At 37.5% G+C, this 243,793-nt stretch overlaps 1 protein-coding gene across 2 annotated transcripts; it reads left to right on the plus strand.

Moving 5' to 3' along the window:
• The first annotated feature begins 92,224 nt into the window (after window positions 1–92,224).
• On the plus strand, window positions 92,225–236,748 carry LOC150082960 (nudC domain-containing protein 1). Of its 2 annotated transcripts, XM_090376939.1 has the most exons (9): window positions 92,225–92,343; window positions 103,021–103,175; window positions 127,476–127,649; window positions 149,264–149,465; window positions 189,344–189,538; window positions 198,489–198,699; window positions 206,923–207,067; window positions 213,773–213,889; window positions 236,278–236,748. In XM_090376939.1, exons 1-9 carry the CDS (start codon window positions 92,232–92,234, stop codon window positions 236,746–236,748), a joined length of 1,782 nt encoding a protein of 593 aa, XP_090233065.1. In that variant the 5' UTR covers window positions 92,225–92,231. The 2 variants fall into 2 exon arrangements, with proteins under 2 accessions (XP_090233065.1, XP_090233066.1); XM_090376940.1 differs by lacking the exon at window positions 103,021–103,175 and having other exon boundaries at window positions 92,263–92,343.
• Window positions 236,749–243,793: the final 7,045 nt, after the last annotated feature.

Consider the following 243,793-nt stretch of genomic DNA (forward strand, 5'->3'; position numbering starts at 1 on the left):
ACATGCTACACTATGACCACTCTTTGACCCCTGTCTTTTAGCCTGCCTCAGATCCAACAAAGGATCTTACCAGTCATCCCAATTTACTACAGTTTATATAAAAGCATTTCATGAGAAGTGTATCAAAAAGCTTTACTGAAGTCAAGGTAATAATGTTGAATTTATTTCTTGCATCCAACTGCTTTGTGTCTTCATCATAACAATTAACCAGATTGGTCCAGTAAGCCTTTCCTTTCATGAACCCATGCTATGATCCATTAAAGATACCATTGCTATTGAGATGGTCCTATACAGTCTTACCCACTACTGGAGTCAAACTCACTTAAACTTAATTTATTAGTTGCCCATCACATTTTCCCAACTCCTTTGTAGGCTGGAGAGATGTCAGCCCTTCTTCGGTCCAGAAAGATTATCCTTGAGTCTAATGATCTCATTAACATTCCCAATACCATCTGATGATAAATCAGTTGCAGTTGTCTTTGGAATAATAACTTGCATTGCTGGTATTACTGGAGTTATTATTGGTTCGGCATCTGCTCAATACTATCGAAAATATAATGCACGTGCTGATCCTTTAGTACGTGCATTGGGTGTGCTTACAAGTGTTCCAGCATTATATATAGGATGTATTATTGCAGATAAGAATATTGATGCATCTTGGGTGAGTAAATGTCATTGATGTTCATATTATTAATGTTTATTGTGATTATTAGAGACAATCAAATTGATGAAATCGTATAACACATTTAGTCAGTAGGCTAAATAAACTAACTAAAACACCTACATGGTATAAGAGTAGTTATTTAGGAGAGAATTTCTTGATTTTAATTTCAACTCTTGCTTGCTTCAATTTTATAGTTGTATGGATGTAGGTGACAGAGATGAGTATTTAATGTTATTGATGAATTTATGCAAATTATCCATTATCCTGTTAGGGTACCAGACAATCCTAGCAATACAGCTAACAGTCTTTTTTTTTTCCTTTGCCTCATTGACAACGTATCAAAGTATAATTAATGTTAGTTGTCCTCTGGAGCCCATCTCCCAATGCTCTTGTCAGCCTCCTGTCATTCAACTTTACAAGAGTGCAAAGTGAAATAACATACATGATTTCTTTTCCTCTTTCTTTGCTGAACTTGTGTTTAAATCCTGTAATCTTAATATCTGTTCAGCTAATGTTAGTAATTAAATCCTGTAATTTTAAATTCTTGTTTTGCATTAGACTTACAAATTTTAATTTTATATAACAAAACTGTTAATGATGTAGATTGAAAGTCAAACCAATAAGGAAGGAAAACTAAAATTCATATTTACCACCGTTGTTCCCAGAAGGGATTAATGTGTTGGTCCACAAATAAAAAAAACAAATTAGTATTGGGGCACTCTCCAAGAAAACGTTTTGTATTGCTGATATTAGTGCATTGAGCTCATCATAATTAAAAGTCAGAAATTTTAAGAAGCCTATTGATCTATAAGATTTTTAAAAATATTTTAAAACTGAAGCGACTTCAGTTGTCCATTTATCAAAAAATTAATAGTGTGTCTAATTACAGTAGATTTCAGTTATTTGGGACACATCGGGACTAGTGCATTTTGGCCTGATTCAGCGGCTGCCCCAATTATGGGAAGTTTCACATAAATAGTTAAAAATACAATGGGCTCCCGCTTTACGATTGATTTTTCTGTACGATCAATGTACAGAAAAGGTGAGTCCATCATAACATGATGGTGAGTCCATCATGTTATGATGGACTCACCTCATTACTCAGTCCATCATGTTATGATGGACTCACCATAGTAAAGTACCGTTCACTATACAATATGTAGCAAGCGCCAGTCATTGTGATCATGTTTATGAATTGAATTTTAATTCTATTAAACAGCAATTCTAATTAGCAAAAATAGGAAGAAAATTATCCACAGGCTATAAAAGTAAAAATAGAGCAAGCACAAATTTACACTTTATTATCTTACTAATTAAAAAATTAAATGATACGTGAAAATCAGAAGAATATTTTTCACAGGTTAGCAAAATAAAAATAAATTTACACTTACGTGCATAACTTAATTAATATGTACATACTAACTAGTTGATACTTCTGTTCACTAACTTTTGTGGGTGGGGGTTAAAATTTAAAACAGTAAAAAGGATAAGCAATCAATAACAAAGAACACGGCACGCACACAAATCTCAAGTAACACAATACTCGCAAGGGAGAATGGAGTAACAAGTTATGAAGCTTAAAAAATAGGAATGAAGAGAAGATTCTGAAAATCTGTTTTTTATATGATTGAAGATTTCATGGAAGGGGGAAACACATTTCACCATAACATAAATTCACAGAATTCCAGCTATCGTATTATCGCAAATTCAATAAGGTCGAGTTTACTATCCATTTATAATAGATTGCACTAACAGAAAAGCCCAATAAACAGGGGACTGCTAATTGTTTTTATTGTTTTAAGGTTGTGACCTCCAGAAATCCAACTGAACCATGTGATATGGTCGGAGACAATCGTAGGGTAATCTCGGGTGCCCCGATTAAACTTCATGTTATCCCAATTAAGCGAAGTAAACCCTGGCTATTTTCTCGATTGAGTTCTGTTCTTTAAGATTTGCCCCAAATAAACGGCTGCCCCAATTAACTGGTGGCCAAAATAACCAGAATCCACAGTATTTAATTTTAGCACATATTTTGAGACAGCTAACTAATTGTCTCAAAATATGTGCTAAAACTCTATCGTTCTCATAGTTATAAATTTTCCTGGACGTTTGTAAACACCCTTCCCCCCCCCCAATTGTGGGTAATCTATTCACTTTAACTAAGTATGATGTATCAAACAATTGCTAGTAGAGATAGAGATGTCATAATCCCATTGTATAAGGCTATTATTAGACCACACTTGGAATACTGTGTTCAGGTATGGAGACCATACCTAAAGAAAGACATTGTGCTCCTTGAAAGGGTCCAGAGATGGCTAACTCACCTGGTGAGATCGGCAAAAGGGTGTCCATATGAGGAACGACTTCGAATATGTGGATTGCAGAGCTTGGAAACTAGGCACCTTAGAGGAGACTTGATTGAGGTATTTAAGGCTCTGAGAGGCATAAGCAAAATGAATTAGGACGAAATTTTCACAGTTATAAATGATTCTAGAACAAGGGGCCATAATTTCAAGTTGCAGGGGGAGATGTTTAGACTGGATTGCAGGAGGTTTTATTTAGCCAGCGAGTTATAAATTACTGGAATAAGTTGCCTACATAGGTGGTGGAGACTAACAGTTTGGGGAAATTCAAAGGTCAGCTGGATAATTACCTATGGGAGGAGGGAAACGCTTAGGTTGTCCATTTCCTTTTCTTTTTTTTTATTAATTATTATTATTTCCTTATTATTATTTTATTCTTATAATTTTATTTTTATTTATTTTTATTTTTTTTATTGTTATTTATTTATTTTTATTTTATTTTTTGGCTTGTGCAGCATAAGCCATAGGCTTCCTTGCACCATGTGGCTATTGCTAATACTAATACTAATAAGCTGCTGCACCCACATGCATTTATTTTCACTTCACCAACTGCCTCCCCAGAGTCCTACCTTTCCCTAGATTGTTCTCTAGCTTTCTTTGAGATTACTACAGCCTTTATTTTACAACAATGTGTAAAATGAGCTATATAGCAATTGTGGGTAAAACAGTGGATTCGTGCACTGTTCCCCCTTCATTTTAAATGACTCTTTCAACCATAAATATTGTTGCAAAGTAAATATTTAACTCATCTGCCACTTCTTCTTTTGTGGAAGAACCACTTCTGTGCTTCTTCCACTTTAAGTTCAAGTAGAACTAAAACTACTTGTTGCCATTCATAACTGTATTTACTGATTTCTCATACTCATCTTTAGCTTGCTTTAGTCAGTGTCACTGTTACATATGCAATGTGGAGCTACATATATGTAACAGTCTTTATTATTTTGTTCAGTTAAACCATTAGCCTCCCTTGTAATTTATTTTAGCATCTTTCTTTTTATGGAAAAGAAACTACTGAAACATATGGCTTCTAGAATAAATCTATTGAATATTAGTATTATTATTAGTATTAGTAATGGCCATATAGTACAAGGAAGCTTAAGGCTTATGCGGCACCAGTCAAAAAAAAAAAAAGACTAAAATAATAATAATAATAAAATAAAATTAAATTAAATATATAATTAATAAATAATAAAAAAAAAGGAAACAGACAACCTATGCATTTGTCTCCTCCTGTAGGTAACTACCCTGCTGACCTTTGAATTTCCCCAAACTCTCAGCCTCAACCATCCATGTAGGTAACTGATTCCAGTAATTTATGACTTGCTGGCTAAAATAAAACTCCCTGCAATCCAGTCTAAACATACCCCCCTCATAACTTAAATTTATGGCCCCTATTTCTAGAATCATTTATAACCATGAAAATTTCATCCTCATTCATTTTACTTTTGTCTTTCAAAGCCTTAAACATCTCAATCAAGTCTCCTCTCAGGTGCCTAGTTTCCAAGCTGTGCAAACCCACATATTCGAAGTCTTTCCTCATATGGACACCAGGCGAGTTACCCATCTTTGGACCCTTTCAAGAAGCTTGATGTCTTCTTTTAGGTGTGGTCTCCATACTTGAACACAGTATTCCAAGTGTGGTACAATAGACTTATACATATAATGGGATTATGACATTTATCTCTACTAGCAAATATTGATAAATCATTGAAAAGACACCACGGGCATTCCTTGCAACCTATCTACAATGCTCGGAGAACTTATTATATATTATACCATATTATAACTCCCTTCCTTCCACTACTGACTTTAGTTCAACTTCACCAAGTGCATAAGTTATTTAGGGGGTTACTGTTCCCCAGGTGTAAGACCTTGCATTTTACTGAATTAAAGCATAGCTGCCATTTTTCTGACCATCCCTAAAGTCTATCTAGGTCACTCTGAAGAAGCTCTGTTTGGTGGTGATCATTAACTACTCTCTTCCAATCTTTACATCATCTACAAAGTTAGACATTTTCCCTCTATCCCTTCATCGATGTCATTTGGTAGGCCCAATACTGATCCTCAGAGAACCCCACTTCTTACATTAACCCAATCTGAGGAATAACCATTTATCACAACCCTCTGCCTCCTTCCCTGAAGCCATCCTGCTATCCATCTAAGGATTTTCCCTGTGATTCCAACCTGTTCCAGCTATAAAGTAACCGTTCGTGTGGGACTCAGTCAAATGCTTTGCTGAAATCTAAATAAATAATGTTGAAATTATTCCCTAAATCCCGCTCACGAGTGACCCTGTCAAAATAGCTAACCAGATTAATTAAACATGATTTTCCCTTTACAAAGCCAAGCTGCATATCCTTCAGAATTCCATCCTTGATCATTGCCTCCATGATTTTCCCTACTACTGAAGTTAGACTGACCAGTCAGTAATTTCCCACTACACTCTTAGAACCGCCCTTATGTACTGGAGATACATTGGCACTTTTCCAATCCAACAGAATTTCTCCTGAGCCCAGTGATGCTCTCATAATTAGCCTCAATGGTTCAATGCACTCACTTGCCGCCTCCCTTAAAATTATAGGGTATATATACCATCAACCCCAGGAGCCTTACTCACCTGTAGGCTTGAAAGGTTTTTCATTAAATAATTATGTGAAATTTCAATATCATTAATTACATATTTTTCAGCTTCAGTCTCATAATTTCTCATTGACATAAAGGGTTTTTCTTCTGTAAATATTGATGCAAAGTAACTGCTGAGTTCATCTGCAACATCAGCTGGGTATGTAATACTATCCCATGTGTATTACACATTAGGGACTGATCTGTTTTTGTCCTTCTCTTCTTTGCATTTATATATGTGAAGAATTCCTTATCCCCACTCTTTGCCAGCAATTTCTCATAATCTGCCTTTGCTAGCCTAAAATTTCCCATAATGAACCCATATCCAATAGTATATAGGGCCCAAGAAATACTTCAATCCACTACAATCCCCTCTCTTGAAACTGAAGCCCACACCTTTACCTTTGACCAGAAAAATGTTTTTGAACACTACTCATTTTATGACACTGTAGTTCACTACCTGCTATTAGTTGCTGCACTAGGTCACATTTTGGATGCAGTATGGATCCCCAGTGAGAAACAGGTTGAGAATATTAAAGGTTCTTGTACTTTCTCTGATGTGATGGAACAAATAACAGACATCCAGGTGGTTCACAAAAACTGATTTTATGTAGTGTATTGCTTGTCAGTGACTTCCAGTCTATGAGAGATGGGTTGAAGTCATTAGGCAATCACATTTGCCTATTCAAGTTGTCTAAAGAGGTTTCTGTCATTACTCCTCAGAATTGTTTTGATGCCTGTAACATACCTCACTATTATCTTTCCTTTACTGTGAATCATCTCACATCACACAGACTCAACTATATTCCAATTCTAAATTTGATGTGATTCTGGGAACAGTCTGGTCACTTTCAGAGAATACCTCCCCCCCCCCCAACTTCATTTCTCCTTACCACTCATGCAAATGCTGTATTCACCATAATGAAATTCTTCATATTAAAATAAAGTGTAAAATTAAAACAAAAATATGTATGAATAATTTCTTCTGCTAAACAGACCACTAAGCAGTAACAAATTTCTCAACAAAGTCATCATTTTTGTGGCTACTACATTCCTGAAAAGGAATGGTAAATTTAAAGTAAAGGCCAATTATTTTGCATGGAAAGTGCACCAACAGTGACAGCTTACTTGTTATCCAGTAAAACTATAGTCATACTTCTCTAATTCTAGCACAACTAATGATTCAAATCAAAGATAAAAATCATACTCAAGAATAGAATACTAAATTTCACACTGATGTTTTTCTAACAGACATTTATTTCCACTCCTATTATTTTGTCCTGCTGAGCATTGTGCCTTTTCAAAAGAAATAACCCTAATCAGCCCTATATCCATCAGCAAAAAACATTCAAGATAAGATTTACCTGTAAACAAACTTTATTACTTTGTTCTTGCTTTTTCTCATTCTTTCACCCACCAACAATAGTAGGGTTATCTAATTTCTGTTCTGCCCCTCCCCTCCCCTTCCCTTTTCTTATGCAAGATATCCCCCACGAAGTAGTGACACAATCATACAGTATGATATAAATTCAACTTAAGGCTATTCTCAAAGGACATCACATCTATCTGAAAAGAATTATAGTTCCTTAATCCCCCCAATGGGTGCACTATAGTATCCCAAAAGCCCAAAAAATTAAATTATCTATTAAAATTATGTGAGTGTGAATTTTAATATTCCTCCTGTGTTGTTTTCTGTTTCAATTTGCATTTCTCATTATTTTTTAACCATTGCACTGCACTGCACACCCATACTCTGGTGGGTGTGCAGTGCAGTGCTATTAACATTCTGTTAACATTCCATGAATTTTGGTTTCTGGTTTGATTCTGCTTTGCTTTGTGTCCATAAGGTGGGCAGGAAAAAAAATATTTTTTTTTGGAAAACAACGCTGCTATAAATAAAGATATTATTTGTTCATATTATCTAATATGGTGTCAGAATAAAAAAAAATATATTTTTTTAAAAGTGCACCTCTTGGAATTATTTCTTTCTTATTTTCTCAAAAATGCTTATTGATAACTAGCTTACTGTACCCTTTGTTTTCTCTTTTTTTTTTTTTTTTTTGTTTTTTTTTAAGGAAGTATGGAGTCTGTAACACTGAGTATAGTTTGATGATTTACACCTTTAAGTCATAACAAAATAAAATGTTAACAATTTTTTTTATGTAGACTTCCTGTTTCATATTTGAGAGAATCAACAAACAAGTGTGTTTTGATTTTTTTGTGTTTTTTTTTGCATCTGTTGTTCTTCATGGTTAATCACCTTAGAATTATATCTTTTCACTTGCAGTTTTTTTTTTTTGTTTGTTTGTTTGCTTATTTTTTGTAAGAGTTAGTTACTGGTGAATACTGGTGAGCTTTCTTTAAGTTTCCTATGTAAAATTTAAGTTTACAATGCAACAGGCTACAGTGGTGTTTTGCACACAATGTTCAAAACACAACACATCACTACTGGGACAGAAGTAATGCATATATTGAAGGAGTCTCCAAAACAGAAAAAAGTATAGCTTTGCATAGCAGTAGTTTAGCATGGAGTCTGCAAGTTCTTCCAATTACCATATGCTGTATTAGTTTCACAGATTTTCAAATGAAAAAATAAAATCCTATACATTATTTAGTTTCATTATTTTATATTTATACCCCTATTTTATGACCTCATGAAAGCAGCTACTTCTGTAAAGTTAATTTTCATTAAAATGCTGGATAATGTTCCAATGGTAGCATCTCTTGGCTTATCTTGTTTCCATATCAGAAGCAGGTTATAAATTATTTCTTCTTGATCATCAGCATACTTTCTCTTTAAATTATCGAGAGCAGTTTTTGTAAAATCTGCAATTAACAATTTGTAATACTGTAGCATGCTGCATTATATTAAATAAAGTTAAATTTTTACAATATACAATTTGTACACAGTAATTGCTAATTATAACAGTTAACACTTTACCTGAAATATTTCACATTTACTAAAATTGTTATTAGGAAAATACTATTTCTGTAAATGCCATAATCAGAGTTATAAAAGATACATAAATAGATCATATTTACCCTAACTAACTGAAGAACGAAAAAACAAAGTGGAATAATGTTCATTTAATATAACTAAAATCAAAGACCACTCTATAAATAAAATAAAAGTGAAGACAGAGTAATAAAAATAGATGAATAAAGGCAATAAAAAAATGAAACTGTATACAATTCTGCAAAGGCATGATAGGAGCCTTATCAATTCAGCCCTGGAGGGACTTGTGCAAGACTCATGGGGTAAAATTTTTCTCAGTTTGGTTTGTGCTTGTTAAGAGGATTTATTATTTTTAACAGGGATGGGATATATTTTAAATAGAAGGGGTGCTTGTTGATGCTATCAAGGCAGTATTAGAGGGAGAAAACTGCTAGCTTGAGGGAAAACACAGACAAATATTTTTACAGCAGCCATAAGCAGAGGTGAAACTGATTCTTGTGCTGCTTCTATTGGGATACACAACAGCCAGAAAAACAAGGCGTAGGGAAGTACAAGGCCTGCCGATGGTCCTCATGGCACAAGCAATTACATGGAATGTGTTAGGGTTACTAGGGAAAAAAAAAAACAGGTGTACATATATTTGCTTATAATGCTAGCATTATAGTAAACAAAGTTGAAGTATTGGTTAAGTCATCTTATGTGGATATTTTAGGGATATCAGAAATATGGTACCACTCAGATAAGGGAATGCAGAGTTTGAATATGGAGAGTGCAATGTTTACAGAAGGATAGGGGTGAGGGAAAGGAGTTATGCTCTTGATTAAAAAGAAGCACATACTTGTAGACTCTAAGGTAGTGCACCAATATATAATCACTGGTAAAACAGAAATGAGAGCAAAGGAGCATGTTATTGGCTGAATGACAGTGATGTGTATAATGAACCACTATATGATACAAACAGAGTGGGCAAATAATCTAGAATGTCTTATAATGGGGGATAACTTTCCAGATAGTGATTTAAACTTGTGGGCTGGTCAGTCACTCACACAGTAGCCAAACTTTTTTTTGGATTTACTGGGTGACTATTTTCTACACCAGCATATTAGAGAGGCAACAAGGGAAAAGCAATATTCTTGATCTGATTATCAACGATGACTCTTTGTGCATTAAGAATCTGCAGATAAAAGAACCACTTAATGGCAGTGATCACAGCATGCTGATGTGAGATTTACTTAAATATGTAACTACTGGCTTACAAAGATGACTACAATGGTCTTAGACAGTTTTTAAATTCTTTTCAGTGGGACCTAGTGATAATGTCACCAACTGAAAATTCTAAATGGGATGCATTCAGGGAAGTAATTGTAGAAACTACCAAGCTTTTCATACCAACTAAGAGATACTATTCAAGGTTTTGACCTAAATGGATCATAGATAAACTGAGGGACTTACAAAGAAAAATACATGGTATGGTTACAGATTATCAGAGGACACAGAAACATATAGTAATTACAAACTAGTCTGCAATCACGTTACAAAGGGAGTTAAGCAGATAAGGCATATCATGAGAAGTGTTTGGCTAGGAATGTAATAGTAGTAGTGGTAATGGCAAATGATGCAAGATTTGAGTTGCAAAATTAATACTGCATATTTAATATGCAGTATTAAAGATGTGGCCTAACCACTGCTTTATACAAAGAGATAATTATTTCTTTGTTTCCCTGCTAGCAACATTCCTATACACTATTGCATGTGGGCAGGTATTGCTGCCCACATATACCTTGCATTTATGAATGTTAAACTAAATTTTCACTTCTCAGCTCATCTGTCCAATTTTTCTAGGTTTTGTTGTGCTGTACCTTGATTTCTGTCATTAACTACCCTGCCAACTTTTGTTCATCTGCAAGCTTAGACAATAAGCTTGATAAGCCTTCATCAGTTCATCAGTATCTTTAATAAATACTGAAGACAATAAGGAGACCCAGCACTGAAGAACTCCACTAATAATATTAGCCCAAAAGAAGCAGTGCTCAATTATAACCACCCTCAGTCTTCTGCCACTAAACTATCCCTTTATCTGTAGTAATAACTTTTGCCAGTGCCCCACTGCTCTAATTTGTACAGCAGTCTTTCATGTGGAACAGTGTCAAAAGCTTTACTAAAATCTAAGCATATGATGTCAAAATTATTTTTTGCATCCAGTTCCTCTATTACTTTGCCACAGTAGCTAATCAGATTGGTCAGACAAGCTAATGTGAACAAGAAAACAACTTACTATAATCAAAAGTTGTAAAAGATAAATATAACCTGTAAACTTTGAAATATATAGCTTAAATTAGTGACATCTAATGAAAAAAAAAAAAAAAAAAAAGGTATTAAATTTGTGATACTTACAGCTAAATATGAAATAATATGAAAATAATGCTGGTCAACATGTAAAATGTTGTGAAAACGAAAATACCTAATCTTGACTAATTTTATGCTGCTGAACACGAAAATCACATTTAAATTTGTCGATTAGCTCTTGTTTTCGTATTAAAGTTGGGGTCTCATATTAGTGAGTTACTCTACATTATCAACTACGGCTCTTGGCAAATGCATGGCAACACCACATTTTCAGTACCACCATGCTCTTATCATGTGATCGGCAACTGTCGCCTCACTCTGCATCACGTGGTAAGTTGTTATCGCCTCAAATGCATCTTCAACTCTGTTGCAGCTCTTAACAAACCCATACTGTGATTTTTGTTTAATTACATTCCTATCAAGATGATCCTGCAATAACCACTAACTCCATTATTTTATCCAGGAACAGAAGTCAAGCTTACAAATCTGTAGTTATTCATTTCACCCTTTGATCCCTTTTCTGAATAGGAGAGATATGACATCTCTAATCTGTAGGGACTTCCTTTGAATCCAAGGATGCTGTCATAATTATGGTCAAGGTGTGCTTACTTTCTTGATGCTTCTTTTAATATAACGGGACAAATTTCATCAGCTCAAGGTGCTTTATTTACTTTCAGCTTCAACAATTCCTCTCCAACTTTCTTCTTAGCTATCACAAAGTCATTTAGATCCCAGTTATAACTTGGTATTGCCATCCCTAATATTTTATGCATGAATTGTGATACTTACACATAATATTATGCATCTATTACACATAATATTGTGATAGATGCATAATATTTATTTAGTTTTTCAGCAACTTGAACAGGATCATTAATAGTTATGCCCAGTGATGTAGCTACCATGTAGGCAGGCAAGGCAATTGCCTCTTGGCCCAGTGTCTTTGGCTGTCTCCTGTTTTTGCAATTTTCATTAATTAAGTAGGGGCCCAAACATGTTCTTTGCCTCCGGGCCCAAAAAAGGATAGCTACACTAGTGGTTATGCCATTCACATCTAGTGGGTCAATGTCGTTCGTCTCTTTCCTTTTATTGTTAACATAAGAAAAGAATTCTTTGTTATTTTACTTTGCATTCTCAGTCAAGGACTTCTCATAATGTGCCTCTGTCTACCTTAATCTGTTTAGTTGATCTACCATCAATGTTAAAATTGTTAAAATGTTTTAACATTTTAATAAAGCAAATTTAACTAATAAGAAGGAAGGATTTGCAGTATCAGATAGAAAAACTAAAATATTGTAAGATACAGTTTTGTTCTCTTTTATGAAAATAACAAAGCTATTGAAGTAACTTGTTGAAATAGCATGGAAAGAATACTGTATCCTAAGTCATATTTACAATTTCCTCTGTTGATGAAAATACCATAAACATGCTCAAGTTTACATGACATGGAATAGTGTCCACTTGACCAAATAATTTCTTTTCTCACATACGAGTTTCCCTCAGACATGTAATTTTTATCTCCTGTGTACTTGGCTTATAATGCTGTAATCCATTCAGTATCATCAATAAAAAGTGTGGTCTAAAGCTTTATCATTACAGTACTGTACTGTAGTTTCCATGATGTACTGTAGTCCATAACTTGTAAGTGCATTTTTCTTATTCGTAATAGCATCTAAAAAAGAGTGGATCAAAAGCATGTGTGTGTAAATCTGATTGTTTCTTATAAACTGAAGTCAATTGAGAAGATAGAATTTGGTATTTCAGTGGCTAGCACGTGTATGTGTGTGTACGTATGTGTGCCAAGTATGAAAAAAACAAATGGTTTCTGATATTCATAAGAGCAATGAAAAACTCAAGCAGTTTGCTGTAGTTTGATGTTGGTGCTTCTAGTACTGGTGGAACAACTGATGGTTGTAATAAAACAAAGTTGGCTCAACAAAAAGGGAAAAAAAAAGTCTTGAAAAAGCTGTGCACTAATAGTATCTGTAGCAGCATTTGAGCAGTATGATGGTACCTGATATTGAGCTTTGGGTGGCCACAAATAAACCTGCAAAGCACATGAGCAAACTTTAGTGCCAGTGATGGTTGGCTGTTGTATTATGTATCATCAACAAAAGATCATGTGAATCTCTGAGTGCCACTGCTGGTGAGAGTGCTAAGTCTTTTAGAAATGAGATGTGAGAAAGTTAAAAACTTGGGGCTGGCTTGGCCCAAGTATATTAACATTAAGATTACTCAGGAAGAAGTTCCTTTGCTGAAATAATGGTGGTTATAAATGATGAGTAGCACAAAGCAGAGGATACTGGAGGGCGTAGGACTGTAGAATGCATCTATAATCTGAGTCCACCATATTCAACTGGGGCACCCCTTGCAAGGAGATGAAGAGCTGCACCTTTTCCACTGGATTAGAAAAAAAATTTTTAAGACAGAGATAAGAATTTTGATTTCAAGGGATACTGAGCTAGTGACTACTACAGGACTTTGCTGGAGGCTGATGAATTTGGTCCTTCTAAAGACATAACTGATTCTCAGTACCAGGTGGTCATTACCCCACAAGGGCTAATGACCACCACCTGGAGTGACTCAGTAACATCCTCAACACCTTATTCAAACAATTAGATGAACAAAATTTTCCTGACCAACAACAGATTTGCCTGGACAATGAAAACTACCACTCTACCTGGACAGAGGACCCTCTCACCATAACTGACCTCCATCTTGCAGTAAACAAGATAAGAAACAGAAAAACTCCTCGACTTGACCTGATAGCATTAGCATTAGCATTAGTAGAGGCATTTGATGCAAGAAAGCAAGCTTATGCAGCATCAGCCAAAAAAAAAAAAAAAAAAACCACTTCCACTTCACCCCTCTGTTCGTTCAAAATACCTGTCCAGCTGAGCCTTAAACTTATTTAGGCTATCAACCTCCACCACAAGGGATGGCAGTCTGTTCCACCAACCAACCACCCGCTGGCTAAAGGCAAATTTCCGCATGTCTATCCTACATCTGTCTTTCCTCAATTTGAATTTATGCCCTCTCAGGTGATTTTTCTGAGCTAGAGGAAGAATCCCATCAGCATTGAGCATGCTTAAACCATTCAAGGCTTTATACACCTCTATCAGATCACCTCGCTGGTGCCTAGTCTCCAGACACTGTAATTTGCAAAACTTAAGCCTTTCTTCGTAAGAGCACCCCTTTGTTCCATTCACTAATCTTGTTGCCCTTCTCTGTACTCGTTCCAGCAGCTCTACATCCTTCTTGAAATGAGGCCTCCAGACCTGTATACAGTACTCTAGGTGTGGCCTGACCACTGCCTTATACAATGGAATAATCACCTCCTTATCCCTGCTGGAAAAATTCCTGTATATCATTGACAATACTCCATGAGCTACTCTTGCAGCCCGTCTGCACTGCTCAGAGAACTTCATATCTGCCTGCACAACCACCCCCAAGTCCCTTTCATTCTCTACCACTGTCAGTGTAGTACCACAGAGTTGATACGTTGCTCTGGGGTTGCTGTTTCCCATGTGTAGTACTTTACATTTGTCAATGTTAAACTTCATTTGCCACCTCTCAGCCCATCTGCTCAACCTTTCCAGATCCTGTTGCAGCAGCAGCATAGTGTCAGTAGTGTCCTTGACAACCCTGCCAACCTTCGTATCGTCTGCAAACTTGGACATTAAGCTTGATATACCATCATCAATATCATTTATAAATACAGAAAACAATAATGGACCCAACACTGAGCCCTGAGGGACTCCACTAATAACATTAGTCCACGATGAGCAGTGTCCATTGATTACCACTCTCTGTCTTCTCCCCCTCAACCACCCCTTTATCCATAGCAGCAATTTGCCTCCAATGTCACACTGCTCCAATTTGTGTAGCAGTCTTCCATGTGCAACAGTATCAAAAGCCTTTCTAAGATCCAAGTATATAATAGCAAAGTTATTCCCTGCATCCAGTTCTTTTGTGACTGCATCATAGTATCCAATCAAGTTGGTCAGGCAAGACTTCCCCTTAACAAAACCATGCTGTGTCTGAGCTATAACTGAAGTCTTGTCTAAATGATCCTGCAGTGCTTCTTTAACCAGTGCCTCCATTAATTTTCCAGGAAAACAGAAGTTAAGCTCACAGGTCTATAATTACTTGTGTCAGCCTTTGATCCTCCTTTGTGAATTGGGGTCAGATTTGCACATTTCCAGTCTATGGGTACCTCCCCTGAGTCCAAGGAAGCTCTCATAATTATGGCTAAGGGTTTGCTTACTTCCTTTGCTGCCTCCTTTAATATAACTGGATAGATCCCATCCACCCCGGGTGTGTTTATCTTCAACAGTTTCTCCTCCACTTTACTCCCAGTTATTTCAAGATTCTGTAGCTTACTGCTAGAGTTGAATACACCTCTGGCATTCCCCTTGCTGAATAACTCCTCATGTGTGAATGTCGATGCAAAATATTCATTTAGTTTGTTAGCTACCTGAGCGGGATCATCAACAGTTGAGCCATCAATATCAAGTGGACCAATCTGATTCATCCCCTTCCTTCTAGAGTTTACATAAGTAAAGAACTCTTTGCTGTTTTTCTTTGCATCCCTTGCCAAGGATTTCTTGTAATCTGCCTTTGCCTGCCTAACCTCCTTTGTAACTTGGTTGCATATCAACTTGTATCTATCATAGGCTTCTGTGTCATGTGTTAATTTGTAAGTATCCCATGCATTTTTCTTCTCTGCCATATGCCTCATTAGTTCATCTGACATCCATTTTGGCCTAAACCTTGAACAATATTTCTTAGTTGGTATGTAAAGCCTAGTAGCTTCCAAGATAAGTTCTTTGAATGCTTCCCATTTTGAATTTGCTGTTGGTAACATCATCAGTTGGTCCCACTGTATAGAATTTAAATACTGTCTCAGTCCATCGTAGTCGCCTTTACGGAAGCAATAACCCTTAATAGAACCGGAAATTGTGAAAAAAGTAGCAGAATACACTCCACACCACCTTCTAAACCTCTTTAACCACTACCTACAATGGGGGTGGTTCCCATCAGACTGGCGGACAGCAGGTATTCGCCTAATTCGGAAGAATCCTTCTAAACCTCAAAAACTTCCTGACTCATATAGGCCCATTGCCCTACTCTCGGTGCTGAGTAAGGTGTTTGAACATTTACTCCATCAAAAAATAGACAACCACTACAGTGCTGCACAGATGCCTGCTCCAAATCAATAAGGCTTCAAGCCGGGAAGGTGAACTGTCGATGCATTGGAAAATCTCATCAACGCAGCCAAAAACTGTGACAAGAAATGCCTCTTTCGACATCCTTTGGTGGCCGAGCGTCCTCAGCTGAGTATGACAAGCGCCTCCCTAACAACCTCTATAACTGCATAAAACACTACCTAACAAACAGAAGTGTAGTAGTCCAGGCACCTTATTGCCAAGTGAAGAGGAAAATCTACTGAGGTTGTCCCCAGGGCTCGGTTCTTGGCCCGCTGCTCTGGACCTATGTCCTGGATGAGTTCCTGGGTATGTGGACCTTGAGGAGGTCTGCACGCAGGCCTATGCAGATGATCTGTCACTAATATTGGCTGCTGACTCAAGGGCTCAACTTGAAACCTATGCAAATCGCACCCTCACCACCCTTATGGACTGGGTACAACTCCACCACCTCAAAATATCATCCACAAAATCTCAATCCATCTTAAAAGGCTCCTTACCGCCAACAAGACCACCACAGATCAAGATCCATGGCAATACAGTCAAACTTGTCACTGAACTAAAACACCTAGGAATAGCAATAGATAAGAACTTATCCTTCCTCCCACACCTGAACTATATACAAAGAAAGATCAGGACCTATACGGCAATAGTGGCCAGGGTGACCCGCCGAGACTGGGGGTTGAAAAAATGCACGCTGGCTCTCTTTTATAAAGCCATATTTATTCCCGCAATCACTTACGCCTCTGGGGCATGGTTTCACAAGGCCTCCACCATAGTCAATAAGAGAAAACTGGAGTCCATTCACAGGCCAATTCTTCTTAACATGACCAGGGCATGTAACACGGTTACATGCCCTGGTCATGTAACATGGTTAGCACACATGCACTGCAGGTACTGGCATGGGTGTTACCACTTGACCTGGAGGTCACACATGTTGGAATGCTCTATCAACTCAATAGGGACAAACCCCGCTACCTATATGGACCATACAACAGATCCACTAAGCAAAAGACCCAGCGAGAAAAGACTTCTGACCTACCTACAACAAATTTGGCAGGAAAGATGGACAACCTCCACCAAAGGAGAAATAACTCAAAAATTTATACTGGGCATCGATAGAGTATTTCCCCAGTCCCCGACCTGGTTTTCACCAGGACTACAAACTACCTATCTTTTAACTGGACATGGCACCATCTGTAGCAAACTCACCATGCTAGGCATTGAAAACAACCCTCTATGTGCATGTGGCTCCCAAGAAACCTGGGATCACTTGATGTTTGACTGCCATCTGTATGAAGATCTCCAAGCCCTTCTCATCACTCAGCTGCAGTACAATCCCAGGAACCAGGAACACTGCCTACTTGATGACGAACAGAACTACAAACCATTCACAAAATTTGCCCAAGACTTGCTCACAAGGTGCAGAACCCTACCGCAACCAAGAAACTTGGCAACCACTTAACATGACCAGAACAACCTCATCACTATGAACCCTGTACTGAAACTCAGCCTGAGCAGCCCTGGCTGACACATTGTGAAAACCAAGACTTTGAATGCAGCTAAGCTGCCACCTCGCCAATTGGCGATCTGGGTAGGGCACCTAGCCTCAACTACTTTCTTTCCCTATCCTGGTGGGGGGAGGGGAGAGGATGATATGTTGTCTCCTTCCCCCCACTTTCCCCTGCTGGGGCATGGGCATGCCCCAATGGATATCATTGGAGTTGTTTTTTCTTACCCACATGTCCAAATTTAAATTTGACAAAATTAAACTGCATTCACCAGACTTTTCCAATTCTAGCATTATTTCCCCAATTTTTTTTTTTTTTTTTTTAGGCCCTAGCCACTGAAATCTCAGGAAATTAGGTGGCAGGGCTGTTGCTGTTGTTGTTATTTGGTTTTTAGGAGCATTAGCAACTAAGGCCATATTGCTCCGGGGTTTATGCGATGGTCATTCCCTGACCTTTCCGCATCCTCCATATTTGGTGGCTCACGGGCTCGAACCCCAGTCTAATCAAGAAGCGTGTGCTACGCACTGCTGCTCCTGCCCACCCAGCTACGGAGGCACCAAGGCCTGCCGGAGTAAAACAAATTACTGGTGTATCTGGTCTGCCTCCATGGGGCTTAGTGTGGGCAACGTTGGGATCCACCAGGGTCCCAGCAGCTAAATAGGCCAGAAGAACAATGGTACACGACACTACGCACCACAATATCCATACAATTTTAAATCTCTGGCCTTTACAGTGTACTGTATCACATGACAATGTAAACTACGTGGAGATAGGGGGAACCCCTGGTGCCATTAGACCTTAAACACACTATACACCATCCCAGGGGCTCACGTCTGGTGAGTATGGGCTTGGCACACCCAGGGTCCCGAGCTGGATATCATCATTCTTCTCTTTCTTGTTGATTTCCTTCTACTTTTGACTCTCTCTGTGTCAGGGTAACTTGGGAACTTTATTTTTTCCTGGTGCAGCATAAGCCTTAGGCTTCCTTGCACCATATGGCTATTAATAATAATAATAATAATAATAATAATAACCTATTGAGCATATCAGACATGACTAGCATTAGGAGATGATTTTCCATGTTACACAGTGGAGTCAGTGTCTTTCAATGTATAACATGGTAAAATTTTAAGAACTTCTGATCACAACTGCTAAGCACAGTAAAACCCGTCACCACCAAATACGGAGGATGCGGAAAGGTCAGGGAATGACCACCGCACATCCCGGAGCAATATGGCCTTAGTTGCTAATGCTCCTAAAAACCAAATAACAAACAAACAAACAAACAAGCACAGTAAAATATAGCATTATAAGCATGTTTTAATATTTTCTATTTTATTAGTACAGTACACTTTTTCATGAATTTTGGCAACTTTACTGACCATATGCATTTATTTTAAGTTGGACAATCATCATCAGCTTACCTAATTCTAATTAGGTAAGAGGCGTCTATACAAATAATTATAAAGAGGTCTTAATTCTATATAATTCATTAAAGTTACACTGTATTAGAATGGCCAATGAAGCAGGCTTTTTCTGCATCTACCAAAAAAAGTCCACTTACTCATAGTTTTCCAACTGCCAAAAAAGTGACCATCTAATTCTACTTTGCAGTGGTTATTCCCTGACCTTTCCACATCCTCCATATTTGGTGGTCATGGGCTTGAACTCCGGTCTAATCAAGAAGCGTGTGTGACGCACTGCTACTCCTGCCCACCTGGCTACGGAGGTGCCCCATTTATGACTGCCATTTGACTCCTATCTTTCAGTCAGCCTCTGATCCACTTAAGTATCTTCCCTGTAATCCCAATTTATCCAATCAAGTGTATGCAAGTGTATGCAAAAGTTTATACAAACACTTGACTAAAGTCTAGGTATATTATCATGTGAAAACTGTTTTTTTTTTGTAACCAAATGTTTTATGACCTCATCATAGTAGGTAACCAGATTGGTCAGGCAAGGCTTTCATTTCACAAGACCATGCTGTGATCCCTTTATGATTCCATTCTATAGGTTTCCATCATCTCTTCAGATACTCTCTTATGGATACTCTCTTACTCTCTCATGTTTTAATTTATAATAGTATTTAACTCTGCATTTGTAAAATAATAAGAGAAGTTTACCTCAATATAGTATGTAGAACACTTATATTGAGTAAACTTCTATTATTTTACAAATATTGATATCAACGTAGAACATATTGAGCATTACAGCCCTGGTTCATACTATTTAACTCTGCATTATGCATAATATATTCTGCTTTCCCAAAGTTGACAGCTATGCATATCTTATTAGGTCAGATACCCTTAACACAGGTGGGAGTGGTGTGGCCCAAGTTAGGAACTGTCAGATTAGGTTGAATTTCTGAACCACGATACACTGTATTAGAAATAAAGTAAACAATACTGGACGTGATCCCTAAATTTCAAATCATTTTCCCTCCTCTATTTCTTGTCTGTTGATAACAAACAGCTTTCATCCTACTTTGACTAAGGCCATTGTTATGCAAAAAAAATTTACACCCACTACTATGCCTATAATTTTTATTTTTACCATAATTAAAACCTTGAAGAGCTTTCCTACTCCAATCCATCACTGTTACACTACAATTATATTCAAGCTATTTTAAGTGCTTCAAAAATCTGTTGACCTGCTCAATTAGAGAATTAATTGTGCTTCAATTAAGAGGATATAATTTTTTGTATGGATAAGCAACTTATAATTATGGATTAGAACTGACTCTACAAGAGATACAATAAGCAAGTATCATTTGTTGGGGTAGAATGGGAAATTCGTACTGGGATTTTTTTTAACTCTATGATGAGGGGTTTTTTTTTTTATGAAAACCTGTGGGGATTTTCAAACCCCCACTACTAATATATCATATAGTATGTCCACAAAATAATTAACTTTGAGATGTATCAAATGTGTTGTAAATAAAACTTTCATACAATAAATAAAACTCACTGACATCATGACTTACCAAAAGGTAACTCTTCGGCCAACTTTTCCCATTGATCTCCTACATGTTTAGCCACATCATACATATCTTGAATATCAATGATTCTTGTTGAATCTTTACATTAAAATAAAATGCTAAATATCAAATTATTCATATTACAGTAAAAATTCCATGAGCAGATATTTTAGAGCCATCAGATATTTTAGTAACTGCTAAAAATATACCAAATATCTTGGATGCTGACTACAAAAAAAAAAAAAAAAAAAAACTTAAGTTACCATCATAAGTAACCTGAAAGCCATTTCTGCCTTGAAAGTCTAGTAGTGACAATGTTTTTAAAGCTCTCCTTTTAAGAAAGCTTATGTCTTGCTTCACAAGAAAATTGTTGTCCCCAGGAATTTGTTTAGACCAGTATATCAAACGGTGGGTGGGTATCTGTAATGAATCCAGAAATGGCATTGACTGCCTATCTTCTTATAAAGTTAACAATATCATGCAAATCTGTGTACCCATTCACAACTGGTTTGTTTGTTTGTTATTTGGTTTTTAGGAGCATTAGCAACTAAGGCCATATTGCTCCAGGGATATGCGGTGGTCATTTCCTGACCTTTCCGCATCCTCCTTATTTGGTGGTCATGGGCTCGAACCCTGTCTAATCAAGAAGCGTGTGCTACACACTGCTGCTCCTACCCACCTGGCTATGGAGGCACCTTCACAATTGGATATTTCTATTCACATGCTAAACAATTCTATCTCAAAACAAAACTTACAATGTCATATTTTAATACTCAAATAATCAAATATGCTAAGGCAACTTGGCTGTCCAGTTCAAAAACTGATATGGCAATGCCAACACTTGGAAAGGAAAAATGCTGGTGCATGTATACGAGTGGGAATGAGCAAAGGTCAGCTATATGCAATTTTTTTTTTTTTTTTTTTTTTTTAATGTTTGCTTTTCAATTCGATCTAACTGAAAGTACACACTAATTTTTGTCTTACAAATTCAAATTATGACTGACTTTAAGGCAACTAAAATAATAAAATAATTTATGAAGAAATAAAGAAAAACTATTTTATTTTAAAGATTCTCCGTACAATTTTGAGAACTTCCGCAGTCCAGTGGTTGAAAGACATTGGACTGCAGAAAGGTTTTGCTGGTCTGCAAATCTTTTATTGCACTACCTACCATTCTGTTTTGCTCTAAGCATATCATCAGCATAGGGCAATGTCAATTCACAAACATTGCTATTATGGGCCTACAGCACTATGCATTAAAGATACACATTGCTTGAAATAATAATTAAAATCTTAATAAGTTTAACGAAATGAGCAAATCAAAGAATTAACCAGAAAAAAAAATAGAGCGGCAGCAACTTTATCTTGTCAAAGGCAAGTATATCTGGTGTATAGATAAAAAGGATCACTTTCAACAGAATCAACACAATTGCTTTGTAAGGCAATAGAGCCAACTTAACAATTTTTATGTAAAACAAAAGATGTTTCTTAACAGAATGATTTTTAATTCAAATATCTTTGATGAGAACTAGAAAATAAATCAATTCACTCTTCTGAAACCAAAATGCTTTGAGATGAAATGCAATAGGAGCTCTTTCAAAAGCAGTACTTTGTTGAAAAATCACTCATAAAGTTGTTTCATGTGATATCTCTTCAAATTGACAAAATTAAAAAAGCATGTTTAATTGCTAAAAAATTAATAAAGCTATGTTCAGTGAAAGCATATGCAAAAGTTTTGGATTGTGAAAAAAAATTAACTCTCTCTTGCTAATGAAATGAATCAATGTCCACAGATAACTCACAAATACAGATATTGTGAGTTATCTGTGATCATTGAATATTAAAATATTAGAGATTACCTCTTAACTTCATTGAAGAACAGTTGACCCAAAAAATCAACATGCTCTGCAAATCAAGCCAAGTTTACTGATGTGTCAAGTAAAACCTTTCTTTTATGTTACATGTGTTTTATTAATTTAAAAGGTAAAAGGAAAGAAGAATTACTGTGCTACATTAAATTGTCTTCTCAACCAACCAGTTTTGAAATAATCAAGACAATAAACTGATACAATGAAAGCAAATCTCTTGGCTATAAAAAATTGTCAGTCTGTGTATGGATGTAGCAGCAAGCATGATGTGGACATTTATGTACAGAAGAAAAAATAAATGAAGTGGCTAAAGATGAAATGATAATTACCTGTCTTTATTCACTGCATTTAGTTATCTCTAAGCCTGAAAAAATGAACCAAATTTGCAACTGTCTATAATTTTCTTATGAAAAAAACAGACCTCTAAGCATGTACTTATTATTTCAAGCTGAAGTGCCGTAGCTGTGAAGTAAAAGTTTTGAACACATCATCTGAATTAAGACACGATCCTAAAATAGCTTTGAAGCAGAAAAATTGGGTTACTAATTTTGTGAAAAATAGACTAGAAAATTTACTTATTTATCTGATATATTTTCATTTCTAAATGAGTTGAACTTGAGTCTCCTTGAACAATGACTATTGTTTTCAATTTGAGTAAAACAGACATGTTTAAAACAAATGCTAAATATCTAGTAGAAATTAGCACAAGTAAATAATTATGAAATTTTCCTGTTTTAAGATTTTGCAAGTCAGCTGATTAGATAATAGAAGCATCACAAATTAACAATTATCCACCAGAAGAAGAAGAAGAAGAAGAAGAACTAATATAGTTGGGAAAGGATGTTACATGGTTGTTATCCATTAAGATTTATTAATATGTATAATTAACCACTCTTTTACCACATGGAGTTTTTAATATATATTTTATTAAGAATAGCCTAAACTAATATATACAGTAGTGTGACGTTTTGCCCATTTCCCCCATTTCTCTTCAGGTCTGAGGGTGGTCAGCAGCATGGTCTGATGATGGGTGTCGGAAAGATACCCAAAACGTCACACTATTGTATATATTAGTTTAGGCTATGCTTAAAAAAATATATAATAAAAACGCTATGTGGTAAAAGAGTGATTAATTATACATTTTAATAATTCTTAGGAAGAGGAACCTTAAGTGAGAAATTTGGACTGAGAACTATCACTCTAAATCCTGTAAACAGGTTTTGAGCAATGAGTTTGTAGTTCAGAAATAGTTCATATAAAAGTTTAGATATGTTGTACATGTTGTAAATAGATTATCTTTGGTTATTACAAACTAAACATGGAGACAATTATGGCTGCAATACACAATGCATAAAGATGAACAAAAGATAAATATTAACTTTAACTTAAATTTTAGTAAAGTCACCGCTAAAATAAATTTAAAACCAAAATTTCAATTAAAGAGCAACTATGTTAAAAAATAATCAGTGAAAAACAAAATGTCAGTTATATTGCATCAATAATCAATACTATTAGTTTCATAGATCCAAAAGTATGTGTTCTGTGGAAATTTAATTATTTAATTTCAAAAGGTAAAAACAGAGATTCCACAGATATTTGCAAATTACTGGTTTACTGATTGTAACTACAGAGATGAAAAAGAGGATTTCTTACACAAAGGCATGGTCAATTAATTAAATAAAATTGCAACTGATGTCAAACTGATATCAATTTTTGTTTAAGGAAATCCTCTTTTTGAAACAATGTTTTAAAAAGAGGATTTTTGAAACATTGTTTCAAAAATATTTAGCTTTATTATATACAGTGCCAAGCTAATATTAAGTAAAAAAAAATTGTTCTATTATATATAGTGCTAAGTTAATAGTACAAAAAAAGTCAGTGTGGTTCATTCAGAATAAAAGGTAAATAAAATATAATACAAGGTTTGGCAATAAAGTTCCTAGACTGGTGCTGTTGCAGTCATGTTCGATGAGTCTGAAGATAAGTGGGAGTGGTATATTATAGTTCAAACTTCCTCCAACAGATGGTGGTACATAGATTGTCCAGTAGGCTGACAAGTTCCAAGTAGCAACCAGTTTCATTAGCAGCATTAACACTCTGTGTCACAGATGCAGTGCTTCTTGTTGGCTTGCTCCATAACTGCCGCACCAGTGGTAAATTGTGCCTTGCATCCTTTGCTCATCTTACATCCCTTCTCCTGCTCGGCCATGATGTTCTTGCTCTCGAAGTGGTCTGATATCTTCTGGGTTATGCAGCTGGTCAGGATCTTGTACATTTTTGGGAGACAGGTGATCGGTCTGTACTTCATCAGATTTGTGGTGTCTTTATCTTTAGATTTTGGTTAAGTGATTCCTTGAGTTAGAGATTCTGGGATTGTGTCAGGGTGCCTTATCATCTGGGTTGCTCCACTGTATGCATAGCTGAACTTCTTGTGCCATTAGTTGTGGATGTTATCCATCCCTGGAATTCACCAGTTGTGGGATTTCCTAATTGACTGTTGTACTTCTTCCTCCCGAATCTGCCCCTCGACGTGGGCACCTGTACGTGGTGAGGGGACCTCCCAGTGATGCTGCTGGTTTTCCAGATTAGCATCACTGGGATCTAACGCCCATACCTTGGTTCCAGGGTTACATCTTTGGAATCCGGCGTGTGCAGCCGTGCGCCGCGACCCGTGGAATGCGGAAAGGGGGATCCTGGTGGTTGAGGGGCCCAGCCTTAATACACCACTTTGGCCCCTGCTTTGACAAGACGGGTGGTCCCGGACCGGCCCGACTGGGATCAATCGGCGGGTGGTTTTTTACTGCTAGGGTCAACTGCGTTCCAATAAGTCTCCCTCCCTATGGTCCTGGGACGGGATAAAGATTTATTGGTAACATGGGTATGGTGTTCTAAGCGAACTTGGCGTCCCATTCGTGTACGTAGTACCTGCTAGTTCACGAGTGGGCGGCCCCTCGTAGGGCTCCGTGGTGGGTGAGGTACTTAGGCATCAGATACTTTCTCTTTACTCATATGAGTAATTTAAATCCCCTTTCTTCTGGGGCCCCAACAAGGCCCATACCTAATCGAGACGATGACAAAGAAAACACCTCTGCAAAAAGAGCCAGGACTGAGGATACACCACCACCACCATCAGTGACATCGCTTTTCCTCATTCTCCATTCCATCGGAGAACAGTCAATTGGAAAGATGTCACCCTTCTTTATCCAGAAAGGATTAGAAGGGTTGGCGGGTTCACCAAAATCCGTTAAACGACTGCGTTCTGGCGATCTTTTGGTCGAAGCTTCCAGCACAAAACAAGCTGAAAAATTCTTGAACTCTACATCCATAGGGGGAATACCTATCACCGTAACCTCCCACAAAACTCTGAATTCTTCACATGGTGTTATATCAGAGTGAGACCTTCTTCATGTTTCTGAAGAAGAGATCTGCTCTGAATTGAAAGACCAAGGAGTGACAGCTGTGAAAAGAATATCGATACGAAAGGATGGAAATCTCGTCCCTACCCGAGTTCTTATCCTCACGTTCAATACCCCATGGCCTCCAAGTTCCATCAAGGCAGGCTATCTAAACTGCCCAGTGAGGATTTACATCCCAAACCCACTGAGGTGTTTTAGATGCCAAAAATACGGCCACTCACAAACATCTTGTCGTGGTAACCCTGCCTGTGCTCGATGTGGTGTTAAATACCATGAGAGCAAGGAATGTTCGGCTTCAAAACCGATCTGTATTAATTGCCAAGGAGAGCACCCCGCCTATTCTCGAGCATGCCAGCGGTGGAAGGATGAAAAAGAAATCCAAAAACTGAAAACAGAGCTGAATATTTCCTACCCAGAGGCCAGAAAACGTATCCAACCAATAAATAGCGGGAAACCTTCATATGCTCAGAAGGTTTCTGCAAAGTGCACTATCGGTACTCAAACTGAGATGACTATACCACCGAAAGAGTCATTCACTCCGATTGCACGCTCTTTATTGAATTCACAAAAGCCCACCAAAAAAACACAATCAGTTGCCACTCCTATATCCGTACCTCCTAGTGCTCCACCACTACCAAAACCAAGTGGTAAAAAAGAGCAAAAATGTTCAGAAGAGTCACCTGTAATACCAGAAACAATGGATGTAGAGAACAAGGAGGTACAGGATGAATCAGTCTTGGAACTCTTTGCGAAGGAAGAAATGGACACGGGACAGCATCCATTCTTCCCCAAAAAAGATAAAGCCAAGACTGATAAAAGTAAGCCCTCAGCACCTCGGAAGCCACCTGATGGACCCACCAAGTCAAAATAATGGCTAAATTCCTACAATGTAATTGTCGTGGATTCTGGGGAAATACTGATGACATCAAGGCCCTCCTGCAAAAGTACGAGCCAGTTTGCTTTTGCTTGCAGGAGACTTATCTAAAGGCAAATGATGATCCCACCATGCATAACATCACAATCTTTCGTAAGGATAGAATTGCGAATGGTCCTGCTCATGGAGGAGTGGCTATCCTTGTGGGTAATCAGACCCCAGTTCAGCCCTTGCTAATTACCACCAGCATAGAGGCTGTTGCAATTCGCTTTACAGTGGGATTTTTATTAAAGGTCTGCTCTATTTATTTGCCACTTGGGACTGACATCTCCCAGGAAGACCTTGATGATCTTGTAACTCAGTTGCCTCCCCCTTTCTTACTTCTTGGGGATTTTAATGGACATAACACCATAGGGGGTAGCGCTAACATTAATGGAAGGGGACGAGTCATAGAGCGTATGCTCAATGACAATGACCTTTCCCTTCTAAATATTGGAACAAACACCTTCTTCCACATGCCTACCCGTACCTTTTCTGCCATTGATCTTTCTATCTGCTCCCCTTCTCTACTCCCTTCACTCACTTGGGAAGTGGAGGAGAATCCATACGGAAGTGATCACTTCCCTGTGATAACCTTGTTACACAGTGGGAGACCTTGTCTTCCCTTCAGGTTACCACGGTGGAAGATTGATCAGGCTGACTGGTCTGCCTTCCAACATCAGGAAAATTTTGATCTCAGCACCGTCAGTCAGGAGCCGATCAATGATGCAGTAAAGTACATCACAGAAATCATCGTCCAAGCAGCTGCGAACGCTGTTCCAAAAACATCTGCCCGGTTTCCACCATTTCCCAAACCTTGGTGGAATTCACAATGCACAGCAGCAAAAAAGGCTCAAAACAAAGCATGGGAGATATTCCGCCGATATCCTACCACTGTTAATCTGATAGCCTTCAAGTGTTCACGAGCCAAAGCACACTACATTCGCCGTCAGAGTCAAAAGGAATCATGGATCCGTTTTACAACATCTCTTAACCAGGCTACCAATTCTAAGGTAGTCTGGGATAAAATCCGGAAAATGAAGGGAAAATATACATCCCACCCTTCTTCAATCCTAGATTATAATCGATGCGCTATTGCAGATCCAACTGCAATAGCCAATTCTCTTGGGGAAACTTTCTCCAACATCTCTGCAACATCTTCGTATTCCCCAGAGTTCCTGGTCCTGAAACATAAAATTGAAAAGCAGGCCCTTAGTTTTAAGTCCAAGTGCCTCTATCCCTACAACGGGGCATTCACTATAGAGGAACTGGAAAGAGCCCTCACTCTTTCCAATGCAAGTGCTGTTGGACCAGATGGCATCCATTATGAAATGATTAAGCATCTTTCACCAAAATCTATGGATTATCTGCTCCTTCTATATAACAGAATCTTTATTGAAGGGCAGTTTCCAGATTCCTGGCGCAAAGCAATCGTTCTCGCCTTTGCTAAGCCAGGAAAGGATCCAAAAGTCACTACTAATTACCGTCCTATTACTCTGACTAGCTGTATGTGAAAAATTCTGGAGAGAATGGTTAATTTTTGTTTAATATGGTATTTAGAATCAAACGACCTTCTCTCCAACATCCAGTGCGGCTTCCAAAAAAAAAGATCAACTCTTGATCATTTAATTAGACTGGAAACATCCATCCGGGATGCTTTCCTAAAACTCGAACACTTGGTGTCAGTGTTCTTTGACATGGAAAAAGCGTATGACACAACTTGGAAATTTGGCATTTTAAAAGATTTGCATAGCCTTGATCTTAGAGGCCATCTCCCCATTTTTATTAGAAACTTTTTAGCCAATCGATCTTTCCAAGTTCGTGTGGGATCCTCACTCTCTCGTTCCTTTAGCCAAGAGGAGGGAGTTCCACAAGGATCAGTTTTAAGTGTCACGCTTTTTGCCATCAAAATAAATTCCATCACAGAGCAACTTCCTCCAACTGTAAACAGTGCCCTCTATGTTGATGACTTCAGCATATTTTGTCAGTCATGCAACATGAGGGTTATTGAAAGACAACTGCAGAAAGCCATTGATTGCCTTAATTCCTGGGCACTTGCTAATGGCTTCAGGTTCTCGCCGGAGAAGACCGTTTGCGTACATTTTTGTCGTAAGCATAATCTTCATCCTGAACCTGAATTAAGGCTCGGACAAGATGCTATTCTAGTAGCAGCGGACACAAAATTCTTGGGACTCATATTCGATAAAAAACTGACCTTTTTGGATCACATCCGTCAACTCCACACAAAGTGCACACGAGGGCTTAATATTCTCCGCTCGCTCTCCTCTACATCTTGGGGAGCAGACAGATGCACCCTTCTACGGCTTTACCGTGTACTTGTGCGATCCAAATTAGATTATGGGTCCCAGGTATATTCCTCAGCCAGAGACAGTGTCCTTCGATGGCTGGACCCTGTCCATCATCAGGCCCTCCGTATCGCTACTGGAGCATATCGCACATCTCCTGTCCAGAGTTTATACGTCGAAGCAAATGAACCACCGTTATCGCTTCGACCTAAGCAGTTGTCTCTGAACTACGCTTTAAAACTGAAATCCCTGCCAGACCACCCTATGTGGCTATCAGTTTTTGAGCCACGATGGGAAAATTTGTACAATACCCGTAAGACTACCAATCGTCCTTTTGGTATTCGTCTCCAAGATCTACTCATAGAACTTAATATCAAGGTAGACAAGGTTGCCCAAACACCTAAGCAACTCCTTCCACCCTGGCATGCTCATGTCCCGAAATGTGATTTGTCCCTTCAGAATTGGGGAAAGTCGGCACTCCATCATCTGTCTACCTGCAGCTTTATTTAGCACACCGAGCTGAACATTCTGACTTCGCGCCAGTTTACACAGACGGTTCGAAGTCAGAATCATATGTGGGATCTGCTGCTGTCTTTACAGACAGCACTACATTGGAGCAGACTCCCTCTGAATGTAGCATGTTTACTGCAGAGCTGCACGCAATTGAGTTAGCCTTGGATCACATTAGTAAATGCCAATACCAATGGTTCATTTTATATTCTGACTCTCTTAGCATGTTACAGGCTTTAATATCTATGAGATATAATCCTCATCCAGTTCTGTCTAGTATTCAGCAGAAGATTCACTTCCTCTGTGGACGTGAATATGATATCCGCTTCTGCTGGATTCCCAGCCACATTGGGATTACGGGAAATGATTTGGCTGACGCCGCAGCCAAATCAGCAATTCCCAATAATAACTGCTGCCTGTCAGTCCCCTATACAGACTACAGGCAAATAATACACGAGAAGATACACTCCCAATGGCAGGATTCGTGGAATAGACAGACTGCGAATAAATTATATCATATAAAGCCTGTAATTGAACCGTGGCAGTCTAGTCTGCGCAGGAATCGTAAGGAGGAAGTTGTTCTTGCCCGGACCCGCATAGGACACAGTCATTTAACTCATTCATTTCTGCTGAGGGCTGATGACCCTCCTATGTGTGTGTCCTGTGGCACAATTTTAATGATTAGACACCTTTTAATTGACTGTCCAGATTTTAGCAGCACCCGTTTTACCACTTTTAATCATCTGACTGAACCTTATACACTCAGTCAGATTTTATCTGACAATGACAACGTGTCTGCTGTTTTTAACTATTTTAAATCAATAAAAGTTTTTAATTGTATTTCAAATTTATGTTATTGTTATCTCTTTATCGGTTTATTTTTTATATACCTGTTATTATATATCTGGACATGGTGGCCTAACTACTTAGGTCACTGAATGTTTTAACTTTTTATAATATGACTGGTATTTGGCGCATTATAGCCTCAGTTGCTGATGCGCCAATAAAACCCAAACCAAACCAAACCAAACCTCCCGAATCTGCCATCTCTTGTATGACCTTGGTTTCTTCTATTTTAGGTCAGTGGACATGGCTCTTGTGGCTAACTTCTGCTCCATAAGTTGCCCCAGAACTCCTCAAGTGCCTTCTAGTTGGGAAGGTGTGTTGCCATCCTTCTCCTCTGGTCCAATTTTCCTGTAGAAGGCTCTCTGATTTCATCAAATATCCAACTGTCTCATGTTTGCTGTGGCTGTTATTTTTCCTGATGATGGTCTTCCCTTTTCTTATCAGCTTCTTACTTCTGAGTAGTGAGTCAGTTGGCTTATCTTCACTCTCAGCTACTCTATATTATGGGGTTGCCACCTTTTCCAGACTAGTAGGTCCTTGTCTTTGCATTTTGTTTTCTGTTCGTCTCAGGTTTCTCTTCTTTTCATCCTGGTGGCTGCTATAGCAGCAGTAAATGGCTATGTGAATAGTATCTAGTGTTACTTTGTTGTTGTTGAGGTAATCAAGTATTATTTGCTGATAGAGGCGGTCTGTGACTTGCCACGAGATTCTGTTGGGTCTCTGTTTCGGTGTGGTGTTGGTCTTTGTGGGGTTGATTGATGCCCTCGAATTCTGCTAGGGCCTTCTTCCACTCTGGATATCATGACCTCGTCTATTTCCACTTCAGCTGTGTTCCTCCTCCAGTTCTGGTTTGGTTGTGCTCATATTCTTTGGTTCTTTTTAATTGGTCACTCACATCCTGCTTAATATTTTCCAAGATCACAGGTTTTTCATGATGATGATGGTCACCTCTGGTCTGCTATTCACTGTTTAGTAACCTGAATAGTCAGGAACCATTCCAACTACTTGGTGTACTGTTTCATCCTGTACACTGTTTATGTTGGCCTCTAGCTACATTACTTTGCAGTATTCTCACATGATGAATGTATTGATTTCTGTGCTCCACTTTGTGTGCTGGCTTTCCCTTCCCTCCTGGGTGGTCACTAATGCAATTGCACAGGAAGCACTTCCAGTTGGTTGGGCTACATGGTCTTCCCCTTCTCTTGTGGTAGCCAGATGGCAGACAGCACCACTTTCTCAGCTGTTTTCCTTGGGAAAATGTCTTTAAATTTTCGAACCAACCCCTCTGCCTAAGGCCTGAATATGCATGACTTTATTCTGCACAACACTCAGTGCAGTATGTTCAATATTTCTTCTTCTCATCTTCATCCACCTATGGAGGTGGACCTGTTTAGCTATAACTTTTGCATCCAGTGATGGGTGATAGTTAATGGAAGCAATACCAGATAATGTCACTATCTGTCTCGGCCAAAACTTCAACCTTGGGGAGGGAGAGATAAGTCCAACGAAGTGACTTTTGCAATTATTTTTTTCTTTTTTTCCCAACATTTTTTTTCTCCTGCTTAAGAATTCAAACTCGGGGCTGTGATATTGCTGGTCTGGTGTCATAACCACTGGATTTAAATCATGCCCATTATTATTATTATTATTATTACTGTCATTAACTGTATTAAAACGAGGGCCATTAAAACAGTTGTTTTTTGCCTTAGGTCTTTTGAGGTGATGGGGGTTACAGCACAGAAAAAAAGGGAGGCTAGTCATAGGGGAATAACAGTACAATGAAATCCTGTTCCATAAAACTTCTTGGGGAGGTACAAGAATCATTTGGTTGCACCAAAATTTCATTGTAATGAACATTGCTGAAAATTATTTCAAAAGAATTATTATTTGCATACATAAATTCTGCAGTGCTTTTCTAATGTATATAATGAGTAATTAAAATCAATAATAAATAAATAAAATGATGAAATATGTGTATTACAAAAGTAAAATTATTCCGTTCAGAGAATATCATTTTTAAAGCATATTTTATAGGAAATACTGTGCATTCTTGCATTAATAAGAAAATTTGGCTTCAGTGCAATCAAAAATATGTGGGTGCTACATGGGTTTTAAAAAAAAAAGAAAAGAAAAAAGTATAATCATTCAAAGAAGATTTAAAACATAGTAAAGGATGCAATAATGAATTCTTCTGCTCCTATCTTTTAAAATTTCCATTCCTTTTTTTTTTCCCAAAGGGAATGCTTCCATAGCCATATTAACAATGTGGGCTATATGATGCCGTTCATAAATTCCCAATAATTTTTCTTTCATTGTACACCAGTAGATTTTACGTACAGGTAGCTTTTAAAATAATTCTTTGTATTGACTTTTTTTTTTTATCAGAACTGTTTCATTCAAACAAGACCTACAAAGTACTAACAATGAAAGAAGTCAGCAAGTACCTAGATATATTTTTGTGAAATTAACAGGATTTACTGTAATGGGATTTTTCTGTATGTGAAAATTATTTCATTTGCAGATAATTCAGAACATGTTCTTGCATGTAATACAAGAACTTGTTTTGAATCTTAAGGGGTAATTATTTCAACTATTCCACTCCCTTTGAAATCTGCCCTTGGCTTATAGAAAAAGTGGTGCTCGGAAAAGTTTGCTCAAGTGAGGGAGGGAGAGGTAAGATATAACACTGAAGAACTGCCAACAACACTGCTTCACCATTCCACAGGAACACAGCATAATCTTTCTATATATTTGATGATTGCATGCTTTACTACGACAAGAGCCTTCAAGGTTTCAGAAATCCAAAATTTTCAAAAATCCAGTAAGGTTAAAGTCCCAATTCTACTGGATTCGTGAGGTTCTAATATACAGGATGTTTAAAAAATGACAATCAATAATTTAAAGGTGAAAAGTACAAACTAAAATAAGCAAAAAAAGTCCCAGTGAACATTGGGCCTCAAATGAACCATTTTCAAGATAATGCACATTTTCTGTTAAGATCTGCCACTGACTATGGGAGCACTAGTTTAGTGCTCCCATAAAAAGCTATGAATCCTTTGCTAAGGGTGGTTTTATTAAACATAAAATAGTACATTTTTAATTTTTGGTTTCAACACCACAGGATTTTACAGATGTTACATCATGTAACATCTGTAACATTTTACAGATGTTCTTTCTAACACCCTTTCCTCAAAATCAGGTGTTATGCTTCTTGGCCTACCTGCTTGTACTCCATGTGCGAAGCGCCTATGTTCTCTAAGGCGTTGATGTACCCTGATGAATGTGTGCCTGTTGGGCTGCCTTCGGCGGGGAAATGCTTCTTGGTACAAATGTGCAGCCTCAAGTGCCTGCCTTTGGCTTTACATGAAGTGCATGTCCACCTAATCTTTGTTGCTATAACCTCTTTCCATGTTGACTATCCTTTGACAAGTACTAGTATGCCTGCTATGTCTCAGAGAATTGAGAGAGGAGAAATGGAGAGAATGAGCCTAACCTAAACAAACAAGTCAGTGGTGGATCTCAACGAGAAATGTGCAATATCTCAAAAATGATTCACTTAAGGACCCATGTTAACTAGGCTTTTTTTGCATATTGTAGTCTGTACAGTTCACCTTTAAATTATTGACCATCACTTTTGAAACACCCTGTATATTATATGCTACCAGGTGAGTCACCAACACTCTACTGGTGATCATTAAAATAATGTCTCCATAAAAATTATAAATAAAATTTATTTTTGTTTTACAAACTTTGGGAACCACAAAAAAAAAAAAAAAAAAAAAAATGTAGATGTGGCCAGCAATGATAACTTTGATAAAAGGAAGGAAAATCATTTTTCAAATTTACATTAAAACTTTTTAAAATAATTTTTAATTGTGTTCAATTGATTTTTAATTGTTTTCAATTTATTTTTTACTGTAATCATTTTGCTTTAATGTTATATTCATTTTAATTTCTGGAGAGTATCATACAGAAGTGTTCTACATATTATATTGAGTTAAATTTCTCTTATTCTTCTACAAATATTGAAATAAACGTAGAACATATTAAGCACCAAAGCTCTAATTTGTATTATCAACTTTGATAACAAACTTTTATTTAGGCTTTGTATTATATCATCAATAACCTTTTGTTTGCCCTATCCTTTAAGAAACTGATTTGCCTCTCCTTAGAAAATTTTCTATCAGTACTCTAAAGGACTAGTGTAAAAAATTCATTCCTATAAATTTCACCAGCAAAAAGCAAAAATTATGAGTGTTGAAAACTAAAATGGAAACCACAGAAATTTTAGGTTAAGCAAAAGACAAACACATGAATATAGAGTGCTTCCGGGACCATAACACATAACAAAAAAACTACAGATGAAAGTAAAAAAGTTCAAGAACAGTTATATCTGTGCAAGTCAGATGAACTGATTAATCAGACCTTTTAAATATTATAGCCCTTCTCTAAATGGCACTGTCTTTCCATATTTTTGAAAATTTTCTTGGACCTGTGATATGAACAAAGTATATCCTTATTAAGTAAATAAAAATTGTTTTCCTTACTTACTTAAAATATCATCTGAAACAGAAACTGCCTCATTTGTATTCTTACACTCTACTTTCTTCGTCAATGGTTTAGATATACTAAGAACACAATTTTCAATGTTTTGTGTTATAGAGTATTTGGGTCCTATGTGAATACCAGAGCAGTCAGTGAATGTAAGCTTTTCTGCAACTGAAAGAAAACAAAGTAATTAACTTTGGTATTCTGAATAATAAAAATAAATAATTAAAGCATCAATAAATTTAACAAGGAAAAAATAAAAATTGAGAGTGAAAAATATCAAAGGACATCTGTGAGCATACACAAGAAAGTAAGAATAATGTCCCACATGGAATTTGAGAAAATAAAAAAGCATATACCAAATGATTTTATGATCTCTAAAAATGTATATTTATCTTAGATAGATATATTTATAAACAATACAACTTTAATATGACTTTGCATTACATCAATGATAATTTTTTGTTCATAACTTTTGTCAATTCATAAGAAACCAGTCTGGGTCCTCCTTACAAAATCTGCTGTCAGTGCTCTTGAGGACTAGTGTAAAATGTAAATACAAAAAATAGTTTTTATTAGGGGTGCAATCTTTTATTGTGAACACAATCTGCTTGCACACAGGTACCATTATTCAGTTATAAAAATGTTAATATAAACAGAGACAAAAATAAAATAGTACCCTTTCTGAGCCTTGAAGATGACTAGAAGAGAGCAATTCATTGTGAAGGTGAAATGTGCTTTTTGCCTTTGGAGGAAAAAGTTTTATTTTTTTCATAATATATAAAATTGCATATTAAAAGCTACAGCCTAATTACTGACGATTTCCTTATTTATTTCTTCTCTCTCTCTCTCTCTCACACAACACCACACAGTAATTTTGTCTGCATGTTATCCAACTATGTGTCCAGCGGTGCAGGTATGGTGTCTAGGCAGCCTTGGCATCTCACTCCCAAGCCCATTTATTGCTTGCCGGGTAGTGGGCATCTCATTTTGGCTCATTGGGGGGCCCAGACACTGAACCAGAATAAAAAAAATGTCATGAATCCTGATAAATTCATTTCTTCAGGGATCCAACATGGTCAAAGTACAGTCTGACCTCTATATAACAAAATCGATCGTTTCCTTGAAAAATTCGTTATACAGAAATTTCGTTATAAAGAAATATGACCTTTTTAACAATGAAAAATACTGTAAATTCAGAAATATAGTAAAAGATGGGAAATAAATCAGAAATAAGTGGGAATGATTACATTTTCTAACATTTTAAAACAATTTATTAATACATACTAAGAAATGACTGCACAAAACATATTAGTACACTTTTAAGAATTATGTTGTAAAATATTTGGTTATTTTTTGTTGTACACTGGATTCTACTGTACACCGTTCATAAAAATGTTTGAATTTGTTTAAACTTTAACCACTGAGATATATTTTCTGTTACATTTTCTTCCCATTGACGGCCTTGATGCAAAGTTTCAAAGGTTGCCAACGTTTCTTGTTAAGAGTGTTTAATATTGCCCTAATTTTCATCCAACTCATTGTCGATATTGTCACTAGTTCTTTAAATATGCTCCAAAATACTGGAGTCACTCGGATATTCAGCTACTATGACATTATCAACTCCTAAAAATTTGTAAAGAACAATTTCTCTACTGATCAAACCTCGCTTGGAACTTTTCCCCAAGATTGCTCAATGTCTTCTACTAGTTCATCCCTCTCGTCTCTTTAATTAGAATTTTAGCAAACCTGCTTTTACGAAACAATTCTTAATCATTGTTTCCAACACATCTTGACTCCACACTCGCCAACTCTAATATGCACAACCACAACTCTATAACAGAATCTATAGATTGGTTGGTTTCTATTCTCATTACAATTTTTTTCACTATGAGCCTTCAGTATTGCATTTTTAAATTCTTGATAATGCCTTTGTCCATTGGCTGCAGTCATGGCTGGATTTAAACTTGTTGTGGCCCTAAGCTATAGCATGTATGAGGCCCTTCTCACTTACTGTTCACCTGTGACAATATTAAAAAAGGATTTTTTAAGATGGAGCAAGGCCCCTTGAAACGTGAGGCCCTAAGCTGTAACTTGTTTAGCTTATATGTAAATCCAGCACTGGCTGCAGTTAAGACAAATTATTCAGAAGGAAGTTGTCTGCGCAGGTAGCACAGTGGTATCATCACCATCTTCCTCACACCGGGTGGAAAAGGCACGGGTTCAAATCCCGTCAGTGATGTGAGTTACTTTAATGGGCTTATTTCACTCTGTGGCTTTCTATATGTGTACTTTTACTGGTAAAAGTACTTTGCTGTAACGGCATTTGTACTGTTGCTCGCTCGGTAAACAGACAGTGGGTGCTATCAGTCTGGAGTAGAAGTTGAATCCCATGGAAGCTTGAAACCCTCCCGAAGTGGAGGGGATAACCTGACCTTTTCCCTTTAGAATCACTAATTGAATTAACTAATTGAATCACGAACAGAATCATATTGGAAATTCTGGCATTGTAAAAAATGTTCGTAATGTAGTTTCACCAGTAAACTTTTTTGAAGTTTGCCATTCTTCTCGTGTGGGCTTCCTTTACCTTTGCTTGTTATTTGTTATTTGGATTTTAGGAGCATTAGCAACTAAGATCATATCACTCTGAGGATATGCGGTGGTCATTCCCTAACCTTTCTGCATCCTCCATATTTGGTGGTCACGGGCTCGAACCCCAGTCTAATCAAGGAGCGTGTGCTATGCACTACTGCTCCTGCCCACCTGGCTACGGAGGCACCCTTTACATTTGCCTTTTTTTTTTTTTTCTTAATAAACAGTTTATCCACTAATCCACCAGTGATTCTAAAGAAAAAAGGTAGGTTACCCCTCCACTTTGGGACAGTTTCAATCTCCCATGGGATTAAATTTCTACTCCTGATCGATAACACCCACTGTATGTTTACCAAGTGAGCAACAATACAAATGCCGTTACGGCAAAGTACTTTTACCGGTAAATTTCATCGAAGTTTTGTGTGCATCTCGGGTGGGCTTTCTTTACCTTCGCTAAGAAGAATAATAATATTCAGAAGGAAGAAAACAAGCTCGGTAAACACTTGTAAGTTTCAAAATTACTGAGTGAAGGTGGGCAGGGCAGTTGTCGACAATCAATACAATTTTTCTGTTTTCTTTGGTCATCTTTCTATTGAAATTTAAAATCCACTGCTCAAAAATTTCGCTTGCCATTCAAGATTTTTTGTTGTAGTTGTAGTCCAACTCTAATGACTTTACTCCTCTGAAACATAGGGGTTGTTTACTTTTGCCTATTACCAAAAGCTTCAGTTTTTTGTTACCAGCCATATTTGCAACCAAGAGTGTCATTCTCTCCTTACTATTTTTACACCTACACATTTATCACCTTCAAAAGTCAGTGTCTTGTTCAGCAAACATTTAAAAAATAGACATGTTTCATCAACATTGAATATGTCTTTGGACTAGTAATCCTCTATAATTAATGGAGCACCAGCTATTATAATTAATAGCTGGTTAAAGAAGCACTGCAGGATCATCTAGACAAGACTTCAGTTATAGCTCGGACACAGCATGGTTTTGTTAAGGGAAAGTCTTGCCTGACCGATTTGATTGGATGAAGTCACTAAAGAACTGAATGCAGGGAATAACTTTGATATTATATATTTGGATCTTAGAAAGGCTTTTGATATTTGATATTGGAGCAGTGTGGCATTGAAGGCAAATTGCTGCTATGGATAAAGGGATGGTTGAGGGGGATAAGACAGAGAGTGGTAATCAATGGACACTGCTTATCGTGGACTAATGTTATCAGTGGAGTCCCTCAGGATTCAGTGTTGGGTCCATTGTTGTTTTCTGTATATATAAATGATATTGATGATGGTATATCAAGCTTAATGTCCAAGTTTGCAGACGATACAAAGGTTGGCCGAGTTGTTAAGGACACTACTGATGCTATGCTGCTGCAACAGGATCTGGAAAGGTTGAGCAGATGGGCTGAGAGGTGGCAAATGAAGTTTCACATTGACAAATGTAAAGTACTACATATGGGAAACAGTAACGAGCAACGTATCAACTCTGTGGTACTACACTGACAGTGGTAGAGAATGAAAAGGACCTGGGGGTAATTGTGCAGGCAGATATGAAGTTTTCTGAGCAGTGCAGACGGGCTGCAAGAGTAGCTCATGGTGTCTTGTCAATGATATACAGGAATTTTTCTAGTAGGGATAAGGAGGTGATTATTCCCTTGTATAAGGCAATGGTCAGGCCACACCTTGAGTACTGTATACAGGTCTGGAGGCCTCATTCCAAGAAGGATGTAGAGCTGCTGGAACGAGTACAGAGAAGGGCAACAAGATTAGTGAATGGAACAAAGGGTTGCTCATACGAAGAAAGGCTTAAGTTTTGCAAATTACAGTGTCTGGAGACTAGGCACCGGCGAGGTGATCTGATAGAGGTGTATAAAGCCTTGAATGGTTTAAGCATGCTCAATGCCAATGGGATTCTTCCTCTTGCTCAGAATAATCACCTGAGAGGGCATAAATTCAAATTGAGGAAAGACAGATGTAGGAAAAATGTGTGGAAATTTGCCTTTAGCCAGTGGGTTGGTGTAATAGACTTCCATCCCTTGTTGTGGAAGTTGATAGCCTAAATAAATTTAAGACTCAACTGGACAGGTATTTCGAATGAACAGAGGGGTGAAATGGGTTTTTTTTTTTTTTTTTTGGCCATTGCTGCATAAGCTTGATTTCTTGCATCATATGCCTCTACTAATGCTAATAATTTTTTTTAAAAACTGTTTCTTTCCAATGGGTATATTCTTGTTTGATTGCAACTTCACTTTGATCAGAATTAACCTTTTCAAGTAAGCCATGACGCTCTTTAAATTTGTCCAGCCAAACAGAACTGGCTTGAAATATTTTGTGCCCCAGAAAAGATGCATACTTCATAGCCTTTTCTTTTATTAACAGCCCTGATATTGGCATTTTTCTATTCTCGAATCAACTTCATCCACTTAAAAACTGCTTCATCTACAACTTCCCAAAGGCATAATTTCACACGCTTCCGACTGAGTTCCGTTTCCTCAAACAGTTTGAAAATCAAAACACAGTTTTTCAGAATGGTTGGCACACTACTGGCAGGGATACCAAATTTTAAAACGATTTCTTTTTCTTTTTTTAATGCTCCGATCTACACTATTAAGCACTTTCACACTACACTCAAGGACTTGCACAGCAGTTAAAACAAAGCTGAAATTAGGGACCACTTGTAGCTACCATGTAAACAGAGACAAGTGAAATTTAGTGAAAGTGTGGATGATTAATTTCTTCGAAACAACAGATGAATTTCCGAGATAGAGGAAAATCACTGTCCTAATTCTCTAATAGGATTCTTACTGTAGAAAATAGGTTGACCAGAGCCAATGCCCACATCGGGAATATGCTTTAATCTTTGCTAATGGCTGTGGACAGCTGACCAGCAGGACTTCTCGGTATAGTAGTGTATAAGTTATATGTTTTACTTCTTTTTAGCCATTGCTGACCCTCTGCTGGGCGAAGGCCTCTCCCAGAACCTTCCATCTTTTTCTGTCCCACGCCGTGATTGGCCAGTTTCCTCCTGCAGGGTTTTACAGGCACCATTAAATTGTAAAATGTTTTAGTTCTTAATTTGTGGAATTAACGCCTTTAGCTATTAAAGCTAAAGAGATTAATTCTTAATCATTTTAGCTCTTAATTTGTACTTTCTACAGCATCAGCTCTACTGCCTAAAGGCTAGAGGTGCGAATAATGCATACCCAGGTCTCTTGAAATTAGTTCGTTATATGGAAACTACTTTCCATGTAATGACCAAGGGGAAATCAAAAAAGTTCGCTACAAAAAAAATTTTGCCATATGGAAGTTCGTTAAAGAGAGGTCTAACTGTAATTACAAAAAGAGTTCCAGGGAACAAACCCTAATGAGAGTTCTCACATGCTTTTAGCTAATTAATCTTCAGAAGCCCTGAAACATCAGTCCAAGTTTGATGATGCTATATAAGAATTAGATAACTTCCACAAAATGTAATTATTATTATTAATAATTAACCCTTTTAGCAAGTGTAAAATTTCAAAAGGATGTTACTTAGCACAATAAAATATATTAAATGACAGAAAGCACCTGAAGAAAATATGATGTCATCATCTACTTAGTTTACTAAGAATGGTCTTTTTTTTCAAGAAGCAACTATATCCACTCTGTCAACCACATTTAATTTGCACAATGGCAGTGCAGTGCACATAAAAGGTTGGAAGGTTAGGGTAAAAAAAAATTTTTTTTTAAGCCGGCAGCCAGATTGTCTGCTGACAAGCTGGCCACCAGTGCTCTGTATGTTCTCATATGTGAAAAGACTCCAGCTGTGAAGTTCTGTAGTGGAGGAAGATTGTTAAGATTTTGAAGGAATAGGTCCAGGTGATTCTCAGAGATTTGCATAGCATTCATCAAGTCCTGTCAAAGATCGTCATAGAGAGCCATAGAAAGAGCAGTTGTCACCAGTCCTCTTTACTGCCACAGTGGCAGAGATCCGTGGGGTGGAGTCCCAATTGGTGCAATTTGCCATTCATTGAACTATGGCAGGTATGTAGTCTCAAGTGATGGGGAAAACCATTTCTGCACGGATTTCAAAGCAGGGTAGGTGACTTCAGGTAAAAATCTTCTGGAAACGGCCCTGAGGGTTGTGGTATCCCAGCAGATCTGACAAGTTTGTTGTGGCATCATTTCATTTCTGCTTTAGAGTCTTCATCGAGGTTCAGTTCAATGTCTAAGATTTTCGTTGGTATTCTCATGCATATCCTGAAGGTTAGTCCCCGGAAAGCTATACATAAGTCGAGTGGTAGTGTCCCAGCAATTACCTGGATGGCTGGGGTGGAAACAGTATGGCAGATCCTGCAGGTGGCAAGCAACATTGACCATAGTATGGAGCTTAATTTTTTGCACATCTTCACAAGGCAGGCTGACCCTATGAAACCAGGTGCCCACCACATAAGTCACAATAGGGAGGAATACTGCTCTGTAGTATAGGATCAGGGACCTTTTGGATAGTCCCCACTCATTTCTGGTTATCCTAATAACTGATCGTGAAAGTTTTCTAATTTTACTGCCAAGGTGTATTAAGTGCTGAAGGAAACTTAGCTTGTGATATATGATGACTCCCAAGACTGTGGCTTGGGTGACTATTGGAAGTCTTGTGTTGGATATTTTCACTTAATGCGGCTGCCTGAGGTCCAGCTTATTTCTAAACAACATTATCTTTCTTTTTAGTAGAGTTTATGAGTAATGTGTTGAGAGTTGCTAATTCTGAAATGTCAGCAAGGACATGGTTTTCTCTGTCTTCAACAGTTTTTTGAGGGTGGCCGGATACTATGATTGTTAAATCATCCACAAATGTGATGATCTTTACGTTCTCGAAGGTGCAGGTGAGCCAGACCTGCAGGACCATGAACCTTGTAGGCACCCCCAGTTGATTCATCTAGAAACCTGGAAGTGTTTAAATTTTAAAATCTCCCTTTCTGAGAAATAACTTTGAAATAATCTATAAAGTTGGTTAAAGCAGGAGGCTATCCCACCAGATGGTGTCAAAAACTCCCTTGAAATCTACAAATACAGCCAACTCAAATTTTTCCGGAGAATTTTCAATGTGTAGTATGAGGTCGAAGAGAGCTTCTTCACTGGACTGTCCAGGGGTGAATCCATACTGGCATGGTGCAAGCAGGTTCTGTGCCTAAAATAGTGCCCTGACTTGAAGAGTCATCAATCGTTACAGCACCTTTCCAAGGTTGGCAAGCAGGGCAATTGGGCAAAAGGAGCATGGGTTGGTTGCAGGCTTGTGAGGTTTTTAAATTAAGCATAGGAGTGCTGATTTCCAGACATTTGTTGTACAGAAGTAGTAGGTGATGAGAGTGCAGTTTGTGTACTTGGAGGATAAAGATATACTCCACCAAGTCAAGACCTGGACATTTCTTAGGATTAATATTTTTAAGTACTGTGGCGAGCTCATCTAGAGTGAAAGAATCAGTGTTTTCTTTAAGGGTATGACTGCTGTTGTTAGTCTGAATCACAGCATGTTCTGGAAGGTCCTCAGGGGAATCGTCAGGCAGAAATAGTTTGGCTAAGATTGAGGTTTGCAGAGTTATACCAATTTGTTGTTTTTTGGTTGCCAGCAGATGTCTGGGGAGGTCTTGTTCCTCACGATCTTGTAGACAAGACCCCACAGATTCAATTTGTTTGTTTCCTTCATGAAGTTTGCCCATGTCACCTTTTTCCTTGCAGCAGTTGTCTTGGTGTAGATGTTCTTCTTTGTTATGTAATCTCTGTGGAGATGGGCAATCTAATGATATTAAGAGTAGGACTAATGATATTAAGAGTAGGAGACCAGCGGAATTGCTTAACAAGTACAGGTCACTGTTGAAAAAAAGCCGTGAAGTAGGGTTGAATTTGAAAGTGCCTGCAATTCTGCCCAGACACGATAGGAGGGAGTATATGATGAGAGCCTTGTCGATCAATTCGGCCCTGGAAAGATTGTGCAAGGCTGAAGGGGTAGAATTTTTTTCAGCCTGGACTGTACTTGTTAACAGAAGAGATTGCTTCTACAGGGATGGGATACACTTAAATAGAAAGGGTGCAAGAATATTTGCTGATGCTATCGAGGCAGTGTTAGGTGGGTCGGAAAACTGCTAGCTTGGGGGGAGACAAAGACTAATGGATTAACAGTAGCCACTGGCAGAGGTGAAAGAGATTCTTGCAATGCTTCTATTGGAATGAGCAGAAGCCTGAAAAACAAGATGCAGGATATTTCAGAGACTGCTGGAAGTCATTGCGGTACAAGTAAACACATGGGTTGTGTTAGGGTAGCTAAGAATAGAAACAGGTGCATGTATACTTGCGTGTACACTAATGCTAGGAGTTTAGTAAATAAATTTGATGAATTTGAGGTATTACTCAAAACATCAAAGGCAGATATTGTTGGGATATCAGAGACGTGGTGTCACACAGATATAAGGAATGCAGAACTGGAATTTGGGGAGTACAACGTCTACAGAAAGGATAGACAGGATAGGAAGGGAGAAGGGGTTATGCTATTAGTTAAAAAACACATAAAATCCAAGGAAGTGAAGCCAGTTGACATCGCTGGACAGTGCAGTGTTGAGTCAGTTTGGTGTGACATAAGCATAGGTAAATCAAAATTGAGAGTAGGAGTGTGCTATAGGCCTAATGACTCTGATGAGTATAATAAGATACTGTACAGGGAAATAGAATGGGCCAGTAAATCAGAGAGTCTTATAATGGGGGATTTTAATTTCCCAGATATTGACTGGAATTTGTGGTTTGGTCACTCACACACTAGCAAGGCTTTTGTGGATTTATTGGATGATTGTTTTCTACACCAGCATGTTCGGGAGGCAACTAGAGGGAGTAATACTCTTGATCTGATTATCAGTAGTGATTCTTCATGCATTAGGAATCTGCAGATAAATGAACCACTGGGTGGCAGTGATCACAGTGTGCTGAAGTGGGATTTACTCAAGGAGGTAACTACCATCAGAGGTAAAGGGAAGGGTTTTTGCTTTCGTAAAGGCGACTATGATGGTCTGAGACAGTATTTAAATTCTATACAGTGGGACCAACTGATGATGTTACCAACAGCAAATTCAAAATGGGAAGCATTCAAGGAACTAATCTTGGAAGCTACCAGGCTTTACATACCAACCAAGAAATATTGTTCAAGGTTCAGGCCTAAATGGTTGTCAGATGAACTAATGAGACATATGGCAGAGAAGAAAAATGCATGGGATACATACAAATTAATGGGTGACGTGGAAGCCTATGATAGATATAAGTTGGTCTGTAACCAAGTCACAAAGGAGATTAGGCAGGCAAAGGCAGATTATGAGAAATCCTTGGCAAAGGATGCAAAGAAAAACAGAAAAGAGTTCTTTACCTATTTAAACTCAAGAAGGAAAGGGATGAATCAGATTGGTCCACTGGATGTTGATGGTTCAACAGTTGAGGATCCAGCTCAGGTGGCTAACAATCTAAACGAGTATTTTGCATCTACATTCACACATGAGGAGTTATTCAGGAAGGGGAATGTCGTAGGTGAAGTAAACATTGGCAGTGAGCTAGATGATTTTCTAATAACTGAGAGGAAAGTGGAGGAGAAATTGTTGAGGATAAACATAAAAAAGGCACCCGGGGTGGATGGGATCTATCCAGTTATATTAAAGGAGGCAGCAAAGGAAGTAAGCAAACCCCTAGCCATAATTATGAGAGCTTCATTGGACTCAGGGGAGGTACCCATGGACTGGAGATGTGCAAATGTAACCCCAATTCACAAAGGAGGATCAAAGGCTGACACAAGTAATTATAGACCTGTTAGTTTAACTTCGGTTCCAGGAAAATTAATGGAGGCACTGGTTAAAGAAGCACTGCAGGATCATCTGGACAAGAATTCAGTTACAGCTCAGACACAGTATGGGTTTGTTAAGGGCAGGTCTTGTCTGACCAATTTGATTGGATACTATGATGTAGTCACAAAAGAACTGGATGCAGGGAATAACTTTGATATTATATATTTGGATCTTAGAAAGGCTTTTGATACTGTTGCGCATGGAAGACTGCTGCACAAATTGGAGAAGTGTGGCATTCGAGGCAAATTGCTGCTATGGATAAAGGGATGGTTGAGTGGCAGAAGACAGAGAGTGGTAATCAATGGACACTGCTCAACGTGGACTAATGTTATTAGTGGAGTTCCTCAGGGTTCAGTGTTGGGTCCATTGTTGTTTTCTGTATTTATAAATGATATTGATGATGGTGTATCAGGCTTAATGTCCAAGTTTGCAGACAATACAAAGGTTGGCAGGGTTGTTAAGGACACTACTGATACTATGCTGCTGCAACAGGATCTGGAAAGGTTGAGCAGATGGGCTGAGAGGTGGCAAATGAAGTTTAACATTGACAAATGTAAAGTACTACATATGGGAAACAGTAACCCCAGATCAACGTATCAACTCTGTGGTACTACGCTGACAGTGGTAGAGAATGAAAAGGACCTGGGGGTAATTGTGCAGGCAGATATGAAGTTCTCTGAGCAGTGCAGACGAGCTGCAAGAGTAGCTCATGGTGTCTTGTCAATGATATACAGGAATTTTTCTAGCAGGGACAGGGATGTGATTATTCCCTTGTATAAGGCATTGGTCAGGCCACACCTTGAGTACTGTATACAGGTCTGGAGGCCTCATTTCAAGAAGGATGTAGAGCTGCTGGAACGAGTACAGAGAAGGGCAACAAGATTAGTGAATGGAACAAAGGGTTGCTCTTACGAAGAAAGGCTTAAGTTTTGCAAATTACAGAGCCTGGAGACTAGGCATCGCCGAGGTGATCTGATAGAGTTGTACAAGGCTTTGAATGGCTTGAGCATGCTCAATGCCGATGAGATTCTTCCTCTTGCTCAGAATAATCACCTGAGAGGGCATAAATTCAAATTGAGGAAGGACGGATGTCGGATAGATGTGCGGAAATTCGCCTTTAGCCAGCGGGCAGTTGGTTTGTGGAATAGACTTCCATCGCTTGTTGTTGAAGTTGATAGCCTAAACAAATTTAAGGCTCAGCTGGACAGGTATTTCGAACGAATTGAGGGGTGAAATGGGAGTAGTGGTTGTTTTTTTTTTTTTTTTTTTTTTTTTTGGCTGATGCTGAATAAGCTTGCTTTCTTGCATCATATGCCTCTACTAATGGTAATGCTAAAATGCTAACCTCAGGAGCAAGCCAGTCCAGTAACCAGACCAGACTCGGTGCCACTGATAGTGGCAGAGAAACGTTCTTTCTAGCAGATTTATATGAGGCTTTAAAGATGGTGTCTTGTGCACATTTAAGGTAGTTAGGTGGATAGGGTCCTTGGTTGGGAGGCTCGCGATGATGGAGCCATCAAAGGCCTTCCAATCTATGTTCCTTGTTGAGAATCTGACAAAGTCCCAAGTTGTAGTTTTGCTTTTGCATTTGAGTGCATTAAGATTTAGATGGTACAGTATGACTCTGTGGTCACTAATCAGTGGGCAGAGCTCCATGATTGAGAATGTGATGTCAATGTTTGACTCTCTATTGTACGTTGTATACTGACTGGCTTGATTGTGGATTGCCAGGTTATGGCTGATAATGAATTCCTTTAGTTGCTGGCCATGGCCATCTGCAGAAGGGCTGAACCAAAAAGGGGACTTAGCATTAACATTAAATGCAATAAGTAATGATTCAGATCCACAAGATGCATGCAGTTCTTGAAATGTGGCTCCTGGTAAAATATGAACTGGTGACATTCATGTCTTAAAAAATAAAACCTTGATTAACCATAAATTATATTTTAAAAAACTTGTAGGTAGCAACCAAATATCTAATAATTTTAATATCAGTTGGAATTTTTCAAGAAATTCTGCCAGTTTCTAACTTTTATTCTTTTTTTGCTTCTGACAGAATTTTGGGCATAATTTCTGACAAAGAAATGTTGCATAATAATCTCCAGTTACTGATCTTCCAAGCAGTACATGATCAGCAACAATAATGCTCTCATAATCGCAAGCCAAATTGCAGGCTTCAAAATGTTGTCACTAACATTTTGAAGGGCGTGGTGAAGGTGAATGCTTCCACTGAGCTGGGTGTGACTTCAGGTTCAAAGTTGCATGTCAGTGTCTCATCAATGTCAACAATGCATTTTAAAAACTCTTCACCTTCCTGTTAGTAATGTGCAAATAACTGTGTTGCAATTTCTTTACACTTTGTTTGCTGTTCATCTCGCAGCATCAAGAATTTTCCTGTTTTTAATACCTATACAAGGGGATATCAAAAAGTTTATACCCTTAGAAATAAAAAGCCCTAGAAAGGTGAAACTTCACAGGAACTTCAATCCTTTTCTATGTACTCTCTATGTATAGTAACACATTTCGCCCATCTATGGATCAGTTGTTTAATGCCTTGATCATAGAAGTCTGCACTTTTTGCCTGAAACCACAATTCCACTTCACTGATGACTTCCTGAGATGAATCAAAGTGGCATCCACGCATTGGTTTTTTTCATTTCTCGAAACAAGAAGTCTGACGGTGCTAATTCAGGAGAATAGGGTAGGTGCTGCAGTAGTTCGAAGCATTACACAAATCCAAAAGTTGGCAAGAATATTGCATTCGACACTGCTTCTGCAAAGGCGTCAGCAATCTTGGAACCCATTGTGTGGAGACCTTAGACATGTGCAGATGGTCATGTAAAATGCTGTAAGAAGACCCATAACTAATTCCCACTGTATTTGTGATGAAATGAATTGTCACACGTCTGTCACTCAGCACTAGCTACTCAACTTTTGCAACTGTCTGACTGTCTGTGGATGTTGATGGCCTTCCTTCTCTTGGCTCGTCAAAGACACTTGTACGACTGCACTGGAACTCTCATTTCCACTTTTTTTACAGTGTCATAGCATTAGTAGAGGCATACTTATTATTATTAGTATTATTATTGTTAGCATATGGTGCAAGGAAGCCAGAGGCTTATGCTGCACCAGCCAAAAAAAAAAAAAAAATTTCTGAATTACCCTTTGAGAGAGAGTGAATCAGAAGTAGAAGGGACTCACCGAGAAAGAGAAGAATGATGATCAATTGTTTTTTGGTAAGCCCACAATCTAACAATCTGACAAATCATAAAGCAGTCACTCATAACAACTGCATGGACATTTGGAATAATTTTTGGAATGAGGACATCAGAAGACCTCCCTGGTCAAGAATAGTCAACTAATTCTTTAACATGCTTGTATTCAGCTGACCACTTCTACTGTTTAGTCTTGGGTTAGAAGTAGCATATGAAGAGGCAAGGTATCCACCATATCAGAATAAATGGCTTGTTGATTGAGGTCCTTCTGCTACAAGTACTCAATTACTGCTCCCACTTCCAACTTTCCATTTCTAAATTTTCAGTTCAGTATAAAACATCTTTCAGGCACCATAAAACAAGAAAAAATTAATTGGAATCAACTGAAATAAAATTTGTACTGTATGCATAAAAGAAGTGATTATTATATGATATTAATTTCATAAATATATGAATGTTCCTTCCTTAGACTTAGAATTAAGGACAACCAATCATAAATTTGATCTATTTTAAGTTAAACAGAAAATTAAATTTACTAATTTATTATTTATATATATTTTTCTAATTTACTGTCTCTCTTCTGTTACTAAAGAAGCTAAACATTGGCCATTTTAGCATAAGAAAGAAACAACAAAATAATAGTTCAATCATACTCTAAAGTATGCATAAAAAACTGACAACGGCCCTTCAAAACCAAGCTACACTCCTGTATTTGGCATAAGTTTCTCTATTTATGTATAAGCATCTTGTCTCAAACAGTAGAAAGTTTGGAGAGGCTGAACAAGCATTGCAAAGGACAAGAGTTTATAACTCAATGTTTTACTTTAACACACAAGTTTATATTGATTCTGTCCATCAGGAGAAAACACATTCTTTAAAAAAGATATAAAGGAATAAATATTTTTCTGTAGAAAACAAAAAATAAGTAAGTAAAACAATATAATTTATCATATTACTCATGTTTCTAGAAGGCCCTTCAGAAATGTCTTGAGGCTGTTGTCGATGTCTAGCCTTATCATCTCCTGTTTTACTTACTTCGTTTTTATTAGAACAGTCAAGCATTCTGTCGACCATTTCCTCACCCAAAAATGCAACCTGCAGGGTAAATAAAATTAAATTAAAAAAATAATTAAAGGTTAACTTTAATGCCACACCTGTTTAATAACACCTGTATTTAGTGTCACAGAGTAAATGTAACATTTTTCATTTATAAGGCAGTGAAAAATGAGAAACAGGTAATTAATAATCATACAATTTTAATGTCCATTTTCTATATAAAAAAATGCACTGTAAACACAGATTGTTTATTAATTAATTACTAAATTAAAAACACAGTAATGTCCACTTTTAACAATATAAATCCTGTAACCAACAAATCCCAGTTAATTTTTGGCAATATTCATGATTAATGATATAAAACTTGAGTACTTTTGAATGTCGTTTAAAAAAATGGACACTACTAAAAATGTACAAATGCAGCTCAGCAAAATGGTTTGTCCCATTCTTTAAAACACAATTCCCAAAGTAGGGGTCCGTGCACTGAATATGCGTACAAAAGTTTACAGGAGACACGATAACAAAAATATGTAGTGAGACTGAACATAGAAAAATATAGGAGCATTACAAATATTTGGCCCTAACAGATGGGATCTGAATTTGTCAGGGTACTCCATACAAAGAAAAGGTATGCCAAGCCACTGCAGCTGTTTGCTCATGGGTCCATGCTAGCTCAAAATGCCTCTGGTGCACTTGTGCTGGAATTATAGCATAGCAGCATGTAATTCAGTGCACATGGCAACACCAATTTATTTGCAATGGTGATCTACTTCTGGAGATGTTCAAGAAAAGTTACAGCACTCAATCAGTGATTCTTCAGGCAAAACTAACTAACTTCAGAGGAATAAAAATGATGAATTCTGTTGTGCCTATACTGTGGGTATATCCAATAATGAGCAATAGTGATATAACAAGACATATATCAAGTTGATTTATGTCTCTAAGACCAGATTCTCTGCATGCAACAAATTAAGGTGTTGCAGCAAGTTGAAAGTAAAAGAATACCTGCACTACGCTCTGATAAAGGTGCCACTAAAGTATTAGTATTAACAAAAAGAAAGCAAGTCTATATAGCATCAGCCACTTTATTTGCCCATCCCTTCTAATAATTTGTTCAATCTGTCTTTAAATTTATTCACACTACCACAGACGAATAGTAGTTTCACAATTTATTCAAACTACCACACATGAATAATCACATGGATTTGTTAAGGGTTAGTTTTGTCTAACCAATCTGATTAGATACTATAATACAGTGACCAAGGAACTCAATGCAAAAAATAATTCTGATGTCATATAATTGGATTTCAGGAAGGCTTTTGATACTGTTGCATATAAACTACTGCTGTACAAACTGGAGCAATGTGGCATTAAGGGTAAGTTCTGCTATGGATAAAGAGATAGCTAAGCGGAAGAAGACAGAGAGTGGTTATCAATGGGCACTGCTCTTCGTGGACTAATGTTATTAGTGGAGTCCCCCAGGGGTCAGTGCTGGGCCCATTGTTGTTTTCCAAATTCATTAATGATCACCCCAGGGGCTCACTTCTGGTGAGTATGGGCTTGGCACACCCAAGGTTCTGAGCTGGATATCATCATTCTTCTCTTTTTTCTCTCTCTCTCTCTCTTAGGGTACTCAAATTTTTTTTTTGGCTGGTGCAGCATAAGCCTCAGGCTTCCTTGCACCATATGGCTAATAATAATATTGATGAAGGTATGTCAGGCTTAATGTCTAAATTCTCAGATGATACAAAGGTAGGTGGGATTGTTAATGACAGTAATGATGGTATACTACTGGAACAGGATCTAGGAAAATTAGGCAGCTGGGCTAAGAAATGGCAGTTGAAGTTGAACATTAAAAATTGCAAGTTACTGCATATGGGTAGCAGTAATTCCAAAGTAATTTATCAACCATGTGGTACTACATCATGGTAGTGTAAAATTAAAAATACCTGGGGGTAATTGTCCAGTCAGATATGAAATTCTCTGACAGTGCAGACAGGCTGCCAGGCCGGCTTATGGGGTTTTGTCAATGATATACAAAAACTTTGCTAGCAGGGTTAAGGAGGTGATTATCCCTTTGTACAAGGCCATGGTTATGCTGCATTTGGAGTACTGTATACAGGTCTGGAGGTCTCAGTTAGGAAAGCTGTAGATCTGCTGGAACAGGTCCAGAGAAGGACAATGAGATTGGTGAAGGAAACAAGAGAAGGCTGTTATCAAGAAAGGCTGCAGTTCTGCAATTTGAGGTGTTGAATGGGGTTATTAAGCTGAATGTTGATGATATTCTTCGTCTTTTTGAGACTATACACATGACTAGGTATAAATTCAAATTGAGAAAGGATGGTTGCCAAATAGATGTGTGGAAGTTTTCCTTCAGACAGAGGGTGATTGATTGTTGGAACAAACTTCTGTCTGTTGTGGGTGATTTGAATAAATTCAAGGAAGAATTAGACACATTCTTGGAGGGTATGAATGGGTGAAGTGTGTGGGTTTTTTTTTTTTTTTTTTTTTTTGGCCAATGCTATATAAGTGTACTTTCTTTCATCATTCGCCTCTACTACTATTACTGTACTACATTCATACCAAAAATAGATGTACATTTCTATTCCAACAATCAGTCACTATCTGCTTGAAGGCAACTGTGTGTGTGTGTGTGTGTGTGTTGTCTGAGAAAATCCTACACAGCCTTTTAAGGCCTTAAACAGTTAAATGAGATCATGCAGATGCTTAGTTTCCAAACACCAATTTACAAAACTCTAGTCTTAATTTTCTCAATAATCTCAGGGCATAAATAATCTTGTGTGCTCCTTCCCTGTCTGAACCTGCATTGGACCTCCTCTTTCTTCTGCAGCTGCCCCTCCATCTCGTTTCCAGTATCTGAGAATACACTTTCCTCGATATGCTAAGCAAGTCAAAAACCAACAGGATCTCATGAAATTCACTATGGACAGTAGGTTGTTGAACACTGGAATAAATTGTCTCCCAATGTGGCAGAGGCAGTGAAGCTGACTAAATTCAAAGTACAGCAGGATGGTTACCTTATGGAAATGGGATTAGTATGAATATTATGTTTTATTATTTTATTTTATATTATTATTTTCTTCTTCGTTTTCCTTTCTTTTTTTTTTTTTTTTTTTTGGCTGATGCAGAAAAAGTCCACTTTCTTGCATCATTGGCTTTATTAATAATAACAACACTAATACTTGTCATAATTCTTAGGACTAACAAAATTGGGAGAGGAAGAGAGGGAGATTTCATGGACTCTCTACTCCTTCTAAGGGACAGAGAGAGAGTTCATAAAGGTATTTTCCTACAGGAGCTCCCCCAACACCTCAATGAATTTCTAGAGTTACACCAATAAAGAGCCAGTATCCCAACAACTCTTTATACAGGATTTCACTATGATTATTCTCCTTTCTACAATAAAGGACAGTTGCCCTTCCCAAAATTATTTAGGTTACATATTTTGCTTGGGGGAGGACATCCAGCTTTCAGCTGCCCAACTCAATGCAGAGCCCTCACTTGTGCATCAGTCAACAAAGTGACAATTTCCAAGGCAAAATTCACCAGTCCCAAAAGAGGTAACAATTTTCAGTGACTATTATCAGGGAAATGGAAAAAAAATGTTGTGCAAAAAGGACAGGTGTAAAAGCACCAGAGTATATTTGCCAGGGGGTAAAAGTAGATGACATTGTAAAGCAGATATCATCTTTTAAGAGCATGAAAGGTGATATTGTTTTACACGTGGGCATTAATGATATTTAAGGGTAAAAGATCTGAGGAATGAATTAACAAGTATAGGGCAGTGTTGGGAAAAAGTCACGTCAGGATTAAATTTGAAAGTGTGTGCAATACTGCCCAGATGTGATAGGAGGGAGTACATATTGAGAGCCTTGTCAATCAATTCTGCCTGGAGATACAGTGCAAGGCTCATGGGATAGAATTTTTCTCAATGTAGTCTGTGCTTGTTAACAGGGACTGTTTTTACCAGGATGGGATATACTTAAATATAAAGGGTGTAAGAATATTTGCGGAAGCTATTGAGGCAGTAAGTGGATTGGAAAACAGTTAACTTGGAAGAAATATACAGACAAGTAGATTAACTAGAGCCACAGGAAGAGGTGAAAGTAATTTTTGCACTGCTTCTATCGGAACATGCAAGCAGCCTGGAAAGCAAGAAAGGGGATTTTAAGCTCTGCTGTGGTTCATCATGGAACAAGTAAATACACAGGCTGTGTTAAAGTCATCAAATGCAGATATTATAGGGATAGTGAAGACATGGTGTCATAAGTGATGATGAATTTGAATATGGGGAGTACAATGTAAAAGGAAGGATAGACTGGACAGGAGGGGTGGGGGTTATTATCTTAGTTAAGAAGCATATTAAATCTAAGGCGGTGCATCCAGTCGACATAGGTGACCAAAGCAATGCTGAGTCAGTTTGGTGTTTCACACCAAATATTGGGAAAAAAAATGTGAGCAGGAGTGTGCTATATGCTTAATGATTGGGATGAGTAGAGCAAACAGCTATACAGAGAACTAGAGTAGGCCAATATATCAGAATGTCTTATAATGGGGGATTTTAACTTTTCAGGAATAGGTTAGTCATTTGGACACTAATACAACTTTTGTGGATTTATTGGATGATATTAGAGGAAGCAATGCCCTGACTATCAGCAGTGACTCTTCATGCATTAAGATCCTACAGGTAAAAGACAATCTGGGTGGTAGTTTTTTTTTTTTTTTTTTTTTTTTTTTGTAGTTATTGGCGCATCAGCTTCTGTGGCCATAATGCACCTCCCAAGGTTTTTGCAGTACTTTGATCCAAGCCCAAGGCGGGATTCGAACCCGCGACCTTTGGGTTGCCAGGAAGGCACTTTACCCACCTGGCTAGCCCAGTCAGCCTGGGTGGTAGTAATCACAGTGTGTTGATGTGGAACTTAAAGACATAACTACTCTCAAAAGTAAAGGGAAGAGCTTTTGCTTTTGTAAGAGTAACTACAGTGGTCTCTGACAGTTTTTAAATTCTATACAGTGGGACCATCTGACGTTGTTGCCAGCAGCAATGCTAAATAGGAAGCATTCAGTGAAATTATTCTGGAAGCTATTAGGCTTTTCGTACCAACTAAGAAATATCATTCTAAGCTTTGACCTAAATGGATGTCAGATGAACTGATGAGACTTGCGGGTGAGCAGAAAAAAATGCATGGGATGCTTATAAATTATTAAGTGATAGAGAAGTCTGTAGTATATATAATTAGTCTGTAATCAAGTCACAATGCGGTTAGGCAACATAAGGCAGATTATGAGAAGTCTCTGGCTAAGAATGCAAAAACAGCAGCAGAGACTTCTATGCTTATATTAACAGTAGAAGGAAGGGGTTGAATCACATTAGTCCACTTGATTGATAGTTTAACAGTGATGATTCTGCTTGGGTTGCTGACATACTGAATATAGATTTTGCATCTACATTCATTCATGAGTTGTTTAGAAAGGGGAATGCCAGATGTTCATCAAAATCTTACAGGTAGCTAAATGATTTTGTGATAACTGAGAGAAAAGTGGGAGAGAAATTGCTGAAACATAACGTACAAGAGGGCTGGATGAGATTCATCCAATTATATTAAGGGAGGCAGCAATGAAAGGACCTTTTGAATCCATAATTGTGAGCACTATGGATTCAGAAGGTCCCTATCGACTGGAGATGTCTGAATTTTTGCCCAATTCACATAGGGGGATCAAAATGTGACACGAGTAATTACAAACCTGTTAGCTTAACTTCTCTTCCAGGGTAAAGAATGGCAAAAGGTTAAAGAAGTAATGCAAGACCATCTAGACATGAATGCAATTATACTGCAGTCATGGCATGGATTTGTTAAGGGGCATCTCATCTGATCAATCTGATTGGACTATGATGCATTAACAAAAGAACTGGATGCAAAAAATTATTTCGATATCAAATACTTGGATTTCGGGTAAACTTTTGATACCACTGCGCATAAAAGACTGCTGTACAAATAGGAGCAGAAGGCCATTAAGGGCAGGTCACTGCTCTGGTTAAAGGGATGATTGAGTGGGAAAAACAGACAGTGGTTATTAATGGACACTGCTCTTCATAGGTGCCTCTGTAGCCAGGTGGGCAGGAACAGCAGTGCGTAGCACACTCTTCTTGATTAGACCGGGATTCAAGCCCGTGACCACCAAATACGGAGGATGCGGAAAGGTCAGGGAATGACCACCGCATATCCCCGGAGCAATATGGCCTTAGTTGCTAATGCTCCTAAAAACCAAATAACAAACAAACAAACAACAATCTCATTTAAACATCCTCTCTTTTCCCTCTTAATATCAGAATTTATATCAAGTTCTACGCCAACAAGTGTAGTAAAAATTATTATTATATTACGATCATCTGTAATTCATTACACAAACCCGTATTTGTGTCTGTAAATTGCGTGTGTTGTCTGGTTCGATTTGCCTGTTTTGCTGGATGAATAAACCCCAGTTTCTTGGGGGGAGAACCTTGCTATCTACACCTGAGACTGACTAATTCAGCCACGGAGTGAAAAAAGCCCATTAAAGTTCCTCGCGTCATCGACGGGATTCGAACTCGGGCCTTTTCCACCCGGTGTGTGGAGGACGGTGACGATACCACTGTGCTACGTGCACAGACGCCAACAAGTCTATATATATAATCTTTATTGTATACAAACGTGGTATATACAATAGACTTCACAGCAGCAATGCAAGGGGTGTTACATTGGCTGGTGGACAATAGCCTTGGGGAGATGGGGCCCACATCGAAGTTCGGGCTCATCCCCCAGAGCGAACAATAAAATAGAATCAATGTCAGATTATTTACAGGATATACGCTTTTGACAGTATTTACAATGAAATAATAAAGATATTCATATTTACATTATGTATGTTAATATTTATATTCGTAAAGATATTCTTGACTTTATTTACGACACATTCCTAAAGACATCGTGCTTTGAACATTATTTACAATATATTGGGCATTATTATGCTGCCCTTACCAATGTGCACTTTTCTGGCCAAGGTCAGGAGGCTCTTAAGGATCTGTCTTCGGTACCTCCGATCCTTCACAAACCTACAGAGGTCGTCGTCAATTGAAAGGATTGTGAGGAGCATCTCCCTGGGGAGAAAGCGGTCACTGAGCGCTAGTCTGTTATAGTGAGCTGTGAGCATTGGAGCTGACCTCAGTCCGGGTAGAGGGATCCTCCAGCCACACAGTTCCCAGATGCTTGGCTCCGGGACCATTCCGGTTGTCATCTTGACAGTGAGAACAAGGTGTTTTTCAAATACAAGATCTGGAAGTCGGGCAAAATGAAGTGACATCGCCATTGCAGTTGTCCTTTGCTGGGGTGGACGACGATGTTTTTGCGTGATCCAACGAAGGAGGCAGTATTTGGCGGAGTACACATGCTTGATGTTGGTAGGGGCCGCGGACCTCCAAATTTCCGAGGCATACAGTACGACGAAGTATTCCGAGGTGTATATGTACCGACGAATCACATCCAGATCCCTAGCGTGGAGCAGTTGTTGTTTTGTGGTCCAGCGCATTTGACAGAATTTTGCTATGAGCTTGTCAATGTGGGGGTTGAAGCTCAGTTTAAAGTCGAAGACGACTCCCAAGTCTGTATGCATCTTGACCACTGGGAAGGGAATGCCCTCTACAGAAGCTTGGATTTCAGTGGGTTGGCGCTTCAGAGAAAAGACAATTTAGGCTAATTTGGCAGGGTTAATGGGGAGGCCAGATTGATGGAGATAGGATCCTAAGTCATGTAACTTTTCACAGATCTTTTTATTGATGTTTGAGAGATGTTCGCCGGGGTTAATCTGAGTATATATCTTAATATCATTGGCATAGAAGAGTATGTCTTCTCTCTGTTGCACAAACGGAATAATAACTGCAGTGAATAATGCTCCGGAGAGGACTCCGCCTTGGGGAACTCCCGCAGTGATCTTTCTCCTGATTGTGTGTTGATCCGCTTTAAGAAGAATGGTTCTGTCAGAGAGCAGGGTTGGGATAAACCACAACATGTCACCTTTTATGTAGAAGTAGTTTTCTAGGAGGTGAACAAGTGAGGGGATACTGATGGAGTTGAAGGCAGCTTCCAGGTCGATTTAGGTGACATAAAGCTCTGCTTTAGCTTCTAATGCACTGAGAATGGTGTTGGTTATGGATGTTATATTGGTGACTGTGGATCTTCCTGGAATGGCATAGTGAATCTGTAGGGGTTTGGGAGGCAAGATTTGATTGGTGATGGTGGAAACTAATGTCTTCTCCACGAGCTTCAAGAGACTGGAAGAATGAGAGATTGGCCTGAACTGTTTAATGAGGGTTGCAGATTGGCATTTAGGGTGTGGCCTCACAGCATATCTGTTCCAGAGAGGGGGAAAGTAGTGCAGCGCTAAGACACGGTTAAAAATTGATAGTAGAGGATCGATGATAAACGAGCTAAGACATTTAATCATGAATTGTTGCACAAGATCGGGGCCTACAGTTGCAGTGGGTGGCAATCCATTTATAGCAGTTATAAGCTGCTTCCTGGTGATGCGAACGGTGGCGAGCATATCAGTAGGGACGTTGTTGATGGGTAAGTTGCCTAGGTGAATCGGGGCCACAGTGTTTGAGAATCGTGCAATGTGGCCCATCCACAGTTAAAGGTTTGCGTGGGTAGCACAGTGGTATCGTCACCGTCCTCCCACACCGGGTGGAAAAGGCCCGGATTCGAATCCAGTCGATGATGGGAGGAACTTTAATGGGCTTTTTTTCACTCCGTGGCTGAGTTAGTCGGTCTCAGGCATAGATAGCAAGGTTTTCCCCCTCAGAAACTGAGGTTTTTTCGTCCAGCAAAACAGGCAAATCGACCAGAGAACACACGCAATTTATAGACACGAATACAGGTTAATGTAATCATTTACGGGTAACCCTAATATAGTAATTTGATTTGATCCACAGTTCAAGGTCCAGTGTTTTAGGAATTCCTGTGTGCTGAGGGTCATAAAACGATTTGCGTTTTCGTAGGGTTGCATTTAAATGCTTTTTAATTGCATATATTTTCTGACGGTTGAAAACTGCTCGGGCTCTGGAGAAGGCAATACGATCTTGTATAGTGCCTGATTCTTTCCATCTCTTATGCAGATTTTGTTTTTGTTGAAAGCTGTTGTTCAGTGCTGGTGTCCACCAAGCTCTCGAACGGAGAGTGATGCAGACAGTCTTTGTAGCACCATAACTTGCAATGGTTCGAATCCATCTGGTCATGAGGTCCACAGCTAGCTCGAGATCACAATTATTGAGAGCCTCCCAAGGTATTGAGGATGCAGCTTCGAGACATCGTGGTGGATCAATGAATTTGGGTGCTGTGATGTCTTTTTTATTTTTTGGGCTTTGGATATCAAAGTTAGTTGCGGCTAAGTGCAGGAGTATGGCAATGGGTTCGTGATCGGATTGAAATAGGTTTTGAGGACTGTCTTCGAGGTCGCATGGTGCTGAAGAGAATATCAGATCCAAAAGATTCGATCCTCACGTGGGGTGGCAGTTAAGTAGGCCGATACCCAATGAATCCATACTGCTAATGAGTTTCTTACTGTGAGAGTAGGTGGAAGATTGAAATCTCCACAAATAATGTGCTTAGCAGAGGCATGGAGGTGATTTACCAGCCAATGGATCACATCTTCAATGATGTCACTGTTTGGGCCTGGTGGAATGTATACTGTTGCTATGTCTATCAGGTTGGCATTGAACTTGAGGGATACCATAACAGCTTCAAATGCGAGGAATTGGGTTACCACAGAATGTGCCAATGAGAAGATAGTGGTATTATAGAATATTGCGACTTCCCCCCCCCCTCTACGATCCTCTCTGGAGGAACTGAACATCTGGTACCCAGCCTGAGGAGCACAGGCAAGGGAGTCCCGCCCATTCCCAAGTCTAGTAGGTATTTTCTTCTTAATGCCACAGCACAGACCACGACAAGCCACGAACAATCCAAGGAGATTGCCACAGCCATCACTTGAAGCGCTGTCGTAGCTACAGTTCTACATACCCTTAATATACTGAGAAGCATTGTTCTTTGCAGTGAGTTTAATTTAGCCTGAAATTTTACTAGAGCCACTCTATTGGACCAAACTCCCGCTACATATGTAACCATAGGCAGAAACACCACTTTATAATATAGAAACAAAGCTTTTTGAGACACATCCCAGTCTGCTCTTGATACTCTTATAACATAACCGTCAAATTTCCTGATCTTGCTATGTAGATGTGTTATGTGGACATAATAAGACAACTTGTGATCAATAATGAGACCCAAGCACTTAGTTTCAGAAACCATAGTCAATCCCGTTTAATTTTATTTGTGGCGGTCGTCCAAAATCAAGTCTTGTTTTAAAAAGCATCATTTTGGTCTTTTGGGGGCTAACTGTAAGCTTAAATCCTTGTGCCCAGGTATTTATATTATTCATTACACGATTAGCATTTCGCTCTAAATTCTGTCATGATCGACCTACCACAATTAATTGGACATCATCAGCAAAAGCTATCACATAACAATTTACTTGTAGTTGAACCAGCCGGTTCTGTAGCACTAGATTCCAAATGAAAGGACCCAATACAGAGCCCTGAGGGCAACCTAGCGTAATCTATCACTGAAGGTGAAAATGTTTAGACCTTACAGTCATATATCTCTCAGAAAAATAACTCCTAAACACACTGTATAACTGCTTAGAACACTGAGCACGACACAATTGAGAAAGAGCTGTCTTCCACCATACTGAGTCGAACGCACCTTCAAAGTTTATATATAAGTTCATATCTTGAATCAGAGTTTAAATGTATATTTACAGAAAAGCATTCTCGCATGATTTTCCTGATGAAAAACCATACTGATAAGGTGGAATAATGTCATGGTGTTCTAACAATTCTTGTAAACGTATTACCATCAACACTCTTAAGACTTTCCCCAGATTAGGCAACAAGGTAATAGGACGCTACGACTTAGGCTCCAATAAAGGTTTCTTAGGCTTCCTAATTAGCCTCAATAAAGCAATCTTCCATTTCAATGGGAATAGTCCTTCCTCTAAACACTTCTTATATAACAGAAGCAACATGTTAGGTATTAACTTGAAAAACCTCACTATAAATGCACTCACAATCAAATATATTCCTGGAAATTTTGCAAAATTAAGGTTTTTTTAACACCCTTGCCAGTTCATTTATTGTAAACGCCATGGTATTGTGTCTAGCTACATATGACTGATTTTTTCTCCAGAGTTCGGATTGGCACTGTGAGTCCAAGATTGGATCGTCATCCGGGAACAGACTGGTCAATATTGCATCTACCGAATCCTCCCAGCCAGCAGTCTCAGAAGAATCCCCTTGAATTGTATTAAATACCTCCAAACTTCTCAGTTTATCTCTTGACAACTTAGATAGCAAATCCCAGGAATAATTTCTCCCTGATTCTTTTACACACAATCGCCAGGTTTCTCTTTTCCGAGTCGCAATGGTTCTCCTGTAATCGTTTTTAAGAGATAATTGCCATGCAATCTAGCTACCTCAGAAGAAGCCCAATTCCGAGATCGCTGCTACTGTCCATCATGTTAGTTCGTTTGTCCACGAGGGGCAAGATTTTAGTTTAATAGTCCCCTTCTACCTGACTTATACACCGCTCTTACTATTGAATTCCCTATAATATTAACTAAATATAATGGAGATTCGTGGATTATCTCTTGATGTTTATCCAAGGGAAATTCCCTAAGAATAGAAGCTTCATATATGGACTAATCAAATGATTTAAATGAAAATCGAATAATGTGTGGTAACCGATCTTGAGTACCAGTTAAATCCAGCACATTCTTCACATAAGACAATATGGCTCGATGATAGTTTGATGTCCAATCAGGCATTACTTGCCAATTACAAATACGATGTCTAATACCAGAAGTTGTTATTGTTAAATCAATATTGGATTCACCCATTGGCCCACAAAATGTAGACAACTGAATTGACTTATTCATTACAAATAGATTATTACTCGATATAAACTTTTCCAACAATAAATCTGTCATATCAGTGTTGCTCTCTACTGCAATGGAGACTTTGCATTACCAGGGGCTCACATCTGGTGAGTATGGGCTTGGCAAACCCAGGGTCCTAAGCTGGATATCATCATTCTTCTCTTTCTTGGTGATTCCTTCCTTTCTCTCTCAGGGTAATTCGGGAATTTTTTTTTTTTTGGCTGATGCAGCATAAGCCTCAGGCTTCCTTGCACCATATGGCTAATAATAATAATAATAATAATAATGAGTCACTTATTATGTCTTAAAATGAGCAACGCATACTCTAAATAATCCACGCAATTGTTCAAGTCCATTGAAGGAGCACAATGCAGAGATATAAGATAGGATTGAACACCTACCGAGGCTATCTAGATCTCTATTATTGACCACCCACAATTCCAATTTTAGGCTCTTCCTGAACCGGTTATATTACTCATGAAGTTAAAGGATAACCAAGTATTCTAGATGCTTGCTCACCTGGGACTCTACTCCAATATGGTTCCTGTATTGTCACCAAATCAGTTTGAAAATCCTCGCTAATCTTTCTAATCTCGTCCGCTACCAATCTCCATCGTTGTCCATTAATCTGCATTATTTTAATTCCTGCCGCATAAAAAACTTCAGTTAACTCCGGTTCCTCTTCCAACCCCCTCTCTCTCTTCGTTCATTACAACTATTCATTAGCAGTCCTAGTTCTTACCAATTCCAGTGCTCTTTGGTATTCAGGACATCTACCTTACTGAATAGCAGAAATCCCGCTTACGGCGCTTGCAGTTAGCACAGTTTGGCTCCTGATCTTTGTTTGGGAAACAAAAGTAAGGGAGCCGTGAGTACAATATTTCGTAACGTGTCCATAACCAAGACATAAAAATCATCTGGAGACTACAGTAAAGGATCGATGCCTATGCGAACTTATTGCCAAGTATAGACGATCCAATGTGGATATATAAACTTATATAACCTTGGGGGAGAGGTAATAACCCAATGCACAAAAGCTGTACTTCTAGATTTGGTCATAAACCTAAAACTTATGTCTTTCTGAACTTCCTCGAACGTGATGCCGCACTCTTCCAAATTTTTACATTATAATTCTTCAGTGATATCTTCCTGACTTAATTCCTTAGGAAAGTCATATATAATCACAGATGGGTTGCAGTTTTTGGGAACACCTGTTTTTATTCCAACAGACGCTAAAAAATGCGACGCAACTATATTCAACAAATCCGTTTTTGTAGCTGTTTTTAATAAAACGCCTTTATTTCGCAACAACCGTAGCGCCCGGACTTGAACTTAAATTAATTTTTTAATGCATTTATTACAACATTTTTCACCTCAGAACTCGATTTAAGCTCATTACTATCAGAAGCTCGAAGAATCATGATTTTCCCTAGACCTAAGTATTCCTTCCCTGGGACCAGTATCACTCACTATCTCCTCATAAGTACGTTTTGGTTCCACCCCCGGCACTTGCACATCATCTTGACCACCTATTACACCCTCCCCTTCACTCACTACTTCTTTGTGGGTCTCGGTCTTACTATAAGGCGCAGATGAAAATGTTTGAATTAAATGTTCTAATAAATACGCTCATTTACTGATCTCAGCATTTAAAACTCTTAAGTCTCCTGCCTTCTCTATAACCTTATTAACTTCTGCCAAGAGAAAGCTCCTAATTCAGAGATTCCTCATTTCAGAGATCCCCTCATACATTCACGATACTTTGTCTAACTCAACAGTCATAGTTTCAACATCCTGACTAAGTATAAGTGTCAGTGTTCACGGCTCCCTGTTCACTAACTTCCTCTTCATGCGCTAACTGAAACACAAGCAGTTGCTCTTGTCATCTCAAAGGCTTTCGATCGCGTTTGGCATAAAGGTCTTCTATACAAGGTTCCATCTTACGGTTTTCCAACTGTCTTTTGCAATTGGTTATTCAGTTTTCTCTGTGATCGCTCACTAAGAGTGATGGTAGATGGCTCTCTGTCTTCTAACTTCACTAATGCTGGTGTCCCCAAGGTTCAGTTCTTTCCCCCCGCTCTTTTTCTCGTGTATATTAATGACCTTCTTCCATTTACTGGAAATCCTATCCATAGTTTTGCCAATGATAGCACATTGCATTCTACTTTCCATTTTGAGAAACCTTGCCCTGCTCAATCAACTTCAACTTCTCGAATATCAGCTACCAATTTCTTAAATGCCGATCTCCAGATAATTCTCCAGTGGGGCAAAGACAACTTAGTTAATTTCAATCCTTCTAAAACTCAGTCTTGTCTTATATCTCGCAAACAGGATTCTTCTGCTCCTATGCTTATCTTTAGTGACACACCGATTTCTAAGCAAGTTGATATATCTCTTTTGGGGATTACCCTGACTTCTAATCTCTCTTGGCACAAGCACATTACAAATATTGCTACCTCGGCTTCTAAAAAACTTGGTTTTCTCTTTCACTATTGGCGTTACTTTTCTTCCAAACAGCTGTTCACTCTGTACAAATCGCAAATCCGCCCTACCATGGAATATTGTTCCCACATCTGGGACAGTGTCCCCAAAACCTCTCTCAGGCTTCTTGATTCCATTCAGAAGAGGGCAGTTAGGTTAATTAATGACTCCTCTCTAACAGAATCTTTCCACTCGCTGTCTCATAGACGTACTGTTTCTGCTGCATGGCTTTTCTACAAATACTTCCATGGGCATTGTTCTTCTGAATTGGCTTCTATATTTCCCGCTCTCTCTTTCAAAACGGTCCGAACACGTGCCGCCACCAACCAACATCCATTTACTGTCCAACTTCAAACTCACAGAACCAACTTTTCACCTTCCTCGTTTATTCATTCAACTGCCGTTTTCTGGAACAACCTTCCTTCATACGTATTTCCTGAAATTTACAGTCTACGGAAGTTCAAGTCCAATGTCAACAAATATCTTCTTAAGTCTTCTCAACCTCCAACCCAAGTACGGTACTAATTATTATAGGTTCTGATACCTCTCGTGGTATTAGAAAAAAAAAAAAAAAAAACAACTGAACAGCCGTTTTCCCGTAACCTCTAAACTGATCCTGACTACGTCCTCTTGAGTATACAAACTCCCCAGATCTTTCAAACTCTTCCTATGACTGCAGCATTTTAGGTGGATGCAGGGGGGGACTGTCCTCCCCTATATCCGATCATAATGTATGCTTCCTAACTGTTCCACTTGAACCTTCCATAATTCTTATTAAATTCAATTATCCAACTACATGAATAACAATATGTTAATTCTTATTAATTTAAATTATCTGTCTGCACTACAAACAATTGTTACAATCACCATACACTGAAAATCAAAACGCTAAATCGATCAGATCAGCTTGACTGAACTCCTACCTTCCTAACCACCAATTAGTAATAATATTAACCTGCAACTTCAACCGTAGTAATGCCAACTAAACTCAAACTGATTACTTAGCAGTGTAAACCAATCAACTAATCAACTGCTAGATTACCTTGAGAAAAAAAAAAACCAAACTATTATTTTTAGGCCACCTGAATAATTAAATTTATCTGCCATGCTGTGTTGTCATATGTCTTTTAATTGCATTTGTTCTATGGTTGATTTGCCTGTTTGCTGATCGAAAAAAAGCTTGATATCTACGCCTGAGACCAACTAACTCAGCCGCGGAGTGAAAAAAAACCCACTGAAGTTCTTCTCGTTATAGACGGGATTCGAACGCAGGCCTTTTCCACTCAGTGTGGTGAGGAATGTAACAATACCACCGTGCTACCCAACACCTACTGGAATTCTGGCAACAGTGTTTTGTGGATTGGTTGGTTGTTTTAGGATTTTATGGCGCATTAGTGTCTAAGGCTACAATGTGCCGTCATGTGTTTTGTAGAAGGCGCCACCGGTGATTTCCCACATCTACACCATGGTACTTTGTGAAGAAGTACAGAAACTCTGGAAAAGCCAGAAAAAGTGTAATGTCTGGTTTCTGTCAGAGTAGTGTTATGTTTTGTTGTTGTCTCTCTGGCTTCTTGGCCGCAGGGCCCTTAGTGGGACCCCGCGTTGTCGCCACCACTACTGGGAGATGAGCTAGGCAACCCATCATTTTTTTTTAACTTGGTCTCCTTCAGGAGACCAAGTTAAAAAAAAAAAAATAATAAGAGAACATGAAGAATGGGGCTACAGAAGAAGACGGGATTAAAGGGGGAAAGAGTGTGGGTGGAAATGACAGGTAAGAGTTAATCCACCCAAGTTTAGGCAAAATGAGGGATTAGGGTGAAGGCTGAAAAGTTACAGGAGCAGATGCTCCTGTGTGAGGGCCATTGACCCTGAGGTTTGCAAATCCCACACTCTGAGGAGTGCCAGCAATCCCACACCATGGATCAGTGTTATATCAGAGGTTTGGAATTTTTCTGCTCAAGTTTGATTTGGTCTCAAGGACGTAGTGTTCAACATCCAGCTGAGTTCTGCTATTCTGGCCCTTCTCAGGGAAAAACTTCCTGCACATAGATTGCAAGCGCTTTGTAGGAACTTTCTTCTAGTATGACAGAGAACTCATTGTTTCGTGTATTGTTCTGTATTTCTGTGAGGAACTTAATCCTGCTGCATTCATAGGTGGGGCACTCATACATGAGGTGCCCCTAGGAGTCTCTCTTCCCCGCAGTGGCATCGCGGGTATCTCTCTATGCCCATGGCTATCAACTTTTGTCAGAAGGGACTGTGTCCCATGATTAAGAAGGTTACCTGCAGCCCATGCGAGTACCAGGGAGAAGGCTTTGGGATGAATCGCTGGGTGATTTCTCCTTTCGGTGAAGTTTCCCATGACTGTTGCCATAATTCCAGTAATTGTTGGGTGATGCGCCTTTTCTCTTGTTTCACGTCGTTTGTTAGATCTTGCTTTAAATTTACTAGGCTTGTTTGTACTCCTTTCTTTAACCAGTATAATAAGCCTCTTTTGACAACCTCAAGGTACAACGGTTGGCATCCAGTAAGCACCTGCAGTCCAAGGGTGCTGACAGTGTGGCATGCCCTGCAGATTAATAAGAGTATAAACCTTTGTATTGCGTTTAGCTTTCGCTTCTTTATCTCCAGCATGACATGTTTACAGCAGATGGATGCTCCATAACTGACGATTAAGACGTATAGCTTTATAGACAAGTGACAAGGCTTTGTGCTTCGGCCCTCCCCCCCCAATCCACCCTGCTAACTCGGCAGCATACCTCTGTATCTTTGTCGGTAAATACTTGAGATTGTACAATAAATGTATTCAGTCAGGTGGTGATTATTACTTTGAATAAAAATAAAATTATTTTTTAGCTCCTTCACTTTGTTTTCTTTTTATTGCGCCAGTCCGGGAACTTTATTGAGACACTTGGTATGTACAATAAAGTAAGTGACATACTGTATATACCAGTGTATATGTGGACACTGATTGAGGTATCCCCCTTTATTGTTAACTGCTGTACCGTTGCGACTGCTGAGGTCTGAAGACAAGTTAACTTCATTGTGATCACAATTCCTGATTTAGACTTCAATGTCCTTGATTGGACTTCTATTTCCAGTGACGATACCATTGTGGTAGCAATGGTATCGTCACCGGAAAGGCCCGGGTTCGAATCCAGTAAGTGACACGAGGAACTTTAATGGGCTTTTTTTCACTCCGTGGCTAAGTCAGTCGGTCTCAGACGTAGATAGCAAGGTTTTTTCTCCCCAGAAACTGGGTTATTTTCGTCCAGCAAGACAGGCAAATCGACCACAGAACAGGCGAAATTTACAGACATAATATATAAACGGGAATATGTAACAAATTACGGGTGGCCCTAATATAATAATTTGAAGTTGAAACCTCACCAGTGAAACGTTGATCCATACGCACCACGGGTCCTAGTTCTTTGTAGCAAAACGTAACCCATATAAAGCAACCACCGCCATCTACCTGGATATCGTGACCATGCACGACAAGCTCCATGTATCCGATTGCTTAAACCACACACGAAGGCATCCGTTGGCACGTTGCATCAGGTATCTGGACTCATCCGATTAGCACACTCGTTTCCAGTCCTCCACTGTCCCACCGGCGTGTTGTTGACACCGCAGCATTCGCCGATCATTAGTAGGGAAGGAATAGTGTCTCTTGGTTCGTCTGCTGTGGAACTTCCATACGTCTGAGTGTGCGGCGAATCATCATTTGGGATATTGTTTTTGCATTCCCCATATTGTATTACGACGTCAACTGTCGCACAGTGACTTGAGTCCGTACAATGCGCTGCACCCTTTGCTCACCAGGAACATCCACCTTGCTTAATACTTTATAGTTTTATCGGTGGGAGGTGGTTTAACCTGTTGGATACCATTTTTTGTCATAACTAAACCACAGTGCACGGTGAGAAACTGACAAGACGTGCCGTTTCCGATATGGAAGCATCCGACGAACGAGTTCACACAATCATGCCCTTTTGAAACTATATTTTTACAACTTCGCATAAATACTACTTGATCACTTTTACTTGCACAACCAGATGCAAATTACCACTGCTGTAGCGTTTGAATCTGTTCAGCTTTTTATACTGCGAGCTGTGTGGCCTACTACACTACGAATATCGTGGTCATAATTCAGTGATCACTGAGTGTATATCATTATATTCATTATGGTCGTTTGATATTTTCTGTCTGTCAGGGCCCTTGTTCATAAATCTTCCTTCCTTTTTCACTTTCACTCCTTTTCCCTTTTATGTGTGTGTGTGTGTGTGTGGTGTTTTTGGGCGTCCGATGTGATTCCGAGCCTGTACGCTGCCACGAAAAATGCGCAGCTCGTTGTGAACGTTGCCGAAAATCTGATTGGCTGCCATCTATAAATAATTCACGTTACGTACAGAGTGGTCATAATTAAAGTATCCCTATTCAGAGCTCTCTGTAGCTTTATGTAATAAGCAGAATGCCACCAAAATTAGTAAGTAAACTATTCACGGCATGTAGAGAAGAATCCCATGACAAAAAAAAAAAAAAAAAAGTTCCAAAATCTGCCGATGGGGGATAATATTGCGCTCTACAAGAGAAAACACGTGACAAAGTACCAACAAATAAATATCTAAGACAAACCTTAATGCAATTACAATTTTTTATTTGTGCTCTTTGCAAAAAAGAACAGAAAGAAACTGGAAACTGCCAGAGGAAATGATTTCACAGCTCCAGCCCACTCATGCCGACCGGGCTAGCCGGGTGGGTAAAGTGCCTGCCTGGCAACCCAAAGGTCACAGGTTCGAATCCCGCCTCGGGCTTGGATCAAAGTACTACAAAAACTTTGGGAGGTGCGTTATCGCTACAGAAGCCAATGCGCCAACAACTACCAAAAAAAAAAAAGAAAGAAAAAAAAGCCCACTCACAGTTTACTCCCTGATGTCGGAATTGGTTTTCGATTGTTCTGGACCAGAAATTGCCTTCGATGCACAGTGTGCTCGACTGCAGAATGGGGGCGCCTCCGTAGCTAGGTGGGCAGGAGCAGCAGTGCGTAGCACACACTTCTTGATTAGACCGGGGTTCGAGCCCCAGTCTAACCACCAAATACGGAGGATGCGGAAAGGTCAGGGAATGACCACCGCATATTCCCGAAGCAATATGGCCTTAGTTGCTGATGCTCCTAAAAAAACAAATAACAACAACTTCAGAATGCATCATCTCTGGAGTAATGTTCCGCACATGCTGCGTTACGTTTTCCTTTAAGACAGTCAGGTTAGGGACACTTTCTCGATAGACATTAGCCTTGAGGTGACCCCACAGCCAAAAATCACACAGTTGTAAGGTCAGCCGAACGTGGTGGTCATGCAATGGGAAACAAAAATGACTAATGACTCTTTCTGCAGTAAAGTGATGCCGGAGAAGCTACTGTATTGGTCATGCGATATGAGGAGTCCCATCTTGCACAAAAATTGTCTCATCCAGGCATCCTCTTTGCTGCAGTTGAGGAACAATGAAACTACTCAGCATGTGATGATACCTTTGTGCTGTAGCAGCAGGTCGTTGCTCCTGCTGGGTGCAATTCCTCGAAAAAGTATGGCCCTAGGATGAAATTTGAAGTCACACCACACCAGACAGTGATTTTCGACGAGTGCAATGGAATTTGCTGAATAGCATGCGGTTCTTCTGAAGCACATATTCGGCAGTTTTGAGTGTTGATAGTCCTATCGAGATAAAACTGGGCCTCATCTCCCAAAGAATGTTTCATGGCCAGGCATCGTCCACTTCCATTCTGGCCAAAAACGTTAAAGCAAATGCCATTCGTTTTTCAGAATCATCTCTTTGCAGCTGCTGCTGGTGACTGATCTTGTATGGATAATAGCGGATTAGTTAACGAAAATTTTTCGACACAGCGGAATATGGGATATCTAACTGCCTCGCTACTCCCCCTGCGCTGCTACTAGTTCCAACTGGCGCCTCCGTAGCCAGGTGGGAAGGAGCAGCAGTGCGTAGCACACGCTTCTTGATTAGACCGGGGTTCGAGCCCGTCACCACCAAATACGGAGGATGCGGAAAGGTCAGGGAATGACCACCGCATATCCTGGAGCAATATGGCCTTAGTTGCTAATGCTCCTAAAAACCAAATAACATAACTAGTTCCAACAGCTATATCCATGGATCGGTCGATGATAGCCGTTGCAACTTCCTCTGCTACTTGAGGTGAAACTGGCTTCCTTCCTCTTCCAGGCTTAACAACAAAGGACCCAGTTTCTTCAAATTTGTTAATTATCCTTCTAACTGTCGCAAGGATCTTGACGTAAGTTCTTACAGCGTCTAAATTCGCGCAGAGCGGTTGCTGCATTGCATCCATTAACATAGAACTTCGGAATTAAAGCACGATCAGGCAGAGTGAGACGGATAACAGTACACTTACAGAATACGCTTGCGATGTTCGCGTTGTGCCTTTATAGCTCTCTGCTGCTGGGAAAATTAAATTAACTCAGATTTTTGCAAATTTTCTGCTCTCTTAGGTGTCTTATTGTTTAGTTTGGATTTAAAACATCAGTGTAATTCAGTTTCTTTCTGTTTTTTTGCAAAGAGTACAGTACAAATAAAAATTTAATTTCATTAAAGTTTGTCTTAGTTATTTATTTGTTGGTACTTTGTCATGTCTTTCCTCTTGTACAACGCCATATCATCTATCTGCAGATTTTGGAACTTTTTTTTTTTTTTTTTTTTCAAGGGATCCTTCTCTCCATGCCTTGAATAGTTTACTTACTAATTTTGGTGGCATTCCGCTTATTACTTGGAGCTACAGAGAGTTATGAATAGGGATACTTTAATTATGGCCACCCTGTATACAATACAGTCACAAGGAATATGTAAACACTGTACCTTCGGCCATAACGAAAATTTACTTGAACTAATCCAACAGGTCTGCGTATGTAGCACAGTGCCATCGTTACCGTCCTTCATACACGTGGTGGAAAAGGTGCTGTTTTGAATCCCGTGAATGACGCCAAGTTTTATGGGCTTTTTTTCACTCCGTTGCTGAGTTAGCCGTATATAGCAAGATTTTTCCCTCGGAAAATCGGGTGTTTTGTTCAGCAAACAGGCAAATCGACCACAGAATACACGCAATTCATAAACATAATACACTTGGACAGATGAATGCATATCCCGGGTGGCCATAATGCATTATTATTATTATATTATTACCGCATATAATAATATGCGATATTATTATATGTTCATACGTCGAACTGAAAATGTAAAACTGTGCTTTGTTAATAATCTGATTTATCTTTTTTTCTCATGTGTATCTCTTTTGTAAATATGTTTTGTTAACCCCTGGCACCACCATGCCGTGACGGGACTAATTGTATGTCTATCATTGCTGCAATTAAAGATTCTATTCTATTCTATATTATTATATGAACCTTTGCTGTCATTTGAATTTCGGATGAATGTAATAATGGTTTTTAATGAATGAATATTTCGTTTATTGAAATCTCTCGATTAGTGATCAGTCGATTATACCCATCATGATATAGGGCCATCTCAACAAGAAGGAAGTAGCGAGTCAGACGCGAGGGTGCATAAATCCACGTGCCTTGAGTGACCGGGATTCAAGTCCGTGACCGATAAATACTAGTCCGTGACCGGGATTCAAGTCCGTGACCGGTGCTGTAGAGTAGAGTATTTCACTCGGTGAACAGAAATCCATGTGTAGTTTATAGAGCAATGGGGAGAACGAAAAATTAAACGACGTTCAGAATGGGGACTTCGGGATTACAATACAGAAAGACAAAGTTTAACATACAATGTAAATAGACTGAAAGAAGGGCACGAAACGTTCTATGATTTTTCGGAATTTGCCAAATAGAGAGGCCATCCCTTCTCTAAAACAATGTTGAGACTATACACGGAGTATTGTATTCTGATCTGGAGACTACATTTAAAGAAAGTTATGGAACTTCTAGAGATGTCTCAAGGGGAAACTATGCTAGTGAAGACCACTAAGCATTATCCCTATAGCGAACAGATTAGACCTTATGTTTACCTTAGGACAACGTGTTGTGAAACGTTGGAAAGTCGTTGGAAAACGACTGGAAGGGTGGTAAAATTCAAGGTGCAATTCGATAGGCACTTTCTGAGAATGGGAATAATAAGAGGACTTTTTTTTTATTTATTTTTTTTTCAGATACACAATAAGTATGACTCCTTCAATATACCATTTTGCCATTTTAACACCGAGTCTAATATTAATCTATGCACTACTTATATACCAAACGTATAAATATACGATATGGATAATTAATGCATATGCTACAATAGTATTTTTAATTAGCAAAAAACAATGACATACCTTTCTCTTTTCGTTTGTTGAGAATATTTTACTGATAACGTCTGCTATAAATTTATGCACTACTTATATATATTTATATATATATATACAGCCAGATATATAAATATTTGATGCAAATAATTAAGTTCATATGCTATGGTAATATTTTTAATTGGTAGAAAAACAACAATACCTTTCTCTATTTATTTGTTGAAGAGAATATTTGATTGATAACGTCTGCGATTGTGAAACCTATTTCACAGATCACTCACTACACTCAAAATAATGATGTCGTTATTATAGCAGATAACAGTAACGAAAACATTTTTAATCGATGAACTCTGACCATAAATACCTACACATGAAAAGCTTCATATGCTAACTACGAAAGGGTACACATATACTACAAACAGTATCATGCAAACTGGTCACTAAAAGTTGAAAATTAAAGCAGGTATCACATGGTAATTTTTCCAGGAGGAGTTTTTATCATAATCTCTCCTATACAGTAGATGTGTCAGATGCGCCACCTGCCATATCTGCTATAGATTAGGGGAAAAATCGATTTAGATTAGGTTAGGGTAGTATGCAAGGTTCCAAGGATAATAGATAATTAGGAATATTGCGAATGTACCAATCACTTTAAAGGTTGCGTTGTATACAGAAAGTCTGGCAATTCTCTTGTTAGGCTATTACTGAAAAGACAAAAAAAAAACAAAAAATAAAATTATTTATTAGGCTCACCTAGAAAGTCACTTCAACTACCCATGTGTATTGTGTCTTTAAATTGCCTCTATTTTCTGGCCGATTTGGCTGCTTTTCTACACAATAAACCCCGGTTTCCGGGAGAAAAAAAAAACCTTTCTATCTACACCTGAGACCGACTAACTCAGCCACCGAGTGAAAAAAGCCCATAAAAGTTTCTCGCGTCATCGACTGGATTCGACCCCGCGCCTTTTCGGCCCGGTGTGGGAGAACGGTGACGATACCACTGTTACCCGCGCAAACTTACAAAAAAAAAAAAAAAAAAAAAAATGCAAGAAAAAGGCTTTAGGAGGGGGATGGAATGACAATTCAAAATAGCTCCAAAACTCTAAAAGAGGACATTTAGGATTTTATAAGAAGAAGAACTCTTTATTGTATAGGGTCACCTAGAAAGTCACTTCAACTACCCATGTGTACTGTGTCTTTAAATTGCCTCTTGTTAAAGCATCGCTGATACAAATTATTAATCCTATTGTCTCTAAATTCTACTGCTTTTAACAAACTTTTCATCGGACTCCATTACCAACCCTGTCACTATGAAGTGGGTTCTTATAGCTCTTCTATCTAAAACACTTTCTCACTTTCTCACTTTTGTTGCTTTTTTCCCCCTCCATTCTCTTAATTTTAGTTTTGAGAAAAGGAATGATAGAACTAAATTCTAAAAATCGTTTCTGGTGCAGTTTGTTTATTTCATAGTGTATGGTGTATTCGCACTATGCACTATCAAAATACTGTTAATACTGGAATGCAGGCAGAGTACTACTGTAGTGTGCGTACTAGAGAACACAGAATAGTAAGATATATCTTACTACTCTGTTTTTTTTTGTTTTTTTTTATAGGTTCTTAACATTCTTTTTTCTCTTTTTTCTCTTCAACTAGGCTTGGCATTTTGTGATTAATAACTTCTCCATCTATATTTATTTTTATTTTATTTTACTTTCATTTATAACACTTATTTATATACATGTATCCTGTTAAGCATGTATCTACGCTTAAGCGTAGATGCAAACGTGGAAATAAATCAAATCGTCATCATAAACATATTCGGCACAATTTTCGTAATATTATTAGTTCCTGGGACAACACCATTCTTGATGTACACAACATTTCTCTTTAATATCAAAAACTCTATACTAAAAGCCTTAATTCTATTTATTAGCAATTTTAAGTGTAAAAATATTCAACTTAAGCATATTATTTTAGATATCTCTCTCTCTTTAGACTACGTCGCATTACTACATACAGTAATGAATACTGTACTATTAAATTTATTCATAGTTGGTTCGATAAAATTCCTTGGCATTATTCGCTTAATAATCGTAATAATTTTCTCCCATTTTATAGCAATTTCAAGTTCAAGATTCATCACTGCTTCAGCTATGAATCTCCTATTGGACTCAAAATTTGTAATTATAAAACTTTAGCTACTAATTTAGGCAACTTACAAGCTTTAGATCTTCCATGTCATTGTGATGATCCCATATATGCTCCTTACGTTGATCAACATCATAGACATATTATTATTGGCAACCTGGACATTATTAACAACATTCCACTAAAGTCTGCTATGGAAAAAGGTTTTAAATTCAGACCCGTCCATAAGGCCAACCTCAATAATATATATAAAGATATTTATCTTAATATCTTAAACTTTTGCAACAAGTTGGCATATAAATATACAATACCCCACGAAGCTTTTTATAATTGGATAAATGTTACATATCAAGATATTAAAAAAATTATTTCTAAGACTTACTACCTTTACAATAATTCACATATCAGGTACTCTAACCTGAAAAAAGTCATCTCAGATTTACAACAAAAATTTATTATCACTCCGGTAGATAAGGTTTCTAATAATTTTGCTGTCTTTTGCAAGCAATTTTATTACACAACTCTCAAAAAGGAAGTAGAAAGTAGTTCCACCTTTTTACGCTGTAATCTCGGCATTAATACAATCATCAAAAAAATTATAGCCTTGCATAAAAAAATACATACCAAAATTCGCAATTCTACTTTGCCTTTCTTGTACATGATAGCCAAATTCCATAAACATCCAGTTGGCTTCAGATTCATCACTAGTGCCAAAAAAGTGGCTGTTATCAACCAGGTAAACAATTTTTCAAATTGTTAACTACCATTCTTATTAATATCCCTTCCACTTGGATCATTAACAATAACCACAGTATCATTAAAATTTTTAATTCCAATACCTATTCCAGCATATTTAGTATTGAAACCTATGACTTCACCAACTTATTTACCTCCTTACCACATCACTTGATTGTTAATGTACTTCATCAATTGTTCCTCAAATACAAAAACGTTATACCAACAGATGAGGTTACTTGGAATAACTACTTCAACCTCTGTATTCTAAACAATTATATTTACGATGGTAAATACGCTTATAAACAATCCATAGGAGTTCCCATGGGTTCACAAATTTCTAGTATAGTGTCCAATTTATTTCTTCATTATTACGAACATCTATATATTCATAACAACCCGAACCTTAATTTTTCTGCATTCCGCTATGTTGATGACATTCTTATTCTCAACATTCACTTTGAAAATATTGCAAAATCCATATATCCCACTGAACTCACTCTCAACAAAGAAAACTTTGGCAACCAACATGCAAATTTTCTTGATATAAGTATTACTCTAAACAATCCTCCTCTTCGTCATAATTTGGAACTATTCGACAAAAGAAGCGAATTTAATTTTAATATTATCTATTTAACAAATTGGAACTCGAACATTTCGATTAAGGTTCATAAAAATATAATCTACACACAAATTATCCGTTTGGCTAATATTAGTAATCACTTTTCACTTTTCGCTCAATCAATCACTCACAATCAATCACTTTTCGCTGGTGCTTTAAATGATCTCTATACCAAACTTCGCAATAATGACATTCCTATTAATTTCTTAAATTTTATTATGAAAAATCTCTCTGATTTCATTAAAGAAAAATTCGGTTTCACCATGTTCCACCTTGATTAGGGTTAATTCGATACCTGTATAGTTGCACAGTTGTACATTTGAATGGGGGTATTTCCACTACTGTACTTGGAAAGTGATCACACATAATGACTTCTATTATGACTCCTATTAGACCGATGTTCGTGTTCTTTCACTTCCTAAGTTTTTCTTTTCATTTTTCGTAATTTAATATTATCAGTAATTACTTATGTTCAATCTTATTTTCTCTATTTTATTTTGGCCACAGAGGGCTCCCATAGTTCTTCTCTTCTGAGCAACTCCACCATCGTTGTCATAATTCTCCCTCTGTTTGCATTCCATTCTTATTAATCATATTCGCATAATTGTACCTTATTAATCATGATCGCATATTTGTACTTTCATTTCTTGATTATATTCCACTCAACTTGTTTCTGCCAAATATCATAGGTATTTAATTTTTCTCCTTTTCATATTTAATATCATATTTCATATATCTATCACTCAAAATATACACTACAAGCTAGCGGTATTAATTTCCACTTCTACTAACACTCTCACAGCCAAGGCCCTCTCTATGAGGTTGGGTACTGACACACCCGGCTTGCCTAGTATCCTTTAAACTCTTTTCCTTCTCTTTACATCTTTCTACTTTCTGCTCTTCGTTTTTCCGTCCTTTGAACTATTAGTGTAAGACGAGTGTGATTCGGACATTCTCACTATCTTCGCCTCTATATTTTTAACTTCTTTTCCCTCCCTTACCTTGCATTGCTTCCTTTTTCTATACCGCTACCTTGTTATTTATTATTATTATTTAATTTACATACTTTCGATTTAAACACACTGCGTTCTTACATACTATCGACTCAATTTATTAATCTAAACACACTGCGTTACTTAATTTATTAATCTAAATACACTGCGTTGGGGCTACCTTACTCATGTTTCTGGAGATTAAAATTTTTTTTTTTTTATCTATTTCATTTTAATAGCTTCTTCATCAGCATGAGTTTGCATAGAAACACAGTGTTTGGCACATGATCAGGTGTAGCCCCCTGATGAAATATCTGATCTATGTACCAATTTTTAATTTTTAATTTTTTAATTTTTTTTAAATTTTTATAATTTTTAATTCTTTAATTTTTATTTTTGAATTTTATAATTTTTATCTTTATTACCCCCCCCCCCCCCCTCTTTTTCTTTCAGATTTTGCACATATGATTAGCCTGTTAATTCGGCATTAATTCAGACTTAATTCTACTTAATGGTTTTTTTTTTTTTTTTTATAGGTTCTTAACATTCTTTCTCACTTTTTTCTCTTCAACTAGGCTTGGCATTTTGTGATTAATAACTTCTCCATCTATATTTATTTTTATTTTTATTTTATTTTACTTTCATGTGTAACACTTATTTATATACATGTATCCTGTTTTGCTGCTTGGCCCATTCAGGTACACGTACTGTTTTCCCTTTTTTTTTTTTCACTTCTTCGTTTTCATATTTCATATATATATATATATATATATATATATGTATTTATATATATATATATATGTAATATATATGTATTTGAGACACCCTGTATATATATATACAGGGTGTCTCAAAAATACACGGTATAACTTTAGGAATGAGTTCCTCATATGTAGTCAATAAATTTTATATCAACATAGTTCCTTGGGGTCTTTTATATCAACATAAGGTCCTTGATGTTGTCACAGACATTCTCTCAGATATGCCAGACAAGCTGTACTTGTTACCTGGGAGTCTAAAACGCTGATGGAACTGATATTCGGGTGACACTCAAGTCAAGTGGACCCAATTTCAGCGAAGTCCGGACGGTCTGTGACAGCCAAATCCTCTGCTTGCACCTTCACGATGGTGGGACAGTTAGTAATCCTGGGTATAACCTCCATGCACAAGTACATGGTGGGTGACCACCCAGGTGTGAACCAACGTAAGTAGGGGTCGAGGTGTGGCGCCCACACCACATGTAGGAACGCCGCCCCTCTATGTTACCAGGCAGTACTAGGTGGTAGATGACTCACATCAACCGGTGAAATACCACCACTTTGCTTATTTGGAGGCTTGGAGTGGTGGAACCCATGTTTAGTCTCTAGAGCTAAGTTCCGGTCAACCCTTCACTATCTCTTCTATCATGCAGTATGATTGATGACTTTTGAGGTTATGATGAACGTCGTGGCGAGATCCAATATTCCGTACATTTCGAGGGTACAGCTCTAAAACAGTGTTCGCAGGCCGGCCACTAGTTAGTACACCGGACCGAACCTATTGGTAACTCTCTAGGAGGCTTCCGGATCAGCTAGTGTATAATCTTGCTACCTCTACTCTGCCAGGTAGCAGAGTAGAGGTAGCAAGATTATACAAGATTATACTTCTCTATTCCAAGACTACTCTTGGAATAGAGAAGTTTTTCCTGATTTATTTTCTGCTTTATTAGTTTAAATTGACATATTAACTTATTTCTAGAGTAGCTTTATATTCCTATTTACGGTACTTAAAGTTAAAATAACTTAGATAGAGATTTTGTAGGTATTACTTAGTATCGGAAAGGGTATCAAATCCACGTGTTTACCGTTCATAACCGGCCGCCATTGTTACGTGAAAATTAATCAGTAAAATCTATTAATCTTGTCGAACTTCATTGGCAATTAAATTGTAATTTTAACTATACATATAACCACTTAGGTTACGGAACATAAATAATTAGTAAAAATAAATAATTAATACATAACTTGATACAGAAGTTATATAAAGGGATTTCGTAGATAACACTCGTTACTGAAGCGCGATACAGCATATCCGGAATTCGATAGCATTAGCTTTGTATAGTATAGTGCATAATATAATATTGTCAATTAATCAGTACATCTATTAATCTTGTTAAACTTCATTGTCAATTAAATTGTACTTTTAACTATATATATATAACGACTTAGAGTACAAACGTAACAAATAATTAATACATACTTGATACGGAAGTTATATAAAGGGAACTCGTAGATAACACTCGATACCGAAAAATAAATATAGCGTTATAACTGTGTTAAGATACAAGTTTAAGGTTTTAATTTTGTTCTGAAATTGTAATTTTATTGACATTTAAATCGAAATCATGACTCTGACCAGAGCAGCAAAACAAAAGGCTCAAGCTAATGGGAGTGCTGTGACTCAGGTGAGAACTGAGGGGGCGGTCGCCCCCTGAATCACGGCCTTTTAAGATGCACTGTTTGCTTGATGTTTGCGGAGCAATCGGGTACGGGACATGATACTGCCATGGGGGATGTCTTTGTGTGTGCACGATGCAAGGAGTGCAAGGAAATTAGGCGACAACTCGGCATTGTTATGGGCCTATATGAGACCTTGAAGGACAGGGTGGATGCCCTCGAAGGAAATAAATTGAGGGGGCCCATCAAGCTCTCAGCTGCCCACATCAACACCAGAGCTTGGACTTGGTCATCTTGCAACACAGAGGCAGCCCCCAAGACAGAATGCGCTGGCCCAACAGGAACTAGTAGTTGTTGGTGACTCAATTGTCAGGGAAACGGGGAACATGCTTTGTAAAAAGGATAGGTGGAACAGGACCAGGGTATGTCTGCCAGGGGCAAAGGTTGATGACGTTGTAGAGCAGATATCATCTTTTAAGGGCACAAAAGGTGATATAGTTGTACACGTTGGCACTAATGATATTAAGAGTAGGAGACCAGCGGAATTACTTAACAAGTACAGGTCACTGTTGAAAAAAAAGCCGTGAAGTAGGATTGAATTTGAAAGTGTCTGCAATTCTGCCCAGACACGATAGGAGGGAGTATATGATGAGAGCCTTGTCGATCAATTCGGCCCTGGAAAGATTGTGCAAGGCTGAAGGGGTAGAATTTTTTTCAGCCTGGACTGTACTTGTTAACAGAAGAGATTGCTTCTACAGGGATGGGATACACTTAAATAGAAAGGGTGCAAGAATATTTGCTGATGCTATCGAGGCAGTGTTAGGTGGGTCGGAAAACTGCTAGCTTGGGGGGAGACAAAGACTAATGGATTAACAGTAGCCACTGGCAGAGGTGAAAGAGATTCTTGCACTGCTTCTATTGGAATGAGCAGAAGCCTGAAAAACAAGATGCAGGATATTTCAGAGACTGCTGGAAGTCATTGCGGTACAAGTAAACACATGGGTTGTGTTAGGGTAGCTAAGAATAGAAACAGGTGCATGTATACTTGCGTGTACACTAATGCTAGGAGTTTAGTAAATAAATTTGATGAATTTGAGGTATTACTCAAAACATCAAAGGCAGATATAGTTGGGATATCAGAGACGTGGTGTCACACAGATATAAGGAATGCAGAACTGGAATTTGGGGAGTACAACGTCTACAGAAAAGATAGACAGGATAGGAAGGGAGGAGGGGTTATGCTATTAGTTAAAAAACACATAAAATCCAAGGAAGTGAAGCCAGTTGACATCGCTGGACAGTGCAGTGTTGAGTCAGTTTGGTGTGACATAAGCATAGGTAAATCAAAATTGAGAGTAGGAGTGTGCTATAGGCCTAATGACTCTGATGAGTATAATAAGATACTGTACAGGGAAATAGAATGGGCCAGTAAATCAGAGAGTCTTATAATGGGGGATTTTAATTTCCCAGATATTGACTGGAATTTGTGGTTTGGTCACTCACACACTAGCAAGGCTTTTGTGGATTTATTGGATGATTGTTTTCTACACCAGCATGTTCGGGAGGCAACTAGAGGGAGTAATACTCTTGATCTGATTATCAGTAGTGATTCTTCATGCATTAGGAATCTGCAGATAAATGAACCACTGGGTGGCAGTGATCACAGTGTGCTGAAGTGGGATTTACTCAAGGAGGTAACTACCATCAGAGGTAAAGGGAAGGGTTTTTGTTTTCGTAAAGGCGACTATGATGGTCTGAGACAGTATTTAAATTCTATACAGTGGGACCAACTGATGACGTTACCAACAGCAAACTCAAAATGGGAAGCATTCAAGGAACTAATCTTGGAGGCTACCAGGCTTTACATACCAACTAAGAAATATTGTTCAAGGTTTAGGCCTAAATGGTTGTTAGATGAATTAATGAGACATGTGGCAGAGAAGAAAAATGCATGGGATACATACAAATTAATGGGTGACATGGAAGCCTATGATAGATATAAGTTGGTCTGTAACCAAGTCACAAAGGAGATTAGGCAGGCAAAGGCAGACTACGAAAAATCCTTGGCAAAGGATGCAAAGAAAAACAGAAAAGAGTTCTTTACATATTTGAACTCGAGAAGGAAAGGGATGAATCAGATTGGTCCACTGGATATTGATGGTTCAACAGTTGAGGATCCTGCTCAGGTGGCTAACAATCTAAACGAGTATTTTGCATCTACATTCACGCATGAGGAGTTATTCAGGAAGGAGAATGATGTAGGTAAAGTAAACTGTCTATCTTGTGAACTCCTCTGACCGTTTGGTCGTCCCGGAGTATAAACAGAAAATTTATTTATTTATTATTAAACATTGGCAGTGGGCTGGATGATTTTGTAATAACTGAGAGGAAAGTGGAGGAGAGATTGTTGAGGATAAACAAAAAAAGGCACCTGGGGTGGATGGGATCTATCCAGTTATATTAAAGGAGGCAGCAAAGGAAGTATGCAAACCCCTAGCCATAATTATGAGAGCTTCTTTGGACTCAGGGGAGGTACCCATAGACTGGAGATGTGCAAATGTAACCCCAATTCACAAAGGAGGATTAAAGGCTGACACAAGTAATTATAGACCTGTTAGTTTAACTTCTGTTCCAGGTAAATTAATGGAGGCACTGGTTAAAGAAGCACTGTAGGATCATCTAGACAAGAATTCAGTTATAGCTCAGACGCAGCATGGTTTTGTTAAGGGCAGGTCTTGCCTGACCAATTTGATTGGATACTATGATGCAGCCACAAAAGAACTGGATGCAGGGAATAACTTTGATATTATATATTTGGATCTTAGAAAGGCTTTTGATACTGTTGCACATGGAAGACTGCTGCACAAATTGGAGCAGTGTGGCATTGGAGGCAAATTGCTGCTATGGATAAGGGGATGGTTGAGTGGCAGAAGACAGAGAGTGGTAATCAATGGACACTGCTCAACGTGGACTAATGTTATTAGTGGAGTTCCTCAAGGTTCAGTGTTGGGTCCGTTGTTGTTTTCGGTGTTTATGAATGATATTGATGATGGGATATCAAGTTTAATGTCCAAGTTTGCAGATGATACAAAGGTTGGCAGGGTCGTTAAGGACACTACTGACGCTATGCTGCTGCAACAGGATCTGGAAAGGTTGAACAGATGGGCTGAGAGGTGGCAAATGAAGTTTAACATTGACAAATGTAAAGTACTACATATGGGAATCAGAAACCCCAGAGCAACGTATCAACTCTGCGGTACTACACTGACAGTGGTGGAGAATGAAAAGGACCTGGGGGTAATTGTGCAGGCAGATATGAAGTTCTCTGAGCAGTGCAGACGAGCTGCAAGAGTAGCTCATGGTGTCTTGTCAATGATACACAGGAATTTTTCTAGCAGGGATAAGGAGGTGATTATTCCCTTGTATAAGGCAATGGTTAGGCCACATCTTGAGTACTGTATACAAGTCTGGAGGCCTCATTTCAAGAAGGATGTAGAACTGCTGGAACGGGTACAGAGAAGGGCTACAAGATTAGTGAATGGAACAAAGGGTTGCTCTTACGAAGAAAGGCTTAAGTTTTGCAAATTACAGTGTCTGGAGACTAGGCACCGGCGAGGTGATCTGATAGAGGTGTATAAGGCTTTGAATGGATTGAGCATGCTCAATGCCAATGGGATTCTTCATCTTGCTCAGAATAATCACCTCAGAGGGCATAAATTCAAATTGAGGAAGGACGGATGTCGGATAGATGTGCGGAAATTTGCCTTTGGCCAGCGGATGGTTGGTTGGTGGAACCGACTTCCATCACTTGTTGTTGAAGTTGATAGCCTGAACAAATTGAAAGCTCAACTGGACAGGTATTTCGAACGAACAGAGGGGTGAAATGGGAGTGGGTTTTTTTTTTTTTTTTTTTTGGCTGATGCTGAATAAGCTTGCTTTCTTGCATCATATGCCTTTACTAATGCTAATTATTATTATTATTAGTCATATGGTACAAGGAAGCCTGAGGCTTATGCTGCACCAGCCAAAAAAAAAAAAAAAAAAAATTCCCCGAGTTAACCTGAGAGAGAGAGAGAGAGAGAGAGAGAGAGAGAGAGAGAGAGAGAGAGAGAGAGAGAGAAGTAGAAAAGAATCACCAAGAAAGAGAAGAATGATGACATCCAGCTCAGGACCCTGGGTTTGCCAAGCCCATACTCACCAGATGTGAGCCCCCGGGGTTATTGTTATCATGCGGCCCCAGGGGTTTCCCCCATCTCCGCGTTGCTTTCTTTGTGAGTGTACCAGTTTCCTGGGAATGCCAGAGGTGTAAAAGTGTGTGGGTATTGTACCTGTGTAATGTCGTGTACCGTTGTTCATCTGGTCATTTAGCCGCTGGACCCCTGCTGGAGCCCAGCGTTACCCCACCTTCGCCCCGTGGAGGCAGACCAGGAAACACCAGTAGACTAAGATTTACTCTGGCAGGTCCTGCCGCTTAATTTCCTGAGATTTCGGCAGCTAGGTCCTAAAAAAAAAAAAAAAAAAAAACTTATGTACAATAGAAGCAGTGCAAGAATCACTTTCACCTCTGCCTGTGGCTACTGTTAATCTATTAGTCCTTGTATCCCCCCAATCTAGCAGTTTTCCGACCTGCCTAACACCGCCTCGGTAGCATCAGCAAATATTCTTGCACCCTTTCAATTTAAGTGTATCCCAACCCTGTAGAAGTAGTCTCTCCAGTTAACAAGTACAGACCAGGCTGAAAAAAATTAAACCCCTTGAGCCTTTGCACAATCTTTCCAGGGCCGAATTGATCGACAGGGCTCTCATCATATACTCCCTCCTATCGTGTCTGGGCAGAATTGCAGACACTTTCAAATTCAACCCTAATTCACGGCTTTTTTTCAACAGTGACCTGTACTTGTTAAGTAATTCCGCCGGTCATATTCATTGGAATTCGCTACAATGAATTCTAGCGGAATTCATTCTATGAATTCCGCTAGTTCATAGAAGATCTATGATCATAGATCTTCTTTAGGTCATAGAAGTTCACTACTTCTATTGTCCATATTACAAATTCAGAATGGGGCTTGGTAAACGAGTTCTTAATTTATATTATAAAACAATGTTTCTTCCTGTGATGCATCAATATGGCATAAACGTTAAATATCAGCAAAAATTAATTTCTTTGCAAAGAGTAATGCTTCTAACTACACTAAGAGTTTGTAAAACAGTATCAACCAATGCTGTTCAAGTCATTGCTCTACAGGAGATGTAAAAGTCCCAATGTTCACAAAGGTGGCGATGAATACCTTCAAGCGTTTTCCTGTCTGGACATCTTCGTTTTGGGAACCTTTCGTGGTACAAACGACGAGCCTCCAGAGCATTGCCGTCCGCCAAACCGTACATAAAACAGCATCAACCAATGCTGTTCAAGTCTATGTAGTATTTATTTTCATTTTGTTATTGATAAAAGGCAAGCAAATCTCATTTATGGGTTTAACTAACTGCACAGAAAACATCAAAAAAGAGAGGAGTAATTTATTTAAGAAATTGTTAGATATATGGCAAAAAACGTTGTAATCCGAGTACTACTGGTGAGGATACTAGATTATTCTTGCCTAATGTACTATTTAATGTTGTTAATAAAAAACATAAATGGTTCTGTTTATTCATGGAAATTTCTTATTTAATGACAGGGCATGTTATAACAAATTATAAATTGTTCCAATTTTGACTTGAGGATCAGCCTTATTGTGGATGTAGGATGAATGAATCATGAGATCGTGTTATATGATTGTCCCTTCGTATGAAGATTATAGGTTAAGATTAAGAGAGACTATTCCTAATTTGACAAAGGGTGTGAATATGTTTATACTCAATCAAATGGGTATTTTCAGGTCTTACAGGAGTATGCCAGATCAGTGTTTAGGAAAAGAAGGCAAATGGTTGCCTTAATTTCATGTGCATAATGGATTAGAATTTAGGGGTTTTGTTGTCAATATTGATTAATATTTGATAGCTGTACACTTTTTTTTTTTTTTTTTTTTTTTTGCTGGCACTAGGCATCACTGCTTGATGGTGCGGGATAATTTTTTTTTTTTTTTTTTTTTTGCTGGCACTCAGGTTTTCGCAGCCTGAGTGCGGGATGCAGGCACCCGGTAACAGGAAAAAATATCCCATTTTCTTCTTATTATAATACTTAAGATTATTTACGTATATTAAGATTATTAAAATATTTAAACGTTTCATTATAATTTGTATGACTTTTTGCAAATTTTAATCTGTGATTTTGATATCGCTAAACTGTGATTATATCAGTAATGTGATTTTTGTGAACTGATTGTATACTATTAGTATTTAAGTGTTAAAAAATAAATATTTCCTTTTGTTTTCTCATATTCCCTTATTACAGTGATGATATTAACAAAAATGTTTCAAATAATTTTAAAAATGATGAATATTATATAGTATAAATTCGAAAAGGTGAACAATTCGTAAATGAATTGCTTTATACAGATATCTAATAACAACAATATATAAAAAATTATATATTTATTCAAATAAGAAAAAGAACAAAGCTAGACATGGATTAAAAAGAAACATTTAAATAATTGAAAACATCAGAATTAAACTTATACAGTGCTATTGCTCTTAAAAAGTCTGGTAAAAGGCGATCACCTTCATCATATTCCTAGCACAACATTTTTAACTTACGTTGCATTACGTAATACATGGCTCGCTTCTTCTCTAAAATCAAACAACCTGAATTACGCTGAGCCAGCTTAGTTTCATCTGCCGCCACCTCCAGTCGCATATTCTGTATAAAGCCCAAATGGATGGGTGAGAGCGAGACATTAGTTTGGAAAAAACGATGATTCCAAGCTTCGCGTTGGTTGTTAGTTCTTTCTTCCTCGGCAAGAGTAGAATCATGTACATTCCAAAGCATTGGAGGAATTGTCATTAGTGCCAACGTATATAACAATATCGCCCTTCGTGCCCTTAAATGATGATATCTGCTCTACAATGTCATTGTGATACGTTTTACGCTATCTAGTTTTACGTTATACCTTCCGCTAATAAGTTTGGAATATCATCATCATCATCAGCCATTTTCAATCCACTGCAGGATGAAGGCCACTCCAGTTCCTTCTGTTTTGTTCAACGGCCATCCATTTACTGCCCACAAACTCATGAATTTCATTTGTCCATCTCCGTCGTTGTCTTCCAGGTTTTCTTTTAGCTTCTCTTGGGTACCATTCTGTTATTTTCTTAGTCCATCTGTCGTCATGTCGTCGAGTTATGTGTCCTGCTGAAGACCATTTTAGTTCTTTAGTTTTGATAAGAATGTCCTTTACTTGAGTTTGGAATATACGTTATAGTATATTCTGGATACGCTATAGCAGGGGTGGCCAACTTAATTTGTGATGCGATCTATTTTTTTCTTCAAAATGTGCCGCGATCTACCATCTCAAGAATTTCACTGCACATGGTTAAAAAAGTTAATCAACACCTTGAAATATGTTGTTTATAAATTTAAAAATTAAATACAATTAAGAATTTTTATTTTAAATTAACACGTATTTAAATTTTTAATTTATGTGCAGTTTGTGACTTCATGTCATCTTCCAAGCTTTCAAAATTGGGGATATACTGTGATAAGGCCAACCGTAAAGAATCTTCTGTATGCTAGTCAGTAAGAGTAGAGCGATTCTTCGTCTTTGTTTGTTTCAAATACGAAAAGGCCGATTCACATAGATATGTGGAACCAAAATAGGAATTTAAAAGTTCACTGCATTTTTTTACATTTGGGTACTTTTCTCGGCAAACATATTTCCAAAAGTCCTTTTTTTGATGATCTGGCTTTTAGCAAGATATCGTTTTGCAACGTAATAATTTCATTTTCAAGTAATATTTTCTGAAATTTGTTTCGTATCTAAGTCGACATTAAATATATTGAACAATGTCTTCAATTGTGTTAAAATCACTGAATCTGGTTTCAAAATCATCCACAACTTTCTTAATTTCAGAAATATATTTCTCACTATTAAATTCAAAAACAGATTTTTGTAAATGATCTTGCATATTTGCAAAATGTCGAATTTTTTTTTTTCTTTAAAATCTTTAGTCATTGCCAAAAAATTATCTATATGCAAAAATTCTACTAATCATGTCACCCAGATTTTTTTTTTCCCCTTGTAATTCCAAATTCAGATCACTTAATTTACTGGTAAAATCTGCCAAAAAAGCCAGCTCACACAACCACGCCGTTTCTTGTAGCTGATTTTTTTTTTTAGTTGTTGGCGCATCGGCTTCTGTGGCCATAATGCACCTCCAAGGTTTTTGTAGTACTTTGATCCAACGCCGAGGCGGGATTCGAACCCGCAACTTTCGGGTTGCTAGGCAGGCACTTTACCCACCCGGTTAGTCCGGTCGGCGTAGCTGCTGATAATCATCTCCCCTTTAATCAACAATTTTTTTTTATATTTCATTCAGCAAATTTCGAAATCTCTGTAGAAACTTACTCCGACTTAGCCACCTCACATCTGTGTGTAATATCAGATCTGGTTCTTTTTCATCGAGTTGCATTTTGAAAAGTCTCCTTTGAAGAGATTGTCCTCTAATGGAATTCATGATTTTGAAAGCAATGTCCATAACACTTTTATTATTTAATCTTTTTCTGGCTAACACTTGTTGGTGGATGATACAGTGGTAACTCAAAAAATCTGGGAATTCGTCATCCTTTTGGCACAATGCGATGAATCCGTTAAGATGCCCCGTCATTGTTTTAGCTCCATCTGTTGTTATGATACGAGCTTAAATGGTGATAATTTTATTTTTTCTAAGGTAACTATTAGGTGAAAAATCCGATTGGTATTTACCATAGAGTGCGTTGAAGTGCCTTTCTAAATTTCCTTTTTTGGGTGTAACCACGGAAGCATTGAAAATCAAACGACAACATTTTTCTTTTATCATTACCAAAATGTATTCTAATTCCGACTCTTGATGAAAATGATACCTTTTACTCTTTTTTGTAGTATTCATTTTAAATCAAAGGGTATTAAATTAACGTATAAGTACTGGCCAGTTATTAATATTAAGTAAGCTAAATAAGAATTTAACACATACACTATGCTCTCCACAACATTGCGTGAATTTTCGCTAGACAAGCCAGGGGCTGCGTAGTGGCAAGAGTAGTCACGTGGTTCAACGGATTTGTAATAAGCGTATGAAGTTGGGCGCATAATAATAATAACATTTAGATTTTCACTAATCTATTTTTTATATATACTGTATTTAAAATTCATCGTGATCGACCGAAATTAAAGCCGCAATCGACCTTTTGGTCACCCCTGCGCTATATTATCCAGAGGCCCCAACTTTTCTCGGTTCACAGCGCCCTTAGTGTCTCAGTAAATTTTTCACGGTGCCCCTAGGCCAAAAGAAATACCTAACAGTTCCGTTTATTTAGTAGTTAGGTCTAAAAAACTTAATAAGTAATGTTGAAACTCTCCAAACAACTTAATAAGTAATGTTGAAACTGTCCAGACAACTTAATAAATAAGTAAATACATTTTCTGTTTATACTCCGGGACGACCAAACGGTCGTCCCGGAGTATAAACAAAAGGTCAGAGGAGTTCACAAGATAGACAGAATACAAGAAACAGCACCGTATTTAACAGTCACGGACTTGAACCCCGGTCACTCAAGGTACGTGTACTTATGCACCCGCGCGATTGACCACTCGGCTACGACGGCTGTTATGTTGAAACTGTGAACTACCTCGAACTAGCAGTTCGCGCGGTGTCCGACAGATGTCGAGTATCACTGTTTCCCTCGAAAATTTAAAATATCCCTCGGCGCCCATGTGAGATCGCTGCGTCGTCCTGGGGCGCCGCTGCGCACAGTTTGGGAACCGCTGCGATAAACCCTAACGACCACAACATTAAATTAATTATATGTTATATCCTTACTAAATATAAAGACATATGCCCAACAAGTGATTTGGAGTTAATTATAATAGATAACAAAATTATCTAACTAACGCCAAACTAAATGTCTCTTTTTGTCCATGTGTAGCTTTGTTCTTTTTTTTATTTGAATTTTTTTTATGAAAACTCCAAACACGAGAGGAATTAGAACCTATAGTTAATCTAGCACTTTATTTTCTTAATAACCAAAATTTACATTATTATTACTTTTCAAAAATTTCAGAATTGATCTGCTTAATTCTTGTTCTTCTCGAATTCAGTTTTCCTTTTTCTTTTCGACGCATCATCAGATTCGAATTTTCTTTCTACATCACGATCTCTTTTAAAACTGCACTGTAGTCGCAATATAACGCTGGCGATGGGGTCTGTCTAAAATTTTGGACCGCGTTATAAGTAAGTCCGCGTTTTATCGAATTTACATATTTGGATGTAAACTTCCGATGTTTGACTGTTAGAAACCACCAACCGAAAGGACGTAACTACAAATAATGATCGTTATACTTGAATGAGCGAAAATAGATAAAAAAAAAAAAAGATGTACTAATCATACACATTTTTTTGGGGGGCTAGGAATAAATATTTCACTCAAATTTTTTGTGATTTTATTGTAAGAACAAAAATTCACACACAACCAAGCCCACACCTAAAATTCAAAAATACCTGCAGATTTAGCAGACATCAGCCAAAAAAAAAAAAAAAATCACACCATTCCCTCCAAATGCCTGTCCAGTTCCTCCTTAAATTTATTTAACCTATCAACTTCCACAACGACAGATGGAAGTTTGTTCCAGCAATTAACCACCCGCTGGCTAAAGGCAAATTTCCGCACATCTATTCTACATCTGTCTTTTCTTAATTTGAATTTATGCCCCCTTAGGTTCGTAATCTGAACAAGTGGAAGGATTCCATCAGAATTCAGCGTGCTCAACCCATTCAAGGCCTTATATACCTCAATCAGATCACCGAGCAGGTGCCTAGTCTCCAGCCACTGCAATTTGCAGAACTTAAGCCTCTCTTGGTAAGACGCTTAAGTTCTTATCCCATCTCATCGTACAAGACAATGGTTAAGCCACATGTTGAGTACTGCGTACAGGTTTGGATGCTTCATTTTATCCTCCCTAAAATGAGGTAAAGCAACAAGATTACTGAGTGGGACAAAAGACTGCTACTACCAGGAAAGCATTAGTATTAGCGTTAGCAATGGCAGATGATGTAAGAAAGGAAGTTCATATAGCATCAACCAAAAAAAAAAAAAAGGACACCTCCTATCTCACATAATGATTCCCTCCAATACTTTGTCTCGTTCTTCCAATCCATTCAAAGCCTTATACACCTGAATTAGACCGCCTGGCAGGTGCCTAGTCTACAGACGCTGCAATTTTCAGAACTGCAGCCTTTTTTGGAAAGTGCTCCCCTTAGAAGGATATAAACTTAAAACTGTACATAACTTTAAATACTTGTGATCGATAATACAGGATGACGGATGGTCCAAACTGAAGGTTGTGAAGAGAATTAGTAATGGAAGAAAAGTGATAAGCATGCTGAACGCAATCCTTTGGAACAGGAATATACTCAGTAAGGCAAAGAGGCTTAACTACTAAACAATAGTACAGAGCATAATGATCTATGGGACAGAAACATGAACTGTAAATAAAAGACAACAGGGGAAATTGCTTGCAACAGAAATGGACTAGTAGAGAAGAGCAGCAAGAAAATCTAGACTGTAGAAAACAAGAAATGAACAGATTCGACGAATGATGGAAGTGAAAACGGATATAATCCAGATAATTGAAGTAAAAAAGCTGAGGTGGTATGGACATACCAGAAGAATGGAGAAGGATAGACTTCCAAAATTGATTATGAATTGAGTCGCACCAACAAGAAGGAAGAGATGAAGCCAAGGGAGGTGTGAATGGATGGAGTCCAAAAGGGCATGGAAAGACGAGGATTGAGAGGGGAAGATACATGAAACAGAACTGCGGCGAAAAGGACTAGAACAATAGAAGCTTTTTTTTTTTTTTTTTTTTTTTTAGGTCGAGGAAAACCTATTGCATAATGGAAAATTCCTAATGATGATAATGAGTCTGCGCGGGTAGCACAGTGGTATCGCAACTGTCTTCCCCCACACCGGGTGAAAACGGCCCGGGTTCGAATCTCGTCGATGACGCGAGGAACTTTTGCGGGCGTTTTTCACTCCGTGGTTGAGTTAGTCTGTCTCAGGCGTAGATAGCAAGGTTTTTCCCCGGCAACTGGGGTTTTTCGTCCAGCAAAACAGGCAAATCGACAGTAGAACACACGCAATTTACGGCCATAATACATAATGCACGGCAAATGAATTTAATTATTCGAGTGGCTTAAAAATAATATATATAATAATGATGGTGTCGTGTCAACAATTAGGTAGTAGATGAATTTGCTTTAATAGTTTCTTTGAACGGTCCGCCTCCCTAATTTCCTATAAAGAATTCTTTTTTTTTTTTTTTTTTTACTGCTGACTTGTTTCTAGTTGTCTGGGAGTGAGAGAGAGATTTTTTGTGTTGCTCTTTCGAATTTTGGTGTTCCCGGAACGTCTTACCCTGAGCCAATGCTGCACTGAATCATTACATAACCTGCCTCTTGCAATCGCATTTATGGAACATTGCCATTTTCATAGTGAGAGAATTTATACCGTAAGGGAGCGGTGAAGTTAAACGAAATGGCGGTGCATCTTGATCTCACTCCAAATCGTGCTCTATTAGATTCAAAATTTGAAAGCTATAGATTGTCATTAGATCCACTTCCCGTTCTTAAACAAAAGCTAAATGGAGGTATAAATTATATTCAGTATGATTATACAAGAGTGTAACAATATAATCCCGAAAGTCCCGTAATCTGTCAATGAAAGTTGCCATCTTGACAACGTGTTCATGATGTGTTATTATGTTGAAGTTTTGATTAACTACACTTGAAATTGCTTTATGAAGTATTTTTAGGCACTGAACCAGTTTGAGTAATCGATACTGTTAGACAGTGGATGTTCCAAACCATAAGTCATCTTCCTTAAAAATGTATGTTTTTAGGCAAGATGAACATGGCAAAACTAAATGATGTAAACAATGTGATTTTTAGAAGTTAGATTTACATAAACGTTGTAAATGGTTTATTTATGATAAATACGATATTTAGTAACGATTCATTTTGAGGTCCCCAGTTAAATATTTGACCTTTATCGTTTCGCCATCGCGCTCTGAACTTATGATACTATTTAAAACGCCACTCATTTATGAAAGTACGTGGTGTTTTATTAAGTGCAGACAAAAATAAATTAAATGTTTTGCCATGAAAAAAACTTCAGAAATTTTAATGATTACTGTGAAATATTATAACACTAATTTGCCTTAAAGTTGTTACCAAGTGTCAAAAGTCAATTTTATTGTATTGCTTTCAGTTTTTCACGATTAGGCCTGATGACATGATTCAAGATTTCTAGTAAAGGAACATTGCTAATGGTACTGTGGTGTTGGGGGTTTGTAATATTTTGTATACATTAAAATTCAATACAAAGGAATTAAGTTGTTAACTTAATTTCTTTGTATTGGATCCTATAAAATTTACTGTGGATCCAATTACTTGGTTGCATTTCATCCATTTTTAGCCTAATGGTGCTGACTAACAATTTTTTGTTTTTAACAGAAATTTATTTGCCTAAGTTTAAAAAAAAGACTAAATCACATGTCAAATATATATTAAACTAGACACTTAAATCTAAACTTTCTAGATCTGACAGGAAAAGAGAAAGTAAAAGAAAGAAAAGGAAAATCTATTCATTCACATGGTCATCTCTCTGCTCCTCATTAGGATGTTTGAATGGATAGATGGCCAAATTAAATCAATGGCTTGCACATACCAATTTCTTTTGTCCCAATGTTTTATTAATTTTTTTTGTTTTGTTTATCTTACTAATTTTAATTAATTTCATATTTAATATGGCCAAAAATATAAATTTTATAATAATATTTTGAGATTAAATATAAATTTTTTTACTTTCAGCATATAGTTGATATTTATTTACAGAAAACTGGGATTGGAACCCAAAGTCATAATGGGTTTGCATCAGATAATTCAATAAAATGCATATATAGTTCAATAAATTCAATAAAATACATATATAGTTCATTATTTAATAATGGGAAAAAAGTGAGGACAAAAAAAAAAAAAAAAAAAAGTTCAGTGTTTACTTTGATTTTTTTTATTTCTACATTCCCCATATTTTATTTACAAAGGCTGTGGTCGACCAAATAATACACCTGACATTTCAAGCCACATAACAGGGCATCACACTATATTATAGTGGTCATTCGCTGATGAGCCTCCCCACACCAGCAGCTGTACATCCCCTGGAGGGCCTGGACTGATATGACCTTCAGGTCTGATGCAGTCAGATCTTTAAAGGGCTGCAGATGTTTTGCACCAGACCTGTCTATAAGACAAAATTATAGAGAACACAATCGGTTTAATTCCAAATTGCTCTTCAATCAACTGTTTTAAACTGCTATTACTATCATAATACCTAGACTTCAACCGGTGACAAGCTTCTAAGTCATAGTGTGATCCAACAATCTGCACATCTAGAAGGAACAGGGAGCCATCCCTTACACAAAAAAGGTCCGGTTTTCAGACTCCTTGGGTGTTTTAATGTAGCTCCTTAAGAACCACCCATCCTTTCTGGCTTAGCCTATTCTCTACGATGCTAACTACATGGTGTTTAATACGAATGCCATGTGTTCTATGACACTTTTGAACAATATGGGCAAGAGACTCAGTTGCCAGACATCCAGCCCTGCAATTTCTCTCCCAACTAAGTCCCTTTGATGTTATAGAGAGGGTTGGAAGAGCATTGATTCTTGTTCTTACTAAATCTATATAAGCATGGCCTGATAAAAGTCTAGACCCGTCTCCCACCCACCGATGCTGGGAGTGTACTTTTGCAGATTCCTTTAAGGCACAGCCATCAAAAGATCAGTGTAAAAAATGTCTCCACTGCTCCTTCACAAATGTCTTGTCTTGTCTGTGAGGGGCATGTAGCCTGCTATCTAATTCAACTCCTAGTGCTCAGAGAGGATACAAACACCAGATATCTTTTGGGTATCTTTGTGGACTTCAAAGGTGCCTTTGACATCCTTTGGTGGCAAAGTGCCCTGGAGAAGTTCAAGGAGGCCCAGATATCCACAGGATAAACTATTATTTGGTCATTGCTTCGAAGATCGTCTTTGAAGCTTGATTCACCAAACTCCCCTATAGCAATTTATTTGCATTACTTAACTCTCTCTCTCTCTCTCTGAATAGCTGGAGAAGTAGCTAATGATTTAATTAAAAATGAAGGAGAGTGCTGCAGCCCCTCAATATTCTTCTTTTTCAAAGGTCCAATGTAATGATGGTATACCTAATCCCCCACCTCTATGATGTCAGCATAGAAGTAAGCAGTCACTACACCCTTCGGAAGGCAAAGCCTTTGCTTTACAGCCAGCCTCACCTGGGTATCCCAGGCCTTAAGCCTGGTAGCTGTTAACCTACCAAGCACCAGTTGATGATAGAATCTGGACAATAAATAGGTGTGGAGGATAAACAACCTCTGCTGGGGCTTGAGTGGAGCTTTACAAAGCCTCTCCAGCAGGTCATCCAGGGAGGCACTGACTAAAGCCTTTCCAGAAGAGTGAATTCTATCTCTAGATATTTCCAAGACATGCCTACTTCTCCATTGGTAACCTTTCATTCCCTATTAAGAAACTGCCGTCCTCAACTTTCGTTTCCTTCTTTCCTGATGGTATAAGAGAGTGTCCAAGACATGAGCATATTTACTCTAAGCCCTGTCTTATTGAAGAATTGGTATGCTCTATCCATCGTGCATTGCATACCAATGGACATACTAACCACCAGGATGAGGTCATCAGCAAATGCCGTAGAGTCTGTCTTATTAGTATTAATTTCATACCCTACATGGCTAGTTAACTCCACAAATAGAAGGTCAAGAACAAGATTAAATAGCAAGGGGGACAAAGGGTCCCCCTGCCTAACCCATTTTGTAGGGCTTATAACTGTGGATTTGCTGAAAAACCTCAAACTGGTAGTACAATTTAGATGCATCTATCTAATTTTTTTTATAAATGACCTTGGAAACTTCATCTTCATTATGGTATCAATTATTGCATAAAATGAGACACTATAGAAGGCCTTTTGCAAGTCGTTGGAGGCTAAGTGCAGACATCTCAGATGATTTCGAGAATGATGAATCGTTGCCTGCAAAAGGACATTCTCAGCAACTCCATCTAAAGGTAAAAATGCTCTTTGTTAAGGACCAATCCTTACTACCTTCATGATTCTCTTGGCAAGAATCTTATGAAATGTCTGTAATAAGACTGATGATACTGTTATTGGACAAAAATCTGTTGGATTTGTTGACATCTCCTTCTTGGGCACAAATATAGTATTAGCACTATATAAGGAACTAGGAACACAGTTGGTCCAGAGGAAGATGTGGAATAAATCTATAAGAAACTGGCGCCTCTGTAGCCAGGTGGGTAGGAGCAGCAGTGCATAGCTCACGCTTCTTGATTAGACCGGGGTTCAATCCCGTGACCACTATATACGGAGGATGCGGAAAGATCAGGGAATGACCACCGCACATCCCGAAGCAATATGGTCTTAGTTGCTAATGCTCCTAAAAAAACCAAACAACAACAACTATAAGAAACTTGGAGGGAATATTCCTCAAAAAAGAGGAACACCATCAGGACCAGGGCTTGTATTTGCTGGAAAAGCTGCCTTTAATTCTAGTGTACTGATGGGACTATAGCTAGACTTTTATAACTCATCATCTTCCTCATGATGGTCTGCAGGAGACTCACTGATCTTCAGTGGGATCTCCATAGAAAATATTGGTGCAGAACTTCACAAAATTTTGGAAACCAACTGTGCTCTCTGAAATGGTGGCATGAGCACACCTTTTCCGATTCTTGTAGAAGAGCTTCTGAGTCTGGGCATATTCCCTCTTCCTCTACTTCCTTGTATCTCCTCCTCCTCTGGTTGCTCTCTTCTAGGAGATAATTCAGATAATTCAATTAAATACATATATAGTTCAATAAAATATAGTATTTACCAGATATCTCTGGAAACCACATTAATGTGGCAGCTGGAAAGAAAAGAGAGTGACTTCTTTTTTTTAATTTCAAGTTTGCTTCTGAATATATTGGCTGCCATGTGGCACCCTCCAGTGTGGATAAACAGAACTGTTTATCCACCCTGGGCTAACCTTACTAAGGGTAAGGTAGCCCAAGTTTGTATATAGTTTCATGGTTTGGTTGTTAACCCACTTTTCATTTGAGTATAGTTGCATTTATTGTATCTTACTAGCATGGCTATGTGTTTGAGATGTGTGTGTGTGTGTGTGATTGGCAGCCAACCAGTGATGGATGGGGAAGCAGTTGAAAAGGAAATGTAAGCTCAGAAGCTATTGGAAGATCAGAATTCAAGGGTTCATTGGTTCAATGAACCCTTGAATTCTGATCTTCCAATTCAGATTGGGATGAATCAGATTGGTCCACTTGATGGGGTGGGGATGAATCAGATTGGTCCACTTGATATTGATGGGTCAAGTGTTGATGATCCTGCTCAGGTAGCTAACAAACTAAATGAATATTTTGCATCGACATTCACACATGAGGAGTTATTCAGCGAGGGGAATGCCAGAGGTGTATTCAACTCTAGCAGTAAGCTACAGAATCTTGAAATAACTGGGAGTAAAGTGGAGGAGAAACTGTTGAAGATAAACACAAGAAAGGCACCCGGGGTGGATGGGATCTATCCAGTTATATTAAAGGAGGCAGCAAAGGAAGTAAGCAAACCCTTAGCCATAATTATGAGAGCTTCCTTGGACTCAGGGGAGGTACCCATAGACTGGAAATGTGCAAATGTGACCCCAATTCACAAAGGAGGATCAAAGGCTGACACAAGTAATTATAGACCTGTGAGCTTAACTTCTGTTCCAGGAAAATTAATGGAGGCACTGGTTAAAGAAGCACTGCAGGATCATTTAGACAAGACTTCAGTTATAGCTCAGACACAGCATGGTTTTGTTAAGGGGAAGTCTTGCCTGACCAACTTGATTGGATACTATGATGCAGTCACAAAAGAACTGGATGCAGGGAATAACTTTGATATTATATACTTGGATCTTAGAAAGGCTTTTGATACTGTTGCACATGGAAGACTGCTACACAAATTGGAGCAGTGTGACATTGGAGGCAAATTGCTGCTATGGATAAAGGGGTGGTTGAGGGGGAGAAGACAGAGAGTGGTAATCAATGGACACTGCCCATCGTGGACTGATGTTATTAGTGGAGCCCCTCAGGGCTCAGTCCATTATTGTTTTCTGTATTTATAAATGATATTGATGATGGTATATCGGGCTTAATGTCCAAGTTTGCAGACGATACAAAGGTTGGCAGGGTTGTCAAGGACACTACTGACACTATGCTGCTGCAACAGGATCTGGAAAGGTTGAGCAGATGGGCTGAGAGGTGGCAAATGAAGTTTAACATTGATAAATGTAAAGTACTACACATGGGAAACAGCAACCCCAGAGCAACGTATCAACTCTGTGGTACTACACTGACAGTGGTAGAGAATGAAAGGGACTTGGGGGTGGTTGTGCAGGCAGATATGAAGTTCTCTGAGCAGTGCAGACGGGCTGCAAGAGTAGCTCATGGAGTATTGTCAATGATATACAGGAATTTTTCCAGCAGGGATAAGGAGGTGATTATTCCATTGTATAAGGCGATGGTCAGGCCACACCTAGAGTACTGTGTATACAGGTCTGGAGACCTCATTTCAAGAAGGATGTAGAGCTGCTGGAACGAGTACAGAGAAGGGCAACAAGATTAGTGAATGGAACAAAGGGGTGCTCTTACGAAGAAAGGCTTAAGGTTTGCAAATTACAGTGTCTGGAGACTAGGCACCAGCGAGGTGATCTGATAGAGGTGTATAAAGCCTTGAATGGTTTAAGCATGCTCAATGCTGATGGGATTCTTCCTCTAGCTCAGAAAAATCACCTGAGAGGGCATAAATTCAAATTGAGGAAAGACAGATGTAGGATAGACATGCGGAAATTTGCCTTTAGCCAGCGGGTGGTTGGTTGGTGGAACAGACTTCCATCCCTTGTGGTGGAGGTTGATAGCCTAAATAAGTTTAAGGCTCAGCTGGACAGGTATTTTGAACGAACAGAGGGGTGAAGTGGAAGTGGGTTTTTTTTTTTTTTTTTTTTTGGCTGATGCTGCATAAGCTTGCTTTCTTGCATCAAATGCCTCTACTAATGCTAATTCCAAGGGTTCATCAGAATTCATTGATGAGTTGTTGGATCAGGAGAAAGGGAATATAAGTCAAGGTTTTTCACTTGGGCTATTGAAATGAATGTGGTGTCCATGAACAGTCCCTTCAAAGGATCTGCTCTTAAAGGAACTCCTCCTGCTAGTAGAGTTCTTTTAAGCACACATAGAGGTGATAGTTTTTGAAGTGTCAGAAGGGAAGGACTGATTTGACTGAATCATCTCAAAAGAAAAGGAGAAAGAATAAGTGGTAAAATTAAAAGCAATATTTGGAAGTGGTTAAACAAAATTTAGGAGCTGCTAAGAAGCTCCCAAAGGTTATGTTCATTAAAGCAGAAAAGAATGAACAGTGTAAGGATAGCAAACAGATCAAAAATGAATTATTGACTACAGTGAGACCAATATTGAGATGTGTCAAAGTTAGGAATATGAGGACAGTGAGAGACAGGTGTTATAATTGAGGCAGAAAGTCAGTGAGATGATATAACTAAAATTATGGCTTATGATAAAAACAAAGAACATAGGTCTTCATTGTAAAGTGCCTTACGAAGCCAGAGTTGTTCAGAACCCAAATTGTTGTTTATGACTTTGATGCTTCAGTTAAAAAAAGAAGTGTGGATTAGTTTTAGAGCCATAACTTGGAGGAATTGGGATTCTAAAGATAAAGTAGCCCAAGATGTTAAAAAATTATAGCCGTTAATTGCCCTGAAAGGATGAAAGTTTTAGAAATCTTGAAGAGAAGTTTCGATTGTGATTGTTAAGAGTTTTTTGTATGCTATTTAAGTTAATGGCCAATGGGCTAAATCTGCATCAGCAGAAGTTACCAAGAAAGAGTGTTGAGTGTAGATATTGAGTGTTTATTATTAGCCATATGGTGCAAGGAAGCCTGAGGCTTATGCTGCACCAACCAAAAAAATTCCCGAGTTACCCTGAGAGAGAGAGAGTGAGTGAGTGTCAAAAGTAGAAAGGAATCACCAAGAGAAGAATGATGATATCCAGCTCAGGACCCTGGGTGTGCCAAGCCCATACTCACCAGATGTGAGCCCCTAGGGTTTATAGGATGTAATCCTCAAGTTGCTATAATCATTGGGAATAAGGACTATACACTCATTCAAATAACATCTTTATCTTTTTTCACATGGTATATGTTGTAAATAGTGAAAGATTTAGGCAGTTTTTATTTTATGTCAGTATGCTGTCAATTTAATAGTTATATTGATCTATACATTTGTTGTCTGGAAAGGCTTGCCTTGCCTTTAGATTTGAAAGAGTAATAGTTGCAATGGATTAAAATGCTCCTCCCATTGTGGAAGGAACAAGGTTCTAATAACAGTTGGTATACTGGAAGAGCTCTTCTTTGCTTCATGATGAGGAGTTGTAAATGATCGAAGTCAGCTGCCTATCTTTTTCACTAGTGGTGACTTTCGTATTGATATAACTGCTATTTCTGATTTAGGATTACAATTTGTTAAAAACCAGATTGTGTGTATGGTATGCCTGTTATTAACGTATATCAAAATATGAGATCAAAATATTTTAATGTTAAAACAGCTGTGGTATCTTTTTTATCAGTATATATATGATGAACTTTTCTGGATTATGTGTGTAATCCAGATTGTGTGTGTGTGTGTCTTTTATGCAAATAATGTATTTGCATAAAAGACAGATGTATTGTAGATTGATCAATGATAGTAAGTCTGAGTCCTGGAACCATTATATGAGCAGACAGGTTAATAGTGATTCTTATTACTTAAGAGTGATATCTGTTCTTAATAGTGCCCATATATATAAGTTTGTAACTGAAAAGATCAGATTTATATGAGGTGTCCCATTTGGTGCTAGATGGTTGTCAAGTTGAGGCAAGGAGTTCTGTTCTCTGAGCTTGATGGTTGTGTGGTTGTCTCTTGGGGGTTGTGTTCTGTGAGCTTTTACCACCAGATGCTTTGGAGAATAATGTTGAGGTGCAAAGATCTATAAAGTTAGAGAATGAAATTTATTGTTCTGATGAGGTGGAGGTCTCCTTTTTAGCTGAGGAGTTGGCATCAGCACTGTAATTGGTAAAGGATAATAGGCTCCTGTTATTGATTTTCTGGAGGCATGTGTTATCAAGAGATTCTTTCCTGATGCTTCTGGACATGTTTAATTCATGCCTCAAGGTCTGTTTGGAAGGCTTGTTTTCCATCCTGTTGGAGGAAAAAACCCAGAAAAGTTGATGCTCAAGCCCGGTTCATACAGTCCTTTTGTTTTAGTGCCTGTATTAGCAAAAATATATTTCTCAGAATGTTCATGGTTAGATATGAATCATTGTCACTGTAATCTGTAAGGCAGTTTCATTTCAAAAGGGACGTTCAAATGAGGATACTGTATATCAACTAGTATGGTCCGTGTGGATAACCTAAGTCCAGAATTCATGTCATGGTGTATTATCATTGTTATGCAGAGCTGAACTGGAAAGGGAGAACTCCCTTCTTGCTATTGATGATTTAGGAATTTTGTTTTTAGATATTGAATCATTTAAATATTTCAAGAAGTTTATTGAAAAAGGCATTTGGAGATGAAAGCAATTAGATAATGGAACACTTTCTTCTCACGAGTATCATAGTGGCAACAGCTAAGACTGTAATGGGTGCATTATGGCTTTAGTTGATGTTGCACCAATAAATCAAACAGTGTTCTCACATGGGTTGTACTATGTAACTAATTGCTCTCTTTTTTTGTTTGAGATGATTTTAAACTGATTTATATATATATATATATATATGTAATAATGTTGTTATTATTTCATTAGCTTATTAACCTTGTGTTTATATATAAATATATATGCACCAATTAAGAGTTTTATCTTTTGTTGTGTTTTTGTGTATGTTAATCTGGAGTTTGGTTTTAATCTGGAGATCAGTGACCTTGAAAATATGAAAAAATATGATAAAACTTATTATTATTGGTTTGTCTTGTTTATTTTAATTCAGTATTTTTTAATTGGGTTTAGCAAATCATAATTAATAGATCACTGTTTTCAGTTAAGTAAAAAAGCTAAAAATTATTTTTTATAATTAAAACTAAAAGGAGTACCACATGCCACATGAGTGTATTTGTTAAAATTGAGGTTGCAAGTGATCGAAAGTTAATACACTCAAAAACTCTGTCCGCAATAAAAGTTAGACACTGTGCTCACTTGAGAGCAAGAAAGTCAAGCATATTCCATATTTTGCTACTGGCAAAATATGTAACATGATGCCTGACTTTTCTGCTCTCAAAAAATACAAGTTTACAAGGTAAAGAACACAAGAACACTGCTAAACAGTAGTGTTCTTGTATTCTTTACCTTGTAAACTTCTCTGCCTTATGTGGCCATCCTAAAGTATAAGCAGCAAATCTATATACGGCCTTAACATACCAGAGTAGCCATATGAGCATGCAGTGGTACATGCATTTGAATGGACTGTGGTTTGAGCCCATGTGATTGTTAAATGCAATTAATAATTTTTTTTTATTTTTTATTTTTTTGTCAAAATTAGTTTTAAACTCCTCTATCCTGTGTTATTGTGCCAGAGTATAATTTGCAAGCAGTGAATGCAGATAATGTTTGTTTCAGTAATTTGCACATCCATCACTAGTGATGTTCATAGTTATTGAGTCCATTTAGCCTGGCAGCATCAAATCTAATGTCAGATGTAATAACAAATAACATTATGGTTTGAACTGATTGATTACCAGTCAGAGGTGTTAAGCTTACCAGCCAGTAAAATCACTTGTGAAAGTGATTGATTGACAGGTACTTCTAATGAATGTATAGCTGTTGCAGTTTTCCAATAGGTGCATATAACTGACAGTCATAAAGTAAATTTGGCAAATGAAGCGAATAACCTGTGATAGGTTTCTGAAACAGAATAACCACAAATAAGCAATTCAGTTTCTTAACCACAAATAAGCAATTCAGCAAACAGTGGAGCTGAGGGCCATGAGGTTTAACTATATTTCTCTTTTATTCATTATGCAATCAGGGACATTTTTAGCTTATATTTATTCTGTTTTATTCTTTATTTTACTTCTGTTAAAATATTCTTAAAGTAAACATTTCTTCCAAACATTAGAAACTGAAGTTTTTAACTGAATTACTACTAGGTGTGGAGATAATTGAATTGGGTGAAGATCAATATGGCTATCTTCAGGTTAAGATGACAGCCTATCTGAACCATATTTTTCAAGATCCATTTATGCCCACATGTGTATTTTTTGTTAGTCAAGCAAAACATGTATTCTGGGTTTGTTTATGTCAGGTATGAATTTGTATAGCATTTTTTAAAATTTCATTTTTGAAGTTATAAATTTAAAGTTTTACATTTTTGTATTTGAAGGAATATGTGCTGCCTCTTTGCAAATGTCAAACACTGTGCTTTCCCAGAAAACTACTAATAATTAGATTTCTTAGATAAAAAAAAATCGGCTTTTTTGCATAAATATTTAAAAAAAAAAAATTTTGCCTGTATCAGCATTCCTTTTATTGTAAGGAATGTTATTTAGATAATAAAGTAATCAAATTGCCTAGCTCAGTTCATGTTGGTTTATAGCATGTCTGTTCACTTAGTTAAATCCATTTGCATTAACTAATTAAATATCATTCTTAAAAGAAAGTTTGATTGGTGAACAGATTCAATGCAAGCAGAAAATACACTCAGTTGAAAATTTATTTGGAACACCTTCATGCTTACAAGAAGAAAATTGAACCTACTGCTTTGTGCCAGTGCTGTTATTATTATTATTATTATTATTATTAGTAGTAGTAGTAGTAGTAGTAGCAAATGATGCTAGAAAGCAAGCTTATACAGCATCAGCAAAAAAAAAAAGTGCCAACACTTCCTATTTCATCTGTCCATCCCTTCTAATAGTTCTTTGAATTTATTCAAACTACCCACTGCTGCAACACCGGATTGGAGTTCGTTCCAACAATTAACCACCCTCTGGTGGAAGGCAAATTTTGCCCTCTCATTGCGTGAGGTCTCAGCAAGAGGAAGAATCTCATCAGCATTGAGCTTCCTCAATCCATTCAAAGCCTTAAAAAACTGCAGTCAGACCACTTTGCAGGTGCCTAGAATCTAGACTCTGTAATTTGCAGAACTGAAGCCTTTCTTGGTAAGAACACCTCTTTGTTCCCCTCACAAGTCTCATTGCCCTTTTCTGTACTTGTTCCAGTGGCTCCACATCCTATCTAAAATGAGGTCACCAGGCTTGTATGCAGCACTCAAGATGTGGTCTGACCATTGTCTTATACAATGGTATTATCACCTCCCAGCTAGCAAAGTTCCTGTATATCATTGACAAAACCCCACGAGCTCTCCTGGCAGCCTGTCTGCATTGCTTAGAGAACTTCATATGTGATGCATATCTTATGCATCTACAACTATTATTTATAGTCAGACATTTAATTGGGGTGTTAATTAAATTAAATTATTTAAGTTATTGGATGTTAGGCATACTAAGACAGATTATGAGAAGTCTGGCTAAAAGTGCAAAGAAAAGTAGAAAAAAATCAGTTACTCATGTTAACACTAGAAGGGATGAATCATATTGATCTGTTTGATTTGAATGGCATAATCAATATTGATGATTCCATATAAGTTATTGTCAGCTCATATTTTGCATCTTCATTCATGCATGAATAAAGATGCACATGAATAAATTCAGTTACAAGAAGCAGCAAAGACGTAATCAGACCTTTAACTATAATACTCAGAGCATCCTTGGATTCAAAAAAAGACCTTATAGAGAAAGATTGGAAACATGCAAATGTCTTCCCTATTTACAAGGACTTTTAAAAGTAATGCAATATAGTTAAAGGAGTAATGCAAGATCATCATGATAGGAATGGAGCTATAAGGCATTTGTAGTATGGATTTTTTAAAGTGAGATCACACCTGACAAGTCTAATTACCTATTATGAAGTCATTATAAAGGAACTAGGTGAAAAGAATAATTGCATCATTACCATAAAACATAAAAATCAGAAAAGATTTTGATACCATTCCATATTAACCAATATAAGGATTGCTGTATAAATTGGAGGCATTCTTCAATTTGTCCTTAATTGGTTTTGTGAAGGCTTGATGTTAAAGAAAAAGAGTTATATTGAGAAATCTTTTCCCATAAATTTAATTCTGTAAATATGTAATTCATTCCTGAACATCCAAAAATCAGACAGTATTTTGATATTGCATTATTTTAAGCAGTTATTGATACCGTAAATACAGTATGGTGCCTGCCAGTAATTGCCTAAAATGGCTTCTCCATCAAGTCGTTTAAAAACAGTAATTAGATAACTAGAAGATATTTTGGGAACGAGAGTAGCCACATGTAGGAGAAGTTTTTACAGCTCCAGCAAATATAGCTAAGATGGATAAGTCTTAGCTATATTTTTACTGTTTTATTGACTTCATTTATTTTCTAGAAGTAGCTTTATAGTCCTAGTCACACTCTTTAGTTTATTTTGAATTTAGATAGCGATTTTGCAAGTTAATACTTTGTATGCGTAGAGCCTTATACCATTCGAAACTTGCCACCATCGTTATACGGGGTGTCTCAAAAATATTGTACAGGCATTTAGGGGAGGTAGGTAACATCTAAAGGAATGTGAATCACATAGGAACCCATAACTGCAAATGTTACTGTAAGACCGTAGACGGCGTGGTAGTCGCCGCACGAAGAGCATGCATCGATATACGAACTGTGAGCTAGCAGACATGCACCTAGTGTATGGATTAGCAGACGACAATGGACAAGCCGCTCTACGAATTTATGGAGAACGCTTCTCAGACAGACATGTAGCGGACCACCATTTGTTTGTGTGTGTGCATCAAAATTTGTGCAATTATGGATCATTTATAGGTAACAGGAGTAGTGCGGGCAGACCACGTTCGACCCGAACTCCCGCCATGGAAGGAAGTGTGTTGAATGCCGTCCAGAATAATCCTACTACCAGCACACGTGCCGTTGCCTCTGCCTTAGGAGTGTCTCGTTGCAGTGTACAGCGTGTCTGGCATGACGATTCCTTACACCCCTTTCATCTCTAAAGGGTTCAGTTACTGCTGTCCCAAGATCATCCTGCACGTGTGGCTTTTGCGCAGTGGTTTCTCCAAGAAAGTGTTCAAGACTTGAATTTTCCAGCCTATGTTTTGTTCACGGATGAGGCTTATTTCACTCGGGAAGGCTTATTCAATCAGCACAATGCTCATGTGTGGGCTCACGACATCGCTTCGCCATAAATGTGTGGGCAGGTATGGTCAGTGACTGCTTAGTCTGCCCATACCTGTTACCATCCCGCATGAACTCTGCTAAATATCAGATCTTTCTTGAACAATTCTACCAGGGTTACTTGACGATGTTCCAGCAAATGTGGAACATTTGGTTTCAACATGATGGGGCACCTGCCCATTATGGAAGGTGTGTTTGTGACCAGTTGAGCAGGTGCCCCGTCATGTTGAAACCAAATGTCGATGGATTGGCCTTGGTGGACCCATTGCCTGGCCCCCATGCTCACTTGATTTCTTTCTGTGGGGGGCCCTCAAATCTATCGTATATGAATTGCCTGTGGAGACGGAAATGGATCCCGTGGCGAGACTCGTCTACGCTGCTGTTACTGTCAAAGAAACTCCAGGTGTGTTCGACTGTGTCTGCCAATCCATACTGTGTCAGTGTCACGCATGCATCACGTCTCATGCTGGAACCTTCGAGCATCGGTTGTAACATCATGAAATGCATCCATCTCATACTCCATTGCTAATATTATGTCAAATAAATGTTTGCCACTAATTACTGTCTTGTGTCATTTCTGCTTCATGTGCCTCTGCTACTACTTTCCCGTGACGTTTCCGGTTATAGGTTCCTATGCGATTCACATTCCTTTAGATGTTATCTACCTCCCCTAAACGTTTGTACCAATATTTTTGAGACACCCTAAAGTGTATTAGGTTGATACGGAATAACATAACATATATCCTGAACTTGATAGTGTAAGGTATAATGTAAAACTAGATATTGTAATACGTAGCACTGTATTAGGAATCTGTTAGCTTAGTGTAGTATTATCAATTAATCAATAAAATTTATTAATCTCTTATTTAATTTAATTTTTAATTAAATTGTACTTAAACAGAATCATGACCCAGACTAGAGCAGCAAAGCAACGAGCACAAAGTAGCGGGAGTGCTGTGGCTCAGGGGTGAACCGAAGGTGGACGATTCTCCAACTATCACAGTCTAAAAAAATGTGCAAAATGTGAAATGTTTGCAGACCTTTCTGCAACTGGACATGATCTAGCCAAGGAGGATGTCTTTGTGTGTGTGCTAGGTGCAGAGTGTCAAGAATTTAGTCACCAACTCGGTGTTCTGATGGGCATCTATGAGAGTTTGAGGTGTAGGATAGATGCCTTTGAAGAAATTATTTTTGTGGACTAATGTTATTAATGGAGTCCCCGAGGGTTCGGTGCCGGTCCCATTGTTGTTTTATGTATGTATCAATGATATCGATGAAAGTATATCAGGCTTAATGTCAAATTTTGCAGGTGATACAAAGGTTGATGAGTTGTTAATGAATGAAGAATAAATGAAAGGCTTTATGAAGGTTGAATATTTTCCAAAATTGTTTTAGAATCCTGCTATTATATGCAGTTAATGACAGTAAAGACAGTATGCTACTGCAACAGACTAGAAAAGTTAGGCAGATGGGCTGAGAAGTGGCAACTGAAGTTTAACGTTGACAAATGCAAAGTACTGCATATGAGTAGCAGTAACCCAAGAGAAACATACCAGCTGTGTGGTATTACACTCAAGGAAGTGGAGAATGAAAAGGCAATTGAAAAGAGAATGAAAAGGCAAAAAGAGAATGAAATCTAATTGTGCAGTCAGATATGAAGTTCTCTGAGCAGTGCAGATGGGTTGCTAGAGCAGGTCATGGAGTTTTATCAGTGATATATAGGAATTTTTCTAGCATCGACAAGGAAGTGATTATCCCCTTGTATAAGGTAATGGTCAGGCCATACCTTGAGTACTTCGTACAGATCTGTAGGCTTCATTTTAGGAAGGATGTTGAGTTGCTAGAAGAAGGGCAACAAGATTGGTGAGAGGAATAAAGGGGTGCCCTTACCAAGAAAGGCTTAAGTTCTGAAAATTGCAGCATCTGGAGACAAAGCACCTGTGAGGTGATCTAACTGAGGTGTATAAGGCCTTGAATGGCTTGAGCAGGCTAAATGCTGATGGTATTCTTTCACTTACTCAGATTAAGAACCTGAGGGGGCATAGATTCAAATTGAGGAAAGACAGTTGCAGATTAGATGTGCGTAAGTTTGCCTTTAGCCAGCAGTAGTTGATTGCTGGAACGGACTTCTATCCGTTGTGGAAGTTGATAGCTTAAATGAATTTAAGGCTAAACTAGACAAACATTTGGAGTGACTGGATGGGTGAAATGGGAAGGTTTGAAGGTGTTTTTTTTTTTTTTTTTTTTTTGCTGATGCTGTATAAGCTTGCTTTCTTGCATCATTTGCCTCAACTAATGCTAATATTAAAAATGTTCAAAAAAACAATGAAAATATAAGGCCTATCTTCATTTGAATTTGAATTTTTTTCTTATGTGAACATGCTTGAAACATTTTTCAGATGAACCCTTATCCTTATTTGTTCAGACTTCTTGAAGACTCCTTTGTGGAATTTTCAGTCTTCATAGGGTTACATCTTTCTTTCTTGTGAAATATTTTTCCAGTGATATTTGATAGAAGCTTTTTTTTAAAAAAAAAATTTTTTTCAGTGTTTTCTCTCCTGTAAATGCTTTAAAACTATTTCAAGATAATTTTCTCTAAGAAATCTGAATAAAGTTTCTAATTCATCTCAGTCCCCTTCTTTTGATCTTTGAATTTTTCCATCTGATTGATTACAGCAGGCCCCCGTTATAACGCGGTTCGCTTTACGCTGATTCGCTATAACGCTGTTCTTATATTATAACCCGTATCTGACTATAACGCTGTCACAGATCACTATAACGCTCTTTTACAGATTACATTTTTGACATATTTAACGAAATCGTTTCGTTTGATGGAGTCTATAGCTTGAAAATGAATAACAAAACAGCATTAAAACGTTTCCCACGCCGACTTGAGAAATTTTCCCACGCTCAGTGAAATTTTCTCGCACGCTAATTTAATTGCAGTACAGTGACTTGTTACGTAGTTCCGAGATCAACATTTTAAAAAATGATCAAATATATTGCTTGTAATATTTGCGTTATATGCATTTATACGAAGTCTAGTCATCACTCAGTACAGTATTAGACATCGTGCGTAACGGAAAGTTTACTTGAACATTGTATCATAATTAATTCAACCAATGCAGTTACATTTTCGAAGAGCTAATAATGACCGATAGGAATGAAAAAGCAACAACGTCTGGGCGCACTACGAAGACTATAAATGTAAGAAAAAGACTGAATTTGAAAATTAAATTAGACATTTTGAAGCGAATCGATTCCGGTCAACGACCAGCGGATGTGTGCCATAATTTAGGACTTGCAACTTTAACTGTAAGAACAATTATAAAAAATTAAAGAATTAATTTTAGCAGCGGGAAAGATAGCTGTTCCACTGCAAGCAACTACGACTAGGCCGGCTATTAGGATTGAAATGGAAAGACTTTAATTTTATTGAAGATAATATTCCATGCAGAATTCAGTTAAGTTAAATATTAAAAAAAAAAAAAAAAAAAAGAGAGAGAGAGAGAAAGAGATTAGCCAATATGATGATCTGAAGAAAACTCGCCTAAAAAAAAAAAAAATGTGGAACCATTTAATTAAATCTGGTAAGGGCTGGTAGAATAGATTTAAAATCCAGGGAGAAGCCTAGTGCAGATCAAGGAGCTGAAACTTTCAAAAAAGAACTTGCTAAAATTATTGAAAAGGGGTATTATGTGTTATACTCCTCAACAAGTTTTTAACATAGATGAAGCAGGACTTTTGTGGAAACGAATGCCTAAAAGAAGTTTCATATTGAAAAAAGAAAAAAACATGCCAAGTTTCAAAGCGGCGAAGGATCAGTTGACTTTATTGTTGGGTGGTAACGCTGCGGACCATTTAAAATTAATACCTCTTTTAGTTTATTTGGAAGAGGGCCAAAGTTCAACTCAAAATCCACACATTTTTCATGATTAAATTCATCCATTAAATCAATTAAATTCATTATTTTAATTGGAATTTTAAGTTTACTTTTGATACGCAAGTAGTTACCACATACTTATACGTATGTAACACAGAATATGTTATATGTGCAAATATTTGAATATTAAATATTTTGACCAACATTTGTGCATCTTTTCATTACTGTTTATTATTGATTAGGAAATATCCTATGGCACCGACCGCAGCTCATAAATACATATGTTACCTTATGGGAAAGCGGCGCTCGCTCGCTTAGCGCGGATTCACTTAGCGCTCTGTTTTTCCGGAACGAATGATCAGTGTTAAGCGGGGGTCACCTGTACTTTGTTTGTCAGTAGCTCATCAGATGAGGCAATCAGTTCTTCAACATAATTTTTTCCAAATTCCCCAAACTCAACTGTTTGTTTAATTGTTCATTCTCAGTTTGGAATTGCTTTTTATTTTCTTGAACTCCTCTGTAGTTACTACACATCTGCCATTGTTTTTTCCAGCTACCATTCATACGTTTGGAGAAAACTTGATTACATGCTTCATCAATGATATGAATGAATGTTGAATTTTTTCCTTCATCAATGATATGAATGGATGTTGAATGAATGAAGAATAAATGAATGGCTTTATGAATGTTGAATATTTTCCAAAATTGTTTTAAGAGTTCTGCTATCATTTTCAGTGGTGATGGGAAGCACAAGCATCCAACTTTATGTATTATTTTTCAACAGTCAGAAAATGAAAATATTCATCATTACAGTCCTGTGTATGTTTCATAATCTTATTTACTGCAAGTGACCACAGTACAATGAGTTATTGTTAGCTGTTTCATTAGATGAAAGCAAAAACATGGATGTATGAGCAGGAGTTTGGTTATAATTAGTTACAGATGCAAAACTGAAAAGATGGAAATCAAGGTATTGGTAATTAGCATTAGCATTAGTAGAGATATATGATGCAAGAAAGCAAGCTTATGCAGCAACAGCCAAAAAAAAAAAAAAAAACACTCCCATTTCACCCCTCTGTTTGTTCCAAATACCTGTCCAGCTCAGCCATTAGCATTAGTAGAGGTATATGATGCAAGAAAGCAAGCTTATGCAGCAACAACCAAAAAAAAAAAAAAAAAAACACTCCCATTTCACCCCTCTGTTTGTTCCAAATACCTGTCCAGCTCAGCCTTAAATTTATATATGCTATCAACTTCCACAACAAAGGATGGAAGTCTGTTCCACCAACCAACTACCTGCTCGCTAAGGGCAAACTTCCGCACATCTATCCTACATCTGTCTTTCCTCAATTTGAAGGTGCCTCCATAGCCAGGTGGGCAGGAGCAGCAGTGTGTAGCACACGCTTCTTGATTAGACTGGGGTTCGAGCCCGTGACCACCAAATATGGAGGATGCGGAAAGGTCAGTGAACGAACACTGCATATCCCCGGAGCAATATGGCCTTAGTTGCTAATGCTCCTAAAAAACCAAATAACAACAACAACAATCCTCAATTTGAATTTATGCCCTATCAGGTGATTATTCTGAGCAAGAGGAAGAATCCCCTCGGCATTGAGCATGCTCAAGCCATTCAAAGCCTTATACACCTCTATCAGATCACCTCGCCGATGCCTAGTCTCCAGACTCTGTAATTTGCAAAACTTAAGCCTTTCTTCGTAAGAGCAACCCTTTGTTCCATTCACTAATCTTGTTACCCTTCTCTGTACTCGTTCCAGCAGCTCTACATCCTTCTTGAAATGAGGCCTCCAGACCTGTATACAGTACTCAAGGTGTAACCTGACCAATGCCTTATACAAGGGAATAATCACATCCCTATCCCTGCTAGAAAAATTCCTGTGTATCATTGACAAGACACCATGAGCTACTCTTGCAGCTCGTCTGCACTGCTCAGAGAACTTCATATCTGCCTGCACAATTACCCCCAGGTCCTTTTCATTCTCTACCACTGTCAGCGTAGTACCACACAGTTGATACATTACACTGGGGTTATTGCTTCCCATATGTAGTACTTTACATTTGTCAATGTTAAACTTCATTTGCCACCTCTCTGCCCATGTGCTCAACCTTTCCAGATCCTGTTGCAGCAGCATAGCATCAGTAGTGTCCTTAACAACTCGGCCAACCTTTGTATCGTCTGCAAACTTGGACATTAAGTTTGATATACCATCATCTATATCATTTATAAATGCAGAAAACAACAATGGACCCAACACTGCACCCTGAGGAACTCCACTAATAACATCAGACCACGTTGAGCAGTGTCCATTGATTACCACTCTCTGTCTTCTGCCACTAAACCATCCCTTTATCCATAGCAGCAATTTGCCTCCAATGCCACACTGCTCCAATTTGTGCAGCAGTCTTTCATGCGCAACAGTATCAAAAGCCTTTCTAAGATCCAAATATATTATATCAAAGTTATTCCCTGCATCCAGTTCTTTTGTGACTACATCATAGTATCCAATCAAATTGGTCAGACAAGACCTGCCCTTAACAAAACCATGCTGTGTCTGAGCTATAACTGAATTCTTGTCCAGATGATCCTGCAGTGCTTCTTTAACCAGTGCCTCCATTAATTTTCCTGGAACCAAAGTTAAACTAACAGGTCTATAATTACTTGTGTCAGCCTTTGATCCTCCTTTGTGAATTGGGGTTACATTTGCACATCTCCAGTCTATGGGTACCTCCCCTGAGTCCAAAGAAGCTCTCATGATTATGGCTAGGGGTTTGCTTACTTCCTTTGCTGCCTCCTTTAATATAACTGGATAGATCCCATCCACCCCGGGTGCCATTTTTATGTTGATCCTCAACAATTTCTCCTCTACTTTCCTCTCAGTTATTAGAAAATCATCTAGCTCACTGCAACTTCACCTACGACATTCCCCTTCCTGAATAACTCCTCATGTGTGAATGTAGATGCAAAATACTTGTTTAGATTGTTATCCACCTGAGCAGGATCCTCAACTGTTGAACCATCAACATCCAGTGGACCAATCTGATTCATCCCTTTCCTTCTTGAGTTTAAATAGGTAAAGAACTCTTTTCTGTTTTTCTTTGCATCCTTTGCCAAGGATTTCTCATAATCTGCCTTTGCCTGCCTAATCTCCTTTGTGACTTGGTTACAGACCAACTTATATCTATCATAGGCTTCCATGTCACCCATTAATTTGTATGTATCCCATGCATTTTTCTTCTCTGCCATATGTCTAATTAGTTCATCTGACAACCATTTAGGCCTGAACTTTGAACAATATTTCTTAGTTGGTATGTAAAGCCTGGTAGCTTCCAAGATTAGTTTCTTGAATGCTTCCCATTTTGAATTTGCTGTTGGTAACATCATCAGTTGGTCCCACTGTATAGAATTTAAATACTGTCTCAGCCCATCATAGTCGTTTACGAAAGCAAAAACCCTTCCCTTTACCTTTGATGGTAGTTACCTCCTTGAGTAAATCCCACTTCAACACACTGTGATCACTGCCACCTAGTGGTTCCTTTATCTGCAGATTCTTAATGCATGAAGAATCATTACTGATAATCAGATCAAGAGTATTACTCCCTCTAGTTGCCTCCCGAACATGCTGGTGTAGAAAACAATCATCCAATAAATCCACAAAAGCCTTGCTAGTGTGTGAGTGACCAACCCACAAATTCCAGTCAATATCTTGGGAAATTAAAATCCACCATTATAAGACTCTCTGATTTACTGGCCCATTCTATTTCCCTGTACAGTATCTTATTATACTCATCAGAGTCATTAGGCCTATAGCATACTCCTACTCTCAATTTTGATTTACCCATGCTTATGTCACACCAAACTGACTCGACACTGCCCTGTCCATCGATGTCGACTGGCTTCACTTCCTTGGATTTTATGTGTTTTTTAACTAATAGCATAACCCCTCCTCCCTTCCTATCCTGTCTATCCTTTCTGTAGATGTTGTACTCCCCAAAATCCAGTTCTGCATTCCTTATATCTGTGTGACACCATGTCTCTGATATCCCAACAATATCTGCCTTTGATGTTTTGAGCAAAACCTCAAATTCATCCAATTTATTTACTAAACTCCTAGCATTTGTGTAACCGCAAGTATACATGCACCTGTTTCTATTCTTAGCTATCCTAACACAACCCATGTGTTTACTTGTACCGCAATGACTTCCAGCAGTCTCTGAAATATCCTGCATATTGTTTTTCAGGCTTCTGCTCATTCCAATAGAAGCAGTGCAAGAATCTCTTTCACCTCTGCCAGTGGCTACTGTTAATCTATTTGTCTTTGTCTCCCCCCAAGCTAGCAGTTTTCCGACCCACCTAACACTGCCTCGATAGCATCAGCAAATATTCTTGCACCCTTTCTATTTAAGTGTATCTGATCCCTGTAGAAGCAATCTCTCCTGTTAACAAGTACAGTCCAGGCTGAAAAAAATTCTACCCCTTGAGCCTTGCACAATCTTTCCAGGGCTGAATTGATCGACAAGGCTCTCATCATATACTCCCTCCTATTGTGTCTGGGCAGAATTGCAGACACTTTCAAAATCAACCCTACTTCACGGCTTTTTTTTCAACAGTGACCTGTACTTGTTAAGTAATTCCGCTGGTCTCCTACTCTTAATATCATTAGTGCCAATTTGCCTCCAGTGCCACTTCTCCAATTTGTTCAGCAGTCTTCCATGTGCAGCAATATCAAAAGTCTTTCTAAGATCCAAATATATGATATCAAAATTATTCCCTGCATCCAGTTCCTTTGTGACCACATCATAGTATCCAATCAAATTGGTCAGGCAAGACTTTCCCTTAACAAAACCATGCTGTGTCCGAGCTATAATTGAAGTGTTGTCTAGATGATCCTGCAGTGCTTCTTCAACCAGTGCCTCCATTAATTTTCCTGGAACATAAGTTAAACTAACAGGTCTATAAATACTTGTGTTGCTCTTCATTGAGAGACACCTGCACTAATAATAATAATAAAACTGTTGTCAAGGATAAAAAGGGAAGTGTTTTAATTTTTGCAAGAGAGTTGCATATAACCAAAGCTCTCAGTTAATGCTGTTTATTTGGCTAGCTAGCTACAGTGTGAAATTTAGTCAATGATTCCAGTGAATTACCTTAACAGTTACCCAAAGTTGTGGAGAGTCCTAGGTTAGAAAGCTTCAAACAGTATCCATCCTTTTTAAAAAAGTAGAGCTGTTTTTCTTCCAGTTTTAACTAGCTGTAGTTTTAATTCCTTATCACCAAGCAAAGATCCCTCGTGTCTCTTGCAACTTCTTTTTTTATTATTATTATTATCATTATTTTTTTAACTTATTGTAGTTTTATGGTACCAAATTTTACAGAGCTATCAAATATGCTTTGCTCTGTCTGTCATCTGCATGATGACAATATTATTTAGCATATTACCCATTTGAAGCTTATCTATAATCAATGTACCTCACTCAATTTAAAGAGACTTAGTAAGTGTAAATTATACTTGCAGTATAATTTACTGAGCAAGAGAGAGTGGCCCACGAGAGCAATGAGAGAGTGGTAACTTACTGCAAAGTTCAAATGTTCCTTCTGGTGTAGTAGATGAGCCCATAGATATTCCTTTATACATACTGACAAGGAAAGGTTCTTTAGAATTAGTAGTGGCAAATGATACAAGAAAGCAAGCTTATAGAGTATCAGCCAAAAAACCAAACCACCGTTTCCCATTTCATCTATCCATCCTCTCCAACAGTTTGTGTAGTTCTTCCTTGAATTTATTCAATCTATCCACATCCACAATATCAGACAGAAGTTTATTCCAGCAATCAACTGTCTGTTGGCTAAAGGTAAACTTCTGTATATCTGTTTTCTGCAACCATCCTTCAATATGAATGTATGCCCCCTCATGTGCATAGTCTGAGCAAGAGGAAGAATCTCATCAACATTGACCTTGCTCAATCCATTCAAAGCCCTAAATACTTAATCAGATTGCCTTGCAGGTGCCTAGTCTCCAGACACTGCAATTTGCAGAACTGAAACCTTGATAAGAGCCCAACTTTGTACCCCCCTCACCAATCTCACTGCCCTTTTTTGTATTTGCTCCAGCAGCTCTACATCCTTCTTAAAATGAGACCTCCAAATGTCGCGGTACTCAAGATGTGGCCTGACTATTGCCTTATTCAATTTAATAATCACCTCCTTATCCCTGCTAGCAAAATTCCAGTATATCATTGACAAAATCCCGTGTGCTGTCTTGGCAGTCCTGTCTGCACTGCTCAAGAGAACTTCGTATTCGAATGCCTGGAGAACTTCTTATTTTGGGATTACTGCTACCCATATACAGTACTTTTCATTTGTGAATGCTATTCTTGAATTGCCATTTGTCAGCCCAACTGCCTAATTTTTCTAGATCCTGTTTCAGTAGCATACCATCATTACTGTCATTAACCACCCTGCCAACCTTTATATCATCTGCAAACTTAGACATTAAGCCCAATACCTTTATCAATACCATTCACAAGTATAGAAAACAACAATGGGCCCAGCACCAAACCCTGGGGGACTCCACTTGAGAACATTAGTCCGTGAAGAGCAGTGTCCATTAATAACAACTCTGTCTTCTCCCGCTCAACCATTCCTTTATCCAAACTCGAAAGGATTTCTCTACAAACCTCCATTTCCTAACGAATGTGTGCAACGTGCCTGTCAAAACTTCAGCTACAAAACCCTTAACATTTGGATCAGCTGCCTTCATCGAGATTTACAAAATGCTTCAACCAGTAAAGCAGCCTCGCAGTCGAACTTAGAATTTTGGTTCCTGATCTTGTTTACTCCAATATAATTCATATCTTGTGCTCCCAAGCTAGAGGCACCTGGGTAGCCAGGTGAGCAGGAGCAGCAGTGCATAGCACATGCTTCTTGATTAGACTGGGGTTCGAGCCCGTGACCACCAAATACGGAGGATATGGAAAGGTCAGGGAATGACCACCGCATATCCCCGGAGCAATATGGCCTTAGTTGCTAATGCTCCTAAAAACCAAATAGCAACAACAACAGCTCCCAAGCTGTCAGAGAAATCTGAATGCTACTGTACACGCCAAAAACATAAGTTTGCAGTTTTAATTGGTGAGTCTCTTGAATCTCGTCATTGGCATAGTACCACTTCCACAAATTGCACACAATTTGTTTTGAACTTAAGCAACAAGCAGTTATCTACAGAACAAGTAGATCTGTTGACTCACGAAACCCACCAATCACTGATATTGCTTTAGGCATAGAAGCGTGTTTAACACATTTCCCTGAAGAAGTGGCAAACACAATTCGCCTAAAAACTCCAACAATTTTACATCATGCTTCTTCCAGTCTCAACCACAAACAAATCTCTGCCCTTAAAGCATTGAAATAAGACTTATCCATCGTTATCCTACCAGCGGATAAAGGATGTCGAACAGTCGTATTGAATTGCACAGATTACGAGATGAAAGCCCCGTTGCTCCTGCAGGACACTTCTGTTTACTAACCCTTAACCATTCCTCCCATCAAAGCCTTGGAACGATGGGAGTCGAAAGTAAACGTCCTTGTCAACGGTTGGTTTAAACAGAAGAAAATAACAGAATCTACACGTAGTTGCCGCCGTGCTTCCAGCTGTCAGATTCCACAATTCTACGGACTACCGAAAGTTCACAAAGAAGGTATACTGTTAAGACCCATTGTCTCCTGTTGTGGCTCTCCGAGTTATGAGTTGGCAAAGTTTGTCTTGGGGCTCCTTTCTCCCCTAGTAGGCAAGACCACCAACACCATCTCCAACAGTAGTGAATTTATAGAATGGATCCGAACCCTATCCATCTCAGAAGATCAAATCATGGCATCATTTGATGTAGTGTCACTTTTCACTTCCATCCCAGTGGAACTTGCCATCACATGTGTAAAGGAACTCTTGGATAACGACCAGACCCTTGGCAGCAGGACGAACTAATGCCAGATGATATCTCCACTGCTCTCAGACTGTGCTTAAACAGGTGGCGCGATTATGTTCAATGACTCCATTTACCAACAGGTGCATGGCACAGCCATAGGTTCCCCAGTTAGTTCAGTCACGGCAAATATCGTGATGGAAGAATTGGAGGGTCGTGCATTTACAAATGTGCCAGATCCCATTACCTTTTGGTGTCGCTATGATGATGATGTATTTGTGGTTATCCCCAGAGATTCGGGCGACCGGCTCTTAGACCCCTCAATTCTCTGTCGCCTTTCATAAAATTCAATGTTGAACTAGAATCAGACAAAACCCTGCCATACTTAGACACCCTTGTCCGACGCGAGGGCACACGCTTGAAGACAACTGTCTACCGTAAACCAATGTCCAATTTACCAACTTTCGGTCAGCACGTGTGCAGCCGTCTTCTTGGCACTGCACGGGCCTTGTTAACCCATGCCTGGACCCACTCTAGTTCTGTAGATGAGGGGCGCACCGAGATTGCTAAAGTCAAGGTAGATCTTGCGAAGTGTGGCTATTCCACCAGTATCCTTGACAGGTGTGACCTACAGACACATGACCAAGTAGCGACCAACAGGAACATCCAAGGTAATGACTGAACCGCAAGCGCCATTATCCCATACTACTGAAACCAATCGCAGCAGGTTTCTAGGGTCCTAAAATCACATGGGATAAAGTGCGTACAGCTCCCAGCCAGAAAGTTGCAATCCCTCATCTCTAGAGTTAAAACACCAGTTCCCATCTTACTACAAAGTGGTCTAGTCTACCGTATCTCTTGCTGTGACTGCACTAGCTGCTACATGGGGGAAACTGGGAGACGGCTCGGCAAACGACTTTCGGAACACAAAAGAGCCATCCGCTTAGTGGACATAGAACACTCGGTCATTGCCGAACACTTCTGGTCAACCCGCCATGACATTGACCCGCACCGCAATGTTGTGATTGTAGATATGTCCTGCCACTACAGCGACACTCCTGGTTGGAGTCATTGAACATCACATGCTCTAATACCTCAGTCAATGGAAACAGTGGATGTCGTGTCCACCCTATTATTGAAGTAACCATTTTGATGAATGACAAACATTGGCAATGTTCACATATGTCACAGCAACAGGCTTCAACATCAAACAATTAACCATGCAGTTTCATATACATGACTAGCAGTACATGCCCTCATGTTCCACACTCTTAACTGTCAGTTTGACTGATGAAGGTTACTATAATAACCGAAAGCTTTTGTATGTATTTAATATATGTGTGTTTTACAATTAGTATTAAACTTGTCATTATTTATTCGTCTTCTATTTCGCTCTGTGTCACACAATAATCCACAATAATTCCTTTATCCATGTGGACTTTATCCACTATGGCCATAGTTGCCGATGCGCCTAATAAATTCCCAAACAAACAAAAACTTTATCCATAGCAATAACTTGCCCTTAATGCCATACCGCTCCAATTTGTACAGCAGTCTATTGTGTGCAACAGTATCAAAAGCTTATCTGAAATCCATGTATGTGATAACAAAATTATATTTTGCATCCAGTTCCTTTGTTACTGCATCATAGTATCCAATCAAATTGGTTAGATGAGATCACCCTTTGACAAACCTATGCTGTGACTGAAATATAACCACACTCCTGTCTAGACGGTACCAAGATATGACCCAAAATTTGTTGTTCGGTGTTATCAGTAGTGATTATACGTGCATTACTTCTGTAATCAGTGACTCCATTATTTTCCCTGAAACAGAAGTTAATCTAACAGATCTGTAATTACTCATGTCACTCTTATATAAGAATTGGGGATACATTTGCACACGTTCAGTCCATAGGGATTTACCCTGATACATTTGCACACGTTCAGTCCATAGGGATTTACCCTGAATCCAAGGATGCTCGTATAATTATGGCTAAGAGTTTGCGTATCTCCTTTGCTGCTACCCTTAATATAATTGGATAGATCCCATCCACCCCAGGTGCCTTTCTTACATTTAACTTCAACAGTTTTTCTTCCATTTTCCTCTTAGTTATTATGAAATTATTTAGCTCCCTGGTAGATTTTGACAAACCTCTGGCATCCACTCTCCTAAAGAATTCCTCATGTGTGAATTTAGATGCAGAATACTTATTCAGCTTGTCAGCAACCTGAACAGGATCGTCAACATTTGAATCATCGATACCAAGTCAATCTATGTCATTCAACCCCTTCCTTCTTGTGTTTACATAAGAAAAGAAGTCTTTGCTATTTTTCTTTGCATCCTTGGCCAAGGATTTCTTATAATTTTCTTTACTTTGCCTAGTATCCTTTGTGACTTGATTGCAGACTAGTTTATATCTACCATAAGTTTCTGTATCACATGGTAATTTAATTTATATGTCATTTTTATTCTCTGCAACGAGTCTCATTAGTTCATCTGACCCGGTTTAGGTCTAAGCCTTGAATGGTATTTCTTAGTTGGTATGAAAAGCCTAGTAGCTTCTATGATTATTTCCTTGAATGCTTCCCATTTAGAATTTGCCAATAGTAACATCAGTTGGTTCCACTGTAGTTGCCTTTACGAAAGCAAACACTTCCCTTTTCCCTTGATAGTAGTTACATCTTTAAGTAAATTCCACATCAATACACTATGATCACTGCCACCTAGTGCATATTCTTAATGCATGTATAATTACTACTGATAACATTGAACAACAAATTTTGGGTCATATCTCATTATGGGCATGAAAGTAAGTTTACTTTATAGATTTTTGGATGCTAAACACGGAAATAGCACTTAAAATGGCAGATTGGCTTTTGTTTTAAAAAAAAAAGTAGTTTTTATATTCATGCAAGGTATTTTTTATTTGTATGGCAGTAACTACGAACATACCTGTATCAAACACGGGAGCTTTTCATCTTTTGCTTATATTCAGCTTCAGGAGCATCACTTTCCATCCTCCACAATAATTGGCTAAAATGGCAGAAATCCATTTACTTTTGTATCGGCGCCTCCGTAGCCAGGTGGGAAGGAGCAGCAGTGTGTAGCACACGCTTCTTGATTAGACCGGAGTTCGAGCCCGTCACCACCAAATACGGAAGATGCGGAAAGGTCAGGGAATGACCACCGCATATCCCGGAGCAATATGGCCTTAGTTGCTAATGCTCCTAAAAACCAAATAACAACAACAACAACTTTTGTATCTTTGTTCTATTGCTGTGATATCTGGATGGAAGTGCTCACCATGTTCATCAGTGATGGCACCACAGTTTGATGGGAAAAAATGACATGTTGCACCCCAGTTTTTTGTAAGAAGTAATAAGATTTTCACAAGCTACCTGTAGTTGCTAACTTTAACATTTCCTAGAAAACCAGTTGAAACATTTCAAAAGGCTTTCAACGCTGATTTCTTGCTATTGCTAAGGACACATTTGAACTGTTCCACAAATAAGGCAACTTTTCATCTTTGAAAAGTTGCCTTATTTGTGGAACAATGAAAATGCTTGCCTTAATCTTCTCTGCACTAAGTCTTGGGAGTTTCTCTTGTAAGTATGCAAATGTAGGCCCGTTCACTTCCAAAGCCTTCACGAAATTTTTTGTGAGCCCCAATTTGATGTGGAGTGGTGGAAGCAAAACTTTATTTGGATCTACCAGAGGTTCAAATGCTACGTTCTTCATTCAAGGTGTTAATGATTTTCGTTGAGGCTAATTCGTTTTCTCGTAGTGCATATCCTTGGCACGACTATCCTACTCACAGAGAAAGCAACAATACTTAGTGTAACCCTTTTGTAGTTCTAATAAAATGTGATTACCTTTGAATCGCCATATATCTGCCACTCATACTTCTGATAGTATACACCTAAGAGGATATTCTCCATGTTAGCGTTTATTTCTTTTTTTTGTGGAAGGCATACACAAGAGGTATTGAAGCAGCATATTTCCATTGTGCAATAACACAGCCTTGAGACTAACCATTCTTGAGAAGCGTCTATAAATAGTCCCCATTCTTCGGGAACATGCCTCATGTTCATTGTTGCCATTAGACCATCAACATTGTTACAAACAGTGAGATCACCTTCTGTTTGATAGAATTTATCATAGTCTTTATTTTGAGTACGAAATGTTACTTGCACAGAATGATCTAGAAGATTCCACTGTTGTAGCCTTGAAGCCAAAAGCTCTGTCTTATTCTTCAGCAGGTCGAGAACCCTGATGAGGTTATTAAGCTCACTTTCTGTGATCTTATGTGGTTCAGGATAAAGGCTTAGACAAAATGATGGATTCCTTGAAGTAGATGACTGCTGTACTTCTTCGTGTATATGAAGTTGATGTTCATCAGAGTGTACAAAAAAACGGTTGGATGGTTCAGGAATAGGTAGTACTTAAATATAAGGCACTGGATGATTTGCAGATGGTATATTTGGGTACATCACTGTCCACTTCTTCATTGTCATCCCTTTTCTAATAGGTGGCACCACACAGAAGTAACAGTCTGATTTATTAGTTGGTTCCCTCCATATTATGAGCACTGTGAAAGGCATAAAACGTTCTTTTCGATTCACACATGCGTTGAGTTTGATGAACAGATATTGCAGCATATGTGTGGAGCTCAGTTCTTGTCCTGGTCACCTACCTTACACCCAAAGTACAAGAAGTAGGCCTGTTTTTTTTTTGTTTCTTTTTATGGTTCGAGTTAAGGGACGCTTTCTTGAAGCTAATCTGACTTCTCCACGTGCATAACAGAAGTCATCCAGACTATTTCGGGGGATATTAATCTTACCTGACACACTGACCTGATGTAGAGCGTGCAGCAGCATGCTCTTTGAGTGGACCGGGGTTTTCGAGCCCATGACTGCTAAATATGATTAACGTTTGTATTGATGATTTATTGAAAATTCGACTGACCTGGTGGTCGTGCCTGAGTATATAAACAAGAACATTTATGTTATATTTACAAATGCTGCACAAAAAAGTAGGAATCTCACAGAGAACAACCGTTAATTGAGAACAAATCACCCAGCCTTATTTGAGGATTACTGCAACAGAGTTGAAGATGCATTTGAGGCAGGTGGGAAGGAGCAGCAGTGCGTAGCACACGCTTCTTGATTCGACTGGGGTTCAAGCCCATCACCACCAAATATGGAGGATGCGGAAAGGTCAGGGAATGACCACCGCATATTCCCGGAGCAATATGGCCTTAGTTGCTAATGCTCCTAAAACCCAAATAACAAACAAACAAGCATTTGAGGCCACAGTTATGACGTGATGCAGAGCAAGGCGACAGTTGCTGATCACGTTGATAACAGCTTGGTGGTACCGAAACTGCAGTGTGTTGCCATGTGTTTTGCCAAGAGTTGTAGTTGATAATGTAGAGTAACTTGCTAATATGAGACCCCAACTGTATTTGAAAACAAGAGTCAATTGACTCTTGTTTTCAAATACAGTTGGGATTTCATAAATTTGAATGTGATTTTTGTGTTTAGTAGCATAAAATTAGTAAAGATTGAGTGTTTTTGTAACATTTTATGTGTTAACCAGTGTAATTAGATCAAGAGTATTACTCTCTCTTGTTGCTTCTCTGCTACTGTAGAAAACAGTCATTCAATAAATCCACAAAAGACTTGCTAATTATGAGTGAGCAAACCACAAGTTTCAGTCAACATCTAGTAAGTTAAAATCCCCCATTATAAGACATTCTGATCTACTGGTCCACGCTGTGTTCCTGTGCAGCTGTTCCTTGTTCACATCAAAATCATTAGGCCCACAGCACGCTCCTACTATCATTTTTGCTTTCTCAGTGCTTATGTCACACTAAACTGACTCGATATTGCACTGGCCACCCATGTTAACCAGATGCACTGCCTTATATTTTATATGCTTCTTAACTAAGAACATAACCCCTCCTCTCCTCCTTCTGTCCTGTTGGTCCTTTTTGTACACATTGTCCTCCCCATTTTCAAATTCTGTATCACTTATATCTGAGTGATACCACATCTCTGATATATCCACAATGTCTGCATTTGATGACTTGACCAGCACTTCAAACTCATCAAATATATTAACTACACCTACCATGTATCACCTAGCATTGGTGTACATACAAGTATTCATACACTTGTCTTATTCTTAGTTACCCTAACACACCCCTACGTATTTACCTGTTCCATGGTGATCCACAGCAGGCCCCGAAATCTCTAGCACCTTGCTTTCCAGGCTGCTGCATGTTCCTGTAGAAACAGTGCAAGAATTACTTTCACCTCTGCTTGCAACTTTTGTTAATCTGTATATCCCTCCAAGCCAGCAGTTTTCTGATCCACTTAACGCTGCCCCCAATAGCATCAGACTGTGTTGAATAGAAATAAATAGAAAGTGTGCATGTTCTTGCACACTTTCTATTTAAGTGTGTCCTATCCCTGTAGAAGCAGTCACTCCTGTAAACAAGCACGGACCACACTGAGAAAAATATTATCCCATGAGTCTTGTCCAATCTCCCCAGAGTCGAATTGATTGACAAGGCTCTCATCATATACTTCTCCTATCATGCCTGAACAGGATTGCAGACACCTTAATTCAACCCTAACTCAAGACTTTTTCCTGAATATTGCCCTTGCTTGTTATAAGTATGTCAGCAGATCTAATCTTAATGTGATTAGTGCCAACATGTACAACATTATCAGCTTTTGAGCCCTTAAAAGATGATATCTGCACAGAGTCTCTTAACTTTTGTTCCTGCCAGACATAAAGGTAAACTGCAGCCATTATCAACCCACTGCAGGATGGAAGCCTCAACAATTCATGGTGAGGGAAATGGACCATAATCTGCCACGCTGGTCCAGTGCGGGTTGGCAGATCGACCTATTTAGCAGTCAGGGGCTTGAACCCCAGTCTACTCAAAGAGCGTGTGCTACTGTACTCCTGCTCCTGACCACTCGACTACAGAGTTCTGGCAGACATACCCTGGTCCTATTCCATCTATCCTTTTTGCGCAATATATTTCCTGTTTCCCTGACATTATAATTTTCTATAGAATAACAGCTGAACCATTTGCTGAATAGTCTAAGGCCTTTGTCATACAAGCAGATTATTTTGAGACTTGTTTAAAGTTCCAATTTTCTGAATGAAAACCTATCCTTTTTCTTTTATTATTAGCATGGACAGAATGCTGAAGGAAAGAAAGCATCATCCAAATGGTGTAACATTAGCCAAAAAAATAATAATAATGGTAGCCAAGAGTTAATTCCACAGTCAGCTTTTTGACTTAAAGGAATGTTTTGTTATCTGTTCTGCAATTATCCCCTCTCACTTTAAATTTTTGCCCTTTGGTGTATCATAACTAAATGTAAAAATGCCCTTAGCATTCATTTTACATGAAATTTTCAATGGCTCCATAAACGTTTTATTTGTGGCAAAAGAAAAAAATTGCATGATAAGAAGCAGATATTTAAGCAGAATATGGTAAAACAGTATTTGTTTAACAAGCACAAGAAATGAATTGTACAGGTGCATTTTCATGCAACAAATTTCAAATTTTTAATTGCTTCTCACTGTTCTAGATGCTTTTGTTAAATTACCACTTGCAGCCAGCACAACATCTATGCATATCTTTCGTTATTTGTAGTGGCAGCATTAGGAAAGAATTTGTAGTTCACAATACCCTAATGAAAAAAAAAAAAAAACTTAAAGTATCACTTTCCCTTTGACCTGCTTTGCTGAAATTTATTTTATGGCAGGGAAGAGGCAATTTCCATTTTGATGATTCATGCTATATTTGTAGGTTGCCGAGAAAACACCACTTCTCATCCTGGAATATAAAAGATTCTATGAACAGTGGATAACTATCAGATTTCATTTCATCTGCTTGATGCATTGTTTGTCAGTAAGTATCCAAGGCAACCCAGGCTGAGTAATCCAACACATATTTAAATCATCATTTAAATTTCTACAACAGCTTCTGTGTGAGATTTTTAAAAGCTTCTGCAAGGTTATCAGCAGTTACACAGTTTTTGATGCATGAAGTTTCTGGCTTTTTCAATAATTTTTTGGACATATGAGTAGCTAAAGGTCTTACAGCATGGTCATCATCTGCTAAATTTTCCCTTTCCTCTTTGAATGTATAATGCTTTCAGACGGAATTACCTCCATAGATTGATACTTCATTTACAATGTTTCAGAAACCACATTTCCCTAATCATTATTTAGTAAAATTTGTAGTTGCGTAACATTCCAAATTTGACATTTTTCACAGTCAGAAATCATGAAAATATAAATGCACTTTAATTGCACACAGCAGTGAACCGTTTTAAACTTGCAATTTAATAAAGGCAAATCACACTGCACTTTTTGATTGTAGGTTATTTATTTATTTTATTTTTTTTTGTATTTTATGTGGGTGTGATTTATTTTATTTTTGCTTGTTAAGCCCATTTCTGTGATTCCTCATAGTGTTTGCCCTATTAACTACTCTTGCATCAAGATTTCTTATAATTATAACAGATTCATTTTTATTATTATTAAATGTGTCTTTCAAAACATCTTATAATTTAAAGAATAACTTAGATATATAAACCCCAACCAATATTTGAAGAATTGTATAGTGTCAGCTTAACATGTTTTTCAGTTTTGTGGGCTAGTAGCTAACATTGCTTATAATTATGGATGTGTTTGTGCTGAGTGAACAATCAATCAATCACTTGGAAAATCATATTTGTTAAAATTCTGTAAAAGTTACACGTTAAAATGTATTCTGCATATATTTTATCGATGGTTCTTAGGATAGAAATGTAAAAAGTATGGATGAACATATGTATATAAGTGTGGATAAAAATATATATATGTATATATGTTTAATGAGGATAAACAATATATATATATAATTATATACAAAGTAGCACAAACTCTATTTAATTATTCTGTTGTTTGATTAGAAACAAAGATTATTATTTTTATAGATGAGGATAGTTGGTATACAACAGATATTTTAAATTTATTATAATTTCGATATAACAAGATTACTTAATGACAATTTTTTCCCCCATAGCTCTCATGATAACTGACATTTGATGCATTTTTTATTGAACTGATAAATGCACCGTCATTTTATGTGAAGAGAGAAACTGTTAAAGCTTTAATACTTAGTCAGTGAAAACTAAATGATACACAAGAAATGATAAAAAGAGTAACAGTAAAAAAACAGAAGGTGGTAACAGTGTCTTTCTAAAATTCGCTGTTGACTAAAAAATCTTAAATTTCAGTAATTTTTGAACTCCTCCTCCTCCAGTTAAAAAAAAATAAATAATCATAGCATGTTCAGAACAATGAAATCTATGATGCTATCTAATCTGTGTTGAAACTGCTAATATTTGCACATTTAAAATAAGGAACTAGGTAAGGTTAATTTTGGCATTTGCATTCCACACATAGCATATTTCTAAGAAATGTTATTTTTCTGCAGGATAGAAGATTATCAGAGCAGCGTGTGGTTTGGCAACTTCCAGTAGAATCCAGTCAACCTGCTGCTAATGCAACTATTACTTTTCCCTCAACCGAATGGGCTCTAGTCTGTAATGGAAATGGTGCTGTGCATTTACTTAATACCCCAAGTAGAGCTGAAGGTGAACCCTGGCAGGTTGGCTTAATTTCTAATATTGTATAGTTTCAAAGATGTTTTTTTTTCTGATTCAAATAAAAAAAGTTATGTTAATATTGTGATTCAGAAATTGAAAAGCAAGGTGTCATGTCGAAAAATTTATACACAGGTACTAGTTAAAACTAGATTGTTAATTATATCAGTGTTTATACTTGCAAAAATATTAAAAACTTTGCTTTAGTAAAAGAACATACATTTTTAACTTTCTCAGAGTGTATCTAATTGTAATAAAGAAATAGTTAAGAATTAACTTTTCTACTTAGATTTTGTGTGATTTTGCATTATTTAGTTGTTAGTTTACCTACATAATGTCCTCGTTCAAAGAATATAATGGCCTCCTTTTACTGAGCAATGCCTTGAATATATAGTGTTTCACCCACCCACCCACCCATTGGATATCATTTATTACTCCTTTTTTGCACAAATGATGATGATGATGCGGTGCATGCCATGGCAGAGGTTTATAATGTTTTGGTTGGTAATTTGGTTGGTTTATAATGTTTTGGTTGGTAATTTGGTTGGTTTATAATGTTTTGGTTGGTAATTTGGTTGATTTATAATGTTTTGGTTGGTAATTTGGTTGGTTTATAATGTTTAAGTAATAATAAGCAAGTGTACAAGCAGTAACACAGTTCCCTAGTATGAATTGGTTTGGGGAGAACTACATACCAATTGTAATGAATTAATGCAAAAATTTGATTGTACATTAAGTGCAGGTTTGTACTTTGTTTTCTCTTGTGATGACTTAAAGTTGACAAAGAATGCCTAAAGAAGTATACATAAGAATGCCTAAAGAAGTATACATAAGAATGCCTAAAGAAGTATACATAAGAATGCCTAAAGAAGTATACATAAGAATGAGCATCATATTCAGGGATTACATATTACCAGGTTATAGCCACTCCCCGACTTACTTAAAGGATGCGTTCCACGGAACTCTACGTAAGTCGGAATTTCCCTAAATTCCTATGCAGCACTCACAAATTTGATTGAAGCAAAAAAAAGAAAGGTTTGACGAACATGTAAATAGAATTATTTATTGAATTTTTTTATCTCATGCATAGGAAAAATTACAAAAGTTTACAAAATTATAAAATTACAAAAAGAGAGAGGAGACAGGTATAATGTCAGCATGTTTTATCTTTCAAGCTTCATTGCCAGAATTAACTCTCCAGCTGATAAGCATGCTGCTGTGGAAGTTGAGGGCTGTGGAGATTTAGAAGGGGTTTTTTCCAACACATCACAAAATTTCTAGTTGCCACTGCAGAATCGGCACTGGCGACTTCACCGCATACTTTAATGTTTTGGAAACAGTCCGATGCTTGAACCTATTAAATCACCCGTTGCTTGCCACGAACTTGGCTTGGGGTTCCCCGTACTTATCCTTAATTTCTTCATAAATACTTCTTGCTTTTGCTTGAATGGCCATTGGACTCAGGAGCACTTGCTTCTGAATCTGATTTTCCATCTATATTATTAATAGCTTTTCCATCTTTGATATAGCACCTGAACGCTGTTTTGTGATCACTATTGATCTTAAATGCTTGGTCCTTTAACATGTTCTTTTATATGCACACTGTCCCTTAAAACAGTATTCACTGTTGAAGCAGTGAGACCTAATTCCGTGCAATAGATGACAAACTTTGTCCTGTTTCGTAATTCTTAATCAGTCATCTTCATTTCTAAATCAATTTTGTTTCGTTTCCTAGCACTGCCACATGCACTTTCCCTTCGCTATTGTAATAAGTAAGTAGGAATGAAGAGAAGATTCTGAAAATTTATTTATGTTTTTTTATATGATTGAAGATTTCAGTGAAGGGGAACTCATTTTACCTAATACCGTAACATAAAAACCCACAGAATTTCAGTTATTGGTATTATCGCAAATGCAATAAGATCGAGTTTACTACCCATTTATAATATATTGCGCTAACAGAAAAGCTCAATGAACTGGAAAGTGTAAATTGTTTTCTTTGTTTTATGGTAGTGACTACCAGAAATGTGTTCTAGGAAAATATCACAAAGGTGTTCAAAATTGATTCTTATGATAACGATGAAAGTGTAGTGCAATTTCCATTATAAAAATGACCTTTTAGAGAGATAAAAAGCTTAGTTATATATTACGAAAATTTTAACTTCTGAGGTCTTGGAACGAATTGCCAAAAAAAAACAAAAACAATGTATTACTGGGTTCACATTACGATAGTTTCACGATACCTCCATTTATTCCTGCGGGACAAAACACATTTCCCCGATTTTTTAAGTTTGTACCAGCTGACAAAACTTATGTAAAGTCGAATTTCCGTAAGTCAAGTGTTACGTAAGCCAGGGAGTGGCTGTACCAGGAGGAATAATGCATAGATAATAGATGACAGTTCCTTCTCATCAATTTAGTAAGGTAAGTGTGGCAAATGGTAAGAAGAAAGTACAGTATGATAACTGGTTAATTACACTCCAAAATAGCTTTAATGCATTCAATGGATGATACACTCATTAATCCCACCTGCGTCCATAAGGGAATGCATCCCACAGCACCACCTAAGAGTAATGTCACTGACTGGTGCAGCATATATAGTGTTGACACAGGTAGTGCCTGTCAGTATGAAGCCCGTACAATGGGGAAAGGTAAGTACCTGACGGTTTGAATGGCGAATGTTTTGTGGTAGTAGGAAGGCAGCTGTAGGCATGTTGGCTGTTCAAGGATTGCTGTAGTGAGGATGTTGTGGGAATGGTCCAAAGAGGGACACACAACCAACCAGTGTGCCAGGACGGGTGAGCCCACCACTGGTTGACAGTCGTTGAATGGCGGTTGGCATGTGTTGTCTACACAACAGGCTGCTCACTTTCCCTCAATTAAAGGCAGACTACCAGGATGCACAAAGAAACATTTACAAGCACACCATCAGCCCTTGCAGATAGGCCTGAGGAGTAGGAAGCCTGTTCATGTGCCCTTATTGATCGACTGTCATTGACACCAACATCTGCGATGGACACGGGAGCACCATTCCTGGATATTGGACTACTGAAGAAGAGTCACCTGGTCTGATGAATCAAGGTTCCAGCTCTACTGTGCCAATGGACTGTTGTATATTCAGTGGTAAACAACTGCAACCAGACTGCACAGTTGGATGAAACAGGCCAGCAGCAGTGGTATCGTGGTTTGGGTGGGTGATGTTTTCATGGACATCACTGGACTCTTTTAACAAGACAACTGGAATGGTTTGAGGATCATGACCAAGCAATTTGTATGCTTCCCTGGCCGCCAAATTTTTCCAACGTCAATCCCACCGAACCTTTCGTTGATGCAGTAGAATGCAACATTCACTAGTTCATGCTAGCACCTCATTCCTTTGAACTCCAGGGTGTCTTTCGGTTCACCTATTCCAGGATACCTGGGGACACCTTCCATGGTCTTGTGGAGTTGATGCCATGCTGGATGCAAGTGGTTATCACAATGAAAGGCAATTAGGCAACATGCAGTTAGGTAGGTGGTCATAATGGGATGAATTTAACCAATAAGAATTTATTGTTGCAGACATTTTGCTATATTGGAGACAATGTAAGCTAGGGGTCCAGAAATACTACTAAATTCTACTTACCATTTGGACAAACCCACTGTGTGCGTGTGATTTACAAATAAAAAAACAAACAGTGCTATAGCCACTAAGTGTGATCTACCATTGTTTTTTTTTTTTTTTTGACAATAATGTTGGTAATTGACAGTAATGTCAATTTCCTAACTAGTTAACTGTGTACACTTGACTGTCTCACAGAGCAAGAAAATTAAATATCAGCAATTAACTTGATGATCACGTGACCTTTCTTTGCTGAACATTACACACAATAACATCCTTACTGTATAGTAAGGCTAGCCTAAAGACTGAGTAATTCAAAATTGTCATGAGAAGTTAATAAATAGATTCATCGTTATTGCTTGAAACTGTTACATTGAAAATGATATCCATATCAATAAAGAATATGAATATAAATAGTACTTGCCATTCATATACTAAAGCTTTTTCCAGTATGTATCCAACATAATGGAATTTTATAATGATTTGTATAATTACATGGTAATATATTCCTTGTTATAATCTGGTTATATTAATCTCATGTGATTATGTAAGCTAAAAAAAAATGAGTCTGTCATTTTGTGGAAATATGATCCTGACTTTTCAAATGTAAGCAGTTGCTGAACTCTCCCATTAGAGTTCAGTGAAGAAGATTTTGCAAACAGACATCCAGGAGGATGTATCAGTATACCTTATGTCATTGTTTTCAGTATTGAGCTGTCTCATTAGATATATAACTGCAAACTCTTCAAATTTACAATGGAGATGCGGTTTATTTGTTTATTTCCAAATAAAAACTAGAAAGCTGTGAAATGAAAAGTGGGTTCATTGTTATATTCAGAATTTAAAAAAAAAATCTGTAATTATTCATGAGTTTTATTGTTTAATGTGTATATTTTTTACTTTTAATTTATTTTTTTTTATTAAATACTTATTTTATTTTAGAATATTTCTAGATTTTTTGGCTGATACAAGAATTTTTATGCTATGTGTTTTGTGGTGCCCAAGACCCTCTTCTAATTTCCTTAATGCTATTATAATATAAAATAAATGTTCAATGATGATTCTTATATTTATTGTGTACAGGCTCATCTGAGTTTATTCAGAATCAGTAATCCACAGATAATAGTTTTCAATGGTAAGGATGGGCCTAGTTTGAGAAAAGAACACTATGCTGCATTTTTTTTTTTTTTTTTTTTAACTGTCTGGAGACCTTATTATTCCTTCAGTGATAGTGACAGAGCTTTAATTATGTGCATTTTGGAAATAGCATTCTTATCCATGAGTCAAGAGAGTTATTATCATTTTTAATTGACAGACATTGATAAGGTAGGTCCATTATTCATGAAAAAGGCACTGTTGTTACCAGTTTCAGAGCTATCTAGCTCCCTTATTAGACAAGAGGTGGCCTCAATTAGTGAATTTGTGTTGAATGGTGAAGAAAGCTAATTGAGACCATGTGTTGTCTGATAAGGATCTGGACACCGGTCACAGCACTACATTTAAGTTTTTATTACAGATTCACCTTCTTGGTGATGCCATTCAATTAAAAATGATATTAATAACTTTAGGTTGACTCATGGATAATGATGTTATTTCTAAAGTGAACATAGCATGAACATTGCTGTCAGTGGCAGAACAGTAGTGTCTCCAGACAGAAAAATATAATGCAAGTAGTAATTTCTTTTCTCAAACTTTCAATATCTGTGTTGAAATAGTAATTGCTTTTTAACTAATTTGAAGAATGAGCCTGCTTTATAGAACATATTCTGCCTTAAGTCAGGCTGAATTTATGGCAATTTTCTGAATTGGGAGCTGTAGTTAGCCAATCTCGGGCAGAGGGAGAGTACAGAATGCATTATAAGAGCAAGTTAGTTATTTCAGGTTTTCATCCTGCAACGTGTAAATCAACATATGTTCACAGCCTGTGAATACACGTATACAAACAGAAATTACTGATATAGTATGGTCTAAGATGTGAATGCACCATGAAAACCAGTAGACTCTTTGGGAGTAGATTGCATTCCATTGAAGTTTGTTTCTGTATTCATTTTTAAACTAAACAGCTGCAGGAAATCCGTCCTAACATTAAATAGCATACAAGGGAAACAAAACTGTGAAGTCCCTGAATTCTTGTTTTTTTTTTTAACCATTATATGAGAAATCTATCACAGAACATTGAACTTTGCTGTCAGAACATTCCTCTTGTTCACTTGCACTGAGACTGATAGCAATATCTCTTCATTTGAGATTGTTTCTGGTCCAGTTTTTTCCCTTTGATATATCTTCAGGATAGTAATTACTGGATAATTTCAAGATAACAGCAATGCTGTTTAATATCTTGATCACATTAAAGTGAACAAGGAGATTTCATTTTTGAAAATGAAATTTTGCCATGTTCGCTACATGCTCAAATTGTTCTCACAGTCTATTACAGTGCTTTCATTTTGTCAGAAATAGGAAATGGTGTCATTCTGGATCTGTGCAAAGTTACATCATGTTCATTCAGCTGATTGAAGATGTCAACTAAATAGACTAATTATGAAATAAGTCATCAGTGAAGTAAGAGCTAATGACACTAATCCATGCTTACTGTCAGAAAGAAAAATCAGATCTTTGCTTTGAGACTCCGAGGACAAAGGTTCTTACAAGTCAGAACCTTCCCTCTGGACAGTCATCTTACTTCTGTGTGCAGTGTGAAGTTCACCTTCCATTTCAGAGCACATTTGGAAATTCAAAGTTTGAGATTTTATAAAAATCACCACCTGCACAGTCTGAAAAGTAGTTCTCAAATTTTGTCACATTCCCTTAGTAGCATGGGCTTTATAACAAATAATACAGTGACTAAACACTTTGCTTCAAGTGTTATTTGCTTGAGCTGAGGATAAATGCCCATAAATAAATGAGCATAAATTCTGTGTTTGTTACCAGTCATGGATTAGGTTTTGTGTGTATAAATATTGATGCTCCACCCCATTCAATTTTGTTGTTTGTTTTGAACTCACAGGGTCTTGTAAAGATTTCATCTGCCAATGTGTAGTTTGGAAAACAGGAATTTTACCTTTCCTTTTGAAAAAATTTGAAATTTTGCAAAGAAAATAAATATCAATCAGTTAGTAACATCTTTACTTTTTCAGTGTTTTACCAAGAACAGTATTTACCACATTTTTGCTGCTGTCAGTATTAAGGATATTACAAAGCTACTGTTATCAGTTTTAGCAATTTGTGAGTTTACTTGCTATGGCGCCTTTCCATTAATAGGACAAATGGATAAATAACACCTTTTGTGTGTTTTAGCTCACTGTCTTTTGTTTAAAAAATTTGAGAAGTTTGCCATAATTTTTTTTTTTTTAACAAATGTTGAAGCAATGATGGTTTCTTACTCTGATTGGAAAATTTCTCACAGAGATAACAAACAACAGTCAGTGATCATCACCCTCAACACTAACAACAAATTCTAAAGATAAATTAGATCAATTTTTCTAACCTTTCTTCAAGAGTTTCTGCCTGATTCTCTTTTCAGTTACTCTCTTCCTAGGGTTGTTTCTTGAACCTAACTGTTTCTTGAACAAACCAGGAGCATTTTCCCAGGAACACTTCAACAAACACACACTAAATAAATAGCAATTGTAAGCACTTTTCTGTGCTTACAGTCGCTATTTAGTACTAATTAAAAGTATTTAAATACAATAGGAATTAACTGAGAGCACAGCACAACAAATGGCAAACATATGAAACTCTGGGCTTCAAAATTGACACAATTTTCTAGAATTATAGGTTACTTCTGCTATCCATCCCATTCTATTTTTTACTTAGTAGAGGAGTTATGGAGATTTTTTGTGCTGCTATCTTGGAGGACTGTAGATTATTTGAGTAGTCTGCCTCAGCCCATTTTATAATACCCATGTATTATATTGTTAAAAATTCTTCATTCATTAGTACTGGAAAGAACAACTTAAATGTATTCATTTCACTAGTCTTAATTATATAATTTAAAAAGAAATCATCTGTGACTTATTCCGTGGTATTTCTTCAATTTAATGCATTGTATATTAAAAGTTTTATTGACGGTGAGGTGTTCACGTTGAGTTTCTCAATGGATCTCATGGTTAATCTGGTTGATGGATAAGTGAGGATGATTACTGTGTAACTATTAGGTCACATACTTGTATTTATAATTAATGGAAATGGTTCTTAATAGTTTAAATCAGTGTTCTGCAATCAGTGTGCCACGAACTTTGCTGAAGCTGTATACCTATAAATAATACTATATGTATTATGATTAGAAATTGACAACTGAGAATTTTTACCTATTGAGAGAAATTAACTGTTTCTTATTTACTCCCAATTATAGTTTTTATATGTTTGTAATGCTACTTATTGTTATATTTCACAATATGCCATTCTTACTGAAACACAGTTGTACGTGTAGGACAGTAAATTATTTTTTGCGCGAGTATCCAACATTTGCTTTCTAAAGTTATTTGTATGTTTGCCCTTCCAATATTTCTCTTTTTGTCACTGTGCTAACTGAAATAAGATGCTGCTTGTTAAAGTTAGATACATACGTGCTGTCCATTAGATACATACGCGTGTTCAGCAAAGCAGGCACAAGTATCACATTGCAGATTATTTGGTTTAATACTAATAGAATTTTTTTTTTTTTTTTTGGCTTTGCTTTTGTACAGTAATTTAGGGTTCGTAAAATGTTAATACAGCAGGCCCCTGTTATAACGCGGTTTGCTTTACGCTGATTCGCTATAACGCTGTTCTTATATTATAACCCGTATCTGACTATAACATTGTCACAGATCACTATAACGCTCTTTTACAGATTGCATTTTTGGCATATTTAACGAAATAGTTTCATTTGATGGAGTCAATAGCTTGAAAATGAATAGCAAAACAGCATTAAAACGTTTCCCACGCTGACTTGAGAAATTTTCCCATGCTCAGTGAAATTTTCTCGCACGCTAATTTAATTGCAGTATAGTCATTTGTTACGTAGTTCCGAGATCAACATTTAAAAAAATGATTAAGTGTATTGCTTGTAATATTTGCGTTATATGCATTTATCCGAAGTCTAGTCATCACTCAGTACAGTATTAGACATCGTGCGTAATGGACAGTTTACTTGAACATTGTATCGTAATTAATGCAACCAACGCAGTTACATTTTCAAAGAGTTAATAATGGCCGATAAGAATGAAAAAGCAACGTCTGAGCGCAGTACGAAGACTATAAATGTAAGAAAAAGACTGAATTTGAAAATTAAATTAAGACATTTTGAAGCGAATCAATTCCCGTCAACGACAAGCGGATGTGTGCCATAATTTAAGACTTGCAAGTTTAACTGTAAGAACAATTATAAAAAAATAAAGAATTAATTTTAGCAGCAGGAAAGATAGCTGTTCCACTGCAAGCAACTAGGGCTAGGCTAGCTATTAGGATTGAAATGGAAAAGACTGTAACTAATTTTATTGAAGATAATGTCCAATGCAGAATTCAGTTAAGTTAAATATTATAAAAAAAAAATAAAAAAAAAGAGAGAGAGAGAGCTTAGCCAATATGATGATCTGAAGAAAACTCACCTAAAAAAAAAAAAAATGTGGAACCATTTAAAACTGGTAAGGGCTGGTTGAATAGATTTAAAATCTATGGAGAAGCCGCAAGTGCAGATCAAGGAGCCGAAACTTTCAAAACAGACCTTGTTAATATTATTGAAGAGGGGTATTGTGTGTTATACTTCTCAACAAGTTTATAACATAGATGAAGCAGGACTTTTGTGGAAACGAATGCCTAAAAGAAGTTTCATATATTGAAAGAAGCAAAAAACATGTCAGGTTTCAAAGCGGCAAAGGATCGGGTGACTTTATTGTGGGTGGTAATGCTGCGGGGGATTTAAAATTAATACCCCTTTTAGTTTATTTAGAAGAGGGCCAAAGTTCTACCCAAAATCGACACATTTTTCATGATTAAATTCATCAATTAAATGAAATCAATTAAAATCAATTTAGATCAATTAAATTCATGATTTTAATTGGAATTTGAAGTTTAATTTTGATACATAAATAGTTACCACATAATTATATACGTATGTAATGCAGAATATTTTATATGCACAAATATTTGAATATTAAATATTTTGACCGACATTTGTGCATCTTTTAACTACCATTTATTATTGATTAGGAAATATCCTATGGCACTGACCGCAACTTACAAATACATATGTTACCTTACGGGAATGCGGAGCTCGCTTAGCGCGGATTCAGTTAGCGCTCTGTTTTTCCGGAACGAATTATCAGCGTTAAGTGGGGGTCATCTGTATATGCATGAACCAATTTCTGTTGGATTGTTGGAACAATAATAATTGATTCCATTGTGACTTGTAGCATATTTATATTAACATTACCATAAACTATGCTTTTTGGGGGATTAACATTTTGATGTGCTATGTTGTGTCATGGATAACTTAAGGCAGTGGTCTCAAACTGGCTGCCTGCGGGCTGCATCCGGCCCCCCGAAGCAATTTTACACGGCCTGCAAATACATTTCAATTATGTATTTGTTGTAAATATGGTGCTTATATTCACTCTCACTTTGTTAAAAAAAAAAATTCTGGCCCGTCAGCTGCTTTCAGATCGTGCATTTGGCCCGCGTGCAATTTGAGTTTGAGACCACTGACTTAAGGTATGCCATGAAGAGAAAAGGGTTGTGGAACACTGGTTTAAATGATGTTCTAGTATTGTTACCAAGATTGAAGAAGTCTGCAGAATAAATCACAGGTTTTTTTTTTTTTAATTAATCCCATATGAATTGAATTTGTAGTACCCCTAGAAGACAGCTCTGGCATTTTTAGGAGTGCCACTGTCACAGAACAAGAAATAAAATATTATTTTATCAAATACAAGGGACATTTGAAAAGTTCCTGGCCTCAGTATTAAAGGGTAGTGTTAAAAATTTCTGTACTTAATGCATGATACTTCAAATAGTAACCTACCAAGTTTCATGCAGTTTCAATAACATATATTTTTTTAATTGCAGGTTCTGAAGTCAACAAAGTTGTGTGAATCACCTATGATTTATTCCATGATATTTCTTCGATCTAATACATTGTGTTTTATAACCTTGTTATTAATGGTGTTAACGTTGGGTTTCTAAAGGGATTTCATGGTTGATCTGATTGATGGCTAAGTGAAGATGATTACTGTGTGTTAGGGCACATGCTTGTATTTGTAATTAATGGGAAATGATTTTAATAGTTTAAATGATCTTCTAGCAGTGTTTCCAAGATTGAAAAAGTACCACAGAATAAATTACAGGTATTTGTTTTTTAAATTAATCCCATATGAAGTAAACTTTTGTAGTACCTTAGAAAGCAGTGCTGGTGTTTTTATAAGTAGCACTATAAGAGTTTGAGAACCAGAGATAAAAATGTTATTTTATGAAATGCGAGAAGCATTTGAAAAGTTCCTGGCCTGAGTATGAAAGGGTAGTGGTATAGTGTTAAAAATTTCTGTACTTAAGGTATAACCCTTCAAATAGTAACCCACTAAGTTTCATGTAGTTTCAATAACATATTTATTTTAATTGCAGGTCCTGAAGTCAACAAAGTTGTGTGAATGAGGAAAGATGGATGAAATCACCATGCATTCATCTAATATTTGGGGAAAAAAAGGGATTAATGCCAAAGGCATTTCATTAGGATACGGTTACAACATCTGGGGAGGGGGGGGGGAGATTGGAAGATGAACCCTCACTGTGGAAGACCTGTAACTTCTATCACTCCCGAAGTTGTTGACAGTGCATGATCTGTTGCGTTTCCATAGCCAGGTGGGCAGGAGCAGCAGTGCGTAACACACGCTTCTTGATTAGACCGGGGTTTGAGCCTGTGACCACCAAATACAGAGGATGTGGAAAGGTCAGTGAATGACCACCGCATATCCCCCGAGCAATATGGCCTTAGTTGCTAATGCTCCTAAAAACCAAATAACAATAAGCATGATCTGTTGATGTCAATGCCAGCATCTTGGGCATCTCATTTGAATGTATGTACCTTATAATAATAAAGGTTCTCGCTATGACTCTCGCTAAGGTTCTCCCAAAGTTGTTGACAGCAGATTAAAAACACACAACAGTTATCAATTCAGGAGAACATTTGCATCATTTTCAAGCAGATCTAGCAAGGTTTATGACTAGGATGAGTTGTGGGTCTATCACTTTCAGCCAGAGACAAAGGAGCAGTTCGAAAACAGTTGGAAAACACAGCTCTTCTCTCCTTCCAAAGAAAGCCAAGTTGATTCCTTCTGCTGGTAAAGTGATGTCATCAGTTTTTTGGGATGCTGATGGAGTGTTGCTGGTGGATTACCTTCAGAAAGGCCAGGTGGTCACAGGGGAATATGAGGACAGGACAGACAAAGACAAATGCCGAGGGAAATTCAGCAAAGGAGACTTGTTCCACCAGGACAATGCACCTGCTAACAAGTCTGTCATTATATGATGGCTGCACTGCGTGAGTATGGCTTTGAAACCTTGGACCATTCCTCATATTCATCTGATCTAGCATCACTGGAATTTCACTTATTTCCTAATTTGAAAAAATAACTGACTTGCATCCAATTTCCTACAGACAGTGATGTTATTGCTGTGGTGGATGCATTCCTGGAAGCTCAGAAGAAAACTTTCTTCACATCTGGAATCAACACATTGCAGCATTTGTGGTAAAAATGTATTGACTCCAAAGGGGACTACGTTGAAAAGTACAAGTAACATGTGGCACCTCCGTAGCCAGGTGGGCAGGAGCAGCAGTGCATAGTACACGCTTCTTGATTAGACCGGGGTTCGAGCCCATGACCACCAAATACGGAGGATGCAGAAAGGTCAGGGAATGACTACCGCATATCCCCGGAGCAATATGGCCTTAGTTGCTAATGCTCCTAAAAACCAAATAACAAACAAACAAGTAACATGTTACCAGACCCCTCAAATAAACTTTTCATATGTAGGCCACAAATTTTTCAAATGCCCCTTCTAATATTATGATAATATTATTATATCATAATATTAAAATTTATCATACCTTTAGAAACATTTAAGGAAGGATTAACATAGTCTGTTCGCAACTGGAAGATAATTGAGGATGTGGCTAAGTAGACACTTCTATTTCCTCAAATAGAGTTCAGGAAGTAAAGAGAGCATGAAGCTAGTCAAATGAATAACATGCTTTAGTAGTTATTTCTTTTTATAACTGTATTGTAATACTGGATTACTGAAAAATAAAAATCATAATATTCAGAAATAAATATTGACATTTTAATATTTAATAAACATTGACATTTTAATATTTAATAAACATTGACAATGTAATTAAAACCATACAATAATTATCCTCTTGATCTGCTTCCATTGCCGTTTCAGTGTTGTTTTCATTTGTAGTAAACACTAAAGCCTCTGTAAATTCTTCAATAATACAGTCAGTTTCTCTCTTGTCTATCTTAAAAACATGGTTACAGCAACTTTTTCATCTTGATTTATGCTAGCTATTCCTTTTTTTTTTGTATATTCCATTAGATGTGTCATATTCAGATCTTGAATATTTTTATTTTGAATAAAATTTTTCATTCGAGCCCATATTAATTTAATAGGGTTTAAATTGCAATGGTATGGCAGTAAATGTAAGGCAGTGTGTCTGTACTGACAGAGTATTCTATTCACTGTTTATGTTTTTGGAATTTTTAAATGGCTAATGATTTCTGATAATTTGTAATGAAATGATACATTGTTTCACCAACGACACTGTAATATCTTGCTTATACAACTAAATGTTTGGAAGTTTGTCTTGTTAAATGCTACAATATCATGTGTTATCGAGAAATGTAACAGAACCTGCCTGAATATTTGGCAGTTGTTGCTGCTTTAGCCAAATTTCAAAATTTTGTTGATTCATTTGGCCATGGTGGTCACCAGTTGCATTTTCAGCTTTATATATATATATATATATATATATATATATATATATATATATATATATATAGGTCTCAGACAGTTTTTAAATTCTGTACAGTGGGATCAACTGATGATGTTACCAACAGCAAATTCAAAGTTGGAAGCATTCAAAGAATTAATCGTGGAAGCTACTAAAAGTTTCATACCTATTAAGAAATTTGTTCAAGGTTTAGGCCTAAATGGTTGTCTAATGAGACTCCTGGCAGAGAAGAAAAATGCGTGGGATGCATATAAATTATCAGTCAGCACAGAAGTCTATGGCAGATATAAGCTAATTTGTAATCAAGTCACAAAGGAGATTAGGCAGGCGAAGGCAGATTACGAGAAATCTTTGGCAAAGGATGCTAAGAAAAACAGCAAGGATTTCTTTACTTATATAAACTCTAAAAGGAAGGGGATGAATCTGATTGGTCCAATTGATATTGATGGTTCAACTGTTGATGATCCTGCTCAGATAGCAAACAAACTGAATGAGTATTTTGCATCAACGCATGAGGAGTTATTAAAGTTTGAAAATGCCAGAAGGTTATCAAATTGCAGCAGGGTGCTTAATGATTTTGTAATAACTTAGAGCAAAGTGGAGCAGAAATTGTTGAAGTTAAACATTAGAAAGGCACCTGGAGTGGATGGGATCTATCCAGTTATATTAAAGGAGGCGGCAAAAGAAGTAAACGAACCCTTAGCCCTAATTATGAGAGCATGCTTGGACTCGGAAGGTCCCCACAGACTGGAGATGTGCAAATGTAGTCCCCAATTCACAAAAGGGGATCGAAGGGTGACACGAGTAATTACAGACCAGTTAGTTTAACTTCAGTTCCAGATAAAATAATGGAGTCACTGGTTAAAGATGCATTGCAGGATCATTTAGGCAAGACTACAGCAATAACTCAGACACAGCATGGTCTCCTACTCTTTCTGTGTCTGAAAGTGTAGGAGACCGGCAAAATTACTTAACAAGTACAGATCACTGTTGAAAAAAAGCCGTGAATTAGGGTTGAATTTGAAAGTGTCTGCAATTCTGCCCAGACACGATAGGAGGGAGTTCATGATGAGAGCTTCGTCAATCAATTCGGCCCTGGAAAGATTGTGCAAGGCTCAAGGGGTAGAATTTTTTTCAGCTTCGTCTGTATTTGCTAACAGGAGAGACTGCTTCTACAGGGATGGGGATACACTTAAATAGAAAGGATGCAAGAATATTTGCTGATACTATCGAGGCAGTGTTAGGTGGGTCGGAAAACTGCTAACTTGGGGAGATACAAGGATTAATAGATTAACAGTAGCCACTGGCAGAGGTGAAAGTGATTCTTGCACTGCTTCTATTGGAATGAGCAGCAGCCGGAAAAAAGATGCAGGATATTTCAGACACTTCTGGGAGTCATTGCGGTACAAGTAAACACATGGGTTGTGTTAGGGTAGCTAAGAATAGGAACAGGTGCATGTATACTTGCATGTACACCAATGCTAGGAGTTTGGTAAATAAATTATGATGAATTTCAGGTATTGCCAAAACATCAAAGGCGGATATTGTTGGGATATCAGAGACGTGGTGTCACACAGATATAAGGAATGCAGAACTGGAATTTGGGGAGTACAATGTGTACAGAAAGGATAGACAGGATAGGAAGGGAGGAGGGGTTATGCTATTAGTAAAGAAACACATAAAATCCAAGGAAGTGAAGCCAGTCAACATCGCTGGACAGTGCAGTGTCGAGTCAGTTTGGTGTGACATAAGCATTGGGAGATCAAAATTGAGAGTAGGAGTGTGCTATAGGCCTAATGACTGATGAGTATAATAAGAAACTGTACAGGGAAATAGAGTGGGCCAGTAAATCAGAGAGTCTTATAATGGGGGATTTTAATTTCCCAGATACTGACTGGAATTTTGGGGTTGGTTACACACACACACTAGCAAGGCTTTTGTGGATTTATTGGATGATTGTTTTCTACATCAGCATATTCGGGAGGCAATTAGAGGGAGTAATACTATTGATCTGATTATCAGTAGTTGATTCTTCATGCATTAAGAATCTGCAATAAAGGAACCACTAGGTGGCAGTGATCACATTGTGCTGAAGTGGGATTTACTCAAAGAGGTAACTACCAATCAGGGGTAAAGTTATTTGTTGTTATTTGTTATTTAGTTTTTAGGAGCATTAGCAACTAAGGCCATATTGCTCCGGGATATGCGGTGGTCATCCCTGACCTTTCCGCATCCTCCGTATTTGGTGGTGACGGGCTCGAACCCCGGTCTAATCAAGAAGCGTCTGCTACGCACTGCTGCTCCTTCCCACCTGGCTACGGAGGCGCCCTCAGGGGTAAAGGGAAGGGTTTTTGCTTTCGTAAAAGGCGACTACGATGGACAGAGACAGTATTTAAATTCTATACGGTGAGACCAACTAATGATGTTACCAACAGCAAATTCAAAATGGGAAGCATTCAGAGAATTTATCTTTATCAATATTTCTTATATTTCTTAGTTGGTATTTATATACCAACTAAGAAATATTGTTCAAGGTTTAGGCCTAAATGGATGTCACATGAACTAATGAGACATATGGCAGAGAAGAAAAATGCATTGGATACATATAAGTTAATGGATGAAATGGAAGATTATGATAGATATAAGCCGGTCTGTAACCAAGTCACAAAGGAGATTAGGCAGGCAAAGGCAGATTATGAGAAATCCTTCGCAAAGGATGCAAAGAAAAACAGAAAAGAGTTCTTTACTTATGTAAACTCTAGAAGGAAGGGGATGAATCAGATTGGTCCACTTGATATCGATGGGTCAACCGTTGATGATCCTGCTCAATTAGCTAACAAACTAAATGAATATTTTGCATCGACATTCACACATGAGGAGTTATTCAGCGAGGGGAATGCCAGAGGTGTATTCAACTGGCAGTAAGCTGGAGAATCTTGTAATAACTGAGAGTAAAGTGGAGGAGAAATTGTTGAAGATAAACACAAGAAAGGCACCTGTGCAAACCATTAGCCCTAATTATGAGAGCTTCTTTGGACTCAGGGGAGGTACTCATAGACTGGAGATGTGCAAATGTGACCCCAATTCAGAAAGGAGGATCAAAGGCTGACACAAGTAATTATAGACCTGTGAGTTTAACTTCTGTTCCAGGAAAATTAATGGAGGCATTGGTTAAAGAAGCACTGCAGGATCATCTAGATTTTCTAATTTTGTTAAGGGAAAGTCTTGCCTGACCAATTTGATTGGATACTATGATGCAGTCACAAAAGAACTCAATGCAGGGAATAACTTTGATATTATATATTTGGATCTTAGAAAGGCTTTTGATACTGTTGCACATGGAAGACTGCTGCACAAATTGGAGCAGTGTGGCATTGGAGGCAAATTGCTGCTATGGATAAAGGGATGGTTGAGTGGAAGAAGACAGAGAGTGGTAATCAATGGACACTGCACATCGTGGACTAATGTTATTAGTAGAGCCCCTCAGGGTTCAGTGTTGGGTCCATTATTGTGTTCTGTTTTTATAAATGATATTGATGATGGTATATCAAGCTTAATGTCCAAGTTTGCAGATGATACAAAGGTTGGCAGGGTTGTTAAGGACACTACTGACGCTATGCTGCTGCAACAGGATCTGGAAAGGTTGAGCAGATGGGCTGAAAGGTGGCAAATAAAGTTTAACATTGAAAAATGTAAAGTACTACATATGGGAAACAGCAACCCCAGAGCAACTTATCAACTCTGTGGTACTACACTGACAGTGGTAGAGGATGAAAAGGATCTGGGGGTAATTGTGGAAGCAGATATGAAGTTCTCTGAGCAGTGCAGACGAGCTGCAGGAGTAGCTCATGGTGTCTTGTCAGTAATATACAAGAATTTTTCTAGCAGAGATAAGGAGGTGATTATTCCCTTGTATAAGGCAATGGTCAGGCCACACTTTGAGTACTGTATACAGGTCTGGAGGCCTCATTTCAAGAAGGATGTAGAGCTGCTGGAACGAGTATAGAGAAGGGCAACAAGATTAGTGAATGGAACAAAGGTTGCTCTTACCAAGAAAGGCTTAAGTTTTGCAAATTACAGTGTCTGGAGACTAGGCACCGGTGAGGTGATCTGATAGAGGTGTATAAAGCCTTGAATGGTTTGAGCATGCTCAATGCTGATGGGATTCTTCCTCTTGCTCAGAATAATCACCTGAGAGGGTATAAATTCAGATTGAGGAAATACAGATGTAGGATGGATGTGCGGAAATTTGCCTTTAGCCAGCGGGTAGTTGGTTGGTGGAACAGACTTCCATCCCTTGTTGTGGAAGTTGATAGCCTAAATAAATTTAAGGCTCAGCTGGACAGGTATTTCGAACGAACGGAGGGGTGAAATGGAAGTGGTTTTTTTTTTTTTTTTTTTTTGTAAGAAAGCAAGCTTATCCAGCATCAGCTGCATAAGCTTGCTTTCTTGCATAATATGCCTCTATTAATGCTAATGAAAGTCTTGTTTGACAAATTTGATTGGATATTATGGTGTGGTTACAAAGGAACTGGATTCAAAAAATAATTTTGATATCATATACTTGGATTTCAGGAAAACTTTTGACATTGTTGCACATGGAAGACTACTGTACAAATTGGAGCAGAATGGTATTAAGGGTAAGTTGCTACAATGAATAAAAGAATGGTTGTGTTGGAGATAACAGAGAGTGGTAATCAGTGGGTACTGCTCTTCGTGGGCTAATGTTATTTTATTAGTGGAGTACCACAGGGTTCGGTGTTGGGTCCACTGTTGATTTTTATATTTATTAATGATACTGATGAGGTGTATCAGGCTTAGTATCGAAGTTTGCAGATGATACAAAGGTTTCTAGGGTTGTTAATAACACTAAAGACAGTATGCTACTACAACAGGATCTAGAAAATTTGGGCAGATGGGCTGAGAAGTGGCAACTGAAGTTTAACATTGACAAATGCAAAGTACTGCATATGAGTAGAAGTAACCCTAGAGAAACGTACTAACTCTGTGGTACTATATTTATGGTGGTAGAAAATGAAAAAGACCTGGGAGTAATTGTGCAGTTGGCACATCCGTAGCCAGGTGGCCAGGAGCAGCAGTGCGTAGCATATGCTTCTTGATTAGACCGGTGTTCGAGCCCGTGACCACCAAATACGGAGGATGCAGAAAGGTCAGGGAATGACCACCGCATATCATCGGAGCAATATGGCCTTAGTTGCTAATGCTCCTAAAAACCAAATAACAACAAAATAACAATTTTGCAGTCAGATATAAGGTTTTCTGAGCAATGCAGACAGGCTGCCAGGGCATGTCATGGGGTTTTGTCAATGATATACAGGAATTTTGCTAGCAGGGAAAAGGTGACTGTCCCTCTGTATAAGGCAATGGTCAGGCCTCCACACACCTGTACGCAGGCCTCCAGACCTGCGTACAGGTCTGGAGGCCTCATTTTAGGAAGGATGTAGATTTGCTTGAGCGTGTACAGAGAAGGGCAACAAGATTGGTGAGGGGAATGAAAGGACCCTCTTACCAAGAGAGGCTTAAGTTCTGCAAATTGTTGCGGCTGGATACTAGGCACCTACGAAGTGAACTGATTGAGGTGTATAAGGCCTTGAATGGGTTGAGCACGCTGAATTCTGATGGGATTCTTTCACTTTTTCAGATTACGAACCTAAGGAGGCATAAATTCAAATTGAGGAAAGACAGATGTAGAATAGATGTGTGGAAATTTGCCTTTAGCTAGCGGGTGGTTAATTGCTGGAACAAACTTTCATCTGTCTTTGTGGAACAGCGCCTCCATAGCCAGGTGGGAAGGAGCAGCGGTGCGTAGCACACGCTTCTTGATTAGACCGGGGTTCGAGCCCATCACCACCAAATACGGAGGATGCGGAAATGTCAGGGAATGACCACTGCACATCCCGGAGCAATATGGTCTTAGTTGCTAATGCTCCTAAAAACCAAATAACAAACAATCTTTGTGGAAATTGATAGGTTAAATAAATTTAAGGAGGAACTGGACAAACATTCTGAGGGAATTATTTTGTAATTTTTTTTTTTGGCTGATTCTGGATAAGCTCATACACTTGCTTTCTTGCATCACATGCCACTACTTCATTTTACTAGAATTTGGAATAAAGACATTTATATTTTCTGCACTTGCTATAATGAGTCTTTCCAGTGTGACCACAGTTGATAGCTCCAGATAATCCATTGACCCTCCAACACTTCTTAAAAGTTAAATCACTCTCTGCCTAGGTTTCATCTAGAAAACTAGGTTCTTCCCAGAATCTTGGTAATCTATAATTTCTTATAAATATTTTGTTTTCTATAGAACAACATCTCTTTCCATATTTTCCTATTTGGCTTCTGTTTTCTTCATTTAAACCCCATTTGAATATCAAAATTGCATGTAGAGCTGTTTTCTTAAATGGAAAATCAAATTTGTCTTATAACTGTCAACAATTTATTCAGGTATTTTAGTGTCGATAGACACTAAAATTCCTGAATAGCGCAACAAATGATGCCTCTATTAAAATTGCTTACCTGATCAACTGTTTTCCTACTCACAATTTTTTTCTTCTTCTTCTTCCATGAAGATTTTAATTTATCTTCCAGATGCAACAGCAATGGATGTTCTATTGTAATTCATTTAAATGTTATTTCTGATAAACCTCTAGCTAGAGAAGCTCTTCTTGTAGGTTGACTTTAGGTGCAATTAAACTCAAACATCTTGCTTCATCTCCAAAAAACTTAAGGAAACTTAAGTTTATTATATTTTTCCCTTCACTGTGAAGAACTTTTTGTCCCTGCCATTCAGACTTTTTTGTCACTTATGCAGGTATCCAGTGGTACATCCATACTAGTACATGTCATGTACTGCTTAGTTAGATGCGTGGCAGACTGTTCACTTTATCTTCTACTTATTTACCTTAACCTTTGCAAAATGGTTCGGTCTGGTTGCCAAGACGCCAAAGTATCTTCCAGTTATGAACAGACACTATGTAATACTGGTAAATATGTTGTTTATTATATATATCAAACTTAAATATTAAACATAATACCAGCACAGAGTTTATATTTGCTGTAGCGGTTTATCATTAAAAAGCATATTATACCCAATTTAAATGATGGAATATTAAATTAAGTTTTCTACAGAGGTTGACATCAATTAGCACAGTTTTACCAAACAGTGCTAATTGATGAAAAGTGATTTGGATGAGGGAATCTTCATTTTCTGTTTTGTTACTCTTGATACTTTCCTAAATTCTGTCTACTTGATACTGTCCTAAATTCTGCCTACACAAACATTGTATATTAATTAAACTTGAGAAGTACATTTTGGAAATACTACTAATTTAAGAATATTTAATAAAAGACACTATCAGCTGAAATATTTCTAAATAATTAAATAAAATTGGCTATGGTTTGGATTTCAATATGGAAATCTGAAACATATACAGTTTTATTTAGTTATGGGGCTGTTTTTTTTATCTAATTATAACAAATTATCCTTTTATACCAATAAATTAATTAAATATTTCATGTGGAAAATTACCTTTTATTAATTTCCCTTAATTTTATATTGAGCTAAAAATTGTGTTGTATTTTAGATAGGTTCCCCTCCTGGTGGTTTAGTGTTTAGCAAATGTGTTGCTGCCAGTAACTTCTGTTTGCAATCTGTTTTCTTTATATTGACTAACTCAATAGCAGTGCTACATTTTATTGACCATTTTAATTGCATTGTTAGTTGAAAAATTGAGTTAACATTTTAAAAGTACTGTATATTTTGTTTTGTATGAATATGTGCCACTATTCAAGATAAAATAAACATTGTTGCACCTTAGATTCATACTTCTTATTCTTATGTAGTTCAGAACTAGGAATGATAAGTTATAAAATTTTTTTGAAAAGAACAGCTCATCTAACAGTTTTCAGGACTGCGAATGGCCTGCCTCCCTTCTGGATTCAAAATTTTAATATATGTTGGCTTTGAACTGATAACGTAGTATTCATTTTTCATATTTATTTTTCAGTTATGTTACTCATACCATATGGAAATCTGCCAGTTTCCATGCTATCTCCTTCATAGTATCTATCGCAGTTTCCTTGGAAGTCACCAAATTGATTGTTTAGTAGCTCATATTTGTCGACCCCAGGATGTTAGGGGCAACTTCAGATTAACAGAAACCACAGTTCATTTCGTTTATGTAATTGAATGGATTACACTTGCTTATGGTAAATATTTTTAATTCTTTTTTTTTATTTTTTTTTTATTGTTCTCTCTAGTAAAAGTTGATGTTGGAGTCAGTTTACTAAACATCCTCTAGAACATCAACAAAATTGAACATTTTACTAAGTTAAATTTATATAATTTAACTTTGTAAAGTATTTTAGGAGCAATGCTATAAAGAAACTTTTAACAGAAAGTGGAAAACCAAAATTTGCTGGATTTGTTGGGGGTGGGGGACATTGTCAGTGCCACATTTTATTCTCAAGATTGTGCACTTTGTGCATTTTGTATTCCCTCCAAAAAAAAAAAAGTGTTATAATTACATCAGTGTGAATTTTAGTATTCCCCAAGTATAGTATCGACATGCGATATTTATCATTAATTAGTTTTTAATAGAGAAGCAGCTGTCTTGTAGTGTACACAACACTATAATACAGTGCACTGTACCTAGCTCCCGATTGATTTTTTGTAGAGCTTTGGTTTCAGATTTGATTTAACTCTCTTTACACTGAGCATCAGAAGTGAGGTAGCTGGGAAATGTTTTTTCTAATAACAAGACTGCTGTTACTAAAAATTTTTTTAATCGTTGTTGTCCAATGTAGTTTCAGAATAAAGAATAAAATTATAAAGTGCACCATTTTCAATTATTTCTTGCCTTTTATCCCAGAAAAAGCTATAAAATATATCATATTCCCACTCTTGGATTTTGTATTTATTTATTATTTATTTTTATTATTTTTTGCTGTGCTCACTGATGGATTTAAAGGATTGGATATATGAGGTGTGTTCAAGCTATATTCAAACTAAGGTCTCCAAATTATTTCGCATAAATTACACAAAATAAAGAAATTAAAGATAAGTCATTTTTACAAAATCTAGAAGGAATGTGGATTTTTCACATCTTTTCTTCCAAGCTGTGAAGGCTGCTCTGAAGGTTTGTTTGGAGGTATTTTTAACCTGCTGGTAAATGCCCAAAGCAGCTGCTTGTTGGCTAGGAAAACTTCTTCCATGAAGAGAATCCTTCTTTTAGATTGTAATAATGAATGAAATATGAATTCCACTGTTCAGTCTTAAAATCAAGCGTCAGTCCACCTAATGGGAGCACCCTGATTCTCTTCTTCTTCAAAAAAAATTCTGTTACTACAAGGGTAGAGAAAATGATGGTTGCTATTTTTCTTGAAATATTGATGGAACAATCCTTACATATTGTGTTCCCAAGGGCATTTCCCTTGGGAACATCACCTCAAAAAAAAACTTTGCAACATCTTTCACAGCTTGGAAGAGAAGGTCTGAAAAATGTGTTTCTTATCTTGTGTATTTTTTGATAATAAATTTGGTGACTTTATAACTTAAATGCACATCACATATCATGATCATTACATATATCATGTCTTATAATTTCTCCTTGTTTTTCACAGTTTTTCATCTCAAACTGCTGAAACAAACTGATCTGTAGTCAAAATTAAACTTTTGACTACAGATCAGTTTGTCAAAATGATGGCAAAATCAAAATGTCTAAATTGATTTTGCCAGCATACAGAGGTTCATTTCCAATGTCAGTGATAATCATGTTATTCATCTCCAGTTGTATAAACTTCATAATTTCTAACTGAAACATTGTCTGATCCTTTCAACCACATTTTATCTACTTGTTATAGTTACTTTCTCTGTGATTGTTTTTGATTTTAAAGGATATAGTATATGCTTGTACATATATTTACTCTGATCCCTGCTATAGACTGTCCGCTCCATAATCTTGGATTTTTGGACTAAAATCACTGCTCTTTTCTGCTCTCTTATTTATATGAATCTACTAGATTTTTTTCAATTTGGTTTTTCAAAAGTGAAGTTATTGCTGTTTTTAGTCACAGATGGTCCTATTTTCTGATTGTACCGATTTATTTGATAATCTCCACCCTGCCCTAATACTTAATCCTTTCCTTATCAGTAATTCTTAATTACACTATAATAATCAGTTCTCTTTTAGGTAACTAAGATGATGAATTATATTAAATTCTGTTTATGCTTAGGACAACCATGGAGTGGCCAGAAAAGTTTTACTACTCAGGAATGTGAAATGTGCAAGTCCTATACCTGCCTGGTGACCTTGGTCACTCCCACTTTAAACTATAACTGGGTGATGCTCTCTTCTGTGAAACCTCCCTGTGAATTTTCTCAGCTTCATCTTTTTTGGCATAATTTCTTTTATCTTTCCTCTTTACTGTTTTAAATCTCTGTAATGTACACCTGCTCAGATCTTAACAGTAAAACTATTCTTTCAGGAGCAAAACATTTTATTCCACGTTTTACTTTAGGTTCTCATTCCTTATCTAAATTCTAGTGTTAAACAAAATGTGCAAGTGTCAATAAAAAAAAACACTGTGACATATAACTGAAATATCTTAAGCTTCCTTTTTCTGTCTGTACTTAAGTATATAGTATAGTGGATACAATCAAGTTATTAATAAATTCAGGACTGATTTTAAAAATAGGATAAAAATAAAAATGCTTTCATTAGCAAATAGCGGTCATGTTGTCTGGTCCTTATATAAATTTCATATGGAATGTCCCCACTGTTTTTAAGTTGGTTGTCTCAACGCATTTTCTCATAGCAACAATGTGAGCATTCTTTTTATTTACAACAACTTGATAAAGATTCAGGGCAAAGCCTCAGACTGCTCTAAAATTTAATAATAAAAAAAATAAATTATTATTAATACAATAAAATAAATTAATAAAGATTCAGGGAAAAAGCTTCAGACTGTGGGTAAATTTTCCTGCAGTCTGAGGCTTTTGCCCTGAATCTTTATTAAGTATTAAACTACTAAACACCATTTGGCACCTGTTATTGTGAACTTAATTTCACAACTGGATTGTTGGCTGTTATACCATCAGGGTACTTATCCACTCACTGATGAAGGCCAAATAGCCCTGAAATGACTGTCTGGGTGGTGCTATCCATTAAGAATAAGTAATGATAGTCTTCTCTATTGGGGAAATATTACTTATTCAAAGTATAACTGAATAGGCAACTCATTGTGAAGGCATTCGCAATATGAGATATAATGAAATGATGTTATAATGATATAACTGAATAGGCAACTCATTGTGAAGGCATTCGCAATATGAGATATAATGAAATGATGTCACTGTAATAACTTCGGTTAATTTACTGCATATAGGCTTGATACGTGTGCACTTATATGTCTTAGAACAATTTAATAAAAATTATTTGCTTCTTTTCAGTGACTGCAAGTCTTATAGTTTTTCTGGGAAATAGTATCACACTAGTGTCTCTGTTTTGTTTGATAAACTGATAAGCAGCAAAAAACTTCTAGAATATCCACCATTAGATCCTTAAATGCTAGATACAGTAGTACGGTCACTACTTGTTGCCTATTTGGAGAAGTCTGGGTTTAAATCTCCTCTTTAGTGATGTTAAAGTTCTTGAATTTAATTGAAGCTTTTAAGAATGCTGTAGTTATTCTGCACATTTGTACAGATGTAATACACACAACCATGATCATGTATAGAGTCATGAGAATTTTGTACACTACCACCAGAGTAGTTAATGTGCCAGAGTACTTCCACAAAAAAACACATCTTCTTTCATCCATTTCTCTGTTCTCTGGAAGGGTCTCTTCTATATGTACAAAGGATGTTCAAAAATTTTGCAACTCAGATATTTATTAAAAAAAAAAAAAAGAAAGAAAACAAATGCTAGTTTAAGTACTTAGGTTACTAAGTTTTTTCAGAAATTTGTGTTCAGTGCATTTGTTATCTTTTTCCTTCAGGCCTTTCAATGTTTGTTAAATAAAATTATAAAACTTGCTTCTCAAAGTAGTCATTAGCCAACTGCCTTATCTGAAAATCTCTTCCCAAAAAGACTAGATTTAGGATTTTTGAATAGATAATAGCCATTGGGGCTAAATCTGTAACATAGGGTTGGCGGTTTATTGCTCATAACAACAATCTTTAATGGTATGCTGAAAAGGTCCATTGATGTGAAGATGCAAAATCTTTTTTTGTCAGTTTCTCCCCACCATTTAAATTTGATAGAATCCTACGATATAAACATTAATTAAGAATAGTAATTACTGTTCATAGCTTTTGGTTATATGACCAACTAATAATATTCCTTAGTTGGAATCCCAAGTGGTGGTTGTGCTTGAGTATGAAAGGTTTTTTTGGTGATGTTCTGGGGGGTGTAATGCTGTGTCAATTGATCAAAATTCCTTTTGATTGAATTTTTACTTTAGGGTTTTCAGGGATGGCATTGAAAAAAACCAAAAACTCAGTAGGTGACTCAACAAAATGTTAATAATTAAGTTTTCTGAGACATCTTGTGGCCACTTCAGATGTGTAGATATTTATGAATGATCTTTTCAATTAAACTAATAGATATATGCACCTCTCTAGCAATCTCATTTATATTAATCACCCAATATTGATTTTTTCTAGCAGCTGTTGTTTCGATATTGACAGCAATAGATGATATTTCCACACTTTTTAGACCAGTGTTTCCAAACTTTTTTAGTCATGGAACACTTTTCATCTCACAATATATTTATGGAACACGTATGAAATACAAGTTTAGCAGGAGCCAAAGAACTGTTTGCTAATATTTTATTATATATGATTATATAATATTGGTGTAAATACACCATAGTTAACCCATATATTTGAGCTACGATTGTAGCGTGGAAGGCATCGTTTTAATTGTATCTCATAATGTGGTTGCCTTCACAACAAGATAGCTACTATTGAATTACTTCAAATAAATAACGCTTCTCTAGTAGAGAAGACTACTGTTATTTATTTTCAGCGTACCACCACCCAGACGATCGTTTCGAAGCTTTTTGGCTTCGTCATCAGTGGGCGGGTAGGTAATCATTACCTACCCGCCCACTGATGACGAAGCCAAAAAGCTTCGAAACGATCGTCTGGGTGGTGGTACGCTGAAAATAAATAACAGTAGTCTTCTCTACTAGAGAAGCGTTATTTATTTGAAGTAATTCAATAGTAGCTATCTTGTTGTGAAGGCAACCACATTATGAGATACAATTAAAACGATGCCTTCCACGCTACAATCGTAGCTCAAATATATGGGTTAACTATGGTGTATTTACACCGATATTATATAGTTAATTATCAAAACCCATAAGGATTATGCCTAGTGCATTTAATTTTCCAAATTATATATGATGCACTATACATCAGGAGCATCTTTATTTCCAAAGCATGTAAAGCTGAATTTCAAATAACTATCATCATACTTTCATTTTGGTCTTTTATTAGTTGGTTCCTGTTTTTTCATTTCAGATTTTTGGGGAACAAAAGGCTGTGATTGTTCATCCTCACTTTGAAGTATGACAATATTGTGTTCGTTTTCATCGACCATAGTTGCACTACTAGAAGTACTTGCTTCTCATTTTAAAGTTCCTTTTTTCAACCACAAATATATGGTCGTTTATATTAATAATAATATTTTGAAATACAGCCACTCCCCAGCTTACGTAATACTCAACTTATGGAAATTCGACTTTATGTAAGTTTTTGCCAACTGGTGCAAACTTTAAAAAAATCATGGAAATGTATTTTGCATCCCGTAGGAATAAATGGAGGTATCGTGAAAATATCGCTATGTGAACCCAATAACACATTGTTTTTTTTTGGTAATTTGTTCCAAGACCTCAGAAGTTGAAATTTTCTCTATATAACTAAGCTATTTATCTCTCCAAAAGATCATTTTTATAATTGAAATTGCACTACACTTTCATCATTATCATATGTTCCGTTATAAGAAACAATTTTGAATGCTTTTGTGATATTTTTCTAAAACACATTTCTGGAGGTCATTACCATAAAACAAAGAAAACAATTTGCACTTTCCGGTTTATTGGGTTTTTCTGTTAGCACAATCTATAATAAACGGGTAGGAAACTCAGTCTTATTGCATTTGCGATAATATCAATAACTGGAATTCTGTGGGTTTTATGTTACGGTATTATTGCGAAATGATACTTAGTTTAAAGTAACTTAGATAGAGATTTTGTAGGTATTACTTAGTATTGGTAAGGGTATCAAATCCATGTGTTTACCGTTCGTAAATTGCCGCCATTGTTACGCAATACAAAATATCTCGAACTAGATAGCATAAGCTTAGTATAGTATAGTATAGTACATAATATTGTCAATTAACCAGTAAATCTATTAATCTTGTTGAACTTCATTGTCAATTAAATTGTACTTTAACTATACATATAACGACTTAGATTGCATAACATGAATAATTAGTAAAAATAAATAATTAATATTTAACTTGATACGGAAGTTATATAAAGGGATTTCGTAGATAACACTCGATACTGAAACATAAATATAGCGTTATAACTATGTTGGGATACAAGTTTAGGGTTTTAATTTTGTACTGAAATTGAAATTTTATTGAAATTAAATCAAAATCATGACTCAGACCAGAGCAGCGAAGCAAAGGCTCATGCTAATGGGAGTGCTGTGGCTCAGGGGAGAACTGAGAGGGGCAGTTGCCCTCTGAATCACAGCCTTTTAAAATGCACTACTTGCTTGATGTTTGTGGAGCAGTCGGGTACGGGACATGATACTGCCATGGGGGATGTCTTTGTGTGTGCGCGATGCAATGAGTGTAAGGAAATCAGGCGACAACTCAGCGTTGTTATGGGCCTATATGAGAGCTTGAAGGACAGGGTGGATGCCCTTGAAGGATTAAAAGTGAGGGGCCCATCAAGCTCAGCTGCCCACACCAATGCCAGAGTTTGCACTTGGTCATCACGCAACACAGCGGCAGCCCCCAAAGGCAGAATGCGCTGGCCCCAAAGGAACTAGTAGTTGTTGATGACTCTATTGTCAGGGAAACGGAAAACATGCTTTGTAAAAAGGATAGGTGGAACAGGACCAGGGTATGTCTGCCAGGGGCAAAGGTTGATGACGTTGTAGAGCGGATATCATCTTTTAAGGGCACAAAAGGTGATATAGTTGTACACGTTGGCACTAATGATATTAAGAGTAGGAGACCGGCGGAATTACTTAACAAGTAGTCACTGTTGAAAAAAAAGCCATGAATTAGGGTTGAACTTGAAAGTGTCTGCAATTCTGCCCAGACACGATAGGAGGGAGTATATGATGAGAGCCCTGTCGATCAATTCGGCCCTGGAAAGATTGTGCAAGGCTCAAGGGGTAGAATTTTTTTCAGCCTGCACTGTACTTGTTAACAGGAGAGACTGCTTCTACAGGGATGGGATACTCTTAAATAGAAAGGGTGCAAGAATGTTTGCTGATGCTATCGAGGCAGTGTTAGGTGGGTCGGAAAACAGCAAGATTGGGGGGATACAAGGACTAATAGATTAACAGTAGCCATTGGCAGAGGTGAAAGTGATTCTTGCACTGCTTCTATTGGAATGAGCAGCAGCCTGGAAAATAAGATGCAGGATATTTCAGAGACTGCTGGGAATCATTGGGGTATAAGTAAACACATGGGTTGTGTTAGGGTAGCTAAGAAAAAGAACAGATGCATGTATACTTGTGTGTACACCAATGCTAGGAGTTTAGTAAATAAATTTGATGAATTTGAGGTATTGCTCAAAACATCAAAGGCAGATATTGTTGGGATTTCAGAGACGTGGTGTCACACAGATATAAGGAATGCAGAACTGGAATTTGGGGAGTACAATGTCTACAGAAAGGATAGACAGGATGGGAAGGGAGGAGGGGTTATGCTATTAGTTAAGAAATACATAAAATCCAAGGAAGTGAAGCCAGTCGACATTGCTGGACAGTGCAGTGTCGAGTTAGTTGGTGTGACATAAGCATTGGGAGATCAAAATTGAGAGTAGGAGTGTACTATAGGCCTAATGACTCTGATGAGTATAATAAGAAACTGTACAGGGAAATAGAGTGGGCCAATAAAGCAGAGAGAGTCTTATAATGGGGGATTTTAATTTCCCAGATATTGACTGGAATTTGGGGGCTGGTCACTCACACACTAGCAAGGCTTTTGTGGATTTATTGGATGATTGTTTTCTACATCAGCATGTTCAGGAGGCAATTAGAGGGAGTAATACTCTTGATCTGATTATCAGTAGTGATTCTTCATGCATTAAGAATCTGCAGATAAATGAACCACTAGATGGCAGTAATCACAGTGTGCTGAAGTGGGATTTACTCAAAGAGGTAACTACCATTAGGGGTAAAGGGAAGGGATATTGCTTTCGTAAAGGCGACTACGATGTAGAGACAGCATTTAAATTCTATGCAGTGGGACCAACTGATGATGTTACCAACAGCAAATTCAAAATGGGAAGCATTCAAAGAACTTATCTTGGAAGCTACTAGGCTTTACATACCAACTAAGAAATATTGTTTAAGGTTTAGGCCTAAATGGATGTCAGATGAACTAATGAGACATATGGCAGAGAAGAAAAATGCATGGGATACATACAAATTAACACGTGACACAGAAGCCTATGATAGATACAAGTTGATCTGTAACCAAGTTACAAAGGAGGTTAGGCAGGCGAAGGCAGATTACGAGAAATCTTTGGCAAGGGATGCAAAGAAAAACAGCAAAGAGTTCTTTATTTATGTAAACTCTAGAAGGAAGGGGATGAATCAGATTGGTTCACTTGATATCGATGGGTCAACTGTTGATGATCCTGCTCAGATAGCTAACAAACTAAATGAATATTTTGCATCGACATTCACACATGAGGAGTTGTTTAGCGAGGGGAATGCCAGAGGTGTATTCAACTCTGGCAGTAAGCCTGGAGAATCTTGTAATAACTGAGAGTAAAGTGGAGGAGAAATTGTTGAAGATAAACACAAGAAAGGCACCTGTGGTGGATGGGATCTATCCAGTTATATTAAAGGAGGCAGCAAAGGAAGTAAGCAAACCCTTAGCCATAATTATGAGAGCTTCCTTGAACTCAGGGGAGGTACCCATGAACTGGAGATGTGCAAATGTGACCCCAATTTACAAAGGAGGATCAAAGGCTGACACAAGTAATTATAGACCTGTGAGTGTAACTTCTGTTCCCGGAAAATTAATGGAGGCACAGGTTAAAGAAGCACTGCAGGATCATCTAGACAAGACTTCAGTTATAGCTCGGACACAGCATGGTTTTGTTAAGGGGAAGTCTTGCCTGACCAATTTGATTGGATACTATGATGCAGTCACAAAAGAACTGGATGCAGGGAGTAACTTTGATATTATATACTTGGATCTTAGAAATGCTTTTGATACTGTTGCACATGGAAGACTGCTGCACAAATTGGAGCAGTGTGGCATTGCTCCAATGCTGCTATGGATAAAGGGGTGGTTGAGGGGGAGAAGACAGAGAGTGGTAATCAATGGACACTGCTCATCGTGGACTAATGTTATTAGTGGAGTCCCTAAATGTTCAGTATTGGGTCCATTATTGTTTTCTGTATTTATAAATGATATTGATGATGGTATATCAAGCTTAATGTCCAAGTTTGCAGAAGATACGAAGGTTGGCAGGGTTGTCAAGGACACTACTGACACTATGCTGCTGCAACAGGATCTGGAAAGGTTGAGCAGATGGGCTGAGAGGTGGCAAATGAAGTTTAACATTGACAAATGTAAAGTACTACATATGGGAAACAGCAACCCCAGAGCAACGTATCAACTCTGTGGTACTACACTGACGGTGGTAGAGAATGAAAGGGACCTCGGGATGGTTGTGCAGGCAGATATGAAGTTCTCTGATCAGTGAGGCGCCTCTGTAGCCAGGTGGGAAGGAGCAGCAGTGCATAGCACACGCTTCTTGATTAGACCGGAGTTCGGGCCCGTCACCACCAAATACGGAGGATGCGGAAAGGTCAGGGAATGATCACCGCATATCCCGGAGCAATATGGCCTTAGTTGCTAATGCTCCTAAAAAAAAAAAATCAAATAACAAACAAACAACTAACAAACTCTGAGCAGTGCAGACGGGCAGCAAGAGTAGCTCATGGTGTATTGTCAATGATATATAGGAATTTTTCTAGCAGGGATAAGGAGGTGATTTTTCCCTTGTATGAGGCAATGGTCAGGCCACACCTAGAGTACTGTATACAGGTCTGGAGGCCTCATTTCAAGAAGGATGTAGAGCTGCTGGAACGAGTACAGAGAAGGGCAACAAGATTAGTGAATGTAACAAAGGGGTGCTCTTACGAAGAAAGGCTTAAGTTTTGCAAATTACAGTGTCTGGAGACTAGGCACCAGCGAGGTGATCTGATAAAGGTGTATAAAGCCTTGAATGGTTTGAGCATGCTCAATGCTGATGGGATTCTTCCTCTTGCTCAGAATAATCACCTGAGAGCGCATAAATTCAAATTGAGGAAAGACAGATGTAGGATAGATGTGCGGCAATTTGCCTTTAGCCAGCGGGTGGTTGGTTGGTGGAACAGACTTCCATCCCTTGTCGTGGAGGTTGATAGCCTAAATAAGTTGACGGCTCAGTTGGACAGGTATTTCGAACGAACAGGGGGGTGAAGTGGAAGTGGTTATTTTTTATTTATTATTTTTTTTTATTATTTTTTGGCTGATGCTGCATAAGCTTGCTTTCTTGCATCAAATGCCTCTACTAATGGTAATGCTAATTATGGTGAAATGAGTTCCCCTTCACTGAAATCTTCAGTCATATATATAACATAAATAAATTTTCAGAACCACCTCTTCATTCCTACTTAATTATTACAATGGTGAAGGGAAATTGACTAATGGAAAGTGCAAGTGCTGGCAGTGCTAGGAAACAAAACAAAATTGATTTAGAAATGAAGTTGATTGATTAAGAATTACGAAGAAGGACAAAGTTTGTCTTCTATTGCACGGAATTTGGTCTCACTGCTTGAACAGTGAATACTATTTTAAGCAACATTGCATGTATAAAAGAACATGTTAAAGGATCAATGCATTTAAGATCGACAGTGATCGCAAAACAGTGTTCAGGTGCTATATCAAAGATGGAAAAGCTATCAATAATATGGATGGAAAATCGGATTCAGAAGCAAGTTCCCCTGAGTCCAATGGCCATTCAAGCAAAAGCAGGAAGTATTTATGAAGATATTAAGGATAAGTACGGGGAACCCCAAGCGAAGTTCGTGACAAGCAACGGGTGGTTTGATAGGTTCAAGCATCGTGCTGGTTTCCAAAACATTAAAGTATGCGGGGGAAGTCACCAGTGCCGATTCTGCAGCTGCAGAGAAATTTTGTGATGTGTTGGAAAAAACCCCTTCTAAATCTCCATAGTCCTCAACTTCTGCAGCAGCATACTTATCAACTGGAGAGTTAATTCTGGCAACGCTGCTCAAAAGATAAAAACTTGCTGACATTATGCCTGTTTCCTCTCTCTTTTTGTAATTTTATAATTTTGAAATTTTTGTAATTTTTCCTGCGCATGAGATAAAATAATTCTATTTACATGTTTGTCGAACATTTCTTTTTTGCTTCAATCAAATTTGCGAGTGCTGCATAAGCATTTAGGGAAATTCTGACTTACGTAGAGTTCCGCAGAACGCAACCCTTACATAAGTCAGGGATTGGCTGTACTGATAATTATCAAAAAAAATTTATACAAGGAAGTGGGTTTAGTTATGATATCGGTTTGCTTTCCCCTTTCCTTCAATCCGTGTACTCCAGGCTAAATTGCATATGAATAGCATATTAGCTCACTACATTGCAAGTTTTTTGTAGATGTCATTACCTCTACTACTCATACTTTTCTATGCAAAGCCTGCTAAAATAAAGTGTTCCGTGGTCTATTTGATTATTCGTCTATGTCATTATAAATAAATATAAATATATGTATATTTATAACAAAAAAAATGTTAAAAATTATAATGATATAATTGTTAATTGTTAGTGGTGTACACTACAAATATGCAAAATTTATTTATTTTATTATTTTTTTTAAAATTATTAATTACGATTTTTCACGGAACACTTGTTCATATCTCATGGATCACTAGTGTTCCACGAGATGTTCACATTTCGTGGAACACAGTTTGGGAAATGCTGCTTTAGGCCATGTTCAGTAGTCATCCAGTCAAGTTTAAATTCATTGTTATCACCTGGCTTTTGTAATATAATGAGGGTTACTTTCCTTGTAAATATTTGATATTCATTCATTTACTGATTAATTTACTTTGGTCTGTTTTCATTAGATAAAAAAATTTGATGGTAGGGCAAATCTTTATTACCAAATTTTAACTTTTTTTGTAAACCTATTTGCATTACTCTGTCACCTAGAAAAAAGAAAATCAAATTTTTTCTTTAACCCAGCTGTAGCAGCAGGAATCCTGATGGGTAACTTTTGAAAATAACATTCCCATGTTAATTGTTGATTGAAAATCTGAAATTTTTTATGCCTTCCTAAGTATAGTCAAACTTTTACCACAATAGTTGCTGAAGTGGTGTTTTTTTTTTTTTTTTACAGTTTTCGTACAGAAATTGCATGCAAGAACTGTTTAGCTTTTTTGTGTTATGAGTAATGTGTTATGTGCCAATGCTGTGTTTGTTTAAAGTTTCAGGTTACTTGTTTTTCTTCTTCCACTAGTTCAGTAAACATCTGCATTCTTGTCTTAGTTGTTTTTGAAACATTTATTATTATTTTCACGGAGTAAAGATGATAACAAAAAACTTAATATTCTTACCAGCTGGCTTTTATACTGTAAAGCAAGATACATAATTTCAAATTTTGCACACTGGAAAGCATGCTAAATTTGAAATAAATTTGAAAATGGAAGTAATAATAATAATAAGTAATAAAGTTTTTTAATGATATTTGCTAGGGGGCTTTGCCCCCTGCTCTCTGCGCTTGCTTCTTTTGATAAAATAAAATACTTACAGAAGCTTTCGACTCTGTGTCTCTCTCTTCCTCAGCTATGAATACATAAATACATTACTATATCTATATAATATCGGTGTAGATGCGCTATAGACAACTCTTAAAGAAAAACTATGATTGTAGTGTGAAAAACATCATTTCATCTTTATCTCATATTGTGCTTATCCTTCACAACAAATTACCATGTATTGCACTACCTCAAATAAGTAACTCTTTGCCAATAGAGAAGACTATTGTCACTTATTTTCGGTGGGCACCCACCACCCAGACGGCACCATTTCAAAGCTAGTTGACTTTTCATCTGTGGGTGCCTTTCACACTACGATCGTGGTTTTTCTTTAAGAGTTGTCTATGGTGTATCTACACTGATATTATATAGATGTAGAATCTTAAACTCTTAAAATATTGTGCCTTATTGCATTTAGTTTATTTAAATAAATAGTTACCTATGGAAATCAAGAACGGTACTGCGTGATATTAGATAAACATAGCAACAGACCACGCTTGAACAGAAGTTTGTTTTACCACAGTAAAACAAGCTTCTGTTACATATGTTTGTATTTGTTACATATTACCATGTAACCTGCATCTCTATGCTCCCATTGGCCGAATAAATATCATTAGGAGGAAAACTATTTTAATGTATAGAAAGATATACACAAATAGCAGAAATATATCACACATGTGCTTGCTTAAAATTTTTCACACTTAACAGTCTTTTAAACTGGGAAAATGGAAGAGAATAAGAGAGTGATGTTTCTGTTTTATGCCTAAAATGCAAGTTTCATCAGAATTAAAAATTAAAATTTTTTATTAAAACTTAAAGTACATACAAAGTACAGGCAACCCCAGTATAACACAGTATTTCTACAACACAGTTTTGCTCTAACACGAGTGATGAATTGTGGTAACCCTCGTACAACATGGTACTTATATAACACGGTTAGAGAATTGTGGCAAACCTCGCATAACGAGGTATTTTTGCAGGGATATAATTTTTATATGTTGGATATAATTTTTCAACTTTTCCATTCTCTTTTGTGAATCTCCACTTTTGGCTCGCCAGTCGTTATGCAAAAAAAAAAAAAAAATAAATAAATAAAAATATTGGGAAATCCCCGTGTTAGGTTCTGTGCTATTGAACTTGTGGAGAAAAAAAGAATCTAGATTTCAAAGTTTTATTACTATTGGATAACGCACCAGGCCATCCAAAAGATTTAAGTCATCCAAAAATTGAAGTAATATTCCTACCACCTAATACAACTTCTTTAATTTGCCTTTAAAACTCATTACATCAGAAAATCTACAATGGATTTTGGAAAAAAATGATTCCAAATCTATTGAAGTGATGGAGGCATGGAAACATTTTTCAATTGTGGGCTGTATCGGAATCATAGTTTTACCGCTCAAAGTAAAACCAACCGTCAACATTAACTGAGTGTTGTGTTGGAAAATGTATGGCCAGAGTCAGTTCATTTAGGAAATATGGTCGAACCGGCAGAAAATGGAATCAGTGCGACAGTACAACTTGCTAAGTCGGTAGGAGGGAAGGTTTTGATGATATGACTACTGAAGACCTTCAAGAATTACTGGTAGAAAAAGAGGCTGGCAAAGTGGATTTGGTGGAAATGGCATCAGAGGTAAACCAAATCAATTCAGAGGATGCTAGTGCAGATGAAAATTCTGAAGTTCGAAATTGTACACTAAAAAGCATACGGGAAGGCATAAACTTAGCTGAGCAATTAGAATCTTATTTTTTGGATGCAGATCCTTCGAAAGGAGCACAAAGTTCAAAAGGGAGTTTAAAAAATGCTTAGCTCCATACCATGAAATTTACAAAAATCTATTGAGCAAAAGCAAACAAACCAGATTACTGATTTTTTAGAGAGAGCAGAAGATACACAAAATCTAGATGCTGCAGAAGCAAGTTCAGAAGGTGAAGATATTCTCAACAGAGAAAACATTCTCGTTTGGTTGTGCTTAGCAGCAATGAAGAGGAAGAAAATTAAATGAATGTACATTATCTGACATATATGTATCACAGTTTGTAAGGCGAAAGGTTCAGTTATTACAATTTTTAATAAAAATTAAGTTTCTAATAGTTCTAAAAAAATAGTGTATTTTTTGTTAGCTTTTGGAATGTAATTCCCCTTTTTTGTACTTGTTCTTAGTCCCGTATAACATGGTTTCGCACTATACGAGATTTTATAGGAACCTAACTACAGCGTTATACGAGGGTTACCTGTACTGCAATCCATTAAGAAAAGATGAAATATTGGCACTGTTTAAGCAGAATTAAAAAAAAAAAAAAAACCCAACAATTTCCCAAAAATTAAAGAGTTTGGCATTACAACTGCTGAGTTAAATATTGTGAGTTAGAAAATTTGTTTTTGCATATATTATATACAGAAATGTAGCTGTTTTATATATATATACAGTAAACCCTCTCTAATCCAATTAATTGGGGGAAGAGATCATCCGGATTAGTGAAGCAAAAGATAGCCCTAAAAGACAAAATAACTTAGAACACCAATAAATGGAAAATTTAATGATATCAGTAGTGCTGACAGAAATAAATAAAAAATATCACCTTAGAGCCTTTATTTAAAAACTATAAAAATAAAAGACATTTATCCATCAATAGATGGATAAATATATAGTCTTTTTATACGTTTATCAAGTGACGTAGTGTGTGATGCCAACTTGATCGTTGCTTGTGAATACCACTAAATTACAGCCTCTTTGGGCAACACTTCTTTTGGCTTTTTTTTTTAATGTCAGTATTTGATACACTGCCCATATCAAATTTTAAAGCAAATGCCTTTATAGATTTTTTTTTTTATATCTGACACAGTCTGTTGGCCAATATAAAATTCTTCAGCAATTTTTTTTCCAGGAACACCATTTTCAAGTTCTATCACTTTGAGCTTGTTAATGATAGTTAAAGTAATGTGTTTTCTTTTTATTCCACTTTTCAATTCTTTACAACAAATAATTATATAAAATAAGGTAACTTATGTACATACATATATACGTATAAAGAAGCATGCAAATGAAGCAATATGAGCAATAACATCTGCCCAACTCAGCATCAACAGCGATACTGAACAACATGCAAGACAATGTAATGTATGTTCCGTCTCTCTCTCTCTCTCTCTCTCTCTCTCTCTCTCTCTCTCTCTCTCTCTCTCTGTGCAGTCAATCAGCATGCAGTCAGAGTGATTCACTTGCCTTCTTAAATCCCATGTCTTTCAGAGTACTAAACTGTGAACAGAATTTTTCATATTTTGATCCGGATTATCCAACATCTGAATTGACTTAAATAGAATGTTTACTGTATTTAAGTATTTGTAATTACTGTTTACACCTAAATTGCAAAATTTTCAAAATTCCATCATGTAACAATAATAAATAAACTTGTATGTCAGTGCATAAACACACACTTGTACGTCAGTGCATAAACACACACTTGTACGTCAGTGCATAAACACACACTTGTACAAATATATTACATGAAATAAAGTCCCACGTATAGAGCCTTATGAACAAACAAACAAACCTTTCACCCTTTCTATCTCTATTTTCCAGTTTTGCCTTCCTTTATTATGCATTGTGTTTCAGTTTAATGGACCCTTTTGTAATATTTGAGTTGAAATTTTTGTATTTGACATTAAAATTGGACTAAGTATTACTGTTTATATTTTACAATATAAACAGTAATACTTAGTACAGTAATAAATACAGTAATACAGTAATAAATTACTGTTTTAATTTATTACTTAATACAGTAATAAATTAAAATTTTTCCCAATCAACTGCTTTTTTCTTAATGTTTCTTAATTTGAAAGTTGTTCCCCATTCTCAGTTTAGTCTAAAACGTTATTGGTGTGCTTCCAAATGTAAACTGATTTTATCTAATAAAACGAAATAATAATAATAATAATAATAACGTTATGGCTGAGCAGCAGAAGGGGTGTAAGCCGATGAACAAAGGATGCAAGGAGCACTTGACCATTGATGCTGCAGTTATGAAGCAAGCTTATAAGAAACACTGTAGCCTGTACACAGTGTACATCAACTATTGCAAAGCCTTAGAATCTGTGCTCCATAACTGGCTGATAGAGACACTGAAAATCTACCGTCAACACTGACACACTTCCCAGAAGCAACCACGGTGAAATGGAGGACCACCATCAAGGTCGAGAACATCACGACCAGCAACCGATCACCATCCAAAGAGTAATCTTCAAAGGAGATACTCTGAGCCCACTGTGGTTCTGTATAGCTCTCAACCCACTGCCACCATGCTCAACAACAGCAAGTGCAGATAAACCCTAAAAGAAGGGAGGAAGAACTTGTATACCCTCTCTCTCACCTGATGTACATGGATGACATCAAATTCTATGCAGCAACTGAGAAAGATTGTACAATTTCTTCCTCCATTCTTTTAGGGTTTATCCGCACTTGCTGTTGTTGAGCCTGGAGGCAGTGGGTTGAGAGCTAGACAGAACCACAAGCTCAGGGAAGAAATCCTTGGAAGATTACTCTTGTGATGGTGATCAGTTGTCTGGTCGTGATGTTCTTTACCATGATGGTGGTCTTCCATTTCACCATGGTTGCTTCTAGGAAGTGTGCCAGTGTTGACTTGGTAGATTTTCAGTGTCTTTCTCAGCCAGTTATGGGGCACTGATTCAAAGGCTTTGCAATAGTCGATATACACTGTGTACAGGTTACAGTGCTTCTTATAAGCTTCAGTGGTCAAGTGCTCCTTTCATCCTTTGTTCATCGGCTTACACCCCTTCTACTGCTCAGCCATGATGCTGTTATTATTATTATTCTCAGCTATTCTGGATCACTGAAGAGTTCAATACTGACATCAGGATGCAAGTTGGCCTACACAAATGCAAGACCCATGGATTACATCAAAGACATCCAGTCAAATGAAACTGTTAGTTGAGACCAGTGAAGAGATTTGAACCTGTGACAGAGGGAGAAACATACAAATATCTGGGGATGATGCAGGCTCACCAGTTTAGAAACAAAGAGATCAATTCCTGCCGACTGAGAAATATTAGAGACCGAGAAACCTTATAAAATCAAAGCTGAATGGGGGAACATGGTCACTACCATAAACACTTATGCAGTCCCAGTACTAATGTACTCCAGAATTATTGATTGGACCAACACTGAACTGGAGGAGATTATGAAATCAATCAGGATAATGATGACCAAGGGCTGCCAACACCACCACTTGAACTTGGCCATTGAGCGACTGACCATAGCCTGGAAAGGAAGAAGAGGGGACTGACTGACCACATTGAGCAAGAGAAGGCAGTGATTAAGAACCTGCATGATTACTTCCAGGAAAACACAGCACCAATTTACCAAACCATAAGAAAGATAGACAATGGCACACAACCTTAACAAAGAGACCCCACTCACACAGACAGAAGAAACAAAGATTGAAAGATGTGCAAAGAAGGCACTCCATGGCAGACACTACAATGAGTGTTTGCCTCCATCAAGACTACATAGATAAGATGGCTTCTGAAGCTTTGCTCATGAATGGGAAGCTCTTCCCTGAGACCGAAGAATTCGTGCTCGCCATCCAAGACCAGGTAATTAGTACCAGGAACTGCAGGAAATTCATTGCTAAGGACCTTATTACAAGTATGAACCTCAGGTTGTACTAGAGGTCTCTAATCATAAACTATACTGGGACCATGCCATAATAATGGACAAGATGATCCCGTAATAATGGACAAGACACAACAGACCAGACATAACCCTCATTGACAAGAAGGTACTGGCTACCTACCTAATTGACATAGTGGTGCCCAACACCAACAACCTCCAGAAAATCTACGAGGAAAAGATCTAGAAGCACACAGACCTAAGACAGGAAGTCAAAGAAATGTGGCTTATGGAACAAGTAATAACCATCCCCAACACCGTGTCAACCACTGGCATAGTGGCAGAGAGTCTTCATAAGAACCTAGCAGCAATAGACCTCCCAGAGAATGCTTACATGGAACTCCAGAAAGCCACATTCTCAAAACGTGTTGGATAGTAAGCGAATTCCTCGACCAACAGTAATAACAATAATAATGGTAACCAGACACAGCCAACCACCCTATGCACCTGGTACCAGTACCTGTCATGGGGCAGAAAAATCCCATAAAGGAGAAAAATTTATTTATTTTTATAATAATAATACAGTTGTGGCATGAGTAGGCAGTATGGCTGCAGTAGTATAACTATTGCACCTATTCAAGAGCGAACATCCCATACAACTATTGTTTTTTTTCCCCTCTCTATCTGTTTCTTGGCAAAGTTGTTCTCCATCATTGATGTATTTCTGAAACAAACATAGCTGAGGGAGAACAACTTTGCCATTGAGAAAAAGCAGTTGATTAGTCAAAATTTAAATTTATAAATTGTAAAATCTAAATGGTAACAAGAAGTTCAATTTTTAAATTCAAATTCAAAGATTTCAGTCCAAATAAAACAAAAGTTCCAGATGCTTAATAGCCTAAACCCAAAAACAAGTGAGATAGGCCCCAGTGCCTTTTAATTGAAATACCCATAGTTGTGATCAAGTGGATCACGCCTCATATATGGGATCTAATATTGAAATAATTAGTTTCAAGTTTTTTTTTGTTTGTTTCAGGCGAGAAACTAACCGAGGGAGTACAACTTCTGTAAAAAATGGGGAAAACTGAGGTTAGAGCTGTGTTATCAAATATTTGTGGAAAGAACTGGACTCTAAGTGATATTTACAAAGATATCCATACTTCACCAGATTCAGCCCCACAGTGACTTTTATCTATTCCCAAATCTAAAGAAAGTTCCCCCAAATACCTTTGCGGTCAGAAATTTTTAGATGGTTTTGCTGTGATAAATTCTGTGGATGATGGTTGGGTGCACAAGAATTTTTTTTGGCAGGAATTAAAGCCTTAGAACATCATTGGGAAGAGTATATTAGTGTTGCAGGAGATGATGTTGAAAAATAAAAATGCTTTTGTCATTGCCATCCTGTTATTTCTGCCAGAGGGATACAGCAACTTGATTGCCCTTCATATATAACATCAATAAATAAACAATATACAAAAAAAAAAAGGAATCTCCAAATAAATCTTCATTTATCCATTATTTTATTTTTTATTCTTTTATCCATTTTCAGAAAATATATATACAGAATACATCTGTATATGTTCTTTAAAAATTAAATCTATAGCAATTCAAATCTAATAACTTTAAAGTAATAAAACTTAATTCCATGCAATAAACATAATTGTAATTTATCAATTCCTTGCTATAAATTACAATTATATGTATCCGATTACTACAAAGGAAGTTCCAGATAGCAAGGCTATCTGAAACTTCCTAAATTCATCTAAAGAAAGTAGAAAAGGTTTCTGCTTTCTTTAGACTTGATAGTGGAGCCCAGAGATATCGCTCTGTCAGAATTTATGAAAAGATCATCTGGCAGTTTGGAACTTATTTTACAGTTGTTGTTGTTATTTGGTTTTTAGGAGCATTAGCAATTAAGGCCATATTGCTCCGGGATATGCGGTGGTCATTCCCTGACCTTTCCGCATCCTCCGTATTTGGTAGTGACAAGTTCGAACCCTGGTCTAATCAAGAAGCGTGTGCTACGCATTGCTGTTCCTTCCCACCTGGCTACGGAGGCGCCTTATTTTACAGTAATTATATTTATTACACTTAGTAACTAATAAACTATGATTTTTGTTTCTTTAGCATGTGGAATTAATTGTAGTAGTAGTAATAATAATAATAGTGGCATGTGATGCAAGAAAGCAAGCATATGAGCTTATGCAGCATCAGCCAAAAAAAAAAAAAAAAATTCACACAACCATTCCCTCTAAATGTTTGTCCAGTAGCTCCTTAAATTTATTTAACCTATCAACTTCCACAAAGACAGATGGAAATTTGTTCCAGCAATTAACCACCCGCTGGCTAAAGGCAAATTTCTGCACATCTATTCTACATGTCTTTCCTCAATTTGAATTTATGCCCCTTTAGGTTCGTAATCTGAACAAGTGGAAGAATACCATCAGAATTCAGCGTGTCTTCAACCCATTCAAGGCCTTATACACCTCAATAAGATCATCTCACAGGTGTCTAGTCTCCAACCGCTGCAATTTATATAACTTAAGCCTCTCTTGGTAAGGGGATCCCTTCATTCCCCTCACCAATCTCGTTGCCCTTCTCTGTACACACTCAAGCAAATATACCTCCTTCCTAAAATGCCTCCAGACCTATATGCAGTACTCAAGGCATGGCCTGACCATTGCCTTATACAGAGGGACAATCACCTCCTTTTCCCTGCTAACAAAATTTCTGTATATCATTGACAAAACCCCATGACCTGCCCTTGCGGCCTGTCTGCATTGCTTAGAAAACTTCATATCTGACTGCACGATTACTCCCAGGTCTTTTTCATTTTCTACCACCTTAAGTTTAGTACCACACAGTTGGTACGTTCCTCTGGGGTTACTTCTACCCATATGCAGTACTTTGCATTTGTCAAGGTTAAACTTCAGTTGCCACTTCTCAGCCCATCTCAAATTTTCTAGATCCTGTTGCAGTAGCATACTGTCTTTAGTGTCATTAACAACTCTGCCAACCTTTGTATCATCTGTAAACTTCAACACTAAGCCTGATATACCTTCATCAATATCATTGATAAATATAAAAAACAACAGTGGGCCCAACACCAACCCCTACTCTTCGTGGACTAATGTTATTAGTCCACGAAGAGCAGCACCCATTGATTACCACCCTCTGTCTTCTCCCACTCAACCATCCTTTTATCCATTGTAGCATCTTTACTGCAACAGTGTTCCTGAAATCCAAGTACAGTGGTACCTCAGTATACGTCCGCTTTGGAATAAATCCAACTTGATATACGTCCTGTTTGGACGCGAAAAATTTTGTTTGGTATACGACCTTTGTTTGGAATACGACTCGCGTGAGTCAAAATGAGTCACGACACCGCGCGCTACCCTTGTTTACCTCTCTCTCAAGACAAAGCCACAACTCAGATCTTACTCTCCTCTCCAAAAACCAAATAAAAGCTGACCAAGGACGGATGCTAGCAAAGTACGAGCGCCCGTCCCACTCGGCTTTCCGAATAAAACCGACCAAGGACGTATGCGCGCTTACATCCTCAATCGACTGAATTCGGTTTTTGGAGAGGGGGTAAGATCTGGCATCTCTGCCACGACTGCCCATGAGCGTCAATACGACAGTTTCTACCATTCAGTGAACAGCCCACACTGTAACTCTCCGTGAATTTTCACGTGATTTTGTGTTTTTTTGCAAAATGTTTTGTAAATTCATTAACCATGAGTTCTAAGAAAGTTAATGAGAAGAGCCAAGCAACGAAGAAAATGGGGCAGGATCACCACGGAGGTGAAAAAAGAGATTGTTGATAAGTATGAAGGTGGCATGCGTACCCGGGACTTGGCTGCTGCATACCGTATGCTGGGAACGACGGTATCTACAATTGTGAAAAACAAAGACGTTATTAAATCTGCTAGCGTTGCGAAGGGGGCGAAATCGATTACCAAACAAAGATCAGGGACGTTGTATAATATGCCAATAACAATAGGATTTTTTTTCATGGGAACGGATTAATCATTTTCTCTTTATTTCTTATGGGAAAAATTTGTTTGGTATACGTCCTGTTTGGTATAAGTCCAAGGATCTGGAATGGATTAAGGACGTATACCGAGGTACCACTGTATATGATATCAAAATTATTTTTTGCATCCAGTTCCTTTGTAACCACACCATAATATCCAATCAAATTTGTCAGACAAGACATTCCCTTAACAAACCCATGCCGTGTCTGAATTATTGCTGCAGTTTTGTCTAGATGATCCTGCAATCCATCTTTAATCAGTGTCTCCATTATTTTACCTGGAACAGAAGTTAACCTAACTGGTCTGTAATTACTCATGTCACCCTTCGATCCCCCATTGTGAATTGGGGATACATTTGCACATCTCCAGTGTGTGGGAACCTCTCCTGAGTCCAAGGATGCTCTTATAATTATGGCTAAGCATCTGCTTACTTCCTTTGCCGCCTCCTTTAATATAACTGGATAGATCCCATCCACCCAGGTGCCTTTCTTATGTTTAACTTCAACAATTTCTCCTCCACTTTGCTCTCAGTTATTACAAAATCATTAAGCACCCTGCTACAATTTGATAACCTGGCATTTTCAGTCCTTAATAACTCCTCGTGTGAATGTAGATGCAAAATACTCATTCAGTTTGTTTGTTATCTGAGTAGGATCATCAACAGTCGAACCATCAATATCAAATGGACCAGTCAGATTCATCCCCTTCATTTTAGTTGTTTTATTACTTTATAGGTAACTGTCTGCTTATATTATATCTTTCATTTTTGGTACTTAGAATGCAAATGTTCATTATACACCTTTGTGCTTGGGATACTGTAGGAGGGGAGGAAGGGATTCAAATGATTGATATACATCAAAGGAATAAGTAATTTCATTTTATGGAATGCTGGCATAGATTCTCAGCACAGATTGTAACATAGATTTGTGTTAAAAGTAATATATCTCATGCTGTTTGCGAATGTATCATTTAGTATTAGTAGTTGCAAACGGTGCAAGGAAGCAAGCTTATACAGCAAAAGAAAAAAAAAAAAACACTACCCCACCTCATCCTTCCTTCCTTCCCATCCCCCTTTAGTAATTTTAATTTTTCCTTAAATTTGTTCAAACTTCCCACTTCCCCAACACCAGATGGAAATTTGTTCTAACAGTCAGTCACTCTCTGGCTGAAAGCAAACTTTTTGCACATCTATCCTATAACCATCCTCTTTCAATTTAAATTTATTGTCCCTTGGGTGTATTATCTGAGAAATATGATACTATCAGCATTTAGTTTACTCAAGTCCATTTAAAGCCTTTTCAGTCAGAGCTCCTAACAGATGCTTAGTTTCCAGACGTCGCAATTTGCAGAACTGAAGTCTTTCAGGGTAAAAGTACTCTTTTTGTGTCCTTGACTAATCATGTTGTTGTTCTCTGCACCTATTCCAGTAGATCCACATCCTTCTTAAAAGAATGCTTCCATACCTATATGCAGTACTCAAGATGGTTTTTTTTTTTTGGTAGTTGTTGGCGCATTGGCTTCTGTGGCCATAATGCACCTCCCAAGGTTTTTGCAGTACTTTGATCCAAGCCCGAGGCGGGATTCGAACCCGCGACCTTTGGGTTGCCAGGCAGGCACTTTGCGCACCCGGCTAGCCCGGTCGGCTACTCAAGACATAACCATTACCTTATACAATGGGATAACCACCTTGTTTCTGCTGACAGAATTCTTGTAAAATATTGACAGAATGCCATGAGTTGTCTTAGCAGCCTGTCTGCTCAGAGAACTTCATGTCATACTCTAAAATTACCTCCTAGTCTCTCTCTCTCTCTCTCTCTCTCTCTCTCTCTCTCTCTCTCTCTCTCTCTCTCTCTCTCTCTCTCTCGTGCTCTCCACCACCACCATCAGTGTGGTGCGACCTGCTTGGTATGTTTTTGGATTAATGCTATCCATATGCAATATATTGCATAATGTTAATGCTAAACTTCAGTTGCCACTTCTCAGTCCATCTTGTCCAATTTTTCTAGATCTTGTTGCAGTAGTATACCTTGATTCTTGTCATTAACCACTGTGCTGACCTTTATATCATCTGCAAACTTAGACATTAAGTTTGACATGCCTTCATCAGCAACGATAATATTGGAAATAGTAAGGGGTTCTGCACTGAACACTGAGGGATGCATTAATAATCATCCTCTGTCTTCTGCCACTCAACCATCCTTTTAACCATTGCAGTAACTTTCCCCTAATGCCTCACTGCTCCATTTTGTAAAGAAGTCTTTCATGTGAACAGTGTCTGAAAGCTTTACTGAAATCTAAGTATATGATGTCAAAATTATTTTTTGCATCCAGCTCCTTTGTGATCATCTCTTTAGCAAACTGATGCTGTGATTGTTGTATAACTGTGTTCCTCTCAAGGTAGTTCTACAATATTTGTTTAACCACTGACTTCCAAGAACAGGACTCAAGCTTTTTATGTCTATAATTACTCGTTTCACCCTTTGATCTCCTCCCCTTTATGAATAGGAGAGACAACATTTGCACATCTCCAATTTATAGGGACCTCTGCTGAATCTAAGAATGCTCTCGTGATTATGGCTAAAGGTTCTTACTCCTCTTGCTGCTGCTTTTAATATAATTGGATAGATTCCATCAGCCCCATCTTCTTTTTTATTTACTTTTAACTCAAATGGATATTTTCACTTTCTTTTCAGTTGTCACAGAGTCATTTAGCTCCTAGTTAGAACTTTGTATACTTCTGGTATTCCCATCCCTAAAATGTCTTCTCGTGTGAATATAGATGCAAAATACTTATTCATGTTCTCAGAAATCTGTACAGTATCATCAGTAGTGTGCTATTCATATCTAATGGGGCAATGTGATTCATCTGTTTTCTTCTAGTGTTAACATAAGCAAAGAATTCTTTCCTACTTTTATTTACATTCTTGGCCAAGGACATCTCATAATCTGCCTTAGCTTGTCTACGCTACTTAGTTAATTGATGGCTGATTAGTTTTACTTACTCTGGGTTTCTGTATCCCCTGATAATATTTAATCATCCCATGCATTTTACTTCTATTCCACTTTGTCTTGTCAGTTTACCTGACATCCCTTTATGTCCCAAGGTTTAGACTTTGAACGGTATTTCTTAGTTGGTATAAAAAGCTTAATATCTTATATGATTACTTTCCTGAATGTTTTCCATTTAAAATTTGCAGTTTGTCACTAAAAATAATAATAATGAAAAAAAGTAAAACTGCCTAAGGCTATTGTGGTCACCCTTACAATGCAATATCATTTCCTTTGCCCTTGTCAGTAGTTATATCGTTAAGTAAATTGCACATCAATATACCATGATGACTGCTTATAATCTGATCAAGAGTATTGTGCTTTCCCTGTTGCCTCTCTATCAAAATGATTTGATAGCCTGCTCTATTTGTCTGTATAGTTTTTCATTTTGCTCATCACAGGTATTTGGCCTTGAAAATAATCCTACTTTTTTATTTTTGTTTTCCTAGTGAACGTGTCATAACAAAGTGACCCAACACTCCACTGCATCAGCTGAGAGAGCACTGCCTTAGATTCTGTATGCTTCTTAAGGGCATTACTGCACCCATGTTCCTGTCTGTATTTTCTGAACACATTGTACTCATCATATTCAAATTCTGTATCACTTAGAATTTGAAGTAGCACCATGTTTCCAAATCCTACAGTGTCCATATTTGATGAATTAACCAATGCTTCAAATTCGTCAGATTTGTTTACTGTGCTACTAGCATTAGATGTTAAGTATACATGTTCTATTTTGTTTTATTTTTAACCTTTAGGTTAAAATTGCAAATAGGTAGATTGTGCTAAGTTTTCTGGATTAACTCTAGGTAGTGTGAAGTTTACAGAAACTGAAGAAAGTTGCACAGTGTAAACTCAGCAAGTGAAAAGCTGTTAGAGCTGGAAGAACGAAAATAAAGTGTTGTATTTAGTATTAAGCCCACATTATTTATTAATCAGTATAGGATTGTGGTTGGTGTTAAGTATTCATATTGTTATTTGCAGTTAGCTTTATACTTTAGTAGTAATATGAAGTTAACATATGCTCTATTATAGCTGCTGTGATAGTTTGTAGTCACGTGTGTACTAATACAGGTCAATTAATCAAGTAAATAAATTATGTTAATGTAATAATTTAAGTATAATTTCTACATAATATGTGATAGAATTAACATTGCATTGCATTGAAAATTGCATTGCTTCATGTTTTTAATCTGTTAAAAAATAAACTGTACCTCCATTATGTGTAAAGCTTTATTCTTATAGACTAAACAATAAATTTGATAACAGGTACATTTTAAGTAATAGTAGAATTGCACTGGACATGTAGCTAATGCAAGTTCTTCAGTTTAATGTAAAAATGAAGGACATGACGACAAAATAATAGAATAATAGTTGATAGAAGATGCCAGATAGGTCTTAAAATAACTGGTATGTTGAAATTAGAGACTATCTATTTAGGATGAAGGTTAATAATTTTAAAGCATTTTCAAAGTTTTGAAATTTATACAAATTTAAAAACCTGTCTTTTGTTAAACCTGTATATAGGGAGCTTAGGTTAGATAATATGATAGAACAGCTACATGAATTTGTGTGATCAAATTTCAGTCAAAACTCTTCCGCCATTTAAAATTAAGCAGTTTATTCAGTAAAACAGATTATCTATAGATCATTAATATAAACAATACGTCATGTTCCAGTTACAGAGTCATCAAAAAATTACCCCATACCACTGTTTCTAATAGAATTCAGCAGAATGTTGTCAGGTTTTTCTCGAGAAATTGTGGAATAAATAGATAAAAAACTTTAATATACTAAGAAAAGTTTCAAATGTCCCTTGAAATATTGCAAGAATTTTTGTCTGGCAATTGGCAATACTAGAGTAATCTTTGTGTGCTTCCAGCTACCTCTTTATTTTGTTTTGGTCAACTAAATATAACTTAAGGTTATATTTAGTTGTATTGTGTTTGTTTTCACTTTATAATATTACAGAACCACCTCACTGGTGGCAACAGAAAGGCGAGCCCGGTGCTGCCAAGAGAAAAAGAGCAGTGCAGCCAACCCTCTTCCTGGAAGCAGAGTCCATATCTGCAGGTTAAGTTCTGAGAATTTCTTTTGCCTTCTGACTGCTACCCAGAACTCTCCACATTTCTAGTCTTTACTCAATCTCTCTGCTACCAGATTGAGAAGGTTCTTTTTATTTATTTAAACTTTTTAAAGAGTGGCAATTGGGCAACCAAGTCAGTCTTGAGTAGATGCAGTTTCAGAGATCTCAGTGATAGTGATACTCAGAGTGATTCATTTTCAGGATTTCACATCATTCAGGATGTGATTCCACAAGTGGTGTTTAGTCTGTGTGTGTTATGGTTGTTCACTGTTTTGTAGATTTGTAATCTTTGTTTAGTTTTCTAATTAACATTGTTTTTGTGTATCTAAAATCCCATCCACATAACAGCATTTTCATATGGCTGTTAAAGATTAAAAACATGTCACTGAAGGACAGGACAGGACAGTGAAAATTAATCAAATTTATTAGACAAGTATTTAGTAAAGCAGGAAGAGAAGTGACTAATATTAAAAACAATTTCCTTTAAAATAACAGTTACTTGCCCAAGGATTTTACATGGACTGGAGACGAAAATTGCCCTGTTCTGTTGTACCTTGCTTGCGAGGAAAAGCTACTAGATACTATGGCTCCAGCAAAGTTAAATCAACTCTTCACTACTAATCATGGCCACATGTAAAATAAAAAAAATTATTACTTTTAATGAGTTTTGGATTCACAGGGTGAGCAGTGTAACTGCTTTAAGAAGAAAGTAACTATTAGTGAAGGCTCAAGAAGCAAGCTATTTAGCAGCTGAGTTGGTTGCACAAAATTGAAAAATCATGCTATGGCTGCAAGCCTAATAATGCCTCCTTATAAAATAATGAAACAGCACTAGGCAAAGAGGCTGAAGGTGAAATTGACAAAGTTCTCATTTCTGATAATACTGTTAGTGGGCATGACATGCCACACAACTTTGAAGATGTCTGAAATACTCAAAAATACAAACTTTGCTCTTCAGGTTGATAAGTCAACAGATATAAGATCAGGTTAAGCGCATTCATACAATTTGAAATTGAAGATGAAATAATGGAAAATCTTTGTTGTTGTAAAGAACTGCCAGAAACAGTGAAAGGTCAACTCATTTTCAGCATCTTGTCTTATTTGGAATCCTGTGGTTTGTCATGGATCTGGTGTGTTGGAATTTGCACTGATTGCATTCCCATTTATGATTGGTTCATTAAAAGGGTTTTGCTACACTTGTCAAAGTGTGGGGGGGAGAAACCTGATGTCATAATAACTCACTGCTTCCTCCACTGGGAAGTTCTTATTTCAAAAACTATTTGGAAGGATTTAAAACAGGTCCTTGATATAGCTGCAAACTGGTCAATTTTATAAATTAGTAATCTCTTAATTCATGCACGTATTAGTATAAGATATATAGTGCAAGGACACCACAGACTTTTGCTACACTGACCAAAAAAAAAAAAAAGATTAAGAAAATACAAATTATCAACTGGATAGTAGGTTACTATCCAGTTGACCTTTGAATTTATTCACATTGTCAACTTCAACTACCTGCAGAGGCAACTAGTTCCAGTAATCAACTTGCCGGCTAAAAGAAAACTTCATACAATCTAGTCTACACCCCTGTAATTTGAATTTATGGTCCCTAGTTCTAGAATTCCTTTTAACAATGGAAATTCAGCATTCATTCATTTTATTAACCCCTCTCAGAGCCTTATAAACCTCAGTCACGTCTCCTCTAAGGTGCCAGGTTGCCAAGCTCTGTATCCCACATAATCCTTGTATGGTCACCCTTTTGCTGATCTCACCATGCAAGTTGTCTGTCTTCGGACCCTTTCAAGATGCTCAGTCTCATTTTTTCAGATGAGGTCTTCATACTTAAACACAGTGTTCCAAATGTCACCTTACAGTTGCCTTATACAGTGGGATTATGACCTTCCTATCTCTACAGGATATTATTCAATAAATCATCGAAGGGACGCCACAGACTTTCCTTGACCGCCTGTTTACACTGCTCAGAGAACTTCACATCTGCCAGTATCATAACTCCCAGATCCTTTTCTTTCTGTACTGTTTTTATTTCAACCCTACCAAGTGTATAAGTTATTTTGGAGTTGCTGTTTCCAAACGGCATGACCTTGCATTTTACTGATTTAAAACATAGCTGCCTCCTTTCTGATCATTGAAGCCTGTTCAAGTCATCCTGAACAGACTTCAAAGGAGAGTTGCTTGGAACTGATCATTAACAACTTTTCAAATCTTTACATCTGCAAATTTTGACATCATGCCCTCTATCAGAAACAGCAATGGTCAGCAGTTTTAAAACATAGCTGAAACAACTGTTTTTAAAACAGCAGATACAACAGATTTAAAACATAGCTGCCACCTTTCTGACCATTTAAGCCTGCCCAAGTCATCTTGAACAGACTTCAAAGGAGCACTGCTTGGCACTGATCGTTAACAACTTTTCCAATCTTTACATCATCTTCAAATTTTGCAGATGATGTTAAAGACCTGTCAGAAACAACAGTGGTCCAAGAACTAATCCTTGGGGTACCTCACCTTTGATGTTACACATTAGTCACAACCCTCTTCTCACTATCTTGCAGCCATCCTGCAATCCACCTTAGAATCTTTCCAGTAATCCCAACATGTTCCAGTTTATACAGTAACCTCATGAAGGACCATGAAATCATGATCTTAGCAAGGCATTTGTAAAATCCTTGCTAAGATCCAAATAAACTGTGTTGAATTTGTTCCCTACATCCAGCTCATGAGTAACTGTCATAATAGCTTACAAGGTTATTTAAACATTCTTTTCCCTTTAACAAAACCATGTTTTCTGTCCTTCAGAATGCCTTTTATCTAAATGTCCCTGGATTGCTCTTAATCATTCCCTCCAAGAATTTCCCTACCACCCAAGTCAGACAACCCATGTGTAGTTACTGACTGCACCCTTGGAACTGCCTTTGTTTCGCCAATATTGTCACTTTTATAATCCATAGGAATCTCTCCCAAGTCTAATGATTCCCTTATAATTAACCTCAATGGTTCAATCACTCTTTGGCTGCCTTCCTCAGAATTACTGGGTACATGCTGTTAACTTTTCTAATAAACTGTTATCTGTAATATTAAATTCACTAATTTCTTTGTATTCACCTACATGAAAAACTCCTTGTTTCCATTCTTTGCCCTCTTAGCCTGTGCTTTCTCATTCTTGGCCTTGGCCTCTGTAAACTTGTCTGTGGTACTATTACAAATCAACTTTAGCATTAGTAGTCGCATACGATGCCAAAATTCAAGCTTATACAGCATCAGCCAAAGAAAATCCCTTCCCATTTCACCTATCCATTCACTCCAAGAGATTTATCAGTTCTACCTTGAATCTGTTTAAGCTATCAACTTCCACAACAACAACAGATGGAAAGTTTATTCCAGCAATCAACCGCTTGCTGGCTAAAGGCAAATTTCTTCACATCTATTCAGCAACTGTCTTTACTAAATTTGAATTTATGCCTCCTCAAGTGTGTAATCTGAGAAAGAGGAAGATTCCCATCAGCATTAAGCTTGCTCAAACCATTGAAAGTCTTATACACCTCAATCAGATCACCTCGCTGATGCTAGTCCCAGGCTCTGCAGTATGCGAAACTTAAGCCATTCTTGGTAAAAGTACCCCTTTGTTCTCCTCAGCAATCTTGTTGCCCTTCTCTGTCCTTCCTATAATGAGGCCTCCAGACCTATATGCAGTACTCAAAGTATGCCTGACCATTGCCTTATACAAAGGGATAATCATCTCCTTATCCCTGCTGGCAAAGTTCAGGCTACACTTTGAGTACTGCATACAGGTAGTAGTAATAGTAGTGGCATGTGATGCATGAAAGCAAGCGTATGAGCTTATGCAGCATCAGCCAAATAAGAAAAAAAAAAAAAAAAATTCACACAACCATTCCCTCTAAATGTTTGTCCAGTTCCTCCTTAAATTTATTTAACCTATCAACTTCCACAAAGACAGATGAAAGTTTGTTCCAGCAATTAACCACCTGCTGGTTAAAGGCAAATTTCTGCACATCTATTCTACATGTCTTTCCTTAATTTGAATTTATGCCCCCTTAGGTTCGTAATCCGAACAAGTGGAAGAATCCCATCAGAATTCAGCGTACTCAACTCATTCAAGGCCTTATACACCTCAATCAGATTACCGCACAGGTGCCTAGTTTCCATCTGCTGAAATTTGCAGAACTTAAGCCTCTTTTGGTAAGAGGATCCCTTCATTCTCCTCACCAATCTTGTTGCCCTTCTCTGTACATGCTCAAGCAGATCTACATCTTTCGTAACATGAGGCCTCCAGACCTGTACGCAGTACTCAAGGCGTGGCCTCACCATTGCCAGAGGGACAATTACCTCTGGTAATTCTGATTTTGATCAGAATAATCACCCGAGAGGGCATAAATTCAAATTGAGGAAAGACAGATGTAGGATAGATGCATGGAAGTTTGCCTTTAGCCAGCAGGTAGTTGGTTGGTGAAACAGACTTCCATCCTTTGTTGTGGAAGTTGATAGCCTAAATAAATTTAAGACTGAGCTGGACAGGTATTTGGAACAAACGGAGGGGTGAAATGGGAGCATATTTTTTTTGGCTGATGCTGCATAAGCTTGCTTTCTTGCATCATATGCCTCTACTAATGCTAATCTCCATTCTGTGGGAACCTCCCCTGAATCCAAGGATGTTGTCATAATTACTGCTAACAGTTTGCTTACTTCCTTTGCTGCCTCCCTTAATATAATTGGATAGATCCCATCCACCCCAGGTGCCTTTCTTATGCTTAATTTCAACAATTTCTCCTCCACTTTCCTCTCAGTTATTACAGAATCATTTAGCTCCCTGTTAGAGTTTGATAAGCTTCTGCTCTCAACGGGCGCCTCCGTAGCCAGGTGGGAAGGAGCAGCAGTGCGTAGCACACGCTTCTTGATTAGACCGGGGTTCGAGCCTGTCGCCACCAAATATGGCGGATGCGGACAAGTCAGGGAATGATCACCGCATATCCCAGAGCAATATGGCCTTAGTTGCTAATGCTCCTAAAAACCAAAATAACAACATAACTCTGCTCTCAACTTCCCGGCAGAATTCCTCATGTGTGAATATAAAATCGCATTCAGTTTGTCAGCCACCTTAGCAGGATCATTAACAGTTGAACCATTGATATCAAGTGGACCAATCTGGTTCATCCCCTTCATTCTAGAGTTTACATAAGTAAAGAAGTGTTTACTATTTTTCTTTGCATCCTTTGCCAAAGATTTCTCATAATCTGCCTTCACTTGCCTAACCTCCTTGACTTGATTACAGACTAACTTATATCTACCATAGACTTCTGTGTCGCCTGATAATTGATATGCATCCCATGCATTTTTCTTTTCTGCCACGAGTCTCATTAGTTCATCTGACATCCATTTAGGCCTAAACCTTTAATGGTATTTTTTTATTGGAACTAAAAGCCTAGTAGCTTTCAAGATTACCTCCTTGAATGTTTCCCATTTAGAATTTGCTGTTGGTAACATTATCAGTTGATCCAACTGTATAGAATTTAAAAACTGTTTGAGTTCTCTATAGTCACCTTTACAAAAGCAAAAACAATTTCCTTTTTCCCCTGATGGTAGTTACATCTTTAAGTAAATGCCACATCAGTACAGTGATTACTGCCACCTAGTCATTCCTTTATCTGCATTTTTAATGCATGAATAATCACCAATGATAATAAAATCAAGAGTATTCCTTCCTCAGGTAGTTTCTCGAACATGCTGCTGTAGAAAACAGTCATCCAATAAATCCACCAAAGTCTTGCTGGTGTGCGAGTGACCAACCACAATTTCCAGTCAGTATTTGGAAAGTTAAAATCCTCCATTATAAGGCATTCTGATTTACTGTCCCACTACAGTTGTTTGTTGTATTCATCAGAGTTATATGGCCTGTAACATACTCCTGCTCTCATTTTTTCTTTTGCAGTGCTTATGTCACATCAAACTGACTCAACATTGCACTGGCCACTCATGTTAACTGGATGCACTGTCTTAGATTTTGTGCATTTCTTTACTAACAGCATAATTTCCTATCTTCTCTGTCCTTTCTGTATACATTGTACTCTTCAAATTCAAATTCTGCATTCCTTTTATCTGTGTGACACCACATGTCTGAAATCCCAACAATATTTGCCTTTGATGTCTTGACCAGCACTTCAAATTCATCAAATTTATTTACTATACTTCTAGCATTGGTGTACATGAAAATATACACACCTGTTCTTATTCTAACTTGTTGCTTTTATAGGCTTCAGTACTTTTCGTTGCTCTGTACCTTTCCAATGCTGTCTATTCTTGCTCTATTAGACTGGCTAGCTATATATTTGGCATCCTTCTCATGCTATATTTTTTAATTGTATATATACAAAAGAATTCTAAGATTATTGCTGTAAACATTTTGAATAATTGTTATATATTGCTATCCCTCTGCAATCTGTGCAATTAGTAGATGCTGTGTAGTGCATTAAACTGCCATAGGCCTCTTTTCTGAGATTAAAACCAGTGCCTTTACCTTCAGCTACAGCAACACCTTTCTTTATCTTCCAGTTAACGACTGTACGATCACTACCTGCCAGTGGTTCTTGTACTTTTAAGCCCTGTGATGTCATCTACTTCATTTGTAATGTTGAGGTTGAGAATATTCTTACTCCCAGTATTTTCTCTAACATGCTGGTACAAATAATGATCATCTAGTTTATTTAAAAGTTTCGTTTCATGGTGCATTTCCCTCCTACTTACTCCAATCATTTAAATGTCAAATGTGAAGATATGCAAAAAGACCATGTGACTCTCCTACACACTGAGGCTAGTTGGCTTTCAAGAGGGGGAAATTTTAAGAAGGATATTTGAGCTGTAAGAGGAAATACTGCTTTTCTTCAAAGATAATAATAAAGCCAGTATCGATATATTGAAATGATTCCACTTCTACTTCAGGTTCAAACAGATTATAAGGAAGTCAGCCCATTAATTATCAGTTATTTGGAATCACTGACAGAAAAGCGTGGCCATTACTTTCTTTCCTTGTCATCAGAAAAGTATGTTTGGGTTAGGAACTCTTTTGTTCAGTTTTCACCAAATTCAAAAAATTTACTCAGTCTGCAAGAACAACAACTGACTGAACTACAGTGTAATCGAACTTTTAAGATAAAATTCAGTAAAGCGTTACCTGATGTGTTTTGGTTTTCATTATGAAAAGAATATCCTGTAATCTCACTAAAAGCAGTGAATGTCTTACTGCAGTTTTCAGCTCCTTACCTCTGTGAACAAGATTTTTCATATCTGGCAAACATTAAAAACAAAAAAAAATAAATCACCTGCTTTCTGTTGAGGAAGAACAGTGAGTGTTTAGGTGTGAACTTTATTTTGATATTTAAGTAAACTTTATTTAGATTTGATATTTTCATATCTGAAAAAAAAAAAAAAAAAAAAAAAAGGTTAGATAATGCAAAGAAAGGCATAAAAAATGCTCGTTTTTTTTTTTTCTTGACAAAAAAAAAAAAAAAATTCTTGACAATAATTTCGTAGTAATTGAATTGCACATCCTGCTATCAACCTTTTCTGGTTTGTAAACATTTTCATAGGCAGGGGTTCGTCAGGATATGAAAAATTATTTTAGGGGTTTCTCTGTGGCAAAAGGTTCAGAATCAATTCTCTATGCCTTAGGCAAACTTAACCTTCCACAATTCAGGTCTCTTCTGTTGAATTTTTTCACCAGAAGTTTTTCAACAGCCTTATCAGAACTCCAGTGTAATCTGTTTGATTGATAGTCTGATTTGGTAGGACATAAAAAAGGTAAAGGTAAACTGCAGCCATTATCAGTTCACTGCAGGATGGAAGCCTCCTCACCTATTCATGTCCACCATGCTGGTCCAATGCAAGTTGGCAGATCGATCGTATTTAGCAGTCTAGGGCTTGAACCTTGGTCTACTCAAAGAGCATGTGCTACTGAACTCCCACTCCTGACCACTTGATACAGAGGCCTACTGGTAGGACTTCAGCAATAATAATTCCTTTAATATTGAAGAAAACAGGAAATACTGTTTTCATTTTTGATTTTAGCATTCTTGCTTTTTTTGGCCTGGGAGATTAGCATTAGCTCTAGTTTGCAGATCATACAAAGGTTGCCAGGGTTAAGGACACTACTGACGCTATGCTGCTGCAAGAGGATCTGGAAAGGTTGAGCAGATGGGCTCAGAGGTGGCAAATGAAGTTTAACATTGACAAATGTAAAGTACTACATAAGGGAAACAGCACCAGAGCAACGTATCAACTCTGTGGTACTACACTGACAGTGGTAGAGAATGAAAAGGACCTGGGGGTAATTGTGCAGGCAGATATGAAGTTCTCTGAGCAGTGCAGACGAGCTGCAAGAGTAGCTCATGGCGTCTTGTCAGTGATATACAGGAATTTTTCTGGCAGGGATAAGGAGGTGATTATTCCCTTGTATAAGGCAATGGTCAGGCCGCACCTTGAGTACTGTATACAGGTCTGGAGGTCTCATTTCAAGAAGGATGTAGAGCTGCTGGAACGAGTACAGAGAAGGGCAACAAGATTAGTGAATGGAAACAAAGGGTTGCCCTTACCAAGAAAGGCTTAAGTTTTGCAAATTACAGTGTCTGGAGACTAGGCACCGGCAAAGTGATCTGATTGAAGTGTATAAAGCCTTGAATGGTTTGAGCATGCTCAATGCTGATGGGACTCTTCCTCTTGCTCAGAATAATCACCTGAGAGGGCATAGATTGAGGAAAGACAGATGTAGGATAGATGTGCGGAAATTTGCCTTTAGTCAGCGGGTAGTTGGTTGGTGGAACAGACTTCCATTCCTTGTTGTGGAAGTTGATAGCCTAAATAAATTTAAGGCTCAGCTGGATAGGTATTTCGAACGAACGGAGGGGTGAAATGGAAGTGGTTTTTTTTTTTTTTTTTTTTTGGCTGATGCTGCATAAGCTTGCTTTCTTGCATCATATGCCTCTACTAATGCTAATGTCTTTTCCATCTGTTGTGGGGGAGATGATTATACCAACTGTGTTACCCATGAGGATGATCATAACCCTTTGCATAAAATAATCTTAAGGGCTCACATCTGGTGAGTATGGGCTTGGCACACCCAGGGTCCTGAGCTGGATATCATCATTCTTCTTCTTCTTCTTGGTGATTTCCTTCTACTTTCTCTCTCTCTCTCTCTCTCTCTCTCTCTCTCTCTCTCTCTCTCTCTCTCTCTCTCTCTCTCTCTCTCAGGCTTACTCGGGAATGAATTTTTTTTTTGCAGGTGCAGCATAAGCCTCAGGCTTCCTTGCACCATATAGCTAATAATAATAATAATAACTTCTGTCTGAAACTGACCTAAATGGATGTCAGATGAAAAGACTTGTGGAAGAAAAGAAAAATGTATGGAATGCATATAAATTATCATGCGATATAGAAACCTATGGTAAATATAAACTAGTCTGTAATCCAGTCACAAAAGACGTTAGGCAAGATAAAGCAGATGACAAGAATTGTCTGGCAAAGAATGCAGATAAAAGCACAAAAGACTTCTTTGCTTATACATACATTAGAAGGAAAGTGTTGAATCATATTGATCCACTTGATGTTGTCCACTTCATACATGAGAAATTCTTGGGAAGAATATGCCAGAAGTTTATCAAACTCTAATAGGGAGCTAAATGATTTTGTGCTAACTGGGAGGAAAAGAAAGCAATTGTTGAAGCTAAACATAAAAAAGGCACCTGGGGTGGATGGGATCTGCCCAATTATATTAAGGGAGGCAGGAAAGGAGGTAAGCAAACCCTTAGCCATAATTATGAGAGCATCTTTGGATTCAGGGGAGGTTCCTATGGACTGGAGATGTGAGAATATATCCCCAGTTCACAGAGGGGGGGGGATCAAAAATGACATAAGTAATCACATTTGTTAGCTTAATTTGTTTCAGGGAAAGTAATGGAGTCACTGATTTAAAAAGTAATGCAGGACCATCTAGACAGGAATGCAGTTATAGCATGGATTTGTTAAGGGGCAGTCTTGTCTGATCAATCTGATTGTATACTACAGTACGATAACAAAGGAACTTGGGGTGGAAAATAATTTTGATATCATATATTTGGATTTCAGGAAAGCTTTGGATACTGTTGCATATAAAAGACTGCTGTATAAATTGGAGCAGTGTGGCATTAAGGGCGAGTTACTGCTATGGAATAAAGGAAGGGTTGAGTGGGAGAAAACTGAGTTGTTATTGACAGACACTGCTCTTCCTGGACTTAAGTTATTAGTAGCATCGCCCGTGGTTTGGTGTTGGGCCTATTGTTGTTTTCTGTATTTATTAATGATATTGATGAAGGTATATCAGGCTTAATGTCTAAGTTTGGAGATGATACAAAGGTTGGCAGATTTTTTAATGACAGTAATCAAGCTAAGCTGCTTCAATAAGATATAGAAAAATTAAGCAGATAGGCTGAGAAATGGCAGTTGGAAGTTTAACCTTGACAAATGCAAGGTACTGTCTATGGGTAGCAGTAATTCGAGATTAATATACTACCTGTATGGTGCTACACTCAGGGTAGTTGAAAATGAAAAAGACCTTGCAGTAATTGTGCAGGCAGATATGAAGTTCTCTGAGCATTACATACAGGCTGGCAGGACAGCTCATAGGTTTTTGTTGATGATATACAGGAGCTGTGCTAGCAGGAATAAGGAGGTGATTATTGTATTGTACAAGGCAAGTTGGGCAGTATCTTTAGTGCTGCATACAGGTCTGGAGACCTCATTTTGGGAGGGATGGGGATCTGATGGAATGGGTGCAGAGAAGGCAGCAAGATTGGTGACGAGAAGAAAAGGGTGGTCTTACCAAGAAAGGCTTCGGTTCTGCAAATTGCAGCATCAGTAGACTGGGCATATACGAGGTGATCTGATTGAGGTGTTTAAGGCTTTGAATGGATTGAAAAAGCTCAGTGCTATTGGCATTCTTCCTCTTACTTAGACTACACAGATGAGGAGACACAAATTTAAATTTTGGAAGGACAGGTGCAGAAAAGATGTGTGGAAGTTTGCCTTTAGCCAGCTGGCAGTTGGGCTAGCTAGGTGGGTAAAGTGCCTGCCTGGCAATCCAAAGGTCGTGGGTTCAAATCCCGTCTTGGGTTTGGATCACTGTAAAATGCAAAAAAACCTTGGGAGGCGCATTATGGCCACAGAAGCTGATGCGCTAACAACTAACAAAAAAAAAAAAAAAAAAAAACTGGCAGTTGATCGCTGGAACAAACTTTCATCAGTTGTTTTTGAAGTGGGTAGTTTGAATAAACTTAAGGAAGACCTGGACAAATTATTGGAGGGCATGGACAGGTGATATGAGGTTTTTTTTTGGACTGATGCTTTATAAGCTTGATTTCTTGCATCATTTACCCCTACTAATACTAACTGTACACTTAAAAAAGAGTTATTTGCTTGCTCTTCTGTAATGCCTTCTCCTGTATGCTTAGAATGGGACCAATTTACAAATGATAAATTGATACCTAAATTCTTTATATAACATACAAGCTCTTTGTTTAACCGATGTGCCTCATTTTTATAGATGCCAAGTCTGTACTATGTTGTTGTTGTTGTTTGGTTTTAGGAGCATTAGCAACTAAGGCCATATTGCTCCGGGGATATGCGGTGGTCATTCCCTGACCTTTCCGCATCCGCTGTATTTGGTGGTCACAGGCTCGAACCCCAGTGTAATCAAGAAGCGTGTGCTACGCACTGCTGCTCTTGCCCACCTGGCTATGGAGGTGCCAGTCTGTACTATGTGCTTCACTAGAAATATTATCACATTTTATTAAATGACATCTCTCCCCACAATTCTTCAGACTTGGGAACTGCTAGTAGTATATTATTCAACATTATTGTATGTATATTATTCAACATATAATGTTGAATTTATACTAAATTGTTAGCAAGGCAGTAACAATGATTAATGCACCTTTGAATTTTTTTTTTATCCTTCTGACACTTGTTTCTCTCTTGGCTTTAATTTAATTACCTAGTTTATCATTTAAATTTTAGATTATTAGCTGGAAGTTTTAATTTCATAATTATATTTGAAGAACTATAAAACTATTTGTTATAATGCTAAAGTAATGCAACAGCATATCATTTGAAGGATTTTTGTCTTATATTTTTAGGCCTTGGTAATGAGGCCAACTCTTGGTCCATTAAGCGTCAACGTAGATTAGTTGGAGGGTCAATTCCAGAGTATGCAGCTATAGAACCTACAGGAGGAGCTGTTTGTCTGGCTACTGAGAGAGAATTTAGTTTCTTTTATGACTCTTTCAAACAAGAAGAAAAAGATGAAGTTGAAAGAGCAACACAGCCTAAAGGTACTATGTGTTAAAAAGTTTCTGCTTTCTCTCTAATAAATTAATTTATTTACTTTTGCAGAACGTAACTGTGTTGTGATGTGCTTTAATGGGGCTGAGAGAGAGATTAATAATACCAGTCCACATTTTAAGAAAAGTTCTCTAATTTTTATTGCTGGTAAGAAATCCGAACTTTATTGTTAATGCAAATTTTGAAAGTTACTTGAAATTTGCTTTCTCACGTCAGAATTTTTTTACATAAAAACAGAAATATTGAAGGCTGCATTCTCCTGTCAAGCATAAATGGTTACAAACTGAACTTCTTATACGCCGGACTGGATTAAATTTACCTTTTTGACTTACTCAGGCTGGTAGTTTTGCCGTCTGTTCTTCTTTTCAGTATCCAGCAGTAGTTTGACCATCAAATTATCCATTGAATGGAGTGCTCAGTGCTGATGGGATTCTCACTCTTGTTCAGATTACAAACCTGAGGGGACCTCGATTCAAACCGAGGAAAGACAGTTGTAGAATAGATGTGCGGAGAAGTTTGAGAAGCCAAAGATATTAATGGTAAAGCAAGTACGGTCATGTATAGCTCTAGTGAACATGTAAGATTAGATGTTAAATAGATCAGCTGGCTGATGTTAAAGTGCTCTTTGATCTTTGATGTGGACAGGCAAGTCACTAAAGAACATCTTATGGACCAATTGTGGTAAAGAAATTTACAAGGAACAGGAATTACGGAAGATCAGTTGCATTCACAGGTCCATGTGCTTGCTAGGAACAAAGCAAGATATGAACAGTTGAATAATTTTGTGGTACAGTGTTCAGGTTCAGTCAGGAAGATTCTGCTGACCATGGTTAGAGTGTTTGTGGACTGGTCCTTGCACAAAATGTGGGACCACCTTTTCTCCATGCCATGTTACCTCTGCGTGTCCTTTGGCCATGTGGCATGCCATTGTAGAAGCGATCTCTTCTGTGGACACTGTACTGGTAGAGACCATGCCTGTAAGGAACGTAAAAAGACCAACGATCCTCACATCTACCACTTTTCTCTGCCCATCATCATTGTCCACGATGAGATGTTATTCCGGAAATGGCATATTCCCAATACACTCTTGATACTGTTGAATGGGAATGGTGCAATTTCTGTACCACCTCCGGGATAGAGTGACCCATGCATCGGGCATTCACTATCATCCCTCTTTCAAAGTTGGTTAACTCATGATGTTAATCCATACTGACATCGAATTACTGTCTATGTAAATGCAGTGTACCCATTTACCTGCCAAGCGGTGGGTTCGTCCACTAGCGAGAGGGGTGACAGTGTCACGTTGCCTAGGAACCAAGTATCCTGTGAATTCTGTCCTTTCAGTGTATATAACCTACTCATATGTTGTGTTATGTTCTTATAAGCAGATGAGCTTTTATTCACATATGTACGAAAGTGTGGGGGCAAGTAGCATACTGGTTCTCTTAAATGAAATGAAAAAATGAAATAACCCGATGAAATCTTTACCCCTGCTCTTCACTTATCTAAATTTTCTGTAAAAAATTGAGATGAGAGTGCAAGAAAAGTACCTTAACATTCATATTGTAACTTAGTTTTCTGAACTTCTCCAGCAGGTCACTCACAATCATCTCATAACTGGATGTTTGTTTTTTCCAAAAAAATGTATACTACATTTTTAAAGCAAGTTCGAGCACTCCTTTTGGTTTTATTCAGTTCATGGATTCTTCAGATATGGAATCTAGCAGCAGCAGCAACAAAAAGTTTGAGATCTAACAAAAATTCCTGCTTTGATTTTTTTTTTACGAGGGGGCATTCAATAAATTATCTAAGGTACTTCTCATAGTTATATTTTAGTGACTCATGATTTATCATCTCAACTTGAATCACACTAATTTTGATCCTACTATGTTTTAGGTTGTGCTGTTGTAACCTGTATCAGTTTATGGATTTGCTGAAATTTGAGCATTGTTCATTCATAAAGCTTCTCACCAAAGAAGGAAATGGGCCAAAGGCCATTCATGAAAGGGTGGTGGCTGTGTATAGCAGCAGTGCACCTTCAGAATACCAAGTGAAATTCTGGTCAAAATAATTCAATTGGGGTAGAGTCCACTGAAGATGATCCACATCTTCAGTGGACCACTGCAGTGACCACTCCAGAAATGTGCCAAGCTGTGGAAACCCTTGTGCTGAATGACAGATGTTTAAAAGTGTCCGAAATCTCTAGGGAATGTGACATATCTGAGGGAACAATTATAACCATCCTCCATGAACATTTGGGAATGACTAAGGTCACTGCAAGGTGGGTCCCCAGATTTTTGTCCCTTGTACAGAAGCAATTCAGAGTACAGCCAGTCCTCGTATAACACGGTAGTTGTGTTCCTAGAAACCCTCATGCAATATAAATAACAGGTCTTATGGGAAAAGTAGAGTTAGGTGCCAACCACCCAAGATTGAACACACATTTGTAACCAAAAGCCATAAATAATTGTAATAAAATATGTAATTATTTATTATTATTATTATTAATATCCATATGATGCAAGGAAGCCTGAGGCTTATGCTGCACCAGGAAAAAAAAAAAAAAAGTTCCCGAGTAACCCTGAGAGAGAGAGAGAGAGAGAGAGAGAGAGAGAGAGAGAGTCAAAAGTAGAAGGGAATCACCAAGAAAGAGAAGAATGATGATATCCAGCTCAGGACCCTGGGTGTGCCAAGCCCATATTTTATTATGATTTTTACATAATAGAATATTGCTAATGCTTTTATCGTAAGCAAACTTGTTCTTGATCTCTTTTTTGTTTAATCTTCTATCCAAACAGATAACAGATGTTCCTTGTGGAATTCTCCAGGTTTGGTGCTAGGCCCATTGTTGTTTTGTGTATTCAGTAATGATATTGATGAGGATATATCAAGCTTAATGTCCAAGTTTAAGTTTTCAGATGATACAAAGGTTGGCAGGGTTGTTAATGACAGTAAAGACAGTATGCTACTACAACTGGATCTAGATAAGTTGGGCAAATGGGCTGAGAAGTGGCAACTGAAGTTTAACATTGACAAATGCAAAGTACTGAATATGGGTAGCAGTAACCCAAGAGAAACGTACCAACTGTGTGGTACTACACTCGGGGAAGTGGAGAGTGAAAAAGACTTTGGGGGTAATTATGCAGTCAGATATGGAGTTCGCTGAGCAGTGCAGACGGGCTGCCAGAGCAGGTCATGGAGCCTTGTCAATGATATATAGGAATTTTGCTAGCAGGGACAAGAGGAGGTGATTATCCTGTTGTACAAGGCAGTGTCAGGCCACATCTTGAATACTGTGTACAGGTCTGGAGGTCTCATTTTAGGAAAGATGTAAGAGTTGCTAGAACGAGTATAAAGAAGGGCAACAGGATTGGTGAGGGGAACAAAGGGATGCTCTTACCAAGGTAGGCTTAAGTTCTGCAAATTGCAATACCTGGAAACTTGAATGGGTTGAGCAAGCTCAGTGCTGATGAGATTCTTCCTCTTGCTCAGATTAAGAACCTGAGGAGGCACAGATTCAAACTGAGGAAAGACAGTTGTATAATAGATGTGTGGAAATTTGCCTGTAGCCAGTGGGTAGTTGATTCTGGAACAGACTTCCATCTCTTGTTGTGGAAGTTGACAGCTTAAATAAAATTTAGGGCTGAGCTGGACAAGCATTTGGAGTGAAATGGAATTTTTTTTTTTTTTTTTTTTGGCTGATGCTGCATAAGCTTGATTTCTTGCATCGTTGGCGCCTCCGTAGCAAGGTGGGAAGGAGCAACAGTGCGTAGCACACACTTCTTGATTAGACCGGGGTTCGAGCCCGTCACCACCAAATACGGAGGATGCGGAAAGGTCAAGGGAATGACCACCGCATATTCCCGGAGCAATATGGCCTTAGTTGCTAATGCTCCTAAAAACCAAACAACAAACTCTTGCATCGTATGCCTCTGCTAATGCTTATCTCTTCCACTTCTTTGTCTTGATGTAATGTCTTTTGTTACACTTTGAGTTGTTCCTGCTATAAAAGTTGCTGTTATTTTCTTGGCATTCTTTATAATTGTTCTCAGCAGTTATGTTATGTTATTTATTTCCTAACCTAACTTTAAAGGTTAAGTTAGGAAATAAGGTTTCCTAACTTCGTCTGTCACACCGACACGTCAATCATTATATTGTTCTCAACTTCTACTACTGCCACTACCGATAACACGCACCGTCTGTTTACCAAGATTGCAGGGAGAAACTGCATTAGTGGCAAACCAGTTCGTCTGGTAAGTTTCCCGTAGTTTGCTGTGGTACTTGTGTTAGCTTTCTTTACCTTAGCCACTTTTCTTTTTCTCTTTGAACCTGCAGTATCTTCAACAGTATGCTTTCTTTTGACATCGTTTTCAAGTATTTTACTCATGTTTAAGGAATAAAGCACAATTACAGTATAAAAAGAACAAAAATGAGGAGGCACATTTGATACATACAAACAAAGCAATGCAATCTTTGTGATTCCACCTCGCTCGACTGCCATTTCTTGTAAATGCGAAGCCGAATCTTGCATAAGCGAATTTGGTTTGTGTTATATGTGACATCATTCCTCTATTTGTAAATTGAGTATGATTGAATTCATGTAGTGTAAATGTGTGTTATACGAGGACTGACTGTACTGCATTGTGAGGAGAATTTAGAACTTTATGGAAGGGATCCTGAAACTTTCATCTCCAGAATTGTTACGGGTAATGAAACATGGGTTTATCACTGGGATCCTGAGACCAAGCAAGAATCAGTGCAATGGAAGCACAAGGGTTCTTCCCCACTCACTACTTGGAACACAAGCAGACACTCACTGGGGAATCATATGCATCCCTACTGTACAACCTGAGGGATGTCATAAAGGAAAAATGCCATGGAAAACTTTCCAGAGGTGTGCTTCTTCTTCAGGACAGTGCACAGGTCACATGCTGTTGCTGTTGCTTTGAGAGACTGTGACTTTACAGAACTTATCCATCCACATTACAGTCCGGATCTTGCCTCCAGTAACTATTTCCTGTTTCAACACCTCAAGAAAAACGTATGTGAACTTCACTTTGCTGATTATAATGAACTGAAGTTTGCTGTTTCTGCATTTTATATCAAGGACCAAACAAATAAAATTCTTTGTCTGGTATTTCCTCATTGTCAACAAAATGGAACAAGTGTATTGAAGTTCAGGGGAGTTACATTGAAATAAAAAAAAAACAGATTTTTGCTTCTATCTCATTTCCTTCATAGGTAGGTAGATAATTTATTGAATGCCCCTCATATGTAAGCAATGGGAATTTAGTGAAAGCACACTTGAAACAATTTCACTCTTTATTCAGGGCTTGAACAAACTGTTTCATTAAACTTAGCTTTATATGCAGATGAGGTAACAGTACTTTGTTTCAATTACTAGTGACTCACTTTTAATGTTCTTTGAACCTGATTTCAGAGACTTTCATGGTGGCCACACTTACCATTCCCAACGTTCCCTTCTTGCTCAACTATCCCACTCAAGAAAACAAGGCATTTTTGTGTAACCAAGTTGGCTGAGTGACAGCCTAATAACTTTAAAATCTCCACACATTAGCCAATCATGTTCCTTATGCTGAATTTTTTACCAAAGAACTTAACAATTTTATAGTTTTCTTTTGTGTGCTGAATGGATTCTATGGAATGGATTTATACTTGTCTCCATTATAAAGGTGAACTCCTTTGAGGCTTTGCTTCGATGGGTCAGTAAATACCCTCCAATCTGTTGTTTAATAGAAATTCCAGAAAAAGTTCATAACAGCAGGAATGCTGTTGCAATATATTCAGCCTTCTTTGGAAAAGTGGGGAACCAGTTCTTTTACATGATGTTTGTACCATTCCTGGAGCCAGCAGATTTATGGATTTTATTCTTGACCCTAAAAGCTCTACAAAACTTTTGAGAATCTAAATTTAAATCTCTCACAAGATTGCCACCTATCCTCTTGCAATGGGAATGGAAATTTGTTGTAGGTGTGATGCTCCATGTAAACAGCTATTGTCCAGAATTGTAAATTTCTTCACCACAGTAGTTTATATCATCATCTAGATCACAAATATCAGATTTGGGATCTGATGGCATATCATCATCATCAGCCAATTTCTATCCACTGCAGGATGAAGGCCTCTCCAGCAACTTTCCAGTTCCTTCTGTTTTGAGCACTGGCCATCCATTTACTACCCACAAACTCATGAATTTCATCTATCCATCTCCGCCTTTGTCTTCCAGGTTTTCTTCTAGCTCCTCTTGGATACCATTCTGTTATTTTCTTAGTCCATCTGTCATCATGTCTTCGAGCTATGTGTCCTGCCCAGGACCATTTTAGTTCTTTAGTTTTGATAAGAATGTCCTTTACTTGAGTTTGTTGCCTAATCCATGTGTTTCTCTTCTTATCTAACAGTCTGATTCCCAATATGATTCGTTCCATTCTTCGCTGTGTAGTTCTCAGCTTCTCTTCCATTCTTTTGGTGAGTGCCCAAGTTTCACTTCCATAAGTCATGGTGGGGAGTATACATTGGTTCATTATTTTACGTTTCAGACAAACTGGGATATTGCTCTTCAGTATGTGACTATATTTCCTGAATGCTGCTATCCATCCAAAATTTATTCTTCTCTTGACTTCCAGCCATTTATCATTATTACAGCTAATGACTTGTCCCAGATAAGTATATGACTCCACCTTTTCATTTACTGCTCCTTCAATCATTATTTCCCTTTCTATGGCATACTTGTTCATCATTACTTTTGTTTTAGCCATATTCATCTTTAGTCCAAAATCCTTACTAGCTGTGCATAACTGATTAAGATTTTCCTCTAATTCGTGGCTAATGACCACAATGTCATCTGCAAATTGTAAATGGTTTAGGTACTCTCCGTTCACATTGACTCCTTTCTGCGACCAGTCTAATCTTCTGAAAGCTTCCTCAAGGGCAGCAGTAAACAGCTTCGGAGATATTGTCTCCTTGTCGAACTCCTTTCTCAATTTTAAATTTGCTACTGTCTTTGTCTAGTCTAATAAAGGAGGTAGCACTCTGATATATTTTCTTCAAAATCATAATATATGGGGTATCAATGCCTTGTCTTTCCAGTGCCCGAAACATTTGCCTTATGCTGTATGGAGTCAAATGCCTTTTCATAATCCACAAATGCCAAGCATAATGGTGTTTTATATTCATTTGCTTTCTCCATTAGCTGTGATATTACATGAAGGTGATCCATAGTTGAGAATCCTGTCCTAAAGCCAGCTTGCTCTTTCGGTTGATTCTCATCAAGTATTCTTTCTAATCTGTTAGTAATGACCCTTGTGAACAACTTGTAGATGTGGGATAGCAAGCTAATTGGTGTATAATTTCCAATTTCTGATTTATCTCCTTTCTTATGCAGCAAAACTATGATTGCATTATTCCACTGCTTAGGCATCACACCTTTTCTAATGCACTTTGTGAAGAGCCTTGCCAGTTTTTGTGTTATGTCTCTTCCTCCCAATTTTAACAACTCTGCAGTAACTTCATCTTCCCCCGGGGCTTTCTGATTCTTCATTTTCTTCAATGCATGTTCTACCTCAACAGGAAGAATATTGGGTATGTCGTATGTGTTGGTACTTTGCTATCCATCTTCCCCACTGCTGGCATCATTCCCCTGCTCCTTGTATAATTCTCTATAGTAGTCTTCTGCTATTTGAATTATGCCTTCTCTGCTGTTTATAAGTACACCATCGCTATTCTTCAGTTTCAGTATCATTTGTCTTTCTGTATTACTGCTCATGGCTGCTGATTTAATTCCTTTGTTTTCCCTTAATGCTTGTTCTACTTCTCTTGTGTTAAATCTTCTTATGTCCTCTCTGAGTCTCTTTCTAATGGCTTTGCATAACTCAGTATACTCATTTTTCTCCCTGTCAGTGTTTTTCTTGCTCTTCATTTGTCGTCTTCGATTCATCACGACAAGTGTTTCTTGACTAATTTTTTCTTCTTTGGATTTCTTTTTCCCTATAGGTTTCTTGGGCTTTATCACTTTCAAAAAGTTATAATATTCCTCGTCATATCTTGGTCCTGAGCAGTCTGCAGAAGCTCATACTTGTTCTTAAGTTCCAGTACATACTGCTTTTTCTCCTCTTCTGTTATCTCAAAGACCTTTGTATTATTTACTCGAGTCAGTTTTTTTCCTTTCCTTTCCTACATCTATATCAAGTGTACATCTTACCATTCTGTGATCACTTCCAACATTTACCTTATTCAGGACAGTAACATCATATGTTCAAGAGCAACTTGAACACATGCCAACCTGAACTACTAGTGAAGGTTGGGGGGGGGGTGAGTGTGAGTGAGTGAGTGAGTGAGTGAGAGAGATCCACTCCACAGTGGATCTCTCTGAACTGATGCCTGAATGTAGACAAACTCAGTGTGATAAACATGTAAAACTATCTTGTTGCAGGATTTGTTTAACATTCATTTCTACATATGTAGAAATACATATATAGTTCAAAAATATTTTGTAGTTCCAGAAGTTTTCATTGAATATGCGTAGCACATTTTGTATACCTCTAAAAATTCTTTAAAATAAAAAGGCCCAGTGGCAAATCATTTAGATTAACCTTACTCAAAATGCATTGCATATTTTGAAAAATCTTCCTAAGAATTCAAATCACATATGGAAATATGAAGATTTCAAACTTATTTAACTCAAGGAATACACTTATCACAAATCTCTAGTTACATATCTCTGGCAATGTATGGAAACTTTGTTACTGTCTCAGTAAACTAATACTCTTACTATATATTAAGCAAAGGATATTTATCCAAGCTCTTCTAGTTATAAATTACAAGCATGCTACTGCATTAATGAAGATATTGTTTTATTTCTAAATGCTGTGAATTATATATACTTAATTGTTTGAATTTTTTTTTTTTTTTTTTTTCATCTAGTCTCAGAGCCTCCCTTATATACTTATATTCAGTCAATGGAAGATATTATTGTAATCTTCAGATTGCCTGATGGTGTTACAAAAAATGATCTCCAGATTAACTTACAACCTTCACATATGGAAGTTTGGGTAAGAGGGAAAACAGTTCTTAAGGGTGATTTGTGGAGGATAATAGATGTATCTAATAGTACATGGACCATTAAAGGAAACAAGTAAGCATTAAAAAAATATTTCTGAATTATAGAATTTCTCTGATCTAGATTTTTCACAACAACCATAAATGTTTATATATATTTTTTACACTCTAAAAGTCTATTGTAGTGATGGATAAAATCTGAGAAAAGTAAACTAAATTAGTGATTATAAAGAACATAAATATTGAACGAGGCACAAGAAAATTAGAAAATTTATTGTATATTCCTTTCTACTTTCATCCATTTGTTGTTAATGCATGTTGAGGAAGGTGGTTGAGCTGCATTTAATAAACAATAGAAGGTCTGCTTGTTCATCCTATAGTTTAGTGGTTCTCTAACATGTCTGTGTTGATGTTCCCGCAGTGTTTTCATGATAAAGAAGAGAAGCAAAAGGAAACAGTTCCTATTCCCCTTTGTGGGATTAAAGTAGCTCCAGAGATATGCCTTGGCTGCATGTGACCCATTGGGGGGGTATGAAGCAACCCTGGAATCATGGTTTAAGTAGTATGCAGGCAGGAGAAGGGGAAACAAAGCTTCACATGAATCTTTTTGCAGTACAGAGAAGTATATTTGCAAAAACGTATGTGGAAAAAAAAATTTTGCAGCTAAAAGCACTGAGTGAAAAGTTTCACATAATTAATTAATTCTCGATGACTACTGATTTTGAGCTTAGTCATTTTGCCCAACAGTTACTAAATTACCAAAGTACAGATGCTTTTTATTTTATTATTGTGACTTAGCATATCATAATAATTAGGATGTTCAGACACTGAACATCATAATAATTAGGATGTTCAGTGTCTGAAAGTGATTCACCTTGATGTTAGTTGCAGTTGGTGTGCTGTGCAAGTTGCCTGTTCATCCTGTAGTTTAATCATTCTTCCAAAATGTTTCTCTATATTCCAGTATTAGAGTCCCCGAATTCATTTCTCCTATAGGTCTCAAATTGAGACACCTGTGGTGTGGACGAGTACCCAGAATCATCTCTCCAGGTGATTGATGCTTCTGGGTAGCCAAGTGGCCAGACCCAACAACAGAACACACACACATAATACACACAAACCTACATCATTCACATATCTATCCCATTTGTAGTGATACTGTTCTTCACAGAGATATGAGGCGGAGTTGAACTGACATTCTAGGAACTGCCCTTTACAAAAATACATGTCCACATTTCTCCTATAGGTATGAAAGTTTGAAGCAAATGGGAATTCTTAAGTGATTTTGGAGGGAAAGATAGGAGAAAGCTAAAAATTTCTGTTTTAGTAAATGGTCATTTGATTGGATTAATAAAATTCAAAATGTTTCACATATTTCACTTTTCTTATTCTCAGAACATTAGGGTTTACAATTAATATCAGTGATATTTTATTTGAAAGTACATTTATTACACTGGTTAATAAGGTTTTGCTAACATGAGTAAAAGTAAGCATTTTTTTTGCTAATTTGTATATGCTGATTATGAATATGATGGTAAAATTTTCTATAATTTCACATTTTTTTTTTTTAGAAAAATGCAAAAACAGTTGTAAAAGAAATGTATAATAGCTTCAAAATCAACGAAATTGCCCAACATCGCACTCTGTACCTTTCCCAGTCGAATTTATTGTAACAGAGACATATCTGTGTCTCTGTTACAATAAATCTCTTTTTAGATTTATAGCCCTGACACCTCTAAACACACAAAACTAAACACACCTCTTTTTAGTTTTATAGCCCTGAGGAGTGACCGCTCTTAATTATATTGCTATAATCCTTATTATGTGGTTGCAGATTTGAACCCTACTATATTTCCGGTGGCCAGGCACCTCTGTGAAAGACAACTTGTTTACAAGCGGTCTTTAGCATTTAAATGTACATTTTTGGGGGTTAGTTTCAATTTGTAAGATCTAGTGGTAAGGTGTGGTGTTTTAAAGTTCCGTTTTGGTCTTGTGAAAACTCGTGAAATGGATCGAAAACGGCGTGTGTGAATTAATTTGCCAAACAGTTTTTGCTCTGTTTGTGGCCAATTTACAGTGAAATTGCAGTGTTGATCAATCACAGACAAGGGGAAATAAGCTTATTATTTTCATTTTGGTTGTCATGTGGGTGATCAGGATAAAAGGTGGGTTGAAGATTGATCATTTGATTAATCTACTTGTGAATAGGCTTTGTAACAATTGTATCTGGCTCTTTCATGATGTAAAAATTGCAGCAGGAACAGAAATAACTTTTAGAGCTATGGAGAGTCGAGTGATCAATTAATATTGTAGTAAGATTTTATTTGTTAAGCGTAAGGTATTCCAGTGTGATATTTCAGTTTTTGTTGTCTTAGTTCCTCCAGGAGTTGCTGAAAGTTTTCCTTGAGAAGACAAATTTTCAGCAACTAGAATCACATAATAAAGCTGCTGAAGAGACTAGCTTAAAACAAAATAGTGTAAAATGTCGCATTTCAGTGGAAAACTACATTCCAAATCCTGCAGGAATCCTAATAAGTAAAATCAGAAATGGCAAAGAAATTAAATTAACAACATGAAAGAAAAATAATAGTATTGCCCAATGCAGCTAAAATAATTAAATAAAATTACAAATTTTGCTGGTTACAGAGATGTTGAGACCACCAAAACCATCTGAGTAAGCTGAGAGCTAAAGTGTGAAATATCGCATATAAAATAAACAGAAAATGTACGAATGCCAGCCATGAATCCCAACCTCTTGAGATTGCTGCTGAGATATCATGACTGACATTGGCATTTAGCATTTGGCATGTAGTTCTCTGTTGAAATGTGATATTCATACACTATTTTATTTTAAGCTAGTCTCTTCGCCTGCTTTATTATTTGATTCTAAATTGTTCTTGGTTATTGCCTGTTCTTTTTATTTTCTGAATTTAATTAATTTTTACAGTTTCATAGTCTACACTTCTGTCCTCTTACTATATATTCGAGTATCTTTATAGAATTTTATTATTTTTTGTTTTTTTGATACTATTGCTTTTTATAAACATACACTAGTGTTCAAAGAAAGTGCATTACCCAGGAATTTCACATTTCTAATCCTTTTTTGCAATGGTATGTTACATTAATGACTAGCATCACAAATAGAAATATAAACAATATTTATTAATAGTTAAGGCAAAGCTAAGTAATATTTGACAGGTGCTCTCAAAATATTCCAAAATGAGTATTTGCGACCTGTATACAATAGTTTTGGTAAACACGACAATTATGGCATGAAATGTTATCAGAAGCCCTCAATTTGCTTCAATTTGCTTTATCATTTTAAATGGAAAAAAAAAGAAATGTTCACCAGGTGCAAACTAATATTTAGTTTAACCGCCTCTGGCCATAATGACAGCAGCATGCTGTCGAAGCATTGACAAGACCAATTTCTGAAGATAATCAACTGATGGGTTTGTGGTTCCAAACACAAATTATGGCTTCCTAAAGTTCACGAAGGGTCTACAGATTCCACACAATGCCAATAGTTCTCTATAGGATTCAGGTCCGGGCTGTGTTCTGGCCAGCTAAGAGTTGTAATGGACCGTTCTTCAAACCACTTTTTCACCTGTAACAAATGTAAACATATTACTGTTGAACCTCTAACGCAGAAATGAAGGTAAAGTAACTACAGAAGTGCCTACTTATACTTTTCGCCCGATGACAAGGAACAGAGTCATCCTGAAAGATGCAGTTACTTGACAGGTTGAAATTGTCTCTAATGGTTGGCAGCAATTTGCCTTGCAGTATAGCCAGGTATACATTCGCATTTATGGAACCTTTCATAAACTGCAGGTGACCTACTCCGCGATATGAAATGCACCCCCATATCATTTGGCTGGTAGGGAATATCACTGTAGACACCATACTGTCTGGATGGTATTCTTCACCACGTCTACGACAAATCGTTTGTCTCCCATCAGAGCCATGCAGGTTGAATTTCTTCTCATTCAAGAAAATAACTGACTTCCACTGCTTGGGGGTCCATTTGACATGCTCCTTACACCAAATTAATCAGGCTTTTTTCATTTCATTTTTTGTGTGAGGAGGGGCTTCTTCTTAGGACGACGGGCTACAAATCCATTTTTGAAGAGACTTCTTCTGGCTGTTACTTCACCTGCTACCACTCCTGTATGTTTTTCCTATTTCTTTTCAGCTCAGACAAAGCTTTACGGTTTTTAAGGTGTAAGCACTTCAAAACCCGGTTCCTTTTTTCCTATCAGCAGAACCATTATTCTTGAGTTTGGAAAGAAATCTACTCGCTGTCGACTGATTATAAGACACTCTATAAACAATATAACAATATGACGGGGGGCAGAACATCCTTCCTCACGTAAAGCAACAATAGCACTCTTTCTTCGTGGTTTAAACTGCACATAACTCACCATCCTGACACAAGCAAGGAATGACAGCAACTCTTGCAGAGCGTGGTTATATAGCTGAAAGTAACAGCTAATACAATATTACATCATCACCTATGGGTGTCAATCTTATCTGATGCAATCTGTAAGAAATATTGCCATATACATACATTATTTGGACGACAATTACAATTTTAAGGGATAATGCACTTTCTTTGAACACCAGTGTATATATAACTTGAGTACTGTTATTCCTGTAAGTGCCCAGTTAATTGTGACTAGGAAAAAACAGTCTTTTTTGTATGGAACAGATATAAGTATTCAAAAAATTTTTTAATCTGAATACCAAAGATTTTATGTAATCAAATGTTTCTTATTGTTTTTTTTCAAACTTTTATTATTATTACTTTTTAATATAGTCCTCGAGAAGTGAGAGGTGTTTCAAAGTTTGAATTATACATTGAAAAATCTTCCTTGTCTTGAACTCAGAATATTCACAAATCTCTTTATATTTTCCATTAACTTTGCACACTTTATATTTTGGATTTTGCTTTTTACTGTACTAGATTAATTTTACTAGGTTTGATATAGCACTATTCCAGTCTTGCATTTTTCAGCAAAGCCTAAAATTTTGCAGGCCTGATCAGGTGATTAAAAAAAAAAAAAATGTATCACCTTCCCTACCCTGGGTAGGGAAGTTGATACTAACTATAGAGAAAACCTTTTCAGCATATGAACCAGCCCTCAATATTTTTGGCTTCATTGGTTTCCACCCTTTTGCCTGATTCTCTGCTGCCTACTATGCTTTATGACATTTCAGAATTTTGCATTTTCCATCCTTGTTTCATATAAATTTTAACATAATTTGAGTGAATTTAGATTCTGATATTTAGTGTACATAGTTTGAAGCAGAAGTATCATATATTTTATTCTCAGCAGATGCATTGTTTGTACGTATAGTAAATCCTCTCTAATCCGGTTACAGTTAATCCAGATGTGCGATAATCCAGATCAAAATATGAATAATTCTGTTCACAGTTTAGTACTCTGAAACACACGGGATTTAGGAAGGCACTCTGACTGTGAGTTGATTGACTGCACAGAGAGGGATGGAGCATACATTGCATTGTCTTGCATGTTGTTGAGTATCGTTATTGACTCTGAGTTGGGCAGATGTTATTGCTTATATCGCTTCATTTGTATGCTTCTTTATACGTATGTACATAAGTTAACATATTTTATATAATTATGGGTTCTAAAGAATTGAAAAGTGAAATAAAAAGAAAAAAAACATTACTTTAACTATTATTAACAAGTTCAAAGTGATAGAACAACTTGAAAATGGTGTTTCTGGAAAAAAATTTTTTCTAGGAACACCATTTTCAAGTTGAAAAAAAAAAAAAATTCCTCACCGCATTTTACCATCGTTAACTGGGCCGCATTGGCCCAGTTAACAATGGTAAAATAAAGTGCTTGGCTTTGCCACCAAACACAACTGCCTTAATACAGACCATGGACCAAGGCATCATTATGGCCTGCAAGAGGCTCTACCAGTGCAAATTCCTCTATGAGTTGATGGTAGTGTTGGAAGACAGAATGGATGAAAGTAACAACACAAGAGGAAGAAGAATGCTGGAAAATATCAAATCATACAATATGAAGTCTGCTATCTTCAACTGGGCCAATGCATTGAGGGGAAACTAAAAAGGAAACTTTAGTGAATGGCTGGGAAAAAATCTTTAAAAATATAGATGATGATATTGATTTTAAGGGATTAGAGCCAGAGGACTTTCAGATCATGTTGAGGGCAGCTGGAGAGACTGAAATAACACAAGAAAATATCCAAGATTGTCTTGAACTGGAAGGAGGAGATCCTGGATTTCAGCTTCTGACAGAGGAAGAAATTCCTACAGATGTTATCAAGGATTTTGCTATGGAAGAAGAATCAGATAATGAACTACATGAATCTACAATTAAGAAGAAACTTCTTAGCTCTGTAAGAGATGCTGTTGATGCAGTAATCAATTATGTGGGCTCTTCAACAAATCAAAAATTGCAAGGATATTATGAACAACTAAGAATTATGAGAGAGATTGTAATTAAAGACCAGAAGCAGCAGAGGTATGTTCAGACAAAACTTGACAGTTTCTTCAAACCTTCATTATTACTTTCAAAAACAAGTACAACTTTTGCAACTTCTATCGATGGAAAAATATATCGTCTTTTTATAGTTTTTAAATAAGGCTCTACAGTGATATTTTTTTATTTATTTTCATCAGCACTTCCGATATCATTAAATTTTTCATTTATTTGTGTTCTAAGTTTTTTTACTTTTAGGACCATCCTTTGCTTCACTAATCCAGCTGATCTCTTCCCCACTTAATCTAAATTAGTGGTCATGGCTTCATTCGCTGGTCAAGAATGTGTTTGCCTACTGCTTATCGTAGTGTAGGTGCTAAACATTTGATAACTCCTCAACAGAATTCTTGAGTTACAGCCTTGTCATTGTCAGTTCAGCTAGTCTAGCTTGATCTACCCTTAATAGAGCCATGTGGTGATTCCTTTATAATTCAAGTCCTTTCCAGATGAGCAATATATTATATTCTTAACTTAAATCTGTTCTGGCACAGCAGTCATCACATCTGTAGTTACTCATTTCACCCTTTGAGTCACATTTATGAAGGATAGATGTTTGCACATCTCTGGTTCGTATGGACTTTGTTTGAATCTAAGTAGGCTTTCATTGTAATAGCGAAAGGTCTGAACGACCTTGTATACAGGGTATTTCAATTAAAAGGCACCTGGGTCCATCTCACATTATTTTAATGTTAGGTCATATGTCATCATATAACTTTTTTTTGTCATGTTTCAGCTGAAATTTTTGAAATTGAGGTTAAAATTGGACAGATTTAAACTGAGGTTTTAGATCATGCAATTTCTAAATTAAAATTTTTCTTAATGAGCTGCTTTTTTTTTTTTTTTTTTTTTTTTTTTTTTTTTATCAGTAGGAAAGTTTTTCCCTATCATCAGTTTTAGTCTATAAAGATATCATTGGTCTATTTCTGATGTTACTTGAAGGGAGAAAAAAATTGCTCGTTCACTCTTCAATTGAATATTTAAGCTCTATGATGCAGTTATCTCTGCACACCAAAACTGTAGTGTTATTATTTATATATATATATATATATATATATATATATATATATATATATATATATGTATATTTTATTTATATATTTTTCTTAAGATAAAATTAGTTTACATTCATTTCAGAAGTACACTGATGAGATTTTTAGATTAACTGAGAATGGGGAACAACCATTCCTGTTGAACAGAAAGCAGTTGATTAGGTAAATTTTTGTTTTAGAAATTGGAAAAATCTAAATGGTAATACTCAGTCCAATTTTAACATCATACTCAATTCAACTCAAATATGGCAAAAAAAAAGGGGCCCTGATAGCCTAAACAAATAGTCTAAACTTAAAATTAAGTGATATAGATCCTTGGGCCTTTTAATTGAAACATCTTGTATTATGTAATTATGCTTATTAAGTTTATATATTTATAATTTAATTTTTAATTCATTATTAGTTTTTTATTTATTTTGTGCAACTGTTCCTGCTAAAAGAATGCTCCATTTTATCTTTTGAATAAATCATGCAATGTTTATGCTTGAGTGAAAGTGGTACCCTCCCATATGCAGTATTTACTATCATAAGTTATACCTGTAATGGCATAACTTACATATCTTAAGTTATGCTTTTTAAATCATTAAAATTAACATTTTTTGTATATGTATTGCATAATTTTGTATTAAGATCAGAATTCCAGTTATATTGTTTTAATTTATTCCCTTTGTTTATTAATTCCATAATTAAAGATGAATTTCTGTATTGCAGGTTAGAAGTAATGCTGACTAAAGCAGATGAAGGATTAGTGTGGCAAGAATTAGTTAAAGGAGATAATCGAGGAGAAGAAGTTATGGATCCAGCATTAGTAGAAGAAATTCATAATCAGTTAGCACACATTACTTCTGAAATTGAGGTATTTGTAACTGGTTGTATTTCTTCCTTAATTGTTATTAATCTTTAGCTTATTCTGAATTATAGTCTTATTCTTGAAAATTTCATTCTTTACTGGTATAATATTCATAGAATTGCCAACAATGCTTCAGAAGATTAAGGCACTGTATTTACATTCAATTCCTTTTCTGAGGACAATACCATCAGAAAAGTTGTAAGAATAAATTTTTTCCAGGTATATCTGTTAATACCTGTTAATAAGTTAACAGCAAAAATTAACTTGTAGCAGAGAAGAAAAATGTGTGGGTTGTATATAAATTATCAGGTGATACAGAAGCCTATGGTAGATATAAACTAGTCTGCACTCCTTTGTGACTTGATAAGTCACAAAGCTAATGCTAATCTCCTTTGTGACTTGATAATGCTAATGTATGTATGTAGTACTAATGCTAATGCTAACCTCCTTTGTGACTTGATAAGTCACAAAGGAGGTTAGCATTAGCATTAGTAGAGGCATATGATGCAAGAAAGCAAGCTTATATAGCATCAGCCAAAAAAAAAAAAAAAAACCCTTCCCATTTCACCCATCTATTCACTCCAAATGTTTGTCTAGTTCTGCCTTAAACCTATTTAAGTTGTTGATCTCCACAACAACGGATGGAAGTTTGTTCCAACTATCAAGACCTGCTTGCTAAAGGCAAGAATTCTGCACATCTATTCTACAATTTTCTTTCCTCGATTTGAATTTATGTCCCCTCAGGTGAGTAGTCTGAGCAAAAGGAAGAATCCCATCAGCATTGAGCTTGCTCAAACCATTCAAGGCCTTATACAGCTCAGTTAGATCACTGCGCAGGTGCCTAGTCTCCAGAAGCTGCAATTTACAGAACTTAAGCCTTTCTTGGTAAAGCAACCCTTTGTTACACTCACCAATCTTGTTGCTCTTCTCTGTACTCGTTCCTGCAGCTCTACATCCTTCCTAAAATGAGGCCTCCAGACCTGTATGCAGTACTCAAGGTGTGGTCTAACCATTGCCTTATACAAGGGGATAATCACTTATCATGGGGTCTTGTATATCATGTATGTCAAGACCCCATGAGCTGTTCTGACAGCCTGTCTGCACTGCTCTGAAAACTTCATATCTGACTGGACAATTCCCCCCAGGTTCTTTTCATTCTCCACTACTCTGAGTGTAGTACCACCCAGTCGATACGTTACTCTGGAGTTACTGCTACACATATGCAGTATTTGAGGTATATAAGGCCTTGAATGGGTTGAGCACGCTGAATTCTGATGGGATCCTTCCACTTGTTCAGATTACGAATCTAAGGGGGCATAAATTCAAATTAAGAAAAGACAGATGTAGAATAGATGTGCGGAAATTTTCCTTTAGCCAGAGGGTGGTTAATTGCTGGAACAAACTTCCATCTGTCGTTGTGGAAGTTGATAGGTTGAATAAATTTAAGGAGGCATTTGGAGGGAATGGTGTGATTTTTTTTTTTTTGGCTGATGCTGCATAAGCTCAACATTTGCTTTCTTGCATCACATGCCACTACTACTACTACTACTACTACTACTGCAGTACTTTAGATTTGTCCATGTTAAACTTCAGTTGCCACCTCCCAGCCATTCTGCTCAACTTTTCGAGATCCTGTTGCAGTAGTGTACTATCATTACTGCCATTAACAACCTTCCAACTTTGTTGATCAAAACTTAACAGGGAGCTCAATGATTTTGTGATAACTGAGAGGGAAGTGGAAGAGGAATTGTTGAAGCTAATCGCAAAAAAAGGCACCTGTGATGGGTGAAATCTATCCAGTTATATTAAGGGAGGCAGCAAAGGAGGTATGTAAACCCATAGCCATAATTATGAGAGCATATTTGGAATCAGGAGAGATCCCTATCGACTGGAGATTTGTAAATATATCCCAATTCACAAAAGGGATCAAAAAGCAACATGAGTGATTACAGCCCCGTTAACTTCTGTTCCAGGGAAAATAATGGAGTCACTGATTGAAAAAGTAATGCAGGGCCATCTAGACAGGAATGGAGTTATACTGCAGTCACAGCATGGATTTGTTAGGGGGATTTATACTGCAGTAGCAAAGTATCAGTAATTTGTTACTCTGTAAAGTTATTAAAGTGATCAGTAACAAAGGAACTTGATGCAAAAAAATAGTTTTGATATCATATTTGGATTTCAGAAAAGCAATATGGAAATAAGGGTAGGTTACTGCTATGGATAAAGGGATGGTTAGGTGGGAGAAGAGTGTCTATTGTTATTAATGGATTAATGATATCAGTGGGGTCTCCTTGGGCCCATTGTTGTTTTCTATATTTATTAATGCCATTGATGAAGGTACATCAGACTTAATGTCTAAGTTTGCAGATGATACAAAAGTTGGCAGAGTGGTTAATGACAGTAATCGAGGTTGGCTACTGCAACGTGGTCTAGAAAAATTGGACAGATGGGATGAGAAATGGCAACTGAAGTTTAATATTGACAAATGCAAGGTACTACATATGGGTAGCAGTAAACACAGAGTAATGTACCAACTGTGTGGTACTACACTCAGGGTAGTGGAACATGAAAAGAATCTGGGAATAATTGTGCAGTCAGATATGAAGAGGTCTGAGCAGTGCAGACAGGCTGCCAGGACAGCTCAGGGGTTTTTTGACAAATCTTTATCAAAATTTTGTCAAATTTTGATAAAGAGAAAATTTTGCTAGCAGGAACAAGGAGGTGATTATCCCATTGTGTAAGGCAATGTCAGGCCACATCTTGAGTACTGTATACAGGAAGGGGCTGCTGGAATGAGTACAGAGAAGGGCAACGAAATCGGTCAGGGGAACAAAAGGGTACTCTTACCAAGAAAGGCTTTGGTTCTGCAAATTGCGGTGTGTGTGGAGACTAGGCATCTGCGAGGTGATCTGATCTGATTGAGGTGTTTAAGGCTTTGAATGCTGATGGGATTTTTCTCTTGCTTAGACAATGCACATGAGGAGACAAATTCAAATTGAGAAAAGATGTGCAGAAGTTTGCCTTCAGCCACTGGGCAGTTGATTGTTGGAACAAGCTTTCATGTGTTGTTGTTGAAGTGGATAGTTTGAATAAATTTGTATATCACTGAGAGAACCTGATGAACTATTCTAGCAGCCATCTACACTGCTCGGAGAATTTCATGTCAGTCCACACAATTACTTTAGGATTATTTCATTCCCCTCTACCTTGAATGTGGTACTACCTAATTGATATGTTAATCCGGGATTACTGCTACCCAAATCAGTACCTTGCATTTATCAACATGAAAATTCAGTTGTATTTTATAGCCCATCTGCCTAATTTTTTCTAGATCTTTCTATGAAAGGAATGAAGGTCTAGTATGCCTTGATTCCTATCATTAACCTTGTGCCAACCTTTGTATCATGTGCAAATTTAGGACACTAAGTTTGATATGCCTTAATAAATATTGCAAACAGTAAGGGTCCTCAGAACTAGGGACGTCACATGTAACTAAGGTAATTCTATCCATGGGTAGATTTATCACAATACATCTTCATAATATTCTTTCAATACATCTTGTATATGTTAATACAGTGGATTTCGGTTATTTGGGCCACCAGTTAATCAGGGCAGCCGTTTATTTGGGGCAAATCTTAAAAAACAGAAACCAATTGAGAAAATAGCCAGGGTTTACTTCGCTTAATTGGGACAGCATGCCGTTTAATCGGGGCAGGAGACTGCAGCACTGGAGATTACCCTACGATTGTTTCCGATGGTACCACGTGGTTCAGTTGAAATTCTGGAGGTCAGAACCATGAAACAATAAAAACAATTAGCAGTCACCTGTTTATTGGGCTTTTCTGTTAGTGAAATCTATCATAAACGGACAGTAAACTCGATCTTACTGAATTTGCAATAATACCGACAGCTGGAATTCTGTGGGTTATTATGGTGAAATGTGTTTACACTTCCATGGAATCTTCAATCATATAAAAAAAATTAATTTTCAGAGCTCTTCATTCCTATTTTTAAAGCTTTGTAACTCGTTACTCCGTTCTCACTGGGCGCCTCCGTAGCCAGGTGGGAAGGAGCAGCAGTGCGTAGCACACGCTTCTTGATTAGACCGGGGTTCGAGCCCGTCACCACCAAATACGGAGGATGCGGAAAGGTCAGGGAATGACTACCGCATATTCCCGGAGCAATATGGCCTTAGTTGCTAATGCTCCTAAAAACCAAATAACAAACAAACAAACAAACCGTTCTCACTTACGCGTATCGTGTTACTTGCAATTTGTGTGTGCCATGTTCTTTGTTATTGATTGCTTATCTTTTTACTGTTTTAAATTTTAACCCCCACCCAAAAATGTCAGTGAACAGAAATGTCAACTAGTTGGTATGTTAATATTACAGTACGTATTAATTATTCCGATTATCACGTATATTCTTCCGATTTTCACATATCATTTAATTTTTTAATTGGTAAGGTAATAAAGGGTAAATTTGTGTTTAATATATCTTTGCTTTTATAGCCTGTGGATAATATTCCTCCTATTTTTGCTAATTAGAATCGCTGTTTAATAGAATTAAAATTCAATTCACAAACGTGATCACAATGACTGGCGCTTACTACACATCGTATAGTGAACGGTACTTTACTGTGGTGACTTCGTCATAACATGATTTGATTGTACAGTGACGTAATTGTTGTACATTGTATTTTTAACTATTTACGTGAAACTTTGGATAATTGGGGCAGTCGCTTAATCGGGCCAAAATGCACTAGTCCCGATGTGTCCCAAATAACTGGAATGGACTGTACCAATATTTAACAGGGAACCTACATATCATATAGTAACTGGCTGCCAGTGTGCTATTATTATTGGTAGTGACAAATGGTGAAAGAAAGAAAGTTTTAAAGCATCAGCCAAAAAAAAAAAAAAAAAAAACATCTGTTATCACCTATCCATTCTCTCCAATAGTTTGTCTAGTTTTTCTTGAATTTATTTAAATTATCCACTTCTGCAACAACAGATGGAAGTATGTTAAAAAATTTGACCACTTCCTGGCTGAAGTCAAATTTCCTTTGTGTGTAGCCGCAGAAAGAGGGAGAATGCCATCAACATTTAGCTTGCTCAATCCATTCAAAGTCCTATTGCACCTCAATCAGATCACCTCATATGCCTAGCTCTAGACTGCAGTTGCAAACTGAAGCCTTTCTTGGTAAGACAACCCTTTTGTTCCCCCTCACCAATCTTGTTGCCCTTCTCTGCACCTCTTCCAGCAGATCTCCATCCTTACTAAAATGAGATTTACAGGCCTGTATGCAATAGTCAAGATGTGGCTAACCATTTGCCTTGTACAGTGGGATAATCACCTACTTATTCCTGCTAGCAAAATTCCTGTATATCACTGAGAAAACCCCATGTGTTGTCCTGCCAGTCTGTCTGCACTGCTCAAAGAACTTCATATCTACTACTTTTATTTTCTACTACCTTAACTGTAGCAAATCTCTTGCATTTGTTAATATTAAACTTCAACCCATGCTGTGACTGAAGTATAATTACACTTCTGTCTACATGGTCCTGCATTACTTCTTTAACCAGTAATTCCATTATTTTCCTTGAACAGAAGTTAAGCTAACAAGTGTGTAATTACTCGTATCACCCTTTGATCCCTTTGTTTCTTGGAGTATCATATACAGTGGAAAGTAGTTGGCCATACAGCAGTTGGTTTTGTTGTCCGAAAAAAGTCACAAAGTTGAAATAAAATAAAAAAAATAAAAAAAAAACACCCAAGAGGAATTTCATTGGCAGAGTCCCAGTGAAAAATCACACACACACTTTCATCACAAAAGTAAATGCACAATTCATGCAGTGATGTCATGCCCATAGAAACTGACCTCTGGAATAGTGAGAAAGGACTCTCTCGTAGCAACAAATATTAATATACATTGTGTTCATCAATTGGCAGAACTTGGTATGATGCCACTCCATTTTCTTTGACAGTATAGTGGTTCCATCACTTGTTTAGAAAAGTCTAGGGTTGAATCCTGTAAGCAGCTGTAGATAGCTTATCTCAGCCAAAAGGAGTATATTCTTCTTTCACCCCCTCTCCCAGTGAGTTATGGGTTTTTCAATAGAAAAACCCATAACTCACTGGGAGAAATTGGCCTATGAACTCATATTTAGCATTATGATGGTTTAGACTTATGGTTTTAGTGGATGAAATCTCTGAAGGAGAAGCAATATTTCACCACCTAGGCGCAATTTCACGATGTGATGACTTAGTAAAATAATGTGGCCCTAATGGAGCGACCTTGTATGAGCCTAACAAACCACTGTGGAGTTAACTGGAAAGTCATGCAAGAGCTCATCCATAGAAGCTACATCATTTGCACAATTAAACAGTACTGGAGAAATGGAGAAACATTGGTTCTTTCATGTTGTAAGAATATTAAAAAAAAACTTGCAATGCAGTAACCATGAAGTTGTCTTGCTTCCAGTTGATGTTATCATCTCCATATAATGCTTGCTGTATGCTTATATCATAGGTAATAGTTGAAGCAAGCAGAAGAATTTTTGTGAGAAAAAAAAAACTGCTGTTTTTTTTAAAAATGGAGTTTTAAGGTAGGTGGTTTTTTTTTTTTTTTTTGCCATATTAATATCCCCTGCTCCATTAGCTTTATGTACTGAAGGCTTTTAAAGTTTATATTTTTTTGTATTTCAGGTACATGAGAGGAACAGACCTCCATATAACTCTCAGCAGTTAGAGGATTGCGATGTCTGTACAGAGATATTCTTATTCTTGCGACTGGATGGTGACAGTCATAGAGTAACTCATCAGGTTTGAGCTTCTTATCAGAATATACAAGTTCTACTGTGGCTTAATGCATTATATTTATTTTTTATAAATTTATTGGCTGCCAACCATACAGCTTTGCATGGTAATCATTATTTCCAATTAGTACCTCAAGATAGCTTGAAATAGGATCCAAAACTGCAGATAATATCAATTCTGTGAGTAATAAGTTAATTTATAAATGACTTATTAATCACAAATGCATATTAGCCATATTTTAGTAATGAATTTTCATAGCACTGGGCTAGGTTGAGTGAGTGAGTATTTTATGAAAATGAACACTTTGTTGCAACTTTTTAAATGTTAATTACTTCTTATTTTGACTTGATTAATTTCAGCTTTTGTATGGCCAAATTGGATACCTAACACTAGCAGATACAAGTTTATCTTACAATTTTTCAAGTAGTTTTCTTGCTGCCATCTGTTATAAACTGTCTGCCATCTATTATAAACTGTCTACAATTACTTGGGAACAAAGATTAGGCAGCAGCAGCTGTTTGAAGATTTCTAGACAATTTGTACACAAATGAACGCATTATTTGAATACATATATAAATACATATAAATACATATATATATTACATTTCGAATTATTTGAAATGTAATATATATATGTATTTACCACGGGGAGTCCACACATGAAAATCATGATATACAGGGTGTTTCAAAAGTGATGGTCAATAATTTAAAGGTGAATGTACAGACTACAATATGCAAAAAAAGCCTAGTAAACATGGGTCCTTAAGTGAATTGTTTTCAAGATATTGCACATTTCTAGTTGGGATCCACCACTGATTTGTTTGTTTAGGTTAGGTTATGCTCATTCTCTCCCTTTCCCCTCTCTCAATGCTCTGAGACATAGCAGGCATACTAGTACTTGTCAAAGGATAGTCAACATGAAAAGAGGTTACAGCAACGAAGAGTATGTGGACATGCACTTCATGTATGGTTAAAGCCAGTGGCAGTGCACTTGAGGCTGCACATTTGTACTAAGAAGCATTTCCCCGCCGAAGACAGCCCAACAGGCACACATTTATCAGGGTACATCAACGCCTTAGAGAACATGGGTGCTTCTCACATAGAGTACGAGCAGGTAGGCCCAGAAGCATAACACCTGACGTTGAGGAAAGGGTGTTAGAAAGAATCGAACAATATCCAGGAATTTTGACAAGGAGGGTTGCTCTGTAAGAGCGTGTACTGAGTCATAGCAGCATGTGGCTAAATTTACATTGCCAGTTACTGTACCCCTACCATATCCAGTGTGTACAAGGTTTCAGCAATACAGACTACCCTCCCAGAGTGAACTTCTGCCAGTGGATGCAACAACAGTGTGTCCTGAACCCCTAATTTTTAAACATCATTTTGTTCACTGATGAAGCTGGGTTTACTCGTGATGGTATTTTTAATTTTCATAACTTTCACGTTTGGTCCGACGAAAAGTCTAATGCACTTCACGAGTAACGATATCAACAATGTTTCTCGTTGAATGTCTGGGCAGGACTACTAGGAGACTGTCTAATTGGACCACACTTTCTGCCAAACAGGCTACCAGGAGAGCTGTACCTTCAGTTCCTGCAGAATGTTCTTCCAGACCTCCTTGATGATGATAATGTTCCACTTCAGCAATGCCAGAACATGTGGTGGCACCTCCGTAGCCAGGTGGGCAGGAGCAGCAGTGCGTAGCACACGCTTCTTGATTAGACCGGAGTTCGAGCCCGTGACCACCAAATATGGAGGATGCGGAAAGGTCAGGGATGACCACCGCATATTCCCGGAGCAATATGGCCTTAGTTGCTAATGCTCCTAAAAAAACAAATAAAATAAAAAAAAAAAATGAAAAAAAGAACATGTGGTTTATGCATAATGGTGCATCGGCACATTTTGCTCAAGTTGTGACTCGGTATCTAACTAGACGGTATGGTCAACGGTGGATAGGTAGAGGTGGGCCCTGTAATGTAGCCTCCCAGACCACCAGACTTAAATTCTATGGATTTTTGAATCTGGGGTCATGTAAAAAGTTTGGTGTACACTTCTGACATTAACGCAGTTGATGAATTGCAGCGTCGGGTTGAAGGAGCCTTTCAGCAAATCAGAAATGACCCAGGAATGCCTGAGAGGATTTGCAACTCAATGCAGAGAAGACTACAAAGCCATATACGGATGCAAGGACAGAATTTTGAACACCTTTTGTAACATCTGTAAAATCCTGTGGTGTTGAAACCAAAAATTAAAAATGTATTATCTTATGTTTAATAAAACCACCCTTAGCAAAGGATTCAGTTTTTTTGCTAAACTAGTGCTCCCATAGTCAGTGGTGGATCTTAACAGAAAATGGTTCTTTTGCGGCCCGATGTTCACTGGGACTTTTTTGCTTATTTTAGTTTGTACTTTTCACCTTTAAATTATTGATCATCATTTTTAAACATCCTGTATATGAGTACATACATATTCCTCAGGGCCCACGCTTGAAAAATAAATATACAGTAAACCTCTGCTATTCACGGTATCTGTATTCACGGTTTCGCATATTCGCGGTCGCTGATTTAATATAAAATGAAACCTAAAAAAATGTGAATTTTAAAGCAGCATGAACATTTTCCTCCATAAAAAAACATGGGCGTGGCTAAAATTATCTTTCCCGGTCAAAACAGTGCTCAGTGGGTGGGGGGAGAGGAGTGACAAGATCGTGAGCGTGAATGTTTCTTGCTAATCCTAGTTCAGTATGTGTTATGCGCTTGTCATGGAAGGTTTCATCGTTTGCTTTTAATTTATATGCTTATAAATTGAATAAATTTATCAATTTATAAATTGATATGCTTACAAAAGTGATAAATCTACCATTTTGCAGTGTAAAACAGACTTTTTTGAGTGTGTTAATGGAAGAAAGTGACTTTATTGTGGACAAGTTCTTTCTAATCCGTACAAAAATATGGCTATGAATAACAAGGGAAATGTGAAAAGATCAAAGAAGGTGATGACATTAGCGAATAAAATTGAGTTATTAGATAAAATTTCTAATGGTGAACGTGTCTCCTCAGTGGCAAAACATTATAAAATCAATGAGTCAACGGTACGATCAATCAAGAAATCAGAAGAAAAAATCTGCCGTAGTGTCCGTGAAAATGCGCTAATTGCTTCAAAAATTTGCTCTGTAACTCGTGATGTTAAATTAGAAAAAGTGGAAAAGGCTTTAAATCTGTAGATAGAAGACTGAACTCAAAATAAAATTCCGTTAAGTTCACTCATCATTCGTGAAAAGGCAAAACTCCTTTATCAACACTTTAGCGAAACTGGTGATAGCACTGGCGGGATAAGTTTTTTAGCTAGCAAAGACACTGGTTTGAAAGATTTGTTCGAAATTTCTAATAAATATTACATTTAATATTAAATTGTTTCTTATTTTCATTTTGATGCCATATGCTTGCATTTCACTATGTACTATTTATGTACATAGTCATATCATGAAGGTACATATAATACATACATAGACAAAATTTTAGATTAGTTTTTCTTATATATTTCATACTTTGGAACGGAACCCCTTTATTACTATGGGAGCCATAACTCGGTATTCGCGGCATTTCTCAGGAATGTAACTCCCACGAATAGCGGGGGTTTACTGTATATATATATATATATTGGTCAATTTTATTTAATGCTATCTATGTGTAGGGAATTAGGTGTATAATTCATATATATACGTACATACTTGCAAAAGGGTTGAATTGGTCTTAGAAGAATATATTTTAATTGTTGAACGATGTCATTTTTAAAATACTATAAAAGGTATAACTATAAACTATATCAGTCTTGTTACAGCATCATTCTAATAATGCTGTCATAACTTAAGACATTTTTGGAATTGATTTTAGAAACTGCATTTATATTCTTTTGAATACCATCAAGGCAAATTCCCATTCTTTGAGGGTTCATTTCAATTTTCAAAACAGCCAAAAGTGACCCATACCAGGCAAATATAAACAGTGAATTTGATTCAGTAGTGAGTAAGATTATGGTGTGTGGTTAAGACCGGGCTAGCCGGGTGGATAAAATGCCTGTCTGGCAACCCAAAGGTTGCGGGTTCGATTCCCGCCTCGTGCTTGGATCAAAGTACTGCAAAAACCTTGGGAGGTGCATTATGGCCACAGAAGCCTATGTGCCAAGAACTACCAAAACAAAAAAAAAACAAGAACATCTTGGTAGGAAATTGAATACAGAGATGCATACAACTTTCAAATTATTTCAATGTATTGAAATGATTTAAAATTGTAAACTTGCGAACTTTGCTGTTTTGCTGTGTAGGGAAAACTTGGCCCCCATTTAGGGGTTAGAGGCATGTTAGCCTTTGCTCTATATTTAATTCAAAGTTTTTTCCCCATCCACCTCTTGACAGCTCATTTAGACTAATACGCATTGAAACAATTTGAAAGTTATGTATTCTGCATATGATTTCTAGCTTGGGTTTATATTTTTAGACAAATAGCAGAATCACCTTTGTGGTGATGCTATTTATATAAAACAATATTAGTAATTTAGTTTGACTTGTGGACAACATTGTCATCCCTGATGTGAGCATAAGCCCATGCTTTAATGGCTGACAGTTAGTCTCTGTCTCCAAGGTGGAAATTGAATGCAGACATGCACACAGCTTTAAAATTATTTCAATGGTTGTATTGATATATGAATATATGAGAATTATTCCAAAAGTAATGCTCAAATTTGTTTATTTTATAACATAATTTACATTAGAAAACTTAAATGTAGTCTCCTTCACACCTTATGACTACTTCTAAACAGTTGGGTAGTTTTTAAATGCCATTCACCTATCTGATGTGTTGGGTCACAGCTGCACTCAATGCTTCTAAAAGGCAGATTAGGAGAAAAGCCAAACGTGACTCCTGGATCTCATTTGCCTCAACTATCACCAAAGACACTGACCCACGATTCATTTGGAGAAGAATTAAAGCGCTAAATGGAAAGTTCACTCGACCACCCTCTCTAATACTCTGCTGGAATGGGAAAGATCTATCGGCACCTAAGGAAATTGCCAATGCGCTAGCAGAATCATTCTCTACAATATCTGCTTCTGCTTCCTACTCCATCTCCTTTCAGCGCATCAAGGCAGATGCAGAACACCGCAAAATTAACTTCTCCACACGGCTCTCACTTCCATACAATCAACCATTTAATATAACAGAACTCAAAGAATCCTTAAATAAATCTTCAAATAGTACTGCCTGCCCAGACGACGTACATTACATCATGCTGAAACAATTATTCGAAGAGGACTTACGTACCCTATTGATCTTCTATAATAGAATCTTCTCAGAAAATGCTTATCCACTTTCCTGGCGTCATTCTCTCATACTTGCCATACCAAAAACAGGCAAAGACCCTTCTTTGGTTAACAATTATATTCCAATATCTCTCACAAGCTGCATGGGGAAAATTTTTGAAAGAATGGTACATACGAAGCTTACCTGGATCTTAGAAGCAGAGAACCTTTTAACAGATCATCAGAGTGGCTTTCGTAAGAACAGATCCACTCTTGATGTCCTTATCAAAGCTGAATCGAATATTCGCAATGCCTTTGTCATGAAGCAACATCTAGTCATGGTCAATTTAGATATTGAAAAGGCATTTGATACTACCTGGCGACATGGTATTATTATGGACCTTTATCACCTAGGACTAAGGGGTCATCTCCCTCAGATAATTCAGAATTTCCTGCGCCACTGCTCTTTTCAGGTCCGTTATCAGAACGTACTGTCTACACCCTATATTCAGGAAGGAGTACCACAGGGATCTATACTCAGTGCAATGTTATTTGCAATTAGAGTCAACAGCATAACCAGAGACATCCCCAAAACCGTGGAGGCTTATATGTACACGGATGACCTCGCCATCTCCAGCCAATCGCAAAGCATGAACACCATTGAACATCAACTCCAACTTGCCATTAACAGAATTGAATCCTGGATGTCACGCAATGGATATAAACTAGCTGAACAAAAGTCTACCACCACTCACTTTTGTAAGAAACGTGCTGTCCACCGCCATCCTGAATTACGGCTAAACAATAGTTTGATACCAGTAGTAAACAGCATCAGACTTCTGGGCCTGATATTAGATAGTAAGCTTAACTTCCAAGCACATATCACATATCTACGAACTACTTGTCTAAAACAGTTGAACATGCTTCGATCAGTCTCATCCATGTCGTGGAGAGCTGATCGATACTCCTTACTTCACCTCTACAAATCTCTGATCCGTTCACGCTTAGATTATGGTTCTCCTCTATATGACTCAGCTAGGAAAAGCACATTAGATCGGCTAAATGTCATCCAGCACAGTGCCCTGAGGACTGCTCTGGGCGCATTCAGGACTTCTCCCATGCAAAGTCTTTATATTGAAGCCCACGAGCCTCCATTACATCTTCGTAGAAAAACATTATTGCTTTTCTATGCTTCTAAGATCCAGAGTCTTCCATCGCACCCCAGTTGGGAGTATCTTTATCACACTCGGTGGGATTCTTTTTATGAGAATAAGCCACATGAAAATCGACCTGCTTCAATCAGGATCAAAGATCTTATTCAGAGTTGGAACATTGATTTAGCTGATATTTTTCAGAAAACAACTGCACCTGTTCCACCTTGGACGTATGTTTGTGCCTCACATGACACACATTTTCTCCAGTGGGGGAAGAATGTCATACCTCCCAATAACATGAGACAGTTGCACTCAGCTCATGCTACTCTTAACTCCCATGCCTGTAAAATACATACTGATGGGTCAAAAACTGACAGTATGGTAGGTGCTGCAGCTGTTTTTCCTTCATGTACAATTTTAGCCACACTACCTTTATCATGCACTACTGAACTTTATGCCATCAAGTTAGCACTTAGTAAGATTATTGAACTTTGCATCTCACCCGCAATAATTTACACAGATTCCCTCAGTGCTATCTATGCCATAAGGAAGAATTTATCTTCTTCTCATCCTACATTGAAAGAAATTCATTCCCAACTATTCTTCTATAGTGTGTCGAATCAGTCAATCAGTTTTTGCTGGATCCTTGGCCATTCTGGCATTCCGCTAAACATCCTCAATCCACTCTCTCTCTCTCTCACAACATCCTCAGGTTCCATACACTGATTACAAGCCTGTTATTCATAAAGCATGTTACGACAACTGGTCACAGATATGGAAAAGGAATACTAACAGCAAACTTTACCAAATAAAACAAGAACCAAAGCTGTGGCTCTCTTGCTTCAGACCAAACAGACGTGAGGAAGTGGTGTTTGTAAGACTAAGAATTGGACATACTCATCATACCCATCTCTACTTGCTATTGGGAGAAAGCCCACCTCAGTGTTCGACCTGTAACAGTCGGCTTACGGTCTGCCATTTTCTGCTTGATTGTCCCTTGCATTCAACCATCTGGTCAAACACTTTTCAATCAGTTTCCAGGCTTAATGTATCATCTGATTTATCTCATATCCTAGGAAACAATGCAAATATTGAAGAACTTTTAATATATTTAAAATGTATTGGCCTGTACAAAAGTATATAATTTAAAACAACTATAAAGATAGGGTCATGCAATTAAACGATGAATAGACACAATTTGGCCTCAGTTGCCCTTGTGTCTTTAAACCCAATAACAACAACAACAATGCTTCTAAAGACAGAAATCTTTGTCCATGCAGTGGTTTCTTGAGCTTGGGAAATAGATCATAATAACAAGGACTCATATCAGGACTGTAAGGGGTTGAGGGCCCACTTTCTATCAATGAAAATAGGCTGTACAGACTGTGTGATATGAGGTTTTGCATTGTCAAGGAGTACAAGCACATCAGCATCCAACATCTGTTGCTGCTTCTGATGAAAAAATGTTGCGTAATGGTATTAGTATTAGCAATGGCCGCATGGTGCAAAGAAGCTTATGGGTTATGCTGTACCAGCCAAAAAAAAAAAGAAAGAAAGAAAATAAAATAAAAAATAATAAAAATATAAAAATAAAATATAATAATAATAATAAGAAAATTTTAAAAAAAATAATAAGAAGAAAAAAGGAAATAGACAGCCTATGCATTTCCCTCCTCCTGTAGGTAATTATCCAGCTGACCTTTGAATTTCCCCAAACTGTCACCTCTACCACCCATGTAGGTAACTTATTCCAGTTATTTATAATTCACTGGCTAAAATAAAACTTCCTGCAATCCAGTCTAAACATCTCCCCCCCCCTGTAACTTGAAATTATGGCCCCGAGTTCTAGAATCATTTATAACAGTGGTCTCAAACTGGCGGCCCGCATCCGGCCCCCCAAAGCAATTTTACACGGCCCACGAATACATTTCAATTATGTATTTGTTGTAAATACTGTGCTTATAATTTTAGAGACAGAGAGATATGGACTGAGCTTATGTGCGCGACTGCTATTGAAGGAAAAAGAGATAGAATGAATAGGTTAGGGCTTTGTCTTTGTCACTGTATGCTTGTATGCCAGGCCACGTGACTGGGGTAAGGTGGGAGAACTTCCCATGTCAGTACAATCAGTAAATTTAGTTCGCCAGCCGACAGTTGGTGGTGCTTCAGTATTGTGGTGTTTTCGATTTTTTCTATTGAGTTGGTACTTCTGATATATATATATTTTCCTTGAGTCAGTCACTAGTTGGTTAGCTGTATGCACAGCTATGCAGTTCATATTGCTATATAGATGGAGACAAACTAACGTACGGCCCGTCAGCTGCTTTCAGATCGTACATTCGGCCCGCATGCAATTTGAGTTTGAGACCACTGATTTATAACTGTGAAAATTTCGTCCTCATTCATTTTACTTATGCTCAGAGCCTTAAACACCCCAGTCGAATATGTGGATTGCTCTGCAACCCATATTCCTCATATGGATGCCCTTTCGCCGATTTCACCAGGCGAGTTATCCATCTTTGGACCCTTTCAAGAAGCACAATTTCTTTCTGTAGGTGCGATCTCCATACTTGAACACAGCATTCAAAGTGTGGTCTAACAATAGCCTTATATAATGGGATAATGATGTCCTTATCTCTACTAACAATTGCTTGATAAATCATCGATAGGACACTATGAGTCTCCCTTGCAACCTGTCTACAATGCTCAGAGAACTTCATGTGTGACTGTATCACAACACCCAAGTCCCCTTCCTCCACTACTGGGTTTAGTTCAACTCCACCAAGTGTATAAGTTATTTTGGGGTTACTGTTCCCCAGGTGTAATACCTTACACTTTGCTGGATTAAAGCATAGCTGCATTTTTCTGACCATCCAGAAGTCTATCTAGGTCATTCTGAAGAATCACTTCAGAATGACTTAGCAGGTAGAGTAGTACTCTACCAATTTTTACATCATCTGCAAATTTAGACATCACACCCTCTATTCCTTCATCGATGTCATTCATGAAAATCAAAAACAACAGTTGTCATAATACTGATCCTTGGGGAACCCCCACTTCTTATATTAACCCAATCTGAGGACTAACCATTTATCACAACCGAAGATGGCTTTAGGGCCCCTGCCCCGAAGCCATCTAGCTATCCATCTAAGGATTTTCCCTGTGATTCCACCCTTTTCCAGCTTATAAAGTAATTGCTCATATGGGACTGAGTCAAAGGCTTTTGCTGAAATTCAAATAAAGAATGTCGAAATTATTCCCTAAATCCGGCTCTTGAATGACCCTGTGAAAATAGCTAATCAGATTAGTTAAACATGATTTTCCCTTTACAAAACCATGCTGAGTATCCTTCAGAATTCCATTTCTATCTAAACGATCCTGAATTCCACCCTTGATCATTGCTCCCATGATTTTCTCTACTACTGAAGTTAGACTGACTGGCTGGTAATTTCCCACTTCACTCTTAGAACTGCCCTTGTGTATTGGAGATACGTTTGCAGTTTTTCAATCTAACGGAATCACTTCCGAGTTCAGTGATGCTCTCATAATTAGCCTCAATGGTTCAATGCACTCACTTGCTGCCTCCCTTAAGATTATAGGGTATATGCCATCAACCGCAGGAGCCTTACTAGGCTTGTAGGTTCAAAATTTTTTTAATTTTTTCATTAAATAAACATGTGAAATTTCAATATCATTAATTACATTTTTTCAACTTCATTCCCATAATTTCTCATTTACACAAAGGGTTTTTCTTCTCTAAATATTGATGCAAAGTAACTGTTGAATTCATCTGCAACTCCAGCTGGGGTATCTAATACTATCCCACACCCTTATTACATAAGGGTCTGATCTGGTTTGTCCTTCTCTTCTTTGCATTTATATATGTGAAGAATTCCTTATCCCCCCCCCTCTTTGCCAGCCTAACTTTTTCTGTGGCACTGTTACAGATCAATTTGTAGCTGTTACAGCTTTCAGTACTTTTTATTGCTCTGCAACTTTTCCATGCTGTCTTTTTCTGTTTAAGTAATCTTGCAACTTCCTTATTCATCCAACTTGAAATCTTCCTTGTGGGTCTCCAGTTACTGACTTTCATGATCAGTAACTGGAGACTACTATATGATTGCCAGGTGGGCAGGAGCAGCAGTGCGTAGCACACGCTTCTTGATTAGACCGGGGTTCGAGCCCGTGACCACCAAATACGGAGAATGCGGAAAGGTCAGGGAATAACCATCGCTTATCCCCGGAGCAATATGGCCTTAGTTGCTAATGTTCCTAAAAACTCAACAACAACAACTACTATATGATCTTCCTGTGATAAGTGGCAAAAATGTCTTCCTAACTGTAGATCATGATGACCATTTGTTTCACCTTTGATTGTTGATGGAAAAATTTAAAGGGGCATGCTGAAGATCAATGCTTCCACTGAGCTGATTGAGATTTCAGTTCACATTCAAAGTCACATGTCTCATCATTGGCAGCAATATGTTTTAAAACTGTTCACCTTCTTGTTGGTAATGTGCAAATAATTCTGCTGCAATTTCTTACTTCTTTGCTTGTTGTTCATCTGACAACAAATATGGGACCCAGGCAGCCTTTCATTTTTTTAAATATTTCAGTTAAAATTTGGTGAACAGATGAATTCGGTATTCTAGATTTGTTGGCTGTTTCTTCACAGGTTATACATATGTCTTCCTTCAAAGAGGTGGTAATAATGACTGTCCATGTGTTTCTTGTAGATGTTCTCAGTCTACCTAAGTGTTGCCTGTTTTCAACACTGGTCTGATGTTGATGAAATCTCTGAGACCAACTTGAAATTGTGATCCACTATTGACTCACCACACACTTCCTCAACAATTCATAAATTTTTTCAGGATTTTACCATGTCACGTTTCAATTTTGATAAAAGATATTTGATCTGGAATTATAATCTGATTAGAAGTAATATCACCATCCATTTTCAAACAACTCTGCACAAGCATTTAATGAAGGAACTCTTTCAAACTCACTAATGTTTAGGTTAAACTTCAAATTATTATCCTGATAAGTATCGATTATGCAGGCATATGGAGTGAGGGACACAAGTGCAGTGTGCGTTACTTTTGTGATAATCAATTTTAAAATTTATTTATCAGAAAATTTTAGTTGTGATTTTAAATTGTAACCCTGTAACCTTTGCTGTATAAAGAAAACATGGTCTTAATCTCTAATTGAAAGTTTTTCTTTTGTACACTTCTTGGCAGTTTATTTAGATTCAGTATGCATTGAAATAATTTTAAAATTGTATGTATTCTGCATTTCATTTCTGTCTTGGGGACATTCTAATCCCTCCAGTGAGAAAAGCCAACTTTTGATCATCTAGGCTTTGACCATTCTTAGACAAATTCTTCTTTCTAGTGATGCTCTTTGTATAAAACAGTACTGGCAATTTAGGTTGACTTACATTAGGCGAATTCATATAGCATATTTTCACCAATTCAGACACCAAACGGTAGATTTTTTAAATGAGTCACAGACATGAATGATGTCAATGGCAATGAACCCCCTTCCCCCCCAACAGAGGATCTGCCCACTCTTGGCACTTTGTGACCCAGAGACCTTGATCAACCAAATCCTAAAACAGGATCATAGATCTGTTTGATAGTGGTAGACCATATGTTCTGACTGTATGCCAACTCCCTCAGAATGTGGTTTCCAGCTCTTGCTCTGTGCAGTCACTACATCAGTCAATGATACAAGAACTGGAGCCCATTTAATGCTAAGGGTGATGTAACCTATCCCACAACCACTCTCCTTCCAAGGAAAACCAGTTACAAGATTTTATATTCTGAAAACTTGATGAAATAGTAAAAGAAACAGCAAATAATCTAGGCTGACCACTCCCCCCTACAACTATCATGTGGAGTTCAGTCATTACCAACAGTTGGGATCATCATCGTGCATAAAAACTTAGACAAGCACTGACAACCGAGACTAGTACCTCGTATTCTATCAAATGCCTTAGGTATGATTGAGCCACACAGTCATCCCAGTTGCTGAAAAATCTGAGAAAATCTGCCCCCTGATACTCCTTACTTCCTTAAGCAGAAGTGAATCCTTTTTCCCAGGCACAGACCCAACGGTCTTTTGCCACGTTGATGACTCTTGTTACTGATTCACTAGCAATATAGATTCTAAATTATGGTGAAAGAAAAGTGGCAAAAGTTTGAGGGTCTAACAGCTGGAAGAAACACAAATTATGATTCAGGCCCTTAACTCAATTTTGCAATCCTGGGACAAAGCTCCCCCAAGGATAATAGCTGAAAGATTTATCTCTTGCTTAAATCCATCCTGACATTCCACTCATGGAAGCATCAAAAATGAAATTGAACTGAAGTTCATCGGCTACACCTTGTTCAGTATTGAATGTGTCCGGTCATGGTATGATTGTACAAGTCACAATACTAAGGCCTTTCTTCAGAAACTAGGTACTTTCAGACCCTTCAACTTCTCATTGTGACCAACTGTCCTGACCTAAGATCCTCCAGCTGGTTGAGCCTAACCACCCCTAATGCATTATTTCCATTCTCTGGCTCCTTTATCCACTGGCTACTTTCTTTTACTCTGTCAAGGGAAACATGGATCATTGTATCTTCACCACCACAACTGATACCTAGTACCTCTGCAAAAGCCAGGCAATTGTAAACACAGGGAAAATAACAAATGACATGGAACCTGTCAACACAAGTGACTTATATTGCATGGTAATGAAATAGTGCCTACAAACATGGCTAAGGCTGATCCAGCTCATGCTATTGAACAGTATAGTGGTTTCACCACTTGTCACTCATTTAAGGAGGTCTGGGTTTTAATTCTGTTGGAGAGAGACTGGAAGCATTCTTAAAGGCCTTATCAGTCAGAGCTGCTGCTCTCAGTGCAAATCAGCATACATGGTGATTCACAAAGATATTGTATAACATAAAGAGATGATTTCTGAGGTAGTTTTGAGTGAAAAAGTTCATAGGAACCCGGGGTTTGATGCTGAATAATTACGGAGTTATGCAATGTTTGTAGATTCTCAGCAATACACCATTGAGTACATGAGTTATGGGCATGGTTAATTAACTCGTGTACTCATGCAACCTTGATCTAATGTATCCTGACAAAACATACAGTATGCAGAGTGGTGTCATTACTTCAATCAGATCACCTCGCAGGTGCCTAGCCTCCAGACATTGCAATTTGCAGAACTTAAGTCATTCTTGGTAAGAGCAACCCTTTGTTTCCCCTCACCAATCTTGTTGCCCTTCTCTGTACTCATTCCAGCAGTTCTTCATCCTTTCTAAAATGAGGCCTCCAGACCTGTATGCAGTACTCAAGGTGTGACCTGATCATTGCCTTATACAAAGGGATAATCACCTCCTTATCCCTGCTAGCAAAATTCCTATATATCATTGACAAAACCCCAGGAGCTGCTCTGGCAGCCTGTTGATCTCTACACTGATCAGAAAACTTGAGCAGTTACTCCAGGGTTAATGCTACTTATATGCAGTACTTTGCATTTGTCAATGTTAAACTTCAGTTGCCACCTCAGTCCATCTGCCCAACTTTTCTAGATCCTGTTGCAGTAGTGTGCTGTCATTATTTTCATTAACAACCCTGCAAACCTTCGTATCATCTGCAAACTTGGACATTATGCCTGATATATATACCTTCATCAATATCATTGATAATATAGAAAACAACAATGGGCCAAACACTGAACCCTGGGAGACTCCACTAATGACATTAGCCCACAAAGAGCAATGTCCATTGATTACCACGTCATGATGGGCTTAGATGAGCAGCGATATGCATTGAAGTCAAAGGTGGAGTATTTGAGAACCTACTCTAACCATACGCTCATGCATATATCTAACTGAACTTTTGTAAATAAAAATAAATCACCCTTGGGATCCACAGTTATGTTTATAACTCTAATCATATGTCTTGTTGTTATTTTTGAAAGCAAAGCAATTATGGGGGATATAAATATCTGTCATAATTGCCTTCCCCCCCTCAAATCCAAGGTTCAAACTGCCACATCTCTGTAATTGTTTATGTGCACTTTTTAAATCAAAATTGTTGCAGAGATCAGCTCCTCATGTTATGCCATGTCTTTGCAAATATCCCTATGTAACCACAAACTTGTACTGACATAATACACACATGACAGTGTGCCGACCGGGCTAGCCGAGTGGGTAAAGTACCTGCCCGGCAACCCAAAGGTCGCGGGTTCGATTCCCGCCTCGGGCTTGGATCAAAGTACTGCAAAAACCTTGGGAGGTGCAATATGGCCACAGAAGCCGATGCGCCAACAACTACCAAATCAAAAAAAAAAAAAAAAAAAAACATGACAGTGTGGCCTTAGAGGCTAATATGCTTAGGTGCCAAATCGTAACAATTTCAGACCACTTTATCAGCTTGCTTGAATACTACTGAAATTAGTGGAAAAAGCAGTCCATCCCACACTTACAAACTACATCCTTCAGCCCTGTTGATTACTGCAAAACATCACAAGTTTGTTTTGCAGTAGTCAACAGGGCCCTTTAATATGACAAATTGCATTCTGAAGGCCTTCAGTGACAAAGCTGACCTGGTTGTAGTGTACATTGATCTTTGTGTCCTTTGACATAATTACTGCAAACTAATTTCCACCCCTCCACTGAAAATTTTTTAAACCTAAAAGGAAACAGCCTCTCCTCCAGGCACTTCCATAGCCAGGTGGGAAGGAGCAGCAGTGCGTAGCACACGCTTCTTGATTAGACCGGGGTTTGAGCCCGTCACCACCAAATATGGAGGATGCGGAAAGGTCAGGGAATGACCACCGCATATCCCAGAGCAATATGGCCTTAGTTGCTAATGCTCCTAAAAACCAAATAACAACAGCCTCTCCTCCAATTTCCTCTTGATTCCAGAAAAAAGTCATCCTACATCAACAAAACAGCTTATGCTATAATTATTACTTTAGGAGTTCCATATGGCAGAGTCCTCTCTGGCCTGTTGTTCACAGCTGTATTTATGCCTTATGTGTTGAACATTGAGAAGATATCATCTTTACATAGATAATGTTAAGCTTCTCAACATATTCACTTGAGCAGAGCTACAAGCATGTATATCAGTGATCAACTGGGATTGTCATCTTTTAAAATATCTTAGGCAGAATTCAAGCACAGATATAACTGTGCTTGAATTCTGCCTAAACCAGGGTGATAACTTTTTTTTCCCTCTCAGTTCTACGCATTGATAAAAAGAATGACTACTGTGGGATGGTGAGCAATGTGTAGAATCTCCTGCATGTAAGATATGTGATATTTACAAAGAAGTATATTCAGACAACAGCCTATCCTGTATAGAGCTGAAATATGGGTCTCTGCAGTCACAACTCCACAGAAAATATTCTATCTTCTCAGAATATTGCTGATCAAATGGGCTATCCACAAGCATTACCTTCCACCACAAGTTTGAATGGCTAGATAATTATACAGATGGACTTCCCTGATCAACAATAAAACTCTTTATGGGCATTATATCATCCTCTAGTTTCTGGGATTTGTTACCTGACTCCATCACAAACCTTGTGATCAACTGGCCAACTTCTTGTAATCTGATACATGATTTCCATCATAATTGACCTTGAGAGGCCGACCACATTTATAGGAATCAAGTCGCACTCTGGCATCCTTAAACCAACACAGCAATAATACAGTCGTCATTCCACCATTTTGGTGCCTCCGTAGCCAGGTGGGAAGGGGCAGCAGTGCGTAACACACACTTCTTGATTATACAGGGGTTCGAGCCCATCACCACCAAATACGGAGGATGTGGAAAGGTCAGGGAATGACCACCGCATATCCCGGAGCAATATGGCCTTAGTTGCTAATGCTCCTAAAAACCAAATAACAAACAACAACATTCCACCATTTCAGGTCTACTTCTAATTCTGCAGAACATTATCAACATCCCAGGGGGGGTGGGGAAAGAATGTCAATAAGATAAGTCACCAATGAGACATTTCATAATTATGCAAAATGCTAATTTGCTTTGATGTATCAATGAATGCATTTGTATTGCTCATTTATCTGTTATTTTATTTATCCAGTATTTATTTCATGATAAGCTTGTAATACAATTATTTGATGTTTTCTTTAGTGTCTGTATATTTTTAAATTTATACCTTGTAAACTGTGAAAGGACCAGTATGTCTTGATCTATTGCTGTTCTGTAATACATCAAGCATGCAATGAAGTTTCTTTATTAATAGAGGGGGCAATCAGTTTTCTGAGGAGAGATCAATAAGTTTGGAAATGGCTATTAGCGGTGCTCTGGGTTTTAGACAAAAGCAAATTCACTTTTTTTGGTAATGCTCTCTGCACAAAACAGTATAAGCCCAAGTCTTGATAGCTGAAGGTTGGCATTTATCATTGGAGGCAGTAGAGCATCCAGCAGAATTTTGCAAGCAACTCTGATTACAGGAACTATACGTTTGACAAACCTTTTTGAATGCCCCTAGCAGTAACATAAAAAAGGTTAGACTGCAAAAGTTGATTCTGAAGAATCGCCAACTAAGAGAGCAAAGAACTGGAACAAGTATTTCTTCATGTATGTGAATAGAAAGAAGAAAATGATTCAAATTGGGCCCTTACATGGTGAATATGGGGAAGTCATAGGTAACTGCAAGAGAATCTAAATAGAACTGGTATTCTGAAGGAAACAGCACAGTTTTGTAAAAGACAAAACTTGTTCAAATAATCTGGTTAGCTATTTTGAAAGGGTCACTTATGATTTGGTTGTAGAAAATAATTTTTACATTGTTTATTTAGACATCAGCAAAACAATTTACCATTTTTCAAAAAAAGTTACTGTACTAGCTAGAACATGTTGGTATTGTGGCCATGGATAAGATCCTTAGGACAGCTGGAAGACTTTTTTTTCTTTTTTTTTTCTCTCACCTTTTACAGAGGAACCCAGGAATTATCTTATAATCCCTAGTCCAGTTTGTTGGGCCTTACACTGAGCAGCTCCAATGGCAAGAATAGTCAGCAAAAAGATCAAGCTTCCTAACGAGATATCCAGGGGACCCTTACTTTCCATGTCAAAGACCTTGGGACTCCAGAGGAACCCCTGCCAAGAGACATCGGGAGAGTTTTGTTTCCTGAGCAAACAAACCATTCTAACTTAACTGTTTAAATCCAGAAACTGTAGTAATGCACATGATATTTCCTTTGATTAATAGAGAGCAAAAAATACGAAATTGTCCATGCCAGATTTTTGTGAACCCTTCTTCAAGGGAGAACACTAAGAAGGCATAAAATTAATCCATCACAGTTGTTCATTGTGATGGATCAAATTGCTCCCTATTCTTTATGCTAGGACAGGGAGCCCTGGCATACAGAAGAATCAACATCTCCACCAGTAGAGCGTTAGCTCAGGATGGTTATCAACTTGAAATACCCATCTTATCCATCAAGGCCATAGCAGTAGCTGCAATAACTATATCATACATTCCCTTCTAGATGAAGCACATCTAAACATGTAGACTAATCATCCATCTGTAGTAAAAAATCACTAAGATAAGCTATTTTCTTTATTTAGGAAGGTGCCATCATCAAAAAAATGTCTTATTACCTAAAGTAATAAGCTTAGTTTTATTTTAATCCTTAAAACTGGATGAAAGAGTTTTGAGTATTGAACTGTTTTTGGATTAAGCCATTACCAGTAGAAATAAGATTATATTAAAATAGTTTAGATCACATCTACTTTTCTCTGGTTGTTTTCCATTTTTAATATACAGTGGTACCTTGGATTGCGAGTAACTTGGTCTGTGAGTGTTTTGCAAGATGAGCAAAAATTTTTAATAAATTTTAACTTGATAAACGAGCGAGGTCTTGCAATACGAGTACAGTCAGTCCTCGTATAACACGTGTTTACACTACACACGAATTCGATCATACATGATTTATAAATAGGGGAACGATGTCGTATATAACACAAACCGAATTTGCTTATGCACGATTTGCCTTTATGTTTACAAGAAATGGCAGTCGAATGCAGAATCACACCAACCGAGCGCAACACGATAGGAATGAAGAGAAGATTCTGAAAATGTATTTATGTTTTTTATATCAGTGAAGGGGAAACACATTTCACCACAATAACATAAAAACCGACACAATTCCAGCTATCGGTATAATTGCAAATGCAATTAGATTGAATTTACTACCAGTTTATAACAGATTCCACTAGCAGAAACGCAACTGGAAATTGTTTTTATTGTTTTATGGTAGTAACCCCTAGAAATGTGCTTTAGTAAAATGTGAGGTGTTAATAGAGTTGTCTCTGCCTTTACAGTGTTGTTTATGTGTAGTAGTAGTAGTGGCATGTGATGCAAGAAAGCAAATGTATGAGCTTATGCAGCATCAGCCAAAAAAAAAAAAAAAAAATCACACCATTCCCTCCAAATGCCTGTCCAGTTCCTCCTTAAATTTATTCAACCTATCAACTTCCACAACGACAGATGGAAGTTTGTTCCAGCAATTAACCACCCGCTGGCTAAAGGAAAATTTCCGCACATCTATTCTACATCTGTCCTTTCTTAATTTGAATTTATGCCCCCTTAGGTTCGTAATCTGAACAAGTGGAAGGATCCCATCAGAATTCAGCGTGCTCAACCGATTCAAGGCCTTATATACCTCAATCAGATCACCGCGCAGGTGCCTAGTCTCCAGCCACTGCAATTTGCAGAACTTAAGCCTCTCTTGGTAAGAGGATCCCTTCATTCCCCTCACCAATCTTGTTGCCCTTCTCTGTACACGCTAAAGCAAATCGACATCCTTCCTAAAATGAGGCCTCCAGACCTGTACGCAGTACTCAAGCCGTGGCCTGACCATTGCCTTATACAGAGGGATAATCACCTCCTTTTCCCTGCTAGCAAAATTCCTATATATCATTGACAAAACCCCATGACCTGCCCTGGCAGCCTGTCTGCATTGCTCAGAAAACTTCATATCTGCCTGCACAATTACTCCCAGGTCTTTTTCATTTTCTACCACCTTAAGTGTAGTACCACACAGTTGGTACATTTCTCTGGGGTTACTTCTACCCATATGCAGTACTTTGCATTTGTCAAGGTTAAACTTCAGTTGCCACTTCTTAGCCCATCTGCCCAAATTATCTAGATCCTGTTGCAGTAGCACACTGCCATTACAGTCATTAACAACCCTGCCAACCTTTGTATCATCTGCAAACTTCGACATTAAGCCTGATATACTTTCATCAATATCATTGATAAATATACAAAACAACAGTGGACCTAACACTGAACCCTGTGGGACTCCACTAATAACATTAGTCCAAGAAGAGCAGCACCCATTGATTACCACCCTCTGTCTTCTAGCACTTAACCATCCTTTTATCCATTGTAGCAACTTACCCTTAATACCATTCTGCTCCAATTTGTACAATAGTCTTCCATGCGCAACAGTGTCAAAAGCTTTCCTGAAATCCAAATATATGATATCAAAATTATTTTTCGCATCCAGTTCCTTTGTAACCACATCATAATATCCTATCAAATTTGTCAGACAAGACTTTCCCTTAACAAACCCATGCTGTGTCTGAATTATTGCTGCAGTCTTGTCTAGATGAGTGTATCAAGCGTGCCTCCTCATTTTGTAATTGTGCTTTATTCCCTAAAAATTGTCTGCCGAGCGTCACATGATCGCATGCTGATCGGGTAATCGTCCCGCATGTTCGATCTCAGTCGGCATACCTCATTCGCATACAGTCAACATTGTAGGGAACATTCGTGCTAGCGTTGTGACCATGTGTATGTGCGTAAAGCATTTTTTTATTTTGTGTTCAAATGTAGTGACTGTTCTTTATTAACTGTACACTACGAAAATGGCCCCAATAGAAAAAAAGGGTTGAAAAGGAAGGCGGTAAGAAGAAGGAGATGATTACGGTAGAAATTAAGAAGGAAATCATCGGGAAGCACGAACAAGGTATGAAAGTGGCCACCATTGCAAGATTTTATAAGAAGTCTACGTCAACGATTTGCACAATATTAAAGAAGAAAGAAGAACTAAGGGGACTAGATGTAGCAAAAGGAGTCATGAGAATATCAAAGCAACGGACACGTATTCTGGAAGATGTAGAAAAGTTGCTTTTGGTGTGGATAAACGAGAAGCAACTAGCAGGTGATACTGTGACCGAGAACTTGATCTGTGGGAAGGGAAAGGCCTTGTACGCCGACCTTGTAAGTAAACTGCCAGGGGTACATCTACAGAAAATGAAGAAGGCTTCAAGGTGAGCAGGGGATGGTTTGATAACTTTAAGAGAAGTGGCATCCATAGTGTTGTGAGGCATGGAGAGGCTGCAAGTTCGGACGCTAAGGCAGCTGAAGCGTTCATTGCCGAGTTCCAGAAGCTCATGCTTTCCGAGTGTTACCTGCCACAGCAAGTTTTTAATTGCGATGAGACAGGGCTTTTTTGGAAAAAGATGCCAAAGAGGACATACATTACAGCAGAAGAGAATGCAATGCTCGGTCACAAACCCATGAAAGACCGTCTCACCCTCTTGCTGTGTGCTAATGCAAGCAGTGATTTCAAAGTCAAGCTGCTGCTCGTGTATCATTCTGAGAATCCATGAGCCTTCAAGAAATGCAAAGTGCAGAAGAGCCAATTAAACGTTATGTGGTCCAACAGCAAGGCTTGGGTCACTCGTATCTTGTTCGTTGAGTGGATCAACGAGGCCTTCGGTCATCCAGTGAAGAAATACCTTTTAGAAAAAAAACAACTGCCACTCAAAGTCTTGCTGGTTATGGATAATGCTCCTGCTCATCCTCCAGGCCTTGAGGACGACTTACTGGAAGAATTCGAGTTCATTAAGGTCAAGTTCCTTCCTCCCAACACTACTCCATTACTCCAGCCCATGGATCAGCAGGTCATTTCAAACTTTAAAAAGCTTTACATCAAGGCACTATTTCAGCGATGCTTTGAGGTGACCGAAGGAACTAACCTTACCCTCCGAGAGTTTTGGAAAAATCATTTCCACATCGTAAACTGCCTCAAGATCATCGATAAAGCCTGGGATGGGGTCACCAAGAGAACCCTCAATTCTGCTTGGAGAAAACTGTGGTCTGATGGCGTTGAGGGGTTTGCTCATGAACAGAAGCTGCCAGTTGTCAATGAAATTGTATGCTTGGGGATGACCATGGGACTGGAGGTGAATAAGGACGACATTCAAGAACTGGTGGAGGAACATGGCCAGGAGTTTACAACCGATGAACTGATGGATCTGCATCACAGATAGCAGCAAGAGGTTATGGAGGAGATCTCGTCTGAGGAGGAGGAGGAGAAAAAAATGAAGACATCCCTCTCTTCAAATGAGATTAGGGAGGTGTGTAAAATGTGGGAATCAGTGCAAAATTTTGTAGAAAAGCACCACCTGAATACGGCTGTGGCAGTGCTAGCAATGAATCTGTTTAACGACAATGCAATGTCATATTTCCGTGAAATCCTTAAAAGGAGGCAAAAGCAAGTGTCATTGGATAGGTTCCTTGTTAAAGTCACACAAAAAGAAAAAGTCAACAGATAGCAGTGATTCCGTTAGTGACATTGAAAGTCGTCCTACCCAATAATTAATAAATTCATTGCTTTATGTATATTAAATTTAAATATTAAAAATATAAAAAGGTATGTATGTATTTTGTATTAATAATTTTTACAGTATATGAATATTTTTGAGTTTTGGAACAAATCATCTGGGTTTCCATTATTTCTTATGGGGAAATTCGCTTTGATATACGAGTGCTTTGGATTACGAGCACGTTTCCGGAATGAATTATGCTCGCAAACCAAGGTACCACTGTAATCATTTGCAATAACCAACTTTTTATTGAAATTACATAATTTCTATTTCCCTTCCAGATAAATATGGGTGGCCATCAGTGGTTATTCAAAACAGTTTCATGTCCAGAATCTCTTCCCGTTATGTGTGTGAGGCATGATGTTGATGGTATAGTCTGGCAACCAAAAAACGTCATTAGTGAAGGAGAAAATGAACAATTCAGAGTAGAGCACATTGCCACATTTCCTGCCTTAGGGTATGTCCAAGCCTCCAAGCAGAATAAGAAATTTGCTTTATGTTCACCAGATTTTCAGTATGCTGTATTAAGTGATGGTGCAAGGCATATTTATATTTACCATCAGCCAGAAAGTTTACATACTGCCCTGGAACTGCGGAATCGTAAAACTGGTGAAGAAGTGTCTTGCATTGCCAAACAGCATGTCATAAATCTTGAGCAATGTGATGGCATTTTGGGACTTGCAGCTAGTAAGGAGTGCATTTTTGTTTTAAGTAAGAATATGATATATGCTATTAAAGTTGGAGAAAGCTGAAATTGAACAATCTTTTTTTAGTATTCAGAAGTATAGACTTTGAGTCATGAAATTTGTTTTAAATTTTCATGGGATTAGAAAGTAAAAATAAAATTGAGAATCAAGAACACTGTAAACAAAATTGGCAATGCTAATTAAATGCAGAAATCCTGAACCTAAGTATTGTTCATTAACTGAATATCAGAGTAGCCTAAATTGTTATAACTTTCCTTCATTTCAAACATATATTTATTACTGGAATACTCTAATATGAGCTACAGCTTTTATATCTTAATATAATCTCAATTCTTAATAGTTTTGTTATAAGTAATATAGTATTCCTTTTTAGATGTAAGAATATTGCTACATTTAGTAAGTAAATATTCTTAATAAAAAAAAAATATATGTACAGTTACTTTCATAAATTCTAAATATGTTAAACAGCGCTTAAAAAGAAGGCAGATATACTTCTATTGCAAAGAAGTTGAATTAACTCAGGATATAATTTTCAGAAATGTTTTTGTAAGGGTATGTAATAAACTCATAATTTACATGCATTTATTATATTTTGTCGATAAATACTTATAACATTGATCTTGCTATTTAAAATAAATAATGCATTGAAATTAATCAAAAAAATTTATAGACAACTAGATTAAATTTGAAAACCGTCATTGATTACATTTTGTGTGCTGTGGAAGTACATTCAGAATATACCTCATATACGAGGAGTGATCATTTAATTCGTGGACTGGTGCAAGATCTTATCTTAATTGTCATCATCTGGCTCTTCTGTGGATTTCTCCTTCTCAAAACACTCCCTTGAACTTTACACAATTTCAGCACTGTCGGACCCACACATTAAATGATTCTTACAGGCCATTTTTCATAAGACTGCGAAGTGCTTCCGTCTGTGAGCATTGTGTCAGATGTGAAAAGCTTGCCTTTCAGAGCTTTCTTCACACGTGGAAACAGGAAGAAACCACACAGCTAAGTGTGGAATATGGGGGGATGGCAGAACCTATGACAGTGATCACTGCCTGCACAATATTAGCTGTATGGGACCTGGAATTGTCTTGATGGAGAAACCACTTCACACTGGAAAGTTCGGTCACACTGGAATACCTTGGTGGAATTGTGTCAAGATGTATCCTTGTTTGACAGATTTGTTAAAGACATCTTTGGACATTATATGATTTGCTAAATAGGGCGATCTACCTCCTCGTGGTGGGGGGTGGAGACACTTCCTGCTGCTAGGCCAAATGGTTGTTCTATCTCAGCTTATGTCATTTTGAATTTGAGATCGACTAAGCCTTGATTTATAGCTTGTTGATTAATAACATTACTAACCTCGATAAAGGTTGAGAAGTAAGTCATGACCGAGATTTAGTTGCATATGGGCAGAAGCCCATTTGGCAACTAGGATGAAGGTTCGTTCAAATGACACTGGAATATGGCCGTCCTAACAAGACACTCATTACCATATGCTTAATTCATCTCTTTAACTGTTTTCGATGTATTTAAGCTTCATCCGACACAATAACAAATCACATATCGCTGTTCAACCTGTAGAACTGACATGATATTTGCTTCAAAACAATTATCAGTGACATGCTGCTAAAAATCTCTCTTCACACAATACTAGCTCGGCAAGTACTGGCATGTGCACGCAGAGCCTACTCAGTAACGATCAAGAAGGGTGCCTGTAGTGGCAGTTATGGAAAGTTCGCACGGTAAACATAAAATCTTGCACCAGTCTGGGAATTAAATGATCATCCCTCGTACTTGCACACAAACACAGAATGTAGGAGCAAATATGAAAAATGAGAATTGTAAAAATGCATACAGATAAGAGTGTTCAATGGTGATAATCCTGATTTCAAATCTTTCTTGCCACCAGAAAACCAAGTTAATCCTTTTGCTTTCTTTTGGAATTACTTTTCTTTTAAACAGCTACTGGCTCTGCACAAATCTGCCCTATCATAGAATTCTCTCACAAATCTAGGTGGTTCTCTACTCTCCAAAAGAGAGCAGTTAGGATAATTAATCATCACTTACCTTACCAACTGTCACACATTCATTTTCTGCCATGTGTTTTCTGTAAATGTGTTCATAGGAACTGTTCAAAAGATTAGTTCCAGTGAACGTTCCTGCCTGTAATTCCACTTCTTCTGAATCAACCAAAACATGTGCTTTGGCTAGTTAACATCCATTTACTGTTCAACTCCAGACTCACAGAATAAAATTTCCTCATTTATTTCATCTACTTCTGTTCTTTGGAAGAACCCTCCTTCATAAATACACTATATTGCCAATAGTAACTGGAACTGGATGCCTGCACATTTATACAATGTTTAATACTCAGTTATACATTTATCCTTGTTAGTAGGCTCCAAACCATTTTTTTATAAGGGTAAGGCCATATCCTTTCCTCCTTCAGGACAGTGGTCAATACAGCTGCCAATTGCAGATGTGTTGGCCTGGCCCAAAGCTGATGTTCCAGTTCATCATTCCAATGGTGTTCAGTGGGATTAAGATCATGGCTCTGGGCACGTCAGCAAAGCTTTTGCATTCATGTCTTCAAACCAAATCACTAAGGCTATTCAATATGACATGGTGAAACAGTAAACGGTCCTCCCCGTACTGCTTCCAGAGTAGGAAAAGTGGAACTGTCCAGAATGTTTGCATACCACGTAGCATTCTTATTCCAGGTATGATTATCAATGATCCAAGCCTAAACCATGAGAAATAAACTCAGTGACAGCACCTCCACCAAACTTGATGGGATGACACACTTTGGTAAATAATTTCTCTAGGCATCTGCCAGATCCAGTCACAGCCACCAGATCAGAAAACTGTAATGGATTCATTGCTCTATAACACAGGCTTTCCAGTATATCAGGGACCAATTACGATGGGTTAAATACTGGGAAAGTTGTCACTGTGCATTGCATGCTTTGGTATTTGGTTTGTGTGCTGTGCTGCAGCTCCTCTTTAAAATAGAATGATAATTAGCTCCCCGTGTATCCTCTTTGATGTACTAATATCAGTTACTGTTGCTCCCTTGAATTCTTCATGATAATATCCAGTGAGGACTGGCAGGATCCATGTATCACCCTTCTGAGCACCCATTGGTCTTGTTCCAACAATTTTTGCAGTCTACCCAAATGTTTCAAGGCTGGAATAGCACCATGGCATTTCCATTTGGCGATTACATCAACCACTACTGATCTATTATGTTGCAGTTTTTCTGCAGTGACACAAACAGACTGCTGTTGTGGGATCTACTCTCTATTAGATGTCTCTAAGAATACCTCAACTCTTGTACAGTATTTTTTCGATTTGCTTATGTCTAACATGAATGCAATTACTTTTTTATTGCAAATTTGCTATTTATGATACATAGATGTCAGGTATGGATACTTTTGACAATATACAAGTTATGATCAAAAAGTTCAGGGACTGCATTAATATTTGAAAGCTATAAAGTTTACTGGCTGTTGGATGAATGTTAAAGAGACTACTTCAAAGTAGTCTCTTTGACACTGTATACACAGATTCCAATGCTCCCACAACTTTTAGAAGCATTCCTGATAGGAATTGCTAAATAGTTCCTGTGTTGCATTCTGAATATGAATAACTTTCTCAGTTGTTGCCAACTTTTCACCTTTCAGAGGGAGGTTTAAGCTTGGGAGGGGAAAAAATCGCAGGGAGCTAAATCTGGTATGGTGGATAGGAAACCACATTGATGGCATGTTTCTCAAGAAATCCTTGAGTGGAAAGCACTGAGCATGCAGGGGCTTTGTCATGATGCAAGTGCCATCTTTTCTTGATACCTTCTACAAACTGCATAATGTAATCACCATAGAACTGTTTTGTAGTATATGTAGTTCACTGTTTAACAATGGGATAAATTCATAATTTGTACCCTGGTTAAACATTAAACCCTGTGAGCTGAAAATTATGATAAGCATAATCTTCACATTTGATCAAGATTGTCTCACTTTTTGCACCTGGGAAGATAAAGTAGTAGTAGTGGCATGTGATGCAAGAAGGCAAGCGTATGAGTTTATGCAGCATCAGCTAAAAAAAAAAAAAATTACAAAACAATCCCCTCTAAATATTTGTCCAGTTCCTCCTTAAATTTATTTAACCTATTTCCACAATGACAGATGGAAGTTTGTTCCAGCAATTAACCACCCGCTGGCCAAAAGAAAATTTCCACACATCTGTTCTACATCTGTCCTTCCTCAATTTCAATTTATGCCCCCTTAGTTCATAATCTGAACAAGTGGAAGAACCCCATCAGAATTCAGCATGCTCAACCCATTCAAGGCCTTATACACCTCAATCAGTTCACCTCGTAGGTACCTAGTATCCAGCCGCAGCAATTTGCAGAACTGAAGCCTCTCTTGGTAAGAGGATCCTTTCATTCCCCTCACCAATCTTGTTGCCCTTCTCTGTACACGCTCAAGCAAATCTACATCCTTCCTAAAATGAGGCCCCTGGACCTGCACGCAGTACTCAAGGCGTGGCCTGACCATTGCCTTATACAGAGGGGCAATCACCTCCTTTTCCTTGATAACAGAATTCCTGTATATCATTGACAACACCCCGTGACCTGCCCTGGCAGCCTGTCTGCATTGCTCAGAAAACTTCATATCTGACTGCACAATTACTCCCAGGTATTTTTCATTTTCTACCTCCTTAAGTATAGTACCACACAGTTGGTACGTTTCTCTGGGGTTACTTCTACCCATATGCAGTACTTTGCATTTTTCAATGTTAAACTTTAGTTGCCACTTCTTAGCCCATCTGCCCAAATTTTCTGGATCCTGTTGCAGTAACACAATGCCATTACTGTCATTAACAAGCATGCCAACCTTTGTATCATCTGCAAACTTTGACACTAAGCCTAATATACCTTCAACAATATCATTGATAAATATACAAAACAACAGTGGACCCAACACCGAACCCTGTGGGACTCTACTAATAACATTAGTCCACGAATAGCAGCACCCATTGATTACCACCCTCTGTCTTCTCCCACTCAACCATCCTTTTATCCATTGTAGCAATTTACCCTTAATACCATTCTGCTCCAATTTGTACAGTAGTCTTCCATGCGCAACAATGTCAAAAGCTTTCCTGAAATCCAAGTATATGATATAAAAATTATTTTTTGCATCCAGTTCCCTTTGTAACCACATCATAATAACCAATCAAATTTGTCAGACAAGACTTTCCCTTAAAAAACCCATGCTGTGTCTGAATTATTGCTGCAGTCTTGTCTAGATGATCCTGCAATGCATCTTTAACCAGCGACTCCATTATTTTACCCGGAACAGAAGTTAAACTAACTGTTCTGTAATTACTCGTGTCACCCTTTGATCCTCCTTTGTGAATTGGGGACACATTTCACTCTCCAGTCCGTGGGGCCTCCCCTGAGTCCAAGGATGCTCTCATAATTATGGCTAAGGGTTTGCTTATTTCCTTTGCCGCCTCCTTTAATATATAACTTGATAGATCCCATCCACCCCAGGTGCCTTTCTTATGTTTAACAACAGAAGACTCCAAGTTTTGGAGTCTTCTGTTGAGAAGGTTGAGTCTTTGTTTCCCAGCTAGAGCCATATGCCAACCAACTTAAAGAAACAAAGTGAGAGTCAGAAGCTGCGTGTTGATGAAGATTCAGACTTGTGAGAACTTGCTACTCCGTGATCATCAGTGAGGATGCAAGGCACCAACTTGGCTAAAATGCATAAAATTCCCAAACCTTGTGTTAAATTTGATTGACATGTCCCATAAGAAATACCAGTTTCACTAGCAAATTTGCAGATAGCTAAATATCAAATACTCGTAATTAGATTATACACAAGTGATTGAATCATTGGTTTTTGAAGTTGAAGATTGGCTAAGACAGGATCATGTTTGAATGAATAGCATCTCTGAAGGCTGTTTTTAACATTTTATGGGTTTGTGTTATGTTTTTTCCTAATTTGAATCAAAAATCGATGCAAATTTGCTGCTCGGTAAAATCACTCATTTTAAAATGTGATGAAACACATAAAGTGCTTTCTGTTCAATGTGTAATTCAGACTGATTGCAGATAAATGTGTGATTGTGTGTTACTGTTAAATGAGTTGTTGAACATGTTGTGATAAGTCAACTCACTAATGCCACAATTTAAGATACAAAGTCAGGCCAAAAACTTTTTGTAGTGTATTTCTTGAAAATTATAATTTACAGACATTTAAGTATATTGTCAGCAGTTATCTTCTGTCTTCTCAGCCTTCCGCTCATACACAGCTATTGGAATACTGTTGATTCTAATACCTTTTTATTTGGGATCACAATTAAAAAAATTAAAATATTCCACCTTTACACTGTGGAATTATTAAATTTTGTACAGGTGATTGCTGCTACCATTGATCTGCTTTTTATCATCATCCATCTGTTCCTCTCACCAGTACAAAATGACAAAGGAAATTATGAAGGTGTCCACTGCATTTTGTTGAAATTGAAGGTTTTCTATATAGTGATTATAATGTATTGGAGTTAGCACTGTCATTCTAGATACATATCAGGTCTTCTTAGTGAGAAGACCAGAATTTTATTAACTAGTTTTAATAATTTTATTTTATTAATTTTATTAACTGCAAAGCATGCTAGTGCTTTGCAGTATTGCTGTGAGTTACAAACTAAAGAAACTCAATCAATAGTGATCCATATTGTTGAAAGAAAAACATCGGCATCATTTTTAATATTTGGTAGCTTTTAATCTGCACTTGGGCTGGGATGTCCTTCTTAGAAGGGAAAACTGCAGTCTTTCACTGTTTGTGTGCAGTTGTTTCCATCTAGGCAGTGTTTTCCATAAATCTGCTTCATACAATAATAGTTATGGTAAGTTGCTTTCCCATTGGATGCAAAAAAAGGAGGAAGATTAAGCTACATAGTTGTTTCTGATTTTAGCAGGTCTATTGTTGGGTTGTGTAAAGTTCAAAATGTATGACCTGGGAGACTATTACTATAGACTCTATGTTAGCTGTTTTTCATTATTTAAATG

This window comes from Mastigoproctus giganteus, chromosome 7 (assembly GCF_048544385.1).
Source record: "Mastigoproctus giganteus isolate SK-2022 chromosome 7, ASM4854438v1, whole genome shotgun sequence".
Taxonomy (NCBI): domain Eukaryota; kingdom Metazoa; phylum Arthropoda; class Arachnida; order Uropygi; family Thelyphonidae; genus Mastigoproctus; species Mastigoproctus giganteus.

Coding starts and splice junctions, on each gene's coding strand:
- LOC150082960 (XM_090376939.1), top strand. CDS start 92,232: ATGGCGGTGCATCTTGATCTCACTCCAAATCGTGCTCTATTAGATTCA. Junction 92,344..103,020: donor TAAACAAAAGCTAAATGGAG/GTATAAATTATA, acceptor AATTACTACTAG/GTGTGGAGATAATTGAATTG. Junction 103,176..127,475: donor TCTGGGTTTGTTTATGTCAG/GTATGAATTTGT, acceptor ATTTTTCTGCAG/GATAGAAGATTATCAGAGCA.